Source organism: Schistocerca nitens, chromosome 1 (assembly GCF_023898315.1).
Source record: "Schistocerca nitens isolate TAMUIC-IGC-003100 chromosome 1, iqSchNite1.1, whole genome shotgun sequence".
NCBI classification, from domain to species: Eukaryota; Metazoa; Arthropoda; class Insecta; order Orthoptera; family Acrididae; genus Schistocerca; species Schistocerca nitens.
The window spans coordinates 706,126,782-706,415,139 of record NC_064614.1 but is presented as its reverse complement, the minus strand read 5'-3'; the positions used below and the strand labels follow the sequence as shown (position 1 = coordinate 706,415,139).

At 42.0% G+C, this 288,358-nt stretch overlaps 2 protein-coding genes across 2 annotated transcripts; both read right to left on the bottom strand.

Moving 5' to 3' along the window:
• Window positions 1-22,577: 22,577 nt before the first annotated feature.
• On the bottom strand, window positions 22,578-23,891 carry LOC126195732 (uncharacterized). Its single transcript, XM_049934393.1, has 2 exons — window positions 23,186-23,891; window positions 22,578-23,002 (listed from the first exon to the last, which is right to left on the bottom strand). Exons 1-2 carry the CDS (start codon window positions 23,889-23,891, stop codon window positions 22,578-22,580), a joined length of 1,131 nt encoding a protein of 376 aa, XP_049790350.1.
• Window positions 23,892-141,223: 117,332 nt separating this feature from the next.
• LOC126259788 (mitochondrial intermediate peptidase) lies at window positions 141,224-278,915 on the bottom strand. The gene is made up of 11 exons (XM_049956800.1): window positions 278,545-278,915; window positions 267,887-267,996; window positions 257,110-257,262; window positions 211,532-211,798; window positions 211,137-211,325; window positions 195,906-196,047; window positions 176,521-176,734; window positions 169,558-169,685; window positions 162,917-163,138; window positions 151,815-152,048; window positions 141,224-141,611 (listed from the first exon to the last, which is right to left on the bottom strand). Exons 1-11 carry the CDS (start codon window positions 278,701-278,703, stop codon window positions 141,300-141,302), a joined length of 2,130 nt encoding a protein of 709 aa, XP_049812757.1. The 5' UTR covers window positions 278,704-278,915; the 3' UTR covers window positions 141,224-141,299.
• Between the last annotated feature and the right edge of the window lie 9,443 nt (window positions 278,916-288,358).

Genomic DNA, 288,358 nt, shown 5'->3' with positions numbered 1-288,358 from the left:
TACGGTTAGTATTGCCTCAGGTGTTCCAACATTTCTACGGAATCCAAACTGATCTTCCCCGAGGTCCGCTTCTACCAGTTTTTCCATTCGTCTGTAAAGAATTCGCGTTAGTATTTTGCAGCTGTGACTTATTAAACTGATAGTTCGGTAATTTTCACATCTGTCAACACCTGCTTTCTTTGGTATTGGAATTATTATATTCTTCTTGAAGTCTGTGGGTATTTCGCCTGTCTCATACATCTTGCTCACCAGATGGTAGAGTTTTGTCATGACTGGCTCTCCCAAGGCCATCAGTAGTTCTAATGGAATGTTGTCTACTCCCGGGGCCTTGTTTCGACTCAGGTCTTTCAGTGCTCTGTCAAACTCTTCACGCAGTATCTTATCTCCTATTTCATCTTCATCTACATCCTCTTCCATTTCCATAATACTGTCCTCAAGTACATCGCCCTTGTATAAACCCTCTATATACTCCTTCCACCTTTCTGCCTTCCCTTCTTTGCTTAGAACTGGGTTGCCATCTGAGCTCTTGATATTCATACAAGTGGTTCTCTTCTCTCCAAAGGTCTCTTTAATTTTCCTGTAGGCAGTATCTATCTTACCCCTAGTGAGACAAGCCTCTACATCCTTACATTTGTCCTCTAGCCATCCCTGCTTAGCCATTTTGCACTTTCTGTCGATCTCATTTTTGAGACGTTTGTATTCCCTTTTGCCTGCTTCATTTACTGCATTTTTATATTTTCTCCTTTCATCAATTAAATTCAATATTTCTTCTGTTACCCAAGGATTTCTATTAGCCCTCGTCTTTTTACCTACTTGATCCTCTGCTGCCTTCACTACTTCATCCCTCAGAGCTACCCATTCTTCTTCTACTGTATTTCTTTCCCCCATTCCTGTCAATTGTTCCCTTATGCTCTCCCTGAAACTCTGTACAGCCTCTGGTTCTTTCAGTTTATCCAGGTCCCATCTCCTTAAATTCCCACCTTTTTGCAGTTTCTTCAGTTTCAATCTGCAGTTCATAACCAATAGATTGTGGTCAGAATCCACATCTGCCCCTGGAAATGTCTTACAATTTAAAACCTGGTTCCTAAATCTCTGTCTTACCATTATATAATCTATCTGATACCTATTAGTATCTCCAGGATTCTTCCACGTATACAACCTTCTTTTATGATTCTTGAACCAAGTGTTACCATGGTGTTACCATAATGGTAAGACAGAGATTTAGGAACCAGGTTTTAAATTGTAAGACATTTCCGGGGGCAGATGTGGACTCTCACCACAATCTATTTGTTATGAACTGTAGATTAAAACTAAAGAAATCACAAGAAGGTGGGAATTTAAGGAGATGGGACCTGGACAAACTGACAGAACCAGAGGTTGCACAGAATTTCAGGGAGAGCATAAGGGAACAATTGACAGGAATGGGGGAAAGAAATACAGTAAAAGAAGAATGGGTAGATCTGAGGGATGAAGTAGTGAAGGCAGCAGAGGATCAAGTAGGTAAAAAGACGAGGGCTAGTAGAAATCCTTGGGTAACAGAAGAAATATTGAATTTAATTGATGAAAGGAGAAAATATAAAAATGCAGTAAATGAAGCAGGCAAAAAGGAATACAAACGTCTCAAAAATGAGATCGACAGGAAGTGCAAAATGGCTAAGCAGGGATGGCTAGAGGACAAATCACTAGGGGGATGGCTAGAGGACAAATCACTAGGGGTAAGATAGATACTGCCTACAGGAAAATTAAAGAGACCTTTGGAGAAAAGAGAGCCACTTGTATGAATATCGCCGGCCGCGGTGGTCTCGCGGTTCTAGGCGCACAGTCCGGAACCGTGCGACTGCTACGGTCGCAGGTTCGGATCCTGCCTCGGGCATGGATGTTTGTGATGTCTTTAGGTTAGTTAGGTTTAAGTAGTTCTAAGTTCTAGGGGACTAATGACCACAGCAGTTGAGTCCCATAGTGCTCAGAGCCATTTGAACCATTTGTATGAATATCAAGAGCTCAGATGGAAACCCAGTTCTAAGCAAAGAAGGCAAAGCAGAAAGGTGGAAGGAGTATATAGAGGGGTCTGCACAAGGGCGATGTACTTGAGGACAATATTATGGAAATGGAAGAGGATGTAGATGAAGATGAAATGGGAGATACGATACTTCGTGAAGAGTTTGACAGAGCACTGAAAGACCTGACAAAACTCTACCATCTGGTGAGCAAGATGTACGAGACAGGCGAAATACCCTCAGACTTCAAGAAGGATATAATAATTCCAATCCCAAAGAAAGCAGGTGTTGACAGATGTGAAAATTACCGAACTATCAGTTTAATAAGTCACAGCTGCAAAATACTAATGCGAATTCTTTACAGACGAATGGAAAAACTGGTAGAAGCGGACCTCGGGGAAGATCAGTTTGGATTCCGTAGAAATATTGGAACACGTGAGGCAATACTGACCCTACGACTTATCTTATAAGCTAGATTAAGGAAAGGCAAACCTACGTTTCTAGCATTTGTAGACTTAGAGAAAGCTTTTGACAATGTTGACTGGAATACTCTCTTTCAAATTCTGAAGGTGGCAGGGGTAAAATACAGGAAGAGAAATGCTAATTATAATTTGTACAGAAACCAGAAGGCAGTTATAAGATTCGAGGGACGTGAAAGGGAAGTAGTGGTTGGGATGGGAGTGAGACAGGGTTGTAGCCTATCTCTGATGTTATTCAGTCTGCATATTGATCAAGCAGTAAAGGAAACAAAACAAGAATTCAGAGTAGGTATTAAAATCCATGGATAAGAAATAAAAACTTTGAGGTTCGCCGATAACATTGTGATTCTGTCAGAGACAGCAAAGGGCCTGGAAGAGCACTTGAACGGAATGGACCGTGTCTTGAAAGGAGAATGTAAGATGATCATCAACAAAAGCAAAACGAGGATAATGGAATGTAGTCGAATTAAGTCGGGCGATGCTGAGGGAATTAGATTAGGAAATGAGACACTTAAAGTAGTAAAGGAGTTTTGCTATTTGGGGAGCAATATAACTGATGATGGTCGAAGTAGAGAGGATATAAAATGTAGACTGGCAATGGCAAGGAAAGCGTTTCTGAAGAAGAGAAATTTGTTAACATCGAGTATAGATTTTAAGTGTCAGGAAGTCGTTTCTGAGAGTATTTGTATGGAGTGTAGCCATGTATGGAAGTGAGACATGGACGATAAATAGTTTGGACGGGAAGAGAATAGAAGCTTTCGAAATGTGGTGCTACAGAAGAATGTTGAAGATTAGGTGGGTAGATCACGTAACTAATGAGGAGGTACTGAATAGGATTGGGGAGAAGATAAGTTTGTGGCACAACTTGACTAGAAGAAGGGATCGGTTGGTAGGACATGTTCTGAGGTATCAAGGGATCACAAATTTAGCATTGGAGGGCAGCGTGAAGGGTAAAAATCGTAGAGGGAGACCAAGAGATGAATACACTAGGCAGATTCAGAAGGATGTAGGTTGCAGTAGGTACTGGGAGATGAAGAAGCTTGCACAGGATAGAGTGGCATGGAGAGCTGCATCAAACCAGTCTCAGGACTGAAGACCAAAACAACAACAACAATTTATGGCGAGCAAGAACTTTATTTAAAGACAACCACTGAATGCCGAGTGCAAAAATAAATAGTTTATTGACTGTGTTACTCTAGTAAATGATTTCGGAATTGGATAGGAAAAGTACTAACTGTTTGAGTGTGACGAGGACTGTGAACAGGAACTTTAATGATTTGAAAACATGTGGGCTGATGATCTTGGTTAATAACAATAAAAAAATCCTAATGCAAGTTTAAAAGGACCTTTGAACTTAGAAATTTGAACAGTAACCTATTTCCGATTTATTCTTTAGAGTTCACAAGACTATTTTCAGCTTTTTGTACTTACAGCGGCCTCCGACGTGTAGTTATGAAGTCTCAGTTTCTTCAACACTGCTTTTCTGAGATTTCTTAAGTAGCTGCAGTCAGGATTTAGATGTGCAGATCTGCAGCAGTATCGAGGTAGGTGGACAATTTATGTTGCAGAACCGCCGTCGATGTGCGAAAGAGCGCGTTACGTCGCACGCTCGTCCTCTCTTCGGTAACAATGCTTTCGTCACGAACACTTAAGAAACGACGCTCTCTAGACTCAGTTGTGAACTTAACGGTGGCCACAGTAAACTAGACAGTTTGTACACCAATATGGTACAAATAAGAAGGAACCATGTCATAAGAAAGATCACGTATGGTACACCTTTATGTTGGAATCGCTCGAGTCCGAGGCAAGGCGATATTCACGTGTCTGCAGACAAACTACGTCCCAAAAGGCGATCAAAACTTACTCACAGAAGATAAGATGTACTCGAACAAAAACGAAAATCTGTAGTAACAGTTGAAAATGGCGTGTATGACTCTACTCTGTAAAAAACTTAGTTTTTCCTTCCTGCCATAAGACACTGACGGCAAAGCACTTCGCGATTTTAATATACAACTAGGGCCGATAGACCCGTGTCTTTTTATTTTATTAACTCGCGCAAATGAGTTGTGAAAAACTAACAATATTTCGTGAGTGTTGATAACCTTACGTGAGAGCACTGTCTCTAGCAACACGTTTATGAATTCTGGTGATGTTTGGCTTGTTGGGCGCTCAACTGCGTAGTCATCAGCTCCCATACAAAGTCCAAATTTTTACACAATCCAATCTAGACACTGTCACGAATGATGATTAAATGATGAGGACAACACGAACACACAGTCTCCGGGCAGAGAAAATTTTTGAATTCCGGTAAGCAGGTGTCGGTTAGACCGTCAGCGAGAGCACACTGCTAGTTCCTGCTACTAATAAGGCGAGTACACCGTTCGTTCGTTACATATTTTTATGAGCTTCAAATAGGAGCGACTTATTTTCAGTTAACTGTGTAGTTACTAGTTTATTTTTGTAATTTCTTGCTTGTTCAAGTGCTTACTAGGCACAACCTTTTATTTCAATAACAGTGTAGTGTACATTACCGCCATTGCTATTGGTGTTGTATCGACCCTCGTATCGTACAGGCTATTGTTTGTTTGGTTAGAACAGCTCAGTGTCAGTTAGACCGTCAGTGAGAGAGCACTTCGATTTCCAGCTGCTACTAATGTGAGTACACTGTTCGTTTGTTGCATATTTTTACGAGCTTGAAACAGGAGCGACTGCAGTAATGGATAGGACCTGTGATTGTTGTGTACAGATGCGAGCCGAGTTGGCGACCCTTCGCTCACAGCTCCAGGCTGTGTTGGCTTCTGTCACACAGCTTGAGGCTGCTGCCAACGGGCGTCACTGTGCGGGATCGAACGCGGGGATGCGAGGGACGTCGAGCATGTCCCACGTTTCCTCCAATCGACCCACTGCTGTTACCGCCCTGGGTACTGCCTGCATTGAGCTTGACCCCTCACCCATGGTCAAGTGGGAGATCATTCCAAAGTCTGGCAGGCAGCGAAAAACTTTCCGAGGGGCTGTCGTAGGGCCTCCCCAGTTCGTTTGACGAACGGGTTTCAGGCGTTATCTGTGGCTGCGATGTCTCTCAGCCGGATGCAATCGTCCACCCTGTTCCAGAGGAAGCTTCTCGGCCTGCAATGTCTGGGCATTCACAGAGGGTGGGTTTGCTTGTAGTTAGGAGCTCCAACGTTAGGTGCGTAATGGGGCCCCTTAGGAACATGGCTGCCAAGGAGGGAAGTATGCACTCCGTATGTATTCTGGGGGGAGTCATTCCGGATGTGGAAAAGGTGCTTCCGGATGCCATAAAGAGTACAGGGTGCAGCCAACTGCAAGAGGTGGCTCATGTCGGTACCAATGACGTGTGTCGCTTTGGATCGGAAGAGTTTCTCTCTGGTTTTTTCCGGCTAGCGGAAATGGTAAAGACTGCCAGTCTTGCTTCCGAGATTAAGCGGAGCTCATCATCTGCAACATCGTCGATAGAACCGACTGTGGTCCTTTGGTGCAGAGCCGAGTAGAGGGTCTGAATCAGAGGCTCAGGTGGTTCTGTGACCGTGTAGGCTGCAGATTCCTTGACTTCCGCCATTGGGTGGTGGGTTTCCGGATTCCGCTTAATAGATCAGGAATCCACTACACACAGGAAGCGGCTACACGGGTAGCGGGGGCTGTGTAGGAGGGACTGGGCAGTTTTTTAGGTTAGAGGGTCTCAGGGAACCACAGAATGGGCGTCCGTCTAAAAGTGGGCAGGTAAAACATAGTAAGGTAGTTGTAGAAACGATTGGTATTGTAGTTGTAAATTGTCGTAGCTGTGTTGGGAAAGAACCAGAGCTCCAAGCCCTAATAGAAAGCACTGAGGCTCAAATAGTTGTAGGTACAGAGAGCTGGCTAAAGCCGGAAATAAGTTCAGCCGAAATTTTTCCCAATAATCTAACGGCGTTCAGAAATGATAGATTAAATACAGTTGTTGGTGGAGTAGTTATTGCTGTCAGAGGTAGTTTGCCTTATAGCGAAATTGAAGTAGATAGTTCGTGTGAAATAGTATGGGTAGAGGTGACTACGAAGGCTTTCCCGGCGTAATAATTGATAATATTCTTCTCGGGTATGCAGCCGGATCATGACGTCTTCATGACACAATATTTCCGCGGTCCAACTGGCCGCCATCTTCAGGTGAGAGCGTTGGTGCACAATCTCGCCGGAACTGACTTCCTAGCGCAAGCGGCAGCCCCTATATAGGCCGCGGAAGACCCACAACGCGTGCGCGAGAAGGTGCCGTAGCTGCCCTCTAGCGCAGTAAGCATGCCTCGCCGCCAGTGATGGAAAGAGGCAAAATCGAGACATCGCTGTCAAAAATAAAAGAAATTTTAAAATTTTTTATTCCGACGATTGAAACACAGACCGTTGTTTTTTAATGTCAGATAACACCGGGTCCCAAGTCGTTGCGACGGGATCTTCTCATGAAATTTGAATCACCGGTTTTCTCCTCCGACTGCGAAAACATTCTGTTGGCACCCACCTACATAGGGAGAAATGATCATCACGATAAAATAAAAGAAATCAGAGCTCGCACAGAAAAATTTAAGTGCTCGTTTTTCCCGCGTGTCGTTCGAGAGTGGAACGGTAGAGAGACAGCTTGAAGGTGGTTCATTGAACCCTCTGCCAGGCATTGTATTGTGAATAGCAGAGTAATCACGTAGATATTGATGTAGAAAGCGGCTGTATGCTACTAATTATTACCAATAAAGTTAAGCATCCGTAAAATAGATAATGTTAAACTGATGGGAACCTTTACAAACCAGTTCTGAAAGTGTCCATGGTCTGTCATCTATAGCTTCCTCGTACAGCCTTCAGCGAGCTGCAGAAAAAGTCTATCCCAACACCTGGGCGCGCTGAAACTGCCGCCAGTTTCAGGATGTTATTCCCATACTTCACCACCATAGCAGAAAGACGCCTGTAAACAGACCCATCCCCCTTCGCAATTTACTGTAGTTCACCTTTTGTCCGAGCACACCATTGGTGTTCCGTCGGTGGCTTGTTGAGACTACATACAGTTTTAGACATACGGCAAGTTTAGTAGACACTAAAGATGAAGGCCACATTATAATGTAGGTAACCTCACTTGTACTTTATCTGTGGATTCAAATGCATCATTTTCAATGAAAAAAATGCCGTTTCCTGGCCTAGAAGAGCGGAAAACAAAAGGTGAACGTCGAAAAGATATGTTCAGTAACTGGTATCTTTCCGACCGCTGCGAGGTGCTACACACTGCAACATGCAGTCGCGAATTACCAATTCTACAGCTCAGATACAATTGCTGTACGGTACGTTGTCGAACTAGGGATATAAGGACCGTCTTGGGTCAGTCAAACACTGTTAAGACTAGTGCTACCAGAATATTCGATCGTGATTTTGTGACTCACCGTAACAACGCTACAAATATAAGTTTCCTAGTATACTTTACTCAAACTTAATTATGTGAATCAAAATTTTAAGAAAGTAGAAATCATGAAAATAATGGAATACATCAATTAACGTGTTCAGATACAGAACATGATGGTACAAATCCCATGAAAGTTCAGTATCCATGTTTTAGGTGTATTTTCTGTTTACACTCTGAGAAATGCTTTTCAGATCCTTTCTTGTTTCAGATTTTATTCCTTTCAGTGTCAACCTGCATTTACTGACATATGAATAAAAATATATTTTGTAAAGGTTTTCTAACTCATTTGATAAACAGAGTTTAATGAATGGCGATGTAACCTCAAATCATTAACTCAAAAGGTTCTATTCGTATGTAATTTTTTTGGCTCATTCGTTCCTGGATGAGACCATACGGTGAATTATAGTAATTAATATGAAAAAATTTTATACAAACTCTCGCCGCTTGAGCATGGCCTTATTTTGTTGAAGGCCCGTTCATGTATCTTTCACCGTGTTTCTTCTCTCTGTGGTAAATCGGACTTCATTAAGAGACAGCACCCGAAGATGACGGTGGATCGAGCTGGACGACTTTTTGCTTAAAAGTACGGAACCATTTGCCATGCCAAGTCACCGAACAATCTTACAATGACTAAAGATACAAAATAAAAAATACATAGGTTCTTAATAACAGTATATTCTGAAATAAAAACCATTTTATCTATGACACATTATGAAATTACGAGTGTCGTTTGGTTGAAACTCGTGAATATGTAAATAAAATAATGTATTAATGGCGGTGCACCTAAATACGTCCGATCTGGACAAAACCTAGGAAACGAAAGGTGACTCTTAGTCTAATCAGCTGACGATCAACAATCTTCCAACGTTTCTAGCGGCTGCATACAATATTTACACAGCTGTGGCCTATCTATGGCAGAAATTTTTTTATTTTTCCACTTATAATTACGTTTTCTGCTAATGAAAGCTCAGCATGCAAATGTGGCTTTAAGCGTAGTCATACTAATATAAAGAGGTAGTACAGAAATGATTTTTGACTTGTCTGTTCTCCTGAGTAAATGCAGATTACGTTTTGTCTGATGAATTTGACCTTAATTTATTGAGGTATCTGCAGTACCCTGAAATACGCTGACATTTTCATTCAAATGCAGCATTTTTAAGTTAAATATAAGAAAAATCTTTATATATTAGTAGCTGAGAACTCGCAGATCAACATTAAAGACAAGATATACTTTTCTTATACTTATATTGGTATGACAACTATCAATCTTTTGATATGCAGTACATTTTGTCTAATTCCTGTCGAATTTCAGTTTTGGGGAACGACACGTTCTGAAACTCGCTGAACTAAGAATTTCAAAAATGACAGTTTCAGAATCTTGATTGCTCTTGGACAAATATCTGTAGACGCCCAAGAGCTGCCCACACGTCCATAAGGAGTGCATACGTCGCGAGCGCGTACGCAGGCCCGTATCTAGGGGGGAGGGTGGGGGAAAACGTGGTATCCGCCACGGGCGGCAACTTCATGAAGCGCCAAATCCATATTCTTGAAGAAAAAACCTAGTTTCACATAGCGCCTAACATCCAGAACACGTTGGTCTATCCATTATTCACATAGCTTTAAAATTCATCCTTGCTGGTGTTTGAAAATATTTGAACATTTTCGAACACATCCTAAGCTGATTTCTGAACGAATCATAAGTTGATTTTTGAATGCATGCATAGTGTACGTGATGTCTCTGCCAAAGAAATCCCACAGCATCTAGAAATAAGGAAACTTTCCTGCAGACAAAAGGGGACGGTCCCATACGAGCTGAGCCGAATAAACCTGAACGGGTCAATGCCAATACGTAACGTTAGCGACAGACCCCCAAGGTGCACAAGTCACGCCCAATCACCCCCCTCCACACCAATCCATATCCTAAGCTCCGCCCATGGTCTGCCGCATGTTCCAACATCAAAGTTGTTCGTATCACAGATATGCCAGCCATAACAAGGGAGAAAATCAGTAGTTAGTACGAAATACAGTTTTTCCGGTACCATTGTGAAAAGAATTAGAAATATGTTCATTTGAATATGCGAGTTGAAAAATCAATAAGAAAGAAAAATAAAAATGGTATCCACACTGTCTTTTTTATTTCATGAGCTTTCATCTGCACTATATCAAAAATTCTGATATTTGTTAACTGCAGTGAGCGCAAATTTCCGTCACCTCGCGTACTGTAAGAAATTCTGTTGGGAAATATTAATTGGTAGTATCGCCAAGGATGCTGTCCATTATCTCGATTGTCTAAGGTCAATGTTGTGCATAAACAAGGCAAAGCGATGTCTTTGTTTGTTTCTGATTACCTCATTAAGACTAAAGAATACAAGAGTGGGATAATGTAGAAATGCCTAATGCAAGCAGTCAGAAATTTATACAGTGACATTCTTCATTAATATTTGCCTGTGTAATGGGTGAATTTTTACTTGTGAACTCTTATGACTGCTTGCTTATAGTAGACACGAGATTACATTGAGTTGTTCTTCAGCGTTTGAGAGCTTTAGAGCTGCCTATTGTTAAACATATGTACATAATTTCGTCAGTGTCATTCCAACACATCTTATCGTACTTTAATGTCTGTTAGATATCAGTTTTGACAGCAGTTGGTCACAACAGTCAAGATTAGGTACCTTGTGTATGATAACTTCATTGAGAGTGCATATCTATGTTTCATTTTGACAGTATCACACAAACTGCTAAGAAGTACTAACAGCACAACACTGCTAGTATGAACAACCGCGGTAAAACAAAAAACGACGAACAAAAACACGACAGCGACGAGGACTACCAAAGATCATATTGATGCGCTCTTGGTCGGTGTGGCGGGGGCTAGGTGTGGAGGGGGGTAAATGGGAGGGGCTTGTGCGAATGTCCGGGGCTGTCGCTAACGTTTCCTATGCCAATTGCTTTTTGTTTATGTGGCTGGCTGGGTGTGCGAATGACCAGCATTCTTATAATTGCTTGCGAAATCCGTAGATTCAGACTACTGGAGTGGAAATAAATGAGTAACAGGAAAGATTACATATTATATTCTCGGTGTATCCAAGCAAATGAAATTGACAATTTTTGCCAAATCGCTACAGTACTAGGTCCACTTGAGGAGCAGTCTCAGATCGCACCTCATGAAGGTCACGAGCTACGTTATCGAAATATCATGCAAGAACGACGCCAAAATCCGGCAGAACATCTGACAACCCAAGATACTCAAACTGTTATCCAACTGAAACTCTTACGTTAACCATTGATTAAACAGAACCTAATTTTAGCCGAACTTTAGCTGATCTGCGTGCAACTTGTGTTATATAAAATGCACAATTGGAGTAAAACAATTATCCGGTTCTAAGTAAAATTTTCATATACCTCAGATCTTGATAAAATTGCCGCATGTTCCCAAAAGCACAACAGCAAACACGCAGGCACCGACTACGCTAGATTTCTATTTCTAAATAAAAGTTCCAAACTACACTCAAAGTGTTTCATACCACATGGAATAATGTGGTAATGCGTAATGATAAACAGTGGGATGGGGAGAGTAACTATTTCTATGAAATGATATTCCAAGACGGATTTTAGAATGAAGTATATATTTCAAAAGACAGTAAAACTTCACGTTATCTTCACACAATATAGATCTGAACACTATTATATTTAACAAAGTAAACATTATTTAAAAGCGTACGATGTTAACAGAATTTCTATAAAAATCAAACAGCTTAATATGCAACGCTTGACTTAGGAAAGTTGGGTGATCTTCCTCTAAGCTCTGAGCACATTAACTAGCTGACAATTATATTGACAAACTAACTGCTCAGTTGTTCAGTCTTACCTTAAACTTCTCTTCAAAAAATTCATAACATTCAAAATGTATATACTCTTCGCCTTCTGATATTTAGATCTTATTCGTCCTTGCTGTCTTTTACAGTCAGTCTTTCTTCATCTAACAGATACAATCACAAGTCAACACAGCACTACAGAATACATCCATCACCTACCACACTTCAGCTAAGATCGTATCAGTCTGCTTAGAGGCAAAGACTTTGCCACAAAAAGACCAAAGATTGTTGAACAGTAATGTCACTTTCTCTCTCTCTCTCTCTGATGTGCACGTCTATGACATACAAAAATCAAAATGACGTGATCTTACACACGCTTCATCTTCCCACAGAAGAATTTTGCACACGGGTCATTTCAGACAGGAATGGGACGAGGAAAAAAATTATGAACATTTCAGATGGGAACAAAAAACATGTTATAAATACAAAAAGCAAAATAGATTTACAACAACATAAGTTAAAGACCTGTAAGTAAAAAATATAAAATTCAAGAACATGTAAATGATTAATCAGTGGAGTTCACCACTGGGATATTATCAGTTTTTCGTTATGCCTATGAGAACGTTCTGCACATGGCTATTTTGAAATTTTCTATGTCACATTTTGTATAGTAGTATTGGTTATCTACATTGTTTTTGTAGCACACAGAAAGTAGGTTAGTGTCTCTACCACACAGGGGCTACATTCCTGAAACATTCATATGGCAGTAGTAATTTGCACAAAGAAAGTAGTAGAAGCTTGTTGCAATAATGTCACAGTTGTAGCAAGTTATGTGGAGGCCAACTCAGACTAAGCACAGTTCGCAGTTGCCAACCCCAGACATGGACAAACAGTGTAATGTTGTATCTGCTTGAAGCAGACTAGATTCATTGGCAACTCCAAAGTCATCTTGTATCGAAGAGTTCCTTATGGAAGGAAGTTGCAGCTCGTGTCAGTGAAGTATGCCAACATGTGAAACAGTATTTCAATGTAGAATCTGTATACATATTTTCTTCTACCCTGTGATGTCAACCATATGTGGTGAATGGTCAAACAGTTACAATTGTATAAATTTTAATATACAGTTATCTATGATAAAACAGGAGTAATAAGATCTTATATCTACGTCTATAAAGAAAGTTAAAAAAAGTGGAATCATGGTTTTACAATAATGACTTACGAAAACATCAAATCATGTTAAGCAGTGTATAGTAATAGGCATGATAATTATTAAACATGTACAAAATGACCTACAGAAAATTCTAAATCTGTTCAAATAAATATTTTTGTGTGGAAATCAGTGAAATACACAAACGTGTGATATATTTAATAAGAGAAATTTTTGAGGTAATGTGAGACACATAAGGATAGTAGTCACACAAGAAATCAAACATTAGTCACATGCACTGATAAGGAGAACAGAAATATATAGTTAGGAAAAAATGGCATAAAAGAGTAACCAAGTTTCACATTAAAGAATGCTTTACACAGTCAAAAATGTAAACTTTCACGGCCGGAAATATCATGTCCATTATAATTATCCGGGCTGTTATGCCGTGGTCGGTTGACGAATTCTGAGGTGATTCCCAACGTTTCGTCTCCGACTGCGGGAGACATCTTCAAGGGGGTCCGTAGCTTGATGGAAGGTCCAACACACACACTGGCTCGCTACTGTGTTGGACCTTCCATCAAGCTACGGACCCCCTTGAAGATGTCTCCCGCAGTCAGAGACGAAACGTTGGGAATCACCTCAGAATTCATCAACCGACCATGGCATAAGAGCCCAGATATTTATAATGGACATTTACACAGTCAGTCAAACGTCAGTATTATGTTGAATGTGGTCCACAATTAGCATGTTGTCTATATTTCATCCTTTAGTTTGTGCACCTTTTACTCATAAATTCATCAAACTTCCAACAATTACCATTTTTACTTTATCTGTTTGGTTCTTTCTGTCATGTCCCATACATTCTTGTAAGTTCATATTATTTAGCTCCAATGCCCTACCTAACCATTTGTCATCTTTGTCCTATCTAATCATTTAATCTCACATTCATTTTTGTAACCATTTCTTTGCTCTTTCTTACCTTTTTCTCTTTGTTTCCTCCTCACATCTTTTATGATTCCTTACACATCTTCCATGACTGATGAGAGGTCCCTGCAGCACTACAATTCACATTATTACACTAGTGGCACCACAGCCTATAGCAACAATTTATACAGAGAATATGCATTATAAAGAAACTCAATAAATGACAAGTATAAAAGGCAAATACAACCTGAAAATTCCTTAAGCTAAAGCAATGCATCTTATGCTACATAATCGGTAAATATAAGAAGACAGTCTGCAATGGCACGTATGTTAGTAGAAAAATATAAACGAATGTTGTCCTATGCCATGGCAAAAAAAAGCTGGAAGAAATTAGTATCCCACATACTTTCTGCACATTGTCCATGTCACATATCGCTAGAGATGAATTTTATCTTCACTTTCCAAATTTAAAACTTTCCATACACCTCGACTGATGGACATTGTGATTGCATCGTTTCATATGTAAAGATTACCTGCTACACAAAGAAGAGGCTGATTAGCTGTACAGAATTCAATAGAAGTTACATTTTGAGTGCATGTAACTATACACAAATTAGAAAATGTCATTCGTAAGTAGAAATAAGAAAATAGATACTGCCACAAATACAAATCAGAAAAATTAAGTGTGGGTACCTTACGCTAAAAAAGTGCCATGACACTGGTAAGGTAAAGGATTGGTAAGCAGGGCACATGGGCTGCTGGAATGGAATGCTGACCCCCATTTGGGGATACAAAAATTTATTTTCACCACGTTAATTACAACAACACTGGTAACAACAATGATTAATGAGCATTTGTAAATTGCGGTGATCTACACCGATTATTCAATTGTATAAAAGCAATGAGAATAACTCAAAACATTTTAAAAGAAAGAGCCTTATAGACCCAGCCTTATTAAAAAAAACTCGACACAAATATAATCTTAACATAACTACAGATCTGAGCTCACTAGTTGTGAAATTAAGTAAATTACCAGGCCTTGTGAATATGAAAAATTTGTAAAACCTATTAGGTTTCAAAACTACTCAAACAGCAAGATCACAAATACGTGAATTAACTATTATGGAAAACATTCGGCCGCGTGGGATTAGCCGAGCGGTTTAAGGCGCTGCAGTCATGGACTGTGCGGCTGGTCCCGGCGGAGGTTCGAGTCCTCCCTGGGGCATGGATGTGTGTGTTTGTCCTTAGGATAATTTAGGTTAAGTAGTGTGTAAACTTAGGGGCTGATGAACTTAGCAGTTAAGTCCCATAAGATCTCACACACATTTGAACATTTGAAAACATTCGGCAATATGATATGAGAGCCTGAAAGGTCTACACAGCAATCAGTATATTCCCGACGTTTGGCGTCCATCGCGCATCTGAATTCCGTGTTCGACAGCTCGAGTTACAACAGGCAGGAGGGCCTGCGCACACCAATAATGGCTTGTAGAACACACAAACCCAGTATTAATACACAGTTCACTAAAATACTATAACCAAAAGCCAAGCACTGGGTAGCGCCAAATGCTGGACGAGATGTTAAACGTTATGATGTGACAACCGCAGCTACTATTAAAGCAATAGTTCATTAAACAATCTCCAATGACGTGAAATTTCACTTGATAAATTTATAAACCACGTATAGCTCAAAGCGACAATGATCAAACCAGCCGCACACAACCTTAAATACCAATGCACCGTTTGACGACGAAAAATGGTTACTACGAGGGTAATCCCAAAAGTAAGGTCTCCTATTTTTTTATAAGTACATAGACCTGATTATTTCTACAATGGGTTACATCAGTTTACAGCTTGAATATTTAGCTGTTTTTCGACATAATCGCCATTTCTGTCGATGCAGTTTTGTAGACGCTGTGACAGTTTTTCCATGCCCATGTCATACCAGCCCGCCGTCATGCTGAATCGCTTTCCGGCCACATGTTCTTTTAACCCAGGGAACAGGCGATAGTCACTGGACGCCAAGTCAGGACTATAGGGTTGGTGGGTGATTACACAGCTCTACAAAATAAAATTTTTTTTTCGTTGCCAGGGAAGTTTGAACGAAAATGGGATATTGTTATGATACTCATTCCGAGTATATTTGTACTTTTTCCAAATTGGCTCTGGTTTTTGAGATATAGGTTATTTGTGGAAATGAGAGTTTCATGTGGATAATATCGACTGCAGGGTCCATATATGGTGTAATGTATTTGCTACCTGTTTTTTAATTAGTGATATTGTACTATCTTTATTAAACAATTGTGCTCAGGGAGTGCATCTGTGTCGTTGAGGATTACATCATGCAAACATCACACTGTCAGCATGTGTTCAGTCATGTTGTGCGGTGCGTGTGTTGAAGATATTGAGGGTTGTGCAGATTTGAATTCGGCGGTACTCGACATTCATTTGTTGGCCGAGGTAATCCCCGCAACAGCCGATAGGTAGCGTTCAGTGTAAACAAGAAAAATGGCGATGGTCGAAAGTCACACACATGTGCAGTGCAGCTTCAAGGAGATAGAACCTTTTCATCGTGACGTAGCAAATAAGAGGTGAGTATTCATTTCACACAAAACAATTAATGATGTTTGTTGGATGTGATTGACATGCAAATACAAGAAAGTTCTGCATAATATGTAGTATTTGTGCAATTTTGTTTTAGGAAAACATGAGTTCTTCACGCCGTCTTTGCGTGAACCATCCAGATGAGTTCTGCTACATTTGTGGTGAATACGTTCTTCAAAAGAACAGGAAGAATATCACTCCTTTTGTGAAGGAAGCGTATCTGGCATATTTCGGAATAAAACTTGGAGATCAAGACAAGGCGTGGGCACCCCATAAAGTTTGTAAATGCTGTGTGGAGTGCTTACGGCAGTGGACAAAACGAAAAAGGAAAAGCTTAAACTTCGGAGTGCCTATGGTATGGCGAGAGCAGAAGAACCATACAGATGATTGCTATTTTTGCATTGTTAATGTGAAAGGTTTTAATAGGTTCAAAAAACGAAAGTGGGAATATCCCGATTTGGAGTCAGCAAGAAGACCGGTGGTGCACAGCAACGATGTTCCTGTACCAACCTTCACAACATTACCCACGCTAACATCATCAGATGACGATGTGCACGGCGAGGAATGTACAAGTAGTGGTTCGGAATACGAAGGACGTGAGACACAACCCCAGCAGTTCGACCAGAAGGAGCTCAGTGACTTGATACGAGAACTCAATCTTTCAAAGCAAGCATCAGAACTCTTAGCATCCAGGCTTAAGGAAAAGAACTGTCTTCATCCAAGTGTTAAAATAACAGCTTACCGGACGAGAGAAGAAAACCTTCTTCCATACTTCAACCAAGAAGAGGTTATAGTGTATTGCAGCAATATATCTGGACTTATACTTGAATTGGGGCTGCCGGAATATAGACCAGAGGACTGGCGTCTCTTCATAGACAGTTCCACTAGAAGTTTAAAATGTGTTCTCCTACACAATGGCAATCGTTACGCATCTATTCCAATTGCCCACTCAACAAAACTTTGTGAAGCATATGCTAACATCAAGATGGTTCTGCAGAAAATTCAGTATATGCAGCACCAGTGGTTGATTTGTGTTGATTTGAAAATGGTGAACTTCTTGCTTGGACAACAAAGTGGATACACAAAGCACCCATGTTTTATCTGCATGTGGGATAGTAGGGCAAAGCACGAACATTGGAAGCAGAAAACATGGCCTCCAAGGGAACACATGGCTGTTGGTGAAGCAAACATCATTAATGAACCTCTCGTTAGTAGGGACAAGATTGTTCTTCCACCATTACATATTAAGTTAGGACTAATGAAGCAATTCACCAAAGCTTTAGACAGAAATGGTAACTGCTTCGCATACATCTGCAATACGTTCCCTGGACTCAGTAGTGAAAAACTTAAGGCAGGAATATTTGATGGTCCTCAAATTCGCAGGCTCATCAACGATACCAATTTTACAAGTGTCATGACTGTCACTGAAGCATCGGCCTGGAACAGTTTTGTCGTTGTTGTAAAACGTTTTTTGGGCAATCATAAAGCTCCCAATTATGAGGAACTGGTCAAAAACATGCTCACTAACTTTCAAAACTTAGGAGCTAACATGAGCATAAAATTTCACTTCCTTCACAGCCACTTGGATCGATTTCCTCGTAATCTAGGTGATTTCAGTGAGGAACAAGGAGAGCGGTTCCATCAAGATATGAAAGGAATAGAGGAAAGATATAAAGGAAGATGGGACAGGCATATGATGGCAGATTATTGCTGGAATCTGCAACGTGACTGTTCTGAAGAGACCTATAAAAGGAAAGCGTGCAGGAAGCGGTTCGTCATGGACGGAAAATGATATACTTATAGAGAAACTTTTCAATTATGTTTTATACGTGGACAAATGCCTATCAGGTTTTCATAGAAGCTATTTGTAAAGATTATTTTCTTTTTTCATTGTAGTTTGTAGCGCTCGAGTTCAGTATTGCCAATTTTTTCTAATTTTTTGAATAAATCATGCATTATCTCAAAAACTAGAGCCAAACTGCATAAATGGTTGCTATATTCGTCCTCAGCACCACTAACCCATCCTAAAGCCACTCAAATATCCTTGGCAAGAAAATGAGTGTTGACCAGTGTTATGTTCCACTGAAACTGTTGCAGGAGAGCAACGGTTTGCCGAGTAATGTGTGGGCGATCATTGTCATGGAGAATGTGTTCGCCCTTGCTCAACATTCCTCTTTCCGGTTCTGAATTGCCCGTTTGAGTTTTTTCAGAGTCTCACAGTACCTGTCAGCGTTAATTGTGGTCCCAGTGCTTCAGTTCCGACGACGAGGTGAAAGAAGAGGTTCATAACTTTCTGAACAGCATGGCTGCGAGCTGGTATGACATGGGCATACAAAAACTGCCACAGCGTCTACAAAAACGTATCGACAGAAATGGTGATTATGTCGAAAAATAGTTAAACGTTCAAGCTGTAAATTGATATAAACCATTGTAGAAATAAACAGGTCTATGTACTTATAAAAAAATAGGAGATCTTGCTTTTGTGATTAACCTCGTATTACAGTTGCCAACAAGGAAATTTGCAATTCCAAATTAAGTTTGCGGCTGAAGTTTTATAAAGAGAATAAACTTTGATTCATAAAATTAACCACTTAACATATTAACAATATTAATCAGAAAAGGAATCGCCGAATATCGGCCACACTCGTAATTCAAGATAAATGCAACGGAACCAGAGCACAACGCAGTTGCATGGACTTGCAATACCAAGTATTCCGGACCCACGTCCAGGTGGTTTAAGAAATGACTGGCGAAAATCAAAGTGGTTCCAGGGAGCAATCATATCCGAAAGTACCACCACAAAATGGCTCACAATTTAAAATTAGTCCATACACGCCTTGGCAAGCTCCCGCGCTCTCGTCGGGATTCGAGATAGACGTGCCTCTCAAACAGAGCCTGTGTTGATCGGTGACTGCTTCCGCAATCCAGTTCTGCTCGCCGCCGGACCCAGGCGCCGGAATGACAACACCGTGCGTCCTCGCAATACACCAAACGCCGACTGACTGCTCGCGATGCTTCGTGCGCTGTCTTCCCTCCGTCACTGCCCCGACCGAGTCTCACCTCGCGATCCGTGGCCGTCGTAGAGGGCGCTAGCCAACCAGGACGCCGCGAAGCGCGTAACTTCGACTGAGAAACTATCCTGCCAACAGCATCGCAGGAAATTCACGGTAGAGAGCAGCAGTCAATGCTGAGCCAAATATTTGGAAAACATTTTTCCTTGATAAATGGAGACAAAAGTACACACCTCTCGAATTATTGTTAAGTACAACTGTTACGTGTTGTGTTGCTCCGATGGAAAAAAAAAGAGAAAAAAATGACACCGTATTTTTAGGAAGGACTGAATAATTTGCATCAGATAATTAAAAACTCCACACCAAAGAACTGTGTCGTCGTGTACATTACTTTCATTCACTATTGTCATCCAGCCACAAATTTTCAAAAATTTACCTTTCACACTTATAAACCGAAATGCGTCCACATGGGATAAAAATGGACTATAACAAGAAACAGGATCCTCATGCCCTAACCATTACTCACTCACTCTTTTTCTTCACTAATCATCATAATCATTGCCTCATACTATTACAGTATGGCCGCGCGGGATTAGCCGAGCGGTCTCAGGCGCTGCAGTCATGGACTGTGAGGCTGGTCCCGGCGGAGGTTCGAGTCCTCCCTCGGGCATGGGTGTGTGTGTTTGTCCTTAGGATAATTTAGGTTAAGTAGTGTGTAAGCTTAGGGACTGATGACCTTAGCAGTTAAGTCCCATAAGATTTCACACACATTTGAACATTACAGTATGCATCTTAAACCTTATAATAATTGTCATCTTACGTACCTCACCAACATAAATCTTATTATCCTACAACAACATTAATCATATTCGCTTTCTTTGTCTCAATATACTCTTCAAATAACAATTCCCTGCTCTGTTTTCGTCCATTTTCACATAAACAACACTTCATAGGTATAATTGTAAATATTACAGTTCAGCAAACACAACATCAGTACCTCACAATAGATCTTGAAAAACTTCTTGTCAAAATATCTATTACTCTTCTTTCCTGACAACACTATTAGCATCCTAACAGCCTGTATATCTCATCAAAAGTGCTAGAAAATTTCATATGTATCTGTATTATCATCGCTATGTATAGCTAAAAGTATTCCTCAAGTGAACAAAATGTTACTGAAAACTTGTGTATCCTCTCAGAGCTGGTTTAAAAAAATACTATCAATGTTCATTTCATTAGAAATTTTTTAGCCTTACTCGGATTATAGATGAAATTTCGAAGTTCGTAGCAGTTTGTTTATTGTACGCATCGTAGAAGCAAATCGCTCGACTTGTTGCGCTGTCAATGAAGTTTGTTGCGCGATGATTGTCGCCCAATACTTTTCAAAACTCGCCCGCCGCGAGACGGGAGTCGCTCTGACACGCGGTGAAATAGCGATGTTTATCGCCAACATTTCCTGTGCGCTGTAACGCAAGAAATATTTTCGAATAGGTGACACGTAGTTCTATCATCTGGGTATAACTTTAGTAAATAGAATTATTCTATATATGGTTTGAAGTGAATGTGTTTATCCCAGGTCCGGCGTTGCCGATGACAATATATTCTGCACAGCATGTTAATTTCTCTCACAATGCCTTCTCAAGAATTGGACTGAGGCCAATAGAGTGAAACAAAAACAGGTCTAATTTTATGACGTCGCAAAGTGCGTAATCAATATTTGAGCGAAATTTTGGACCGTTGTCTGAAATGACTTTTTCAATGTGACCAACTTCTCGTAGATAATTTTTAAGAGAGGCTTTGGACACTGTTTTGGCAGTAACTCTTCGTAAAGGAATGAATGAAACGCATTTTGATGTCAGTTCAACAACAACAAAAATGTATGAGAATCCACTGAGTGATCTGACAAGAGGTCCTTTCAGGTTTACTGCAGGCAACTCCTTTAGTTTAGAAGGAATTATACGAAACAATGGTGCTTGATCTGTGATGGTTAATGGTTTGGCTTTCTGACAATGTTCGCATTTTGTTAAAACTCTCTGTATTGTTTCTTCATATCATTAAAATAAAAAGTTGTACGAAGTTTGTGAAAGCATTTTCTCGGACCAAACTGAATATAACTGAGATGTGTATACCAAATAAGCTTATTTACAAAATCATCGGGTATACACACAACCCATAGAAAGTCACTGACTGTACATCATTTGAAAAGAATATTGGTACGTACCAAATAAAACTACCTAAGTGCAATGTTCGTTTTGTCATGCCATTTACTTTCTTTCTATCTTTCCAAATAGGGTCCTTATCCTGCTCATACACTACGTCTCATAAGGAAGAGGAGATAAAGTTTTCAAAGGCTACCTTCCGTATGTACTACAAACTGAAGTTTTTCTCCAAATCATTTTCAGGAAATGTTCTTAACCAAACCAATGGGACCACTTGACAACGTATCCGCTGCAACATTTTGAGTACCAGAAATGTGAACAACAGGGAAGTTAAACTCCTGTAAATGCAAAGCCCATCTTTTCAAACGATAATGATTTACTTTAAATGAAATTAAAAATTGGGGTGCTGGACGATCAGTGTACACCTTAGTATCTTCTTCTTTTCCTTCAGCATGTGTCTCGCGTGCCTGCGAGGTCCACTACATGGGTCCGTTGTCTCCATTTCGCTCTATCATGGGCTGCATCTGGGTGGATGTTCACGCATTTAAGGTCTTTATGAATTGCATCAGCCCAACGTTGCTTAGGTCGTCCTTTGGGTCTACCGCCGACAACTTCAAGTGTGTAACCCGCCTTGGCAGTAGAGTCATCACCGGCCCGTAAAACGCTCCCAAACCATCGAAGACGACTCTCAAGTATCTTGTCTTAGATTGGTGCAACACCAAACTGTTTCCTAACGCTTTCATTAGAAACGTGATCTAACTTAGTGAGGACCGCTGTCCGCCTTAGCATGTTCGTTTCCATTACACTTAGGCGGCGTTCTGTCTCAACTGTAGTCGGCCAGCACTCACAACCATACAAGGCGACTGGTCGGATGACAGTGCGATAAATTTTTGATTTTAAATTATCTTTCATCCTGCGGCCGCAAGTTACTCCGGTTGTTGTTCGCCACTTCATCCAGGCTGCCTGAGATCTGGTGTCGACCTCTTCGGTGAGTCGGCTGTCAACAGTGATCATGGAACCAAGGTACTTAAACTTACACGAGTCAGATCTTCACCATTAATCGTGATGGTTCCCATTTCTTGTCTGTCTGATGTTATGTACTCGGTTTTCTTCAAATTAAGGCTCAAACCGTGTTGCTCCAACTGGTCACTCAGTTCTTGAGTTAGGCTCTGCAGATCAGGCCTGTTTTCTGCTGCCAGCATCACGTTGTCAGCATAATGTAGGGTCCATGGTAACGGCCGGTGCAGGTCAGCTGTCATACTGTCCATTACAAGAATGAACAGAAGTGGTGATAATGCAGAACCTTGATGGACGCCGACAGTGATGAGGAAGTCCTTGGATAGTCCTGAGGTTGTATGGACATAACTTCTCGGCTGTGCATGAAGTAACTGCACCCAGTTAATAAGCTGCTCCGGCACATCATGCTGTCGAAGTGCTAGCCAGATGAGACTGTGTGGCACCCGATCAAAGGCCTTTTCGAGATCCAGGAACGCTAGATGCAGCGGCTTGGCCTTCTCATGATGTTTCTCGACTAAGAGTCTTGCAGCATAAATTGCATCAGTTGTGCCGCAGTTCTGAACAAATCCAGCTTGGTTTCTGGAAACATGTGTGATCTCACGGATCCTTTGGTCCAGAACACGCTCAAAGATTTTCATAGCATGGCAGAGAAGTCGAACTGGACGGTAGTTGGTGCACTCAGCGAGAATTCCCTTCTTCTTAAAGATAGGCACGGTGATGCCCTGATCCCAATCAGCTGATATTTGTCCGTCGTCAATGATCTTGTTGAAGAGTTCCGTTAACCATTCGGCTGCCTTCCAGTGATGTGAACACCATAACTCTGCTGCAAGGTCATCTGGGCCGGTGGTTTCCCCAGGCTTCATTTTCTTCAAAGCAGTCTTGACTTCTTCGACTGCAATTTCTCTTACGGGCCCTTCAACAGCATGGCCGGTGGGTATTGGTGGATGGGAGGAATCTTCTGTTGAGATCTTCTTGAAGTAGCTGCGCCATCGTTCTCTGGCCTTCTTCCAATCAACTAGCAGATTACCCGTCTCATCATTGACTCCGTAGAACCGATGAACATCTTCTGAATTGTGATGTCTTGCTTTATCGAGTCGATGTAAGTCCCGCTCTCCTTCACGTGTGTCAAGTTTTGAGTATATATTAGCATAGCGTGAGGATTTGGTTGCTGCTATAGCCTGTTTTGCATCTCTTCGCGCTGTTCTGTATGCATTCCATCGCTCCGCTGTTTTATCGATAAGAAACTCATGATACAATCGTTTCTTTGTGTACCGCGTCTTTGACGGTGTCATTCCAAAACCACGCATCTCTATCGATCCTCCGTCGTCCTGGTTGTATTGTCCGAAGAACTGAATGTGCAACTTCGTGAGCAGACTCTTTCACTTTCTCCCAGCTTTCTTCAACTGTGGTAGTTGGTGACAAAGTAATTCGGGCTATGATGTCTGCTTCCTTATCCTTGAATTTCCACCATTTGGTCGGCCGGAATGGCCGTGCGGTTCTAGGCGCTACAGTCTGGAACCGAGCGAACGCTACGGTCGCAGGTTCGAATCCTGCCTCGGGCATGGATGTGTGTGATGTCCTTGGGTTAGTTAGGTTTAATTAGTTCTAAGTTCTAGGCGACTGATGACCTCAGAAGTTAAGTCGCATAGTGCTCAGAGCCATTTGAACCATTCCACCATTTGATTCTCGCAGGTCCTGTGTGATCTACGTGCTTCTTTGTTGGCAACGTGATTCGTAGCTTACAGATCAACGGACGGTGTTGTGTCGGATGACCATTGCATCAAGCACATCTTTGAGATCACGGCGTCTCACGAGGATGTAGTCGACCTGCGTGGCGTTAGTAGAAGAGATAAAAACTTTGAGGTTTGCTGGTGACATTGTAATTCTGTCAGAGACATCAAAGGACCTGGAAGAGCAGTTGTTCGAGCCGACAGTGTCTTCAAAAGAGGATATAAGATGAACATCAAAAAAAGCAAAACGAGGATAATGGAATGTTGACGAATTAAATCTGGTGATGCTGAGGGAATTACATTACGAAATGACACACTTAAAGTAGTAGATGAGTTTTGCTGTTTGGGGAGCAAAGTAACTGATGATGGTCGAAGTAGAGAGGATACAAAACGTAGACTGGCTACGGCAGGGAAAGCGTTTTTGAAGAAGAGAAATTTGTTAACATCGAGTAAAGATTTAAGTGTCAGAAAGGCTTTCTGAAAGTATTTGTGTGGAGTATAGCCACGTATTAAAGTGAAACATGGACGATAAATAGTTTGGACAAGGAGAGAATAGAAGCTTTCGAAATGCGGTGCTACAGAAGAATCTTGAAGATTAGATGGGTGGATTGTGTAACTAATGAGGAGGTACTGAATAGAATTGGGGAGAAGAGTAATTTGTAGCACAACTTGACTAGAAGAAGGGATTGGTTGGTAGGTCATGTTCCAGGGCATCAAGGGATCACCAATTTAGTATTGGATGGCAGCGTGGAGGATAAAAATCGTAGAGGGAGACCAAGAGATGAGTAGACTAATCAGATTCTGAAGGATGTAGGTTGCAGTAGGTACTTGGAAATGAAGTTTGCACAGGATAGAGTAGCATGGAGAACTGCATCAAACCAGTCTCTGGACTGAAGACCACAACAAATAAACAAGAACATTGCACGTTTTTGAGGATTCGGAAATCAGTTCCAGCTTAGAAAAATCAGAGTTTGGAAAAACAAGACTAAAATTTCTTGGTCGTACAATTTCATCAGGAGGCATTGAGCCATATCCACAGAAACTTGAAGCAAATAGGGCAATCATCTTCCTTCCCCAAAACGTCAAATTGGAGGTTTTCTTGGTTTATCAAATTTTTATCACCGTTTTTTAAATATGACAATTCTTACCATTCCTAAATTATGTTTACTTACTGGAAAAAGAACATAATATGGCACTGGGATGAATAAGCACAGTTATAGTTTCATAGTCTGAAGATATAAAAAGAAAGAAGACTCAATCTAGCAATGTGGTTCGAAATGAAACACCAAGACATCTGCTACCCCATTACTGAGGAAGATGAGATTAACTGTATAGGTCATCGCCTTTAGAAAGTTGTTTGGAAACGCTCTACAATGCCACAAACTCATCCAGTTTCTATATGTTACGATGTCTTCCACACATCAATGAGAAACATCACCTCTGTGTTTTATTTCTACCACCCTGTGTCTTGTGGGAGCAGCATAGTTTACACAATGTATTTTCAGATTTTTGTGAGAGCCAATGGATAGACACGTGTTATGTCAGTGTAGATCCTCACACAAAACTTGGAGTCATGGTAGAAAAACAAAGTGGATTTCATGTGCAAAGATATAGTCATACACTGCTTGGACGTGTGGATGTGTTGCAGCTGAGAAAACCAACATATTAAACTGCTTCTGAAAGAACAACACAGGATCCCTCTCTTGTGACTGATAATTTGCTGGACTTGGTCTTCCTGCAGTACAGTCGACAGACCTTTACACAGGTCTATGCAAGTCATTTCGACCACTGGCCATCTGCTCCGATGGAGCGATACATGGATATGTAATATACCAGAAAGGAGAGATGTGGTAAAATGTTGTAGGAGGTTCTATTACAAGACAAGCCGTCAGGATTTGCTTCGTAAACGCCAGTATGATACAGCAATGCATGGACAAAACGGGACCTGCCATGTTGTACAAAACAGCAAAATCCTCTTGAATTAGAGCTTGTTGCTTTCGAACATAAAAGGATTATGTTTTTCCTGACATGTAAGCAAATGACATGGAAGACTGTATTCAGTAATGTGATTTCACTCATCTGAAATGTCTGTAATAGACATGTGCATGACATTTTATTTATGGACACTGATTTGAATGTGAAGGATGATTTCAGGTAGTGTGATATGTCCATCAAGCTGAAACGAATTGCTTAACACAGATGTTTTTTTCTTCAGAGTTTAAATTCTCGCTTTTTCTTTATTGTGATGACAGTTCCGAAGTAACGATGGCATTCTGCAGTGATTGGTAGTTTTCGACGTTAAAGAGTGGATGCTTTTTACCCCAATTTTACACAGGGTGGACATGTATAAGGGGAGTGTAACCCGACCTCTGCAGTTTGGTCATCTGTAATTGGCGGCGATGCTGTAATTGTATTTCATTTCATTTGATGTCACAAAATAAAGGGATGCAGAAGGGGGAGGGGGGGGGGGGGGCAGAGCGATGCGAGATGTATCCTGCAGTCGAACGTAAAAGCTACACTGATTTTTCTCATAAAACTAAAAAAAAATGGACTGTGCCTATTTTCGAGGGAAGAGCACGTTTATTATCGTCACAAATGTGTTTGTTTTTTAGTAGATGCACGTTTATAAGAGATGCAATGATGTTAAATAAAAGTGTTCTCCATCACAGATCGGTTGGCTGCTGGAGGTGTTGGTGGCAGGCCTACTCTGTGTTCGCCAATGCAGCTGTATTCCGACGTGGTGGAGGGATGAGGGGAAGTAGGAGTTCCCACAATTTCGCCAGTTCCCGGCGATACATCGGGGAGAACGCATGCTCAACTGCCGCCTCTCTCTCCTGTTGCAATCTTTTGGGATGATAATTTCCCCCTGTACATGTGTTACATTATGACTTGTTGATTATGAGTGCTGGTTTTTTGTTTTTTTTTTTTTCACGACAATTTCGACATGTAGTTAGAACAGAGAAGCATTTTCCGTCACTTGGCTTTGATTGTGCATTGGCTTAAAAATAAACATAGTACCTTCAGTTCCTTCATCATCTTTATGATTGATTACATAATTAGGACCCATCTTTACCTCGATTTTCAAACCAAAAAAAAAAAGTAAAGTACACTAACCTAACCTTCATCTCCTGCACCTGGACAGTTTCCAGGTGGACTTCGGCTTTCTGTCCAGAAGCACCGGACCGGGGCTTGAGTCCCAGAAAGGGCACCGCCATTTTGAATTTCCTGCCAATTCCGGGGTGTGTGTATGTGTGTGTGGGGGGGGGGGGGGGGGAGGGGGTTGACCTCATCATAGCGCCTGGACAAAGAAATTCCTGCCAAAAATTCGAAATTCCCGCCAAAATGAGAAATTCCAATCAAAATTCGAAATTCCACCAAAATCAGAAATTCCCACCGGTACGGGAGAGAGAGGAGTTGGGAGGGGGAGAGGGGAGGACTATGCGACACCTGAGAAATACACAAAACGTCATCTGGTGTTGGCTGTGGAGTTGGTGGTGGGTGGGGATGGGGGTGAGGGGGGGGGAGTAATTAATTGAACAATTTAATTTACTTGCATATTAATTTGGTATCAAATTTGCACCTGGAGCCCCCTTACTCTTGTACTAACACAGCCCACACTATTAAGGAGCAGCAGTGCCTTGTTACCAAGTGGGGTCCATGGCTTAGTAGTCTCGATCCTCTATCCCTACTATCAGATCCTTTTTTGGGGGGGCGGGGGTCTGCTGACTGGTTTGATGCGGCCCGCCACGAATTCCTCTCCTGTGCTAACCTCTTCATCTCAGAGTAGCACTTGCAACCTACATCCTCTATTATTTGCTGGATGTACTGCAATCTCTGTGTTCCTCTACAGTTTTTGCCCTCTACAGCTACCTCTAGTACGATGGAAGTCATTCCCTCATGTCTTAACAGATGTCCTATCATCCTGTCCTTTCTCCTCATCAGTGTTTTCCACATATTCCTTTCCTCTCCGATTCTGCACAGATCCTCCTCATTCCTTACCTTATCAGTCCATCTAATTCTCAACATTTGTCTGTTGCACCACATCTCAAATGCTTCGATACTCTTCTGTTCCGGTTTTCCCACAGTCCAAGTTTCACTACCATACAATGCTGTACTCCAGACGCACATTCTCAGAAATTTCTTCCACAAATTAAGGCCGATATTTGATATTAGGTGACTTCTCTTGGCCGGGAATGCCCTTTCTGCCGTTGTTAGTCTGCTTCTGATGCCTCCTTGCTCCGTCCGTCACTCATTATTTTACTGCCTAGGTAGCAAAATTCCTTAACTTCGTCTTCTTCGTGACCATCGATCCTGATGTTAAGTCTCATTGTTCTCATATCTACTTCTTCTCATTACCTTCGTCTTTCTTCAATTTACTCTCAATCCATACTCTGTATTTATTAGACTGTTCATTGCGTTCAGTAGATCATGTAATTCTTCTTCTCTTTCGCTCATGGTAGCAATGTCATTAGCGAATCGTATCATTGATATCCTTTCACCTCGAATTTTTATTTCACTCCTGAACCTTACTTTTATTTCCATTATCGCTTCGTCGACGTACAGATTGAACACCAGGGGCGAAAGACTACATCCTTATCTTACAACCTTTTTAATACGAGCACTTCGTTCTTGATCGTCCACTCTTATTATTCCCTCTTGGCTGTTGTACATATTGTATAAAACCCGTCTCTCCCTATAACTTGGCCCTATTTTTCTCAGAATTTCGAACATGTTGCACCATTTTACATTGTCAAAGGCTTTTTCCATTATTAACCGCAACGTCAGAATTGCCTCTCTCGTGCCTTTACCTTTCCTAAAGCCAAACTGATCGTCATTTAGCGCATTCTCAATTTTCTTTTCCATTCTTCTGTATATTATTCTTGTAAGCAGCTTCGATGCATGAGCTGTTAAGCTGATTGTGCGATAATTCTCGCGCTTGTCAGCTCTTGCCGTCTTCGGAATTGTGTGGATGATGTTCTTCAGAAAGTCAGATGGTATGTCGCCAGACTCAAACATTCTACACACCTACGTGAAAAGTCGTTTTGTTGCCACTTCCCCCAACGATTTCAGAAATTCTGATGGAATGTTATATATCCCTTCTGCCTTATTTGATATTAAGCCCTCCAAAGCTCTTTTAAATTCTGATTCTAATACTAGGTCCCCTATCTGTTCTAAATCGACTCCTGTTTCTTCTTCTATCACATCAGACAAATCTTCCTAGAGGTTTCCAGTGTATTCTTTCCACCTATCCGCTCTCTCGTCTGCATTTAAAAGTGAAATTGCCGTTGAATTCTTAATATTATCACCATCGCTTTTAATGTCACCGAAGGTTGTTTTGACTTTCCTGTATGCTCAGACAGTCCTACCGACAATCATTTCTTTTTCGATTTCTTCACATTTTTCATGCAGCCATTTCGTCTTAGCTTCCTCGCACTTCCTATTTATTTCATTCCTCCGCTACTTGCATTTCTGTATACTTGAGTCTCCCGGAACATTTTTGCACTTCCTCCTTTCATCGATCAGTTGAAGTATTTCTTCTGTCACCCATGGTTTCTTCTCAGTTACCTTCTTTGTACCTATGTTTTCCTTCCCAACTTCTCTGATGGCCCTTTTTGGAAATGTCCATTTCTCTTCAACTGTACTGCCTACTGAGCTATTCCTTATTTTTGTATCTATAGCCTTTTGTTCCTTATTACTTCCGTATTCCACTTCTTTGCGTATTAATTATTTCTGATTAATGTCTTATACTTCAGCCTACTCTTCATCACTACTATTTTGTGATCTGATTCTATTTCTGCTCCTGGGTACGCCTTACAATTCAGTACCTGATTTCGGAACCTCTGTCTGACCATAATGCAATCTAACTGAAATCCTTCCATATCACCCGGCCTTTTCCAAGTATACCTCCTCCTCTTGTGATTCCTGAACAGAGTATTCACTATTACTATCTGACGTTTATTACAGAACTCAATTAATCTATCTCCTCTCTCATTCCTTGTCCCAAGCCCATATTCTCCTTTAATCCTTTCTTCTACTCCTTCCCCTACAACTGCATTCCGGTCCCCCATGACTATTAGATTTTCACCTCCCATTACATACGGTATTACCTTTTCAATATCCTCATACACTTTCTCTCTATCTTCATCTTCAGCTTGCGACGTCGGCATGTATACCTGAATTATAGTTGTCAGTTTTGGTTTGCTATCGATTCTGATAAGAATAACGCTATCACTGAACTGTTCACAGTAAGACAATCTCTGCTGTATCTTCGTGTTCATAACGAATCCTACTCCCGTTATATCATTTTCTTCTGATGTTGATATTACCCTATATTCATCTGACCAGAAATCCTGTCTTCTTCTCACTTCACTGACCCCTACTACATCTAGATTGAGCCTTTGCATTTCCCTTTTCATATTTTCTAGTTTCCCTACCACGTTCAAGGCTCTCAATCTTTTTCTCTTGGTAACCTCCCCCTTGGCAGACCCCTCCCAGAGATATGAATGGGGCACTATTCCGGAATCTTTTGCTAAATGAGAGATCGTCATGATACTTCTTCAATTGCAGGCCACATGTCCTGTGGATACATTTTACGTGTCTTCAGTCCAGTAATTTCCATTGCCTTCTGCATCCTCATGCCGTTGATCTTTGTTGATTCTTCCGCCTTCAGGGGTAGTTTCCCACCCCTAGGACAAGAGAGTGCCCTGAATCTCTGTCCGCTCCTCCGCCCTCTTTGACAAGGCCGTTGGCAAAATGAGGGTGACTTCTAATACCGGAACTCGTCGGCCGCCAACGCTGATTATTAATCAAAATTTAAGCGCCTTCGAACCCTGGACCGATGACGATTACGAATGAAAGACGCGACGCCAAGACCACAGGTATCAGCTCTGAGCAACTGAAGTCTGGACTCATCTGACGAGACCACAGTTTTCCAGATGTCTAGAACCTATCTGATATGATCGCGAATCCAGAAGAGGCGCATCAGGTGATGTCGTGCTGTCACGAAAGGTACTTGTGTTGGTAGTCTGCTGCCGTAGCCCATTGACACCAAATTTAGCTGCACTATCCTGATGGATCCGTTCGTCGAATGTCCCACGTTCATTTCTACTGTTAATTCACACTATCTTGTTCATCTATTAGCACTGACAACTGTAAGCAAATGCGACTGTTCTCGATCGTTAAGTGAAGGTCGTCTGCCACTGCGTTGTCTGTGGTGAGAAGTAATGCTTAAAATTTCGTACTCTCATCGCACTCTTGACACTGTGGACCTCGGAATACTGAATTGCCCAACGATTTCGTAAATGAAATGTCCCATGCGTCTACCTCCGCCATTTTGGATTGAAAGTCCGGTAATTTCCGTCTTGCGACCACAATTACGTCGGAAACACTTTCACATGAACCACTAGAGTACGAATGACAGCTCCGGAAATGCACTGAACTTTCATACTTTGTGTACGCAATACTGCCGCCGTCCGTATATGTGCACTCGCTAGCCCATCCCTTTTGTCACCTCACTGTATGTGAGGCAGCGGTGACGGCAGTCGACCGTTTCGCCAGCTGTCTGGAGAGTATTTTGTGACCACAGTAAGGATTACATGTGGACCTACTCCTCACTTCTTTTAGTTTGTTTTAAATAAAGTGCATATCTCTCCTATTCCCCATCCTATATAGGTAGTGGTGTTGGATTGGGGTGAAATTGTTTACAGTGTAAATTAAGCGATTTTTTCTGATATTATTTCTAGTGGAACATAATACTGTAGTATTAGACGCCTTTATGGTAGTCTTCCAGTGATTTCACATAGGGACAAATTTCTCTTAGACCGAGTATGTAGCAAGAGCATATTTGTTGCATTGTGCTAATTGTTTAACATGGGATATCAGTATATTTATCTGAAATGTCACGCTGTGGAAATTGTTTAATGTTTAAAGTCTCATATTTTGGTAAGTCTTAGGACGACAGAGTGGAAGATAACTGGTGACACTACAACAAATTACTCCAAATTTGTAAAAAGCAGTGGGAGGTGGTACATGGAAGAGCATACAGAAAAAAGCCATTATTTTTAGCGAATATTGCTCAGCACTCTGGGACCTTTATCAAGTAAGACCAATAGAATAGACAGAGAAGGTCCAATGAAAAGCGGTGCGTTTCATCGTGGATCATTTAGTTGGTAAAAGAGCATTACAGAGATGCTCAACAAACTCCAGTTGCAGGTACTACAAAAGAGGGGTTCTGAACCAGAGAGAGGTTTTCTACAGAAATTCTGAAAGATTACATTTCAGGAAGAGTCAGACAATATATTACTTTCTGCCACATAGTCTTGCGAAATGACCACAACGACAAAATTCGGAGCGTTAGAGCTAATACGGAGAGTTACCAACAATCATTCTTCCCACAAAGCATTCACAAATTGAACATCGATGGGGGATCAGTTAGTGGTAACATGGGGCTTGCGGAGTGTTCTCATAGATGCACATATTTTTAACACACTATGTCACATATTCATAATGCAGGGACACGTTCCTTGCAGCGAAATGTAAACCTGGTACGTAGTAAGAGTTTATTTCTTTAAATAAAGCACTGTGGAAACCGTTTAACTTTTAACGCCCTGTACTTATGTGTGTCTTGAAATGGTGATCTTGGAAAGTTGGAAAAAGCTCGCGAGATTGCAACAAATTATCCCAAAATTTTAAACACCAGCGGAAGGTGAGCATACGCTGGAGTGCTTTCAGAAAATGTCATTGTTTTTAAGATACTATGACGTTACATTCCAATACCACGGGGACAGGATCCCTACAGTATAACTTATACTTAGGCTTTAGTAATAGTTTGTTTAAATAATTGATTGTGGTAATTGTTAAAAAATTAAAAGTCGTGTACTTACGTGGACCTCTGAATTACACTCTTAAAGTGGGTATTTGGAATACTGGAAGGAGGAGTGTGGGGGGGGGGGCGGAATTGGCATAAAATATAACAAAGACAATGGGAGGTGGTCACACATTGCAGTGCTTACAGAAAATGCCAAGACATTAAATTATAGTAATTCGGCTGTGCCCCTTCGAATTTCCAAGCCACACACTGTAACAACAAAGTGTCTTACTTCGTAAGTTAATAGCTATCGCCATTTTCAAGCAGGATAACTCTGCTGCTGGCACTTAATGATGACGATGATTTCACTACAATGCACAGAGCTTGACTGACGACGCTCACACAATTGGGCCCTGTGAGAGAAGAGGAAGGGGGAGAGGGAACGTTTTCTCATTATTTTTAAGTCTTCCTATTCTCCTAAATCAATTATGGGATGGTGATCTTGATCTAGCAGCCACAAATGGTATAGTGGATGGGTGACCATTTTTCCGCCGGTTTTTTAGCCCTAGAGGCGTGGGTGGCGAAAGGGGCGGCTTATCTTGGCACGTGATTGGTATCAGGTTATATACTGGCCATGAATTTACGACGCACAGGTGTGAGGTTACATTGAGATTTTGAGATTACGTCGTTATCTGGGTTAGAAATGGCTCACCCACACTACTGAGCGACTCTAATTGGCTACCGTATACTATCACCTGGTTTGCTATGACTAATGATAATGAGCAAATCTCATTCGCTGCTATATATTATCACCTGATTGGCTATGATGCCAACAGCAGCATGCAACGAAAAATTGCTGATACCATAAGCGCACTTAAGCCCTGTATGGCATTGCTTTGTCCCTTCTAATATGAGAGAAAATACCACTAAAATCTTGGTAACTCTAGTTAATGATAAAAGCATGCATCGTTCTAAGTAACCGTAAGTGATATACAGGGGATTCCGTAAGAGCGTGCAAAAATTTAACAGGACATAGGATGATCCACTGAACAATTTGACGTAGGGAACCTGGGTTCAGAGAAGCCAGCTTAAGGAGATAATGGGAATAAAATCACATTACTGTGTACTTTTTTATTTACATTAGTTACAGTTAACTGCAAATACCATCATTGATAATAAACGTACCATTTGTATAGTATCTTACAAAATGTGCTGAAACTGACGGCCATCACCTCAATGCAAGCATGACATCGGCGAACAAGATTCTGACGTATCCTGGCAAATAACCTGGTGTGTTTCGAATCACGTAACAGGCAGCTACAGTACTGGCAACTAAATCCATCTCCGTATCCACTGGGGTTTCATACAAAGTGACTTTACATATCCCGATAGGAAATAATCAAGGGGTTCAGATCAGGTGACCTCGCAGGCCGTGGAATAGGACCTCCCCTTCCAATCCAGGGACCAGGAAATACTGTACCAGTACTGCTCCCTCGTATTTTACTGCACATCTCTGAATAGCACTGAGTAACGAATGGGTCTGTCGTTGATTCATAGCAAGTTCTGTCATGGGACAATGTAAAAACGATACAACAACCCACCTTATGGACAAGTAATGTAAACAAATACCTTCATCATGACTTCCCGATAATCAGGCTCGTCCTCCTTGTTTCCTTGCAGGAAATAAAGAATGTGCTTGAAAATAAACAGCACAGTACGTGTAAACTTGTACGCATGTGAGTTGTAAATAAGCTGGAAAACAGTAATGCTAGACAAATCGCTAGACAAGTCTACTTGCATATCTCCTTAAGCTGGCTTCTCCGACCCCAGCTTCCCTGCCTCAAATTGTTCAGTGGAGCATTCTGTATGTCCTGTTACATTTTTTCATGCTCTTACGGAAACACCTTGTATATAATGATGTATACATTAAAGTGTGGTAACATGATCCAAGCCAACCTAACAAAACTTCCAATAAAATATTTCTTTACAATAACAAGCTAATTTTCATAAAGTTCATATTGATATGAAGGAGACGTTGAGTCGCAAACAGGCACAACGAAAAGAATGCTATACTTTTAAGCATTTGGCTGAAAGGTCTTCTTCTAAACTGAAAAACGCACACACATTCGCGCAAGCATCACACATACTCGTACGCATGACCACTGTCTCTGGCCATTGAGATCAGACTGCTCACAGTATTGCACATCATGGGAGAAGCAACCCCTAGGTGATGGAGTAAGGAGAGGGCTGCAGTGTGCAGGGAAACGGGCAGCAGGGTAGGGCTGGGGGAAGGTGTAGTTACGCTTGTGGGAGCATGCAGCGAAGCGCTGGTGACAGGGTAGGGCTGCTAGGCAGTCGGGAAGTTTCGGGCGGGGAAGAAGGAGAATGGGAAAGGAGAGAAGCAGAGGATATTCCATTGTTATTCTATAGTATGATGTTGTGGTGAACAATGGAACATTCAAATTCGTAGTTCAGATCACGCTCCATGGTTTGGAGGTAAACAATTGGTTAAAAACAGTGTGTGTCCTCGCGACGTAGTGATCGTTTGTATTCCATGCGATTCAAAACAATTTAAAATATTAGTATTACAGACACCCAATTTTAATTCGTAGCTCTCTAGCCCTGTGTACTGTGACAGCACTAGAAGGGACTTGTTCATTTTATTAGGTACAACATTCGTGCTTAAATGCAAATGGTTCAAATGACTTAACATCTGAGGTCATATGTCCCCTAGAACTTAGAACTACTTAAACCTAACTAACCTAAGGACACCACACACACCAGTACCCGAGGCAGGATTCGAACCTGCGACCGTAGCAGGCGCGCGGTTCCGGACTGACGCGCCTAGAACCGCTCGGCCACCACGCCCGGCGCATAAATGCAAATAGAAACGTTTCACAACACAGCATGATTTGGTTAAAGCGATTCCAAAGAAGATAGGAACATTTATTTGGTTAAAGCGATTCAAAAGAAGCTAGGGACATTGCACTTAGCATACGATGTTAAAGTTTATAACAGCTTTGACCGCTACCGCCTCATGATCTCATTATGCTTAGCTATTATGCCTCGACCACTTCCTGGAATTTCGCATTTCATCTTCCCATGTTGGCCTTTTACGATGAGGCGCCGAAGAGTTATCAGTCTACCTGAAGCTTAATTGTGTGCAATTTTAAGACCGATTAAACTGCTATAATCCGCTCTACACGTAAAACGATTGGCGTTAACTGGTCTTTACTACATGCTGCATCGGTGTCCGTTCTTAGAACCTGCATGCAGCCGATGTACTCGATGAGGCTGTAACTCTTCCGAGACGCTTTCCACCTGACAGTGGGTAGCGAAGGGCGCCATATCCCATCGACAGCCCAGCGGCTTGTCCCACGCACTCAGTTTCCCTTCCAGAGCGTTGTTCTGACCGGTAGTTACCACAACGTACTGTGCGGCTGACGGAAAAACATCAAAGGATCGGGAAGGTGGTTATTAGAATGACACGTCGCTTGCGCCGTACATATCAATACATACTGTTCAAAGCCATCTTGACTCGTTTATTTGTAGTTTTGTGGCAGTGGCATATTTTATTTTTATCTATAACATCTCTTTTCTTAGTACCTACGTTGAAAGTCACTTCTTAAGTACACTACAGCGTCTTCGTTTATTCTATCACTAATAATTTGTTCATTTCCAAAGATGTAATAATCTTCTTCTGCGCATATCCCATTATGCAGGGAACACGAACCAATATGCATGACCTCACGACATGGTAGAACCCGACCTCCATGGACAAAGTTTCGGAGGTTTATATATATATTTCCTGAGTATTCTGGAATAAGGGACCCCTGGTCCCCAGGGGCTCGTTACAAAGTAATTGCTTGTTATTTGCACTCAAAAGGTAGGAGTAAGCTACAGGGAAAGATGCGTGATATACAATATGTATAAGAACCAAGAACGAAGTGTTCGGATTGAAAAGGAAGTAAGGCTGGGACGCAGTATTTCGCCCCATCTGATCAATCGATACCACGAAGAAGCAATGACAGCAATGAAACAAAGATTCACGAATAGGATTAAAATTCAGTATGAAAGGATGTCAAGAACGCCAGCACCTATAGATGGCCGAATGCCTTTGTGCCTCCCGGCCTAGCCACATGCGCAAGAAGAAGAAGCGTAAGCGCGATCATCACCAAGAAAAGATGAAACACACACTGATTGTGTCTCAAGTTAATATAGAAGGTTACAGTGGAGCGAAAGGAGAAAAAATGTTCAAATGTGTGTGAAATCTTATGGGACTTAATTGCTGAGGTCATCAGTCCCTAAGCTTACACACTACTTAACCTAAATTATCCTAAGGACAAACACACACACCCATGCCCGAGGGAGGACTCGAACCTCCGCCGGGACCAGCCGCGCGAAAGGAGATCTACTGTCCAAAATCATGAACGACAATAAAGTGGACGTCCTTGCATTGCAAGAAACCTACCTAACGGGTGACAACATCTCCAAGATCAAAGTACATGGCTTCACGACAGTTGCCTATGCTGAGCACGAAAAACATGGCATAGCCACCCTGGTAAGGAACAACCTGTTGAGCAACACAACAAAAATAAAGAGTAGCCACGACTTCACTGTGGAAATCAAGGTGAACGACATGACGATATTAAATGTGTACAAGCCACCCTCCAGCTCTTGGTCTCCATCCATGCTCCCTATGACACTCCACCCCTCTGTCTACATCGGAGACTTCAACTCTCATCACTTCAAGTGGGGATATAACAAGAACAACAGTGATGGCGTCTGTCTTGCAGACTGGGCTGAAACCAATAACTACCACCTTCTGTACGATGCCAAAGATAAGCCCACTTTTCACTCGAGTGCATGGAAGACCGAAACCACTCCCGACTTATGTTTCGTGTCCAGCACAAATACAGGAGCAGCAATGCCAGCATCACGGACAGTATTAAACCGCCTGCCTAGAGGCCAAAACTGCCTAGTCTTAATAATAATAGGCCTACAGTTACAAATTGTAGCGAGCCCTCCCATCCCACATTGGAATCTGAGAAAATCCAACTGGGAAGCATATCGAGAAAGCGTGGAGAAAACGATAATGAGAATATCACCTACTGCTGCAAACTATGCACGCTTCTGCAAGTTACTCATCCACGCAGCTCATAAAAATATCCCCCGAGGAGCCAGGAAATACCACATCCCATGCTGGTCTGAAGAATGCAGCAACCTACTGGAAGAATTTAACAGAACAGAAGATGAGGGCACTACCCAAGCTCTTACCGACCTACTGGACGAGGAACGAAAACAAAGATGGCACAAGCTGATGGAACAAATGGACTTCACACATTCAAACCGTAAAAACTGGAGTCTCATGAGAAAGCTGGGAGGAGCCAACCACAGGAAGTCAGCAGAGGCCAGTATCCACCCAAACAAAATCAGCAAGAAACTCAGGGATAACGCCAAGATAACAGTGACTCCTGAGCAAAGATAAAACATAAAAGCTCAGATGGCTGTGGCACTGCAGGAATGTGAAGAAAAAGCCGACATGTTCACGGCAGCAGTCCAAGAAGAAGAGGTGAAGATGGCACTCCAACACACACGGGCAGGGAAGGCAGCTGGACCAGGCAACATCCTCCCTGAATTTTTGAAAAATCTTGGACCAAAAGCGCTGAAATGGCTATGCAATCTATTCACGAGAATAATGGAAACCTGTGAAATCCCCAGAGAATGGAAAACAGCCAAAATCGTTGCCGTACTTAAACCAGGGAAGAGTGGAGCTGACGCACGGAACTTCAGGCCAATCACGTTACTGTGCATAACCTACAAACTGTTTGAAAGGATACTGTTGGAAAGACTTAAACCAGTACTGGAGGAACAACTACCAGTGGAGCAAGCAGGTTTTAGACAAGGAAGAAGCTGCTGCGACCAGGTGCTGGCACTTACCACACACACTGAACGAGGCTTTCAGGAAAAGAAGAAAACAGGGATAGTCCCCACTGACCTGACATCAGCGTACGACACTGTATGGCTAAATGGTCTCATGTTAAAACTGGCAAGGATAGTCAAATGCAAAACAACGTTGAAGCTCATAAACAACATGCTGAGCGAAACGAAGTTCAGGGTCAAATTAAATGTTGAAACCAGCAATTGCCATACCCTAAAAAATGGTCTTCCGCGAGGATCAGTCTTAGCTCCCTGGCTCTTCAACATCTATATAGCAGATTTGCCTGATGTGCACTCACGTAAATTTGCCTACGCAGATGATTTAGCTATTACAGCGCAAAGTAACTCGTTTGAAAACCTGGAATCAACACTAAATGAAGATCTAGCTACACTGAAAAAATACTATGACACATGGCATCTAAAAATTAATGTGACAAAAACAGTAAGCACAGTCATGCATCTAAACAACAAGGAAGCGAGAAGGGAACTGCGCCTGGTTATAAATGGTAAAGCTGTCAGCCAAGAAAATTTCCCAAAATATCTCGGTATTAAGCTAGATCGCAGCATGACTTTCAAACAACACCTAACTGATACTGCCCAAAAGCTAAAGACGAGAAATAACCTACTCAACAGACTGGCAGGCACCACTTGGGGTTGTGATGCTGCCACTCTAAGAACTGCTGCACTGGCACTGGTGTATAACGCTGCAGAATACTGTGCCCCAGTCTGGAGCAGAAGCCCGCACGCCAAAAAAGTGGATGTACAACTCAATGCCACTCTGAGAACCGTCACTGGCACTCTCAGGCCAATCCCCGTTGAGTGGCTTCCGGTGCTGGCAAACATCGCTCCTGCTTCCACACGTAGAGAGAAAGCAATCCAGGACATAGTAGAAAAAATTGAAGCAAACCCAAGGCTACACATACATGCCGACATGGGAGGACCCACGAGACTCAAGTCCAGGAAACCTATCGTCTGGAGCAGAACATTGGGCACAGAGAGTCTCGATGCTGAATGGAAGAATGCATGGCAGGGTCTGAGAAGAGGCGTCGTGGAAAACCATCACCTAATCCACGATCCAACCGAAAGGGTTGAAGGCTTCAATCTCAACAGGAAACACTGGTCGGCTCTAAACAGGTTTCGCACGGGAGCTGGACGATGCAGACAGCAAACAACCAAATGGGGCTATACAGTCGATCCGTGTTGTGACTGTGGCGAGGCACAAACAATGGACCATATTCTGGTTTGTAACATTCATGGTTTCAGAGACGGCTCTCTGATGTCGCTCCACAAGTTAACGGACAATGCCAGGAAATGGCTCCATAATCTTAATGTTACTGTGTAATTAATTGTCTTCAATTTATGTTATTTTTGTTCCATTTAATGTAATAATGTAGTTTCCCTGACATAATTGTAATGTAATAACTGATATAATTTGTTTCCACATTGTAAGTTCCAAACTTTATTGTGATTTATATTAATCTTACCTGTTCTTTGTAAAATGTATCTGGCAGATCGAACGAGAAAAAAATAAAGATAAGATTCGCTGTCGACAATGCTATCCTCAGTGAAAGGGAAGAAGGACTACAAGATCTCTGGAATGGAATGCATAGTCTAACGAGTACACAAAATGGGTTTAAAGTAAACCGGAAAAAGACAAAAGTAATGAGGAGCAGTATAGATGAGAATAGTCAGAAACTTAACATCATAATTGATGGTCACGAAGTACAGGAAATTAAGTAATTCTGCTACCTCGGAAACAAAATAACCTACGATGGATGAAGCGTGGAGGACATAAGAAGCAGCCTAACGAAGGCAAAGAGGACATTCCAGGCCAGGAGAAGTTTACTGTCATCTAACATAGGCCTTATTTTGAGGAAGCAAATCCTGGGAAATGTACGTTTGGAGCACAGCTTTGTATGGTAGTGAATCATGGACAGTGGTAAAACCGGAACTGAAGAGAATCGAAGCGTTTAAGATGCTGTGCTGCAGACGAATGTTGAAAATTAGTGAACTGATAAGGTAGGGAATGAGGAGGTTCGCGCAGACTGGAAGAGGAAAGGAATATGTAAGAAATATTCACAAGGAGAAGGGACAAGATGATAGTACATGTATTAAGGCATCAGGGAATAACCTCCGTAGTGCTAGAGGGAACTGTAGAGGGTAAAGACTGCAGGGGAATTCAGAGCTTGGAATACGTCCAGCAAATAATTGAGGAGGTTCCAAGCGCTACTCTGAGATGAAGAGGTTAGCACAGGAGAGGAATTCGTGGCGGCCGAATCAAACCAGTCAGAAGATTGACGACAAGAAGAAAAGAGAGGGGAAGATATACAAGAGACAAGCAAAGAGATTGCATTGAAAATTTCTTCACAACAATGCGAATGTCTAGAAATAAATTTGTTCTATTCACTCACGATGTATGCTGTTGAAAACACTAACGTTCATTTCGCTCTTCGCCCTTACCTTGCATTCGCTACTGCTTTGTTCTGTCCCAGTTTTTTTGTTTTTATTTTATTGCAGTGTTCTTCGTGCGTACGTACACAGAAGGATGAATAGGCTTATCGCTGAAGACATGGTTGATATGCACTTCGTGTATGGGCTCACTGGATGCAGTGGAAGAGCGACACGGCGTCACTACGCTGGGCTGTTCCCGCAGCGACGGCAATCACTTCATAGTACTTTTGAATTCGAGAATTTATTGTTGCAGTACTCTAACTTTTATGTTGTTCGTTCTGGTGACTGCAAGTTACGAGCCTTTTCCCTGACGTGAATATAGTTTTTACAGAAACAGTGCTTAACTGGTGTAACAAACTGAACAAATGATAATTCGTTATTACTTTTTAATGATCCACCGATGATCACGGGCCGCTTACGACAAAATATTCCGAACCCATCTCTAACAACCTCCGAAATTTTGCCTGTGAACTTCGGCTTCACCCGTGCACAATGTTCCGTTCCTTATAATTCCGGCTGCCATGAGGAACTGACCTTTCTTGCAGTACCTAGCACGACAGCAGCTACGCTAAGTGCTTGGGATTCGTTTAAGCATGCTCATGTATAAATGTCACATTCGACGCCCATGTGTGTAGAACACGCAAAGGTACTCTAGTGAATTATTTGCCTTACTTAACATTGCCTAGTGCTAATTCCTTTCCCTGAAATACAACACACTATGCATCAAATTGTCTCTTCATTCCTTGGGAGAACGTTGTTTACGGCAGTTTACAGCAGTTATTAATTGTAACATGTTTCAAGATACATTACAGTGGTCTAAGCCGCAAGATTTATGCTCGTACTCACGGACTGAAAAGCACAACATTTACGAAGAACTGTATACGAAGTACATACAAGCGCTGCTCGGTTTTTATATCCATTTCGCAACAACTAAACTCCTTATTAAATTGAAGGAACCAAAAAACTTTTGTAGAGGTAAACCGAGGTAAACCTTCTTTTAACCTCATACGTAGCTCCTGAAAAGCTAATCACTTTGTGCCTTACGCGGAAAAAATTCCATAGTTCTTTTCGAAGGAAGAATAGAACATTAGAATTAACGTTCCGTCAACAGCGAGGTCGTCAGAGACGGACCGCAAGCTCGGGCTACGAAAGTGTGGGGAAGGAAATCGACCGCACCGTCTTCAAAGTACCATCCAGGCATTTTCCCGGAGCGATTTAGGAAAATCATGGAAAACCTTAATCTGGATGGCCGGCTGGGGATTTGAACCGTCGTCCTCCCGAATGCGAATTCAGTGAGCTAACCAGTGCGCCACCACACTTGCTTGTTCTTCTCGATTTTAGCAACTACACTGGATCCAATGCGTATGAAACTACGTCTTCGAAACCAGCTTGCAGATTTTACGCAGCGCTCTGCGAACAAAACTGTACGCTTGTACAATCGTTAATATAATCATAGCCAAAACTTGAAAGTAAGCTAAAGATTGGGCTGGCCACAAGCATCCTCGTTTATAACTTTACAAAATATTTTTAAAAGTCTCCACAAAGCTCTTGAATTTATGTGCTGTGCAATTACCCAACGTAGTGCAAAAAATTGGTCTCTCCATTCCTAAATCGTGAATCACCTTCCTAAATATTCATCAGTTACGCATCTTTTTTCAGCTAAAGCCCTCATCATTTGCAGACGCATCCTTTAATTCCTAATATCCATTGTGGCTTGTCTCAGTTTCTCCGCCGATATACGTATACACTTTTGTCCAGAACTGAAGCAACAAACAGATGTTTCCCCGTCCTGTTTCTAATTCACCAGATAGCCATACAAACTGTCAACAGATGTCCGTAGGATCGTGTTCTGCACGGAAGATGGCAATCCGGTCAACGGACAACCACACAAAAAATGACGTCAGGGCACCTATCAAACGGGGTAGTGTTTGCCTGGTAGGTAGTCCCACAACTACATTCGCTGTGTGCACTGTCACAGACGGTACAGTATGGCACAGAGAAGACGCCTGCCAGTCTCTTTGCAGTGGACGGCCGCAGGAAGAATGGAAGCAGGACAGTCGCAAACTCATGTGACCCGGTGGCAAAATAAATGTAGTCTTGCAAAATTTCCGTTTGTTGCTTTAATTTTCGATACCGATATAATTCCAGAGCCGTATCGAGATTACTCGACATCAAGTAAAAGAGGGAATATCTGGCGTACTTGCCCCCTTTGCACGTAAAAAACTTTAAACCATTTGACTAAATGCAGCTCGTTTTCATCCTTAAACTGCTATATTCTGAAAAATCTGCACCCATCTTATCACATGCCTCCTCCATCGTTCGTTCTTATCTGTGTGTCACTATAAACCACAATAGATCTCGTGTTCTCTATTCTCTTACCTACTTGTTCCACTCTATCCCTACATCCTACACACCATACACTGCCACACACGAATTCCTATTTCCCTCATTACATACACTCTAAGACAAAAAAACGACGTACCGCGAAGCAATTATCCGAATGCGAAGGAAATCGGTAGATGTGATGTATATATACAAACAAACAAACGATTATAATTTCAGAAAAACTGGATGATTTATTCACTTATAATCATCACTTATAATGAAAAGCGAAACTGCAAATACTTTTTTAAAGAATTACGAGTTATATAGAAAAACTGTTAGCCTGTTCAAATGGTTGTTTCCCCGTGACAAAATGGTGATTTTTTTTCTTAGCAGTTCTACGTGTCTTTTTTGTGCTGTTGAACCCGAATTTCATGTTTGGTGCGTTGTAAGAGATCGATTTCCTAACGAAAAAGAATAAACACCTCAACATTTTCGCAGTTTTTTCAGTTTTTTGCTTATACTTGGAAAACTATGTGCTTTTCGAAGATGATCACTTTATACAAAATTAAAGTAGATAAAAATCCTACAAAATGTGCTAGTCGTGTCTGATTTTATGACGAGTGGTATCAGCGCTACAGCGCGCGGAAAAGCAGTGACTTTTTGGCCCATCTACGAAAACGTCAGAAACTAGCACTCCCGCCCCCTAAAATTCGAAAAATATACATGTTACCAACAAAACCCTTACACCACATGAAAGTACATTTAATTTCCTGCAATACAGGACTGTAACATTCAATTTTCTCATAAGGAGGAAGGGAGCAACGCGAAAATTACGAAAAATACCTTCTGCGTCTTACAGCCAAACGACTCCTCCCAATTCTCTATCCATCAACGGCGCAATACTTTCGGTGTATTACGCTTAAAAGAGGCTGTTTTGAATGAATTCATGAAAAAGCATGTTTGATGAAAACGTTAATGAATTATATTTACAACATACACTGACACAAAAAAAATGCAACAGCAAACGTGAATGCATTGTGTTGTACAGGTGCCGAATGTCAGTTTACTGAATGGAGCTACATGCCTGTTGCACTTGGTCGGTTAATGCTGTTTGTGGATGCGCTGGAGTTGTCGTCTGATGATGTCCCATATGTGCTCGGTTGTAACAGATCTGGTGATCGAGCAGGCCGAGGCAACATGCAGACACTCTGTAGAGCATGTTCAGCTACAACAGCGGTATGTGGGCAAGCGTTATCCTGGTGGAAAACACCCCCTGGAATGCTGTTCATGAATGTCAACATAACGGGTCCAATCACCAGGGGGGGAATGATGACCTCAGATGTTAAGCCCCATAGTGCTCAGAGCCATTTTTGAATCACCAGGCTGACGTACAAATTTGCAGTCAAGGTGCACGGGATAACCACGAGAATGCTCCTGCACCCCAGACAATAACTCCAGGTGTACTTCTGTCCAGCACACGGCTATCATTGGCCGCGAAGCAGAATCAGCCGTCACCAGAAAACACTACAGACCTTCACCCTGCCCTTCACTGAGCTCTTGCTTGACACCACGGAAGTCGCAAATGGTGCTGGTTAGCGGTCAGTGGATGCACATTAGAGGGCATCTTGTTAGGGTGTCTGAAATAACCGATTTATAACAGTTAGGTGTGTCAGTGTGGTGCCACCTGCTGCACGGATTGCCGAGCCATACGCCGAACACCACGACCTTCCCTCTCGGCAGTGCCAAGTTGCCGCACCAACCCGAGTCTTCTTGCGACCATACATTCTCGTGGCCACCGCTGCCATCAATCATGTGAAGTGGCTACATTCCTACCAAGTCTTTCTGCAGTGTAACAGAAGGTACATCTAGCTTCTCATAGCCCTATTACACGACCTTGGTGAAACTCAGGATGGCGCGATGATGGCGTCTTTGCCACCTTAAAAAGATTCTTGATTAACACCAACTCATCACATCCAGTCTCAAGGGTGACCATCGGTCACGACCGTTACAGCGTGTTTTTACAGCCTAACTGATTTGTATCCTCCTAGTAGCAGTACTGGCGTCACTCTTATGCGACTGGCATGAAATTTGAATATACATCATCCTTCAGATGTAGAAAGATGCCTGCCAACTTTCGTTTATGTTGCAGAACTTCTTGACACTGCAATTTCTTCCATCAGTGTATTAAGTGCATGACACCGAACAGAAATATGAATATGAGATCTGTATATAGTATTCTATTGTATTGTATGTTAATCGGGGACCTAGAAACTGATCCGCCGGGCGGATTCGTGCCGGGGACCAGGCGCTCCTTCACGCCCGGAAATGTATCCAGTAACGTAAAAGTGTTATGAAATGAGTGAATGTCGAGGCCAGGACCGGGTCATCACTTCGATTAGGTTCTCCATCTCGAAAAGAAAGAAGGCATTTAGTGACAGAATATGGCTTGAGAAGACTGATAAGCTGTATTGCGAACTGTCGATGTATGAAGAAATACTTGTGCTTATGTAATGTGCACGGTTTTAGTCTTCTGTGTCCAAGGTGTCAATGCTGGAGCACGACTCTTAACATTGCTGGTACTGTTTCGTACAGAATAGTACTGCCCCGCCGGCCGAAGTGGCCGTGCGGTTCTAGGCGCTGCAGTCTGGAACCGCGAGACCGCTACGGTCGCAGGTTCGAATCCTGCCTCGGGCATGGATGTGTATGATGTCCTTAGGTTAGTTAGGTTTAACTAGTTCTAAGTTCTAGGGGACTAATGACCTCAGAAGTTGAGTCCCATAGTGCTCAGAACCATTTGAACCATTTTTGAGTACTGCCCGACTAAACCCACACCGACATTGTTAATCTGTGTTGCTTTTGCAAGATATAAGCTGAAGAAGCATCACCAGAGCAGAGACTCTCCGTGTAGTAATGGGAGCAAACTCATTTTTGTGAACTTCCACTGAATCTATCTGTGTGAATATCCATCGAGCACAACTGTCGCACTTTGACCGCAAATACTTGGTACATATGGATACATGAGTGGCAAATTTGTTCAGAGCTATGCTCACTCGATCATACAAATCTCTGGAACAATACTGTATTACTTGGATCCAAAGCAGTGATGGGGGAAGGAGAAAAATATTAGTTAGCTCCCTTACCACACAGTATTCTTCATTTGTATCTTGGAAATGCAAGACAGAATGCCGAGGTCGGTGTGAATGCAGGCGAAAGGGACTGTTCTATACGAAACTGTGTTATCAATGTGAAAGGTTGCGCTCTGACATGGACAGTTTGAATACAGAAGATAAACACGACCTGCGTGAACCCCTTGCAGTACCATTGTCTGAAGCTCCTGAGACTGCAGAAGGTATTAACTACGTAATATTTTGCAGAATTATACATCTTTACTAATCATCTATTCTTTGCCACAGCATTAATAATTCATTTACAGTTTTTTTTTCAGTCGAAGAACAGTAACAACTCGCTGTTCAGCCTGGGCACTCCACAGCTGCTGAAGCGTTTCCTGGAGCTTCCGCTGTCCAAGATCCTTCACCTGCACCGTCTAGTGCCCAAGAAACATTGCCTGGTCCATCAACAGCCAAACGAAGCCAAATAAAAAAACGTGCACATGACGGCAGTACAAGTATTTCTTCATACATCGATAGTTTATTATGCAACTTACCTTCTTTTGAAATCATATTTTGTCACTAAATGCCTCCTTTCTTTTCCAAATCGAGAATCTGCTCGAAGTGATAACACATCCCTGTGCTCGACAATCGCCATTTCATGACAGATGTACAATAATACATAAAGGTCTCATATTCATATTTCTATTCAGTGTTATGTACCTAATTTGTTGTAAATATATTTTTTAATGTTTTCATCAAACATGCTTTTCCACCAGTTCATTCAAAACAGCCTCTTTTAAGCGTAATACATCGAAGGTATAGCGCCAATGAGGGAGAGGGAGGTGGGAGGGGTCGTTTGGCTGAACGTCGCAAAAGAAATTTTTCGTAATTTTCCTTTTTCTCCCTCCCCGTTATGAGAAAATTCAAATGTCACAGACGTCTTTTGGAGAAAATTTAATGTACTTTCGCTTGGTGTAGAAGTTTTGCTAATAAAATGTATACTTTTCCAGTTGTAGGGGGCTGGTGTCGAAATTTTTTACGTTTTCGCAGAAGAACCAAAAAGTCACTGCCTTTCAGCGGGCTCTAGTGTCGGTACCTCTCTTCATAAAATCAACCTGACCAGTGTGTTTTGTAGGAAATTTTATCTACTTTCATTTTGTCTGAAGTGGTCATCTCCGAGATATAAGATCAAAACTGACAAAAAGTGCGAAAATGTTGAGGTTTTTAGCGTTTTTCGTTGTGTAACCGACCTCCTACAAGGAAGCAAACATGAAATTCGAAATCAGTACGCTAAAAACATATAGCACAGTTGATGAAAAAACTTGTGCTATTTTGTTACGAAAACGAGTTTTTTTACTGGACTGGATGGACTATGTGTGAGTATTTTTAACCATGTCGATACCTTTCTTTTTCTCCGTTTCCCTCCTATCTCTCAGCCACTACCCTTCCTCTCTTCACATTTATTTCCTTCCCTGGTCCCACCTTCCTTTCTCTGCCCTTGTCGCGCCTCTCCCATCCACACTCTCTCCGGTCACAAATACCCCCTCCCTCCTCTCCCGCTCTTCATCTCACTCTTATACACACACACACATTCACTCACGTACATGATTGATCTCTTGGCTGCAGCTCTGAGTCTGTGTCACTTCCAGGCACTTCCTGGCTACACAGGGTAAGAATATGCTCTCTAAATTAACGTACTCGTTGAGAAAACTACATCTTAGCTGGCGTAGCAATGCTGCAATACGTTGCGGTACACAGACGCGGCTCAAAGGGGAGGGTCATAACCCCTTCCAAAGAACTATTTATTAAAATCATTCCTATTTTGCATACATAAATTTCCAATCTTTGTAGTTAAGTTATAGAGAAAAAACTATATTACGTTCATCGTAAGAATAAACCTGATGTAGCCGGCCGCGGTGGTCTAGCGGTTCTAGGCGCGCAGTCCGGAACCGCGCGACTGCTACGGTCGCAGGTTCGAATCCTGCCTCGGGCATGGATGTGTGTGATGTCCTTAGGTTAGTTAGGTTTAAGTAGTTCTAAGTTCTAGGGGACTGATGAACACAGATGTTAAGTCCCATAGTGCTCAGAGCCATTTGAACCATAAACCTGATGTAAACATTTCATTACGTATTATTTCGTGTCTGCTGGAACCACACTGGAATTCGTATTTCGTTGCACGAGGACAGTCAAGTACGACATCGAGGACACATTTTATGCTGTGCGTTACCCGTACATCGACTGAGCGATGATACGGGGAAGGGCTTGACCGCCGCATTTAATTTGGACAGCATTGGTCAGACAAGTGATCCAACTAACTGGCAGGGATGTGAACAGTTGCAGTTAGGATGTAAAAAGAGACAGGCAGAGAATGTTATTCAATTTTTAAATAGAATGAAATTATATATAGCAAATCTCAGGCAATACGCCTCTTAGGTAATCAAACGGAAAACATAACGTGCTCTCGATCTTAGCTAATACAGCACGGCTTTGCAATTAAAAACAAGAGTGATGGAAATTCCTGACTTACACAAGGATAATTTTTCTGCATGAACTATGTGCGATGTAAAAGCGCGGTTCTGGGGTTCACCATATGGTTATATATTGAAGCCACTGAAGGTATTATAGTCAGTCGTCTGGTAATCTCTGAACTCTTTCCCTATCTGACTCCGGGAAATATATTTCAGAACTGGATCTGTCATCCGCTTCGTTGATAATGAAGCGATCAACAACAGAATCCCCGAAGCCATCCAAAAGACCAGATTTCCATTCCTCTTTTATGAGATGTTGTTCTACATTTCGTCAGCGTTCGGCAGTGACGTGTGACAAGGCTTCCTGCATTGGATCCAGAACGTCTGGCAGCTTAAATTTCAAGTTTTTCTCGCAACAAATACCTTAACTTGGTTATTTATAATGTTTTCTTAACTTAATCTTTAACAACCTTTCATAAAACATCAATAATTAAGAATTACATTTGCAATGATAACGAGAAATTTGCTTTTGATACACATATCAAAAAATGTTTTGCATCACCTCGGTTCTGAGAGTTCCGGAATCTGTACAGAAAATTGGAATAGATATCAACATAAACATCATTTCAGCCGTTTTTATTGCTCATGAAAACCACACATTGCATGTTGTACCACCATACAGCGAGACCTTCAGAGGTCGTGGTCCAGATTGCTGTACACAACGGTACCTCTGTGCACGATGGGGGCGCGAACTGTCGTCCATGAAGCCGATTGCCTCGCCAATATGCTGCCGATATGGTTGCACTATCGGTCGGAGGATGGCACTCACGTATCGCACAGCCGTTACGGCGCCTTCCGTGACCACCTGCGGCGTACGTCGGCCCCACATAATGCCACCCCAAAATAGCAGGGAACCTCCACCTTGCTGCACTCGCTGCTGACCGAGTTGCCTCCAAACACGTCTCAGATGATTGTCTGGTTGAAGACATATGCGACACTCATCAGTGAAGAGAACGTGATGCCAATCCTGAGCGGCCCCTTTCGGCATGTTGTTGGGCCCATCTGTACCGCGCTGCATGGTGTTGTGGTTGCACAGATGGACCTCGCCGTGGACGTCGGGAGTGAAGTTGCGCATCATGCAGCCTAATGCGCACAGTTTGAGTCGCAACACGACGTCCTGTGGCTGCACGAAAAGCATTATTCAACATGGTGGCGTTGCTGTCAGGGTTCCTCCAAGCCATAATCCGTAGGTAGCGGCCATCCACTGCAGTAGTAGCCCTTGAGCAGCCTGAGCGAAGCACGTCATCGACAGTTTCTGTCTCCCTGTATCTCCTCCATGTCCGAACAACATCGCTTTGGTTCACTCCGAGACGCCTGGACACTTCCCTTGTTGAGAGCCCTTCCTGGCACAAAGTAACAATGCGTACGCTATCGAACGGCGGTATTGTCCGTCTAGGCATGGTTGAACTACAGACAACACGAGCCGTGTACCTCCTTCCTGGTGGGATGACTGGAACTGATCGGCTGTCGGACCATCTCCGTCTAATAGGCGCTGCTCATGCATGTTTGTTTACATCTTTGGGCGGGTTTAGTGACATCTTTGAACAGTCAAAGGGAGTGTGTCTGTGACACAACATCCACAGTCAACGTCTATCTTCAGGAGTTCTGGGAACCGAGGTGATGCAAAACGTTTTTTTAGAAACAAGAAGACGTGCATTTTTCTTGAAAGATGGTGGTTAATTATGTGTGCATCAGCATATATCTGATGACTTTCATATTTAATTGATTTAGGTATTCAAACTGAACGAAAAAAGTTAGTGACTAGTGCTAGTTACGAACCGCCATCCTGCAGATTACTCGATTACAGACAGCAATGCTACGTTTGCGCCACGCATTGCCTTCACAAGGAGTCCTTATATTTAATAAATAGTGTTTCTCGAACAACTTCAAAGCCGATATTCTTCGTAATCTAGTGAAAATCGTAAAGGCAATGTGTTTCTCGCCATTTTTATCGGTATTCCGTGCACATGCTTCACTCCGAAGCAGGGAGCAGAGTCATCCATTTCCACAATCAGAGCACAAGTAGCGTTTATAGAGACTGCGACTGTACACGATATTTCAAATAAAAATTACATAGTTAAAACATGCTGTTAATACATTGGAATATCTTAAAGTTTGTTTTAAAGTTACATAATAGTAAGATATCTAATTTACAAGTTGGACCTACTTCTAAGTGCGAAATAACACAAGCGTACTTGCGCTACAGCTGCTGGCCAATCATCGCTGCCGGCCGTAGTGGCCAAGCGGTTCTAGGCGCTACAGTCTGGAACCCCGCGACCGCTACGGTCGCAGGTTCGAATCCTGCCTCGGGCATGGATGTGTGTGATGTCCTTAGGTTAGTTAGGTTTAAGTAGTTCTAAGTTCTAGGGGACTGATGACCTCAGCAGTTGAGTCCCATAATGCTCAGAGCCATTTGAGCCAACCATCGCTTTTGTGTTTGTTTACATCGGATTTTGTTCTTATGATGAACAAAGTATAGAATAAAACATAAGGACCTCGATAACAGGGAAGAATTCCCATTTTTAGTTGCTTGCCTGACGGCTAGCTCACGTGGATGGGCTTTCGACCATCCTAGACGCAGTAAACAGCCCAGATAGCTAAAGAACAGTAACAAATACGACATGTTCCTGAATCGGAGGAAGTTGAGTAGGGCAAGAAGGAAGGGGAAGATCTCCAACTACGAAATTATTGTAACAGAATGACTGGCGTGCCCAAACGCAGACGGAAGCAACTGAAATAAGCAGCATTCTGCCCATTTACACGCTTCCTTAGCCACAGCTGTACGACCTGTCTTCACAAATGTAATAGTAAAGGAGATACTGATAACTGTGAGTTGATTTTATATCGTATGTGGCATGTTGAAACTTGAAAACAAGGTGTATGTGTACATGGATGATCTACAGTGAAAGTAGCCTTCATATCGGACAACAGAAATCCCTGGAAGGCGTTTTGGCGTCTCTCTCGGCCTCTTTCCCCCGAAGGAAACGCCGAAGGTGAAACACATTTTGAAAATCATCCGAAATATTCAACAAAATGTTAACCTTCACCGAAACCGAATCCTCGATCCGCACCTGGTGGTACAAGTCTTCAACATTATTGCACGACATTACTCATCGAACTAATCGAACTTTCGACTGGGCGTCAGTTTTAAGGTTCTTAAGTTAAGACTACCTGCATCCGCTGACATCGCTAAGTGCAGTAGGAACTTGCTACTGCTAACTTCGCATGAAATGCCAAAATGCTGAGAAGATGTATCATATATCGATAGCCTACTCATATAATGTAGTGTACTGATTGTACTGAGGCGCTCTTCTGAACTGAAGGATGAAAACTCTGGGTGCTAAGATATAAATTAGTGTGCATCGGTTTGCCTTACACTCCCATCCGACTTTCGTTGTACAAAACGTCTAAAATGGCAGCCTTCCTTCATTCTCTGTCTCGGCAGTGAACTGGATGTTTGGGTGCATGCTCTTCATGTGTTCAAGGAACTGCTCAAAAGCTAATAGACCGTGTGGCCAGACAATTAGCGTGTCGTCAATATAGTGATAGAATGAAGATGGACGAAGCGGAAGGGGGGGGGGGGGAAGGGGGAGGCAACATTAACGAACGTTCCTCAAAATGTTCCATAAAAAAGTTGGCCACTGCTGGAGACAACGGAGAACCCATAGCCATTCCGCCCGTTATTTAATAAAATTTACCGCCATAACATGCCGAAACAAAAGTATCTGTTCAGGATAATGCTCTGCCAACAGTTTCAATTTGTCCTCCGCTGGAACTTTTGTAAATAGTGAGACCGTATCCAGACTCCCGAAGACGATGGAGGTAATCGTCGAAAGCTCGAGGATCTACCCTGAAACGACGCGGAAAGGTGCAAGAATGTTTTATATAGGGTTTCCCACATAAAACCAGTATGCCTCACTAACCGGTCAATTATCTGTAGTCGAATTGCGTGTGAAGTGGCAACACTGCCTCGAAAAGTGGCTACACTGCATTTTATCCGAAAGTTAACAGCCGCTGTGTGTTCGTTCGTCAGTTGTGAGAAGCTCTTACAGAAATACGACCGTTTGCATTAGAACAGCGAAATGCTATTGTGGAGTGTTACATAAAGAGAGCCTCCGTCAAGAAATGTAGATAAATATTTCAGACGAAGTTTCTTGGTAGGAAACTCCCCACGACCAGCGAGATCTGTACAAGAAATGGAGAGCTGAAGGATCCATTCAGAATGTGCGGAGAAATAGGTGACCGACAGTGAGGACACCTGAAACTATAGACAGAAGTCCCCGCAGGAGACTATCACAGCAGCATGGCGTGTCTCGCACATTGTGTACTAAAAAATATGAAATTAAATGCTTATCGCGTGGATTTAAATTTGAGGATCAGCAAAAAAGAATTCATTATTGTAACTGGTTGTTAACATCAATTACTAACAGTTACGTGGACGCCTTGCATTAATTCAAGTCAGATGAGGCCTGCTTTCATTTGTCAAGTTATATTAAATTCCAGAACAGCAAATACTAGTCGCAAGACAACCCACTTATTCTGCATGAAGAACCTCTACACTCAGAGAAGTTTGGTGTTAGGTGAGCGTTGTCCGGCATGCGCATTATTGGCCCCACATTTTTCAATTACGTCTTAAACAGTGCCAGATATCTAGAGATCTCTCACCCTTTCTATGCTCGATTAACAGATGCAGAGAATCTGTATGCAGTATTCCAACAGGATGGAGAAACCACTCACCCGTCCAACCAAAGTATGGCCCACACCACCTTTGCCTTATCTGAAGTGTATGCTGACATTCCTTGCACAAAAGACAATTTTAAATAGATCATTACTAGCGAAATTAACAACAATATTACAGCGTGTTGCTGGTAAAGTCATCACACGAAGTCAACGATGCCTGGAAGCTCACGGCCAACACTTCTAGCGTCCCTTATAAACTGGTAACTATACTTTTTTTAACGTTACTGTTATCTACTCTTTTTTAGCTAGTTCATTGTTACTTGAATGTCGGGTGTGAGGCGTTCCGGTTTAATGAGAGACACCCTGCACAATAGTGCCGTACGAAAGGTTCCGTACTCACCCAGTACATTGCTCCCCTTTCAAAAGAACAGAAAGCACCAAGGACGGTATTTAAAAAGCGAATAGGCGTAAAGGATTGCACAGAATGGTACCTATGCGCTACAGGCGACCGACGATGTGTAATGGACGAATAGGTACCGCAAATACCCAGTCAAATGTGGGAGAATAAAAGCCGTGTCTATCAAAATAGACGTCGCAGTGTACAGCAATTAATCTTCCGAGCAATTGACAGTGCGAGGAAGTGCAGCTCGTGGGAATGAGCGCCGTTTAGAGGTGCAACGGCCGTACAGCCAGGCCGGGCGGCCGAGCAGGCCAGTAATTAAACAGCAGCAGGAGCCGCGGCGAAACCTGTTTGTGGCCCTGCCGGGACGCGACAAACACCTACCGCCGGCACGGCGACCCTCCTGCTGCCACACCTACTCCCCGGTTCACGCGTTCCCTTCATCGCGATAGCTGGTGTAGTTACCATACAGAGGATACACACTGAGGCGACTAAAGTCATGAGATAGCGATATGCGCACATACACTACTGGCCATTAAAATTGCCATACCACGAAGATGATATGCTACAGACTCTAAATTTAACCGACAGGAAGAAGATGCTGCGATATGCAAATGATCAGCTTTTCAGAGCATTCACACAAGGCTGGCGCCGGTGGCGACACCTATAACGTGCTCACGTGCACCTTGTTGTGATGCTTCGTGTAAGGAGGAGAAATGCGTACCATCACGTTTCCGACTTTGATAAAGGTCGGATTGTAGCCTATCGCGATTGCGGTTTATCGTATCGCGACATTGCTGCTCGCGTTGGTCGAGATATAATGACAGTTAGCAGAATATGGAATCGGTGGGTTCAGGAGGGTAATACGGAATGCCGTGCTGGATCCCAACGGCCTCGTATCACTAGCAGTCGAGATGACAGGCTGTAACAGATCGTGCAGCCACGTCTCGATCTCTGAGTCAACAGATGGGGACGTTTGCAAGACTACAACCATCTGCACGAACAGTTCGACGACGTTTGCAGCAGAATGAACTATCAGCTCGGAGACCATGGCTGCGGTTACCCTTGCCGCTGCATCACAGACAGGAGCACCTGCGATGGTGTACTCAACAACGAACCTGGGTGCACGAATGGCAAAACGCCATTTTTTCGGATGAATCCAGGTTCTGTTTACGGCATCACGATGGTCACATCCGTGTTTGGCGACATCGCGGTGAACGCACATTGGAAACGTGTATTGTCATCGCCATACTGGCGTACCACCCGGCGTGATGGTATGGGGTGCCATTGGTTACACGTCTCGGTCACCTCTTGTTCGCATTGGCGGCACTTTGAACAGTGGACGTTGCATTTCAGATGTGTTACGGCCCTTGGCTCTACCCTTCATTCGATCCCTGCGAAACCCTACATTTCAGCAGGATAATGCACGACCGCATGTTGCAGGTCCTGTACGGGCCTTTCTGGATACAGAAAATGTTCGATTGCTGCCCTGGCCAGCACATTCTCCAGATCTCTCACCAATTGAAAATGTATGGTCAATGGTGGCCGAGCAACTGGCTCGTCACAATATGCCAGTCACTGCTCCTGATGAACTGCGATATCGAGTTGAAGCTGCATGGGCAGCTGTACCTGCGCACGCCATCCAAGCTCTGTTTGACTCAATGCCCAGGCGTATCAAGGCCGTTATTACGGCCAGAGGTGGTTGTACTGGGTACTGATTTCTCAGGATCTGTGCACCCAAATTGCGTGAAAATGTAATCACACGTCAGTTCTAGTATAATATATCTGTCCAATGAATACCCGCTTATCATCTGCATTTCTTCATGGTGTAGCAATTTTAATGGCCAGTAGTGTACAAATGGCGGTAACATGGTGTACACAAAGCATAGAAGGACAGTACGTTGGCGGATCACTCATTCGTACTCAGGTGATTCATGTGAAAAGGTTTTCGACGTGATTATGGCCGCACGACGGGAATTATCATACTTTGAACGCGGAATGGCGGAGCTAGACGCAGGGGACATTCCATTTATGAAACCGTTAGGGAATTCAATATTCTGAGAGTCATTTCGTCAAGAGGGAGCCGAGAATATCAAATTTCTGGGAGTACCTCTCACCAAAAATAAAGTAGTGGCCGACGGCCTTCACTTAACGACCGAGAGCGTCGGCGTTTGCGTAGGGTTGTCAGTGCTAACAGACAATCAACACTGCGTGAAATAACCGGATAAATCAATGTGGGACGTAAGACGAACGTATCCGTTAGGACAGTGCGGCGAAATTTGGCTTTAACGGGCTATGGCAGCAGACGACCGACGCGAGTGCCTTCTCTAAAAATGGTTCAAATGGCTCTGAGCACTATGGGACTTAACATCTATGGTTAGCAGTCCCATAGAACTTAGAACTACTTAAACCTAACTAACCTAAGGACAGCACACAACACCCAGTCATCACGAGGCAGAGAAAATCCCTGATACCGCCGGGAATCGAACCCGGGAACCCGGGCATGGGAAGCGAGAACGCGTGCCTTCTCTGACACACGACATCGCCTGCAGCACCGCTCCTGGGTTCGTGACCATTACAGTTGGACCCTACACGATTGGAAAAGTGTGGCCTGGCCAGATGATTCCCGCTTTCAGCTGGTAAGAGGTGATGGTAGGGTTCGAGTGTGTCGCAGACCCCACGAAGTCATGGACGCAGGTTGTTATCAAGGTTCTGTGCAAGCTGGTGGTGGCTCCATAATGGTGTCGGCTGTGTTTACATGGACTGGACAGGGTCCTCTGCTTCAACTGCCGCGATCACTGATTGCAAATGGTTATGTTCGGCTACTTGGAGATCATCTGCAGCCTTTCATGCACTTCATGTTCCAAACAACGATGGAATTTTTAAGGACAATAATGATGCAATGCCACCGAGCCACAATTGTTGCGATCGGTTTGAAGAATATTCCGGACAATTCCGAGCGAACGGTTTGTCCTCCTAGACTGCCCGACATGAGTCCCACTGTACATTTATGGTACATAATCGAGAGGCCACTTAATGCACAAAATACTGCACTCACAATATTTTCCCAGTTACAGACGCCTGTAGAGACAACATATCTCACTATTTTTGCAGAAGGCTTCCAACGGCTTGTTGAGTCCATGCCACGTCCAGGTGCTCCACTACGCCGAGCAAAAGGAGGTCTGACACCATTTCCCATGACTTTTGTCATCTCAGTGTATCTCATCAAAATGTTCCAGCAAACAATGCAGCGTACACTGATGTAATTTCGGTCTACTTTCAGTCTCAACGATTTGACAGTGCTACGGAGTTCTTTGAGGAAGTGATGGTTTCGCCTCGTTATAAAGTTACACGGCTAATTATCTCTGCCTGCCTCCAGCGATAGCTATGTTGCCACCTACTCGTTAAAACACGAGTGATTTTTCTCTTCCTCCGGTGTATTTCTTATATCGGTGATGGTACTCTTGTAACACAAAGTTCCTGCTCTTCCTAAAATCCAAAAAAACTGCTAGTGATACTTCGTCCTACCGATCTATTCGTGTTACGTTTGTACTCAGGAAGGTCCCTGAATCCATTCTCTCCAAAACATGTCACAAACACTTCAAACGATATCTCCCCCTCTTCCCCACACTCATGCGGTGAACAGAGCAGATACCTTAATTCGATTTCCCAGAAACTTCGCTCATTGGAAGAGGAAACAAAATAAGCAGATTAGCAACTGGGTTTCACAGCAAGTGTCATATTGAAACTTCCTGGCAGATTAAAACTGTGTGCCGGACCGAGACTCGAACTCAGGACCTTTGCCTTTCGCGGGCAAGTGCTCTACCAACTGACCTACCCAAGTACGACTCACGACCCGTCCTCACAGCTTTAATTCCGCCAGTGCCTCGTCTCCTACCTTCCAAACTTTACAGAAGCTCTCCTGCGAACCTTGCAGGACTAGCACTCCTGAAAGAAAGGATATTGCGGAGACATGGCTTAGCCACAGCCTGGCGGATGTTTCCAGAATGAGATTTTCACTCTGCAGCGGAGTTTGCGCTGATATGAAACTTCCTGGCAGATTAAAACTGTGTGCCAGACCGATACTGGAACTCGGGACCTTTGCCTTTCGCGGGCAAGTGCTTTACCAACTGAGCTACCCAAGCACGACTCACACCCACTCCTTACAGCTTTACTTCCGCCAGTACCTTGGGGCGTGAATAGTGCTTGGGTTGCTCAGTTGGTAGAGCACTTGCGCGCGAAAGGCAAAGGTCCCGAGTTCGAGTCTCGGTCTGACACACAGTTTTAATCTGCCAGGAAGTTTCATATCAGCGTACACTCTGCTGCAGAGTGGAAATCCCATTCTGGAAACATCCCCCAGGCTGTGGCTAAGCCATGTCTCCGCGATATCCTTTCTTTCAGGAGTGCTAGTCCTGCAAGGTTCGCAGAAGAGCTTCTGTAAAGTTTGGAAGGTAGGAGACGAGGTACTGGCGGACGTAAAGCTGTGAGGACGGGACGTGAGTCGTGCTTGGGTAGCTCAGCTGGTGCCGGCACGGTAACTCAGCGTGTTCGGTCAGGGGGTTCGCTGCCCTCTGTAATAAAAGCACTGAGTTAATGGATCAACGACGAACTGAATCGGGTGTCTTGCGACGTCCGCCCAGAGCAAATACATCGAACAAAAACGAACAAAATATTTAAAAAAAAGTTGGTAGAGCAATTGCCTGCGAAAGGCAAAGGTCCCGAGTTCGAGTCTCGGTCCGGCACACAATTTTACTCTGCCAGGAAGTTTCGTATCAGCGCACACTCCGCTGCAGAGTGAAAAGCTCATTCTTGAAGTGTCATATTTATTATATAAAATACGAGAATGTGTATGTGATATTTTAGGAGGTTACAATATTTTTAAATTAACATATTTTATTTTTTCATCAATTCTTATATTAATTCTAATGTTTATTCTTCTTGGTACATTTCCTTGGAGGATACCGATTGTAGAAACATTCGAAATTTGAAATTACCGACACCACGAGCATGACGAGAAGGCACGTTTGCCACAGAGAAATTTCTTCGTATGAATCTCAATCGGAAAATAAATATCATTATCACTGCTGAAGATTTCACGCGTTGTAATAATTTGGCGGCAAACCACGTATTATGGACCACTTTATCGGAAACTGGCGCTTGCGATTCATTATAAACTAAGATACACAACAGGAATTCATCGAAAACAATTTCAAAAAAGTATCCCATTCACTTATTCTTTTACATTCATTCACCAGACATACACCTAATAGACGCACAAGGACAACGTTATTTAAATATACGTTGGTAAACATTCGTGCACTAATCCTAATAATAATAATAATAATAATAATAATAATAATCCCGTGAGGGGATTGCCAACCCCCATCGGGCGCGTCCCCAGGTGGCGGATAGGGGAATGCTCGGCAGATATGCCGGGTAGGTGGGAAATAAAATACCACCCGCGGACCAAATGACAACCAAAACCCGTGCTGCGTCTGACTTGGAACAAGCGGCAGTATGGTCAGCGTCTGTCCACCAGGAGGTGCGGCTGCAAACATGCTCCAGGAACTTACAATCCCTGGTTCTAAACCACTAGCGAAAGCTAGAAAATAAATAACAAGCAAACATGACTCGTACAAGTAAAGACAAAATTACCCCAGGTGGACAATCCACCCACTGCAAAGTGGCAACCAAGCATTCGGATTCTGGGGAGCTTGGACTTATACGAGAGAGCAAGTCGGAGTGCTCTGGTAAACTACCGCAGAAAACACATACTTACATTGGCACCTTTAACATTCAGACGCTCATTCAAACAGGAAAATTGCACAACCTCACGACAGAATTAACTAAACAGAAAATCCAAATCCTCGCCGTACAAGAAACACGCTTCAGGGACTCAGAAACAGTAGACTATAATAATTACAGAATTTTCAAAAGTGGAACGAACAAGACAATTTGTAAAGGAGCAGCACTATTTGGCATGGCCTTTATTGTGGACAAAAAAGTTCTAGATTCAGTAAAGGATGTAAAACCCATCAACAATCGTCTTATGACAATGAGAATTAAACATGCAAACAAAAACTACACTTTCATCAATGTACATGCACCAACAAATGGGGACAACAAAAAAGAGCCCGAAAAAACGGAAAGATTTTGGGAAGAACTCGAAACAGAGATGTCAAAAATTCCAACAGAGGATGTGAAAATTTTGCTTGGTGACTTCAATGCACAAATTGGCAAGGACCGCAAATATAAGAAGACAGTAGGGGACTACCCCGCACACAAATTTACAAATAAAAATGGTGTACGATTTGTGGAGTTATGCCAACAAAACAATCTCAAAATTATGTCAACCTCATTACGAAAAAAACCCAAAAAACAAAAAACATGGCGATCACCCATCCATCATCTAGGAGAATTCCAGATTGACCACATTGCAATATCATATGAGTACCAAAAAGAAATTCATGATGTACAAGTGCGCAGAGGCGCAAATGTTGATTCAGACCATTACTTAACTAGAATTAAAATTAAATTCACACCTAAAAGGAAATGTAACAGGAGAACACCCGTGATCCCGAAGTTCGACCTACACAGAATTAAAGATTCGAGGATCACAGAAAAATGGGAAGACCAACCTGCAGAAGAGTGGCCAAAATTTCGAACTAAAATCCTCAAAACAGCGAAAGAACTAATCCCACTACGTAAAAAACCAAAACACCCATGGTGGAACCAGGAATGTGAAGACGCTCTAGAAGAGAGAAAAAAAGCGTTTCAAAATTACAATTGCAACAAATCAGAAGAAACCCACAAGAAATTCCTTGAAGTCCGCAAACAAGCATCCAAGATTTTACGGCAAAACAAACGGAAATATGTAAATGACCAACTAAAATCGATAGAAGACAACTTTAAAAATTACAACACACACGATTTCTATAAAACCTTTGCAAACCACATTAAAGGGTACTGTCCACAGAACCTCTGCTTCCGAAAATCAAATGGTAAACTGGCCTTAACAAATAAGGAAAATTGTGAAGAACTAGCGAAATATTTTTCAAAGCTTTTAAACTGTCCAGAACCTAAGGAGAGGTTTCCGAAAATACAACCAGAAACCGTATCAGAAAACTCAGCACCACCAACAAAAGAAGAAATTTATTCACATATCCAGAAGCTTAAAAATAACAAAGCATCAGGTGAAGATGGAATTGTAGCTGAACTCCTGAAAAATTTAGGTCCAAATTCACTCAGAGAAATCACACACATTATCCAAAATATTTGGCAAACCGAAAAAATCCCAGATGACTGGAAGATCGCACTAATTCACCCACTACACAAAAAGGGTGACAAATCAGATGTGAACAACTATAGAGGGATCTCGCTTTTACCAGTCACCTATAAAATTTTGTCAGCCTGTCTCCTGAAGAGAACACAAGAACAACTAGAATCAAAATTATCTGAATACCAAGCAGGATTTAGAACAAACAGGTCATGCCCAGAACAAATTTTTAACCTCAAAACCATAGTCAAAATGCGAGCTCTCAGACAAAAGCCATTAGTATGCACATTTGTAGACTTTAAGAAAGCATACGATTCAATAGATAGACCCTCATTATTTCAAATTTTAGAAGAAAGGGGATTAGATTACAAGACACGAGAACTAATAAAACAAACACTAACTGACACGAAGTCTAAAATAAAATTCATGGGAGAAATTTCGGAGCCCTTCGGCATTCAGACAGGTGTGAGACAAGGCGATGGACTCTCTCCTCTTTTGTTCAACATCGTTCTTGACAAAGTTATGGAGGAATGGGAGAAACAACTACGGAAAAATGAGTGTTGGAAACCAATTTCACTTGGCTTTTCCAAAAACAATCTTTACATTCCATACCTCGCTTTTGCAGATGATCTAGCAATACTAGCGGAGGATGAGCAGACCGCCATTAAACAGATTGACACACTCAAAGAATGTGCTGAGAAAGTTGGGCTACAAATCTCATTTGAAAAAACTGAATTCCTATGTTCAAAAGTAGAAATTGCAAGCTTAAAAACAAAATATGGCAAAATCAATAGAATCCCGTATTTTAAGTACCTCGGAGAATACATTGAACCAACAGGCCAAGAAATAGTATCACAGCAAAATCGTTTACAAAAAGTCAAAAAAGCATTCTGGTTAGTCCACAACCTCTACAACAAGAAATCCTTGTCAAGACAAACTAAAATTCGGCATTACAATACCGTCATAAAACCAACAGTCCTCTATGCAAGTGAAACACTAGTACTGAACAGAAAGCGAGAACTCGAAGACATCAAAAAAGAAGAGAGAAAAATCATTAGGAAAATTTTAGGAGCGAGACAGACTAAAGATGGCTACAGACTGCAAACAATCAAAACAACAGAAAAGTTTTCAAACATAGAAATTGATTTTAAGAAAAGGCGACTGAAATTCTTTGGTCATCTTAGCAGATTACCAGAAAACCGTTTGACCAGAAAGCTAATAAATTACGTAACCTCACTTAAAGCTTCAACACCTTGGATGATCGAAGTTAGAAAAGACCTCACCAACGCGGATATAACAGCAACCGATATTTCAGACAGAGATACTTTTAAGCACAAAGTAGAGAAGTGGAAAGTTTTACCAGAGCAACCAAAACAAAAACAGTACAGACCGAAGTGGTCAGAAGAGCGAAAGCAAGCCTTCTCAAAAAGAATGAAGATCTATTGGAGCAACAAGAAGAACCAGAAAAAAAGTTGATTGTCATTTGCTTAATGTCATTTGCTTAATGTCTTCCGTTATTGGGAGAATTCATAAATAATAATAATAATAATAATAATAATCAGGTTTCAAACACGTGGAGCAGAAGTGTGAAACTGCGGTGTAGTCACTGTGCCATCGCTTCTGCTGTATTGTTTACTCGCTAAGAGGCACATAAAGCACCTCGAAAACTTTGACCGTCGTTTTCTCAGAAACGGTCGAATATCTACGGACAAGCGCACACAAGAACTCGCTCATTTCGACCCTTCTTTCACTGAGCGAAGTTACTGGGAAATCGGGTTGTGGTACTTGCCGTCAGGGTGGCTTCTGTCCCAAATTTTAGTCAAACTATTAATTTCTACACTGATGCCACTCTATCTGGAAATAACTTAGCAAGCATCGAGACTCTGTTTTTCTATCCCTTGACAATGAGTAACCGTCGTACTGTATATGGCACTCTCGCATCTTATTTAAAGTCTACTGAAGTTTGCTTCCATTCAGTTACATTTGCCTCATTACATCCTCCCTAACCATCCATCCTACATATGCACACTGTCTGATCCTTCGCCTTTTTGATGACTTGAGCTCTGCTGGGGTCACTTTCAATGAGGTGTCTGAATGTCTTGTCCAAGCGCCGAAATGAGAGGAGGTAGTGATGTTGTACGCTCGGGTCCTGAGCAAAGTCTACGTCCTAATTTATTTATCGAAAACGCGTTCCATTGGGTTCCACTAGGGACTCTCGGCAGGCCAATCCATTTCAGAGCTGTTATTTTCCACAAACCATTGCCTAACAGATGATGCTTTATTACGTGATCCATTGTTAAGCCGATACAAGCAGTCATCATCTCCACTCTATTGTATACAGTACACAATGCTATATAATATGTAGGTCGGCCGTGGTGGCCGAGCGGTTCTAGGCGCTACAGTCTGGAACCGCGCGACCGCTACGGTCGCAGGTTCGAATCCTGCCTCGGGCATGGATGTGTGTGATGTCCTTAGGTTAGTTAGATTTAAGTAGTTCTAAGTTCTAGGGGACTGATGACCACAGCAGTTACGTTCCATAGTGCTCAGAGCCATTTGAACCATTTTTTATATGATATGTATGTTATACATGGACTCTATGGAAACAATTCCAGCCTTGGCACCAATGTGCTCATGTTATGATGAGTCAGACAATATCTACGAAACTAATGACAGCACGTCCCACTGAAGATGATGACAATGTGCTATATTATTGCAGAGGTAGGACAATGATATATCAATCTTAAGTGGAAAACCTTGCACAGATCTTACATTAGTACACTGTCCAGTCACGTTAATGTGACCATTTGTCAAAAGCCTTAATAACCACCTATTGCAGCGCAGACCTTTGTGCGACATGCAGGAAGAGAGTCAGTTAGATTCTGGAACTACCGACAGGAATGCGTAGCCATGCCGACTCCAAGGCCGTGGGCAGTTGCCCTAGGTTGAGGATCCACGACACGTACAGCCCGATCGAGATGCCCCCACAGATTCTCTAGATTGAGTTTAAATCCGGGGAGTTTGGTGGCCAGGGAAGTACGGTAAACTCATCGTGGTGCTTTCCTAAGCACGCGCGTACGCTGCGAGCTGTCTGACACACTGGACTGTCCAGCTGGTAGATGCCATTGTGCCGAGGAAAGACAAACTGTATGTATGAGTGGACATAGTTCCAAGATAGATGCATACTTGTGTTGATCCACTGTGTCTTTCAGTAGGACGATTTGATCCAAGGGATACCACGAAAACATTCCCAAGACCATAACGTTCTCTACTCCGGTCCTGGACCCTTCCAGCGGTTCTTGCAGAGCCGTTCACTCCATCTGTCCGATGGAGCATAAAACGTGATACATCTGAAAACGGCACCCGTCGCCACTCTTTGGACGTCCAGTTTCGATACTGGAGTGTACATTCCAGCCTTCGTCGCCGATGAACAACAGTCAGCATGGGTGCACGAACCAGGCGCCTGCGGTGAAGGCACATACACAACAACGCTTTCTCAACGGTCGTTGAGGGGACACTGTTGGTAGCCTCTGGGTTCATGTGGGCGGTCAGCTGCTCAACAGTTGCACATGTACTCGTCCGTACACATCTCCACAGCCGTCGCTCACCCCTATCATATATGGCTCGTGGTGCACCACAGCGCCCTCGGCACAGATTTTGGATAACTCCATTTTGCCATGTGCGGTATACTTTGCCCACTGCGGCAAGTGGACAGTTTACAGACTTGGTCGTTTCGGAAATGCTTCCAGCCTTGACCCGCAAGCCGATGTTCGTGTCCTTTTGGATGTCAGAATGACAATGAATGCAGTGTTTTTCGCGTTCCCCAATCCGTTTTTTTCCCCCTCTGCTGCTAGTGCTGCCACCTATGTCGTCTGTGAGTGGTTCTAGCACGTTGACGTCGAACGTAAGCGGTGGTCACATTAATATGTATGGAATATGATAGTCCTAAACTATTTTAGAACTCATTGATTCACAATACGCAGAGTAAAACTAGAAACAAGGCTGAAAGGAAACACTCAGAGAGCAAGAAGTTTGAAATGTAGATAATGAGTGTTTATGTAAGAATAGCAACGTATCGAAAACTAAAATAAGCAACTACTTTGCAGCTTACAAGATGGAGATTCTACATAGACACAAGGAGCGATTATTTAACAAAACTACTAATGGGAATGGTGAAAGATATTACAGTTAAGCAAAAGAAAGAAACGTCACTCTCATCATCTCTGGCCACCATCTTCGCCAGGAGATGACGAGAGTGACGTTCTTCGGAACTTCGCGGTATTCCAACGCAGTCCATCGAATGCAAGCCCGAGAAGATTTCGTAAGCAGTACCTACCAGGAAAGTCGACATTCAGAGAAAAAGCAAAGAAACTCTCAAATTGAACAAGTTATCTATTAAAAGGAAAGCGACAGTTCGAAGTAAAGTATAATATGAACGTGTATAATACGCTGAATTACGAAAAGCTGTTTGAAACTGTCGTGGAAAGGATGAGAGAAGATAAAATGATAATTCTGAGAGAAACATACAAAATAAGAACAACATTTATCGAATTTTCCCTAGGTGTTTGGCAGAAAATAATGATAATAATATTAAAAAGGAAAAACGCTACCTAATTTTCTGCAAAATTATATTTATTTTGCCATGAACCGGTTTTCGGCTTCTCAGACCATTTCAGGTGACAAATGAATGTCGCAAACACATATAAACATGACGTGCGACTTACACAGGTAATAACTGTACAGAAAATCCAAAAGTGAGAAAGTGTTTACATAGGACACATAAGAAAAATTTTACAATAATTACATTAACTCGAAAATGTTAAACAAAATTTGTATGTGGAAATTCATAGAACAAATGATGAGAGATAAAATGAATTTACAGTTTGAATCTACTATTTGTAACGAAAATTTAATTTAACAAGGGAGCAAATGGAAACAGAGTGTGATCATCTAATAGTGTGCTGGCATTCTGTGACAGGTGTTTGTCGATTTCCATTATTTCCAATAGGGTCATCTATCTGCTTTTTTGACAGAATGTAGAAGTTCACATTCTGCATCACTTGGATGGTTCTCTTGGTTCAAATGGTTCTGTGCACTATGGGACTCAACTGCTGTGGTCATTAGTCCCCTAGAACTTAGAACTACTTAAACCTAACTAACCTAAGGACATCACACACATCCATGCCCGAGGCAGGATTCGAACCTGCGACCGTGGCAGTCGCACGGATGGTTCTCTGCTGAAAGATGCTCAGCAAAGGTCGAATCTTTCTTCTTCAGTCTCCAGAAAATATTCTAGTTAACGAAGTTCGGCGGCACGCGCAATTAAGTTTTGCGATACGGGACCGTAGAAACACACTGTCTGTAGTCTGTCCGAGAAGCAGGAGCACGCTTATTTTCACATGTTTGCGCAGTATATCGGCCAATCATTGTACAGTGCTTGACAAGCAGCAGTATTAGCCATTTCCTGTCTTAATCAAGGGAGAGATGGGAAAAAGGACTGCCCGTATGCCCCCGTCGTCGCCCCAATCCCTGTCTTACTCACACGTTATCCACGGGAGATATAGGCTGGAGACGGTACATCTGTAATACTTGTACCGTCTGCTTCGAAAAGCGGTTTCCAAAATTTACTTAACAGAGTATCGACAGGACTACTTTGCTACCCTTCCAACGATTTTCATTCGAGATGAAGGAGCATTTCCGTCACACGTTTATATGAGCTATACTAACCTGCTACGATCCTATCAACACAACTCTTTCGTCGTCTTCCGTTGGAACGACTTGATACGGATCCCAAACACTGAAGCAGTGCTCGAAAATACTAGTCTTGTACGCAGACACACAGCACTTTCACAGAATCCTCCCAACTAAATCATTTCCTTCCTTTCACCTTCGCCACTACTGGTTCCGCATGTTCGTTCCAGATTTTTCGTTGTTCATGATCATTATTATTCATTTATTCACATGTAAGAAAGCAAAAAATTCCACACAGCAAGTGAAAATACCAAGTCGTTCTGAGTCACTCAGCGACGATATTTTTCTGCACACATCGTCGTCATCTGCGATCGATCTGAAATGCCGCAGGCACTACATGGTAAAGGTGTTAACAACCTCATCTGGCTCATTTGAGCAATATCCAGTCATCCACTGTTAATTTATTTCCGGTAGCTGTTCATCATAACCATTGATTTCCGCCAGCAAAAATTCGTCAAACCAAGAAACTACTTTGCATGATTGAAATTATCACTTAAGTTAACCATGTTTCTTTAAGATTCTCGGTTAGGTATTCCATGGAAAACGGCAAGAACACATTCATGATCATTTATTTCATTTTAATTTCACAGTATGAGAGCTTCTGGTTAAAAAATTGTTCAAATGGCTCTAAGCACTATGGGACTTAACATCTGAGGTCATCAGTCCCCTAGACTTAGAACCACGTAAATCTAACTTACCTAAGGACATCACACACATCCATGCCCGAGGCAGGATTCTAACCTGCGACCGTAGCAGCAGCGCGGTTCCGGATTGAAGCGCCTGGAACCGCTCGGTCACAGGGGCCGGCGTGCTTCTGGTTCACTAATGTTTTCATTACAATAGTGATGCTGTCCAATGACGTCGTACATCACATTTACAAGTGTAATTTCATTTAGTGCAAGTTATTTTTCTGTCCTTTTTAATCGTTTCTACAGAAAACTAGTTATGAATTTCAGTTCTCGAAGTTTCATTTCAAAGGTCAACTTTATGCTAGTTTCACGTCGTATGAGTTCTTACGTAGGGTCGTCCTCAGTGTTTTAAACGTATTTGCAACGGCGAATACGCGCAACCATCAGCTGCAGAATGGAATGAGGACAATGAAAATTTGTGCCGGACCGAGACTCGAATCCAGATTTCTCGCTTATTGCGAGCGGTCGCCTTACCATTTGGCTATCTGTTCACGACTCACGCCCAACCCAAACTTCTAAAAACTGTACTCATACATTTGTTGTGTATATTCCCGTACAGGTGACACATTTTACTTGAAAGTCGCTTCCTCGGTGTCGGCGCATAAATGTAATATTGCAGTGCCTTTGTTGTTCAGAATACGACGTCCGCCTGCTTAGCTGATTGGTAACGTGTTTGCCTACCATGCAGCGGGCCCGGGTTCGATTGCCGTCCGGGTTGGCGATTTTCTCCGCTGGGTGTTGGGTGTTGAGTTGTCATCATCATATCGTCATCGCTGACACGCGAGCCGCCCAGGCGTCACCTGAAACAAGACTTGCAACTCGGCGGCCGAACTCTCCCGGCCACCAATGCCACACCATCATTTCATTTCATTTCATTTCTGAAACCGATGCATGTCCAGAGGAACAGGCAGTGCGTCGACTGCAGCCGTTATGAAATACATTAACTGTATTCGCAATTGTGAGTATGCACGGCCCTCAACTGTAGAATGGAATGACGACAGTGAAAATTTGTGCCGGACCGGACTCGAAAACGGTTTTCTTATATAACGTGAGCGGTCGGCTTGGCTATCCGTGTACCACTCACGGCCAGATCCAAATTTCCACATGTCGTCAACCATGCGTCTACAACAGTGGCTCCCAAACCTGGGGGGTAATTAACCCCTGAGGGGCAAAATGAAATTTTCTGAGCGGTAATAACTAAACGATCCGATTCTGTTTCAGTCACTAAACTAAGTTATTTTCAAAAGATCATTACTATTGTCACAATTTTGTAAGACTCTAATACTGATTACATATTATTATTATTATTATTATTATTATTGTTGTTGTTGTTATTGTTATTATCTGAGAATGTCCCTATTGGAGAACGATAACCAGGTGATTTTCAATCTTTATTAAGGTTCTCCTTATTTTCCCAACATTTCTTCATTTTCTCCCCGAAGACCTTCTTTGTTTCTTCGGCCCACTTTGGTCGGTATGGTTCTGGTTCCCTCTCTGCTCTAAACTTCCGCTTATCAATTTTGCTTCTGAATGTATCCCTGTCTGGTGTGGTTGTTATGTCAATTTTTGCTTTTGCCAAATCCTTTTTAACTTCAGTTACGCTGGCTACGGGTATTTTGAGTGATATCACATTGTCCTATAGACGTTTATTTTGTCTGTTTCCAGGTAATGTGTCTAGGTGTCCATAGAAATTCATTCGTCTCTTTCTGATGTCAATTTCGATGTTTGATACTTTTTCTGTTGTCTCGGTGGTTTGCAGTTTGTATCCATCTTGAGTGTATCGCGGCCCCAGAATTTTTCTAATAATCTCTCTCTCCACTTTTTTTAATTTCTTGTGAATCTAGTTTTCGATTCAGTGAGAGTGTTTCACTTGCATATGTGACTGTCGGTTTGTTTGCTGTGTTGTAGTATCCGACTTTAGTGCCTTTTGACAGGCATTTTTTGTAACACAAATTCTGAACAAGTCCGGACGCCTTCTTGATTTTCTGCAATTTGTTTGTTTTTTTTATGCTACTTTTTCAAGTACTGTTGATTCAATGATTTGATCGAGATACTTAAAGTGTTTGACTCTGCTGATTTCATCATAATTTATTTTAAGTTTCGGAATATCTCATTTGAAACAGATGAATTCAGTCTTCCCAAAGGAGACCTGCAGGCCAAACTTCTCTGCACATTCTTTGAGGGTCTCGATTTGTTTTACTGCTGTTTCTTCACTGTTGGCTAGGTTACTAAGTCATCTGCGAACGCTAAATATGGAATGTTCAATTTTCGTTGACCTCCTCCTAGTTCGATTGGCTTTCAGAAGTTTTGTTTTCTTGGTTCCATTTTCCGTTCTTTCATTACTTTGTCTAACATTATGTTGAATAATAGTGGCAAGATCCCATCTCCTTCTCTTACTCCCGTTTTAACTAAGATTGATTCCGAAATTTCATCCACGAATTTAATTTTTGATTTAGTGTCTGTCAGTCCCTGTTCTATTAGATTTAGCGTTTTGGTGTTTAGTCCGCGTTCTTCTAGAATTCTACATAGAGATTGTCTATCTATAGAATCGTAAGCTTTTTAAAAATCAACGAATGCGCAGATTAGTTTTAAGGTTAAAGTTCTGTTCCGGCCGATCTATTAGGTCGAAAGGCTGATTGGTGATCTGAAATTGTATGTTCTAATTACTCTTGAGCCCTCTTTAGGAGACACGCGGATAAAATATTATAAATAACCGGCAAAAGTGAAATGCGTCTGTAGTTGTTTGCATCTTATCTGTCTCCCTTTTTGTGCAACGGATTAATTAGTGCACATTTTCAGTCCACTGGAATATTTTTTGTCAGCCAAATTTCTTGGATGATTTGAGTGATCTCTTTTATGGAATTTGGATCACGGTTCTTTAGTTACTCAACTGCAATTCCATCTTCTACAGATGACATTATTTTTGAGCTTCCTACTGTGACTAAATTTCTTCTTGAGCTGGCGGTAGTAAAGTTTCATTTCTGTGTGCTGGTTGTAACCTGAGGAATCTCGTATTTAGTTGTGACCAATTAAGAAGTTGTGAGGCTAATTGGTTATATAAGTTATCAATAATTACTTTTACTCAATTAGTAGCATTAATGCAGTGGAGCTTCAATGTTCAATTGTGTGTGAAATCTTATGGGACTTAGCTGCTAAGGTCATCAGTCCCTAAGCTTACATACTACTTAACCTAAATTATCCTATGAACAAACATCCACACCCATGCCCGAGGGAGGAATCGAACCTCCGCCGGGATTGGCCGCACAGTCCATGACTGCAGCGCCTCAGACCGCTCGCTAATCCCGCGCAGTGCAGTGGAGCTTACAGGTCCCTCATATAGTCACCCACTACACAAATATGTTGTGCTTTGCCCTGTACGTCGCTGAGATAAAAGTGAGACATATACGTAACAAATGCTAAATATCTCAAGAAAATATCTTCTCCAAATTGTAGATAGTAATTGCAGTAGTCCAGAAATCGCTTCATTACTCGCTTCGAAGTAGATAAATGAATTTATTGAGAGCACAGCACAGCAATAACTACATGAAGGCTGATATAGTGCTGTACACATTATTATTATTATTATTATTATTATTATTATTATTACTGTGGCCAGACAAAAAGTATTAATGGCCTGAAGTCTTTCAGTTCCTGTCTGTTCTGAAGTAAAGAATGCAGCAGTCAAGTGATTTACGAACAGTACGTATAGTGCACACATTTTAACTTGGTTGATTTTAAATGAGGTTGCAGTGTGGAGATCAAGCAAGTGTAGAAGTGGAGAGGATTAATGCTGGGGAAGTATGTTTTGTAACAAGTGTTTATCCTGAAACTTCCTGGCAGATTAAAACTGTGTGCCGCACCGAGACTCGAACTCGGGACCCTTGCTTTTTGCGGGCAAGTGCTCTGCCATCTGAGCTATCCAAGCTTGGTCCGGCATACAGTTTTAATCTTCCAGGAAGTTTCGTATCAGCGCACACTCCGCTGCATAATGAAAATCTCATTCTGGAGTGTTTACCCGCATTGTGGATAGTTAGCTCTCCTATCTGAGAAGGAGTTGTGCTAGCACTTGTGATGCACCACCAATTCCTTCCTCATTCAAATTCTCTCTCTCTCTCTCTCTCTCTCACACACACACACACACACACAAACACACACACACACAAACACACACACACAAACAAACTAACTAACTAAATATCACTTCACTTTCATCATTTTAAAAATAAAAGTGTTCCAATAAAAGTCTTTCATTCTACAGATTATTTAGGTGCTAAAATTGGTGATAATGTGGGGGGAGGGGGGTAGTGGGGGAATAGACGGTAGGGTAGGGGAGAGTGTTGGGGTACTAGTTAATGTCTAATTGCACTCAGGAGTAACGGTCGAAGAAAGGTTGGGAAAAACTGGTCTACAACCTGTACTCGTACATCCTTTAAAGGCACATTTGAAGGGTGGGCGTGGATACATAGAAAAAACGTAGATATAAGTTCAGAGTATAAATAAAGAATTACATAAGGTATGTAATTAGTATAAGTATTAGTATATAGGATCGATTATTATAAGCGGTCGTATCGATTGTGGCGTGCAACCGCTGAAACATTAAAATAATTACGCAGTTCAGTTGTCTTGCCGAGAAGACGGCATCTTTTTTTGTTCTGGAAGCCGTCCTGATCGGACGCAAATCTGCCATTGCTGCAGATAATTATTTGGCACACCATCATTATTATAGATATTGAGACGCAATCTCGCTAGGCACACAGCAACAGAATTAATGTAAGTGTCTGTGTTATTCAGTTTACTATATTTTGTGAGTACAGTGATATTAATTAATCTCGTGTTTCATTTATGTTGCAAGCTATTGTTCCATTTAAACGGCGTCTTGGCAAAGCTAAAGGTTCCGTGTTACGAATTGTATCGAAGGTCCAGTACGAACTAAAGCTTGGGAATTATTCAATGTACGAAGTCCGACAAAGAATCACACATGGTGAAACTTACAATGAACGGACCTTACGCAAAAAGCCATTGTCAAGCGCGCAAAGTTTGTATAAACTGATCACATACTGTTATTAATAATTATTATTATTTATCTGTTGTCTGATATTCAAAAACCAGACAGGAAAAGCCACGGCGAGAAAAATCAAAATCCATTATATACGAGGTGCGGCTAGAAAAAAACCGGACTGATGCTGGAAAAAACATTTATTTACAATTATTTACAATTTCATGTTATCTCCTTCAATGTACTCTCCTCCTCGGTCTCTACACCGCTCCATACGAATTTTCCACTGTTCATAGCAATGCTGCAGATCATTTTCGGTAAGTCCATACATTACTTCCGTCGCTTTTTCTTTTACTGCTTCAACAGTCTCAAATCTAGTTCCTTTCAAAGCTGACTTGACTTTAGGGAAAAGAAAAAAGTCACAGGGGGCCAAATCAGGTGAGTAAGGTGGATGATCTAAGATGGGAATGTTGTGTTTTGCCAAAAACGTCTTCAGTGACAACGCACTGTGAGCTGGGGCATTGTCTTGGTGAAGGATCCATGACTTTTTTCTCCACAAATCGTTCCGTTTTCTCCGTACTCGCTCACGTAGGGTAGCCAGGGCGCTAATGTAGTAATGCTGATTCACTGTTTGTCCCTCTGGTACCCAATCAATGTGCACAATCCCTTTGATGTCAAAAAAAACAATCATCATTGCCTTGAATTTCGATTTTGACATTCGTGCTTTTTTTTTTTTTTTGTCGTGGAGAACCAGGAGTTTTCCAATGCATCGATTGGCGTTTAGTTTCGGGATCGTAAGTAAAAAACCACGATTCATCGCAAGTAATAACACTTTGTAAGCAGGTGGGATCACTTTCAATGTTTTCCAGGATGTCAGAACAAATCATTCTTCGGCGTTCCTTCTGTTCAATTGTGAGACACTTTGGAACCATTTTTGAACACACTTTGTTCATGTTGAAACTTTCATGAAGAATCTGCCTAACACTTTCCTTGTCAACTCCTGTTAACTCAGACACTGCTCTGATAGTTAAACGGCGATCTTGTCGAACAAGTTTACCGATTTTTTCAATGTTTGCATCAGTTTTTGCTGACAATGGTCTGCCAGTGCGAGTGTCATCACTGGTGTCTTCGCGGCCATCTTTAAATCGTTGAAACCACTTGTGTTCGCGATAAACGATCATCGCCGTACTCTTGTTGTAACATTACAAACGTTTCACTTGCAGATTTTCCTAGTTTGAAACAAAATTTGATGTTAACACGCTGTTCTTTCTGTACACTCAACATTTTCCGACGCACAGACAAAACGTCAACTACTTAAAACAGACGCCACGGGCAGACTGAGTGCAGGAGGCAGATGAAACTCGAGCAGTAAGCGGAGCGAGAGTCACGTGACAGGCCACGCGACTTTCAGCCTTATTGCATTCGTTTTATTGTTTCACCAGTACTAGCCCGGTTTTTTTCCAGCCACACCTCGTATATTCCTATAAGGTGGAGACATTTTACTTGCAAATCGCTTGCGCCGTAGATAAACACGATATTGCAGTGGCTGTGTTATTCTGAATGCGATGCAAAGATCTTTTGGACTTGTAAGCATGCTCAAAGGAACAGGCACTGCGGCGACTATAGCCGTTATGAAATAGGCCTACATTAAATGTCGTGGAGGTATGTACCGTCTATGCAACTAATTGAAGGCAGTTTGTTTATTGCCATACGCGTTTCACTTCTTTCATTTGGGAAGCATCATCAGTGGCGGTGTGGTCGTTAGTTTCCATACTCCAGCTGCCCGATTTCTGGCGTTCTTTCACCCACATTCGCGATGTGACAAATGTGGGTGGAAGAACGCCGGAAATGGGCCAGCAGGAGTATGGAAACTAACGAATACATCTCCAGGACCACGCACTTGAGTTAATAGCGCTGGAACTCGCCACTGATGATGCTTCCCAAATAAAAGAAGCGAAACGCGTATGATCACACAAACAGTCTTCAGTTAGTTGCGTAAACAGAATACACCTCCAGGAATTTAAAGCAGCTAGGGAAAGACGGAAAACATAAAAATGACGATACATTAAATGTTTTCTCAATTGCGAATATGCGCAACCATCAGCTGTGGAATGGAATGACAACAATGAAAAAGCCGGCCGAAGTGGCCGTGCGGTTAAAGGCGCTGCAGTCTGGAACCGCAAGACCGCTACGGTCGCAGGTTCGAATCCTGCCTCGGGCATGGATGTTTGTGATGTCCTTAGGTTAGTTAGGTTTCACTAGTTCTAAGTTCTAGGGGACTAATGACCTCAGCAGTTGAGTCCCATAGTGCTCAGAACCATTTTTTTTTAACAATGAAAATTTGTGCACGGAAATCAAATGGGAAGGCGACCACTAGCGATAAGCGGGAAATCCAGGTGCGAGCCCCAAAAAAATGGCTCTGACCACTATGGGACTTAAAATCTGAGGGCATCAGTCCCCTAGAACTTAGAACTACTTAAACCTAACTAACCTAAGGACATCACACACATCCATACCCGAGGCAGGATTCGAAACTGCGACCGTAGCTGTCGTGCGGTTCCAGACTGAAGCGCCTAGAACCGCGCGGCCACAACGTCCGGCGGTGCGAGTCCCGTCTGAGACAAATTTTTACTATCGCCATTCCGTACTGCAGCTGATGATTGTGCATCTTGGCAACTGCGAATCCGTTTAATGTGTTTCAGTATCGCTGTAGTGACCGCAGTGCCTGTTCCTTAGGTCATGCATGCAAAATCGTATTTATCTTCCGACAGTGGACAACCGACTTTCAAGTAAAATTTTTACCTTTACAGGAATATACACAATGGATGTATGAGTACAGTTTGTAGACACATGGTTGACGACATGTGTAAGTTTGGAAGTGGACGTGAGTCGTGCACGGATACCCAAAAGGTAAGGCTGCCGCTCCCAATAACGGGGAAATCCGGGTTCGAGTCCCAATCCGGCATAAATTTTCATTGTCGTCATTCCATTCTGCAGCTGAAGATTGTGCATATTCGCAGTTGCGAACACATTTATAACGGATCTAGTCACCGCTGCCCTGTGCGTGTCCAAAGGAACTTTGCATCGTATACAGAATAACACAGGCACTGCAATATCACATCCTCAGTGTTTGGTGCTATGTTATGTGTCACATACTATGCCGTCAACAAGCCATAACATTATCAAGACGAGCTGCTGAACTCCGACAAAGACTGAACAAACAGAAATGCTGAGGAAACGAAGAAATTGGTACCATGCATCGAATTCGGGAAACCCAATTGGGGTCATAAAGGAATCAGCTTATCTTCATATCAGTGAGGTCTGCACTTTTTTGCTATGTTGCTGTTTCAATCGGTTACGTAACTCTATTGCGTTTTACCCGTGTAGCTGATTCCTGTCAGAGATCATAAAATACACTGACAGAAAAAAATCGCATCACTAAAAAATAATTAATCTGGAGTAATAAAATTTTTTGAATACATTTATCATATTTAAGTGAATAACACTGCAAGATTCCAGGTTAATGTAATTGCGAGATAAGCCATTGCAAATGTGAAATACTGGTACATTAACAACTAGTGTAACCACCAGCATGTTGCATGCAAATATGCAAAGTTGCATGTACTGTCTTTTAGAGGTGTGCCGGCCGTTGTGGCCGAGCGGTTCTAGGCGCTTCAGTCTGGAAGCGCGCGACCGCTACGGTCGCAGGTTCGAATCCTGCCTCGGGCATGGATGTGTGTCATGTCCTTAGGTTAGTTAGGTTTAAGTAGTTCTAAGTTCTAGGGGACTGATGACCTCAGAAGTTAAGTCCCATAGTGCTCAGAGCCATTTGAACCATTTTTTATAGGTGTCACATGTCATTTTGTGGTATGGAGTCCCCCGCCTGTTTCACTTGATCCGGCCAATATACGGACGGTTAACGCTATTTGTGAATGACGCTGGAGTTGTCGTCCGATGTTATCCTGTATGTGTTCGACTGGAGACAGATCTGGAAATCATCCTGACTTCTGTCAAACGATTGGCAGCTGCTGCGAATTCGAGTGCTGGAAGAGCTCCCTAGAGTTGTGTACCTATGACACCGCTACTAAAAGTACCCCAAGTACTGTCCTCTCCTGTGGGTCCTGTCTCCTCTGCAGAAAGCACAGGATCTGTCATTACTCGTCCACTTGACTGCGAGTGGTGTGTCAGTGGTAGCCCTAGGAGTCCTGTATGGGGTAGATGGGGAGCAGGGAGGGTTCAGGTTTTTGTACCGATCTCCCTAACCAGCAAATATGAGGTGCTGTGTTTCTCTAACACTGAAACTTAGTCAGTCATCTAAATTGGTGAAACCTGTTTTGTCCGGTATCAAGAGGAAGCAAACGCAAAAGGGTAGGCGTCTATTAATATTCGGCAGTTCAAACATATGGCAGCAAGGGATAGGAAAGGGTACCAAGTGCGCTCAGTGTGTATGCCTGGAGGCCCCAGTCATCATGTTGAAGAGGCCATTCCAGAAGCCATTGAGAGAACAGGTTGGAATCAACTGCAGATTGTGGCGCACGTTGGAGTAAATGGTGTCTGTCGTCTGGGTTCCGAGGTCATACTTGGTCATTCCAGCGGCCATCAGAGAAAGTTGAGAAGACTGATCTTGTGAATGGAGTTTCAACGAAGCTCACAATTTGCATCATTGTCCCCAGAACTGATCCTGACAATTTGCAGCGTTGTCCCCAGAACAGATCCTGGCCCTTTGGTTCTGAGTAGAGTGGAAGGACTGAACCAGAGACTTCGAAGGTTCTGTGACAAGCTAGGATGCGATTTCCTGGACTTAACGTGGGTAAAGTACTGTAGGATCCCCCTAAATGGGTTAGGTGTGCACTACACATCACACACTGCTAGTGAGGTAGCTAACTGTGTGTGAAATGCACACAAAGGTGTTTTTTTTTTTTTTTTAGATTAGGCGACTCTCCATCCAATCCAGATAACGATAGCTGTAGGAAACCCGGAAGTGTCAGTGTAAGATCGAAAGAAGTGTCCCCCATAGGTGAGAATATTAAAATCCTAATGGTAAACTGCCAAAACATTCGTAACAAAGTGCCAGAGTTTGAAGCACTCATGAAAAGCAGTGAAGCTCACATAATACTACATTAAGAAAGCTGATTGAACCCTCATAGCAGTTGGATTTTTGGAGAAAATTTAAGTGTTCATCGAAAGGATAGGCAAATTGAAAATGGATGTGGTGTATTTGTCGCAATAGACAAGCAAATCAAATCCACCGAGATAGAAATTGAAGCTGCATGTGAAACTCACTGTGCAAGACTCACTATCTGGGGTGGGCATAAAATGGTAACTGGATGCTTCTATCGCCCAGCAGACTCATCTCCTGATGTAACTGAAAACCTTGGAGGAAATCGTAATTCACTTGTATGTATGTTCCCCATCATACTGTAATCATCAGCAGACACTTTAGTCATCCAACAATTAATTGAGAAAATTAAAGTTTTGCCGGCCGCGGTGGTCTCGCGGTTCTAGGCGCGCAGTCAGGAACCGTGCGACTGCTACGGTCGCAGGTTCGAATCCTGCCTCGGGCATGGATGTGTGTGATGTCCTTAGGTTAGTTAGGTTTAAGTAGTTCTAAGTTCTAGGGGACTGATGACCACAGCAGTTGAGTCCCATAGTGCTCAGAGCCATTTGAACCATTTGAATTAAAGTTTTGTTAGTGGTAGAGGCTACAAGATATCCTGTGAAACATTAGTAAATCCCTTCTCTGAAGCCTATTTAGAACAGATAGTTCTGAACGACACTCATGATGGAAATGTATTGGATCTAATGATAATAAATAGACCTGACCCCTTTGAGGATGTCCACATCAGTATCCATGACATGGTTGTAGTAACAATAGCTACCAAAGTACAAAGGACAACTAAAACAAGCAAAAAGACATAGATTTTCAGTAATCTAGATAAAAAAAATCAGTAGTGTCTTATCTCAATGAGGACTCTGAAACTTTCAGCGCAGGGCAAGAGCATGTTGGCGAACTATGTCTCAAGTTAAAAAAAAAAAAACAGTCGACCATGCACTGGATAGATATGTACCTAGTAGAACAGTTCATAATGGGAGGGGGAACCTCCATGCTTTACAGTCACTGTAAAGAAACTTATAAAGAAACAGAGATTACGGCATAATTGGTGTAAAACAAAGCGTATGACTATAGATAGATGGTGAATGAAACGCGTTTGGCTGTCAAGAGAGCAATGCCTGATGCCTTCAATCACTACCATAGCAGAATATTGTCAACTGATCTTTCACAGAACCCAAAGAAATTCTGGTTGTACGTAAAGGCTGTTAGTGGCACCAAATTTAGCGTCCAGTCCCTAGTGAACGAGACAGGAACTGAAATTGAGGGCAGCAAAGCAAAAGCTGAAATGCTTAACTCCGTTTTCAAATGTTCCTTTACAAAGGAAAATCCAGAAGCATTTCCCCCCAAAAAATCCTCGTACCACTGAAAAGATGAAAGAAATAAGTTATTGTCAGTAGCGGTAAGAAACAGCTGAAATCTTAAGACTGAACAAAGCTCCAGGGCCCGATGGAATCGGTGTCAGATTCTGTACTGAATCTGCAGCTGAGTTGGACTCTCTTATAACTATAATCTGTCGTAAATCCCTCGAACAAAGGAACATGCCCAGTTTTTGGAAAAAGGCACAGGTCACACCCATCTACAAGAAGGCTAGTAGAAGTGACCCACAACACTATCGCCCAAAATTCTTGACATCGATTTGTTATAGAATCTTAGAACACATTCTAATCTCAAACATAATGAGATATCTTGAATGCCATCAATGGCAACCAGCACGGATTCCGAAAGCGTTGATCTTATGAAACCCAACTTGGACTTTTTTCACATGAGATACTGAGAGCTTTGGATCAAGGCAGTCAGGTAGACGCAATATTTTCTGTTTTCCGAAAAGCGTTTGACTCAGTACCACACCTATGTTTTTGTGAAAACTATGATCATTTGGGGTATCAAGTGAAATTTGTAACTGGACTGAGGACTTGTTGGTAGGGAGGTCGCAGCATGTTATCTTGAATGAGGAGCCACCATCAGATGCAGAAGTGTTCCCCAGGGAACTGTGTTGGGACCCTTGTTGTTCATGTTGTATGTTAATGACCTTGTTGAGAATATTAATAGTAACATCAGGTTTTTTGCAGATGCAGTTATCTATGATGAAGTACTATCTAAAAGAAGCTACATAAATATTCCGTCAGATCTTGATAAAATTTCAAAGTAGTGCAGAGATTGGCAACGTGCTTTAAATGTTTAGAAATTTAAAGTTGTGCACTTCACAAAACGTAAAAACGTAGTATCCCATGACTATAATATCAATGAGTCACTGTTGAAATCGACGGCTCATACAAATATGTGGATGCAACACTTTGTAGGGATGTGAAGTGGAATGATCACATAGGCTCAGTCATGGGTAAAGCAGATGGTAGACTTTGGTTTATTGATAGAATACTGGGGAAGTGCAATCAGGCTACAAAAGAGATTGCTTGCAAATCACTTTTGCGACCAATTCTAGAATACTGCTCAAATCTGTGGGACCCATAACAAATAAGAGTAACAGGCGATATTCAATGTAAACGGAGAAGTGCTGCACGTGTGGTCACAGGTTTGTTTGATCTGTATGAGAGTGTCACTGAGATACTGAAGGAATTGAACTAGAAGACGCTTAAAGATAGACATAGACTATCCTGAGAAAGTCTATTAACAAAGTTTCAAGAACTGGCTTTAAATGATGACTCCAGCAATATGCTACAGTCCCCTACATATCATCGACATAGGGATCGTGAGGATAATTACTGCATGTACAGAGCAATCCAAACAATCATTCTTCCCGCGCGCCATACGTGAATGGAATGGGAAGAAACCATAATAACTAGAATAATGGGACGTACCCTCTCCCATACGCCTCACGGTAGTTATCAGAGAATACATGTACATGCAGATCTGGTGATCGAGCAGGCCAAGGCAACAGAGGTTATTGGACGAGCATTGTCCTGTTGGAAAACACCTGGGATTGCTGTTCATGAATGGCAGCACAATAGGCCGAATAATCAAACTGATGTACAAATTTACAGTCAGAGTGGTATACGAAATCGGACACCAGATCAGAGCTCTAGGTGCAGGTCCAGTGCGTCTACCACACAGACAGGTTGTTTGCAGACCCTCCTCTTAGCCAACAAGCGGCCATCAATGGCACCGAGGCAAACCCAACTTTCATCAGAAAACACAATAGACCTCTGCCCTGCCCTCCAATGAGCTCTTGCTTGAAAGCACTGAAGTCGCAAATGGAGGTAGTTTGGGATCAGTGGAATGCACGCTAAGCGCATCTAGCTCAGAGTTGTCATCAAAGTAAACGATTTGTAACAGTTAGTTGTGTCACCGTGGTACAATTGCTGCTGCAGATGGAGTACCATGCACCACCATACGCTGAACAGGATGATCTTTCCTCTCGGCAGTGACACGTGGCCATCCGGAGTCCAGTCTTCGTGCGACCGTACATTCTCGTGATCATCGCTGCGAGTAATCATCTACATTGGATACATTCCTGACTGGATTTTCTCCCACCTTCTTGTAGTCCTTTTACACGAAATCGTTCAAACTCTGTGGGTTTGCCGCTTTAAAGGTATTCTTGACTAACATCAACTCAATACGTTCAATCTCAAAGGTAACTAACGCTCACGACTCTTACAGCGGTTATTCAAAGCAAACCTGATTTGTATCCTCGTAGTGGCGCTACTACCGCCACTCTCATGCGACTGTGCGAGATTGGAATAGACGTCGTCTGTGAGTTGTAGAAACAAGCCTACCAATTTGAAACCTTCCCGTCGTCTCCTCTTCATCTCTTTTTTTAATGATAACATTCCCTTTTACAATAAACTGTGAAACCTTCCCTTAGGATTTCTATCTCTTGCTTAATAATAACAAATGAAATTTTCCCTTTGAAATTTATTCTCTTTCTCTATCATCGCATCCTGCCAGGATGTCACCAAGTGTAACCTCCCCACACGAAATAATTAAATGTGTTTAAATATGAATAATGAATGTGATTCTAATTTAGTGTAACCTCTCTACAGAAATTCATTCACATTTAACCTCCACACAAAATTTGTTTCCCATTTAATGTAAGCTTGAAACAGAAAAATTCCTAAACCTCGTAATAAAAAAATAAATTCAGTAACCTGGTAAAATTTGGACGACAGCAGTGCTGCGTCGTGGCCCTGTAAGATCATTCTGAATAAAAAGCAAAAATTCTTACGTCAATAAAAACGGCGAATATATCTGCTCTTACTTAACATTTTTCCGGCACAGCTCCGTGCAATGCTGGCCTATACATTTGTGATTTGTGAAAGGAAGCAACTGATTTTTTTGAAATGAATGCTTTTTTTAAAAAAAATTACTTTATATTACAAAAATTATTACTAGGACATTTTTTTTAAACATTTGGATGACAGTTCAGATACATTACTAGATATGCGCGAGGCTGCTTCTTACCTTATACAATAATACTCAGGCTCCGGACTCCCGACCAGAGCAGACTCCAGACAAGCGCAGACAACCTCAGACTCGCGACTAGCAACAACTAACTGCTACAGTTACACAGTTCGTACTGCAGTCAACACTGCTCTCTGGTCAGCGATTCTCATATCGCAGGCAGCGCATACCTCTTACAAAGTATCAGCCTGTCTAATTTTTAGATGACTTTTTAGTTAATAAAAAAAATGAAATTAGCCATATATTTTCAAGAACATGTGCAGATTTCCCGAATATATCTTTCACTCTAAAGCGGAGTGTGTACTGTTTTGAAACTTCCTGGTGGATTAAAACTGTGCGCCCAAGGGGACTCAAACCCAGGCCTCGTCTTCCCCGGGAATGTTCTTATCGGTTCCGACAGAGTTTTATTCCGCCAGGACTTTCCAAAACGGCGCAAACTCGCTGCAGAGTTACAGATTCATTCTGGAAACAATCCCCTATCCTGTAGCTAAGCCAGTATTACACTGAGGTGACAAAGCGTGCAGCATGTCGACGTGACATAGATCCAACAAGTCGCTGGAAGTCCCCTGCAGAAATATTGAGCCATTCTGCCTCTATAGCCGTCAATAAATGTGAAAATGTTGCCATCGCAGGATTTTGTGCACGAACTGACCTCTCGATTACGTCCCATAAATGTTCGATGGCATTCTTGTCAGGCGATCTGGGGGCCAAAATCATTCGCTCGAATTGTCCAGAACGTTCTTCAAACCAGTCGCGAGCAATTGAGGCCTGGTGTCATAGCTTATAGTCATCCATAAAAATCCCATCGTTGTTCTGGAACATGAAATCCATGAATAGCTGCGAATGGTCTCCAAGGAGCCGAACTTAACGATTTCCATTCAACGATCGGTTCAGTTGGACCAGAGAACCCAGTAGATTCCATGTAAACGCAGCCCACACCATTACTGAGCCACCACCAGCCTGCACAGTGCCTTGTTGTCCATGGCTTCGTGAGGTCTGTGCCACACTCGAAACCTACCATCAGCTCTTACTAGCTGAAATCGGGACTCGCCTGAACAGGCCACGGTTTTCCAGTCGCCTAGGATCCAACCGATATGGTTTCGAGCCCAGGAAAGGCGCTGAAGACGATGTCGTGCTGTTAGGAAAGGCACTTGCGTTGGTCGTCAGCTACCGTAGTCCATTAACGCCAGATTTCGCCGCACGCAGTGCTGCTTGTCTGTTAGCACTGACACCTCTACACAAATGCCGCTGCTCTCGATCATTAACTGAAGGCCGTCGGCCACTGCGTTGTCCATGTCTGAAATTTCGTATTCTGTGTCATTCTTGACGCTATAGATCTTGGAATACTGAATTCACTAACGATTTCCTAAACACCTATGTCCCATGCGTCTAGCTCCAACTACAGTTCCGCGTTCAAAGTGTGCTAATCCCTGTGGTGCGGCCATAATCATAATGTCGGAAGCCTTATAACACTAGCTTCGTTATATGTCAGCCTTCCATAACAACCTAATCTCAAGTCCTGTCACGAGAAAAGCCACGTATAACACTAGCCTACCGTCACATAAGCTAATGTTACCTTCTGAAAGGATTTTGGAATTTTGACCGCGTGTTTGTCAAACGGATAAGGGTATCGGGCTGTAATTTTGAATATATTTCGATTTAATAGAAGGAAACTAAACAGGCTTTAAACTTTGGGGTTTAATGAAAGTAGTAAATTTCGTATACGTATAAAAAAATGAACGGTCGGCAGCCCAATTAGGCACATGAATTTGGAAATATATGTTTAAGAAAATAAAATATTAGGTATTGAAGTTACTTTCATTAATATTCCCCTTTGAATAGTACACAGGATACAAACGGACACAGGGCACTACGAGCTGTGTGTAGCAGTAGTTATCAGTTATGCACATACTAATAATCAGAGAAATCAAAATTGTACCAAACTCACACGAAAAAGGACTACACTCAAGATTGTTACTTGGATAATTACTGAATTACTCCCGCAAGTAGTGCAGAACTAAAATTGGCCAGGAGAGACTTCTGACTTCACCGACATATAAATACCACAGTTGAAATAAATAATACCACAATCACACTGTTTATACTCCCATTTATAGAAATATATCAGATTTCGTTAGTAGCAATAACATTCCAATTATCTTTCTAATATGAGAAGAATACTGTGGAGACCCATAAACTGCTATTGTCACTAGTCAAACTCTATGATTATTTCAGCACCAAAATTCAATTCATCTAAATTTAATTCTTAACTTCACTTGGAATAATTTATGGTCTTACTCTTTTCAAGACAAATTACCCAACTCTGAGTTCGAGTGACTCAAAACATCGTTCATGATAGCAATCGAGGCTAAATCGTGTTTCAAATAAGTTTAACTTACGTGCCTTTTTCATCACCTTTGAAGCAGGTATTTTAGACAGCAACATTCACACTGTCTGTCACTGAATTTTTACACATTTAATACACTGAAATACATTACTAGTTTGTTTGAAACAGGATACTCGGTTTTCTGAACACTTAGGAGGGGATCCTCCATAGGTTCATGATTAGGATAAAAGATACTGTTCTCAACACAGGTTTAAAGCACTTGGATTATTATTAAATCACTCACACAAATTAACTGGTCCATGCTCTGATACATATCTGTATGCATGAAGTTGGTGGAGCAGTGGCGACGTAGCGGTGGCAAGCGACATGGCGGCTAACTGTACTCACGGCTCTTGATATTTGAATGCTCTTTACAATTCCTTCTTGGCGGCGTATTTTTAACGTGTTAGAGCAACTCCTTTTTTACTAGAGTACCATGCAACAGCCAAATCCACACCCGAGGCAAAATTCCTTGCAAAACGGCTTCCAATTGCCTCCCTTGGCATCCTCTATGTGTACTGTGCAACGGCTAGCCACTGACTGCCTACCCTTCCCACCAAGGAGCCGCCTAGTTCGACCGCAAAAAATGTTCAAATGTGTGCGAAATCTTATGGGACTTAACTGCTAAGGTCATCAGTCCCTAAGCTTACACACTACTTAACCTAAATTATCCTAAGTACAAAGACACACACCCATGCCCGAGGGAGTACTCGAACCTCCGCCGGGATCAGCCGCACAGTCCATGACTGCAGCGCCCGAGACCGTTCGGCTAATCCCACGCGGCAGGTCGACCGCCAAAACCACCTTTTACATCGCTCCAAGCCACTTCCGTTACGGAGGGACTTCCCTACATCTTTTACGTTATACAATACAAGTGTCCTAAGCATGAACCAGCTTCCAATATACAATCTTTCTTTATAAACATACATACATTATAAAATTTCATTATGTTAAACATTATTTTGTTGTTTCCATAAAAACTTTAAATTTCCTGTCACAAATCAATGACCTTAAGTAACAAAGAACAAACACTTCACCATCACAGATACACAATGACATTGTATAAACCTACTTGTAATTGATATAGGTGTTACAGCCTGTTCACATGAATCACCTGAGTATAGATGAGCGCTCCGCCAATGCATTGTCCTTTTCTGCCTCATGTACGCGATACTAACGCAATTTGTATTTGTGCTATCACTATGCGATGACTTATGCCACCTCAGTGCACACTATCAAATTTCTTCAACGAAAAATTTGATTAAATATTCATCATACGTCTTTGAAAACATCTTTGACGTGGCTCAAAAAGGGGTATTAGACTGTCATCAAATATTTCGTCACAGTTCCTTCATAATGGTCGGCATGTAATAACAGAAGAACTGAGAAATTGCTGTTTTTAATATTTTTAGTTTCATAATTCCCAGTCACGAAGCAGGGCAGTGATTTTTTGCAACACGAATACGAAATGTAATTAAACTGATATCACACCTCCTGCTAATGATAACGTATAAAAATCTTATTGCAGTGTAACGTGTGCAGTTCACAGTAGCCGAATCGTAAGCGTATCATCGAAAATCCTTTAACATAAGAAATGAATTGTGACCTTTTGTGTTCAAGTTCAAAAGAAACAACTGATTATGAATATACCCAACTGCTTTCCAAGTATTTTCTGGTGCTTTACGCCCATTATAGAACGTTTCGCGAAATTCTTAACTGATTTCGGACTCATTTTAGTACATTCAAATCTAGGCACGATATTTACGTTCTTGCACATTAACTGCTGTTTACCCTTATAAAACACCTTTTGATCTTGTCCTTGTTTCTACGTCTTCTATGCACCTCTCATGTTTCTCTTTCCTAACTGTAACATGTAGTCCTCTAGCATGTCCACCTATGAAGATTTCTTCTTTATGCACATATTTTAACCTACAGCTAGCACATGTTCCATTGCATTTACCACAAAACTCATTTCCTATTCACTTTCAGCTACCACTGCTACATCATCAGTGTGTCGTGCTGTGCTAATTTTCTGTACTTAACAAACAACAACAGATCTTTAATTCCGTTTTCAGTGAACAAATAAACATCATTGATGACAATAAACTTGCCTTACATCTTTCCTAATGTAGACTTCTTATACAAATGTCAGTGCAGACTATTTAAATTTTGCATTGAAGAAAGAAACTGAATTTCCATCTCCATGCCTACATAAAAAGGAAAAACGTTTTATTTCATCCCAAATTAAAAAACATATTTCTGTATTTATAGCGACACAATAAGCTCCAAAATACGACCTTCTTTGCATTTTAATGTGCTTATCGGTTCCATACACACAATAGTTTCGCAGTGTTTTACACAAGCCAACCGCTTTCATTAAACAGAAGACCATCGCTTTCTTCCATCAAATCTATGGCGAGGCATTGCATTTGATCAAATAAATGTGACGAAAGGCAACACTGACAAACGTCAGATATATTTCACAAAGCAATTTTCTCAAACAAATTTTTTTAGTGCAATCCGGCCTAAGCCATTTCTCCGCAGTATCCTCTCTCCCGGGAGTTCTAGTCCTGCACAGTAATCAGAACAACTACTGTGAAGTTAGATGGTAGGAGGTGCTTGCGGAAGTGGGGCTGTGAAAAATGGAAATTCGTGGGAAGGTCTTATAGGACCAAACTACTTAGGTCATAGGCCCCTAGGCTTACACAAAAAATGGTTCAAAGTGGTTCAAATGGCTCTGAGAACTATGGGACTCAACTTCTGGGGTCATTAGTCCCCTAGAACTTAGAACTAGTTAAACCTAACTAACCTAAGGACATCACACGCATCCATGCCCGAGGCAGGATTCGAACCTGCGACCGTAGCGGTCACGCGGTTCCAGACTGAAGTGCCTAGAACCGCACGACAAAAAATGGTTCAAATGGCTCTGAGCACTATGGGACTCAACTTCTGGGGTCATTAGTCCCCTAGAACTTAGAACTAGTTAAACCTAACTAACCTAAGGACATCACACACATCCACGCCCGAGGCAGGATTCGAACCTGCGACTGTAGCTGTTTCGCGGTTCCAGATTGCAGCGCCTAGAACCGCACGGCCACTTCGGCCGGCTAAGCGTACACACTACTTGTTGTTGTTGTTGTTGTTGTGGTCTTCAGTCCTGTGACTGGTTTGATGCAGCTCTCCATGCTACCCTATCCTGTGCAAGTTTCTTCATCTCCCAGTACCTACTGCAACCTACATCCTTCTGAATCTGCTTAGTGTATTCATCTCTTTGTCTCCCTCTACGATTTTTACCCTCCACGCTGCCCTCCAATGCTAAATTTGTGATCCCTTGATGCCTCAGAACATGTCCTACAAACCGGTCCCTTCTTCTCGTCAAGTTGTGCCACAAACTCCTCTTCTCCCCAATTATATTCAATACCTACTCATTAGTTATGTGATCTACCCATCTAATCTTCAGCATTCTTCTTTAGCACCACATTTCGAAAGCTTCTATTCTCTTCCTGTCCAAACTACTTATCGTCTATGTTTCACATCCATACATGGCTACACTCCATACAAATACTTTCAGAAACGACTTCCTGACACTTAAATCTATACTCGATGTTAACAAATTTCTCTTCTTCAGAAACGCTTTCCTTGCCATTGTCAGTCTACATTTTATATCCTCTCTACTTCGACCATCATCAGTTATTTTGCTTCCCAAATAGCAAAACTCCTTTACTACTTTAAGTGCCTCATTTCCTAATCTGATTCCCTCAGCATCACCCGACTTAATTCGACTACATTCCATTATCCTCGTTTTGCTTTTGTTGATGTTCATCTTATATCCTCCCTTCAAGACACTGTCCAGTCCGTTCAACTGCTCTTCCAAGTCTTTTGCTGTCTGTGACAGAATTACAATGTCATCGGCGAACCTCGAAGTTTTTATTTCTTCTCCGTGAATTTTAATACCTACTCCGAATTTTTCTTTTGTTTCCTTTACTGCTTGCTCAACATACAGATTGAATAACATTGGGGAGAGGCTACAACCCTGTCTCACTCCCTTCCCAACCACTGCTTCACTTTCATGTCCCTCGACTCTTATAACTGCCATCTGGTTTCTGTACAAATTGTAAATAGCCTTTCGCTCCCTGTATTTTACCCCTGCCACCTTTAGAATTTGGAAGAGAGTATTCCGGTCAACATTGTCAAAAGCTTTCTCTAAGTCTACAAATGCTAGATAAGTCGTAAGGTCAGTATTGCCTCACGTGTTCCAATATTTCTACGGAATCCAAACTGATGTTCCCCGAGGTCCGCTTCTACCAGTTTTTCCATTCGTCTGTACAGAATTCGCGTTAGTGTTTTGCAGCTGTGACTTATTAAAATGATAGTTCGGTAATTTTTACATCTGTCAACACCTGCTTTCTTTGGGATTGGAATTATTATATTCTTCTTGAAGTCTGAGGGTACTTGCCTGTCTCATACATCTTCCTCACCAGATGGTAGAGTTTTGTCAGGACTGGCTCTCCCAAGGCCGTCAGTAGTTCTAATGGAATGTTGTCTACTCCCGGGGCCTTGTTTCGGCTCAGGTCTTTCAATGCTCTGTCAAACTCCTCATGCAGTATCGCATCTCCCATTTCATGTTCATCTACATTCTCTTCCATTTCTATAATATTGTCCTCAAGTACATCGCCCTTGTATAGACCCTCTATATACTCCTTCCATCTTTCTGCTTTCCCTTCTTTGGTTAGAACTGGGTTTCCATCTGAGCACATTTAACCATACAGTAAAGCTGCATGCCCTCGGGAAAAATTACGGCTGTAGTTTCCCCTTGCTTTCCTACTTAATCTAACTTAAAATAACTTACGCTATGGACAACACACACCCATGCCCGAGAGAGGATTCGAACCTCCGACGGGGGGAGCCGCACGGACTGTGGCTAGGCGCCTCACACCAGGCGGCTACCCCGCGCGGCTGGGTCTGTGAGAGAGCACGTGAGCGGTGCATTGACAGCGCAGTCGATAACAGCATGGTCTGAACAAGGCAATATTCTGGGTTCGTTTCATGATACACAAACAGCATTAATCCGCCAGTAACTTTCAAGATACACTGAAGTCAACAAACCGTTCTTTCATTCGTTTTATTTTTTATATCTTTCATATCTGCAATACCCTAATACTACCTGTATCATTTTTCTGCACTAGTTGCTGTCATCACTCGCTGTTAACGCGGAGACCCGAGATTCGACTGCCATTTGGAAATGGAGGAGAAGGAGAGAAAGAGACTGCCTATAATGTACTCAACAGTCTCGTGAGCCCAAATGAAGAGCTCCAGAACCAAAGAAGCAGCAACACTGTCAAATGAAAGGAGGGAAATTACGCAGAGCAACACGCTAGAGCCGGCCTCTGTGACCGAGCGGTTCTAGGTGCTACAGTCCGCGCTGCTGCTACGGTCGCAGGTTCGAATGCTGCCTCGGGCATGGATGTGTGTGATGTCCTTAGGTTAGTTAGGTTTAAGTAGTTCTAAGTCTAGGGGACTGATGACCTCAGATGTTAAGTCCCATAGTGCTCAGAGCGATTTGAACTAGCTAGAGATTTTTTTTTTTTTTTAGGTCTACCGATGTCAGGCAAACATGAACTTTTGGATTCAGTTGACGTAAATCAGCATCTATAGGACTGTTACTCTGTTAGTGACTACTGGTATTAAAAGAAATGTTAAAGAACGTATAAAAATATTTCTATTTAGCTTGTGCGAGTAGTTCAGAATGGTTCAAATGGCTCTGAGCACTATGGGACTTCCAGACCGAAGCGCCTAGAACCGCTCGGCCACACCAGCCGGCAAAAAACTACTTCCTTAAGACATTAAGCACAATATACCTTTCCAGAGATATATAGCGTCCACTGTTCACATCCGAACACACTTCAGAAATTATATTATGCCTGCATCAGCCCTATATAAAATTATGGTTAGTAACGGGGAATACATCTTACAAGGAAACAGATAAACGCATAGCAGCAGCGTCCGACAGGTGAAAATTACAAGTCATTCCGCCACTAACTCTGTAAACAGCGCATCTGTGAAGCAGATGTATACACAGGGGATTGCAGTGTCTCACAAACACCTATGGCTAACTTAGTTATGAAACAGAAGTACCGATTTTGCACTTAACATGCGACAGGGGGATGGAGTACATCGCAAAAATCATAGTTCGTTTAGAGGAATGCGTCAACGGTTCATCACACATGAGATGGAAGTCCTCTGATGACCGACAGGTTTACCGTTAACGATCGCAAGTAGACAGTGCTTTAAATCACATACAGAACACGTGGCTGTATACGAGTCGAACGCAGGCTATGTCACGCGACTGATGCATCCACACAGAGCAGTGGAAAAATTGACCCACAGCAACTTCCCCCCCCCCCCCCCCCGCCCTTTCTAGAATGCAACAATAGTCTACCGTTAAATCGTACCTAGCTACAGCTCCATCTCAATCGATCACCCAGTACACTCTCTGTCATCCTTTAACGCAGATGCATGTAAGTTTAGAAGCGGATGGTTCTCTGCCTTCCTGAAAAGTGTCAAATACAGTAATCAACTCACATGTATCACTGGTACCTCAGTAGACATACAGTATAATGCTGCCTCGAGGGAAAAAAAACTGACTGCTTCCCTGATTCCCTCCACATCCATGTCGACGTTTTTTCGGATTCCTCTTGCTGCCGCATACTTGTTCCCATGTACAAATTGTTCTGTGCAAATCAGAGGATACGCAAATACTTCTTCAATTTCCCTGCATTTCGGTGGATATTCAGTAAATTTATACCTATCCCCCTATCATTTTTCGCAATTCTATCATTTTTTTTATTTCAGTTCCATCCATGCGATCATGACATAGCCTCTTGTTCCGTGTTCTAGAATTGCTTGTAAATGTAGTACATCTGCCACCACCTATCCCAAATGCACTTATTTGGAGGCGTAGTATAGAACTGTAGTCGATTGTATCCAGTCACATCCACACTTGGAGAGAGTTTGCACTGTTTTCTGTATGTCTGTGTATATCCATGTGTCGCAGAAGGCTCCCAGGAACCGCAGTAGACCCGAGTTAGCGTTCGAGTGTGCATCCGCAGTGCTTTACATCCGGAGTTACGTTGGGATGTGGATCAACAATATGCCATGCATGGGATACTTCACTCATTGTCGAATGTCTTTCAACTGAGACCGCAATCATAGCATTTAGTTGTAAGTAGAGGGATAAAATATACATGTGACCGATTTCTTAGGATGATGATTCTACCTGTGCATGCTCAGCGGTGACCTGTGTGGGGATGATTCACGTTTCCCATTAACTGTAGGAGCTGTCAGAATGGAGAGGCCTGTTGGAGTGTAGGAATGTAGATGACTTAACCGTATTGTCCTCTAGACAACCGAATAGCGAACTAATGCTTAGTATGTGTTGGATAGCTTTTTTTTCTCTTCTGTAAGACAGTGCTTCGAATTCTGTTAGCATAATTGTTCTGATTTCCCCCCGTCTGTGCTTAGAGAGTGCTCTCTTTCCAAACAAAGAGAATGCTTTTATGATTAACAGTGTTTTCGAGAGCGTGCACAGGCTTTTAGCAGTGAGATCGTTTAACGTTCCTCAGATGTATATTGATAGCAGGACGAACATTTCGTGCAATGTGTCAGCCATGCTGGGTATGCGTGCACAGATAGATGCAGCTCGCATGTTCTGTTAGGATCGTTAGGAACAATGCACCCTGTGCTATTCTGTGACATCGGTATCCATAGGTATCGCGTCAATAACGGAAACACATGTGCTGCCCAGAGGCATCTCTCGTATGGGAGCAGCATGAGTACGCCTTCAAGTTCTGTGACATCAGTACAACACTCCAAGAACTCTAACTGTATACCTGAAAACAGAGCCAACTTTCACCTTCTCGCTGTAGCCAGCAGCTGCAAGAGAGCAATGGGTCACGCTGGGTTGCGTCCGACGGCAGGTCACGGTGGCACCGACACGTGCGTGACTTTGGAGCATCTGCGTTCTGCAAATAGGTCTTCGGTCCTGTCCGGTTGCGTCAGCGAAGGTGCCTAGGTTATCACGTGTTTCGAGATGAATTTCTCAGGTGTCAAGTATGAAATGGATGCCGCCGCCTCATGCCTGAGGGGCCTGAATGGGCACCTGTGTGTGTCTTGGCAGCTGACAGCCACATCACTTCATGGGGGCTGTCGTTGCATCGCGACTTCTGGGAGCATGTGTGGTAGTCTCCTGTGTGGTCCAGTGGAGCGGGAGTGGTGGGCGATGCATGCACACGTTGTTTACATGTCTGTTGAATTAATTTGTGAGCAGGTCTGCAGGCTGTGCTATGTGTTATTTCGACAGTTTACGAGTTGATTTCGTGTCTGCACATCAGTGTACTGCATTATTTAGGAGGAGTTTGCATGTCTGTGTACTGTGTACTGAAATTATTTCAGTAATTTAGTTGTTGTTTGCATGTCTGCAGAGCATTATTTAGGAGTAGTTTACAAGTCTGTAGGCTGTGTGGCGTGACCCCAAGCATGTCAGAGCGTGTGTTTTGTATCATTGTGATAAATATACTATCTAAAATCCACCCCTAAATAAATTGTTCCAAAATAAATAAAGTACACTCCTTCCTCTCTCCAGCAGCCCAGCCCAGGCTCAGTCATTTTCCCCTCCAGACATCCGTCTTGGGTTATGTCACGGAATGGACGACAGCGCCCTCTGGTGGCGGTACTGTGTACTAGGTCAGTTGGATTCCAGACCCCATGGTGACCACACTGTTTCCCTCTATTTCCCCCATATCTTGGATTATGTCACAGAATGGGCGACAGCGCCCTCTAGTGGCAACACTGTGTACTAGATCAGTTGGACTCTGGACCCCATGGCGACTACACTTGATGGTTGTACTACCTCTAATTGTTTAAATAAACAGTGCATGCAAAATAAAGACTTGTTCCAGCACATGTTGAGTCCTGTTCTCACCAATTCCTAGGAAGAAGTGGCGGTCAGATGACTTAGGTTAGTGGAGGTAGCCCAACTGCCCTTTCTTTCCTGCCATTTTCTTAGGTTAGTAGAGATAGCCCAATTGACGGATCTTCCCTCCAAAATTCAAACTTCCCACCAGTTCCTAGGAAGAGGTGGCGGTCGGATTTCTTAGGCTAGTGGAGGTAGCCCAAATGACTTTTTTCCTGCCATTTTCATAGGTTAGTAGAGGTGTGTTGCATTGTCTTTATGGAATTTGAACTTCCCGCCATTTTCTGGGGAAGGGAGGGGAGGGAGAGTTAGGTTAATGGAGGCAGCCCAATTGACCTATCTTCCCGCCAAAATCCGCCATCATGAATGACGTCACGACCGACATCTTGGTTGATGTGATGTGCTGTTGCGCCATCTTGAATGACGTCATCGCCGACATCTTGGATGCATCTGGCAACAAAGGTGAGTGGGTCAGAACGAAGGCTGCCCTCCCAGTTATGATCTGTGAGGTGGCCTCTTTCACCGTCTCAACTACAGGACAATAATTCATACTGAAATCTATGGGGCTAGTAACCAAAGTTCGCAGTTATCTAGTAAACGCCTTGTTCATGTACCCTCGATTAGTCGAACAATTTTTATTTGCTATTGCATACTTCCATCAGTGTTACCGTTTTGCTATTAACTGTGATCCACTCCATTTTGCGTTAACTTCAGTGCAATTACCATTGTTTCTGTTCGTCTCATTTCATATTGCTTTCAGTTACCTTTTGCGTTATGCTGGAGAAGTTCTTACGATGTATGGTGCAACTTTCAAAGATCTATACTATTTGTCAGTGACACACATTTGAGAAGTTATTTTCTTCCTTAACTTCTGCACGCCACTGTATCCATAAATTCTGATAGTTTGCCTGCACTGTTCACAACAAATAACTTACGATTATATTCACTGCATAAAACTTTGCTCCCTCGTAGGCCTCATAAGCTGTTGTAAGTATAATAAAGTTTATTGTTGAAGTGTTAAACACTCAGTTAGTCTAGTAAAATTCATGGCTGAAATAGATTATTGTAAGTCTAGAGGTGTGGCACAGTTATTACAATTAACATTAATCTACCCTAGTGGTATTACCAATTATTTTCACGAGTGTACACGTGACCGTTCGCAGCGCGGCTGTTTGACGTTTTACTGGTACGATAGCCAAATGAAAAATATCAACGCCCTTAAGATTTAGTCCGACAGATTATATGTTTCTCTTCCACTTAGAATATTCATTCAGATTTAATCCTGTCCACGTTGTTTGTCCAGCAACCGTTACCGCTTACGTGATCGTTGTCATGCAAAACGACACACGAGTTAGGATTTAAATTAGTCAAATAAATCACCAATACCAAACCATCAACACTGATGTTAAATGCACAACTTCCGTAGTGAAGACCCTAATTAATTCATCAAAATACCGCCGTTATCCATTTTGCGATTGAACGTCGGCACTGCAGGTGAAACGCACTGTAACATGCCCGTGGGTACAAACGGTCGTGGTCCCTTAAACTGGTTTCGCTTCGACCGAGCACCTAGTCCACACCACGTACCTGATACTCCCACAGCGGTCATATTGTACTGCTCCACACTGCTGCTGGATTGATGGTTTAGGGGAGCCACTCAATATTAAAAACAACACTGTCCTATGTCTGGTATGAACAACTATATTCTGAGGCGATAAGAAAATCGCAGGTTGCACTGTTTACACTCTAAATCGTAAGTGATGATGCCAATTAACATTCATGCTGATTATCTGTCCACAATATCACTTGGAAGAGTGTACGCGTAACCGACACAATGCAGGTGATTGTTGATGATGCGGAAGCCGAATGATCGAACAAAAGTTCCTGCGCTTGTCGTGCATACACATATATCTGGTATCAGTCCTCCTTGACATTTGTAATAACACTGTTCATAAAGTTAATTTACAGTTCTCACTTGTACGAGCGTGCGCGTAACCGTCGAGGCACGGCTGATTCTTGATGAGGAATGCTATGACCAAACACACGTTATTATCATGCTCGCTACAAGACACTGGCACTTGAACTCTCTCTTTTTTGTGGTAACTATTTTTACTGATTCACATTAATTTATTCTGGGAGGCCGAACACATGGGGATGATTGATGTTGTATGGTACACCATGCAACGGGTGGATACTCAAACACGTTATCGGTGGCACTGCTCATATTTAATTACTTCTTTACGCACTTTTCTCTGAATCCACTTACATATCTTATTACTTCACTGTAATAATACTTGAAGCAACACTGTAACTTCCATAAATATGCCTTTCACATGTAGAGCTACACAAAGCACAACATACAGTGTGTTTCAAAAATGACCGGTATATTTGAAACGGCAATAAAAACTAAACGAGCAGCGATAGAAATACACCGTTTGTTGCAATATGCTTGGGACAACAGTACATTTTCAGGCGGACAAACTTTCGAAATTACAGTAGTTACAATTTTCAACAACAGATGGCGCTGCAAGTGATGTGAACGATATAGAAGACAACGCAGTCTGTGGGTGCGCCATTCTGTACGTCGTCTTTCTGCTGTAAGCGTGTGCTGTTCACAACGTGCAAGTGTGCTGTGGACAACATGGTTTATTCCTTAGAACAGAGGATTTTTCTGGTGTTGGAATTCCACCGCCTAGAACACAGTGTTGTTGCAACAAGACGAAGTTTTCAATGGAGGTTTAATGTAACCAAAGGACCGAAAAGCGATAGAATAAAGGATCTGTTTGAAAAATTTCAACGGACTGGGAACGTGACGGATGAATGTGCTGGAAAGGTAGGGCGACCGCGTACGGCAACCACAGAGGGCAACGCGCAGCTAGTGCAGCAGGTGATCCAACAGCGGCCTCGGGTTTCCGTTCGCCGTGTTGCAGCTGCGGTCCAAATGACGCCAACGTCCATGTACCGTCTCATGCGCCAGAGTTTACACCTCTATCCATACAAAATTCAAACGCGGCAACCCCTCAGCGCCGCTACCATTGCTGCACGAGAGACATTCGCTAACGATATAGTGCACAGGATTGATGACGGCGATATGCATGTGGGCAGCATTTGGTTTACTGACGAAGCTTATTTTTACCTGGACGGCTTCGTCAATAAACAGAACTGGCGCATATGGGGAACCGAAAAGCCCCATGTTGCAGTCCCATCGTCCCTGCATCCTCAAAACGTACTGGTCTGGGCCGCCATTTCTTCCAAAGGAATCATTGGCCCATTTTTCAGATCCGAAACGATTACTGCATCACGCTATCTGGACATTCTTCGTGAATTTGTGGCGGTACAAACTGCCTTAGACGACACTGCGAACACCTCGTGGTTTATGCAAGATGGTGCCCGGCCACATCGCACGGCCGACGTCTTTAATTTCCTGAATGAATATTTCGATGATCGTGTGATTGCTTTGGGCTATCCGAAACATACAGGAGGCGGCGTGGATTGGCCTCCCTATTCGCCAGACATGAACCCCTGTGACTTCTTTCTGTGGGGACACTTGAAAGACCAGGTGTACCGCCAGAATCCAGAAACAAATGAACAGCTGAAGCAGTACATCTCATCTGCATGTGAAGCCATTCCGCCAGACACGTTGTCAAAGGTTTCGGGTAATTTCATTCAGAGACTACGCCATATTATTGCTACGCATGGTGGATATGTGGAAAATATCGTACTATAGAGTTTCCCAGACCGCAGCACCATCTGTTGTTGACAATTGTAACTACTGTAATTTCGAAAGTTTGTCTGCCTGAAAATGTACTGTTGTCCCAAGCATATTGCAACAAACGGTGTATTTCTATCGCTGCTCGTTTAGTTTTTATTACCGTTTCAAATATACCGGTCATTTTTGAAACACCCTGTACCAGCTGCATGTACCGTGATCGACTCTGCAATAGCAGCCACTTGCAAAGATACTCCGGAACCAAACCAGCGATATGACAATACGCTTACATTCTCGCACGAAAAAGTTTTCGAATTGTCGAAGAGAATATCGAAATCTAGATAATTGTTTCTCAGAGGGAGGTAAAGAGATTGTGTGGGGGAGGGGTATATTGCCCCATCCCACGGGTATAGACCATTGCCTCATTGCGGATGAGACACGAGCTACTCACAATAGTAGAAACATAAAGAACAGTAAGTAAACAGATGTCAAATAAAGAAAAAATACATAGCAAAAGAACCTTGCCCACTGTGCAACCTGTATAGCAAAATACAGTTACAATACAGTGGACAAACAAAGAGGTAATACAATAAGACACAAAAATATTAAGTCTCTGAAATAGAAAGGTTTACAAATACAAGAGGTTAGATATGATTTACAGGTCCCTGAAAGGAGATAAAATAAATATTAGAAGAACACATGTGTTCACTGCTACTCCAGTTAGACAGTATCCCTAATGACACTATTAGGCATTAAAAAACTAGAGAATCTCCATCAGCACTAGGCCATCAAAATCCAGCAAAATAATTATTTCACTACTCTCAACACTGCATCACAAGGGAGCGTTCTCTGCACTGAAAGGGGAGTGGGAAGTGGTTGCACTGTCGATGCTGCACAGATCGACAGATGTGCAGTATAGTCGTCTGCTCGTCACTATCGCCTTGCGGTAATCCGTCCATGGGCGTACATGAAACAGGTTAATGACGCTCTCAGTGTTGTCCTAACAATGCCTATTGAACCTACTCATAGTCTGTTACTACTACAGTGGACATTACAATGTTCTATCTGATATAATGAACACATAGGCTAATAAAAACAAAAAATAAATGAAAGTCCTCTAAAATAAATTCAGTTACTAAGTGAATAATACAAAAATACAACAGATACATAATCATTAAGCAGGAGTAATAAGAACTTTTTAAATGAAACCTGTAGACGCTATTAATCACTCAAACCATATCTCTGTTCTGGAAGGAAGAAACATAATATATATAATCCAGATTGAACAGACAGAAAGAGAAAAAAATTATAACATTGCATATGGTGGTAACACATCCTAGTTAAATCTTACTCGATTCGAGTGTCCTGATAAAACCTTATACATAAGCAGAAATTAATGTTTGTACTTGAGGGCAATCAGCTGATATATATACAGATTCACACACATCATGAGGTAGGCTATTGATTATACCCTCAAAATATGTTATATACTCTTTCCATTTGCTATGTTTCCAGTTTCGCACCTGGTCATCCAATGCATCGTGCCCTGAGTCCTGATATCCTTAGCTGCCATGGTGTCCTCCGTGACCACATGGCCACGGAAACCACAGTCATGTCACCTGCCATTATTATTATTCCAGTGTCATCATTTGATCTATTGTTATGGTTTCAGTGGGTATCTGTATTGGGTTCGTTGTTCCCTGATACTCTTCTCTCATCTTCTCCTCCTCCTGTTCCTCGTGACTCAGACAACGTGTCTAATTGACCTGAACCTGACTTCATTGCCTCTACGTCATCTCTAGGGATTGCTAGCAATTTATGCTAATCTCCAGTTGGTGGTTTACTTATGATCTGGGACACTATTGCTTCTGTCGTCATTGGTTCATCTAAATACAAGTTCCTCTCATAAAAATCTTGAAAAAATATCTTTTAAGTTCTGCTCACGCCCTCTCTCAGACCTTTTACCTTGGTATAGACTGTTATGTACTTCATTTTGCTTCCGTTGCGACCAATATTGCTTCAAAAATTCCTTTTCAGAATCAGCAAAGATTTTACACTAACGTCCTATTCTCATACACCAGGTACCAGCCTCACCTTCCAATCTTGTTGCATCAAAGTGTACTTTTCTCTGCTCGCCCCATAATTCAGGTAACACGCCCTTAAATTGATCTAGGAAATCTCTGGAATGCCATCTTCCATTTGGTTCGAAGTTCTTAAAATTCCCTATACCAAGAAAGACCTCATCATGTTGTATACCAATTAAGCTAACTCTCGCAATGCTTCCATCACGTAACAGTGATTTCACTTTGCTCTTCAGCTGCTGAACGATGTGTTCCTTAGTCTTGCCTGCCTCACTGTACACCTCTTCTACTTGCCATGCATAAGCATCCTGTTTTAGCGCAACAGCTGATATCCTGTGTTTACAGTGTTTCACTTCCTCATCCAGTTGTTCGAAATGTCCACCGTAAACCTCAACCTTTTTAGTAAGTTCTTCCTTCACTTCTTTGACATCCGATTCTACCTTTTCAAAACGTTTAGTATTGACTGCAACGCCCTCCTCAAAGCGAACGGTAAGTTCATCTATCCTTTGATGACTTGACCCAGCCAGCTTCTTTAGAGATTCATTAGTCTCGTCGATCTTTTTACTGAGTCGTTCGTTTACCTCCACTACCGATCTCTTAACATCTTCCTTCTGGCAAATAATATCTCCCCTTAATTGTTTGTTCTCACGCTCTACCGATTGCTTAATATCTTCTTTCTGGCGCATAATATCTTCCTTTAATTGTTTGTTATCATGCAGTAATGTTTACTACATGTCAACGATGGACAGTTCAGACCTAAGAATACACTCGTCTCGTTTGAGCGTCTCCATGATTGGTGACGACACCACATTCGAACTTCCCATTTCTATTGATAAGCTACTATCCCCTATGCTGGAATCCTTCGACATTTCACTACTACGTGCTTCTGTTTTCGCCTCCACCTGATTACTTTCAGGTAAAGAGTCTGCTTTCATCTCCCTGTCTACTGGAGTTGCACCAACCTCATGATTTGGTTTACTGAACCACAAATAAGTCACCCCGGCAAGAAACAGACAAATCACAATAACATTTGTAGCACAGAATGGAAGGCAATACCCATAACCAAAGTACAACGCCGTATGTATTCAAACGCTGTAATTCGTGTTCAGAAGCATACATAACATACAAGATCACCTAATAGAAGGGAAAAGGATGAAACGTAAGCTAAGGTAAATACAGTTCTGCAATTGTATCAGCTGTTGTTAAAAAATTTAGACGACCAAGTAAGCAGAGTCTGGCAGTGATATTCACTTTACTGTATGATGGGCAAAAAAATAAGTAATGTCTCCTAATTCAGTGATGCAAAAGAATTTTATCTATCACTGTTTGTAATTACGTAATTATAGAACGCAATCTGCACTACCAGTTAATTACTCTCGTTGCTTCAGCTGTGTGAGGTAACTTACTTTACGTTGTCTTCTCGCCCTTTTAGTCCTGGCTGTCCGCAGCTCGTGGTCTTGCGGTAGCGTTCTCGCTTCCCGCGCACGGGGTCCCAGGTTCGATTCCCGGCGAGGTCAGGGATTTTTCTCTGCCTCGTGATGACTGGATGTTGTGTGTTCATCATCATTTCATCATCATTGACTCGCAAGTCGCCAAAGTGGCGTCAACTAAAAAGGACTTGCAATACGGCGGCCGAACTTCCCCGCATGGGGCCTCCCGGCCAACAATGCCATACGATCATTTCATTTCAGTCCTGGCTGTTCCGTAGCGCCGACTCGGTTGACGCCGTACCACTATCAGCACTGCACCCTCTCTGTAAAGCGTGGTAATGTTTGCAGCATTGTTCCTAGCCGCCGCTCAAGTCGCATACGGTGATGGCTGCCAAAAATGTTTCACTTTTGCCCATAGGTGCCACTAGTGTCATCTACCATACTGGCTGCCAAATAAGTGTACACTTTTGCACATAGGTGCTACTAGCGTCGTCATAAGTGTACCACTGTGGAGTATGTTTACTTCATACCACAAGTCTTTCGACTGACACGAATCGGAGGACTGCATTCACTGTGTCACAAATTCTTTGGCGTACACTCCCACAGCTCACTCAACAAACCAAATTATCAGCCACTGTTTATACACAAATAGTTCACTCTACTAGTTAATTATACAGCACTTCTTACCCAAAACTGCAGGTCCTGTCATGTTCGCCATGTAACACGCCCGGGGGGACAAATAGTGGGGATCCCTTAAACTGGTTTTGCTTCGACCGTGCACCCTGTCCAGACCACGTACCTGATACTCTCAAGCGGTCATATTGTCTTGCTGCTGGCTTGCCTGAAATTATGTATCTAAATATGCCAGCGGGTTTAGAGGAGCCACTCAATATTAAACACAACACTGTCCTACATCTGGTATGAACAACTACACTCCTGGAAATGGAAAAAAGAACACATTGACACCGGTGTGTCAGACCCACCATACTTGCTCCGGACACTGCGAGAGGGCTGTACAAGCAATGATCACACGCACGGCACAGCGGACACACCAGGAACCGCGGTGTTGGCCGTCGAATGGCGCTAGCAGCGCATTTGTGCACCGCCGCCGTCAGTGTCAGCCAGTTTGCCGTGGCATAAGGAGCTCCATCGCAGTCTTTAACACTGGTAGCATGCCGCGACAGCGTGGACGTGAACCGTATGTGCAGTTGACGGACTTTGAGCGAGGGCGTATAGTGGGCATGCGGGAGGCCGGGTGGACGTACCGCCGAATTGCTCAACACGTGGGGCGTGAGGTCTCCACAGTACATCGATGTTGTCGCCAGTGGTCGGCGGAAGGTGCACGTGCCCGTCGACCTGGGACAGGACCGCAGCGACGCACGGATGCACGCCAAGACCGTAGGATCCTACGCAGTGCCGCAGGGGACCGCACCGCCACTTCCCAGCAAATTAGGGACACTGTTGCTCCTGGGGTATCGGCGAGGACCATTCGCAACCGTCTCCATGAAGCTGGGCTACGGTCCCGCACACCGTTAGGCCGTCTTCCGCTCACGCCCCAACATCGTGCAGCCCGCCTCCAGTGGTGTCGCGACAGGCGTGAATGGAGGGACGAATGGAGACGTGTCGTCTTCAGCGATGAGAGTCGCTTCTGCCTTGGTGCCAATGATGGTCGTATGCGTGTTTGGCGCCGTGCAGGTGAGCGCCACAATCAGGACTGCATACGACCGAGGCACACAGGGCCAACACCCGGCATCATGGTGTGGGGAGCGATCTCCTACACTGGCCGTACACCACTGGTGATCGTCGAGGGGACACTGAATAGTGCACGGTACATCCAAACCGTCATCGAACCCATCGTTCTACCATTCCTAGACCGGCAAGGGAACTTGCTGTTCCAACAGGACAATGCACGTCCGCATGTATCCCGTGCCACCCAACGTGCTCTAGAAGGTGTAAGTCAACTACCCTGGCCAGCAAGATCTCCGGATCTGTCCCCCATTGAGCATGTTTGGGACTGGATGAAGCGTCGTCTCACGCGGTCTGCACGTCCAGCACGAACGCTGGTCCAACTGAGGCGCCAGGTGGAAATGGCATGGCAAGCCGTTCCACAGGACTACATCCAGCATCTCTACGATCCTCCATGGGAGAATAGCAGCCTGCATTGCTGCGAAAAGTGGATATACACTGTACTAGTGCCGACATTGTGCATGCTCTGTTGCCTGTGTCTATGTGCCTGTGGTTCTGTCAGTGTGATCATGTGATGTATCTGACCCCAGGAATGTGTCAATAAAGTTTCCCCTTCCTGGGACAATGAATTCACGGTGTTCTTATTTCAATTTCCAGGAGTGTATATTCTGAGGCGATAAGAAAATCGCAGGTTACACTGTTTACACTCTCAATACTGTTAATGCCAGTTAACATTCACGATGATTATCTGTCCACAATATCACTTGGAACAGCGTACGCGTAACCGACATGACGCGGGTGATTGTTGATGATGTGGAAGCTGAATGATCGAATGAAAGTTCCTGTGCTCGGCATGCATACACAGATATCTCGTACCAGTCCTCCTTGACACTTGTAATAATATAACACTGTTTCTATAGTTAATTTATAGTTCTCAGTTCTCACTTGTACGAGTGGGCGCGCAACCGTCGCAGCGCGGCTGATTGTTGATGATGCGGAACACTATGACCGAACACACGATCTCACGCTCACTACAAGACACTGGCACTTGAATGCTCTCTTTTGTGGTAACTATTTTTACTGATTCACATTAGATCGTTCTGGGAGGCCGAACTCAACATAGATGATTGATGTTGTATGGTACAACATTCAACGGGTGGATACTGAAACACGTTATTGGCGGCACTGCTCATATTTAATTACTTCTTTACGCACGTTTCTCTGAATCCACTTGCATATCTCATTACTTCACTGTAATAGTGTGGATCGATAGCAACGATGCCATGCAACAGTTTCTCAAGTTGGCACTAGGAGAGACAGACGACAGTGCCCTCTAGCCGGTGCTGTCGGGGTGTACGAGCTCTGCGACTGCTTCAGCCCATTTCATCAGGTGCAGACAGCCAGAACACTTCGCTTCAACTTCGCACCACCTTGCAAGTTATGTAATATGTTTGCATATGTTTATTCACTAGTAAAGGTGCTTTAACTGTATTGGCAGTACCGACGTAATTTTCCTTTTCCCGTTCCTACCCATGCGCCGCCTCCCAGGCGGGATACAAAAAATAGCACTTGTAGCAACACTTGAACTTGCCTTTCACATGTAGAGCTACATACAGCACAACATAACAGCCCCGTCTCCTGCACTCAACTCTGCAGTTTCTGCCGCCCTCGAAGATACTCTGCAACTAAAACCAGTGATATGACAATACTCCTACAGCTCCACTAGTCAGAACCACTCGTCCTCGGCAATCATCCTCTGCACTATCCAGGGAGGCTACTGTCAATAATTTAGCTTACGCAGGAGTAAATTGTAAGGGACTGAACTAGTATTTCTTGTTAATACCACCAAAATAAAACCAGTTGCAAACAAAATGCGCCATTTACAAGACAAAACACAGTGCACACATAATCGTCTGACGACAGGAAAATGTGTCAAAGACCATACAGTACTTCGTAACAACAAACTGCTTTCAGTATGTCTTTCTCGTAGGTCTCGTTTTGATAAGCGTGACGTCACAACTGTTTACATTTCGAACAGGTCAGGGGAATATACTGGGAATGGTGGTTTGAGAAGCATTACTTTCAAAGTTAATTTCCTTTTACGCAAGATTAATTATGTTACATGTGACAATGTGCTATGAATTTCTTAAATCTTGAAGCGATAGGCTCTCATTCAAAACTTAACGCTAAGAATCAGCCACTATGAAAAATTTTGGGCCAGAGAGACCAACCATTTATGGTATTACTTAAAATTTTACTGTCACATTTGTGTTTGATATACAGGGCGAGTATAATTAAACTTTCAAACCACTGTAGAAATAACACCACTGGTCAGGAATGACGTGAAATTGCAACATAATATCAGCAGAGAAGGGGGGGGGGGGGGGGATATGTGTAGCAAAAGAAAAAGAAATAGTTATCAATTGTAGCAATTGATGACGTTATCAGCATCATGATTTAATAGTGGATGACTACCAACGACAAATGAATCATACAACAATGCCTAATGTGTACATTTGATTTCAAACATACTGTACTACTCTGTGAGCATGGGTGTACAGGTGTGATACTGTTAGTTCAAATGGTTCAAATGGCTCTGAGCACTATGGGACTCAACTGCTGTGGTCATAAGTCCCCTAGAACTTAGAACTACTTAAACCTAACTAACCTAAAGACATCACACACATCCATGCCCGAGGCAGGATTCGAACCTGCGACCGTAGCAGTCGCACGAGATACTGTTAGTTAAGTAAGCCAATCCGCCATGGCAAGGTCATAACAGGTCGGATGGGAAAAATCAGTTTTAAACTGTCCAGAGGCCAAAAAAGCATCTGTAGTGGCAACTTCAGTCACCAAATGTAACTGCAACACCAAATGTAGAGGGAAGAGGTAGAAGGCACCATATTAAGACTCGTCTGAGTTTCCCAAGTGATTTATTATTTCCAGCTACAGTGCCCCCATTTCACTTGGTCTGCATCACCGCGTCCCACAATGCTGAGGTCACTACTTCACTGTCTGCGAAATGGCTTGGCGCATAATGGCTGCCTCAGTGACCCGCGCAACGCCCCACTGTGTGTTGGCCTTGTACAGTCGCAGAGTTGCATCGGTGTCAGGATGAGCCCGCAGCTGACTCAGCAGTCTTCACCCCTGCCACCTCAGTGCCACTCACTGGGAGCTGCAGACGGCCCGTTGCATGCTTCTTCACCATCGTGGTTCAGATCGTGGGCAACAACAAGCGCCTGCGATCCGATGTCCGAATCTGTGGCCCTCGCCTCAGGATGCCTCCAGCGTGTGTTAGGAGCCAAAAAGTCTGCCCACGGTTGCGAGTCGTGGCGTGGCCCACAGCTGGCGGGCTGCAGACCCTGTGTTAGCCTCAGAGGGTAGAACCGAAACTAACCTTTTCCTATCTTAAACGGAGATGCTGCTACATCATTCCCCCCTTTGGAAAGACCTGGTCCCCGGGTAGACCTTTAACTAACTCTTAACTTGTTTGGGTCGGCACCTATGACATACACTCCTGGAAATGGAAAAAAGAACACATTGACACCGGTGTGTCAGACCCACCATACTTGCTCCGGACACTGCGAGAGGGCTGTACAAGCAATGATCACACGCACGGCACAGCGGACACACCAGGACCCGCGGTGTTGGCCGTCGAATGGCGCTAGCTGCGCAGCATTTGTGCACCGCTGCCGTCAGTGTCAGCCAGTTTGCCGTGGCATACGGAGCTCCATCGCAGTCTTTAACACTGGTAGCATGCCGCGACAGCGTGGACGTGAACCGTATGTGCAGTTGACGGACTTTGAGCGAGGGCGTATAGTGGGCATGCGGGAGGCCGGGTGGACGTACCGTCGAATTGCTCAACACGTGGGGCGTGAGGTCTCCACAGTACATCGATGTTGTCGCCAGTGGTCGGCGGAAGGTGCACGTGCCCGTCGACCTGGGACCGGACCGCAGCGACGCACGGATGCACGCCAAGACCGTAGGATCCTACGCAGTGCCGTAGGGGACCGCACCGCCACTTCCCAGCAAATTAGGGACACTGTTGCTCCTGGGGTATCGGCGAGGACCATTCGCAACAGTCTCCATGAAGCTGGGCTACGGTCCCGCACACCGTTAGGCCGTCTTCCGCTCACGCCCCAACATCGTGCAGCCCGCCTCCAGTGGTGTCGCGACAGGCGTGAATGGAGGGACGAATGGAGACGTGTCGTCTTCAGCGATGAGAGTCGCTTCTGCCTTGGTGCCAACGATGGTCGTATGCGTGTTTGGCGCCGTGCAGGTGAGCGCCACAATCAGGACTGCATACGACCGAGGCACACAGGGCCAACACCCGGCATCATGGTGTGGGGAGCGATCTCCTACACTGGCCGTACACCACTGGTGATCGTCGAGGGGACACTGAATAGTGCACGGTACATCCAAACCGTCATCGAACCCATCGTTCTACCATTCCTAGACCGGCAAGGGAACTTGCTTTTCCAACTGGACAATGCACGTCCGCATGTATCCCGTGCTACCCAACGTGCTCTAGAAGGTGTAAGTCAACTACCCTGGCCAGCAAGATCTCCGGATCTGTCCCCCATTGAGCATGTTTGGGACTGGATGAAGCGTCGTCTCACGCGGTCTGCACGTCCAGCACGAACGCTGGTCCAACTGAGGCGCCAGGTGGAAATGGCATGGCAAGCCGTTCCACAGGACTACATCCAGCATCTCTACGATCGTCTCCATGGGAGAATAGCAGCCTGCATTGCTGCGAAAGGTGGATATACACTGTACTAGTGCCGACATTGTGCATGCTCTGTTGCCTGTGTCTATGTGCCTGTGGTTCTGTCAGTGTGATCATGTGATGTATCTGACCCCAGGAATGTGTCAATAAAGTTTCCCCTTCCTGGGACAATGAATTCACGGTGTTCTTATTTCAATTTCCAGGAGTGTATTTCCTTATTTCTAGAAAGCTGAAATGTGGTCTTGTGCCCCTTAAAACACATGACACGAAACAAAACTCAAACATTCCTTACTGGACGACCACTGCTCGATCAACCCCTTACCTACTCGTCTCATGCCCACGGTATCGAATCCTCTGAGACTTGGACTACCCTTGGTTCCCTCCTGGGATTGGCTCTCTGCCTGATCAGTATGAAAACAACACATAACAAAGTTAAGGCTGCGAAGACACTTGGCACAGAGGTGCTCAAAATGATCGTTATTTGCCGCTGTCTTTTCCTATACTGAGCGACATGTTGCACAAGCTGTTCGGCTGATATATGCCCCTCTTGCTCTAGAATGGACTGGTTTACGGATCTCAACAGACCTGATTCGAGAGTTTAATTTAACAAGGTCAGATTCTGCCTTGGCAAAAGCTCTAAAGTTGCTTCTGGCCAATACAGCTGTGGCTGTGTGTCATTCGATTGTGTGACTGCTGAAATTGACACTGGCAGATGGAAGGTTGGTCCTATTATATTACACTTAGTTCCACTGATAAAAATTCCGTTCCCCTCGAGCTATGCAAATGCTCCCTGTTCAAAACAACTTGCTACTACTATCAAGGGCCAGCCCGTGTGGCCGTGCGGTTCTAGGCGCTTCAGTCTGGAACCGCGTGACCGCTACGGTCGCAGGTTCGAATCCTGCCTCGGGCATGGATGTGTGTGATGTCCTTAGGTTAGTTAGGTTTAAGTAGTTCTAAGTTCTAGGGGAACAAACACTTACGTGAAGTACGATCCAAAAGTTGGGAACACTTTGTTCTAAACCAACTAGCTCTCGATCCTTGGGGAATTCCCTACAAGCTTGTCCGGGAAAAAATCCGCTCTCCGATGGAGCTCTCAACTGTCAGGCGGGGGAACGGGATGACAGAGTCCTGGCAGGAAACTGCCGAGGTTCTTCTCCAGTCCCTACTGCCTGATGATACAGCGGATGGAGAGACAAATGAACAACGGCAGCTGCGAGAGCACTACAGAAGCAATGTATATGGAAATGATACGGCAGTCTACCCATTCTCTGAGGAGGAGGTTGCTGCCCACATAAAAACCCTGAAGATAGGGAAAGCTCCCGGGCCAGATGGCATTGTGGCGGAGGTGGTGCAATTCCTGGCTCCCCAGATAGTCGCTCCCCTAACTCATCTATATAATGAATGTCTGAGGCAGCAAAAGTTCCCTAAAATTTGGAAGAGGGCAAATGTAGTCATTATCAAAAAAGGAGCCGACAAAGACCCAGCAGAAACAAAATCTTACCGGCCAATCTGCCTGCTCGATCTGCTTGGGAAGGTTCTGGAGAAACTGTTGGCTGACAGACTGGCTGCGCACCGAGTGCTGTGCGGGATGAGCGGCAGGCAATTCGGCTTTAGACCGGGGCGTTCGGCATCTGATGCAATCGCCCTGGCGGCTGAGGTCTGTGGCTCTACCCCGTTCAAGTATGTTGTCGGCATCATGGTGGACATAAGTGGCGCCTTCGACAACCTGTGGTGGCCTTCGCTCTTCTCCTGCTTACGGGAGACGGAGTGTCCAGGGCCGCTGTATGGGTGTCTGAGGAGCTATTGTGAGGATCGGGAGGTCTGGCTATCATCCCCTAGCACAAGAATAAGAAAAACAATCACGAAGGGATGTCCCCAGGGCTCCGTACTAGGTCCCCTGTTCTGGGACATCCACATGGAACCCTTACTGGATAACTTACAGCAAACTGATGAAGTGCTAGAGGTGATAGCCTACGCGGATGACCTCCTTCTACTGGTTGGCGGCCGAAGCCGTGAAGACATAGAGCCTAAAATAGAACGAGCAATAGACACACTACAACTTTGGTGCCGAAATACTAAGATGACAATTTCACCAACTAAATCAACGTACCTCCTTCTAAAGGGACAACTAGTCAGAAATCCAACAGTTAGAACAGAGGGCTTACCTGTTCTTAGGCGACATGAGACTCGATACCTAGGCATCATCATTGATGAGAGGTGGTCATTTGGCAGACACATTGAAACCGTAACACAAAGAGCTATACAAGTACTCAACAACCTCATCTCCATTGGTCATAAACGCTTTCACCTCCCACCACATCTCATCAAATTATATCATAATAGCATACTCACCTCCATAGTGGGTTACGGTTCAGGAGTCTGGGCACACAGGCTCACGAGGGTGGTGCCCGCCATGACAGTGAGAAAAGTGCAGAGGAATATGATTATGAGATCAATGGGGGCTTACAGGACCACACCAGGAGGAGCCCTGTTAGTCATAATGGGACTCACCCCACTGGATATCAAAATTCGGGAGCAGGCCGCCTGGTACTGGGCAAAAAAGGGGAACTTGGATAAAATAGAGGGAATTCTAGGGAGTAGAACTGAAAACAAAGTAGAGATCAGGTTAAGAGGGGAACAGCTGTGGCAACTTTCTTGGGAAAGCGAAGAAACAGGGCGCAGGACTTTTGACTTACTACCAGATGTCAGGGAAAGAATAGAAATGAAATATTTCGAACCAACCAGGGGACTCATTCATTTTCTCACTGGACATGGACCCTATTCGACATATCTATATCGATTTGGGAAAAAGGCGACACCTGCGTGTGACTGTGGTGCTCCGGAAGGCACTCCTGACCATGTGGTCTACGAGTGCCCACTCTTCAATGATGTGGCCTCAGAATTACGCGGACAACTACCTCATAACAACACATATAGACTGCTAAGACATCAAGACACCTTTCAGAGCATTAACAAACTGGCTAATGCGGTATCACAGAAAGTCTTAAGGGACTACCTGAATGAACCAAATTAGCTCATGATTAGAGACCTATTGGAACACCGATAAAGACAGCACCCTATTCCCAATCCGCCCGGGTACGGAAAGGTCGACTCCTCAGTCTAGAATCCGCCGAGCCCCGGGATTAGGGGGAGTGGGGTGCAACCCCACCTATCTAGACAATGCACCCGATTGTGACGTTAGATTAAGTTTAGTTGTAGACCTAGAAATAGATACTTCTTTTAGGAACCTGCAGCGACCAACTCCATGGCCTGCCCAGTGTCAGGGGCACGCTCATTGGGGTTAGCTCAATGAGCAAGGCCAAACAGTAGGTTTATATTAGTAGCTGACACCTTTGTAACGCTGCAGGCTTAGTGACTAGTATAGTTAGTTAATTAGGTTACCACTTAGTTCTTAATCAACAAAATAATTGCCCATTGCAGTTTCCATGTACTTAGCTACATACTACTAACTAGTTACTAACTTATATTAGAAAAGCTGCAATTGTATAAATGTATGAGATCTTCGGCCCACTAATTAAATAAGGTAGTGGGCTACATTGTATAATTAATATCATACGGAAATAAAGAATTTTTTTTTTTAAAGTTCTAGGGGACTGATGACCACAGATGTTAAGTCCCATAGTGCTCAGAGCCATTTGAACCATTTTGAACTACTATCAAATTTTCGTAGGTGAAGAAGATCTAATGAATCTCGACCCGTTGCAAGCTCAATTTAGGCTCCATGATGTTCCTTGGACAGTCTATTTCTTCCCTCTAGGCTGAAAGTAACTGCAACGAGCATGTGCCCGGATTTGTGCTTACCTTCCAGGCTGGACATACCGTTACTTTCCCCTCTATGGCAGCTCCGTAATTCCTCCCTTTTCATCTCGGCGTACTGGCTGTTGACTGCCGAGATCAGCAATACCTCCTCAGCTTTTTACTTCTACCCATTTGCTCAACGCTCCCCTTTTCAGTGACCTGAGTACAGGGATCACCATCACCCTTCCTTCCTCTTCAAAAGGACTGCTGTCCGCAGCAGGCTATATTCAAAAATAGATACAACATATGAAAATACAATGCCTAATTACTCTAAGCAAACCCAGTGATACATGATAAGAAAACAAAAAAAAACTACAAATACTCTACTACTTTCTGGATTGCAAAGCATACGTTACTTCATGCTGTACTCTATCTTTCTGGTTTTCACTGTGCTTGGCGCCTCTCTTCACTCTCTCTTTCTTCCCCTTTCCTTCCTGTGACACACCTGTAATCACATCTGGGCAACTCTTAAATGGCTGTAACTGCCCAATGTGTACTATCGTTGTTCTAGTTGGCAGCTGAAGCTTAACATTAACGGGGGATGTGGTTTCAACAACTTGGTATGGCCCTTGATACCTCGTGAGGAACTACTTCATTTTCCATTTTTGCGTATAGGGGATGGACAGCAGTACACATTGACCCACTCTATACTGCAGTAAACTTCCTTTCCACTTCAGTCTGTCTTCCTGCCTTTCCAAAGCCTTCATATTCGCCTTTTGTACTCGTTTCCAAACATCCCGAATTATTCTCGCGAATTGATGTACCAATTCACCGGTCCTTCCTTTCTATAGCTTCACTAAATCAAAGGGTGATGGCACTTTTCGCTCGTACACCACCTCTTATGGAGACAAACCGATATTGGTATGGAGTTTCCATTGTAAGCGCATACAGTATGCTTCAAATACTCGTCCCACTGATGGTGATGAGAATCCACATAAAAACTCAGCATCTTCCAGATTGTTCTGTGTACCCGTTCTGTCCTTCTATTCGCCTGTGGATGCAACGCGTTCATCCTCAACTTCTTTATGTTCAACAATTTACACAGTTCCTTCATTAAATCTGACACTGTCTCCGGTACACCAAACTTAAAAATACAGTTGTTTACTAATGCTTGCGCGACCATTGCTCACTGTTGATTTGGCATAGCCACCATCTCCACATACCTCGAAAAATGGTCTGTTATTATCAGAACGAATCTGTTCCCCAATGGTGTTTGCCTGAAAGGTCCTAAGATATCAATCCCCAACTTAGAGAATGGACGTATCACTTCCGGCAGTCGTTGCAACTGTATCTGTTTCCGTCTCAGATCTGCTATCTGCGCACAAGGTATACAATTCTTGACATACTGATCCACATCTTCTTTCCTACCTCTCCACCAATACCTCTCCGCCACTCTCCCATTCGTCGCTCTACACCCTCCATGAGCAGGTAACACGTGATCATGTGCTTACTTTAAAACCTCATCCCTCAGCTTCACTGGTACTACTACCCTTGGCGCTAACTGCGTTTCCTTGCACAGAAGACTGTCGTACATATTAAATTATGGCTGTGTCCCATACAATTTACAATCATTGTCAGCGTCCTGTAATTCTTGCCATACTGCTAGGTCATAACCAATGACTTCTACTTTTGCCACCTTTCTACTCAGTGCATCCGCATTACCATGCTTCTTGCCAGGCTTGTGCACCACCTCGTAGTCGAATTCACAAAGCCTCACAGCCCACCTAGTGAGTCTAGCGGACGGTTCCTTCAACACCAACAACCACTTCAACGCAGCTTGATCTGTCACTACCCGAAATCTTCTCCCATATATATAACATTTAAAATATGTGATTCCATAGATTACACTAAGCATCTACCTCTCTGTTGTTGAGTAATTCCTCTCTAATGCATTCAACTACCTAGACGCATAGGCTACAGGATGTTCTTCCCCATGAATTTCCTGACTAAGAGCACACCGTAATGCTTGATTCGATGCATTGCATGCTAGTATAAATTCCTTTTCAAAATCTGGAAACATAAGAACTGGACTTGATGTTAACACTTCTTTGAGTCTGCCAAACGCTTTCTGACACTCTTCTGTCCACATAAATTTCACACCCTTCCGTGACAATCGCGTCAATGGCTGTGCTAAATCTGCAAAACCCTTCACGAACTTTCGATAGAAATTGCAAACTCTGACAAATGATTGCACTTCCTTAACTGTTTTCGGCTCCCGAAAATCCCTTACAGCCTGTATCAACATCAGATGTGTTCTTACTCCGTTCTTACTGATAATATGACCCAAATATTTTACTTCTTCTAATGCAAAATGACACTTCTACAGGCTCAACGTCAAACGAGCTGCTGTTAACCTCATAAAGACTTCCCTTAATCGCTGTCTATGTTGCTCCATACTAGCCTACTAAAAAACACTTTAATGTCATCCAAATAGACAAGACACTGCTGTGGTTTCAAACCCCTCAAGACACTGTCTAGCAACCTCTGAAACATTGCCGGAGTAGAGGACGCAGTTTTCTGACGATCCTCTGAAGCCACCTCTAACTGATGATAACCACTTGTCAAGTCCATTGTAGAAAAGTACTGGCACTGTCCTAAGTGATCCAAAGTCTCCGACATATTTGGAATGGGGTGTACGTCCGTTACTGTCTAATTATTGAGTTCTCGGTAGTCACAATAGAACCTGCATTTTTTAGTTCCATCCATAGGTTTTTTAGGCACAGCGACAATGCCTGCCCCCAAGCAGCTATTACTATGCTTTATAATACCATCCACAAGCTGCTGATCAATGAAATCCTCGACAATCGGCTGCAAATAGCTCGTTATTCTGTATGGTTTATGGTAGAAAGGTGCTTCATTCCCTGATTGTATCCTATGTTGAACTAATGGAATTGCTGGCAACGGTCGTTGTAGAAAAACAAATCCTTAAATTCCCACAATAAGTCTCCCATATACTCTCTTTCTCCTGCTTTCAAATGATTTATTTTGTCACGCAATGCAGTTCTATCGGCAGTTAGTGGTTGATTGCTTCGCCTACCTCTCGAACACCAGTCTTCGTCATCTGGCACATCCAAATTCGCTACTGAAACTCCTTTTCTCAAATTCGCGTCTACAGCGCTAAAATTATCCACGTTTACGGAAACTACTCGCCCATCTTTCCCCTCCTGTACGCGTAACAATACTACGTTTCACAAAATAACCCAATGGACCCAAAACTTCATTATCCTCCAATGGTTCAATAAGACATATTGTGCCCACAGGTAGATTCGGCTCCACACTTACCCATAGCGACTTCCTGGTGCCACCAGACACACACTCATGCGAATTAAGCCTTAATGCTAATGTACGCGATTCAGTTGGTTTGTTCATTACGTTGAACGCCCCTCACGACAGCTCTGCATTGACAACAGTTTCCCCTAGCTAAAATAACATTCCACCAAGTTCCACAGTTCGTTGTCTAAGGTCAATTTTGGCATGATGTTGAGGCAAGAGATCTAGGATCATGTCGTAGCCCTCGCTTACCCATGGTACTACCTCCATGCGTGCATCAAATCGGACTTTCCCTATGCGAAAGTCAACTGTCACTGACCCCAAAGGTGTGACCTCCTTATCCCCCACTCCACCCAATTTACAACGTGGTGGGTCTAACTTCCTTCGTGCCATTAAACTCTTAGTATCCACTGACACTTGCGCCCCTGTGTCCAACAATATCTTAAACTTTTTAGTTCCTACAGATCCTACCACTTAACATTCCACCTCTGCATACGTATTTGTAGCATTGAAATTAAACGGGAGCTCCCTTAGGTGGGTCTTGGGCTCCCTCTGCCGTTTAACGATTGTCCACCTTTACTCACCCCACTTCCCGATCCTCCACACTGCTGATTTCCACCCCTTCCTCTATTCCTGGCTGGGTACATTGCCTTTGCACATGTTCCATACGGCCACACTTATAACATTTTATACCCGCTGTAAACACTGTTTGTCTATCATGTAACCCTGTTGCCACGTCTATTTCCTCACTTTGCTTTGCCAGCTGAATGGCTGAATACAAATCTTTCGGAATCCCTTCACGCACTTTCCGCGATATATGCTCCAGTAACCCCCTCAAAAATACATCAGGCGCCCTTTTCTCGGCCTCCTGCAACAGAACACCATTCACTTCATCGCTCTGACCCAACTCGTAAGTGTACTCGTTAATTTCCCTTATCCTGTCCGCAAATTTCTCTACCATCTCCCCCTGTCTCTTCGTCATTGTACTCAACCCCTCCCTAAAGTACCGAGCGCTGTTCTGTTTCTTGCACCTTTGTAAAAGCTGTGGTGTCACCGCCAGACACCACACTTGCTAGGTGGTAGCCTTTAAATCGGCCGCGGTCCGTTAGTGTACGTCGGACCCGCGTGTCGCCACTATCAGTGATTGCAGACCGAGCGCCGCCACACGGCAGGTCTAGAGAGACGTCCTAGCACTCGCCCCAGTTGTACAGCCGACTTTGCTAGCGATGGTTCACTGACAAATTACGCTCTCATTTGCCGAGACGATAGTTAGCATAGCCTTCAGCTACGTCATTTGCTACGACCTAGCAAGGCGCCATTATAATTTGTTATTTATCTTGGGATGCATGTACAGTCAGACCGATGTTCACCAATTATGGATTTAAGTTTAAGTATTCCAGCAGCTACGTACTTTTCTTGATAGTATAATTACTTTACCTGTTCCAGCCCCTTCTTTAACTGCTTAAACTGTCCTGCCTTCCTTAAGGCCTCAGAACACCTCACATATGTCTTCGCTTCACCCGTTAATCTAATCTTGGCTACATGTAACAACTGTCCATCTTACCAACCATTCATCATAGCTGAAGTTTCCAAGCCCTCCACAAACAAACGCACATCCTCAGATGCCTTGCTAGAAAATGGAATAATCAGACTCGCAGCAGCTGGATCAATCTCCTGCTGCAGCAACCTAGGCAACAACGACTGATCAGATGCGGTTTCCCGCTCACTCCTAGATGTGACTGGTGACCTAAGGACCTAACACTTTTGTGACACAGACAGAAATAAAAGCAATTTATTCCCTACTCTCTGGAATGCTCTGTTCATGACCATGTCACAGCTTGTGAAATACCGAGAAGGGTCAAGATGAAAAACACATGAGATTTAGCTGCTGCTATGTGCTGAGGATGAAATAACTGAAGTGAGTTTTCCTCTGACGCGTGGGCACATGGACCACACTAAGAAGGAATGGCACTACCCTCAATGTTGGAAATGCAAGGAAGTAGGGCACTGAGTGCATCATTGTTGAAGTAAGAGCCAGAACAGGCAACGTCAGGACAATCGTTCATTAAACGACAAAGGGATTGCCTCAACTGTTGGACAGCATTCCCAGCAAAATGAAATACTACAAAAATGTATGCACAGATGGAATGCTGATTGTTGGCCATGGTAAATGGAACAGAACATAAATTTTTAGTGAACACAGGGGCTCGTGTGTTAGTCAATAGTCTGAACCTCTAAAGTAGGAAGAGATAAATGGTCCATGATACAGATTATGTGTTTTATTATTGGGCACAACACTACTCAGTTTCAGCATAGGAGTAAGATTTCAGGACCATATGGAAATGTTGCCACGTGTCAGCGAGAGGTGCTGTGTAATCCTAGAACTTGACTTTCTGGATAAGCATCGCTCAAAAATTGATCAGTCACAAATGGTTCAAATGGCTCTGAGCACTATGGGACTGAACTTCTTAGATCATCAGCCCCCTAGAACTTAGAACTACTTAAAACTAACTAAGGATATCACACAAATCCATGCCGGAGGCAGGAATCGAACCTGCGACCGTAGGGGTCGCGCGGTTCCAGACTGTAGCGCCTAGAACCGCTCGGCCACCTCGGCCGGCTGATCAGTCACGGTTTCAAATAGAACGATGAGTCACTCTTCACATTATGTCACAATGGTTGCAACCCCAGATCACCAGGCAAATACAGTGGCTCAGACCATGGTGGGCCATTGGCTACTACTTGATATGGCATAAATATTATGTATGATCTGGGGAAACAGCTATGTCATCTATCTCATATTCGTAAGATTAGGGCTAGCTCTTTCCATCCTCAATTGAATAGAACGTATTTATTACACAATTTCCAAAATTTTGAGCTATATAAATAAATACCCATCACAATGATTGGGATGTGTATTTTCTATCTGGCAAGTCTACAAATAACTCTAAAAGTATACAACAATACTGGACTCTCACCCTATGAAGTATCATAGTAATGCCTAGAATGGGGAAAAATGGAAATTCATTAAAAAAAGAAAAAGAAAAATTGAAAAACTATTGCGCTATGTTTGGCAGAGGGTGTAAAAAACAAATATGAAAGCACTTGAGTGACAGGAACAGACGAGACAGCATTGTCAGTAAATTACCTCTGTATAGAGTTGGACAAGCGATTTGATTGATGAATCCCTTATATACCTAAGGGTAAAACAAAGAAATTCCTGATCTGGTATCAGAACTGTATCGACTCATAGATGCGACATCACCTGTCAACATCAAGCTGCAACTGCCAACGAAAACCTCTGTTGTGTGTGTAGGCATGCCAAACCATTTGGATGATTTCTAGACGATTTGAGCACAGACGTTTGCTTTCCTCGTGTTGATTGCATTGCGGCACACGAAATTCATTGTTTACATTTTTTTCCGCCTCATCCACTTCATTATCCTCTGACACCTCACTCTTAGCATTGCAGCGAGTGATGCTGCCACTTCTTCCCTTGTCATCATCATATCTGAACTTATAACCTCCATATTTATTATGTTTCCTGTTTTGCAGCATATAAGATGCTTCTATCCGCCCGAGTCAGATACCTTCTGTCCGCCTGCGTCAAATACCTTGTTTTTTTTTTTTTCCGGCGGCCTCTTATGCACTTCTGTTACTTGACTATCGCTCTTCATTGCGCCAGTGCTTCTACACCTTTTGTCCACCTGTAGATCACATATTTTGGTTCCAGACAGTGTGCACATTCCACGTTCTATCAGTATCCATACTGTTTGTTCTCCTGCCATTGTTTCCATATCAACACTAGGAGCAATCATATTTTGCTAGCAAAATAAAGGCACAGCAGATTTTTCTTCAGTTTCTCCACGAGTTTCATCTTGGAAACACAATGTCTGTTCATACTGTTCTTCGCAAAATTTACTGGTGACTTGATATCTGTAACTGTTTTGTCATGATCTTTCACTACTAGGCTACTCAAGGGTTGGTAATTGTCTGGTTGATTGAGATGAACTATTATCTCTCCCACATCATCCTTGAATTCTTTGTTTACATCACTAACCTAGGTCTTGGGTCCTTTCATTAAGTAGTTCTGTTCTTGGAATTCTTGAGATTCTGAGATACTGATGGCCTGTGTGAATGACGCCATTTGAAAAGTGTTGTGGAATGTTTTGACATGCCGTGATGTTCTGTCGAGTGCGAATCGGCTCAATCACGTTTTATATTTTGTAATGGAAGACCAAATGTCCTGTTGTTTCATTACGTGAAATAACTGTGCCAGGTGCTCTGGGCTTTACCTGAAGTCAATAAACTAAAAGATAGCTAAAACAGAAATTATTGCCCCTGAAAAAGTAAGAAATGAAAACAAAATTTCAGTGTGCAACGAATGGCACTACACGACAGTAGGCTGCCAGATGCACATTTCAAACAGCAAGTGTTTCGGCGGCAGGGGGTTGTAGGGAAGCAGCCTACTCACGCTGTAGTAAATTCACATCAGTTTCCATTGTGTGCCAGCCAGTCTGCTGTAACTAGCTCTGACGTCATAAATGTTGCGCAATACCTTAAAAATCAAGCAAATAACCTAAAACTTTTCTGGTATGTCAGAAGTAATACTAAATTAATATGTGTTAAATATCAGTTCAATAACTTAAGCCATTTCCGAAATTTGGACGTTTTTCTGTAAAAATCATTGGCGCAACAGAAAAGAGCTAGAGACTTCAAAATTTATATTTAGATTCATCTTTTATAATGATTTAATAAAAACAGTACTTTGGATTTCGCAGATTAAGATTTTAGTGGAGATTCATGATTTTGTGGTTTTCGTCTCAAAACTGAAGGAAGCAAGATAGATTAAGTAGGTTAATAAATAAGGCTAGGATGTTTAGATTTAAATAGGTTGGAGGTCCGCTATGACTATGAAGATGTGAAAAGTTTCTTTTGAATACCTATAAAATTATAGCGATAGCGGATCTCAAAAGGGTCAGTTCAGAGCTCATCTGCTGGGTGCAGTGTAATTAAATTAATTCTCTCGCCCAAAATATTTAACTTAGCCACGTCAAAATTTTATTATCAATACTTACCTGCGTGCTGAATGCACAGTTAAATTAAGAGCTTCATCGGCCATCAGCAAGAGAAGCTATAATTTATTATGTAACTTGAAGTGGTGCGTTACTAGCCCAGCGGCTAGTCGGGAGAGCCGATTTGATCAGGCATTCCCTTAGCCGTCTGCACCGCGGCTTTATATATAAGAACGTTGCGCGAGGAAGCAAGGCCCCAGTTCTCTCCAGACGCTGAATAACACGCCATCTGTGTCGGGAGCCGCGTCGCGTCGGTATCACTGCTACAAACAGCCTCGGGTGCCGTATTAAGTTACTAGAGATACGCGGAACCATGAAATCATTTCAAGTGAAGTGTTAATTCTGGGACGATTTTCATTATCTAGCTTCAGTTTGCGTATTGTCGTATTTTCACGTGCCGTCGCGGGACAGACATTCTACCAATTATTTAGCGTGGCGTTTGATGAAATATTTTCATCAAATTATGGCGAGCATTCTTTTTAACATTTAATTCGGACATTTATAGTTGCATCAGCGCATTAGACTCTGAACTGCTCTGTTAGTTAGTTTGTAGGGATACTTGTGTTTTTTATTTGTGACTTTGAGAATATACTCAACTATTTTGGAAAATCGTTTTTGATTATAAATCCCGGACAATCTCCTAATTCCTCAGAGCTATAAGCTGCAGCTATAATGGGATTCTCAGATGAAGTGGGCACTAGGAACTCTAATTACAGGCTTCACGTTTTGTTAAATCACTTTCTGGGTGCCTAAAAAGTAAAGAGAGAGCCAGTGTTGAGAACGGCGAAAGACAGCATTAACAACATTCTAATAGCCTGAAACTGATTTAACAAACAAACATTTTAAACAGCAAACGATTAATTTTTCAATTGCTAACTCGCCGCCCCACAGGGTGAAAGTTTAGCAACTGCAAATGGTTGCAGCAGCTACATATAGGTCTCGTGACGTTGGCCAAATGCGTGGTGTGTCTCCTACGCAAGCCTCACCTGTGGTCTTGCCACGCTTTTGCAGCTGTCAGTCTGTAACACAACAACACTAACTACTTACACACAACAATGGAAAGTCCTGCATGGAGGAATACAAAAAATAAGGAAAAAGCAACCACTCAGGTGTAGTGGATCAATAGTTGGAGCACAGAAACATATAACAAAAAACAGCATTCACGCTAATGTGACTACGAAGGCTTTCCCGGCGTAATAATTGATAATATTCTTCTAGGGTGTGCACCCGGATCATAACGTCATCTTGACACAATATTTCAGCGGTTCAACTGGCCGCCATCTTCAGGTGAGGGTGCTGGTACACGATCTCGCCGGAACTGACCACTCAGAGCAAGCGGCGGCCCCTATATAGGGGCATCCTAGCATCAAGCTTACCATGGAGGTGGAAAGTGATGGAAAGCTTCCGTTTCTGGATGTTCTGGTGTACAGAAAGGATGATGGGAACTGGGACACAGTGTTTATCGAAAGCCTAGGCACATGGTCGGTTACCTGCATGCTTCTAGCTGTCATGCATCGTTCCAATGTACGGGGCTACTGTGGACGTTGGCGAGAAGGGCATATACCATTTCAGACGGAGAAAGCTTGACACAAGAAGTGGATCATCTCAAGGTTGTGTTCAAGCAAAATGGCTATACAGATAAACAGATCCTTCGTGCTTTCCATTTTGGACCTCCGCCTGTGCCACCAGAAGATACCTGCAAATCGGTGGCTTTTCTACCTTTTGCTGGGAGCATTTCCTCGAAAATAGGAAGAATTCTAAAAAGATCTCATATCAAAAGTATTTTTCGTCCGCCAGCCAAGATTATAGTGCTTCTTGGTTCAGTTAAGGATGACTTGGGTTTGAGGAAGCCCGGTGTGTACAAGATCCCTTGCCACTATGGGTGGTCAGACAATCCGGACCATTCAGGACCGATGTATTGAGCACCAGCGGCACACACGGTTGTTTCAGCCTGAGAAATCTGCAGTGGCGGAGCACTGTCTCACCGAGGGACATAGAATGCTGTATGACGAGACACAAATGGTTGCCCCTGCATCTCACTATTGGGACTGTGTTTTAAAAGAATCCATAGAGATTCGATTATCTGATAATGTTATTAATAGAGACAAGGGTTACCTTTTAAGTAAGACTTGGAACCCAGTGTTATCAAACATAAAAAACAACAGTGTGTGTTTCGATCGTCGGAATAATTTTTAATTTTTGATAGCGATATCTCGATTTCGCCTGTTTCCACCATTGGGGCGCTGTATGTTTACTTGCGCTAGAGGGCAGTTACGGCACCTTCTCGCGCACGCGTTGTGGGCCTTCTGCAGCCTATATAGGGGCGGCCGCTTGCTCTGAGCAGTCAGTTCCGGCGATATCGTGTACCTGCACCCTCACCTGAAGATGGCGGCCAGTTTGACCGCTGAAATATTGTGTCAAGATTACGTTATGATCCGGCTGCACACCCGAGAAGAATATTACCAGCACTCACGCTAGTTTTTGAGCACTATCTCTTTTTCCAGCAAAAGAACACATTCACACACACGACCACACAGACACCCAAATGTGAACTCCCGTGGCCACAGCAGGACTAATTACTGATACTCAATTACTGAAATAGTTTCTGAACTGAGGACGGTGTGGAGGGGATAGGCAAGGATGCAAGGAGGTAGTTGCAGGAAGATGCAGGTCCTTGCACAGATGACTCCACAGCGACACAAGAAGACAAAAAGAGTACAGAGGATACAACAAAAAGATATGTAGGAATAGGAAAAATGGGGGATACTGGGGGAGAAAAGGGGAGATAAAGGGGAAGATGAAGAGGGGAAAGCTTGCCGGTGTGGCCGTGCGGTTCTAGGCGCTTCAGTCTGGAACCGCGTGACCACTACGGTCGCAGGCTCGAATCCTGCCTCGGGCATGGATGTGTGTGATGTGCTTAGGTTAGTTAGATTTAAGTAGTTCTAAGTTCTAGGGGACTGATGACCTCAGATGTTAAGTCCCATAGTGCTCAGAGCCATTTGAACCATTTGAAGAGGGGAAAATGGAGAGGAAAGAGAAGGAAGAGGAGCTGCAGAAGAGCGAGGGAAGGGGGAGAGGGAGAGAAAAGGAGAGGAGAGAGGGAGGGAGTGGACGAGAGAGAGAGACTGAAGATGAGCAGAGGGAGAAACACTGGTGAGAGAAGGCAGTGCACAATCTACACTCCTGGAAATTGAAATAAGAACACCGTGAATTCATTGTCCCAGGAAGGGAAAACTTTATTGACACATTCCTGGGGTCAGATACATCACATGATCACACTGACAGAACCACAGGCACATAGACACAGGCAACAGAGCCTGCACAATGGCGGCACTAGTACAGTGTATATCCACTTTTCGCAGCAATGCAGGCTGCTATTCTCCCATGGAGACGATCGTAGAGATGCTGGATGTAGTCCTGTGGAACGGCTTGCCATGCCATTTCCACCTGGCGCCTCAGTTGGACCAGCGTTCGTGCTGGACGTGCAGACCGCGTGAGACGACGCTTCATCCAGTCCCAAACATGCTCAATGGGGGACAGATCCGGAGATCTTGCTGGCCAGGGTAGTTGACTTACACCTTCTAGAGCACGTTGGGTGGCACGGGATACATGCGGACGTGCATTGTCCTGTTGGAACAGCAAGTTCCCTTGCCGGTCTAGGAATGGTAGAACGATGGGTTCGATGACGGTTTGGATGTACCGTGCACTATTCAGTGTCCCCTCGACGATCACCAGTGGTGTACGGCCAGTGTAGGAGATCGCTCCCCACACCATGATGCCGGGTGTTGGCCCTGTGTGCCTCGGTCGTATGCAGTCCTGATTGTGGCGCTCACCTGCACGGCGCCAAACACGCATACGACCATCGTTGGCACCAAGGCAGAAGCGACTCTCATCGCTGAAGACGACACGTCTCCATTCGTCCCTCCATTCACGCCTGTCGCGACACCACTGGAGGCGGGCTGCACGATGTTGGGGCGTGAGCGGAAGACGGCCTAACGGTGTGCGGGACCGTAGCCCAGCTTCATGGAGACGGTTGCGAATGGTCCTCGCCGATACCCCAGGAGCAACAGTGTCCCTAATTTGCTGGGAAGTGGCGGTGCGGTCCCCTACGGCACTGCGTAGGATCCTACGGTCTTGGCGTGCATCCGTGCGTCGCTGCGGTCCGGTCCCAGGTCGACGGGCACGTGCACCTTCCGCCGACCACTGGCGACAACATCGATGTACTGTGGAGACCTCACGCCCCACGTGTTGAGCAATTCGGCGGTACGTCCACCCGGCCTCCCGCATGCCCACTATATGCCCTCGCTCAAAGTCCGTCAACTGCACATACGGTTCACGTCCACGCTGTCGCGGCATGCTACCAGTGTTAAAGACTGCGATGGAGCTCCGTATGCCACGGCAAACTGGCTGACACTGACGGCGGCGGTGCACAAATGCGCTGCTAGCGCCATTCGACGGCCAACACCGCGGTTCCTGGTGTGTCCGCTGTGCCGTGCGTGTGATCATTGCTTGTACAGCCCTCTCGCAGTGTCCGGAGCAAGTATGGTGGGTCTGACACACCGGTGTCAATGTGTTCTTTTTTTCAATTTCCAGGAGTGTAGATGGTGAAGTAGTGGTGTGAACAGAAGAGAGAAGCGAAAATGTAAGCAGGAACAGGTTAGCGGAGCTTTAGGCCAGTGCGATTGTGAGAGTGTAGGACGTGTTGGAGGCATAACTCCCATCTGCATAGTTCAGAGAAACTTCTGCCGGAAATGAGCATCCAAATCGACCACTGGCGAAGCAGCTGTTGAAATCATTTGTGTTGTGGTGTGGAGAAAATTCAGTGCATGGATGGTCAGATCTGCAGTTTGCTCCAGTTTGGCAGTGTCCCTTCATACAAGTAGACAGTCGGTTACATGTTATGTCTCCATTGAATGCTATAGAGTAATTGCAGCATAGCTGATATATAAAATGGCTGCTTTCAAACATGGCCCTGTCTTCTACTAGATATGAAATGCCTGTGAATGGATTGCGGTAGGAGATAATTGGTGGGTGTATGGAACAATTCTTGCACCAGGGAGGACCACAAGGGAATGACCAATCAGGTGCAGAATTGGATGTAGGATTGGAATAGCATAGGACATGGTTGAGCTTCCAAGGCCAGGGTGATACTGGTGATCAGAGGAGTGCTAGTCAGTGGCTGATTAACAGACTCACTGGTATCCAAGGAGCAGACCACATGAGAGATTTGTTTATGGACGAGATGGGTAGGATACTGTCTGTCAGTAAAGGCTATGGTAAGGTTATTGATATATTTTGACAAATCCTGTTTTCCACTGCACATTCTGTAGGTACATGGTGAAAGACCCATGTATATGGTAGAGTTAAAATTTATTAAAAAATGAAACAGCGATAGTGACAGAATCAAAGACCGACCATAAGTGTTGGCAAAGATATTAAATATGAATGCACAGTGAGGCGCACACAAATGAACAAAAAACATCATTCACTTTTTTGTACATGATTTTGTTTCACCCTCTCTCGTATGTTGAAGGATTGTTAAGATGTATTGCTCGGAATGTGATGTACTATGAGTGTTTTGTATTATATGTGATTCTGAATAAGAGAAGGCTTAATAATAATATTAAGTTTTTATTGAAATGGAGTGGAGCCAAGTTGGGAGGAATTCCCTCATGTTTTATATCATCTTGAGAGGCAGTGGTGTTCCCCCGAGTCGGCTGCCTGCATCTACAATTGAAATGTAGCAAAGGAAGCCCACTGTCATATTTTCGCAAGATTAACAAGAAGGAGAAGCTTTCAGAAGACGAAAAATCGAAAATTAGAATTAAAAAATATATAGTGAGGAACACAGAAAAAAGAGAAACTACACAAGGTAAAGTGAATGAACAATAGCACAATTTCGTACATGCAGAACATTTAATAATAATGCAGTTGTACTATCCTTTAATTTTTCGATTTTAATTATCTATATATCCATCGATTTTGTTATTATTATTATTATTATTATTATTATTATTATACAACTGGCGACCTAATTGCCACGACTTCAGGACACCTGTTGCAAGTAGGGTTTGTTAATTATTGTTATAGTAAGAAATTTCTATGATATTGCTATGAGTCATAAAAACTAATTGTCTGTATTTTCTGTTTGCATGAATCACAACTGGGGGCAAGTAAAGCAAAAAGCCAAAAATTGAGGAGAAATTTTTGGAAGGAAATAAGAATTGGCCCAGGTTACGAAAAATTTTCCATAGTAAACAGTTTTGTTTGGCACAGCAAAGATAGGACGGCTATGCAAGTTGCTTGCTTAGTTACGTTTGGTAGTGCCTCTTTTAATGTACATTTTCCTCATTATTCCTTCCTTGAATTTTATTGTGCAAAATCAACAGGAATATTTCAGTGTGATACGCATTGTCAGTAAAACATAAAGAATTTCAACACAATAGATTGCATAGTAAGACATAAAACGGGCTTTGACATCGCATAAATTACAATAATCAAGTGTATTAATTAGCATACGAAATTTTTCCATTATTTGTTAAATTTTTATTTTCTCAAATACATACAACATGGCAGAAAAATATATGTCCATTGTTGATAGCAATAGCGAAAACGCAATCGGCCAAGAAGGCGTAGAGTTGCGCGTTCGAACAATATTAACTCCATGCGCCATGTATGCGTACAGCAGAAAGTTTAAGTAGGTCAGAGATGAATGTCGCAGTTGAGACAAATGACAACGACGCTCCACAGCAGAATAATTTTGAAAACACGAAGTTTACAATTGATGAGACAATGTCACGCATCGCCCACAGCGATATACCACTCATGAGTGAAACATTGGAGAGCGGTACAAATATGAATCTTGACAACATATTACTAACACCACTTGTTCACAAAACAAACATTAACTTGGAAAGTAAAGCTGAGAGCAACCACAGTAATACAACTGATGCACGGCTGTGGCAGTTTATCTAACATAAACACGAAATTAGATAATATGAACACAAATTTCAGTGATATGAAACAAGATATTAATACCAAAATTGATAATGTGACACAGAATCTGAACACCGTCGCACAAGATATGAACACCGTAAAATAGCAACAGAACACTGTCAGACAATATCTAAATACGACAAAACAAGAACAAAAACAAGTATTCAAGGATTTGCACGACATGGTCTCACAGAAGTTCAGTGACTTAGCGAAAAATTTGTGCACTGAAATTGACGAAAAACTGAATGATATGAAAAAACAAGTAAAGCATGAAGTACTTTCTGAAGTTTAACATTATGGAGTTAAAACAGAAGGTAGATTCTTTTAACGACCATCATGATCTAGTAGAGCAACAGGTAAAGAAAATCTCAGACGATAACACAAACACTGAAGCCACGCAGAACCAGTTGGGTTCGACAGTAAAAAGGTAAGCGCTGTCGTTAATAAACTAAACAAAGACTATGAAGGTGTACCTCTTGCTGTAGAAGAGCTTACTTTAAGGGTATCAACATTAGATGTTGACTCAGTGTGTGCTAAGAAGGAGAGAGAGAAGATCAATGGAAATCTAAGTGATATCATTAGCCAAGCCGAAGCAGGTATGTACCATTGGAGAGAAGTTAGTAACCGATTGTAAGTTATACACAAATGCAGCAGAAAAAGCTATTCAGAAAAAAGAAACTGAAATAGTGAACAAGGTAAACATTAACCTACAAGCCGCGGAAGGTAGGATCTGCAGTCTTTTAGAAGAAAATATTACCGGATCTCGAAATATGCATGTAAATAATACACAAGCTACAATGAACAAACCACAACCTGGCAGTATTTATCCACAAACTGTCACAAGACCTACAGCAAGTACCAGTGACAGTTTGTGACGAAGCAAGCTGGGATATTTATGAGAAACGGGAATACGGATAACTGTATACACAACAAACTGTTCCTATAAATGTCTATGCATACATATATTTCAGCACAAAGAAAGATACATTTGTACACTGTACAAGGTACGAAGGCTGACAGGAACATTAACAGAGCATTTAGAGTTCGAAGATAGAGCTTTATGTGGTCGATGTGACGTAACGACGCCACACAGCCCCCCCCCCCCCCCCCCCCGGCCCCGGCGGTACGCAGTACGGCCTGAGGGGAGGTCGTGTGGGCGTCGGCGCACGACTGGAAGCTCCATCTCAGTCAGGGCGGCGTGTGAAGGCGCGGTGACGGGCTCCAGGTCCACATCGTAATCAGACAGACAGCGCGAGCGGACGATGCTTCGGCCGGCCCGGGAGTAGAGGTTTGAGGAGGGGTGCCCCTAACGCAGATCGAGCCGTCCGAGGAGATGAACGCACGAACTCTTGATGGATCGCACTCTTGGGGAAGAGACGGGCTATGCACTATCTTGACATCTAGTTCCTCGTTGAGTGTCGAGTCTGCAGGGTCTGTAAGGAGCACGAGCACATGGTCATCGAAAGCGCCAATCGACACGTCATCGACTTGGTTATATGGTACATTGCAGCGCAAGTTGAAAGTCGGGGAGCAAGTCTCTCCAGTGGATAAAACGTCATCAAAACCTGCGCGTGGGGTTGATGACGACATGCTTGGGAAACCCGCAAACTGCGGTGATGAATCATCAGTACGAGAAGACCCTACCAGGGGATGAGCTAACTCATTATCAGACTCGGCAATGGAAAATTCGACCGGATGGTCTGACTGGGACGGCAGAGGGGCGTCGGAGTCTACGAAAGCAGGTATGAGCCTGTGTAGAAAAATAGTCTGTGGTCGATCTTTAACCATAATGTCGAACGTCGTCTCGCCCCTCCAGAGTACTTCAAAGGGGCCGAGGTATGGGGGTTGCAGGGGTTGTCTAACGGAATCGTCCCTGAGCACAACATGGGAGCACCTAAGTGTTAGGCAATGAATGACTGACAGGTGGGTGTAGCCGTACATGTCTAAAGTGGGTGTACATTCTACTAATAAAGTCTGGGGAGGTGGGGAAATCCTCGAGTGCTTGAGGCAGGATAAGTTCCCCAGGTAGAACCGGGTTCTCGCCGAAAACGAATTCGGAGATGGTTCCCTCTCAGTAAGGTTTAAAGGTCGAATGGAGACCGAGTAACACCCAAGGAAGCGCCTCAGACCACAGGCAGTCATGGCACCTGAGTGCTGTTTTAAGGGCACGGTGCCATTGTTCCACTAAACCGTTGCTTTGCAGGTGGTAGGCTGTTGTATGAATTTTTTTTAATACCGCGAAGGTTACATGGAATTGTGAAAAGTGCAGACTCGAATTGTCGACCCTGGTCAGTGGTGATGGTGGACGGGCAGCGGAACCTAGCGATGCATGATGAGACGAATCCCTTGGCTACAGTTTCTGTTGTGATGTTGAGTAAAGGAACAGCTTCCACCTAACGAGAGATAGGTCAATTGTGTAGAGGATATATCTGTGGCCCTGTGACAGTGGCAGAGGGCCCATAAGGTCGATATGTACATGACGAAAACGTCCTTGCGGAATGTCAAACTTGCCATGGGAAGGGGGGGGGGGGGGGGAAGGTGTGGCGTCCGATTTTGTTGCATTGGCAGGAAATGCAGTTGCGTGCCCAGGTTTTTACAGTCCTGCTTAACATTTTTCCAAACTAAACACTCGATGACAAGGCGTGTGGTGGTGCGGATGCCAGGGTGGGCGAGGTTATGCAAGGCCTCAAAGGTTTGTCGACGCAACGTGGGAGGGAGCAACAGCCACAGAGTGCCAGTATAAGAGTCGCATCACACTTCGTCCTAACCGCCGGTGAACTTGGCTTTGGTAAACACAAGTGATGTCTGAGGATCTGTGAGGAGAGCTTGAGATTCCTCGTCAGAGGCCTGGAGAGCGGTGAGGTCAGATAAATCAACGATGCGTGAGACAGTATTGATCTGCGAAAAGAAATCGGCAGGTATGTTTTCCATGCCTTTGATGTAGTGTACGTCCAGAGTAAATTGAGAGACCAGGTCTAAGTGGCGGAAACGCCGAGGGGGTGGGTCCTCGGGAGGGTTGCAGAAAGTGTCCGCCAGTGGTTTGTGGTCAGTGAGGATGTCAGGGTGAAAAGTCTGACAGCTTCATAGACTGCCAGAAGTTCTCTATCAATAGCAGAATATTTCTTCTATGCTGTAGACAGTTTTTTAGAGAAGAAATGTAGGGGTGAAACCGTGTCGCCTTTGATTTGTTGTAATACTGCCCCAACTGCGATGTCGCTGGCATCCGTAGTGATGAACAACTCATCAGACGGATCGGGGTGGGCGAGTATGACGGCGTGAGTCTTTAGAGCCCTGAAGCCTCTAACATATGTTCAGTTCAATGGATTGGCTTAAGGCCCGAAGTCTGTTTGCCGGACAGCGAGTCCGTCACAGGGGCCTGCACGGTGGCGGAAGAAGGTAGATGTCGGCATTAGTAATTTATAGTACCCAGGAAACGTCGGAATTCTTTGTACGTATCCAGGGGTAGCAATGACGTGATAGCCTGCTCACGGGATTTGGGGGGGGGGGGGGGGGGGCTGTATTCTGTCTGCGGAGATGGCATAACCAAAAAATGTCACAGAAGACTGGTGCAATTGGGCTTTATCTTTGCTGACCTCGACACTGTTGGAGTTCAAGGTCTGGAGGACCTGGAATAAATGATCTTCGTGGTCCTCAGTCAACTTGCTGAAAATGAGCATATCACCCAGGTATGCAAAGCAGAAATTGAACTGTCGTAATAGGGGAGCCGGCAGTGGTGTGTCGTTCCATCAGTGACGGAAGAGACTGCGAACTGCACACGAGGCTGAGTAAAATCCTGACGTGAAGTTCTGGGACGAGTGAGGCACGATGAGGCATAGCCGTTAGCACGAGTGGGAAAAGGCAGCACGAAAGTCACGTGCCTATTATGTGAGCGCGGCATGTACTTGTTTGGAGAGGTCAGCTGCGCGCGCAGCACGGAGCGGAACAGGGTGTGCAGCGACTGTCTGTTGTCAGCTTTGCCTTGAGTAACCAGTGCAGGCGAGAGAGGCGTTGTCATCGCACGGGGAATGGTGATGGCCACTGAACACGTGGTTGGCGCGTGAGAGAGGGAGAATGTTTACCAACATGCGGGGCGGGTTGCCTAAACAGTGGGCATGTTTGCATCGCGCGCGTGACTGTCATTAGAAGCACTTTTTGAAACACATGGCACAGCACACAGCAGGCGTGTGGTGAGTGCAGAGATCACTGAACGCGAATTATCACACGCAATGAATGCTTTTGAACTAACCTGATGAGTGTCCATGCTGGTGTCTGCTGATGAAGGTCGATCAGGTACAGGAACTGTGGATTGCAGTTGCAGCAGCGAGGTATGAGCTGCGATGAACTTGTCGAAAGTGAGAGCAATGCATTGTTTCAACTCGTCGTTTTGCGAACGGAGTTGCGCTGCTGCATCGTACTCTGACGCAGGTCACAATTTTGTCCACGAGCTTGGAGAACTCGTGAACCAAATCACATGTCGCAACAAAAACGGAACGACGAGCATAAGTGCCTGAGCACGGTATCCGAGTATCAGAAGGGTGGTGTAGCAGTGAACCTTGGACTATGTGCGGCGAGTGTTTGTAATGGGACAAGAAATCCATACCGAGAATTGGTTCGTCGACGTCGACGATGTAAAAAGTCCACGGAAAACGTGGAGACGGAGATAGATGCACCATAACTATAGCAGAGTTGACAGTTTGTAATGTTGATTCGTTGACAGTGAGTACAAGCGACTTCGTTTGTGAAAAAACGGGAGGAGCCAACGATGTTATGATGGACACATCAGAGCCTGTGTCGAATAGGAAAACAAACCACGACGAAATGTCAGTCACATATAAACGACCGCTCGGTCAAGAGGACGAGCAGATGGAGTGCAATGTTTGAGGACGCCTGTGAAGTTCCCTACAGGACTCGGCGTCTTTTAGATCCTGCGGTCAGTGTTTGGGTGCTGGCAAGGTAATCTGCACTTCTTGGCCTCATCCCCAAAAATCTTGTGGTACCAACAGTACGGATCATCCAGATGTGGCGGTGGTGGTGATTGTGACAGTGGAGGAGGTTGGTCCTCATTGATCTGTTCCGGAATGTAAACCAGGACGTATGGTGCGTGTGCAATTCTTGAGTGCTCAGAAAGAGGAGAGAGCGAACGAGTACTGCCCGGTGGTTTAGATGGCGTGGAGGCGGAACGAGCCCTGCCTCTGCCTTTAGACAGCCAGTAAACAGGCGGTGTAGTGCCAACCAGCGGCGAGAGGTGTGCTGGTTGTTTTTGTCGCAATAGTGCATACAGCTGATCTGTGATGCGAAGGCGAGAGCCGATAGATTCGGAGTGCGGTAGCAGGTGTATCTGCAGGTCGATAGGTAACTTGGCAGACAGTACCGTCCACAGGGTAACGTCCAGAATCGTGTGTTCACTTACAAGTAGCCGAATGCGGCGCCAGACTTGTGACGGAATGCCGTCCCCCAGGTGTTCCTCATACAGGATTTTGATTATTAATCCCTGTGGCGAGCAGGCGAGTTGGTCCAATATTGGCTTCTTGGCGAACTCGTATTTTAGCGGCGGCGGTGGTGGTGAAAGGAGGAGGTCACAAATTAAATTTGAGTGGTCATGGAGGTGCGTGATGAGACATAGAAATTTAGAGCAGTCGTCGGTTACCTGATGTAACTCGAAAAGGTGCTCCACAAGCGCAAACCATGTAACGGGGTTGTCCTCGTCTAAAGGAGGTAGCTTCAGCAGACGGCCGGGGGGTGGGGGATGGGGGGGAGTGGCTTCAGCACATCTTGGAAGGCCTGTTGTCCCGTGGTAGGATAGGCTGTCCTGTAAACTGGCACTACTGGTGTGGGCGTGTTACTAGCAAACACGTCCCGAACAACAGCCAGTTGCAATGTCCCTGATGAGTCACGGAAGCATGATGCGGCAGACATGGTCGGTACCATGGGAACAAACGGATGAGCGGCGCATGAGGTAGGCCCGTAAACTGGACCAGAGGTTAAAGGTACGACACTTAAATAGTCCACCTCGGAAATGACACGGGAGGCCGGTGCGCCAGGCACAGATGGTACTACGAAAAGAGCGTCTGGCTGTACAGTCGGAATCGGGGCCCCACGTAAGTGGGGAGGGGGGGGGGGGTAAAAGGGGTTGTTTTGTACATGGTGTGGCAACAGCGAGAGTTTTCTGTGCACATCGGAAATGCATCCCATGTGGTAGGACCATAAATCACTGGTGAAACCTGCTGATGGTCACATTGTCGTGGTACGTGGTACAATGTTCCTGGATGGCGAAGCACCATCAGGTGTGCTCGAACCCACATGGTCGAGAAACTGGGCGACAGATCTGGTGGTTGAGTCTGGAGAACTTGATGTATAAAAATGTCCGTTATTAAATTGTGAGGAAGGCAAAACTGGCATAGCTTGATAGCAGTTGACCATGTGTGTGTTTTGCACGAATGGTGGCACTGCACATGGCACTACTGTTACCAACATTGCGGTGCGTAGAGGATCAAAGCACGTGTGCGAATTTGGGTCCCTTTTAACACTACACGAGCAATCGATCATTACACGATTCTGGAAATCGTCCACTTCATTTTTCACATGTTGGCATGCACAGTCCGGTGACACAAAACCTGAGTCCATGGTTTGAGGTAACGCCATTGTATAGCTGCAAAGTTTGAGGTTAACTTCGTTGGAGATCACGAATCACTGTCCGTTAGTGGAGAAACAACTGTTGGCGGGAGATTGGAGTGGCCAGGTAGTGGTAGCTGAGCCTCCAGATCCTCATATAAAACATTGGGTGAGACAGCCATGGTGTCGAATGTAAAACCTGTTGATTCCACACAGCTGGCACAGAAGTCACAGAAGACGTAGAAACTTCGGGGTCACCAATATGGGAAACTGGAATGTGGATAACTGTATATCCACCAAACTGTTCCCATAAATGTCTATACATACATATATTTCCGCACAAAGAAAGATACACGTGTACACTGTACAAGGGACAAATGCTGACTGTAACATTAACACAGCGGCTCGGCAGAGCAGTTAAGAGTTCAAGGACCATGCTTTACATGGTCGATGTGACCTATTGACGCCACATATTTTTACTTCCCCTCTTGTTTTGCCATTTGCCACCTTAGATTCATTTTTTCACTTTTAACTTATTACCATTAACATACGTGAGTATAATCTGCATTTCCATAAAAGAGAAAGGCTGGCCCTGAGTTTTAAAAAATGTAACATCAGATCAAATTTTGTGCTTAGTATTATGAATGTAATGGATTTTGTAATTTATTTCTACTATTCCTGGTAAATACTTTTGTTATAGGTTGAAATCAGTAATTGTTTGGTAACTTAAATTCTATTGTTGACTTATAAACAGATATAAGTTCTGTACTAATTATAAACATTTGGAAGAACAACTAATAGGATTCTTAAAGTATTTATTTGGCTCTATTCAAAAACACGTTAGCAAAGACAGCCCTTAATTAATTCCAAAGTAATTACCATATTTGTCCAAAGTATTGTTTGTGTAATTACATCTGTTGATTTCATCATTTAAACAAATAATTCGGTCTAACTCTTGTAGAAGAAACTGTTAAAAAGACGGAATTTTTCAATGTATTCAGTTAATTGAATGAGTTAAGTTTTAATTGTAATTTCTGTAAATTAAATATCACACAATATGTAGTTTCAGTGCCTGTTATAGTGATAATATATAAGGGCCTGATTATTGGTCCCAAGATAGTCAGTCTATGTCCAAGTTTCCGGTGAGAAACCTGTATTGGTTAGAACAACAACAATGCATTAACTGTGAAATAAGTGTAATAGGCTGTATGCATCTGTTCAATATGTACCATATTATGCAACAAGAACTGTATGCTTAGGTTTTTACTGCTCGTAGATGTTCAACAGTAAACTATCGTAGCAGCTTATCTAAAGAAAGAGACATAGAACTCTCAATAGTAGAACTGCCAACTAGGAATTCTGTAATCATCTGTGTATATATCTCACCAGATGGTGATAAAAAAAGTTTTTTTTATAATCATATGAAAGAGCTGTTAGAGGATTTCAACAACCTCAAAAAAAATATTATCATATGTGGAAATTTCAATGCAGATTTCTCCAAACCCAGTAAATTTAAAGGTGAAATCAAAGATTTACTGAAGTCCTTTAACCTACAACCAACTATAACTAACCCAACTCGTATAATCACTACTTCTGCAACAACCATAGATCAGGTGTTTGTAAATGCAGATAAATATACCTGCAACACACAGACTGCCAACAATGGTTTTAGTGATCACAATGCCCAAATACTAACAATCGCTATTGCAGGAAACACAAAAGCCCAGAAAACTAGAGCTATTGTCAGGAAGTTTAATAATGAAAACATAGATTACTTTTGTTCTCTCTTGAGAAGAGAAATTTGGACTGATGTTTACAGTTAAAACAACACAGATGACAGGTTTTATAAATTTATGGCCAAATACAAACTTTTTTTTTTTAAATAGCCGTTCCTAAACAAATGTCATTTATAAATTCTGTACACAAACCAAATAAATGGATCACAACAGGAATAAAAATATCATGCCAGAATTAAAGAAACTTATATGAATACTCAAAGCGAAACATAAATCCTGTATTTATCAACTACTTTAAACAATATAAATACTTAGACAAGTTATAAAAAAAAGCAAAGAATGTGGAAAATGACAAACAAATAAAAAATTCCAGGAATAAGACTAAAGCAACCTGGAGTATCATAAAAAGAGAAACGGGTACTGCATCATTAGCCCACAAAAATACAGAACTTCATGAAAACAACAATAAAATAATCAACCGCACAGTAGTGGCTAATAAATTTACCAATTACTTTTCTAACATAGCACACCAGCTGATTACCAAACATTACAACTCACAACCAGACAGCAATACACTCCAGTCTGACACAAAACTTCTTACAAGAGCCCATTTATGTCTCCTACAATACCTGAGGAATTATTTGTCATTATAAAAAGCTTACCCAATATGTATTCAGCAGGTACTGATGAAATACCAGATACTATCATCAAAGCAAGAGTAACATCTATTGTAGAACCATTAACGGATATTTTCAATTCATCATTCATGAGTGGTATATTCCCGAAAAATCTGAAAATGGCAAAAGTGACACCACTGTAGAAGAAAGGGGACAAACATGAAGCTGCAAATTATAGACCTCTATCAGTATTGTCAGGCTTTGGCAAAATTCTTGAAGAACTATTTCTTACAAGGCTGACAGCCTATCTAACTAAAGAAAACATAATAAGTGATGCGCAACACGGATTCAGAGCTGGCAGATCAACACATTCAGCTATTTATACCTTCTTAAATGAAATTCTAAATGCAGTAGATAATAAGCAACATGTGTCTGGAATATTTCTTGACCTTAGTAAAGCCTTTGATGTAACTGATCATAACACTCTGTTGCAGAAGCTACGTAATTATGGAATACGAGGCCTGCCAAACAAGCGGATACATTCCTACCTTCATGACCATCAACAGATCACTCAAAAAAAATAAAAGACAAAAACACAAAACATTTGTAATTTTTACAGTAATGCACAAAACATTACATTTGGAGTTCCTCAAGGGTCAGTCCTTGGGCCAATTCTTTTCATTCTTTATGTTAATGATTTTTCAGAAAAAATAACTAAAGGGACAACAGTACTTTTTGGAGATGACACAAATATCCTAATCAAATCATGTGATGAGGAAAGCCTAAAAAAACAGCTACAGGTATAATACAAAATTTAACACAATGGTTCAGAACAAACAAGCTAATAATAAATAATGAAAACACAGTGACAGTCAATTTCCACAAATCACAGAAACTACATCCTGCAAGACCGATTTTCAAAATTGATGGAAAAACTGTCTCATTTGTGAGCTACACAAAATTTTTTGGTATACATATTCAGCAAAACCTAAAATGGGAGACACATCTTAATCATGTAAATAAAAAGTTAACACACTTACATATGCAGTAAGATTCCTGTCACAAAATACAATGCGTGCAGTCAGTGATCACAATGTACCATGGCAGTATTCAGTCACTGCTGATGTACACAATTATCTTTTGGGGGAACTCCGTAGGTACAAACAAAACATTTAGGCTATAGAAAAAGATTGTTAGAATAATAAACCATGCTAAATACAGAGACTCCTGTAGACCAATATTTAAAAATATCAATATACTGCCACTTCCTTGCTTATATATGTATGAAATACTAAATTTCACAAATGAAAATATTTTAAAAGATGGAAATATCCTCAAGTATAACTGTGATTTCCACCCTCATGATACTAGGCAGAAGCATTATTTTCATGTCAATACAGTAAGTACAAACATTTGTAAGAGAGGAGTGTATCATACTGGCACAATGCTGTACAATCACATGCCATCCTATTTGAAACAGATGCAAAATTTACAAAAGTTTAAAGTGAAACTGAAAGAGTACTTGCTTGAGCACTGCTTCTATTCTGTTTCCGAGTTTTTAGAGTACCAGAAAAGTATAGTGTGACTGCTCAAATATTATTAACCAATCTATCATTTTATTTCATTATATTAATTTTGTCATCAATATTCAACATGTATTGAATAATTTTTAATTATTTATCTTTCCAAAATAACGATGTGTGTGATGTTGTATATACTGTACCAACCTGACTTGTCCTACAACATTTGTGCAAAATATGTACCTAAACACAATTTACAGGACCAATAAAAAAATATAAATACAAATACAAATATGTTGATGTTTGCTTGCAACCTATTAATGAGACTTATCAGAAGTTAAACAACTGCACAGGCCATATAACTGTGTAATATTGGGTGATCATGAACAGTGAAAGTAAAGAACTATGAAACACAACTGTGCACCTATCGGCTACATCATTTACAGTAGTGTGTGTTGAACTTCCAACCCCCCCCCCCCCACCCATTCACCCACCCTCTATTTTTCAGCCAATAGAGCAATGCAGTATGTCGATACCAAGGACAATCAATGAAGAAATAAAAGAGGCAAATGTCACATATGGTGCCCCGGGTGAGAAATATTGCATGTGGGCACAATAAACTAGAACTTGCGAACTTTGAATAGTGAACTCAAGAACAAACGAAGGAAGTGCAATAGCCAATCAGCACTTGTGTATTGACAGTATGACAGCAGCCAATCAGTGACCGGGTTCTACGGAAGCAGCCATTGAGTACAGGAGCAGCCAATCATCAGAGCCGACTGCTGTAAACAAGATGTTTCACCAAGAGAATTACAATTTGCAGCCACCTTGCAGATGATTAATCGAGATGACAAACACAGCAACAGCAGCAGCAGCAGCAGCAGAAGAAGAAGAAGAAGAAGAAGAAGAAGAAGAGTGAATAAGAATAAGGTAATTTCACAGCAAAAACCATTTTATATTAAGTGATACATGATGAGTCCCAAGTCCCAACGCAGCACAAAGTTTCACTATCGTCATTCCATTATACAGTTGATGGTTGTTCACATCGCAATTGCGAATACGTTTAATGTATTTCATAATGGCTGTAGGCACTGCAGTGCCTGTTACTTTGTATATGACTGCTTTTCCAAAGGAAATGATAATAACACACAAACTGCAATATCGTAAGAGTATGAATGACACTGTGCATTTCACCATGCACGCTAAAATATACGTCATCACAGTTAAATAAAATTATGATAGTCTCAACATAACATATTACATCAGAAAACAAGAATAGCTGGATGAAAGCACGGGGTGGTCAGAAACAATCTGAAAAGCTGGTAAGGGTGTTACAGGGTATGTTGTGTTGAGAAGTGACATTGTTAAGAGAAAAGTTCAATAAATTGCGCCAGTTCCAAGTTCATTTACACTGAAGGCCATTACACATGCAGATTCAAGCAGCCAGCCAGGTAAAATTAGTGGCAGTTGTTCTTATAGCACAGATGGTAATCCACAAGACTGCTTAGCCTTTGGTTCAGGTCCGATCCTTCTTGGAGTACCAGTACTGTATTGTCACATGTCTGGTTCTTTATTATGGCATGATGCTATATGTGCTAGAAGATGAAAATGTGCACTTAAAATTCAGTGTACAATCAATACTAGGCAATAGTGTGGAATGAAACACTTCATTTCTTATAAACTGCCTGCATCTACAGAAAAGGTTGATAAAAGAAACATTTATTTAGCAAATCACAAAAATAACTTCATTATTGTGCAAGGCAATTACTGCTTGACCGCCAAAAATGTGGAAATGAAATAAAATCAGAAAACTGAAACTAATAACATATTTTAGCCTTCCGTAATTATGTGAATGTATTTTAATTCACTTGATAGCTCCTAGCCACAGAAATCCATTTTGTTTTCATTTGATGTGTGAACTAAGAGGAAACAGCAAAATCACTAAACGTAAACTTGGGCCACTATCCCCCTTACGACTACAACCCAGACTGCTCTGCACATGCGCGAATCTGGCAGCTTGGGCACGTCAGAAAATTTCTGTGGGTAGCATGACTGCTTCTTGTTACTGCTGCACCCACACTTCAGGTAGCCAGAAGCGGGAGAAGGTACTGCTCATAAGCAACTCAACTGCGCAAGTGCCTGAGCCCACTGGCAACTGCTCAAAATGAACTTAATGTAAACAGTTGTGACATCATGCCCATCGCAAGTGATTTGCTATTATGAAGTATTCCACAGCCTTTGTCCTAACGCTTTTAACACATCTTGCATTTGGCAAGTGCTTGACGTGCACTGTGCTTTGTAGTTGTAAATGGTGCATTTTCCTTGCAACTTAAAATTTATTTTGGTTTTATTCTCTCATTTACGTTTTATTGCTGCAGTATTATTCTGCAGTAGTGAGATACAGTAAAATTCTTTGTTAGACTATCAGTTCTTACCAGTCAAAATTACAAAAATTTAACTGAAGACTGAAACAATGAAAAATTCACAGAATTCTAAAAAAAATCCTGGGTTTTTCCCCAGTTTTCTCCCGGATGAAAAAATTCCTGTGTTTTTCCCGAGAGCGTATACATCCTGTATTTCTCTTCTGTTATAATGTCATATAATGACTCGTTCCATGACCATGGAGACTTGCTCCTCAATTTGGTCCTAGGGAATAACATACAAAATACAAATGAAGAAATAGATGGTCAGGTAGCACTCTGGAATTTCACCCATGATGGGAGGCTACGTGCCTTGACACACGTCTCTGTCTTTGACACAAGATGCGTGCACGGAAACATATATTTCACATTATGTTCGAAGTATCACATTATATGTGAAAAGATGCACACAAAAAGACATCATGAGGATAAATCTCCAGAGATGCAAAGTGCAGACTTTTTATTTAAGTTTTGTGTGTAATGTTCAAGTTATGAAACTGTAATTATTTTCTTTTCATGTAGTTGTAGTCATATATCTAGAAATCTCTGTTAGGATAAGAGCCTGTATTCTTTACATGCTGCACTACAATGTCTTTCTGTTTTTACACTATTATTAAACTGTCTCTACTAAGACCTATCATTAACATTATCACTTAGTTGTAATACCCTGATGTTAACAATCCAAATAGGAAATATCATGCGATTCATCAAAGCCATAATGGCCCTCATGGTGAAAGTGAGTCTATGTTTCTATAATCCAACAACAAAATGGCACCTACCTGCAGTGAAGAATTTAATATGAATTGGAAGTCCACTTCACTCAACACAAACTATCAGACAGAGAAGATATGAAAACTGGACATTAAAGCTTTTGGGAAAAAAGGCAACTTCATTTGGTGATACAATATCTTTCAATTTCTAGAAGAATATTCCACATCTTACTATATTTTATGTAGGTCCGAGTAACGAAACATTAAGTTTAGAATCCAACAGTAAATAAAACCTACAACATATAGCTGTAGAAGTGATGGTTTAGAAAATTACCTCTATCAAAGCATTCTGAGCATTCCTCCGAAACTATCATAAACCAAAATTTCCTGGTTAAAAAGGATCTGTCTGTTAAATCTTTGTAATATAGATGACTATTACAAAATTCCTTTACACTACTTCTTCAAACGTCAATAAAACGTTAATTTGTACTTTCAATGATACTCTTACATAACTGACATTGAAATTTTGTGATATTCTATTAATGTAAATTCCCAAATTTATGAAATAGGATTTAGCTACCAAGTTGTCTTGACACAGTGCAACCAAATGTAATGACGGCTTCATTTTCCTCTAATAATACAGGAAATTGATTAAAAAGAAACCAAATTAACAAGAAAATTATATTTAAATAAATAAACAATCGCAATATTTATAAATTTACAGTTCTGTACAATATAACACTTTAAGCTTGACAGGAAGTTGTTCTTTTTACATTATTTATATGCTCTCTCTTATTGTCTATTTCAGTAATAAGACTGTGTGCAAGGTTCACTGGTGTCACATCTCTTTGCAGAAACTGGGATACAAGCTCTTTTGCTGGCTTTCCTCCTCCGTGTGCCAAGCATTCACGCCTATATTTTTCACCTGCAGATGAACTTAAAGGATTTGCCTCGAAGTATTCCTGCCATATCCAGGAGGCCAATGCTCTTGAAAGTAGATACGAGTAATACTTAGCACCATAGCCAACCAGGTGAGAAAATCGTAACTGCCATGCCTAAGAAAAGAGAAAATCAAGTAAATTAGCAGACACACCAGGAGTGAAACAATAAACAAAACTGAGAAAAGGCTACCACTCATCTTTAGCTGACTGATTTGTCATGGTATACATACCTCTCATTACAGATGCTTTCAAAGAGGCTGCTCTTTTCCTGGTGGAAGCACACATTTTTTCTCACACACAACCAGACACCCAAATACCCCTACTGGTGATTATGACAACAGTTACTATTGATCAGTGGTTGGTTGGGCTAACAGAAGTCAGAGAGGAAGAAAGATTTGGCAGCTGTGATGGGTATAATTTAGGGGGAGAGGTAGCAGGGAGGTAAAGGGAGGCTTGATAGAGGGGAAGACCTATTTCTCGCAATAGAAGTAGTTGACTGATGACTGAAATGGCAACATTCACATACTGTTGAGAGAGAGAGAGAGAGAGAGAGAGAGAGAGAGAGAGAGAAGGGGTTGATGTGAAGGGAAATATTGAGTAAAATAATGGGAAGGGGACTCGTGCAGGACTGGTCAAGAATGGAGTGAAAATTCCAAAAAGTTCAGAGGAGCTGGTGCTCTTTTTTCTCAGAATGGGAGTGAACATGTAAATGGAACAGGTACGGAAGCATTTATTGACATCAATGATGATGAGGAGAGCTGAATTTTCAGCAGTTGGCTGGTCAAGGCTGCAGTTAGCCACATTTTGGCAGTGGCCATTCAGTCATGTGTACATTTGGTTTATCATTCTCACACGAAACACCTCATAGAGCACAGATGGAATATAATGTGCCTGCGCACACATATAACTTATCATCACTTACCAACCAAGTTATTTTTCCTCCATGACGAATGACCATATAGTTCCAAAAGCTTTTATTATTTTTCTATTTAGGTGTTTTTTATCAGCATTACTAGAAATTTTGTTGCCTGAAGGTAAGTACTGGCCAACTACTCTACCTCACGATAATTTTAATACAACACTACACTAACTGATGAGCGTAGGAGTTTGGGTAGGACATCCTTCATATCAGAGCACAGCAATAGCTGAATCCCTGGCAATTGATGTGTTTACTTTTTAATTCCTTTGTGACATAGTGATGGGAATGGTGATGGGAATACTGCCCAGTCATTGATTTACAGTGAATATCTGTGTTAATGCCATTGGAAGAGGTGACATGTGAAATTTGTTTCTATGCTAGCTGTGCACAATATCATTTGTCTGGGAACGATCTGACAAGGGTAACAGTGTATTTGATTAACTCCTGCTTTGTAAAAGAGATGTGGCACCCACAGATGGCACATAGCGCATTGAGTTTAGAAGGACAAGGTCAAATGAATTTGAGAACAGATGTTGAGTTATGGAAGGAAGAGCATTTTCCTTATCATGGGTCAGATCATATGATGATGTCAATGAATTCAAACCGAAAAATGGGTTTTAGATATTGAGCATGTAGGATGAATTCCACTAAGTGATGTCAACTTCTTGTAAAATCTCAGAACATATTCTGAGCTCAAACATAATGAGGTATCTTGAACAAAACAACCTCCACTATGCCAACCAACATGAATTTCGAAAACATCAATCACGTGAAACACAACTCGCACTTTCCTCACATTACATATTGAAAGCTTAGGATCAAGGCAACCATGTAGAAGCAATGTTTCTTGATTTCCAAAAAGCATTCAATTCAATACTGCAAGTACACTTATTGTCAAAAGTATGATCATATGGGCTATCAAGTGAAATTTGTGACTGGAATGAGAACTTTTTGTAGGGAGGACATGGCATGTTTTCTTGGATGGAGAATCATCATCAGATGTACAAGTATGAGGTTCGTCCTTAAAGTAAGGTCTCCAACAAGCTCTCATCAAGACGGAATGAGGTAGCCTAAATCAGACAACAGCGCAGGTTCCTTGCTTCACGCACCACTATTCTTGCCATTCCCCACCTCTCTGCGCATTCTTAGGGTATCAGCTGTTAATGACATAAGGGGTCAAACCCTATTGAAATCCATCACCAGTTGACCAATGTGTACGGAGGAAAGTGTGTGGATGTAAAAAAATGTGCATAAGTGGTGTAGGGAGTTTGCGGATGACCGTACAAAAGAGCAAGACGAGGCTGGCAGTGGGCGTCCATCAGTTTCGGACAAGACAGTGACAAAAGTCAAAGAAGTTTTGCTTATAGACCAGCAAGTGATCGTGTGAGAGATTGTTGAATGCTAAGATTACCATGGAAAAGATTTTGATGGACATTTTGAAGTATGCCAGTTAAGTGCAGCGGATGCTCACTGATGAACCCAAAAGGAAGTTTATCAAAAGTGCCTAGATGTTTCTGTGCCATTACTGGGAGAAAGATGAGGAATTTATGGATTCAATTGCAACTGGGGACGAGACCTGGGTCCACTACTTCATGCCAGAGACTACGGAACAATCAAAACAATGGCATCATTCTGGTTCTCCAAATGTCAAGAAGTTCAAGCAAATGCCATCAGTGGGGAAGGTGATGACTTCGGTATTCTGGGATAGGAACGGTTTTCTCCTGGTCAACTACCGGGAAAGAGGCACAAAAATCAATGTGGCAAGGTACTGTGAGGCAATGACAAAGCTACGCTGGACTATACAGAACAAAAGGAGGGTTTGGCTGACAGAGGGAGTTAGTTTGCACCATGACAACGACTGCCCTAACGTCACCAGCACCACGACGGATCTCATCATCAAGTTCGGGTGGGAAATCAGTTGACCATCCTCCATACAGCCCTGACTTGTCTCCCATTGACTACTATTTACTATTTGTTCCCCAACTTGAAACAACGTTTGGGGGGAACAAAATTGTCAAGTGACAAAGAGCTGAAGGCAGCTGTCCATTCCTTCCTTCACAAGTCGGCGGGAGAGTGGTACAAGATAGGTGTGAAAAAGTTTCCAGAGCATCTTCAAAAACACAGCAATCACAACAGGGACTATAATAAAAAAATAGCTATATAACTGTAATTGGTTTTGCAATAAAATGATGTTTACTATGTGAAAAAGCGATGTGGACCTTAATTTATCAACAACCCTTGTAATTTCGGGCGTGCCCCAGGGAAGTGTGTTGGGACCTTTCCTTTTCATGTTGCAGACATATTAATAGTAAAATAAGGCTTTAATGAAGTACTATCTCAGAGAGGCTGCATAAATATTCAATCAGATCTTGATAAGATTTCAATGTGGTGCAGAGATTGGCAACTCACTCTAAATGTTCACAAAACAAAAAAAGTCAATGAGGCACTGGTGGAATTGGCCGACTCATGCAAATACCTGGGAGTAATACTTTTCAGGGATATGAAATAAACTGATCACATAGGTTCAGTGTGGGTAAAGCAGCAGGTGGTAGGTTTCGGTTTATTGGTGGAATGGTGGAATACTGGAGAACTGCAATCTTTCTACAAACGAGACTGCTTAAAAATCACTCATGCAAATGGTTCTAAAATATTGCTGAGGGTGTGTGGGACCCATGCCAGATACGACTAACACGGGATATTGAACGTATATAGAGAAGTACAACACAAATGGTCACAGGTTTGTTTAATACATGGGAGAGTGTTGTAGAGATACTGAAGGAACTGAACTGGAAGACTCTTGAAGACAGACGTAAACTATCCCAAGAAAATCTAACAACAAAGTTTCGAGAACTGGCTTTAAATGATTAGTCTAGGGATATTTTACAACCCCCTACATATAGACCACATGGAGACTGTGAGGATAAGATTAGGATAATTACTGCACACACACACACACACACACACACACACACACACACACACAGGCATTTGATTAATCATTCTTCCAGCACTCCATACGTGAATGGGACAGGAAGAAACCCTAATATCTAGCAAGATGGGACATGCCTTCTGCCATACACCCTCACGGTGATTTGCAGAGTATAGATGTAGATAAAAAAGTTAGCATTGAATGGTGCCATTGTAACTTGTTAAAATGCTCCCATAAAAAGATTCTCTGTCTTCATAAACCAGCACCTCCAACCAACTGTCTGGAATGTCCATTCACACATCCAACACACTAACTGCTTCCACCACCACACATCCACAGTTCTCTCCATTACCCTCAGACTCCTTATTTGTCACTGTGGAATCCACATTGCTGTACATCAACATCCCCAATGCTCAGATCATATTTGTCCAGTGTCCTCTAGATACCAGACCTACTACCTACTACCTACTCCCTACTCCTTATGATCAACTACATTCTGACATTTCGTTGCTAAAGGTTAAATCCACAAACAATTATGTGGAAATGTCATGATTATCCAGATGACAGTATTCCCTATTCATATCAAACACGCTAACAATACTTCTATTACAACAGCAGTGCTGTGCTGCAATTTTTGTACAGCATTCTACACTGAGGCAACACAAGCCATGGGATAACTCCTAATGATATGTAAGACCTCCTTGTGCCCAGTCTACTGCAGCAACTTGATGTGGCATGGACTCATCACATCACTGGAAGTCCTCTGCAAAAATATTGAGCCATGCTGCCTCTATGGCCATCCAAAATTGTGAAAGTGTTGCCGGTGAAGAATTCTATGCATGAACTGACCTATTGATTGTGTCCCATAAATGTTCGATGGTATTCACGTTGGGCTTTGTTGAAAACACAAGCCCCTGCCTGTGTGGTGTCTGTGCCACAGTTGAACTCTACCATCAGCTCTTACCAACTGAAATTGGGACTCGTCTGATGAGGCACGTTTTTCCAGTCATCTAGGGTACAACCAATATGGTCACGAGCACAGGACAGGCACTGCACACGATGTCATGTTGTTAGCAAAGTCACGTGCGTCAGTCATATGCCGCCACAGCCCATTAACACCAAATTTTGCCACACTGTCCCAACGGATACGTTTGTTGTATGTCCCACATTGATTTCTGCAGTTTTTCACACAATGCTGCAAGATGATAGGTAATCAATGATGCGTAATGACAGGTAACGATTACTTATCAACGTGCTCTGAAATGAGGGACATCCTGCCCGAGACACTACCCACCCCTCCTAAAGTGGTGTTCCGTCACTCACCCAACCTCCACAAGATCCTAGTCCATCCCTATGCCACTCCCAATCCCAACCCATTGCCACAAGGATCATATCCCTGTGGAAAACCCAGGTGCAAAAATTGCCCAATCCACCCAGCAACATTTCCTATTCCAGTCCTTTCACAGTTTTGTCCTACCCCATCAGAGGCTGAGCTACCTGTGAAAGCAGCCATGTCATTTACCAGCTCTGCTGCAATCACTCCACAACTTTTTATATTGATATGACTACCAACCAGCTGTCCACCAGGATGAAAAGCCACCATCAAACTATAGCCAAGAGCAAAAAAATGGCTCAAATGGCTATGAGCACTAAGGGACTTAACTGCTGTGGTCATCAGTCCCCTAGAACTTAGAACTACTTAAACCTAACCAACCTAAGGACATCACACACATCCATGCCCGAGGCAGGATTCCAACCTGCGACCGTAGCAGTCGCATTGTTCCAGACTGTAGCGCCTAGAACCGCTCGGCCACTCCGGTCGGCTAGCCAAGAGCAAAGTAGGCCACCCTGTAGCAAAACACACAGCTGAACATAACACGCTTAATTTCAATGGCTGCTTCACTACCTGAGCCATCTGGCTCTTTTCCTCCACCACCAACTTTTACGAACTGCACAGATTGAGTTATCTTTACATGTTCTCCACTCCCATAATCATCCTGGCATCAACCTATGGTAATATCTTGTCCCCACACCGTTAACCCAACAGTTTCCACGCCCTCTGTCCTATCACATGCTTCCCACATGATGTTGATTTCCGGCCCAAGATGCTGGAGTTGGCGGACTTATGCACATGAAGTGTGCTTGCTTTTTGTGTGTGTGTGTGTGTGTGTGTGTGTGTGTGTGTGTGTGTGTGTGTGTGTTTTACTGACAAAATCTATGGCTAAAAGTTATATATGAATGTCTTTCAATCATGCCCGTCTGCAAATTGACATGTCTTCTTCACAGTAATTAGCAATATATCTTTTCCTACATTGTTGAGATTTCTAACTGGAGTTTCCACTGTTCGATTTTTTCTTTGTGGAATGCATAAGCAGGAAAGCCACACCCACTTCTACTAGCCAGCTTTCATTCATTTCACAGTCATAGTGTGGCCCGTGTAAACTCTTCAAACCTCAGATGTATTGCTGCAAACACTGTTGGAGAAAAATGGTAGGTAATGTTGCTGAACATTTAGCTGAAGTGGTTGTCAATGAAGCCCGTCAACATCCCTACGATATATTGTCAGCAATATGTAATTTTTATTGCCCTTATAAACACACCATTATATCTGTTCAGATATTTGTTTTGTATTTTTATTATTTCTTTGAGGTTCTCCTTCAGTGGTGGGTGATATTAGACAGAAGGAATTCCTACATCACAGCAGATGTTGCATGGAAATACCAAAGCTGTACCGAGCGCCACGGAGGATCTCAAGAGTATTCCTATGTGCTTCCATGGAAATAAGACACAACAATGCTAATGAAGAAAGAGATAAGAATTTATGTAAAGGCATTAGTTAGTATGAGCATAGATACTGTTCACATGAAATGTTTGTAGCCACACATCTGTAACAAATGTTTATCGACATTCCAAAACAGAATTATTTTATTCAATAAAAGTCAGAAATATAAGGAAACACTAAATCACTATTATGGTGGATTTTATATTAGCAAGGCTGAAAAGTGAAGCTGTAGCAATTGGGGAGGAGGGGAGGGGGAGACAGATGGATATTACATGAGTGCTGGTATTGAAAATTAGGAAAGATGAAGAGAAATACTGAAAAGCAAATACTCATCATTTTAATTTTGACTCTAATGTTCAGAATCACATTTCACACGGCAACTAAGTGAAGAAGACTGAATCGGTGAGAAGTTTCCCAATTCAAACTACGTCATTACACATGGAAACATTATGGTACAATGTTTAAGGCTAAGCAACTTCATAATATAAAAAGAACTGAAGGCTCTCGGGATCATTTTGAATTTCATTATAAAGCTGAAGATTGGACCAACAGCTTACTTTCTAAAGTGATAAGGATAGAATCTGAAGTAACAAATTAAAATTGGAGCCAAACTGGGACTTGGAACTGGATCTCCTGCTTACTAAGCAGATGTGTAATCCATGACACCACCCTGGCATTGCAGCTGATACAACTGCTCAGACTACCCCAGTCCAGTGCCCTCGCTAACACAAACTCGAATTCACACCTCAGCTTATCTTAATTTTCCTTAAATCGTAAGTACTGCCGAGGCCCTCCGATATAGGAATAACACCACAGCTTTGTATGTAATGGGGAAACCCTGCCTGTACCTCAGATATAGGTGAGCTACTGACCAGATGTAATTAATTTTCCTGCAGACATTGAGTCTCAACTTTATCTTCAGTAAGGACAGAAGCTGAAGTAAGGAATTAAAATTTATGCCAAGGCCTGGATTTGAACTCGGGTCCCTGCTTACTAGGCAGATGTGTTTTCACTACTTCACATAGGCAATACTGACGATTTAAGAAGGAGAAAATCAAGATGGGCTGAGGTGTGAACTGACGTTTGTGTTAGGGAGGACATTGGACAAGGGTAGCCCATGAAGCTGTGTCAGCCACAATGCCAGAGTGATTGAAGTGGATTACACATCTGCCTAGTAAGCGGGACACCTGCGTCCTAGTCCAGCCTTGGCACAAATTTTAATTTATTACTTCAGCTTCTCACATTATTGAAGATAAAGTTGAGACTCAACATGTCTCCAGGAAAATATAATTTGTAAAGTGAGTTGATGGATTTTTTAAAATGAGACGTGGGAGTGCTGTGATTCAGTGGTCTGTGAGTCACGTGTTAGGTTTACAATGATAGGGAATCAGCACTGATTGGAAGTCAGACCAACACTTAATTGATGCATCTGGAAGTTGCCTAGTGCTTCATGATTTGAACTTTAAACATTTTTAACATAAATTTATATATCTGTGTCCGACAGAACAGGCCTCACTCGTGACGATGCAGCTGGTCCTACATTTCATGTTTACATGTATGTACCAGTTGTGTCATCAAGGACGTCTGTACTGTCGGACATGTCTGACAGAATAGGTACCACTCAGATACATACATTTCTGAAAAAAGAAGAGGACAGCTCCTCGACATTTGTTTCAGTGCGAATGCACAAATATTGTCCAAATACCTGCAGGAATCAGGATTTGTGAGTACTGAGTTTAATGGATGAGAGACACTACAATGCATTGTGCAGTAAGTTGGAAATTTGAATCGGTCATGGACCATGCCCGGCTGGCCAAAGCAGTTAGGCCATGACTCGTAAGAAGTGGTAAATCCAGGTTTGAATACCAATCCAGCACTCATTTTCAACTTTCACTATTGCCTTATTGTAATGCCCAGTGTGACTAGCCATCACATTTCCACCACATTCCTTTCCTTTTCCTCCCGTTCCTACATTTCACATTTACATTTTCAACACCATAGTCACTAAAATATATAACATGGTTGTTGGTACTGAAAGTCTGGAAAAGGGAAATGAAATACTGTAAAGCAAATACTCATCAATTTAATTTCAGCTTTGATGCACAGATCACCCTTCAGTTAGCAAAGGCAAAATCTTTATACCAAAAATGGTGATACAGGTAAATAAATTAAAGTTTCAGTCTATTACTGGCAAATGCCAGAACAAAATCTGTTTTCTTTTAATGCCTTCAGACACTGATATTTAATCTTCTACTCATCGTTTTATGGACTCAAAATGACTGATGAGTCTAGCAACGGACAAGTGTTACTTTTACAGGACACAATGGTCCAGTACTCAAGTGTATGGCACGAATGGCTGAGAGATCCTGAAAGGAAGGTTTAACCACCTAACTGGAAAGGTTTTCACTGCCCTTTGTGCCCGCAGGCATCTTTCCTTTGCAAAGTAAGAGACTTGCCTGCATGCATATGTGTAAATGCCTGGAATTTGTGTGTGTTGGGGCTAGAGAGAGGAGGGGGGTGCTCACATACTTAACGTCCCCTTCAGACGGACATTTCAGCAACAATACTGACACATCCCCTCACTTCACTACGCACTGCAGAAGTGTTTGGAATGTAGTGCAGGGTATTGGTGAAGACTGGTGATCCGGCCGTGGAGGCAGGTTAGCAGTCCTCTGATAAAGAATGACGGATCACACCAAGTGACAACTATTACATATGCTCAACCATGGACATAACCTTACAACTCAGGAGGCAAAAGGAAGAAACAGTGTGTGTGTCAAGATATTGTGAATGATTCCACAAGATTCTCGGCAACACATGTTTAAGGTTTTAGTAAAACATTCTTAGATTTTCCAGAATGAGACTACAGAAAGTAGATATGATACAGGGTTCTCTATTTTGTTTCTTTTTGAGTGCGCATATGCATTCACCACCCACAATTTGCTTGTGGTTGGGGTACTGTTGAGAGTACCAGTAACTGATACCAGCTAAGACTGACAATGGCATAAGCTGGCAGCTCATCTCATCAGACATGTCTGTCACCAGCAAGACGACCACTGTATTAACCTAAGTTACAGTGGGCTTCATCTGATGTCACAACTTGCTTCTATTCTACATAGTCCTCTACCCACTCACTTACTAACTGTGTCTCGATGAAGATAATATGTTCTAGCATATATTCTGAAGTGTCACAAAATACGAAATGCGTAAGCCTGGGTTCCACTGTTAAGAAGTAGTGCTGCTGCTGCCAGCCTGCAGTCATCTCAGAAGAGTTTTATATAGAAAATCATGGCTTTATTTCAGTTAAGTGCTACTACTACATTCCAACAAGAGAACACCTATTCATAAATTGCTATAATTTTTTAAGCTTGTTCATAGCTCTAACTCATGCCACCATCAATCTCTACCATAGTACAAAGTTCTCACTGCATTTCAAATTGAATTCGTGAAAGAATGGTTCTCTTCCAGAAATATGGTTGTATTAGACATAAAATTTTACTTCCACTTTTTTTATCACCACCATTTACAGTTATATAAAATGTTGGTTTTCCCCATTACCACACAATTACAGTATTAAAATTTATATCCAATTACTGTTTCTTTTTTATTAACCAATATTAATTACAACCCTTGATTCCACACTACAGTTGTAAGAGCAAATGTACTTAGAACAAAGGAATTACTTACTGTATTGGCAACACATGGTATTCCATAGTATTTATTTTGAAGCTGTGCTAGAACATCTGTTGTTGAGCCCTGTAATGGATGGTGACTGTGATAGCATTGGTCAAGTGCTGAATAAAACACTTGTAATTGCATTTCTGATGCAGCAAACAAATGCTTTGATGCACATAAACGAATGAGCATGTCTTCTGGCATTTTCTCTTGAGTCTGAAAATGTCTGGCAAATGTCTGTACAACCTGTGATCAGAAACAAAGCATAATAAAGATAAATTGATGAAGAATATTGGCAAAAAATTTGAATTTTCAATGCACAGGTCATTAATATCGTGAGAATGTGGTAGAAAACTGCATCTAGTAACTCATAAATATCATAAAGCACTGTAGAAAGTCTGAAATGGACTATTCACATTCTGTGCTTGTGCCTGGACTGCTGCACAATTATATTGCAGAAAATTAAAAGCACTCTATTTTTCTCTAATTCCATGGTCCTAACCCAGTTCCCATGCCCACATTCAACTAACGTTGCATCTACCTGCATGACCTGCCTAAGACCCTCAGAAAAAGTGAAAATTGCAAATGAACTGTCTCTCAATCTAGATATTAAAGGTTCAGTACTTGTTTCACATTCTCCACTTACAAAGACCCTTCTGTATTTTAGACACTCATGTGTTTCTTACACATGAGTGTCTAAACAATGAAAACATTCAGTTTTTGACAGAATAATTTAACTGCATGGATAAAAAATCTACTCACTAATCAGCAGCAGAACACACACATAAAAGAAGGTTGTAATTAGGCAAGTGGCTCCTTCTTCAGGCAGAAAGGTAGAAGGGGAAGGAAGAGGGGTGAAGGAAAAGGACTGGAGAGGTTTAGGAAAAACGTTAGATTTCAGGAAAGTCACCAAGAACCGTGTGTCAGAGGAGACTTACCGCACGGGATGAGAAGGAAAGACTGATTGTTGGAGGCTGCATCAGATGAGATTTGAAAACCTTAGAGCTTAAAGGTGGAAGACAGGGTAATATGCAGGACAGAAATTACTGTCTAAACATCATGCATGAGTTAATAAGAGTGAAAAGCCAAGGGCATTGTATGTAACAAGAGGTGGGAGGGGGCAGTGAAAAATAGATGGATAAGACAATGAAAGCTGTAGAAAACTAAAATGGAGTGAAGAAAAGAATAGTTACTGTGAAGAAATGATGAAACTGAAGAAATTAATGTAGATGAAGGCCAGATGGGTGGAAGGTAATGCTGTAGCGCTAGTTTCCAACTTCAGAGTTCTGAGAAACTGGTGTCTGTAGGAAGAATCTAGATGGTGTATGTGGTGAAACAGGCACCAAGGCCGTGATTGACATGTTGTAGAACGTGCTCCGCAACAGGATATTGCGTGTTGCCACTGTACACCCTCTGCATTTGCCCATTCATCCTAATTGATAATTTGGTGGTAGTCATGCCAATGAAAAAGGCCGAACAGTGTTTACATAACATGTGTCATTTCACGGAGGAGGGGGAGCCTCCTGTGAAACGACACGTCATATGTCATATACCAGCACTACACCATTACTTTGATTCTTGCCACCCACCTGGCCTTAATTTACATTAATTTCTTCCATCTCGGCATTTCTTCACAGTAACTACCATTTTCTTCACTCAATTTTAGTTTTCTACAGCTTTCATTATCTTACATGTCTATATTTCACTGCTCCCCCCCCCCCCCCTCCCACCGCTGTTATATACGATGCACTTAGCTTTTCACTCTTATTAGCTCATGCATGCCATTTAAACAGTAATCTCTGTCCTGTCTTCCACCTATAAGCTCTCAGGTTTTCAAATCCTGTCCAAAGCAATCTCCAATAACCAGTTTTTCCTTCTCATTCCGTGCAGCCTGTCTCCCCTGACCTGCAGTTCTGCGTGACTTTCCCAAAATCTACCCCTTTTCTTAGACCTCTCCAGTGCTTTTTCTTCGCCACTCTTCCTTGCCCTTCAACCCTACTGCCTGCAGACAGAGCCACTGGCTATGAAAGCTTGCCTAATTACAACCTTCTTTTATGTGGGTGTTCTGCAGCTGCTTGGTGAGTAGATTTTTTATTTATCCAATTAAATTACACCACAATCAACAATATACTTCTCTCCTATTAGATCATCAGAGACAGGGTTATCCTGTGAATGATCCTCCTCGTCTTTTATTTACTTAGTTTTTCTGCTGGTAACTTATGCATGCACTGGAACTATTGAACTGGAGAATATATAACAATTAAATTCAAATACTTTCAATTTCCACCAAAATCAAACTCCCATTCAAACTGACAAGTTATTTAAAAAGTATTCTCTGATTAACAATGTACCCAGATAACTACTGAAACTTCAACACCTCATTGCAGTTTCTTACAGAAGTTCGTGTCCAAGGCAAATGTTACTGTGAACAATTATCCACATTAAAAGGATGTGAAATTATGTAAACAAATATGCATCCAAGCCAAAGAGACTGAAAGAAAAGATACTGATAATTCCTGAATAAATCTCCTACCTGGAAGTAATCCACCTAACTGAACTGTAATAATTAACACTTTGATTGCAGAGCTCTTTCAGAGAATTTGAAGGTCTCTATGCTCCATACATGATGGACTATTACAGTAGTTCATGTCTGCACTGCCTATGGAGCTTTCAACAGTTGCAGAAGTTCAAAGATTCATGCTTGTTTATCACTTATATGCAGTCAATTTTGGTATCAATTCAATAGCAGCACTTCTGGCAGTCATTTGCTTTAAACCCAATATGCAATATTTCCATGTACAGTACATTAGAGAACCAATTACAGACAAAGAGAGAGAGGGGGGAGAGGGAGGGAGGGGGAGAGAGAGGGAGGGAGGGGGAGAGAGAGAGAGGGGGGGAGGGAAGGGGGGAAGGAGGGAGGGAGGGAGGGGGAGGGGGGAGGGAGGTAGGGAGGAGGGAGGAAGGGGAGAGGGAGGGGGAGGGGGAGGGGGGAGGGAGGGAGGGAGGAGGGAGGGAGGGAGGGAGGAGGGAGGGGGGAGGGGGGAGGGAGGGAGGGGGGAGGGAGGGAGGGAGGAGGGAGGGAGGAGGGAGGGAGGAGGGAGGGGGAGGGAGGGAGGGGGGAGGGAGGGAGGGGGAGGGAGGGGGGAGGGGGGGAGGGAGGGAGGGAGGGGGAGGGGGGAGGGGGGGAGGGAGGGAGGGAGGGAGGGGGGGAGGGAGGGGGGAGGGAGGGAGGGGGAGGGAGGGGGGGAGGGAGGGGGGAGGGAGGGAGGGGGAGGGAGGGAGGGAGGGGGAGGGAGGGGGAGGGAGGGAGGGAGGGGGGAGGGAGGGAGGGGGAGGGAGGGAGGGGGAGGGAGGGGGAGGGAGGGGGAGGGAGGGAGGGAGGGAGGGAGGGGGGAGGGAGGGGGAGGGAGGGGGAGGGAGGGGGAGGGAGGGGAGGGGAAGGGATGGGAAGGATAGGGAGAGGGAAAGGGGGAGAGAGGGAGGATTGGTTGGTTGGGTTAAAAGAGGGGGGAGGGCCCAAACTGCTAGATCATCGGTCCCTCGTTCTGATTAAAATAATTCCACAACGGTGGGTGTAAAATAACTGAGACATACAAAACACAGCTGGAAGATAGGAGAAAACCACAAGAATGACAGAAGAGCAAACAAACACTAAAATGCACAAAATCGGACAAGAAAACCACAGAGAGACCCAAGAAACATGTAGAAGAGATCAAAACAAGAGAGCAGATTACCATGGCTCGCTCACCATGGGAATAAGAGGGAGAAGCCAACCACTCTGCAACACATTAAAACCTCCACCCTAAAAGCACTAGTGTGGAGGACACAGACAGAAAAAGGACATGGGCTAAAACTTAGATCAAATGATAAAGCATACCCTCACGAATAAAACATAAAAATAAAGCTGCTGCTGAGGCATTGTTGCCCAAAGGTAGGGTGCTGAGAAAGTTAAAAGTCTGCTGCAGAGCAGCTAAAAGTGGTCAATCCAGCAAGAGGCGGACGACTGTCATTTGTGAGCCACAGCACCACTAAGGTGGGTCCTCGCGACAGAGGAGGTAACCATGCGTTAGCCACATAAGGCCAATGCAGAGCCGGCTGAGGACAAATGATTCCCTGCAAGAGTACCACATGGAAGACTTCCATACATTCGTAGTCTCCTTAATGACATGCAGTTTGTTGTGCATACTGTTATGCCATTCCGTCTCCCAAAGCCGAAAAACCCTTAAGTGTAAGACAGAACGCAGGTCAGTTTCAGAGACGCCCATCTCCAGAACAAGTTTCCGCGTAGCCTGTTTGGCCAGCTTGTCGGCAAGTTTGTTGCCTGGGATTCCGACATGTCCTGGGGTCCACACAAACACCACTGAACTATGGGGCCGTTCCAGGGCATAGATGGACTCCTGAATGGACACTACCAAAGGATGGTGAGGGTAGCACTGGTCAATAGCTTGCAGGCTGCTCAAGGAGTCAGTACATACAGGAAATGACTAGCCAGGGCATGAGCAGATGTGCTCAAGAGCATGAGATATGGCCGCCAGCTCTGCAGTGAAAACACTGCAACCATCTGGCAAGGAGTGCTATTCAATATTTCCTCCATGAACATCCACAAAGCCTACGTGATCATCAGCCATCGAGCTGTTGGTGTAAACCACTTCATGGTGCCGGTACATGTTCAGAATTGAGAGGAAGTGATAGAGGAGAGCTGCAGGGTCAATGGAGTCCTTAGGGCCATGGAAAAGGTCCAGAAGAATCTGTGTCCTAGGTGTACACCACTGAGGTGTACGTGAATGGACGTCGAAAAAAGGTGGTAATGGAAAGGACTCCAGTTCAGACAGGAGGGACCAGACGCGAACCGCAATCATATGCCCTGACCTGGGCAACCAATGTGGGAGATGAACCGCCATTGTTGGGAAAAGGAGACAGTAATTTGGATGCGTAGGAGAACTACGAGTGTATGTAACGTAACTGTTTGCAAGCAGTTGTGCTTGCCTAACCTTCAATGGAAGGACTCCGGCCTCCACCAGGACACTGCACCGGACTCATTCTAAATGCTCCCGTCACTAGGCGAACACCACAGTGGTGCACTGGGTCAAGTAAATGCAATGCTGAGGGTGCCACCGAACTATAAACGAGACTCCCGTAGTCAAGGCAGGATTGAACAAGGGCTCTGTAGAGCTGCAGCACCGTAGAGAGATCTGCAACCCAGTTGGGGTTCCTTAGGGCATTGAGGTGCTGCCAGCACTTCCGCTTAAGCTGACAAAGGTGAGGTAGCGAAGTCAATCAGGCGTCGAAAACCAGTCCTAAGGATCGATATGTCTCCACTACAGTGAGTGGATCGTCATTACGGTTAAGTTCTGGTTCTGGATGAACAGTGCGACGCGAACAGAAATGTATGACACACGACTTTGCGGCTGAAAACTGGAAGCCGTGGGCTAGAGCCCATGACTGCACCTTGTGAATGGCTCCCTGTGGGTACCACTCAGCAGCACCAGTGCTGGAGGAGCAGTACGAAATTCAGATGTCATCCGAATACAGAGAAGGTGATACCGACGACCCTACAACTGCAGCTAGACCGTTAATAACCACTAAAAATAGAGAGAAACTCAATACGTAGCCCTGCTGAACGCCTTTCTCCTGAATACAGGGGCAACAATGGGAGGCACCGACTTGGACACGGAAAGTACGGGACGACAGGAAGTTTTGGCTAAAAATTGGGAGGAGGCCCTGGAGACCCCACTCATACAATGTGGCAAGGATATGATGTCGCCAAGTTGTGTCGTATGCTTTATGCTAATGAAAAAAAGATGGGAACCAGATGTTGGCGTCTGTAAAAGGCTGTTCGGATGGCAGACACAAGGGACACAAGATTATCAGTGGTAGAGCAACCCTGGTGGTAGCCGCCCTGACATGGAGCCTGTAGGCCACGTGACTCCAGGACCCAACCCAACCGATGACACACGATACGTTCCAGCAGCTTACAAAAGAAGTTGGTGAGGCTGATGAGCTGGTAGCTACCCATACCAAGTGGGTTTTCACCAGGTTTGAGCACCGGAATGATGGTGCTCTCCCGCCACTACGATGGAAAGATGCCATCGCACCAGATCCGGTAGAAGATGACAAGGAGATGTTGCTTGTAGTCAGATGAGAGATGTTTAATCATCTGACTGTGGATCCGATCCGGCCCAATAGCTGTGTCAGGGAAACCTGCAAGTGTGCTGAGGAGCTCCCACTCTGTAAATGGGGCGTTATAGGGTTCACTGTGGCATGTAATGAATGAGAGGACTTTCTTTTCCATCCGCCGTTTGAGGGTGCGAAAGGCTGGGGGGTAATTCTCCAACTCAGAGGCTCGAGCATAATGCTCAGCAAAGTGCTCGGCAATCGTGTTTGAGCCGGTAGATAACACTTCATTGATGTTAATGCCAGGGACACCTGTTGGGGTGTGGTACCCAAAAAGATCTCTGATCTTTGTCCAGGCTTGGGAAGGTGATGTATGGCACCCAATGGTCGACACGTACCTCTCCCAACACTCCTGTTTGTGTCGTTTTATAAGCTGGCGAATGTGGGCGCGGAGCCGAGGTGCTATAGGGAAGGGTGCCGCTTATGTCGCTGTAGAGCTCACCGACACTCTTTAATTGCCTCAGTGACTTCCGGTGACCACCAAGGGACTGTCTTTTGCCGGGGGCACCCTAAAGAACAAGGGATTGCATTTTCCGCCGTAGAAACGATCATTGTACTGACCTGCTCAACGACAATATCGATGGCACCATGTTGGGGAGATTCAGCAGTGACGGCAGAGGTGAAGGCTTCCCAGTCTGCCTTGTTTAAAACCCATCTGGGCAGGCGTCCGAGGGCATGACGCCGGGGGAGTGACAGGAAGATGAGCAAGTGGTCACTACCACACGTCATCATGTGCTCTCCAGTGGATAGATGGGAGAAGACCACGACTGCAAACCGAGAGATCAATGGCCGAATGTGTTGGTTGGTTGGTTGTTTGGGGAAGGAGACCAGACAGCAAGGTCATCAGTCTCATCGGATTAGGGAAGGGTGGGGAAGGAAGTCGGCCGTGCCCTTTGAAAGGAACCATCCTGGCATTTGCCTGGAGTGATTTAGGGAAATCACGGAAAACCTAAATCAGGATGGCCGGACGTGGGATTGAACAGTCATCCTCCCGAATGTGAGTCCAGTGTCTAACCACTGCACCACCTCGCTCGGTGCCGAATGTGTGCCATTAGTCACACTGAAATATTTGGGGGCACCTGTATTTAAGAGGCAGAGGTCAAATTGTGACAGTAAATTTTCAACCTCCCTATCTCAGCCACTAAGCATGGTGCCACCCAACAAGGGGTTACGAGCGTTAAAATCTCCCAAAAGTAGGAACGGTTTAGGGAGTTGATCAATCAGTGCAACCGATACATTCAGGGGTATTGCAACAAACCATCTGGAGGAAGACAGTTATTTCCTGCGTCATCCTCATCCTGACAGCCACAGCTTCAAGAGGGATTTGAAGGGGCACAGGTTCACTACATACTGAGTTCAGGACATAGACGCAAACTCCACCTGACACACTATTATAGTCGCTAGGCTCCTGTAATACCCCTTATAGCTGCGGGAACCATGTTTCCTGGAAGGCAATGCAAAAAGCAGGTGTAAAGCTTCACAGCTGCCGTAGCTCAGCCAGGTGATGGAAAAAACTGCCGCAATTCCACTGGAGGATTACGTGATCATGGGACTGGGAAGGCATGAAACACTCAATGAGGCAGTCTGCGCCTCAGGGTCACCTGCTGCCACCAGATGAGTACCTGTGCAATCGACATCCATTGTGCCTCAGGGCCCAGCGAGATCTAGGTCCTCAGCGGATGCCAGAATCTCCACCTCATCATCAGACACAGAGCATGTAGGTAGTGGTGGGGTGTGTGCCACCACAGTGCCTTGGTTCTCGGGGGTCTTTTTCTTTTTAGGTTTCTCTCTCTGCTCCTTAGGTTTGTCTGGCTGGGAGGGCTTCACTGATTCAGTCTCAGGGACTGAGGAGGACCGTGAAGCCCGACAACAAGCTACCTGTCATTGCTTCAGACACTGGCAAGTGTCAGCTTTGCCACTGGTAGGAACCTGGGAAGGGAGTGACCGAAGGGATCCCTTCCTGGCAAGAGGAGCCAAAGAAGACTTACGCTTCTCCAGCTGAGAAGTGGGGACTATCGTCCCCGATGGTTGGGGGGGGTGTTGCTACAGAAGTAGGTGGAGTCTGTGGCTCTGAGAGCCAACTGTACGTGGTGGAATGGAAGATGGCAGAACCGTTGTTGTAGCAGCAGTGTAGGTTGACGTCATATGCACAGGATGTAACCTCTCATATCTTCTCTTAGCCTCAGTGTAGGCCAGTCAGTCCAGGGTCTTGTATTCCATTATTTTTCTTTCTTTCTGGAGAATCCTGCAGTCCAGCAAGACAAATGGTGCTCTCTGAACTTGACAGATGTGAGAGGTGAGACACAGGGAGTATTGGGATGTGAAGGACGTCCCCAATCCCGACAGGTGATGCTGGAAGTACAGCATGAAGACATATGGCAGAACTTCCAGCACTTAAAGCACCGCATCAGGGGAGGGATCTATGGCTTTACATCACAGGAGGGTGGCCTCACCCAGCAGCTGGAGAATGAGCGGAAGTGCAGATCCATGTCAACGAAGGAGGCAAGAGGTCTCAGCACATGATGGACACTATGCACCATGGAAGGCATCTTTCCGCAATTGGCTTGCTCTTTGGCAAAATTTTGAGAAATGGCCGTCAAACACTACAGAGGACGACGACATAAAGGCTGAAATGTGAGAGACTCCCTTTAGTTGCCTCTTATGACAGGCAGGAATACCTCGGGCCTATTCTAACCCCCAGACCTGCACAGAGAGAGGGAGGGGGGGGGGGGAGAGGGGGATAGGGAGGGGGAGGGTGGAGTAGGAGAGGGAGGAGGGGGGGAGTAGGAGAGGGAGGGGGAGGGGGTGAGTAGGAGAGGGAGGGAGTGAGTAGGAGAGGGAGGGGGAGGGGGTGATGGGGAGAGGGGGAAAGAGAGAGTAGAGAGGACAGAGGGGGAGGGGGGAGAGGGAGGGGGAGAGGGAGAAGGGGAGGGAGGGGCAAGAGGGAGGGGAGGGGCGAGAGGGAGGGTGGAAAAAGAGAAAGGGGGAGAGAGGTCAATGCAGCACGGATTGGCTGAGAGCTCACAACACCATGTTTTTTTTCCTGTCTTGTGATTACTTTTGTTGTCTTAGTGTGCGCGGTGCTATTCTGAACTAAATTATAATGTTCCCAAGATTTGCAGACAGAAATACAGTAAGTATTGGTACACTTCTGCATGTGCTTTGTCAGTTCAGTTAATGTAATTTAATATTGATTTAAAAAAAGGCAAACTGTAAGACGTATCTGCAGCAATAAGTATCAAGTTGGCTTTACACACCAGTTTTTGTAGATAAAATGTTGATTGAGGGGAATTTACTAAATATAACTAAACTTATTTACCTCTTTATGACAGACAATCAAGAGCAATGCCATGTCATGCCACTATGATTATAAAATCCGAAGTGAAGTTGGCTTCATGATGCTGGTATTTACAAGACAGAAACAGTGGTCACTGAATGTTAAGCAGGAAGAGGTGAATCATAAAGGAAAGTTGTGGAAAACGACGATTTATTCTTTTCTGTGTGAAGTATGTACTTGGTGCTCTGATGTCAATATTTTGTAGTATCAATTGTTCTTCAAAGCACTGTCGATGTTTGGGATGTAAAATTTGTATGCTGCTAGCAGAAAAACAAAAAGAAAAGTGACCTTTTTACTACCAAATAGCCTTTATACAGTTATTTTAGCAGTAGGAAATGTCAATTAACAAATACTGAATCATAATTTTTATCGGCAATGATCTCATTGAACATCCACAATGACCTCATCGAAACTGCAAATATGCTGAGAGGGGAAAAATATACATAAAGCTTAAAGGCTACTAATGTCAACAATGAATATCCAAGCAAGAAAATATGAATTCACTTCAGAGCTTCTGAAATAATACAAATGAAACTCATTTTTTGTTGGTCGATTCCTATTTTTTCAGAACCCTGTAAGAAATGGCTTGTACACTTGCATCGCACCACACTTTAATTTACCCAATATTGAACATTTAGTAGCCATACACAAAACACCAAGCTACAAGTTCCGCTGACCTACCACATGTCAAATACATGTCTTGTGATAGTCAACAGGTACAGTAATTCCATATGAATTCTGGAAAAAACATGGTGGCCACTTGACAAAATTATCTGTGTCCACGGATCATTGCCCCCCCCCCCCCTCTCTCTCTCTCTCTCTCTCTCTCTCTCTCTCTCTCTCTCTCTCTCTCTCTGCATATAGGCTCCCTACATAACAGGACTTTGTTATTAAGCATAAGTCACTACTTCGGGTAATAGTTTAATTTCCTATAAACCCAATATACGGCGTTTAAAACAAAGCTCTGTTCTAAACAATGAAATAACATTTCTGTGACAGAACACTTATGAACTGTACTGTAAACCAATGCTAAAGAATAAAAGGTTTTCTGTACTTCGATGGTATCTAGAATAACAAATCAGCAGTAAATAATTTGGCTACGACTTGTATTATGAGAATGTGTAAATACATTCCAGTGTAAAAGTGTTTAAATGGATACTCAATAAAAACACATCACAGCTTATGCCTGAAAACAATATTGGTAGTATGAAAAAATCTTAGGCTGCCAAACTCAGTGCACACTATCCTGTACTTGTAGAACAATGTCTTTTTCACTCTATTTCCAATGTGCATTTTGTCCAATGAGACAATTCTCAGAAATTATCAGAAAGCTGTTATATGTAGATGTCTGTCTAATGTTTGATCTTATTCATTACAATTCAAACAATGAGCAAACAGCACATATCATCCCTGCAGTATCTGCCTGTTTACACACTGTTAGTTGCAGCCACTACCCAAACATAGTTTACTCTAATACATAAGCTCATAACAAAGTAAAATTACAAGTTTTCAGCAGCAGAATACATCACACATACCAACAGTAATTGAGAAAAATTATAGTACTCACAGAGTGGAAATGATAATAAACCGAAAATGTACAAACCCTAGGATCTGCAGCAAAATATTCCATCAATACAGAAGGAACTTCAGCAAAGTCAGTACTGCAGCGAGTTCCAGTAACATGCTGATACTTTGTACGAGCAAGCATCGAGTGCATGGCATGTCCCACCTCATGGAACAAATTATCAACCATGCTAGGTGTCAACAAGCTGGGGCTTGACCATCGTGGAGTAGGTAAGTTCAGCATCAGTACAACAACAGGATTCTGTAAAGTTGATAAATTTGAGAACATATTAATTTTTAAAAACAAAATATTGTGGCATGGCAAAATAATGTACTGGGCACAACTGAGTGCTGCTATGGCTCACATGACAAGCCATGGACGAGGTCAGACCAGAGTTGATGGACATTGTTACATCACGTAATACTAGCTGATATGACAAGAACTGCTGCTACATCACCAGGCAAGAACCACATTAATGGGCACCTGAGGAACCAGAGTTGGAATATCAGAAATGTAGCAGAAAGGTGGGGCCACTGCAGCATCGATGACCTGTTTACTTCACATTCAAACTATGGTTTTGTTGTGACTTATTCAACAGAAACCACTGCTGCGGCAAAACAATGTAGGGCCAAGTCCACATAAATACTCGTTATGCATGCATATCCAAAGGAACATCGCATCATACTCCTAAACAACACAGGCACTGCAATATCGTATTCATTTGGTAACACCAGGTCAGCAACTTTCAATTAAAATGTTTCCCATGTACAGAAATAAACATAATGGATGTACAAGTACAGGTTATAGACACATGGTTAACAAAATATGAAAGAATAAGTGGGAAATCAAGGTTCGAGTCCCAGTCAGCAGCAACTTTTCCATTGTCATTGTTCCGTTACACAGCTGATTATTGTCCATATTCGCAATTGTGAATACATTTCATGTGTGTCAAAACAACTGTAGTCACTGCAGTGCCTGTTCCTTCAGACATGCATGCATTTCCAAAGTAGCATTGCATCATACTTCTGAACAACACAGGCCCTGCAATATCATATCTATCTGCCAACACCAGGCAAGTGACCTTTAATAAAAATGTCTCACCTGTACATGAATATACGTAATAGATGTACAGGTGCAGGATACAGACACACAGTTGATGACATGGAAGTTTGGGTCTGGTGATGAAGTGTGCAATGATAGCGTAATGGTAAGGCGACTAATTGCAATAAGTGGAAAATCCTAGTTTGAGTCCCGTCCAGCTCAAATTTTCATTGTCATCATTCAATTATACCGCTGATGGTTGCCTACATTCACAACTATAAATACATTTCATGGATACTGAGTTATTTCATATGTTAATGAACAATAATTCTATGGTCCCTTCAATCCCACAAACCAACCCATCAATAATTCTACAATGGAAGAAGTAAAGGTAACAATGAGCCATATAGTTGAAGTAAGTGTTTGATAGCCATGTAAAGACTGAAAACATAGCTAAGTTTTCAAATGATGTCCTTATTCAGTGATAAATAGTACAGAACACACACACACCTGCACAGCTACTGTCCCAGCCGACTAAGTTGTAGTGGCACTGCAGCTTGCCGAAAGTGTGGCCACTAAAGCAATTAACTGATAGGTCTTACGATCAAGATAAGTTAAACGTTCAATTAATTTGATTATTACATTTTTCACTTAACCATGTTGCTATTTGCAATCAAAAGAGAAAAAAAGAGCCTACAAAGGTATTACAAGAAACAATATCGAAGGAAACTGCTAAGATGAGGCAGAACAATCAACTAGTAGTCATCACAGCATATAGCAAAAATTAAACAAAAATGGATTTGTGCGAACTAGAAACTGACCCAGTAAAATTGTATGATGAACTGAAATCGCAATTTATGCAACTTGATGTTAATGCAGGGTCAAATATGTCAAAAGCGGACAGGCTTTAGAATTGTTGGTGAAGCACCTATGTCAGGAAAGGAAATACACATTAATCCTTTAATTGCTGCAGACAAACTTATTGCATACTGTATAAAGTGCTAAGCAACTATGGTCTAATCTGCTCACATGCTCTGAATGACTTGAATTTGGGCTTCTACCTGTTGCAAAGTTACTTAAGCAGCCTGCTTTGGTCGGTGTTGAATATGTCTGAAGAGCTAGCAAGTCTTGTTGTTCAAGGCAAAATAAGTACTGTGACCATAAACATTACTCAAATAGTTAATTTCTGACTTTGAAGTTCATAATAAACAAGTTATTGTATAGCATAACTCACAGAAGTGTAAAAATTCTTTTCGAGATTCATAATAATGCACTTACTGGCAGTTTTTGAAATTATTTTTCAAGCTTGTAACAAAAATGAAGTACTACTTTCACTTCATTTAATCTGTTATCTGTCACTTCTTTGCAACCCAAACATATTACCTGATATTTCACAGGCATTCCTCATGGTACTAACTCTAATAATGAATAAATCTGTCAATAATTAAGCAGATAATTTTAGATTTATCATCTGAGGCCAGTGTTTGATAAGGTGCAAATTTTACAATTTGTTATGTTTGCTGGGACTGGGAATAATCCGTAACAAAGTTTACTTTAAGATGTTTTGTTGTGTACAGCATCATTTAACATTCTACTTGTATGATACACTAACCATCTGTAATACTGCTCTTCTCATATCCAATGTAGAATGGTCGATAGACTGCCTACTGCAACATGCCAAGATTGGCTAGAGAAATCACAAATGACTGCTGGTGATACCATGCTCCAGGAATTAGGTCTCACTGGCAAACACTGTAATCCATAGCTAGCATATATGGGTCAATGTCATAGCTCTATAACACTGCTCTTTTTATGTTTGTGTCATATCATATGTCAGACTGGCTTTCATTATTGGACTGGAAAGCGTGATTTTGGTTTCTTTCTTGAATATGTGCACATAGATTTCAATGATGATTCTCAGTTTTGTATTACGGGCATAGATGAATCTTCCTTGTGAACTTGTTAAAGTTGATCATTTGATGACCTTGCTTGTCACAGTCGGGCTATTATTTTGATTGTGTCAGTGTTTAAGTAATGTCTTCCATACTGCACAATAAAGGAGTTAATCAAGAGCATTAGAGTTCTATCACACCAGCAATTATTGCAAACAGTAACAACAATTTTTCACTTTGCTGAAAAAGACCTGTTTGGAAGAGTTTAGTGACTATTTGTTCCTTAGACTGTAGCAAAGTGAGCATATTAATTATCTGTAATGTATTCAACATGTAAAACAAGTCACAATGACACACATTCTCTCACCCTATTTAGTAGCTTATCAAACATCTGAAGTACAACTGATGGCACATGGACAGCTGTAATTGCTTGTAACATCAAGTTCAGTTATTATGAGACAGTACAACTATTCAAGTAATGTCAGTCACGGTTCAGACTAGCAAATGTTCAGAATGACATTTTCATTCTGCAGCACAGTGTACACTGGTAAGAAACTTCTTGGCAGATTAAAACAGTGTACCAGGCTGAGATTCAAACTTGGGACCTTCATGAGCAAGTGCTCTACTCACTTGGTGCCCAAGCATGACTCACAACCTATCCTCACAGCTTAATTCATTCTGGGGACATCCTCAAGTTGTGGCCAAGTCATGTCTCCGCAATATCCTTTCTTCTAGGAGTGCTAGTTTTGCAAGTTTCACGGGAGAACTTTTGTGAAGTTTTTAAGGTAGTAGACAAGGTACTGGCAAAAGTAAAGCTGTGAGGGTGGGTCATGAATCGTGCTTGGGTAGATCGTTCAGTAGATCACTTGCCCACAAAAGGAAAAGGTCCCAAGTTTTAGTCGCAGTCCAGCACACAGTCTTAATCTTCCAGTGTGTTTCATACCAAATACTTCAACAACACAACCTGAATTTTAAACAACTACTTGGAGGTCATAACAAAAATACATCTGTGAGTGTTAATACGTCCACAGTACACAGGTATCTGAGCAACGGCACATCTACAGCACTGTGGGTAAGGCAGGTTAATGTGCTAAAGCACATACAAAGCATTTGGGGAACATACAGTGCTAAGTTTTAGTACACTTATGGTACTTGAAGGATTATTGTTGGACATTTTATTGATGAACAGATATAGAGTACCTCATGGGACAGATATTGTGAAGTTTTACATACAGACAGGCTCCATTGAGAAATGTAAAGAAATATTTCAACTGAAGTACCCTGTAGGAAACTCCCCCAACCTGCATTATTCAAGATTTGTACAAGGAATGGAGGGCCATAGGAACTGTCCAGAATGTGCAGAGGCATAGGCGACTGACAATGAGTACCCTTGGAACTACAGACAGAATTCGCACAAACATTACGAAAAGTCCTCACAAGTCAGTGAGAAGGTTACTGCAGCAGGCTGGTGTATCTCATACATCATGTCATCGTGTACTAAAAGATATGAAATTAAAAGCCTGTCTTGTGAGTGCGTTCCAGAGTTGAAATTTGCTGTAAAAAAAAAGTTCATTATTCTAACTGGCTGTTAACACCAATTGCTTGCGATTACTTGGACCCCTTGCTTTACATTGTGTCAGATGTGGCCTGGTTTCATTTGTCAGGTTATGTAAATTCTAAGAATTGCAGCTACTGATTGTAGGACAACCCACATATTCTGCATGAAGAACCTCTCCATTCAGTTGTCCGGCATTCACATTATTGGCCCATATTTTTCCATTAAACCTTAAACAGTGCCAATGCAGTATTCCAACGAGATGAAGCAAGTCCTCATACATCCAACCTATATATGATCCACATCACCAATGTGTTCTCTGAAGGCAGACTTATCAGTACACGTCTCTGGGCTCCAAAATCCCGATTTAACATTGTGTGATTTTTATTTATGAGGCACTCTAAAAAGCAGAGTGTATGCTGACAATCCACTTACGATAGACTGTCTTAAGTGGAACATTACTAGAGAAGCAAACAACATCAAACATACAGAATTACAGCGTGTTGCTAGTAATGACATCATAGAAGTCATTGAAACCTGGATGACAATGGCCGCCACTTTTAACATTTCTTACAAAATGGTAGCTACATGTCTTTTTAACATTAGTATTATCTACTCTTTTTTAGTTAGTTCATTGTTACTTGAATCTCGGGTGTGCAGCGTACCAGCTTTATGTGGGACACACAGTAGATTAAAATGCTATGATGAAGATAAATAATAGTAATTAATATCGCTGGGGTATAATAAAAGGATATAGTTAAAGAAAACAGTCAAATTACGTGAAGAGTCAAGTACATCCCACTAACAATAACACAAATGTATCCCTTAAGGTGACAAATTTAGTTGGGAGAAATAATAAAAACACAAACAATGACTTATAAATACATATCTCTGAAGGAGATATTACAATTACACCCCAAAACTTCAATTATTTAATGAATTTTCTACAGGAATTTGTGCTTTACACCTCAATAGTCAAAACACACACACACACACACACACACACACACACACACACCACAACTTTCATACTGCACATGAGTCATGGAGCAGCTAAATATACGTTTGTTACAGTGATTGGCTCTTTCATCTGTCATTAAATATATGGAAATCATTACTATCCACCTGTAATTCAACATGTGATAATAACTGGTACTCTTAGAAAATGTGACAAACTTGCCTGCAATTCTCCTGGCAACATGTCGTACACTCCCTGTAGATTACTACAAATACACACTTTTTCAACCTTCACTGAAAAATGTACACATTTGTGATCTTCTGCCTGCCTATCAACACAATAATTTTCACACTGCTGTTTGCAGAAGGATACAGTAGCATAATAGAAAAACATTCTTAGCATACTATTTATTGTCTGCATAATATTATAATGAAACAAAGGTTCTTATACACTACATTAAAAGTATAACAGGCCATTACCTTGCTGCAACCAGCATGCCTCCATGATTGGCGCAGTTTATATTTCTTTTTACATTGCAGCTTCTCACTTCACTTTCATAATGCAGTACGTACTGCTTTATTCATTCACCCAAATACACTATTTCTTTGATTTTTATGCATTGTGCATACTGGAGATGTTCTGGTTCTCAACCCCAATGAATATAACAAATTTTTATATGTGTACTTTTGTGTTCAGATTACGTTCTACAAAAAGCGTGTTCTTGTCCATAGACAAACTGCAGTTTTGGCCTATTGTGAAGTCTACTCGTGTGGCTAGCTATTCATGTGTCACAGAAAATGATGTTGATGAAATGAGACCGCAGTGATCAATCCATGCAACAGATCACTTGTGCAAATACTCTGAGAATCAATACTAATGAGGATAGGTAGCAATTCACCATAAAGATGACCGTTGAGCCACAAACAGGCATGTAGAAACATTACACACAAACTAAACCTACTGAGCATTACTCGGAATTCATGGAATGGCACATTTGCTTAACCAATACATCTATCAGTTCCATATTGAGATTGCCAGCATAGCTGGCCACATCTAAATATGATTACCAACATCTGATTACAAGAGTGACTCAATATATAAGGTAAGCAGAGGTGAGCACAGCATTAGATACATAACAACAATTAATTACTCACTCATGTTATCTTCAGTACGAAATATGAAGTAACCAAATGTCTACATTAAACTGTCCTTAGCCACAGGTATCTATATTTACCTGGTAAGATCCATCAGGTAACTCCTTTCCACCTCGAATAGTGAAATGGCAGTCCTGATTTGGTTTTCCTGGTCTTTCATAAAAGTCACAATATATATGGCCCAGAAGTCCTTCATCTTTGTGTACCACTATGGAACAAATAAAAAAAAAATTCGTGTAAGTTTTACACCTGTAAGGGCAATCAATGTAAATCTGCCAAAAACATTTTCTGGTGTACATAAAAGTGCCGTAATGTAAAAGACTTATCATTAAATTTGAGAAAATATAGACAATATCCCTTCTTTGTACTGAAAATAAAACAAAATACATCACAAATTCAAGTAAAGTTTCTTCAGGTGCAAGAAGGGTTAAAGATTATACTCTAGTGTCACTCAAATCGATATAGAAAAGCCAAAGAACGTGTGAAATTCTTGGGGTTGGGTTGGTTTGGGGGATCAAAGGGACCAGACTGCTACGGTCATCGGTCCCTTATTCCAAAGACAAAGAACACCCACAGAGAATAAAAACGAGGAACAGAATAGAACACAGACGAAACAGAACAAGAGAAACTCAGACAAAGACAAGACAAAACGAACTAAAACCACACAGAGTGTGACGGTGGTTGGCCGACCATAGAAATAAAAAAGGAAAAGTCAACCACTGAGAAACACATTTAAAAAAATCAGTTTAAAATCATAGGCCAAAGGCCAGAATCAACACAAAACAATAAAATAAAACAGAAACACTCAGATTAAATGATAAAATCCCCCTGCCCGAATAAAACGTAAAACTAAGTCAGCCATAGTGGAGTCGTCTGTTAAAAGGGCAGGGAGCGTATCAGGCAGCGCAAATGTCTGCCTGACCACAGCTAAAAGTGGGCAGGCCATCAAAATGTGGGCCACTGTCAAAGCAGCCCCACAGCGACATAGAGGAGGGTCCTCCCGGCGCAGTAAATGACTGTGTGTCAGCCGGGAGTGGCCAATGCGGAGCCGGCAAAGAACTACTGAGTCCCTGCGAGTGGCTCGCAGGGATGACCGCCACACAGCCGTCGTCTCCTTGACATCACGGAGTTTATTGCGCGTTGTCAGTTCGCGCCATTCATCGTCCCATAGCGCCAAGATTTTGCGGCGGAAGACTGCCCGCAAATCAGTCTCTGGGAGGCCAACGTCCAGAGATGGCTTACTGGTGGCCTCTTTTGCCAGGCGGTCAACATGTTCGTTACCCGGGATACCGATATGACCGGGGGTCCACACAAAGACCACAGAGCGGCCGCTACGGGCAAGAGTATGCAGAGACTCTTGGATAGCCATCACCAGACGAGAACGAGGGAAACACTGGTCGAGAGCTCGTAAACCACTCAGGGAATCGCTACAGATAACGAAGGACTCACCTGAGCAGAAGCGGATATGCTGTAGGGCACGAAAGATGGCGACCAGCTCAGCAGTGTAAACGCTGCAGCCATCCGGCAAGGAACGTTGTTCGGAATGGTCCCCTAGAGTTAGCGCATAACCGACTCGACCAGCAACCATCGAGCCGTCGGTGTAAACAATGCCAGAGCCCTGATACGTGGCCAGGATGGAATGAAAGCGGCGGCGGAAGGCCTCTGGAGGGACTGAGTCCTTCGGGCACTGTGCCAAGTCGAGCCGAAGGCAAGGGCGACGAACACACCATGGGGGTGTATGCAAAGTAGCCCGGAAAGGAGGTGGAACAGTGAAAACCCGAAGCCCAGAGAGAAGCTCTTTGACGCGGACCGCTATTGTACAACCAGACCGGGGCCGACGTTCTGGCAGACGGATGACCGATCGCGGGAACAGGAGACGATAGTTAGGATGCCCGGGCGAGCTTAGAACATGGGCAGTATAAGCGGCCAGCAAACGTTGGCGTCGGAACCGCAGTGGAGGTACACCTGCCTCCACTAGTACGCTGTCCACAGGGCTGGTGCGGAAAGCACCAGTGGCAAGGCGTATCCCGCTGTGGAGAATTGGGTCCAGCACCCGTAACGCAGGTGGGGATGCTGAGCCATAAGCCAGGCTCCCATAATCCAGGCGGGACTGGATGAGCGCCTGGTAGAGCCGTAACAGGGTAGAGCGGTCGGCGCCCCAGCGGGTGTGGCTCAAACAGCGCAGAGCATTGAGATGCCGCCAACACGCCTGTTTGAGCTGCCGGATATGAGGCAGCCAAGTCAACCGGGCATCGAAAACCACCCCCAAAAACCTGTGGGTCTCCACCACAGCAAGCAGTTCGTCGGCAAGATAAAGCTGCGGCTCAGGATGGACTGTTCGGCGCCGGCAGAAATGCATAACGCGGGTCTTGGCTGCCGAAAACTGAAACCCATGCGCTACAGCCCAAGACTGCGCCTTGCGGATAGCGCCCTGTAGCTGACGTTCAACCGCTGCAATGCCAGTAGAGCTGTAATAAAGGCAGAAGTCGTCAGCATACAGGGAAGCGGAGACAGAATTTCCCACGGCCGCAGCAAGCCCGTTAATGGCTATTAAAAACAGACAGACACTTAAAACAGAACCCTGTGGCACACCGTTCTCCTGGACGTGGGAGGAACTATACGAGGCCGCGACTTGCACGCGGAAGGTACGACACGACAGAAAATTGCGGATAAAAATCGGCAGAGGACCCCGAAGACCCCATCCATGAAGCGTAGAAAGGATGTGATGATGCCATGTCGTATCGTATGCCTTCCGCATGTCGAAAAAGACAGCGACCAGGTGCTGACGGCGGGCAAAGGCAGTACGGATGGCCGACTCTAGGCTCACCAGATTGTCGGTGGCGGAGCGGCCTTTACGGAACCCACCCTGAGACGGAGCCAGAAGGCCCCGAGACTCCAGTACCCAATTCAAGCGCCGGCTCACCATCCGTTCAAGCAACTTGCAAAGAACGTTGGTGAGGCTAATGGGACGGTAGCTGTCCACCTCCAGCGGGTTCTTTCCAGGTTTCAAAACGGGGATGACAATGCCTTCCCGCCATTGCGACGGAAACTCCCCCTCGACCCAAAGACGGTTGTAAAGATCGAGAAGGCGCCGCTGGCAGTCCACTGAAAGGTGTTTCAGCATCTGACAGTGGATGCCATCTGGCCCAGGAGCGGTATCAGGGCAAGCAGCTAGGGCACTGCGAAATTCCCACTCACTAAATGGAGCATTGTAAGATTCTAGGTGATTGGTGCGAAACGAAAGGCTCCGACGTTCCATCCGCTCTTTAATGGAGCGGAAGGCCTGGGGGTAATTCGCAGAGGCGGAACTCATAGCAAAATGCTCTGCTAAGCGATTTGCAATGACGTCGGAGTCAGTACAAACTGCTCCATTCAGTGAGAGCGCAGGGACGCTGGCAGGGGTCCGATGGCCGTAGACGCGTCGAATCTTGGCCCAGACCTGCGATGGAGTGACATGGAGGCCAATGGTGGATACATACCGCTCCCAGCACTCCTTCTTGCCTTGGCAGATAAGGAGGCGGGCCCGCGCACGCAGCCGTTTGAAGGCGATAAGGTGGTCGATGGAGGGATGTCGCTTGTGACGCTGGAGCGCCCGCCGGCGATCTTTAATCGCTTCAGCGATCTCAGGTGACCACCAAGGCACAGTCCGCCGCCGAGGGGACCCAGAACAACGGGGAATGGCTGATTCGGCGGCAGTAACGATGCCGGTGGTGACCGATTGAACCACCGCATCAATGTCATCAGTAGAGAGAGGCTCAAAAGCGGCAGTGGAGGAGAACAAGTCCCAGTCAGCCTTATTCATAGCCCATCTGCTAGGGCGCCCAGAAGAGTGGCGCTGTGGTAGTGACAAAAAGATCGGAAAGTGGTCACTACCACACAGGTCGTCATGCACACTCCATTGGACAGACGGTAAGAGGCTATGGCTACAGATTGAAAGGTCAATGGCGGAGTAGGTGCCATGCGCCACACTGAAGTGTGTGAAGGCACCATCATTTAACAGCGAGAGATCGAGCTGCGACAAGAAACCCTCAACGATGGCGCCTCGACCTGTTGCCACTGACCCACCCCACAGAGGGTTATGGGCGTTGAAGTCGCCCAAGAGCAAGAAAGGTGGCGGCAATTGGGCGACCAGTGCAGCCAGGACATGCTGCGAGACATCACCATCCGGTGGAATGTAAACACTGCAGACGGTAACAGCCTGTGGCATCCACACGCGTACAGCGACAGCCTCTAAGGGCGTCTGGAGAGGGACAGACTCGCTGTGCAGAGTGTGAAGGACATATATGCAGACGCCACCAGACACCCGTTCATAAGCTGCTCGGTTCTTATAATAACCCCGATAGCCACGGAGGGCGGGGGTTCGCATTGCAGGAAACCAAGTTTCCTGGAGAGCAATGCAGAAGAAAGGGTGAAGGCTGATAAGTTGGCGGAGCTCAGCGAGATGGTGGAAGAAACCGCTGCAGTTCCACTGGAGGATGGTAGTAGCCATTGCGGAGAAAGGCGTGACGGGACTGGGAAGGCAGATTACGCCGCTGGGTCACCTGCCACATCCGATGGAGCACCCGTGCAAGTGCTACCCATTGCGTCTGAGGGATCGGCGAGATCGAGGTCCTCAGCGGACGCAAGGATCTCCACCTCATCCTCAGATGCAGAGCTTTTATGTAGCGGTGGAGTAGGTGCCACCGCAGGTGTCTTGGACTTACGGGTCTTCAGAGTCGTTTTCTCTCGCTGTTCCTTTGGTTGCCGTTGGTGAGAGGGCTTATTGGAGTCAGTCTCTGGGACCGAAGTGGAACGCGAAGCCCGTCGACCAGCGACCTGTGGCTGCTTCAGCCACTGGCTGGTGTCTGCTGTGCCGCTGGTAGGAACCTGGGAAGGGAGTGACCCAAGGGATCCCTTCCGAGCGAGAGAAGCCGAAGAAGACGTACGCTTCTCCGGCTGAGAAGGGGGGACTGGCGTCCCCGATGGTTTAGTGGGTGCTGCTCCCGAGGTAGATGGTGTGGGAGCAACAGCAAGAGAAGGGGCCCCCATTGTCAAGGGGGCAGGTGAGGTCCTCTGGTTCCGAGAGCTGACTGTATATCTTGCAGCTGAAGGAGCTGGAGCAGGAGTGACAGTGGAGGCATAAGATGACATCATGCGCACGGGATGTAGCCGTTCAAATTTCCGCTTGGCCTCAGTGTAAGTCAGTCGGTCCAGGGTCTTATATTCCATGATTTTGCGTTCTTTCTGTAAGACACTACAGTCCGGCGAGCAAGGGGAATGAGGCTCTCCACAGTTGACACAGACGGGAGGCGGAGCACATGGAGTATCGGGATGAGATGGGCGTCCACAATCTCGACATGTGAGGCTAGAAGTACAGCGAGAGGACATGTGACCGAACTTCCAGCACTTAAAGCACCGCATCGGGGGAGGGATATAGGGCTTGACGTCACATCGGTAGACCATCACCTTGACCTTTTCCGGTAACTTATCACCCTCGAAGGCCAAGATGAAGGCACCGGTAGCAACCTGATTGTCCCTCGGACCCCGATGAACACGCCGGACGAAATGGACACCTCGGCGCTCCAAGTTGGCACGCAGCTCGTCATCGGACTGTAAAAGGAGATCCCTGTGGAAGATAATGCCCTGGACCATGTTCAGACTTTTATGGGGCGTGATAGTGACGGAGACATCCCCCAGCTTAGTACAAGCGAGCAAGGCCCGCGACTGGGCGGAGGATGCCGTTTTTATCAACACCGATCCGGACCGCATCTTTGACAAGCCCTCCACCTCCCCAAACTTGTCCTCTAAATGCTCAACAAAGAACTGAGGCTTCACGGATATAAAAGATTTCCCATCAGCTCTGGTACAGACAAGATATCTGGGCGAATACGTTTCACTTTCATTCAACGCCTTTCGTTCCTCCCATGGTGTGGCCAGGGATGGGAACGATTTGGGGTCATAAACATTACCCTTAAAATGAGCCCTCGAACGCTTAGAGACTGCTGACGGCTGGCCGCCAGCGAGAGATGATGTACCACGCTTCATTGCGGGTCATCCGCCCTGATGCCACCTACTCCGACCAAGGGCCCTCCCCACGGGCGCCACCCAGCCGCAGCAATAGCCACCTGGCAGGATGGCCATTGCCGGGAGTCCTGATGCCCCAAGGAGATGGGCATCTACTCCTTGGCATACGTGGGGAGTTAACGGCGCAGGCATCAGTAGAGCGATCCCTGTGTTGTCAGGGGGCTACAACCAAGAGGGTACATGGCGGCCCCACCACAACGGACTGGCTACCGTGCTGGATCTTAGGTGCAAAACTGACCAAGGTCGTCGTCGCAGATAAAAAACACTGCAGAGTGCAGCGTGGTAATCGCCCAAGAGATCGAAAACGAGCGGGACACCATTGCAACGACGAGAAAGCCGGCTAAAGGTCTAATTGCACGACGGATACAGTGCACCATGTAAGGCGCCCTTCCCCAATTGGCTCGCTCTTCGGAATAATTTAGAAAGATGGAGGTCAAACCCGAGAGGGGACCATCACATAAGGCCGAAACATTTGAGACTCCTTTTAGTCGCCTCTTACGACAGGCAGGAATACCGCGGGCCTATTCTAACCCCCGAACCCGCAGGGGGCTGAAATTCTTGTTTATGTAGCTATCAACAGTTCAGCACCTCTACTATTCGGTGAGTTGTTATCTTAACTTCTTCCATTGTTCGTATTCCATCCAGAGTTTTTCAGCATTTGTAATTACATATGTTTTACAGAAAGAAATCTCAATTAAGAACTATAATGACATCAGTGGTACTAAATAGCTTAAGGGCAGGTATCAACTCACCAACTGTTTGAAGTACTGAGTCTCACACACACAGGGTCTGTTCAAAAGCTAGTAAAGTTCTCAGACTTGTTTATGTGTATCCACAATTTAGGGCCTCATCTACTGAGTGAGTTGTTACCTTTACTCCAATTATTTACACTTCAACTAGAGCTTTCTGTTATCATATTTTTATTGCCTCAGTTGTTCTAATAACACACACAAGACTACAATTTATTGGCATTACTTTACCTGCAAGCTTGTAGACATCAGGAGACCAAACTTCTCCTGGACGTACTTCATCATTCACTAAGCTAATGTTATAAAGACTATTCGTCAATGTATTCAGACCCTCCATACATGCTCCAAGGGAAAGATATGGTGAAAATTCTGAGCTTCCAACCTGGAGCCAATCACGTTTCACTTTCTGGGTAAAATATGGAGTGTCCCATGGAGCTAAATTTTGCTGTAAGAGAATTGTCAAATTAATTCAGTTGGACCTTTACATATGTCTGCTTGTGTCGGTATATGTGCGGATGGATATGTGTGTGTGTGTGTGTGTGTGTGTGTGTGTGTGTGTGTGTGTGTGTGTGTGTGTACCTGTCCCTTTTTCCCCCTAAGGTAAGTCTTTCCGCTCCCGGGATTGGAATGACTCCTTACCCTCTCCCTTAAAACCCACATCCTTTCGTCCTTCCCTCTCCTTCCCCCTTTGCTGATGAAGCAACCGTGGGTTGCGAAAGCTTGAATTTTGTGTGTGTGTTTGTGTTTGTTAGTGTCTCTATCAACATACCAACACTTTTGTTTGGTAAGTTACATCATCTTTGTTTTTAGATATAATTCAGTTATATGGTAGATATGAACTGCAGTTCTCATGAATTTGATGCACTATTCCCAAATTAATTTATTTACTTGTTGTTGAATCAATCAGCAGTGCCCTTTGCTATTACTATGGCATTCTTAGTACTTCCACTATACCTATGTGTTCTACTATATCTATATGCATTTCAAAGTAATATACATCAATGGGATCCAATTGGAGAAATAGAGTGCTGGAGTACATTAACTTCAATTGTCATGATTTTCTTTGAATGTGAGTCCATGGTTCCAATAAAAATTTTAAATGATTCCATTTTGCCTGCAACTGTCTGTTTTTCATTTATTTTCTGTACTACTGCACAATTTCGGCCTTCGGTCAATTTCAAATATCTATATTAATAAAAGGCTATCTCAGTTCCTAGTTCACAATTCCAGTTCTAGGTTGCATCGCTAACAGCTTCCAAGGGAAACAAAAGTTTTACTTTCAGTTTTTCGCATGAGTGATGAAATTTAAATATACTTTCATAATATACTCATTAAGAAGTATAATCTTATGTTACAGCTTTAAAACAATAAGCTGAGTATTACAATTAGAAACTGTGTACATGTCTTGAGGCAGCATAACTCACCACGTGCAAATACCCAGACTATATAGATTCACTATTTGAGAATGTGGGACTTACTGACCTGCAACAAACTTTATACATACTTTCAGACCTCTACGAACCGTTTTCCTCATTGACAGCCCCCCACCCCCCTACAGGCACACACAAGATGATGAGAGGAAAAAATTTTGTCACTTATTACATTTTTGCTGTTCATGCAGTAAAACTTGAGCATTAGAAATGATATTGTAATTAATTACTTCCTTACTGTCGACTTTATTTGCAACACGATTTGGAGACAGTATCCACATATACCACTGAAAGTACCTGCAAAGTTCAAGAGATACAATGTCAAATATTGAGATACGTAAAAAACTAGTTTCTGATTAAAACAGAGCACCAAGTACCCAAATCTTTTCTAAACTTCTTATTTTATATGCTTAATGTCAAATAACTAACACACTAACTCTCTCCTAAAGTAATCAGAACTCTAAAGCTGTTTTATAAATGGGAGTTCAGTTCTTTAAAGAATTGGGATTTACTGTTCTACACTTATTTGTTGACATTATCATCTTGATGCCCAACATCAGTGTTGGGAAAGGTCGAAGGACAGAACTGTACGATAGTGCAACAAATAAACAAAAAGCTGGCAGATGCAAATGGAGTGAAATCATTTAAAAATTTTAACAGTCACGTTTTCCATACTACAAAATAATTTTTTTCTCCTTGCTATCTTTCAAAATATTGCACAAGACATCTATTTCCTTTCATATGAGTGTCTTTACTAGAAGTGGATAAAGGACAAAAAACAGACAAATATTACAACAATATCATTTCTACATAAAAAATTATGCTATTATTTTTCCATTTTTGTTTTTACATTTACAGCACTAAGATGTGATAGACAACTCTCACCAAACATAGTGTTCTCTTTCAAATTTTCTTTCAGTTCATTTTGGGTCCATATAGATTTCACCACATCTGTATGCATTGTTCCATTCAGAAACATACTACAAATATTAAACTATAATACACTGAGATTTTTCTTCAATGTCGCAGAATAAGAACCACAGATTATTTCTCAAGTGTTTATTGATGGCACAGGAGTAACTGATGAACATTTAATTCTTCTGTACCATGTTCTATCTTAAAATGAAATACAGCAAGAGATACTAATGGTTTTGTATATTTACTGCTGCTACTACTCGTAGTGTGGCTTCAGCTGCCACAGACTGTGGTCATGTGTGTGTGAGTTGCATTTGCGTATGTGTGTGCATGCGTGGGTGCGTGTGTCGGCTGTCAACCCTCCTGGCCTCAACTTTCGTAAGTCATTATCCTCACCCATGTAGTCCCATCTCTGTTCCCATTCCAGCACTACACAGTCCTCTATTCCATCAATCCACTGAATCTTTTTACTTCTCTCCTTTTCAACTAACCCCGCCCCCACACCCTCCCACTTTTCCCCCACCTTCCGTTTAACCTCCCAACTGCACCTCTCTCCACCTCGTCCCTGCAAGCTGCCTGGCAGCTCTTAACCATCCCCCATACCTACCCTACTATTCATCCCCCTGCCTGTCCCAGCCTCCTCCTTACCTCCATCCAGTTGCCTCTCCTATCATGCAATGCTGCTACTACTCGTAGTGTGGCTTCAGCTGCCACAGACTGTGGTCATGTGTGAGTGAGTTGCGTTTGTGTATGTGTGTGCGTGCATGTGTGCGTGCGTGGGTGTGTGTGTGTGTCGGCTGTCTAATTTTGATGAAGCCTTGTTGGACGAAATTTCACTTTGTGACAGGCTTTTTGTTGTGCCTATCTGAGACTCAGCATCTCTGCTATATGGTGAGTAGCAACTACCCCTTTCATAATATTGTTACAGGCCATCCTGTATTTTTGATTGTTTCACAGATTTATTGCCTAGTTTCAAATACTAACACCAATTTTGGTACTTTATACAGCACATACATTTCAACACTTTCAATTTCTATATGAACTTCTCAAACTGACAACAAACATTCTTCAAATTTATTAGTTCCAGGAATCTGCTATTCGCATGGTGTACAATTTCATTCAATTATCTTTTCCGTATATCTCACATACAATAATAGATTACTTCCACGTCTGTAAATTTTTAAAAGTGTAAAGTGTGTGTATGCATTAGGAGAATAACAGAGTATATACAGTAAGCAGTAGGGATAAATTGCTAAAAGTATGTGATGGGTAGCACAATATGGAGGGAAAGTGTCATCAAAAGAGGAGAAATCATACAGGATGGACACAAAGGAATGATTCAAAAATTCACTAATACTTCTAGGTTTTCCAGTAATATTTTCCACAATTTTCAAATTTTATTTTCATTACACAATTAAATGTGTGATTGTTTTCTGTTGGTAATGAAATCTGGTACAAAACTCACCAAAATTAAAATGACATGTTTTATGTTCATTTACATAGTTAGTTTTTATTTTATTCTTTTTACTACATTTCTGTAGTTGGTATTTTATAGGTAATTTGACAGTCCTATAAAATGAATATAATTTAAAATGAGTAACACAAAAATAAGCTAATAACTTTTTGTATGAACTAGTACACAAATTAAAATTCTAATATTTGGTAGATCAAATTATGGAAGATTTTTACATGCTCATCAATAGTACCAACTCATCTATAAGTTTAGCTTTTCTTGACACCAAATCTTTTTATTTGCAGTACATTTTCTTTTCGAATCAGTTATTGTAGCTTCCTTTTTCTGATGTTCAATTTCTTCTGACAATTTTCAAAGCAATTTCCAGTGACGCTGAACTAAAGATTTTTAAACATTAAGAGTTGAAACATCTCCATTTGTTTCATTTAGGATATAGTCATATATTAATCAGTGAACAGTTAAAATTTAATTTTTCAAATTCTCAAAAAGCTTTCAGAATTGACTGGAAAACCTCTTTCAATATTAGGGGAAAATAATGGATTTTTGAAAATACAATGTAATTGGATGGATTAAAAATCTACTCGGCAAGTGGCGACACGAGAAACACACATAAAATCTATTACAGTTGCAAGCTTCTGGAGCCAGTGGCTCCTTCTTCTGGCAGAAGCACTGAAGCCGTGAAAGAAAAGTACTGGCGAGGTTTAGAAAAAAAGGCAGAGTTCAGAAAAGTTGCCCAGAGCCCCCAGTCAGAGGAGGCTTACCAGATGGGATGAGATGGAAAGACCTGGGTTCAGAGCCAGGTTTGATGTTGGAAAGTTTTTGGGACTGGGTTGGAGAGTGATATTTTCAGTTGACATTACATGTGAAGGAAAGTAGGTCCTTCACCAAAGCACCATGATTAAATGCAGGTTTAGAGCTGATAGTGAGACCGTTGGATAACATATATAATTCAGGAAGGGAGTGCTTTAGAAGAGAAGTTGAGAACACTGTACTGTTGTGACTGATTCTTGTGATTGAGTTATTATCGGTCTGAGACGCGGTGGTGAAAGCTGGGGGACGTTAAGAAGGTGGGCCAAGCTCGGTTTGTAGGGGAGCGATGGTTGATGGTGTGGCTGTTTAGAGAGCTGCAGAGGGGCAGGAAGGGAAACACCACTGTTGGAGTAGTTTACAAGACAGTGTGATAGCTTTCTGAGGTAAAGATTGGCATGTTGTTGCAGTTTGAAGTTGGCTTGCTGGATGATACCATTCAAGAAAACAAGAGGGGCAGATAACTGCAGGATTTTGTAGAAGTAGAGAGTTCTGGTGGAGTGGAAATTGGCAGATGAGGCAAATACATCTTATATTAGCAGGGAAGTGGAAGAGGTTGCTGTATTTGAAACTGTAAAACAGGCTGGTGTAGAGCAGGATTACATCCAGAGCACCTTTCAATGTTAGGCCTTTGGGAGTAACTCCAAGGGAAAAGTAAGTTTCAAGAAACAGAATGCAGGACATTAGTTTTGATAGTGAAAACGCATATTTTTGAAAGAAATCGATGTAATATGTGACAGAATTCATCACGGCAACGGAGGAGGGTTTGGAATGTTAGGGACTATGGGAGTGGCAAAAAAGAGAATCAGAAGGTGGAAAAAGATAGAAAAACTGAAAAAAGCAGGGAAAATGATTAGGAAAGTCAGAAATATTCATACAAGAAATCATGAGAATTTACAACGGTTAACAAGAGGTAACGAGTGGGCGAGAATTTCTCGTCAGAAAAGTGGCCTATAGGATATGAATAAATGATTGGAAAAGAAAAAAATTGTTAGGGAAAGTTGTGAAAACAGACAAAATTTTAAAAATATGGCAAAAAGAAAGAGAAATTCATTGGAGAAAATATAATCTATTGTGTCTGGCAAATAAAGTAATGTAGGAAATGAGTAAAAGTCGATCAGAGTGGTTTGGAAAAAAACTAAGGCCAAAAACATGAAAGAATTCCATGTAAGCAAGGTAAATGGAGAGTGGGAAAGAAAACAGCTGTCAAATTTGCAAATAAATTGGTGAGAGAGAATCGGGAGAAGGTCCTGCAGTGTAGTGAACCATAAATAGTTACATACAAATTCGTAAATAACAATGGAATTGTTATATGCAAATTTGTAAATAACAATGGACCCATCTATGTGCAAGTAAATCAGTACTAGAAAAGATGCAAAGTGTAATGGAGATTACTGTTTAACGTCCCATTGACAACGAGGTCATTAGAGACGGAGCACAAGCTCGGATTAGGGAAGGATGGGGAAGGAAATCGGCCGTGCCCTTTCAAAGGAACCATCCCGGCATTTGCCTGGAGTGATCTAGGGAAGTCACGGAAAACCTAAATCAGGATGGCCAGACGCGGGATTGAACCGTCGTCCTCCCGAATGCGAGTCCAGTGTTGCAGCGTGTAATAAAACTGGTTATGATGAGATAAATGTACTAATAGATCTTGTATCATATGAAACGACTGATACCATATTGGAAACATAAAAATCAAGTACCCACTACTACCTAGCTAAGCGAAAAAATGTTTAACTTCAAATTTTCTACACACTTGATGTAATTACAACAAGATTATGGACTTCTCAAAAAATGATAAACAATTAGTTATCTTTTATTATGAAATGTATGTCCCATAATATGATTCTGCACAAATAGATCGATATATGATAATTTCTTTGCTACATGTTGTTAAAGGTAAATCTTTGTGTTTTGTGTAGTTGGTTGTATGTGTTAAAAGTGTGAGGATGGAGTACAAGTTGTGTGTGTTATACTGAATTGTATTGTAAAGTGAAATGACTGAAAATATACGTGTTATTTACCAGAAAGTCCACCAGTGCTTACATGGTTTCATTTGAAGCAACCCAATCATCTCTAAACGATCATAAAAAATTAAACCAAAGAAAGGAAATGGATAATGAGCCTTCAATTCACAACAAAGAAGAGTAACAAAAAAGATGAGCCTTCAATTCACAACAAAGAAGAGTAACAAAAAAGATGGATATTATTAATAAAACTGGTTATTTAAATTAAATCGGCATTATCTCTCACTGCAGTGTATCGGTGTCTCAGTGTAGCAAGCACTGAAAATGTGACCAGCCACCCAGATCAGTAATTTACTTCAAAAATGAATGACGCAAGTTTGGGCAACAACAGGGCGCTGGTGGTCAGAAGAGGCAAAATGTTGGTTAATCTAGGTGGTACAGATAAATAAATGAGTGGACTGACACATTAGGTAGAAAAGAGATGACTGTTTGAATAAGATAGATGACAACAAAGACTGACAGTAGGGATACATAAGAAGGAACGATGGCCACACAAGCTAATGTATCAATGAAAATAATCAATTTCTGAAAATATAATGCAATTGCATAGATAAAAAATCTACTCACCAATTGGCAATGGGAGAACACACATATAAGAGGTATTTCGGTCTGCAAGCTTTTGGACCCAGTGGCTCTTTCTTCTGTCAGAAACGTTGAAGCAGAAGGAAGAGCGGTGAAGGATAAGGACTGGCGGGGTTTACGAAAAAGAGGTAGCATTCAGAAACATTGCATGGAACCCAGGGTTCAGAGTAGACTTACCAAATGGGATGAGAAGAAAAGACCAATATTAGGATTGCCAAGAGATAAAATAATAACTATCTTTAACAGTTTTACTAATGATTGTGGACTTATGTGCACAACAATTAATTCATCCTAAGAATCGTCTAGCTGAAGTCTGAGAGTATAAATCGTTGAAATCTTGAATAAATTCACCAGCTGCAATAACACTGATCCCCCCCAATTATCATCATTCAAAATAGTGAGTAGACTTTTTAGTCTCTCACTTATGACTTTAGGAAAACGTACAAGACCTGGCTCAAAACAAGAGACTGCTTCAGTAATCATACAAAGTAAGGGTATTATGAAATCAGTTCGGCATCTTTTCTAAATTTTAAAGTCATAAGATTGGTGACTTTTTTGTTATTTTATTAATTCTTTGATAGCGTTTTAACAACAAATCTGAAGTGTATTTGACTGTACAGAAGCAAATTGCTTTTATCAATCAAGTGTATACTTGATAAGAAATCAGCAAACTCCAATACAACTGCTTTGATATACCTTCACATTATATTTTGAATATGACTCACTAATGAGTTATTCGGAAATAGTGCCACAGGAGTATTAGTTTGATATTCTTGTAGGAATGGTTATGATTCTTGCTAATGACTGAAAGAATGATAATTTCACTGGCAGAAAAGGATCTGAAAGAGCTCCTCTTACAATTTTGTGGCTGGTGCTAGTCTAGTCTTTTTTGTCACACTATAAATCCTCCACCATTTTTTAAGGATTCCAAATAATTTCAACAACATGAGCAGAAACACTTTCATTTTTTACCCAATGGACTCGCAGATTTTTTTAGGATAAACATTTGATCCTGAATACTCTGTTAATTGAAGGCGATAAGTTGGTATGTCTTTAAACAGGCAGTAAACTGGCCTTAAAAACTGAACAATGTTCCAATTAGTGGCTTCAATTCCATGTTTAAAGACACCATGCATGATATGAAAACTGCAACTGCTCATATCAAGAATCATTGGATCACCGATTGCTTTAGCAGTCCGCAGTTTTGATTTCAGATCTCTGAAAAATTTATGATTAACATTTGGTACAGCTAGTGAGATTTTTGAAATTTTATTAAGGCATATAAAAGGAAGAAGGATTTCCTTGAATGACAGAAGAAGATCAGAAGCCCACATACGGCGAAGAAAAGTATATGTTAAGAATTTTGCACAAAATTTGATTTTTTCATTGATACAAAATCAGATATTTACATGCATTTGAGTTTCCTGACAAACTTTATTGAGTGATTCACCAAATCCTATAGCAAAATGATTACAAGAAGTAACAGATTCCCTCAACCTATCTTTGTAATAAAGAGCAGTCCCATAATGAACTGAGTGCACAATTTTAGTTCACTGCAGTTCCATCCTTCTAGCTATTTCACTACTGTCAAAGATTTTTTAAATAATTATATTTCTTTTCCAGCTGAGTGCATAGACTTGTGAGTTATCAGTGCCTGAATACACCAAACTATTTCTGCAAAGCTTACTACTTCTTTGAGAAGAAAGCAGCTGACAGTATTTTATGATTCCCGAATGTGCGGTTCATTTTCTTGATTTATGACTGAATGAGAAATTGTTAATTTTTCTTTTAATTGTCTCAATACTAGTATGTTGTATGTGAGATAAAAAAACTTTGAAGAGGAGTGGCACTTTTGTAGATTTTAACTTTGCTAACATATTTTTGTCCTCTATCTTTTAGTTCGTCCGCAGCTCGTGGTCTCGCGGTAGCCTTCTCGCTTCTCGAGCATGGGGTCCCAGCTTCGATTCCCAGCAGGGTCAGGGATTTTCACCTGCCCCGAGATGACTGAGTGGTGGTGTGTCATCTTCTTCATCATCATCATTCATCCCCATTACAGTCCGCCCCCGGTAGCTGAGTGGTCAGCCCGACAGAATGTCAATCCTAAGGGCCCTAGTTCAATTCCTGGCTGGGTTGGAGATTTTCTCCACTCAGGGACTGGGTGTTGTGTTGTCCTAATCATCATCATTTCATCCCCATCGATGCACAAGTCACCAAAGTGGCGTCAAATCAAAAGACTTGCCCCAAGTAAACAGTCTACCCGCCGACAGGAGGCCCTAGTCACGCAACATTTACATTTTATATCCCCATTACAGTTGGAGGGAGGTAATGGCAAACCACCTCCATTAGGACCTTGCCTAGTATGGTGGTGTGGGTCTCCCACATCATTCCCTTACACTCTGTCGAGAGACATGGGACTGCATTTCCATTTTTCAAACTTTCGCTGCAAATATTGCACAAACAGAAAGCGCTACTGATGTGTGGTTTTCACAAAATGGTCAAGTAGTCAGAGACTCATATTGCTAGCCAATAAACAGATTGCAATAATGCTTAGAAAGTGTATTTTTTTGTTCAAACATACAATTTTTTAATGGAACAATTCCTATTGTCATTAAGAAACAAAGTAGGGCAAATTACAATGCTAGTGATGTTTGTTGCAGGATTCTAGTGCTAGTCAATTACAAGACATTGTATTTTGAATTATACCATATTTTGGAAAGTTCCCACACCAAAACTTAATACAATACCTGTGGTAGCACACACTAAAGGAAAACACAAGTGCATACACTAGTAATGTGTATTCTGATCAGTTCAAACTGACCATCGGCAAAGGCAATGCACACTTCCAGTCTGGTATGGAATGACTGATGCATATTTGCTAGTATTTCAGCAGAGATGTCCAAGCAGGCTGCGCAATACGTTGTTGCATATCATCGAGTGTGATTGGTATATCTTGTAGAAAGCATCTTTCAGCTTTCCCTACAGAAAAAATAGTCTACAGGCATCAATTCTGGGGAAAGGGCCAGCCAAGTTACAGGTCCTCAGTGTCCAGTCCAACAATCTGGAAACAATTCGTGAAGATATACTGTAGTACTTTGTGCACTTTCGGCTGGACAGCCATCATGTTGGTACCACACTTCCCTTCAGTCAGGAGAGGAATGTCTTCTAGCATTTATGGAAGATGGTCTATTAGCAGGCTGCGATATTGTATGTGTTCAGTGCTCCATCTATGAACTATGGGCCTATGAGCTGATTCTTCACAATCCCACAATAAACGTTTACACTCCATGGATGCTGACGGCATTGTCAACAGACCAACCGTGTTCCACAGCACGCGTTTGCACTCCATACATGCTGATGATCCACCTGGTAAAGCCAACGGGGATTGTCAATAGACAAATAATGCATATTTCAGCAGTATAACAGGCCATGATTGGCACGAGTGGCTTCATCACTAAACAGGACACATGACGTATCTGGAGTATCCTATATTAATGCCCATGTACAGAAGTTAACACAATCCTCATAACTGTTCCCATGCAGCTCTTGATGGAGAGACATTTGATAGGGATATTACCTATGTTGATGAAAAAAGCGTAGGACATTTGCCTGTTTCATCCTCATGTGATTGCATGGGATCTAACGAGTAGATCAACTGCAATGGCAGCAAGAACATTAATTTCCCCCTCTTGTGTCATCACTTGTCTTGGAAGCGTAGCGCCGTGTACCGATCCTGCCTTGGAGGCGGTTAAGTGGGAGATGTGTCTCAGAGCTGGATAGTGACAGATGGTGACGCGAGACTGGACGCGCACATAGTTTATGTATCAGCCGATAGAGGACAGTATTGGATAGGGGACTGTGATTTAGTTTTGATTGTGCCCACTAGAGTGAACTAAAGTAATAGAATGTTTTTCATAAACTGTTCTAGTATTTTCATAAAGTGTTATTATGTCTTTTTGTGTATGTAAAATGTTATAAAATATATCTAAAAACAAAGATGATGTGACTTACCAAACGAAAGTGCTGGTAGGTCGATAGACACACAAACATACACACAAAATTCAAGCTTTCACAACAAACTGTTGCCTCATCAGGAAAGAGGGAAGGAGAGGGAAAGACGAAAGGATGTGGGTTTTAAGGGAGAGGGTAAGGAGTCATTCCAATCCCGGGAGCGGAAAGACTTACCTTAGGGGGAAAAAAGGACGGGTATACACTCGCGCACACACACACATATCCATCCACACATATACAAACAACTAGGTGTCTGACCTGACCTGACAAGCTTTTTTTGGTCTTTGAGAACTTTTCCCGGTCCATTGTGATGATTGAACCTTGGACTCAACATCACAATCATAGACCATGTATCATCAACAGTTATGATTCTCTTAAGGAACATCTTTTTCTCATTTGTGCAATCCAAAAGTTCTTCACAGATTCGAGGCGAAGGTCTTTCTGGGCTTGACTTCTGAGCCAAGGGACGAACTTGGTGGCAACACGATGCATTCCAAGATGCTGTGTACAGATTTCATGACTTGATCCAACTGGAATGATACATTCTTTTGCAATCTTTTACACATTCAGTCTTCAATTGGCACACACAATTCCGTTTCCACTCCTTACATGAGCAATGTCGGTAGTCGTCAAAGGGCTTCCTGAACAAGTGTCATCTTTAACTTCCATCTGGCCATTTTTCAACTATGTGAACCATTCAGAACACCAAGTACAGCTTAAGCACTCATCACTGTAGTCTTCCTGCATCATTTGGTGTTTCTCTGTAAAGATTTTCTTGAGTATCACACAAAATTTAATGCAGACACATTTCTCCTCTAACAGTGCCATCTCGAAATTCATAAACTGTGTGACAGAATGTTCTACTCGATACAGCACTCAACAATAAGTAAGAGACATACAACAATGAAACTTCTGGCAGTTACACATTAAACTGTGCAGGTATGCAAACTGCATTTTGCTCCAACACACCAATGGCGCAAAATTACAATGTTCCAGAATTTTTTGAACAGACCTCATACATGCAATTTCTGCAGTTTACTGTCAGAAATTGAAAACTAGATGGCCAAAACTGCTTCCATTGTAAATGAGATGGAAGATGAGGCTTATAATTCAGGAACACGCTTAGAAAAAAAAAATTGTGGTTCGCAGTGTTCGAGACAATGTTCCTGGCAAAATATGGATCTCAAAGCAAAGAAGACAAGATTTTAAATTCAATTTGCAACCACCCATACAACCAGAGGTATGACTGAACATACTCTGAATTTTTGGAAAAGGGATCAGGGAGAGATCATTATTTGGAAGCACCATATGGGGAATGTCACATGGTATGCTGGGTGGTGCAATGGCTGCCATGTGAAGTTTGTAGGAATCTGTTTGGCACAAAAATTGAAACTGAAGAGCAAATATGACAAGTATCTCCACCAACTGGAAGAGAGGAGAGGTGAGAGGAAACACTGGTGAAGGAAGCAAAAGCAGACATGATTACCACCACGAATGTGTGTGAGATGATTAAATGATTACTGCTCACTTAATTACAGACAGTGACACAGGAGGAATCGAATGACAGGGCAGCGTGCAGTTAAGGTCAATTGTATGCATGCAGACCTGCGTGAAGCGGAACAGGCAGAGCCGAAATGGCATGCCACTACCCCCCTCCGCCTCCCCCTCCCCAAATCTTCCAAATACATAAATATTATATATATCTACATATATGGCCTAAGAAGACACTGATGAAGTTGACGATGATGCAACCAACCACAATTGGGCCAGCAAGAAGACTGAGTGTCACCCACAAAATAAAAGAACTCTCAAATGTTTATGAACAGTGGTTTGTCTAATGTTCCATACGGTTTATGTCAGTACACTGTACGTGAGCAGCAATGTAGACAGCCAGTTTTGCAAACAGTGGAACTAGTACAACACCAACCAAAAATGCAGGCATTTTACACACTATGCACATTTTGATTTACGGTTATGAGTACAGATGCTGAGCCACACTATTGTTTATATGTCACAGAACAGAGATCTGGCACCACAGTCCTGTGCTGCCCCTCACCTCGTTCACTGCCGAGGACAGCCAAAGAAGTGGAGGCTGCAAAGGAGGGGAGCTGTGCACTAGCTCTGTTTACGGCCCCTCTCTCCTGGGAGTTGGGAGGTCACTGACCACTGACCATCCAAGCAGCTGGCAGACCGAGCACACCAGCAGCTTGCTGCCACAATGAGATAATCAGTGCTTCAACATGCAAACAGGCACACCATCCCAGGCATTCTCAGCAGTAGTAAACAACAAAATCAGCTACAAGATGTGTGGCAAAGTTAAGATGTTGATTATGCGTGTGCTTGTGAGGATTGTTTTTTTTTTTAGTTCTTATGTTTTTCAACTTTTTCTGCTACAAATACTTTACACTAGCTAATTTATTTGAACTAAGGTCACACTGTCTACATTTATGTCATACTTTTCACTTTTGCTTTCGTGTGTGTGTGTGTGTGTGTGTGTGTGTGTGTGTGTGTGTGTGTGTCTATATATATAAAAAGGTAGTGAAACAAAGTAAAACTTTCTTCTCCATGGTTAGAAGCATGGCAGATAGTAAAATATTTTTCTGTTTTGTTTTTCTAGTTTTCCTATATTGGCATAACCATGGTAAACTGATCTCATTTTCCATCTGAAAATTTATGCTCTATTTTTTATATAGGCTTACGGTGTTTGACAACCTTAAACAAACAGTTGATAACTAATTAGCTTTCGAGTGTGATGAAAATGTATGTCTCCTCTGCTTGCATCAATGTAGAACGCCGTCCATAAGGTGGCTCCGTTGTATCATATGTATGTTGTCCCATGACAGACCCATTCATTACTCAGTGCTACTCAGAAACATACAGTACAATACAATAGAGCAGTACCACTACAGTTTCGCAGAACTCACTAACATGTACCTTGTCTATGGAGAAGTATATTACAGTGCTCTCACTGCTGAAAGTCTGTACAGTGAACAATGTCCTAACAGGCATCATCCGTCACGATGAGTGTTTATTTCTCTTGACCGACGAATGCAGAAGACTGGTTCATTGGAAAGAAGAAACGAAGGACCTGGCAACATGAGGACCACTTGCAGATCCGATTCTCAAAAGGAGGTGCCAGAATGTGTTGCAGCAGACCTCACTACAAGTACTCATCATTTTGCACATGAAATGGGAGCTGCACATACTAGCATGTGGCAAGTACTCCACAAACAACTATACCACCCAAGGCGACTCAATGCAATGCTTGTGACTGACTTTGCACCAAGGTTCACACTGTGTCAGTGGTTGCTCTAAGAAGGGATTGATTGACAATTTTCCTGCAACTCATGCTGTTTTATGACGACACCTCATTTGATCATGATGGTATTTCGAGCAGCAAGAACAGCCACGTGTGGGATGAGGAAAACCCTTACACTGTAATAGAATCACACCATAAAGTACGTTTTGCTGTGAATATCTGGGCCAGCATTGTAGGTGACAATCTCATTGGGCCAAATCTTCTAGTTGGCTGTCTAAATGGTCACCTGTACTTGAGGTTCGTGCAAAGAGATCTACTTGAGTTGTAGCAGAATGTACCCTTGGCTGTTCGTGAGAGGATGTGGATACAATACAACGGAGCACTGTCTCACTTCAATGTGAAGTCTGCAAAAATCTCAATGCTGTATTTCTTGGTTGCTGGATTGGAAGGGGAGGTTCTATTCCACGGTCTGTGAGGTCATCTGACCCGAATCCTCTTGATTATTTTCATGAGGATATCTAATGACACTTGAGTATGAGATCCCAGTGAATATTGAGATGGAATTAGTTGTCAGAATTGTAGCTGCCTGTGATGTGATTCAAAACACACCAGGGATATTTGTCAGGGAGCATCAGAATCTTGTTCACTGATGTCATGCTTCCATTGAGGTTGATGCCAATCAGTTTCAGCACATTTTGTAAGATACAGTACAAACGGTATGCTCATTGTGTCAATGATAGTAACTGCAGTTAAATGTAACTAATGTAAATTAAAAGTACACAGTAATGTGATTTTATTCCTATTAGTTCCTTAAACTGGCTTTGCCGACCCCAGTTTCCCTACATCAAATTCTCTACATCATGTTAAATTTTTGCTCACTCTTACGGAGGCACCTACATAATTGTCATGAAAGTATAGATTCTGTTTGGATATCCTGACCAATGCTTATGTATAGGGCACATTTGAAGCACAGTAATTGTTTAGCTTTGGAAATATGTTCAAAGTAGTTATAATTCATACTCCTTAACAATATCAGAAATTATCTTTGGCAATACTGAATGTTAAGAAAAGTGTGGATAAGTCTAGCCACTGTTATGGAATGTGTTACATGCCTAAAGGTCAATGAAACAAAGTAATATGATCTGTACTGTTGTTATTTTAAAGTGACATTTTTCCATTTTATAACTAAGAAATTTTGATACCCACAAAGTATAAGAGAGACAGTTAAGTTCATTTAGTATTGAAGCATACTCCCTCCGTAAAGTTCCCATATTCGAATCCAACAGACGCAAAATTAATAAATGAAATATGATGACGAGCTTTATAGTCTTAATAGTTGGTACCAACTTTCAACTTGTTTGTTGTTGTTGTGGTCTTCAGTCCTGAGACTGGTTTGATGCAGCTCTCCATGCTACTCTATCCTGTGCAAGCTTCTTCATCTCCCAGTACCTACTGCAACCTACATCCTTCTGAATCTGCTTAGTGTATTCATCTCTTTGTCTCCCTCTACGATTTTTACCCTCCACGCTGCCCTCCAATGCTACATTTGTGATCCCTTGATGCCTCAAAACATGTCCTACCAACCGATCCCTTCTTCTAGTCAAGTTGTGCCACAAACTTCTCTTCTCCCCAATCCTATTCAATACCTCCTCATTAGTTACGTGATCTACCCACCTTATCTTCAGCATTCTTCTGTAGCACCACATTTCAAAAGCTTCTATTCTCTTCTTGTCCAAACTGGTTATCGTCCATGTTTCACTTCCATACATGGCTACACTCCATACAAATACTTTCAGAAACGCCTTCCTGACACTTAAATCTATAATCGATGTTAACAAATTTCTCTTCTTCAGAAACGATTTCCTTGCCATTGCCAGTCTACATTTTATATCCTCTCTACTTCGACCATCATCAGTTATTTTACTCCCTAAATAGCAAAACTCCTTTACTACTTTAAGTGTCTCATTTCCTAATCTAATCCCCTCCGCATCACCCGATTTAATTTGACTACATTCCATTATCCTCGTTTTGCTTTTGTTGATGTTCATCTTATACCCTCCTTTCAAGACACTGTCCATTCCGTTCAACTGCTCTTCCAAGTCCTTTGCTGTCTCTGACAGAATTACAATGTCATCGGCGAACCTCAAAGTTTTTACTTCTTCTCCATGAATTTTAATACCTACTCCGAATTTTTCTTTTGTTTCCTTTACTGCTTGCTCAATATACAGATTGAATAACATCGGGGAGAGACTACAACACTGTCTCACTCCTTTCCCAACCACTGCTTCCCTTTCATGCCCCTCAACTCTTATAACTGCCATCTGGTTTCTGTACAAATTGTAAATAGCCTTTCGCTCCCTGTATTTTACCCCTGTCAACTTCAGAATTTGAAAGAGAGTATTCCAGTTAACGTTCTTTCTCTAAGTCTACAAATGCTAGAAACGTAGGTTTGCCTTTTCTTAATCTTTCTTCTAAGATAAGTCACGTGTTCCAACATTTCTACGGAATCCAAACTGATCTTCCCCGAGGTCCGCTTCTACCAGTTTTTCCATTCGTCTGTAAAGAATTCGCGTTAGTATTTTGCAGCTGTGACTTATTAAACTGATAGTTCGGTAATTTTCACATCTGTCAACACCTGCTTTCTTTGGGATTGGAATTATTATATTCTTCTTGAAGTCTGTGGGAATTTCGCCTGTCTCATACATCTTGCTCACCAGATGGTAGAGTTTTGTCATGACTGGCTCTCCCAAGGCCGTCAGTAGTTCTAATGGAATGTTGTCTACTCCCGGGGCCTTGTTTCGACTCAGGTCTTTCAGTGCTCTGTCAAACTCTTCACGCAGTATCTTATCTCCCATTTCATCTTCATCTACGTCCTCTTCCATTTCCATAATATTGTCTTCAAGTACATCACCCTTGTATAAACCCTCTATATACTCCTTCCACCTTTCTACCTTCCCTTCTTTGCTTAGAACTGGGTTGCTATCTGAGCTCTTGATATTCATACAAGTGGTTCTCTTCTCTCCAAAGGTCTCTTTAATTTTCCTGTAGGCAATATCTATCTTACCCCTAGTGAGACAAGCCTCTACATCCTTACATTTGTCCTCTAGCCATCCCTGCTTAGCCATTTTGCACTTCCTGTCGATCTCATTTTTGAGACGTTTGTATTCCTTTTTGCCTGCTTCATTTACTGCATTTTTATATTTTCTCCTTTCATCAATTAAATTCAATATTTCTTCTGTTACCCAAGGATTTCTACTAGCCCTTGTCTTTTTACCTACCTGATCCTCTGCTGCCTTCACTACTTCATCCCTCAGAGCTACCCATTCTTCTTCTACTGTATTTCTTTCCCCCATTCCTGTCAATTGTTCCCTTATGCTCTCCCTGAAACTCTGTACAGCCTCTGGTTCTTTCAGTTTATCCAGGTCCCATCTCCTTAAATTCCCACCTTTTTGCAGTTTCTTCAGTTTCAATCTGCAGATCATAACCAATAGATTGTGGTCAGAGTCCACATCTGCCCCTGGAAATGTCTTACAATTTAAAACCTGGTTCCTAAATCTCTGTCTTACCATTATATAATCTATCTGATACCTTTTAGTATCTCCAGGATTCTTCCAGGTATACAACCTTCTTTTATGATTCTTGAACCAAGTGTTAGCTATGATTAAGTTATGCTCTGTGCAAAATTCTACAAGGCGGCTTCCTCTTTCATTTCTTCCCCCCAATCCATATTCACCTACTATGTTTCCTTCTCTCCCTTTTCCTACTGACGAATTCCAGTCACCCATGACTATTAAATTTTCATCTCCCTTCACTACCTGAATAATTTCTTTTATCTCGTCATACATTTCTTCAATTTCTTCGTCATCTGCAGAGCTAGTTGGCATATAAACTTGTACTACTGTAGTAGGCATGGGCTTTGTGTCTATCTTGGCCACAATAATGCGTTCACTATGCTGTTTGTAGTAGCTAACCCGCACTCCTATTTTTTTATTAATTATTAAACCTACTCCTGCATTACCTCTATTTGATTTTGTATTTATAACCCTGTAATCACCTGACCAAAAGTCTTGTTCCTCCTGCCACCGAACTTCACTAATTCCCACTATATCTAACTTTAACCTATCCATTTCCCTTTTTAAATTTTCTGACCTACCTGCCCGATTAAGGGATCTGACATTCCACACTCCGATCCGTAGAACGCCAGTTTTCTTTCTCCTGATAACGACGCCCTCTTGAGTAGTCCCCGCCCGGAGATCCGAATGGGGGACTATTTTACCTCCGGAATATTTTACCCAAGATTACGCCATCATCATTTAATCATACAGTAAAGCTGCATGTCCTCGGGAAAACTTTCAACTATAATAATAATAATAATAAATAATAACAATAATAATAATACCGTGTTGCTCAAAGGCCTTGTGCAAGTCTTTGAACTGAACACCACTTTGGCAACTAACCTACTCCATTGATCCTGTAGAGGAAAGAAAACTTGCAGTTTAAAAGTGGAATCTGAAAAATGTGTTGCTCCTAATGAAAGCTAACTTCACTGAAAGGTGAAGGCTCAGTTAAAGGCAAACTGAAATATTCCATACCCCACCCAGAATCTGAGCCCATGACCTTTCAGTTTCCAGGCACGTTCTTTATCACTAGACCAATATGCCTGACAATTACCAGAAGAATTTATGGAGCACCCCCATCCTTGTTCTTGTTTAAAAAAAGAAGGGGAGCGATAAAGAAGAAGAAGAAGAAGAAGAAGAAGAAGAGCTTAAATGGTTTACATTTAGTGTGTCATACTCTTCTACTGGGCACCAACAAACAACTGTTATTTGTTGTTAAATCCTCCTGTTACTACCTCCTTTCAATAATCAGCACACAGTGCCAGATAACAGTTTGTCATACTACGGAAAAGCTACTTAATCATTGTTTACAAGCAATGAACTGAGTAAAATAATTTAAAACCTCATTTTGGAAGTAGAAAATGTTAATGCACTCAATGTATATTACAAAACAGGGGAACACATTTAGGTAGTACACATTTCTGACATAAAACAAAACTTGTTTACTGTCTTCACTCATCAAAATACGTTAAGATTATATGCAGTTATTAAACTTACTTGTGACAGAGGATCTTCTTCACATTTCATTCTCATCATAGTATGGAAATCCGCTGCTGCTCTATCCCACAATTGTTCAGTTAAAATGTCCAAAAACTCATTTACAACACTGGGCATTTCAACAATGCTAGCTTTAAGGGCCCTAGAACACAAAACAACAGTGGTATTTAAAAATAAATTAAATAAAATGATTACTTTTCATCTAAATGCATCACAAAACATGTAAAAGTTATATATATATATATATATATATATATATATATATATATATATATATATATATATATTAGCTAATTTCAATTTGCCGCCACTCATACCTCACCTGTCTTTCAACAACATCTTTGCCTCATTACTTCCGCCCGACTGACATCTCTGCCCAAACTCTTTGCCTTTACAAATGTCTGCTTGTGTCTGTGTATGTGCGGATGGATGTGTGTGTGTGTGTGTGTGTGTGTGTGTGTGTGTGTGTGTGTGTGTGGGCGCGTGCGCGAGTGTATACCTGTCCTTTTTTCCTTTTTTCCCCCTAAGGTAAGTCTTTCCGCTCCTGGGATTGGAATGACTCCTTACCCTCTCCCTTAAAACCCACATCCTTTCGTCTTTCCCTCTCCTTCCCTCTTTGCTGATGAGGCAACAGTTTGTTGCGAAAGCTTGAATTTTGTGTGTATGTTTGTGTTTGTTTGTGTGTCTATCGACCTGCCAGCACTTTCGTTCGGTAAGTCACATCATCTGTGTTTTTAGATATATTTTTCCCACGTGGAATGTTTCCCTCTATTATATTCAATCATATATATATTAACTTACCAAACGCGAAAGTGCTGGTAGATAGACACAATAAAAAACACACAAACACACACACAAATTTCAAGCTTTTGCAACCCAAGGTTGCTTCATCAGGAAAGAGGGAAGGAGAGAGAAAGACGAAAGGATGTGGGTTTTAAGGGAGAGGGTAAGGAGCCATTCCAGTCCCGGGAGCAGAAAGGCTTACCTTAGGGGGAAAAAAGGACAGGTATACACTCGCACACACACACACACACACACACACACACACATATCCATCCGCACATATACAGACACAGGCAGATATGTCTGCCTGTGTCTGTGTCTGTGTGTGTGCGTGTGTGTGTGTGTGTGTGTGTGTGTGTGTGTGCGCGCGCGCGCGCGCGCACGTGAGTATATCTGTCCTTTTTTCCCCCTGCCTGTGTCTGTATATGTGCGGATGGATATATGTGTGTGTGTGTGTGTGTGTGTGTGTGTGTGTGTGTGTGTGTGTGTGTGTGTGTGTGTGTGTGTGCGCGAGTGTATACCTGTCCTTTTTTCCCCCTAAGGTAAGCCTTTCCACTTCCGGGACTGGAATGACTCCTTACCCTCTCCCTTAAAACCCACATCCTTTTGTCTTTCCCTCTCCTTCCCTCTTTCCTGATGAAGCAACCTTGGGTTGCGAAAGCTTGAAATTTGTGTGTTTTTTATTGTGTCTATCTACCAGTGCTTTCTCGTTCGGTAAGTTACAGCATCTTTGCTTTTTATATATATTTTTACCACGTGCAATGTTTCCCCTTCACTGCAAAGATATTGATGTCTGTTGAGTATTTTTTTTTTTCTTTTGACACACTTCTCATACTTTATATACATGTATGGCCATGTTCTAATGATTTATATTTTCCTAAGTTTTAGAAGACTTGTCAAGAAGACAGATTAATCTGTTGAAACCTGTTATGCACAATCAAATATTTCAGCTGACAACTGAATACAGTTTTGGAAAAAAAAATTAAAGACTTCTCCAACTGTCATCAAGTGATAACAGTTATTGAGGCAATTGGCAATATTGTATACAGAATGAAGTTTCTTCCACATATATGTCATTCCAGCATAACCAATTCTGAAGAATCTGGTTATACAACGATGGTGTGCAATGGAAGGAAGTGTTCAAAGGCTTTTCTTCTTCTTCTTCTTCTTCTTCTTCTTTAATCAATGCTGCCATTCCTCCAATGTGTTAATGGTTGGTAATCAACAGGAAAATTGCAAGTGAGGATTTCCACTCAGCTGCTGATTTTCTGTTTATGCAATGATGAGACTGAAGAAAAAGCATGTCTAGGATAGTTTCAGAGTTAAGCCATCAGTCTGAGTAATATTAACTCTTTGTTTCTTTGTGATAGCCCTCTTTGGTATTTCCTACTTCTGAGTCCTCTTTGGCATTTGCTAATTCTGACTATCAAAGTTTTTATTCATTCTTGGAATGAGACATGTAGGATCATCATGTCTGACACTGTAGCTTCCAAAGCCCTTATCACATTTTAAGGCTTTTGATGCTGTTGCCGGTTTTTCCATATTAATAGCATTCCTTTTTTTCTGCATTTGAATTATTCTGCTTTCATGAATATTTTAATAGCACAAAAAATTCTGAATCCCTTTTCCAATTGTACTCTGTGTCACTATTCAATATATGTCCTTTTTAGTTCTCCTCAGGGTTTTAGAGAATAATGAACTTCCTTTTGATGTTCATGGACTTTCTTTTGATGTCCATGAATATTATTTTCTATGTGTTCCCATAGTTTTTTTATCTTTTTCCCATTAAAAACTGCACGGTTTGTTGAAATGATGTTATTCAAAAGACACTTGATATGAGGATTTTTTAAACTAAGATTACACCTTCACTTCTTTGTGACCAAATGTTAAAACTTTGTTTCTTAATTCATTGGCAACTTTCCCTACTACTACATCTACTGATTTCTTTATAGCTTTTTAAATATATAACCCTTCATTATTACCATCTGACTTCATAGATGTTAATTGGTTATTTTTGTTTAGTACAAAATTCAATTTTTTCTTCATGTAATAAATTGTAATTGAAAAACTGTGAATTTTTGCACTTACTTTGCTTGTTTACTTACAACATGCTCCATTACACGCTATTTGTAATACTAAATGTATGTATTTTGTGTGTGTGTGTGTGTGTGTGTGTGTGTGTGTGTGTGTGGCTCCATTACACGCTATTTGTAATACTAAATGTATGTATTTTGTGCGTGTGCGTGTGCGTGTGCGTGTGCGTGTGCGTGTGCGCGTGCGTGTGCGCGTGCGTGTGCGCGTGCGTGTGCGCGTGCGTGTGCGTGCGCGCGCGTCCCTTGCTGGCCAAATAATAGTAGTGAAAATTTTTGCCATCACTTGTGTTTGGACCGCCTTACCACCAGATCAAGCACCACTCACCACTGCACAAGTGTCCATTACTGACCTCAGCTGTGGAGGCAGGTAATACTGGAGGTTGCAATATTTTATTCTACAGTATTTCATTTAGTACAAGTGTATACCTGGAAGATCATAAAAAGGAAAGAAGGAAGATTAGGGTTTAACATGGAGTTGTCAATGACGTGACAAATGAGAGAACTCAAATTCAGACTGTGTTAAGGATGGGAAGAAAAACAACCACACCCTTTACAAAGGAACGATCCTATCATTAGCCTTAAGCACATTATGAAAAGAACAGACATCCTAAATCTGACCTGCCACCTCCCAAAACCAGTCCAGTGTCTTAACTACTGTGCCACCTTTCTAGGTGAAAATTCATAGGATAATGATCCTACCCGATAGCTTCCGTATTCATTTGACTGTTATTTGACTTGCAAGTTGCTTTGCTGGTTGTAAATATAATATTATTTGATCAAAAGTATCCAGACATACTAAAGTAATGAAGAATTCACCACTAGATGTCGCTACAGGTGGACCTGTCAATATAAAAGGAAGGGGGGATATTGTGTGGTCAGTAGAGAAGCTGTGAAAGCAGAATCAGCCAATCAAGATAGTTTGGTGACTTTGAACATGGACTAGGCACTAGATGCCAGCTGAGTAGTAAAACCATGAGGGACATTTCAACCCTTCTAAAGTTGCCAACTCAACTGCTGGTGATGTGATTGTGAAATGTAAATGCCAAAGAATAACCATAGCTACACCAAATCAGGTAGACTTCACATACTGACAGACAGTGACCATGGAGTATCAGTGCGGAGGGTGGTTGTAAGAAGTCACATACAATCAGTGGAAGGGACCACTCGTGAGTTCAAAAGTGCTACTGGCAGTTCATCTAGCTCGACGATTGAGCATAGGGATTTAACAAGGATCTGGTACAACAGGCAAGCAGCTCTCCATAAGCCACAAGTTTCTGTAGTCAATGCTAAGTAATACTTGAGATGGTGTGGAAAGTGAGGCCACTGAAGAGTGGATAACTGGAAATGAGTCATTTGCACTGATGAATTACACTGTAGCCTGTAGCAATACGATGGAAGAGTTTGGGATTGGCAAGTGCCTGGAGAATGTTACCTGGTGCCATGTCTAATGCCAACAGTGAAGTATGAAGGAGATGGTGTTTCTCTTGGTTAGGGTGTTGTCCCCTTATTGCCTTAAGATGATGCAGAATTTGGTAGGATATGCTCACATTCTACAGCATTGTGTGCTGCTTACAGTACAGTACAGTACAGAAACAGTTTGGAGATGACTGACTGTATCAGCATGAAAATGACACCCTGTAATGAAGTAGTATCTTTGAAGAAATGGTAAGCAGATGATAACATTCCTGAAACAGACTGGCCTGCCCAGAATACCAACAACCTAAACCAAATGAAACACCTTTGGGATGTGTTAGAACATGGACTTCGCTCCGTGTCCCAGTGCCCAAAATCACTAATTCTCTATTGTCAACCATTCCTCTAGAGTCATTCAGAAAGTGTCCTCAGCAAAGTTCATGTCACTGTAAAGGTGAAGGGTGGACACATCCCATATGAATGTCCACTAATAGGTGTCCAGATATTTTTGATCGGATAGCGTATTTTGATTGTTTTGAAGATTGTTCTTGTACATCATTTTCCCTGCAGAAGGTATTGGTTTCTTTGAGATTACTGAAAGAGAGAAAATATTACAGGCTTAAAACATATGGCTGCGGGTATTCCTAAATTTAAAATTCGTTTGTTTAGGTCACTCTACAAACCTACATTGTGAGTTTTATCATATTTTGTCACTAGTTTGTGAAGAGCTCATAATGGCCTTAGATTTGGTTGTTTGTGTGTGTGTGTGTGTGTGTGTGTGTGTGTGTGTGTGTGTGTGTTTTGAGGAGGGGAAAGAGGGATGGAGTAGTGCATTGAACAAATTTTGGAAAAATTCTCCCAGTGTTGCAATATATTACAATGTGTCTATACTGTCACTTTGTTCACCACACGGCTACCAGACAATTTGTGGATATCATGCTTCCATGATATAACAACCCTACAACTGAGACACTGTACACTACATCTGTAAGGGGCAATGGTAGACATGACTACAGTCCCATTTAATCCATGTTAATATTGCCATATTCCAATTTCCTAAACAGCATCATACTGGCTGAAGTATTCTCCACCTTATACCCTGGTATCAAAAATGATTCATTAGTCCAGGAAACTTTCCTTCCCTTTTCTTTGAGTTTCCTAGTTGCAGTATCTCCAACACTGATAGGTGGGACACAGTAAAAAATAATGATGTTTGTAATATTTATTGATGTTTTTCTATTTTTTCAAGTACAGTTCCATTTACCTGAAGAGAAATAAAATGACCAGCTTTGTAAAAATGGTAATGCATGTCAAAACATGGCGAAAATGAAAAAATATAAATGAAACTCATACTTATCTAAATGCCCTTGATATATGTAAGCTGTATATTACTGAAGAAAAGTGAGTTCTGTAAACTATACGAACTATGACAAAGTTGGGTAATGGGAACTGGCAGTCGGCAAGAAGGCAGCTAGTAGGAGGAGGAGGAGGAGGTATTCAGACAGTCGTACTTTGGGTATACGCAATAGATTTGACCAACTGTCAGTGTTGAGTGGAGAGGAGCCTCTTGTAGCTGTCGGTGTAGGAAACCTCAGCAGTTAGGAGGCCTAAGTCAGTTGCAAAGTCAAACAGAAAGAAGAAGATTCTGCTGTTACGTAATTCACGCAGTAGAGGTGTGGGCCAACAGTTGCAGGAAGTGCTGGGGAGTGAGTACCAGGTCAGCAGCATTGTGAAGCCTAGTGCAGGGTTGGCTCAAGTGACTGACAGCATAGGGGAGTTACGTAGGAATTTTACGGAGGAGGATCAGGTGGTGACAGTGGGTGGAGCAGGGAATGGTCTTGATAGGGACTGGGAATATGATGTAGATGGTGATCTGGTAAAGACAGCTACTAAAACTGGTGGCACTAATGTGAATTTCATGCAACTATTTTGGCGTCATGATCGGCCTCATCTTAATGCAGCTGTTAGGAGTGTTAACATGGTGCTGGAGAAGGCACTGATGGCAGAGGGCATGGGCCACATTGCAGTGGTGTCAGTTGAGTCTATAAGTAGATCGGGTTTCACTAGGCATTGTCTGCACCTCAATACGTGTGGAAAGGGGAGACTGTCAAAGCTTATAGGCGACAGTGTAGTGGGTGGTGGTGGGATCACTCATGCAAAAATTCCTGTAGTAGCTGGTGTTAGAGTGGCACCTTTTTTTGGATTGAAGTCAGCTGATAGGTATACCCGCTTAAAGGAAGTCCCCCTAACTAAGGAATCACCTCCAGAGGACGTCATGTTTCCAAGTAGAGAAGGAGTTAGCATATTTCATCAATATAAGAGGTTCTAGAGATAAAGTTAGTGAACTGCTTTCAGATGTTGACTCTGAAATTACTGGTATATCGGAGCACCACTTAAATAATTTGGTAATTCAGAGGCTTCCTTTACCAGGATACAGATTAGCTGGCCGTTTTTCAAGGAGTTCCTTTCAGAGTGGGGTAGCGGCCATGTAAAAAAAAAAAAAAAAAAAAAAAAAAAACTCACAGTATTCTGTTCGAGTCCATAGACATATCACGGCACTCCTCTGAACAGATATTTGAATGTTGTGGAGGGGTCAAACTACGCGATCATCAGTCCCTCCAACCTCAGAATAATTAAATCGATAAAACCTCACACTATAAGAGGGAACTACAATGGCCATAAAATTACAAATTATTGACAGAGAAGGAAGGAAGTAGGCGGAAGAGAGGAGAGGAAGAAAGTGACTAATGACAGGGGCATGAAGGAAGAAGCACAGGTAGACAAGATAGACACTCAAGATAAAACAGACCCCATAAAGAAAGGGGTAGGAACGCAGAGGGTGGGAGTGAACCACAAAGCCCAGTCGAAACCAGCCCAATCAGGGCAAAGGGAGGAGCAATACGGCCTGCCATACCCTCCACCCACCAATAAGGTTGAAGATTCCACCCTTAAATAAAGCAATAAAAAACCCCATCACGAAGAAATTGTAAAACGAGATCAGCCACTGAGGTGCTGTCAGCTAATGCCAGGGGTAGCGAGTTAGGAAAGCTAAAAGTCCGTCGCAGGACGGCTAAGTCAGGACAGTCCAGTAAGAGGTGAACCACAGTCAACATTGATCCACAACGACAGAGAGGGGGGTCCTCACGATGGAGGAGATAACTGTGAGTCAGCCAAGTATAGCCGATGCGGAGCTGGCAAAGGATGACAGAGGCTTTACGAGAAGCCCGTAAGGAGTACCACCACATAGTTGTAGAATCCTTTATCACCCTGAGCTCATTTGGCAAAGAAAGAGTGTGCCATTCTGCATTCCCAAGTCCCAAAACCTGACGACGTAATGCCGAGCAAAGGCCTATTTCCCAACAGGTGACGAGGAAAGCACTGGCCAATAGCTTGCAAACTGCTCAAGGAGTCACTACAGATAGTGAAGTACAGTCCTGAGAAGAAGTGGACATGGTCCAGTGTGCACAAGATGGCTACCAATTCTGCAGTAAAAACACTACAGCCATCTGGCAAGGAAAGAAGTTCTGTGTGCCTCGCATAGATGTAAGCATAACCAGTGTGACCAGCAACCATGGAGCCATTAGCATAAATAACTTCTGAATCCTGGAATGAACTGAGGAGACAGTAGAATTGGTGGCGAAGGGCCTCAGGAGGGACAGAATCCTTTGAATTGATGGAGATATCAAGACAGAGCTGCGGCCGACAAATGCACCATGGAGGGGTACGTGCGTGAGCGGAGAAAAGAGGTGGTAAAGGGAGGTGCCGGAGCTAAGAAAAGAGCAACTGAACGCAGGCAGCCACAGTAAGCCCACATCGTGGCCGCCGCCGCGGGAGGTTGATCTCAATGTCTGGATAAAGGGGACCGTAATTAGGGTGCTTTGTGGTGCAGCGAATGTGGAGCGCATAAGATATCAGCTGTTGTTGGCGCAAAACTCACAGCGGTGGAATCCCCCCTCAGTGAGAAGGCTAATCACGGGGCTAGCTCGGAAGGCACCAGTCACAATCGTACGCCACAATGGTGGATAGGGTCTAGTATCTGCAATGTTGAAGGTGACGCAGAGCCATAGACAGGACTCCCGTAGTCTAAATAAGACAGGACCAGTGCTTTGTACAATCACAGTAGAATAGAGCGGTCTGCACCCCAGGTGATATTGCACAGACGTCTAAGAACATTGAGACGTAACCAGCACATCCTCTTCAGCTGGCAAATATGAGGACGCCACGTCAACTGGGTATCGAAGACCAGACCCAAGAAGCAATGGGTGTCAACCACCACCTCAAGGGATTGGCCATCGGGGAACAGGTCAAGATGGGGATGGACAGTACAGCAACGGCAGAAATGCATGACACAAGACTTGGCCACCGAAAACTGAAAGCCATGGGAGAGAGCCCAAGATTGTGCCCGGTAGATTGCCCCCTGTAGACAGCATTCTGTAGCGCCCACGATGGAGGAGGCGACATAGATACAAAAGTTGTCAGCATACAAAGGAGGGGACACTGTCAGCCCAGCAGCCGCCACCAGTCCATTAATGGCGACGAGAAAGAGAGGGATCCTCAGCACGGAACCCTGTGGAACCCCATTTTCTTGCCGATGGGAAGTGCTGTAGGAGAAATCAACTTGGGGGGGGGGGGGGGGGGGGGGAGATGGCCAAAAATTTGACTGAGTTTCGCCCAGACTTGTGAAGAGCGGGTGTGTGGTCCTATGGCAGCCACATATCATTCCCAGCAAATCCATTTCTGAAATATGATTAGGTAACGGGCCCGGGTGTGGAATCGTTTAAAGACCAGAAGGAGAGCAGTAGTAGGGTGCCACTTGAAGCATTGAAGAACACGGCGGTGGTCTTTTATGGCTGCAGCAATTTCTGGAGTCCACCAAAGAGGAATGGCTGAAACAGTTGTGGAAAGAATGGTGGCAGTCAAAGTCTGTGTAGACTCATCAATACTACTGAGTGGTAGTACAGGAGGGATGGTAGCAGAGGAGAAGGCACCCCAATCAGCTTTAGAGAAGGCGCACCTGGGAGGGTGACGGAACGAGATATACCGAAGGAAGGACAAAACAATCGGGTAATGACCACTGTCACATAAGTCATCGTGGACACCCCACTGAATGGAGGGAAGAAGGCCGGAACTGCAGAGGGAGAGGTCAATGGCAGAGAAAATGCAGTGTGCCACACTAAAGTGTGTGGGAGCACCAGTGTTTAGGAGACAGAGGTCTAACCCTGCCCGAACAGCTTCAACTGTCCTGCCCAGGGCAGTAGTTGTGTGACTACCTGAGAGAGGGTTGTGGGCATTGAAGTCCCCTAGAAGCACGAAGGGAGAAGAGGGTTGTTGAAGAAGAGTGGTTAGGGTAAGGGATGTAGGCGGCCTGTCAGGCGAGAGGTAGAGATTACAGATTGTGATTGGAGTGGCCAGATGGACCCTGACAGCAATTGCTTCCAAAGTGGTATGGAGGGGAACCCATTTACTAACAATGTCCTCGTGGACCAAGGTGCAAACACCACCAGAAGCCAGAAGACTGCAAGAGGCCAATTTGGTTTCAACAGAAAGTGTGAAACCCACAAAGGATGGGTGAGTAAGAATTCACAAAATGGGTCTCCTGGAGAGCAATGCAAGCAGCAGATTAGTAGGAAAGAAGGGGTTGCAACTCCGGGAGGTGATGCAAATAACCATTACAATTCCACTGGAGGATTCTCAAGCTGGAGTCCAAATGGGAAGCGAACGGACCAGAGCTGGTCATGCGGCCAAATCACGTCACCAATAAGGATGGGGTAATGTCCATATAGATGGGGTCAGACTCTGTTGGTTCATTGGCTGAAGGAGGGGAAGGCGGCACCACAGGGGGTACCGGAGGGGCCTTGCCCTTGTTCTTGGTAGACTGAAGCGAGGTCGGGCACGAAATTACACCTGGTAATCCTGGCGCCCATTGGCCACGGATCATGTGGTTGATGTAGAGCTGCAGATGGTCTTTCAGGGGGGTGCCAGGAAGAGGAAGGAGTCCCAGGAGGGAGTTCCAGTACCGGTGGCTGCTGAAGAAGGGCAGCACTCCTCCGGCAGGGGGGGAGGGGGGAGGGCACGATGTTGAAACCTTTGTCGCTTCATGTGCAAGACATCCGCTCTAGTATCACCCACTCTGACCAGGGGCTCGCCCCGTGAGTGCCACCCAGCCACAGCAAGGGCCGTCTGGCACGGCGGCCATTGCCGGGAGTTCTGATGCCCCAAAGTGATGAGCATCAATTCCTTGGCATACACGAGGCATTTACAGCTCAGGTATTAGCAGTGTGCTCCCTGTGTTGTCAGGGGGCTCAGCTACATGGGTACTTAACAGCCCCACCACATGGACTGGCTACCATGCTGGTGATCTAGCTGGAAGGGGGGCCAGGGTCGAAGGGGAAAAGGGAGGGGAGGGGGAGAGGAGCCTGCACCATGGAAACTAGGTTGGAAGTTCATCCCCAAATGGCTCACACTGAATGGAAAATGTTGGAAATGGAGGTCAAACCCCAAGTGGACCAAAAACGCCGAAAGGAGATGGAAAGAGCAGACTAAACAATAGCACATACCAAAACAAAGCCAGAAGGATAGCAAGTCGATATAAAGAAGTCCACCAAGAGGGAAAGGAGGGGGTAGGGAGAAAGGAGCAAGGACAGGGAAGGAGAGGAACAGGGATGGTAATGCAGTCTGGAAAAAGGAAGGTGACTGCAATAGCTCGAGGCCCCATGCGCACCACACACGTACCCATAAAAGGGGCTGTGGCCCCCGGGGGAGGGGGGGGGGGGGCAGAAAAAGGAAGTTGGTAGATTTCCTGAATTCATATGATGTGGTGCAGACTGTGCTTTTTCCAGCTAGGGTGCAGGGGAACAGTACCACAGCCATGACAATATTTTTATTCGTTGTTCATTACTAGACGGGCATTCTGTTAGCAAAAGGGCGAATGGCCTTTCAGAACATGATGCACAAATTTTAACACTAAAAGGCTTTTGTACTCAAACAAATGTCACATATAATTATAAATTACGTAGGAAAGCTAAACCTTCGGTAATAGAGAATTTTTTAAAGCTCGTCAAGGAACAGAAGTGGCAGGATGTTTATAGTGCTGATAACGTAGATGACAAATATAATGCTTCCCTTAACATATCTCTCATGTTCTTTGAGAGCTGCTTTTCATTAGAACGTTCTAAACTGGGTACTAGCAGTACGAGGCACCCTGGGTGGTGGACTAGTGGGATAAGGATATCACGTAGCAGGAATTATATCAAAATATTGGAAGTAGTCACAATCAAGCTACAGTAGCCCATTACAAACAGAATTGTAAAATGCTTAAAAATGTTATTAGGAAGGCAAAGAGTATGTGGTGATGTTACGGTTTGTCTGAACAGGGTAGTGAAAGGAGGTCAGAACTCCTGCACAGTGAAGTTACTGATGGGTTGGAAAACAGAAAAGGACTGCAAGAAAGAGGTGATCAGGCCTGAGTTGTACTTAAAGCTGGTAGAGGCACTGCTTGTACCTCTAACTTCAATAAAGTGATAATAGTAGGCAGTTGTTTCACAAAGGGAAAGCTCACAACAGCAAAAAGGTTAGAGCTAGATGGAATTGGATTACTAATAAATGGGACACGATGGAAATAGTGGGACCTACTTTCTGTCTACCTGCCACAATTTTGGGAATAACACATCTGAGCACCACGCAGCCTCAACTGTATTAGCCAGAGGGAGCTACAGAAGTGTTATCAGTTGTGAATCTGACTCCATTGAATCATACTTTAGCACCCTTGTTAATTCAATCCATAGACAAACTCAATGAGCTGAAGGGATGAAACTATAACTAAGTTAAACTAGAAAGGAACTGAAAGAACTTGAACAAGCAGTGCATAAGAGAACATAGTGATAAAGTAATCTTGAGCAAGAAGTGGACCAGAGCCAACTCTACCAGCTGCCATTGAATTTGTCACTCTAGTTTTGCATAAGGATAGTCTAGCTTAAGCTGATCCTTGGGACCAGGTCTTATTAAAGTGGAGGGCAATTTAGTGCACCAACCATATCTGATCAAAAATGCACCGAGCAGGAAGTAGATTGCAGCAATGCCAGCAGCTGGCGAGTGCAGGTGTTGCGCTTTATAAAATATATCATCGTTGTTACAACATTGCGAGGCAAGACAGCCCAGTGAGATGTGGAAACAGTTTACACAGCAGTACCTAAGCAGAAGGAGAAACCACAGTTCGGTTCTGTGACAGGGCAGTTTGCCTTGAAACCATGAAAGCTGGATCCGCCATCACACTGGACCAGCACCGGCCCTGGGAAGCAGTCTGCCGGCCATCTACGCAGGGTAGTGGGTCACTGCTGTTATGTCACCTGCTTGCCACCTGCTGGACAATGCTGGGGCAGGAGTCACACCACCACACTCACAGCCGTAGTTGGCTGAGGCCATCAGGACCAAAGTGGCCCCTGAGAGAGGCAGCTGCGTCACAAGCTGCTGCTCAGCCAATGTTGCACTTTGTCAGCATTACTAGGGGGCAACACACAGGAGGCTGCTGGATGCCTCAGCCACAAAGCTGCTTCCTCTATCAAGCCATGTCAGGGAGCCATAATAAAGCAATTTAGGAACTTCTGATTGTTTGAATGGAATCGTACGACATCCCCCTGCATCCTCAATCCAGCAGCCACCAGATTTTGTACCACTTACAAGTAGCTGGTCAGCAATATCTGCCTGTCCTGCACAGAATAATAATCTGGGCAGCCTTTTGTAATACAATGATGGCTCTCTCTCTGCTATCTCTCTCTCACACACACACTAATCCCAGTAGAAAAGCTCTCTCTTCATAATCTGCCATGAATAATCATCATATCTGATAATAAATAGCAAAAGATGCATGTTTATGTAACTTTCTGTCATACCAACTGCATGAGCTAAAGTCATGGATGGAAATGTGTTTCCATTATATAGCAAAATTCCTTTCAGCCTAGTTTTCGAGGAGCCAATGAACACACACCCATCTTCAGCTTTCAGATCAACACACAGTGACTCTATCAAAGAATCAACATTGTTGTAGAAAAATAGGTTCTCCTGTTTAGAAAATAAATGCTCAAATTGCTTTTGGTATTCACAAAAAGAACTTACTTTCGTGCAATCCTGCAGGAGGTATCAGCTTTTCAGCCTAGCAAATAATTCTGCTTTACTTTTAGGTAACCCAAGATAACAAACCAGATCATTTAAATCCCCCTGTATTAGAAAGTGAGGTGCATTGGTAATAATTCGTTCCACAAAATCTGGACCATTCTGTTGTAGTTCAGTCATCCAAACTTTCAAAATCTTCAGTCACATTTTTGGTCATCTGCAGGAGATGATCCATGGGGCATTGGTCGAATTGCTGTATAATTAACAGTATGTTTGGACTTTGAATTAATTGCAAATATATTTGACAAGCAGAAGTAGCAGTCTGTTAAAAGTTCTGCCACATTATAGAAACTGCAAAATGCATATGTCAAGATCCTTTTAACCGGCCAGTTAATAATGTTACTCATTTGGTGAAACATATTTCTGGAGTAGAAAACTTAATCTAGTCTATTTTATTATCAAAATAACATGTGTAAGCTCTTTCAATTTGGGGAGAAATTTTGCCTCTGTGATTTTGAAGTGAAATCGACACAAACGCAACAAGTATTGTTTTTATCATTTACAATTTTTTTGAGACATGTTCCTCACTCTAAAACGCAATGCTTAAGAAAGCACACTATTATGCAACACTACATTTGTCAGTTCACAGCTGAAGAACACACATGATTAGCTTCTTTCTTTAAATAAAGCTTTTACGGCTCTGGCAACCAAAAAGGACACTTTCTTTCTTTACCAAGTCTTCTTCCTTATCTGCTGTTGCTGCAAACCTTCACCTGAGTGGGAAATCCATCTGTGAACACTGTTAGCTTTGCTGAAGTCACAGACAATAATCACCCAAAACAAATATGTCAATTGATGACTGAGCTAAATAAAATCATATTATTTTACTAACTGTGTTTAGCACTCTATACTAATAAACATGATAACAGTTCTTTTTTATATATTACAAAAAGCTGGTGGCTGATAGAACACTTCTGACTTCATTTTCAGATTTGGCAGATGAAAATAAATATGAATCAACTGAAATTATTTATTTATCATGTCCATTGTTGACCAGTGTAATTAAACTCATCACATGATTTTATTTATTTATTTATTTATGAGCGATTTTTTGCACTGTATTTCACCTATCTGCTGCTCAATGCCAAGTTACTCAACAAAATCCCAGCTAACACCCAAGTCGCGGCCCTGTGTGGCTGCTTAGTAGATGTAACCTCAGTCAAACCAACAAATTCTCATCGATGCCAATATACCTACCTGACATCACAGTCATGTTCCATACTAAACTACAAGCAAGGATGAAAGCTTAATTTAATATAAACATAAAAAAATCATTAACAATGGAGCATTGGCGCTGCTGATGAGCGCAGGGAAGAAAAGTGGTTGCAGCCTTGTAGAAATAAGAATCCTGCCATTTGTACTTGTGGCTGTGGAAAATTAATCTGGATGATCAGAGATTTTAGATCCACTCCTCCTTAAGATAAGTCCATTTTCTTCACCACTGCTCCACATCAATTGGTACACTTGAATTCTTCATTCTCCTGATTAAGTTTCTACAAAGGAACATGTGTTGAGTGTGTAAAGGTGGGCTACTTATCCAACTGTATACAAAGACTCTTCAGTGTCATAAGTGACTATTATGATGCACTACTCATTTTATCGAGAGAAAAATAATTCCATAAATCTCTGCACTACAGGTTTCTTTGTAAAGCAGAAACCAGTTTGACTACATACACTGTTCAGTCAGAATAATATCTACATCAGACCCAAAAACTTTAAAAAATTATGTTATGATCAATGTAATACATTTTCTCTTGCTACAGTTACACAATACCTATGGCTGTATGTTGGAAATCCACAAAGTTTGGCAAGTTCATGTCGAGCCTTCAACATTTCTTCCAGTAAATATTCTTGGTGTCCATCTGGATAAAGAAATATCCGGTATGCTGCCTCACGTGCAGCTGCATTTGGAGAGTCAGCATAAAGACCAGTCACTAGCACCTGGTCACCATCAATAGTGAATCTGAAGATGAACAAGACACCAAAAAAATTAGAGAGTACATAATATAAATGTGTTGCACTGATTTACCTGCATTCACTGCCTGTTGCACACATATCAATCTGGCAAGAACATTTCTTCCTATTTCTATCATAATAATTATTCTCTGCTGTACACAAATAAAATACATGTTTCCACTGACACAATATAAATACAAAGAAGTTACTCACAAATGTCTGATGTTCTTTGGCAGAACTTCTTTCGGAATAGCACGAGGGCTTACAGCACCGGCCATAAATCTCTGGCCAAGTTGCAGAATATAGTCATTGAGCTCCACAACACGACACCGGTCACTTTCTGGAAGGTGTATACCACACTGCTCAAAGTCAAAGAGGAACAGTTGTGCTACATGTTCATCCACTGGTGTTGTTTCAAATTTATCCTTGTTTTCTGCAACATTTCTTAGAGCTGAATACAGTTCTCGGTGGGTGTTTAACCTAATAAATAAACAAGTTACAGTTACATTTTACATACACAAGTAAACAAAAAAAAAATTATATTATTATCCTTGAAGTAAAAATAATGGAATGAACATGAAAAATAACATTTCTCAACATGTTACTGACATACAGCAAATTGGAAAGAAAACAATTCTCAAAATGAATTGGACATTTATCACTGTGTCCTTTACAAGTAGTGCGACTAATGCAGAAAATGTGAATCACTTCATCTCAATCCTAGTAGACATGACCACATTTACAGTGAACTCTGTTATATTATTTACTAATATACTCAAGGTTATAATTCTAGGTAAGTACACTTCTCAATTTTTTGTACCATTTGAACACACAGAAAATGACTCATTTCAGTCAGCCTAAGTAACTTCACACAACAGAAAAATGAATGTCATTACAACTTGATTCACTATTCTCTTTAGTACCACACCACAGGCTGTTTATGAACACTAGTGGAAACTGCACTGAACAACTTACAAGATGCATCTTAAAAACATCATGTTAGAGGGGGACACTGGCATAAGGGACCAGAGACAATGACTGAATGCATCGCGCTATGGACTGAGCATAAAATACTGATATGTACACATTCAATTCAATGCAATGCAGTCCAAGTCAATTCAATTCTTTGTGATAAATTTTAGACCCATTACTTGGAAACTCCCAGCAGGTTGTACACGCTCAATAAACACTATACACAGGGCTTTGTATTACATATATATGCAGCTAAAAAAGTCAGAGGGACAACATTTTAAACATCTGCTTTATTTTTTCATGATTGTTTGGAGTCAGAATTTTGTTCTGAAAAATGAAACCTTTATTTAACAGAAAAATATATATCCTGTTCTCTTCTTACAACATATGTTGGTGCTTTGACCAGAAATATAATACAATGTCATAAGCCAAAGTATGTAGGCCCTCCATGCACCATCTTCAAGGCAAGCTCCTGACAAGTCTGTGAACATTTGCTTGTGAAATTTTTTCCCTTTCTCAATAAGGACCTCTACAAGTTGTTCAAGAGTCTGAGGTGCTACAGGATAGACCCAAAGTTGTCTGTCTAGCATAGCCAATAAGTGCTCAATAGGATTGAGGCCAGGACTCAGATCAGGGCATCCTAATGTTTGAATACCAAGATCCTGTAACATTTCCATGGTGGCTGCTGCTCAAGGCACTCTCTCATTGTCTTGTTGCAGGATACACTGGGGACCCATTACACCGTAATGGGCATAACATCACCCGCTACTACCTCACTGATGTACCTTTGAGCATTAAGTCGGCCTCTGAGCATCTGAAAGCCCGACCAGTCATCAACTATGATGCCACTCCTCACCATGTCCAAGCCACAGCCGGCATCATAGTGTTCACCACAACAACAACATACAGGTATACATCCATCGCTCCATGTTGCATGAAAGTAGGACTCCTCCATAAATAATGCACTGTACCAGTGACAGCTACCACTGCCTATGTTCCTCAACGAACCAAAGTTGATCTTTCATGTGCTGAGCAGTTAATCAAGGGGATGTGATGAGGTCTTGTCAGTCTTAAACCGGCATCTCAGACTCTGTTGCATATTGTTTGGCCACTGGTCCTGAGCAGTTGCAGTGCATCAGTGGAGAGAACAATTAACCAAATATCAGTCATCTCTGGCCGATGTTTTCTGTTTTCTCCCCTGTCGTGCAGATAATGCACGAATAGTCCAACCTTCCTGCAGTAATGTCACTGCCCGAACATGTCCTGCCTCTGCCAGATGCCTCAAGTTGACTGCTGAAATGTACACAAAGAGTATAGAGACACACTTTTACTTACACTCAATAGGTGGCAGAGTGAAAAATTGCTCATCCATTTCACTCTTATGCGTAGCATGATAAATTTGAATACTGCCACTTAGTCATGGCTTTCAAATGTATTGTGGAGGACTGCTCTCATTATTACAACACATCTGAAGACTAAAAGCAACAGTATATATCTTAATAAGAGATTATGTACATGGTACATTCAATCAAATGCTTGTCCCTCTAATTGTCTTGAGCAGTGTAGTTACAAGGGGAGCAACTATTGTGCTGTTAATGCTATTGCTGTTAATTAATGTAGAAATAAAACACCACTGAAAACATAATTAATTAAAAACAATAAATAAAAGGAATTTAATTACATGAATAACTTCCAGCTTATATTATTACACCAGTTTCTGGCAGCTTTGGAAAAACTTGACGTTTGCCAACTAATTACAACTGTACTTACCCTTATAACTATTGCTGCTTCTACACTGGCTTGCCCCCCTCTCCGGGAATCTGCATGCCTCCACAATACTCGAGTCTATGCACAACCATGTGGGTAGCCACTGCACATTTTATTACTTTATAGTTTCTCTTAATTACGTTTTATTCATGTCTATCATTCTCTGTTATAGAGGCAGCAATTTTTGTTAGTCTTCCGCTTTGTTCCTCTGATCTGTTGACTTTATTTTGATATTTAGAGCACCCACTTAATCCTGAAGACTTAAAGTTGAGACGTTCATTTTTTTGGTATTTCATGTGCAATAATATTAACTTTTGTACCTGAATTTTGGTCATTTACAATTGTTTGCAAATCAACATTCAGTTGCCTGTATTAACTCCCTACCTAAGAATAGGGGCAAGTGAAAATGACATGACAAGAGGAAACCATCCTATCTACATTCACAGAGTGTTGTGTTCGTAAATCCCACTCGATATAGATGTTTGGGATGTGGCCCACAATCTGTTAATAGGTGCATCATACCTCAGGTAAGGTGAATGTCATGCATACCGAACCCATTCTTAATGCTTGGGAATATGCAGTATACCCTTGTGTCCCAATCAGCTTGCCATCCATCTAACTTCCAGGTTTGTAAGTGTCTTTCATTAGAAATATGAGCTCCTGCAGTCCTGTACACTCTGACATAGTTCATGCCCCAACCAATACAATGTTTCCCTGTAACATACTACGATCTCCATTGGATATAATATGAGAATCACCAGTACACTCGACAGGTGTGCTGTGAAAGCTACCAGTGAGCTTGAGGCGAACACTCTGCTGTATCCATTACAGGTCACAACGCCCATATAGTACTAGGGACAGAAAGTTGGCTCAAACGAGACGTAAACAGTAATGAAATCCTAAACTCAGATTGGAATGTATATCGCAGAGACAGGCTGGACAGTGAAGGGGGAGGCATGTTTATAGCGATAAGAAGTGCAATAGTATCGAAGGAAATTGACGGAGATTCGAAATGTGAAATGATTTGGGTGAAGGTCACAGTTACAGCAGGCTCAGACATGGTAACTGAATGTCTCTATAGGCCCCTTGGCTCAGCAGCTGTTGTGGCTGAGCACCTGAAGGATAATTTGGAAAATATTTTGAGTAGATTTCCCCACCATGTTATAGTTCTGGATGGAGATTTTAATTTGCCAGATATAGACTGGGAGACTCAAACGTTCATAACGGGTGGTAGGGACAAAGAATCCAGTGAATTTTTTTTAAGTGCTTTATCTGAAAACTACCTTGAGCAGTTAAACAGAGAACTGAGTCATGGCGATAACATATTAGACCTTCTGGTGACAAACAGACCCGAACTATTTGAAACAGTTAACGCAGAACAGGGAATCAGCGATCATAAAGCGGTTACGGCATTGATGATTTCAGCCGTAAATAGAAATATTAAAAAAGGTAGGAAGATTTTTCTGTTTAGCAAAAGTGACAAAAATCAGATTACAGAGTACCTGACGGCTCAACACAAAAGTTTTGTCTCAAGTACAGATAGTGTTGAGGATCAGTGGACAAAGTTCAAAACCACCATACAATATGCGTTAGATGAGTATGTGCCAAGTAAGATCGTAAGAGATGGAAAAGAGCCACCATGGTACAACAACCAAGTTAGAAAACTGCTGCGGAAGCAAACGGAACTTCACAGCAAACATAAACATAGCCAAAGCCTTGCAGACAAACAAAAATTACGCGAAGCGAAATGTAGTGTGAGGAGGGCTATGCGAGAGGCGTTCAATGAATTCGAAAGTAAAGTTATATGTACTGACTTGGCAGAAAATCCTAAGAAATTTTGGTCTTATGTCAAAGCAGTAGGTGGATCAAAACAAAATGTCCAGACACTCTGTGACCAAAATGGTACTGAAACAGAGGATGAGAGACTAAAGGCCAAAATACTAAATGTCTTTTTCCAAAGCTGTTTCACAGAGGAAGACTGCACTGTAGTTCCTTCTCTAGATTGTCGTACAGATGACATAATAGTAGATATCGAAATAGACAACAGAGGGATAGAGAAACAATTAAAATCGCTCAAAAGAGGAAAGGCCGCTGGACCTGATGGGATACCAGTTCGATTTTACACAGAGTACGCGAAGGAACTTGCCCCCCTTCTTGCAGCGGTGTACCGTAGGTCTCTAGAAGAGCGTAGCGTTCCAAAGGATTGGAAAAGGGCACAGGTCATCCCCGTTTTCAAGAAGGGACGTCGAACAGATGTGCAGAACTATAGACCTATATCTCTAACGTCGATCAGTTGTAGAATTTTGGAACACGTATTATGTTCGAGTATAATGACTTTTCTGGAGACTAGAAATCTACTCTGTAGGAATCAGCATGGGTTTCGAAAAAGACAGTCGTGTGAAACCCAGCTCGCGCTATTTGTCCACGAAACTCAAAGGGCCATAGACACGGGTTCACAGGTAGATGCCGTGTTTCTTGACTTCCACAAGGCGTTCGATACAGTTCCCCACAGTCGTTTAATGAACAAAGTAAGAGCATATGGACTATCAGACCAATTGTGTGATTGGATTGAAGAGTTCCTAGATAACAGAATGCAGCATGTCATTCTCAATGGAGAGAAGTCTTCCGAAGTAAGAGTGATTTCAGGTGTGCCGCAGGGGAGTGTCGTAGGACCGTTGCTATTCACAATATACATAAATGATCTTGTGGATGACATCGGAAGTTCACTGAGGCTTTTTGCGGATGATGCTGTGGTATATCGAGAGGTTGTAACCATGGAAAATTGTACTGAAATGCAGGAGGATCTGCAGCAAATTGACGCATGGTGCAGGGAACGGCAATTGAATCTCAATGTAGACAAATGTAATGTGCTGCGAATACATAGAAAGATAGATCCCTTATCATTTAGCTACAAAATAGCAGGTCAGCAACTGGAAGCAGTTAATTCCATAAATTATCTGGGAGTACGCATTAGGAGTGATTTAAAATGGAATGATCATATAACGTTGATCGTCGGTAAAGCAGATGCCAGACTGAGATTCACTGGAAGAATCCTAAGAAAATGCAATCTGAAAACAAAGGAAGTAGGTTACAGTACACTTGTTCGCCCACTGCTTGAATACTGCTCAGCGACGTGGGATCCGTACCAGATAGGGTTGATAGAAGCGATAGAGAAGATCCAACGGAGAGCAGCGCGCTTCGTTACAGGATCATTTAGTAATCGCGAAAGCGTTACGGAGATGATAGATAAACTCCAGTGGAAGACTCTGCAGGAGAGACGCTCAGTAGCTCGGTACGGGCTTTTGTTAAAGTTTCGAGAACATACCTTCACCGAAGAGTCAAGCAGCATATTGCTCACTCCTATGTATATCTCGCGAAGAGACCATGAGGATAAAATCAGAGAGATTAGAGCCCACACAGAAGCATACCAACAATCCTTCTTTCCACGAACAATACGAGACTGGAATAGAAGGGAGAACCGATAGAGGTACTCAGGGTACCCTCCGCCACACACCATCAGGTGGCTTGCGGAGTATGGATGTAGATGTAGATGTATTGTTCTGTAGCTCTCTAGTCAAAGGCAATGTGTCCTGATGATGGTAGTGAAGCCCATAATGATGTTGAAGATAACTTCATGAAATGACCAAACAACATGCAACGGTAATTTATAGCTGACAGTGTCAGCACAGGCAATCTTGTGAATAATTTTTGACCGCTTTCTGAGCAGTGGATTTTACAGGTTCAAGAAAGTTCTTTTTCTCATCAAGCAGAATTTCTAGATACATGCAAACGGTGCTGCATTTTACAGGGATTATATCGAGCCTCATTTAAGAATTCCTGGGAAGAGAAAGCCTTCTCTTCAGTAGTATGTAAGTGGTTTTATGGACAGCTATAGCCAGTTCTTTATAGATGCATTACCGTTGCACCTGAACAAGCACAACATTCATCTTTTCCTCAAGTCTCATCTTTGAGTCTCCCAACATAACTACTAGAAAGTCATCCGCCTCTGCAACACCACCTTCAACATATCTGCCTCACATAACAGAAGTAACAGGGGTTCAGTACTAGCATCCCAGAACAGTGGACCATTTATGGAGCCTTGAGGACAGCTCTTGGAAACCTTTTTGAGGGCAGCATTTGGTAATCTTTTTGATTACCCTACTCTGCCCTGAGAGCCACTGGATGCTATGTCCACTACAACAATCGATAAAATTCTTGTACAGAAATTTCGGCACCCCAAGATCTCTTGGGCTTGTGAACACTGCAAACTACCACAGATTATTCAATGATTCTACAATTTCAATCGTAAGTGCATTTGCATATTTCGGACTCACATTTTCTGCAGTCAGAATAGCTCTATTACTGCATAATCTATTTACGTCTCTTTTCGGAATCTATACTGGCACTGATTCAAACCCAAGAGCTTTGTGTGCACCTGCAAAGAGTCACAAAGCAAGAGTTCCTGATCCTAGACACAGACATTTAATAAGTAAAGGGACTTGTAACTTTAGAGTGATGCTGGGTTTTTTATCCGTTCTCTTTTTAATCACTAGTGCCTGAGATGTTTTCTAAATTGTCAGTATTCAACCAATTTTACTTGCAATGCCTAATTCAGTAATAGTGTCAAATAAGGCACTGCCGGTGGACCTGTCATCTGTATTTACCTCAGGTGTAACGCCACCCAGAACCGGTGCCTTTCCAGTTTTGAATTTGGAAATTGAAAAAGCAGCTCCTTCCTGAGCATGAGGTAACTCCAACATCTGATTCATTACCTAGTTTTCTTCGAAGATGTGCATGTATTTCAGAATCTTTGTGTTATCGTCAGGAACTATGGCAGTTAGCAGGTGTTCAGCTGACTCCCTCCACCTAACCATCATTCAGCCATCTTCTCTACAAACTGCAAACATGACTGTAGGTCCTCTAACCTTTCCAGTCCACAACTTACACTAGACTCATAAAAATCATGGGATAATGGTATATACACATACACTATGTGATCAAAAGTATCCGGACACCACCAAAAACATATGTGCTTCATATTAGGTGCACTGTGCTGCCACCTACTGCCAGGTATTCTGTATCAGCGATCTCAGTAGTCATTAGACATTGTGAGAGAGCAGAATGGAGCACTCCACAGAGCTCACGGAGTTCAAATGTAGTCAGATGATTGTGTGTCACTTGTGTCATACGTCTGCACGCGGGATTTCCACGCTCCTAAACATTCCTAGGTCCATTGTTTCCAATGTGATAGTGAAGTGGAAGCGTGAAGGGACACGTACAGCACAAAAGTGTACAGGCCAATCTCGTCTGCTGACTGTCAGAGACCACCGACAGTTGAAGAGGGCCGTAATGTGTAATAGGTAGACGTCCATCCACACCATCACACAGGAATTCCAAACTGCATCAGGATCCACTGCAAGTACTATGACAGTTAGGCGGGATGTGAGAAAACTTTGATTTCATGGCCGAACGGCTGCTCATAAGCCACACATCACGCCGGTAAATTGCAAACAACGCCTCGCTTGATGTAAGGAGCATAAACATTGGACGATTGAACAGCGAAAAACGGTTGTGTGGAGTGACTAATCACGGTACACAATGTGGCGATCCGATGGCAGGGTGAGGGTATGGCGAATGTCCGCTGAACATCATCTGCCAGTGTGTGTCGTGCCAACAGCAAAATTTGGAGGCTGTAGTGTTATGGTGTGGTCGCATTTTTCACGGAGAGGGCTTGCACCCCTTGTTGTTTTGTGTGGCACTATCACCGCACAGGCCTACATTGATGTTTTAAGCACCTTTTTGCTTCCCAGTATTGAAGACCAATATGGGGATGGCGATTGCAACTTTCAACACAATCGAGCACCTGTTCGTAATCCACGGCCTGTGGCGAAGTGGTTACACAACAATAACATCCCTGTAATGGACTGGTCTGCACAGAGTCCTGACCTGAATCGTATAGAACACCTTTGGGATGATTTGGAATGCCGACTTCGTGCCACGCCTCACCTACTGACATCGATACCTCTCCTCAGTGCACCACTCCATGAGGAATAGTCTGCCATTCCCAAAGAAACCTTCCAGCACCTGATTGAACGTATGCCTGCGAGAGTGGAAGCTGTCATCGAGGCTAAGAGTGAGCCAACACCATACTGAATTCCAGCATTACCGATGGATGGTGCCACAAACTTTTAAATCATTTTCAGCCAGGTGTCCGGATACTTTTGATCAAATTGTGTACAAACGGTGATGGTATCACATACGCAAGGTATAAAAGGACAGTGCATTGGCAGAGCTGTCATTTGTACTAAGGTGATTCATGTGAAAAGAATTGCGATCTGATAATGGCCACACGACAGAAATTAACAGACTTTGAACAAGGAATGGTAGTTGGAGCTAGACACATGGGATGCTCTGTTTTGGATATCATTAGGGTTTCAATATTCTGAGATCCACAGTGTCAATAGTTTGTCGAGAATACCAAATTTTTGGTATTATCTCTCACCAAGGACAACGCACTCGCCGATGGCTTTTACTTAATGACCGAGAGCAGCAGCATTTGCTTGTCAGTACTAACAGACAAGCAATACAGCATAAAATAATCACAGAAATCAATGTGGAACATACGATAAATGTATCGATTAGGCGACTGTGGCAAAATGTGGCATTAATAGGCTATGGCAGCAGACAACTGCTGTGAGTACCCACCCTAAGAGAACGACATCACCTGCAGCACCTCTCCTGGACTTATCACCATACAGAGTGCACCCTAGACGGGGAGAGAGAAAAAGCTGATGGTAGGTTACATTGTGGCACAGACCCCACAAAGTAATGGACCCAAGTTGCCAAGTAGTCAATAACGCATTGTGCACGCTGGTGGTGGTTCCATAATGGTGTGGGCTGTGTTTAAATGGAATGGACTATGCCCTCTGTCTGATCCAACTGAACTGATCAGTGACTGGAAATGGTTACGTTCAGCTCCTTGGAGACATTTGGCAGCTATTCATGGACTTCATGTTCCCAAATAATAATGGAATTTTTATGGATGACAATGCGCCATGTCACCTGGCCACAGCTGTTGGCGAACTGGTTTGAAGAACATTATGGACAGTTCGAGCAAATGATCTGGCTTGGCCATTCATCAAATACTTATGCATCATATTTAAGAGTCAGTTCACGCAAAAATATCTTGCACCAGCAACACCTTTGCAATTATGGATGGCTATAATGGCAGCATGGCTCTGTACTTGTGTAGGAAGCTTCCAACAACTTGTCGAGTCCATGCCACACTGAGCTGCTACACTGTGCCAGACAAAAGAAGGTCCAACATGTTATTAGGAGGAATCTTAGACTTTAGCCACCTCAGTGTATATGGTCTTCCCCAAATGCCAAATTACAGTTGCCTTTGAAGATACTTCTCTCAGTGTATTCTTTTGATTTACTAAAGCAGTGTTTTATAGTACATCTTAACTGCCCTGTATTCATGGAGCCTTCCAGCATGCTCTGGTCAGCCTAAAGCTGCTTCTTGATTTTTACCTTCGCCTCAACATGGAATATTCTGGCCTCCACAGGATTATAACCTGATAATTTCTCTTTTTATTATGGATATAAATGTCCTTTATTCTTTGCGCTGTGTCTGCCAGAAGCAATTCCATTGGAAATGTTGCAGTTTAGACAATTAAGCCATCCAAATCTGTTTTCCTGATTTCCAAGACAATAACAGTTTCCTCTATCTCTCTTGTTGCAGATAGAGGAAATTGTGATTGTCTTGGAAATCAGGAAAACAGATTGGGATGGCTTAACTGTCTAAACTGCAGCATTCCCAACGTAATTGCTTCTGGTAGACATGGTGCACAGCTACTAACTGAGTTCCTGACAATTGCTTTACAATCACTGGACGTCAAGTATTGCAGCTTTTGTCAGCTATTAACCTTAGATGCTGGTACCTGGTTTCCTAAAGTGACATCTACGTGACTAGCAACACTGCTCGTTCCTTGAATGTACTCAGATGATGCTCTAGATATAAAACAATGAAGTCTAGTTCTTATATAGCATCCTCTAGTATATCACCTCATTCATCAGTTTGCCTACAGCATCACAGTGTAGGTTTTGCATTTGCATCTGTTGCCACAAGGAAACATGGACCTCATCTGCATGGAGCTACCACCTTGAGGTTACCTAGAAAATATCCTACAGGATATGAACACTGTATTGTATACGATTACTACAATCCTCTTTGTCTGTGTGTCCTTCATTTCAATTGTCGCCATATGCTTGTCACATAGCTATGCCACCTTAGTCACAGTGAATTTCCTACTCTTCATGACGATGCCACAAACTGCCTAATCACAGGCAGTAATTGCAAGACAATCCCAAGAAAATGTGGGAGCCTATTGTTTCCGTAACTCTGTTCTTGTAAACAGAGTATATCAACACCAACTTGTCAATTTTTCATATTTCAATCACAGTAAAGCACTAATATGTAGTATTGTGTTCCTTATATGTACATAAAGTGTGAACAAAGCACTTCAAGGAGGAGGTGTAAGGGTCAAAATATACGCAATCCATTTGCTTTAACAAAATCTCTGTATAATTGCTTGATGTCAAATGGTTCATTTCTCTGCAAGTGTTCACTGTGGCAGCACAGAGACTTCTGAATGCAGGATTCGACCCACTGCTCTCTGGCAAAAGTTGGACAGGGCTGGAACTCTGTCCCAGGATGGAACTCAGTGCTGGTAGCAGCATGCGCGGATTGCAGGTTGACAGTGCTGTGGCACTGAGGAATTTAGTTCCAGCAGTGACAGGTGCAGCCCAACCCCAAACACAAGGATGCTGCTGGCAATGCCCTATCGTCTCACTGTCTGGCATGACCCTGGCATCACGGTGTTGCTGCTGGGCTCTGGTGACCAGAATGCTTCTGCCTCAAAATTCAGACCCATTTATATCACTCCAAGGTGAATTTTTTTCACTAAAACCTGGCACCTAGACACGTACCAATAACAAAAGACTTGTCCTAGTGTGTTGACATCGACCCACCTGCTATGATTATTACCACTTTGCAGTGTGGTTTTGCACTGAGTGCAGTTAGTCTCGTCTCGCAATCCCCTTATGTGCACATTATTCTGACCCACATGTTGCTACACTGCAACTATTAATTCAATACTTCCTCATGGCTTTCTCACTACTTCTTATTATCTTTGCTAAAAGACTGGGTAGCGTCACTACACTACCCACCCCACCCCCTCCACAGAGAAGACTCAGTCCCTTGGGCCTTGCTCTGGACTGGTTCTGTACCAAAATTACTATCACCCTTAATCTGTAAAACAAGACTATACTACTAGAGTGGCTATTCTTAGCTACTATACGATTACCATTTTAACCTTTAAAAACTACATAAATCTATTTCTCGTCTCTTACTTGTACAGCAGAACCTTGCTTAGTGAACATAATTTGTTCCAGAATCTTACTCGTAGTGCAAAACACTCATTAAGCGAAACAATTTAGCCCACGTAGATTAATGTAAAATACAATAATGTGTTCCACGCACAAAAAGTATTAAAAGTTTTAACTCATTCATGCAATTTATTCAAAAAAAAATTATAAATACAGTATCATGCACCCTGTGAACCATGGACCTTGCCATTGGTGGGGAGGCTTGCGTGTCTCAGTGATACAGATAGCCATATCATAGGTGAAACCACAACAGAGGGGTATCTGTTGAGAGGCCAGACAAAGGTGTGGTTCCTGAAGAGGGGCAGCAGCCTTTTCAGTAGTTGCAGGGGCAACAGTCTGGATGATTAACTGATCTGGCCTTGTAACATTAACCAAAACTTCCCTGCTGTGCCAGTATTGTGAACGGCTAAAAACAAAGGGAAACTACAGCCGTAATTCTTCCCGAGGGCATGCAGCTCTACTGTATGGCCAAATGATGATGGCATCCTCTTGGGTAAAATATTCCGAAGGTAAAATGGTCCCCCATTCGGATCTCCAGGTGGGGCCTACTCGGGAGGACGTCATCATCAGGAGAAAGAAAATTGGCACTCTATCGGATCAGAGGGTGGAATGTCAGATCCCTTAATTGGGAAGGTAGGTTAGAAAATATAAAAAGGGAATGGATAGGTTAAAGCTAGATATAGTGGGGATTAGTGAAGTTCAGTGGCAGGAGGAACAAGACTTCTGGTCAGGTGAATATAGGGTTACAAATACAAAATCAAATAAGCGTAACACAGAAGTAGCTTTAATAATGAATAAAAAAGCAGGAGCATGGGTAAGCTACTATAAACAGCATAGTGGACACATTATTGTAGCCAAGATAGATACGAAGCTCACACCTATCACAGTAGTACAAGTTTATATGCCATCTAGCTCTGCAGGTGAAGAGATTGAAGAAATCTATGATGAGATAAAAAAAATTAAGATACTGAAGGGAGAGGAAAATTTAATAATCGTGGGGGACTGGAATTTGGTAGTAGGGAAATGAAGAGAAGGGAAAGTTGTACATGAATATGGAATGGGAGTAAGGAATGAAAGAGGAAGCCGCCTGGTAGAATTTCGCACAGAGCATAACTTAATCATAGCGAACACATAAGAATCATGAAAGACGGTTGTATACATGGAAGATGCCTGGAGACACCGGAAAGTTTCAGACAGATTATATAATGGTTAGAAATAGATTTAGGAACCAGGTTTTAAATTGTAAGACTTTTCCAGGGGCAGATGTGGACTCTGAAGAAACTGCAAAAAGGTGGGAATTTAAGGAGATGGGACCTGGATAAACAGAAAGAACCAAAGGTTGTAGAGAGTTTCAGAGAGAACATTAAGGAATGATTGACAAGAACAGGGGAAAGAAATACAACAGAAGAAGAATGGGTAGCATTGGGAGATGAAATAGTGAAGGCAGGAGAGGATCAAGTAGATAAAAAGATGAGGGCTAGTACAAATCTTTGGGTAACAGAAGAGATATTGAATTTAATTGATGGAGGGAGAAAATATAAAAATGCAGTAAATGAAGCAGGCAAAAAGGAATACAAACGACTCAAAAATGAGATTGATAGCAAGTGCAAAATGGCTAAACAGGGATGAATAGAGGACAAATTTAAGGATGTAGAGGCATATATCACTAGGGGGTAAGATAGATGCTGCTTACAGGAAAATTAAAAGAGACCTTTGGAGAAAAAAGAACCACTTGTATGAATATCAAGAGCTCAGAAGGAAAATCAGTTCTAAGCAAAGAAGGGAAAGCAGAAAGGTGGAAGGAATATATACACGATCTATACAAGGGCGATGTACTTGAGGACAATATTATGGAAATGGAAGAGGAAGTGGATGAAGATGAAAAGGGAGATATGATACTGCGTGAAGAATTTGACGGGACACTGAAAGGCCTAAGTCGAAACAAGGCCCCGGGAGTACACGACATTCCATTAGGTCTACTGATAGCCTTGGGAGAGCCAACACTAACAAAATTCTACCACTTGGTGAGCAAGAAGTACGAGACAGGTGAAACACCCTCAGACTTCAAGAAGAACTCTACCATCTGGTGAACAAGATGTATAAAACAGGTGAAATACCGTCAGACTTCAAAAAGAATATGATAATTCAAATCCCAAAGAAAGCAGGTGTTGACAGGTGTGCAAATTACCAAACTCTCAGTTTAATAAGTCACGGCTGCAAAATACTAACATGAGTTCTTTACAGACGAATGGAAAAACTGGTAGAAGTCTACCTCGGGGAATATCAGTTTGGATTCTGTAGAAATGGTGGAACACGTGAGGCAATACTGACCCTTTGAATTACCTTAGAAGATAGTTTAAGGAAAGGCAAACCTACGTTTCTAGCATTTGTAGACGTAGAGAAAGCTTTTGACAATGTTGTCTGGAATACTCTCTTTCAAATTCTGATGGTGGCAGGGGTAAAATACAGGGAGGAAAAGGCTATTTACAATTTGTATAGAAATTAGATGGCAGTTGTAAGAGTCAAGGGGCATGAAAGGGAAGCAGTTGTTTGGGAAGGAAGTGAGACAGGGTTGAAGCCTATCCCCAATGTTACTCAATCTGTATATTGAGCAAGCACTAAAGGAAACAAAAGAAAAATTTGGAGTAGGAATTATTAAAATCCATGGAGAAGAAATAAAAACTTTGAGGTTTGCCGATGACATTGTAATGAGACACTTAAAGTAGTAAATGAGTTTTGCTATTTGGGAAGCAAAATAACTGACGATGGTCGATGTAGTGAGAATATAAAATGTAGACTCACAATGGCAAGGAATGCATTTCTGAAGAAAAAAAAATTGTTAACACTGGGTATAGATTTAAGTGCCAGGAAGTCTTTTCTGAAAGTATTTGTATGGAGTGTAGCCATGTATGGAAGTGAAACATGGACGATAAATAGTTTAGACAAGAAGAGAATAGAAGCTTTTGAAATGTGGTGCTACAGAAAAATGCTAAAGATTAGATGGGTAGATAACATAATTATTGAGGAGGTACTGAATGGAATGGGGGAAAAGACAAGACACCAAAGAAGTGGGAAACGGAGGACACAGTGGTCAGGATCATATCTGATCTAGAAGTAGATACAGAAATGGAAAAAATAACAGAAAGTATGAGAATAGTACATTCGGCAAAAGCGTGAACACGGAAAACTGATAAAATTCTAGGGGGAGGGAGGGGTCGGTTCTCTGAGGCAATGCAAAATGAGCCGCAAGAATTTGCTGCAAGGCATATCAAGTATGACCATGACAATACAGTAACAGAAGAATTATTACAAGAGAATACACAACCAATAAAATAATATATAAAACCAAAATTTAAAGATATAGTAGGAAATGTAAAAGTAGGACTAATTTTAGATTTGGGTAACAACATTTCAGAGATTGATCACTATTTCTTGGAACAACATAACTTTTTGGATGTATTGCCACAATTACCATTAACAGGAGTAATGGGTAAACCAGTACATGAGGAGTTATTCATTATATTCACATTAAATAATTACACAATTCAGCAATTAATGTTCGTTCTTGCAGGTTTAAATGTATCTGTGATCCTAGGCACAGACTGGCTATCATAACAAGAAGTGTTATTAAATTTCCATAATGGAACAACAACATTTCCTTATGGACAGCAAGAAGGAATGTTTACGATATACTTTGAGCAAATAACTACACATAGACTGGGTTTATCTCTTATTACAGAAGCTGAACTAGGACAAAATGTCAAGCATGTTACTACAATTTAGAGGTAGACCAAAATACAAATAAATCAAAAAAACCTTAACACACATGAAAAGGGCATGTTTACTTTATTATGCAAATACGTAAATGTCTTTTCAATGAAACCAGAGATCATGAAAGATTTTGTGTGTACCTTAAAGATTAAAACCCAGTCCATTCTACATAAGACAGTATTCTACAAAGCCATTGGCACGAAAGGAAATTAATACAATATTACAGTGGAATATAACTGAGGCATCTGATAGGTGTTACAATAATCCTTTAGTAGGTTTTTTAAAAAAAAAAAAAAAAAAAAAAAAAAAGGGGGGGGGGGAACTGTGTGACAGATATTAGATGCATGCACTGTCAATAAAATAACTGGACCAGAAAGAGAGAGGCCACTGATAATAGATGAAATGTTAACAAAGTTGTCAGGGGCAAGATAAATTAACACAGCAGATTTAATGGCCGTATATTGGTAAATCACGCTACACAATGATTAAAGAAAATACAAAGCATTTTTCCATTTTTGTTTGAAAAGGACAAGAATACTAATTCAATGACTACCCCCCCCCCTTTTCGGTCTAAATATTTCTGTATCTGTAGTCATAAATGTGCTGGATAAGGCGATAGGTAATGAATTAAGGGATCAAATGTTGTTACAGGTGGGTGATATAGTAGTAGTGTTCACAATATGTTAACAACATCTCAAGTTTTTCCTCAGATTAAGTTCCCAAGATACTACAATTAAGTTTTCGTAATCACAATTTCAAAGAAATTAAGTTAAATTTTTGGAACACATTATCAATACAATAAGAATTAAGCCTGACCACACAATTAGATGCAATTAAACTTTGTCCAGAACATTATAATAAAAAAATTTAAATCTTATCAACGAATGATAGGATTCTGCAGAAAATGTCTTGCAAATGCAGTGCTTAATGCATCTAATATAATGAAAGTATTGAAACAATACACGACACTGAACTGGAATATAAGCTTCGAAAAGGAATTTAACAATATAAAAGAAACTTTCACAAACTAGTAATTATTAATTCACCCAAATTTCAGTCTATTTTTCCATCCAGTAGTGGATGCATCAGACTACAAATTGGCATGTCACACATTTTGGAATATAATACACAATACAACAGAACAGAGACCAATAGCTTTTGTTTGTAGAATGCTTACACAACACAAATGGAATCACACTGCAGCAGAAAAAGAAACTATATTTGTAGTATGGGAGTTTAAGAAATTTAAATACCTAGTCTCAGGAAATGAAACAATAATACACACTAATCATAGTGCATTAACATTTGTATTGAAAAGCAAACTACAACATGGTAGACTCACAAGACAGGCTCATTTCTACAGGAGTTTAGATTTTCTATTACATACATCAGAGGAAAGCTAACATAGTACAGGTACACTATATAGACTACCTGTAGGCCTTCAGTCAAATCAAGATGTAACAGGAAGAGGAAACTTTGTACTTTACTTTTTAAAGGGTAATACATACGAACTTTCTGTCACAATTTAGAAAAAGAACAAAGGCAAGATGTACATTTAAGAACTGAAATTGATAACTTACAACAAAACAATGCAAATACCAGTGACCAGTGGACACTGCAAAAGGGAATCTTATTCTGCAAGTAAAACTAACTTACTTACTACTTACTATCATGCATGTAAATAAATACTAGTACTTTAGAAATATGAGTCACCAAGCAATGAAAATATTAAAGTCTTGCAAGACTTGTCAAAAAGTTAATCTTATTCTGCAAGTAAAACTAACTTACTACTTACTATCATGCATGTAAATAAATACTAGTACTTTAGAAATATGAGTCACCAAGCAATGAAAATATTAAAATCTTGCAAGACTTGTCAAAAAGTTAAAGTGCAAACTGTTGGAGTACACATGATGCTGTATCCAATTATTCTAAGCAAGCTATGGGAGTTATCGACAGTGGACACCTACGGTCCACTACCTCAAGGGCAAGGAGGAATGCGATACATCTTTGTTGTTTTAGAGTGCTGGTCTAAGTTGATTAAACTACATCCACTTAAACGAGCAATGACCAATAGTGTGAAAATGATTTTAAGAGACCATTCTTTTATAAATGTTGGTAAACCTAAGAACCCACTATCTAGCACTGGAATGTGTTTCAAAACCAAATAATTCACAGAATTTCTAACAGGGGAAAACATAAATCATATTTTAATTTCGAGATGCCATCTGCAAAGCAATCCTTCTGAAAATTTCATGCACGGGCTGGGCTAATTATGCTGGACCTATTGTGCAGACATTCGAGGCGGATGGTAAGAAGTAGAATTTGAAAATTTATTGAATGAGCTATCACATTCTGTCACAAAAGTGTCTTCAGCAGAAACAGTTGGATGGTGACTTGTAGGAGTACAAATTCTGTGGTTGGTTGAAAGGCCACAAGAGAATGCTAACATTCAACCAGTATAATATCAATGAATTGCTAACAAGGGAGGCAGAGAAAAGGAAGAAAGAGTAGGAGAAAGGTATCCCAATACAGTACTAGATTGGAATTTATTTTTAATTAAAAATTTATTTTTAATTAAAAATCATAAGAAAAGAATTAAAAGTGGTAAAACCATAAGCAAATTATATCCATTGTATGAGAGGTCATTTCTAGTAACCAAAAGCAGTAGTATTATCTGACCCAGGAACAGGAAGAGATAAAAACCTGTATTACAGTTAAGATTTGAGGCCATTTGTAACTGAGTGAGGGAATAGTAAGTAGCAGGAATCACATTTCTCAAAATTCATGGTATTAAGAAGTATTTTCTCAGAACTTATATCTCTCTTGGAGGACAGTTTGTCTAATAAAAAGCTTATAATTATTTACATATGATTCTGTATCATTGTACATAGGTACAATCCATCAGTGTGGAGCAATAATCTTAAGTTGCTACCAGTACGGAATAATAGCGAGGAAGTATTTTGTAGTGAGTTCTCTGGCAAAGGGTTGGTATTTAAACTTAACTTAAGGTATTGTGTACACTGATGTCACCATGTGCTATAGTTCAGTCAATGTGTGTGTGTTATTGATAAATAAGATATCTACCCTGTGATAGTCACTGAACTCCCGACTAGATGAAATACTCTTAAATCTTGAAATGACACCAATTTCTACTAAAACAGTAGGCTATTCCAACAACTTATGAGTTAAAATTAGACTTCATTACACGCTGACTTTCCATCAGAGAAGAGGTTAGCATGCGTCTTTATGTTAGACCGATATCCAGTTGAGATTATGCCATTCAACCAATTACAGCGGAACGTCGATTCTACACCATAAATTCATAACCCATGTGAAAAACCCATAAGACCAATGCTAAAAATTCCCCGATTTTACATTTCTTCCTAATGAAGTTTACCTCAATCTTAAGTTCTTACTGGACATCTCACTTGACTTCATCCCATTTTCTTCCCGTTGACATTTGATGTGACTGAATAAAACATAAGTGGCTCAAAAGACAGATGGTTTGCTCCACAGGTGGTGGGAGAATTAAGGTAATATTTTACGCCATTGTGAAGAAGGGCAATGTGAGAAAGGAAATGCTGACATAATCCACGATCGATGTTGCCAACACAACTTGCAACATTAGCTTCACAGCGCAATTATGATACAACTACTGTTAAGTTGCAGTGGTAATGGAAAAACAAGACAGTCAACACCCAGACTGAGCCAACAAGTGATGAAGGGGCCCAGGCAACTTTTTTTGTGCCACTTATAACTCAGTTTCATATTTTTTAATGTATTTCTGATGTACTGTATTCAGCAATAATATCAATCATCAACCTCTTAAATTTAAACACTCAGTCTCGAAGAATATGCTCTGTCATATCGAGAAAAAGTCGCCCATTTCCGGGTAGTGAACTGTTATTGGCTGGTGACTTTAGTCACCCAATAGCCTGTGCAGCCACCACACCACACATGTAAAACAAGCTCACCTACTGGATGTGTGGAGAGAGGGAGTGTCCCTTCAGCAATGGGAGTGCAGGTAGAGGTGAAAACATTTTGTGAAGTGCTGAAAATATACTTTTCGTGCAGACAATGTATTATGAATGCGATGTCACATGGAAATAGAACAAGGGTTTTGTAATAGCACATTTTAAAGACTTTTGTGTTCAAATCTGTAATGATACAGTTGCAACAACTACATACACTACTCATGTACATACTTTGCACAACACACATTGCACACTGTAGATCTTAAAGAGTGGCAGGAGTGATAGAGGGCATGAAGTGTAACTGTAGCACCTGAGCTTTCTTTCAAATTTACTTTTACACAGTGTACAGAAATTCATTGAGCTGACTTCTAATAAGCTTGTAACGTCAACTGGGTAAGTATAAAATCATTTTTCACTTCTCTGTTTTTCTCATCAAGCCTAAAATAACACTTTAATGGTTGTGAGCATAAGTGTGGCTCATAAGGAAATCATTAAACAATAACATCAATGGTGACAGTTGGTCATTAAGCAGATGTCCGCAGTTAAAATTATGGTTTAACCACTTAGCTATTGTGAAATTGTTTTTTTAAATTCAATATGATCATATTTTTTCTTTTTGCTGAGTACAAAGGATGAGCCCTCAAAAACAAGTGTTTTGAACAAATAATTTGCAGTCACAACATATCAGATAAAGAGCTCTATTACCTTGTACCCAGATACTAATTTCAAATTTTTGAGGAGTTTTCATTTATGTTACTCATCCATGATTTTTTAAGAACTGATGAAATTCATTACCAAAAATTATTGTATAAACATAGTCTTGTACATTTAACTTCCTTCTTTAGACAGATTTTACACAAAGTATTGGAGAGGACTGCAATTTTTAATCATATATGCCAATTAGATGCATTTTTGCTCACATTCTGGGAGTTTTAAGATTTTCCTTAATTTTGCATTTTTTAAAGTCTGGACTGCACAAAAATGTAAAATAGGGGTTTCACTGTAATAACAGATGCTATTTCAAAAAGATTCAATACATGTTGACATTACTTGAGTCACTCATACTCCTTGGAGCCATCCACAGTGCAGCAGACTGCTGTGCTTGCGATGATGTCAACCACAGTGCTCCAATTCTCATCACTACACAATGTCCATGCAAATAAATACAACTACAAGGGAATGTCCTCCATAGTAAACCTCCTTACATAATAAAGATACTAACTCTCAAAACGATTTTTTTACTCAACTGTACCACAATGCACAACTATGTACGCTTGTTCATTTATATATCAAGCTAGTACATAATTTTCCTTTTAAACACATGGTTTCCTTTTTTGAAGTCCTTACCAACTATATAGTGAAAATCTCATACCCTCTCAATTGGCACTAGCTTTAGTGGATGAAATATCTACTACTCACTCACAAATGGAACATGCTGCACAGACGGGTTTTAGTGATCCGCTTAAAGCTTTGCAAGATCAGATAGTGGCCCTTGTCCTTGGAATCTGTAATTGCAGGAAAAGCTGCAAGAAAAACTAGAATCACCTTTTATCAAAAAGTAGATGTAAACAATCGGGCAACTCATGAGAAATCCATTACACACTCTGAAATTCCTTCTCTTGTATCACAGTCCACCCCCCCCCCCCCCCCCAAAGGCAGTTTTCCTACTGTTAATTTCATAACTCTGACCTTGGAGAAAATGTCAGAAAACATCACTGCATTCTGCCAAAGTCTGCACGATACTTTCAGAATACATCCTTGGCCTGACGAGTTTCATGTTAATACTTGTATAGTGTGTCTAAAGAGGGTCGAAGACGCAAACTGCTATGAAGACTTTGTTGAATCATTATGGAATGCCTGTAGCTTTGATCAAGAGGTTATCTGTCCAATTCACTGACACAAAAGGTGTAAGTGTAGCTTTGACCAAGAGGATATCTGACCAATACAATGACAAAAAGGGAGTAAGTTTTTATCATGACAAGCTCTCCACCCACTGCCAGCACGTCAGGGAAGATTTTGAGGATTTTGTCGACTAAATCTGATCAGTTTAAAGTTATACTATTCTGTGGTTGGACAGAGGGAAAAGTGATGTGCTCCTTGAAGAGGCAAAGATGAGAGCCATGAATGTGTATATCAAGGGGATAAATCCGTAAATGGAGAAATTATTGTAGGATCACTTTTGTCTTTACAAGAAGCTGTGCAACTTACATCAATTACAGAAGAAGCTAAATGTTTTGCATTATCTTCCTCTGTTGGTAATGATTCTTGTCATGTATTCATTACGGAGACATACTGCAGGTGTTGTTGCACCCAGCCGAAATGTATTGTGCCCCTTGCTGTGTTAACTGTGGAGAGATTGATCACTTAAGTGCCAACTGTGACCATTCATGGAATAATTGAAACAGAAACTGCAGAGGATTCCAAGGGTATAGAGGCAACAGAGGATATGGGAATGGAATAGGAGATAGTGTAGCTATCACCCTGAGCTCCCATTAGAATCTTTAATTTCTATTAGTTTTGAGGAGTAACCAAGGTGACAAACATGTATATAAAAGGTAACATACTGGTAAGAACTTTAATAGATATGGGTAATCAGGTGACCATATTACTTTTAGCCCCTAGTGATTAACACCATTAAAGTTTCTAGGCTGCTCCATCAGTGAACTGGGGACAGAAACTATTAGTCCGTTGAGGACATGAGAGTTGAGGTGGAGATTGATGAAGAGAAATATAAATTTGAACAGGAAGACCTTAGGAAAAGAAGATAGGACTTTTATGTTATTCTTGGGAATAATTTCCAACACCACTTTCGCAAATTGTCCAACTCAGTGATGGTGCATAGATTTGGCAGCAATAGCATTGGAAAGGTCAGAGTAATCCAGGAAAAGGTCTAATCCTCAAGGTCACAATAAACCATGTATCCTAATGTTGAGGGAGCACAGCCCTGAACTCATTAATAGTGGAATGGTAAGAGTTATCTGAATAACCGCCGAGATGCAAGAGCCCGCAGGAACTATCTTTCTGGTCAATCTGCTCACCACAAAGTTCTAGACCATCTCCAAGTACATGCATTTGCAGAACCAAAATTATTACCAGAGAAACATGTGTTCCTACTTGCTTAGACAAATTTGTAAAACAATATATATAAATCCACATTGAACATTATTGGCCAATGGACCAGAAATAGAAGCAGTAAATGTTGAACATTTTCAGATGGAAAAAATATGGTCTCGGGAAACTTCAAGGACCCACCATTACGTAAAAAAATGATCCATGAAGAATCAGAAAACATTGCTGAACAGAGAAGTATATGCAACAATGTCAACCAACAAAAATCACTTGAGAGGTAAATTAAAGCATTTATCACAGCAAGACAGAAACATGTAGTACCCCGTGTTAGAGGAATTCACAAAGCTGTTCGATCAAAGACAATATTTACCAGCAATGGATTTAACAAAGATCAAAGTTCCAACTGAGGATGCACAATCAATAGTTCAGAAGCCTTACCAAATGCTCTATGATTTGCATTATGTCATAGAAAAAGCATTAAACCACAGTTGATGTGGGAATAACTCAGCCTTCCTCCAGTCCTTGAGCATTGCCCACTGTCAAAGTACCTAAAAAGAGCTTCAACGGAGAATAAACTTACACCTCTGTGTCGATACATGAGCAGTAAATTGAGTTACGACACCTGACACTTATCCAGTCCTCCCAGTCAACAAAACACTCAACCACTTGGGAAATTGCAAGTATTTTACCAATCAGATATGAGGTCAAGTTACACCAGATAGTCACAGACCCTCACAATAGACCCTAGATGGCATTTGTCATCCCTACTGAGCTATATGAATTCCTCAGAATACTTTTCAGACTTAAGAAATGTGCCAGCTACTTTTTAGCAGTTTGGAAATTTCCTGTTATGTGGACTGAAGCCCACTCTTCGTTTGGTGTACATCAACAATATCACTGTCTTTTCTCTGTCAATAGAGGCACTACTAAGGAGCATACTATTGCATGCAAACTAGAGAAGTGTTCTTCTGCAAAGTCTCAAATGCAACACCTTGGCCACATCATTATAAATTTTGCACGTATTAAACCTAATACACATATCTCATGGAAGCCGTTAATGACTTTCCTGCACCAAAAAATGTAAAAGAACAGTAATCATTTCTAGGTCATGCAAACTGTTATTGCAGATTCATGCAAGTTTATACCATGGTCATGAAGTCTTTTACTAAATTACTAAAAAAGGTAGTACCTCTCCACTGAACCACAGAATGTGATGTGGTAATGTAGCAAATTAAGGGGCTCCGGAAAGGCTCAAAATCATGAAAAGTTCAATTTTTACTTTTTTGCGTTTTCTGAATCTGCAGACTATTACCTTCTAATAGATATATAATTTATTCAATTCCGAAGACTACAACTATTTTTAAATTTTTTTTGAAATGTCTTCTACATGGGCGTGACCCACTGTGACGCTGTTAAACTGCTGTCAAATGGTGTTATTATTAACGTCCGTGTTCATCAGGTACGTTTTAGTGATGTGAGATAAAGTATGTGTTGTGGCTAACCTGTGATGGTTCAATATATATCGCTGGTGTTATTGTCGATTTTTTCATGTTTATTTACTCTGTCGTTATCTCGAAAATATTCATAATTAATTCTGTTTCTTGAGTCTCTGTTTTGTTGAAGTATAATAATGAGTAAAAGTAAAGTTATTAGAAATCCTCTGAAGGCTTTTAAGAAAAGGAGAAATGTTGGAAAGCCAAAGGTATTTAGAAATATGGGAATGAAGATAGGTTCTAACATGGTACGAGCGATGCTTGCTTTAGACAAGGAACACCTTCGGGCTGCAGACAGGGCTGTAAAGAGTCTAGAAATACAAGCAAGAGTAAACAGAAGGAGGAACAAGAGAAAGCTGGAGGAGGAGTTTGCAGAGGATGAAGATAATCCATCCTATGGACCTGGAATGCACTAAAAAGTTAATCCAATCTTTGTCGCTCGATTCCCAAAACTTTTATTTTCTCATACTAATTACATGTTTTCGAAGGATCTTCCAATTTGTTTGAAACTTCAAGTAAATGCTACACAGTACCTTCTGCATTATTTAACACAGCCTTTTTCCAAAAAACTGTATATTTTTGAATATATAAATAAAAAATTGCAAAAAAATGTTGTGAATTTTCATTACAATTGAAAAAAAATCATATTTAATAACTGAAATAAAATTTTGTAAAATCCCTGTGTTAAGTTGTAGCCCATATTCCAATAAATAATCTGTAAAAAGTTCAACTTCCTACCTCAAATACTTTGTGAGGAAAGATGTAATTTATAAGCGTTATTTTAACATTGCAAGTATAGGGCGTTCCGGAGCCCCTTAAATATGTTTTGATAAAACCCCTCTATAAGCTTATTCAGACCTTGAAAAACCATTTATTCTGTCATGAGACACCAATGATTATGCTACTTACTCTGTTCCATGTCAGGAACAAGATGGTGTCAAGAAATCAATTACACATGTAACCTCACAGGTTAATAAGTTAAGTATAGTACTACCAAAAGGAGCTAACCTCTGGTATCCATTGTAAATTATTTTAAGTGCTATCTTTAAGGGCAGATGTTTTACAGTAATCAGTGACCATACCACACTATTATGGCTTCTAAATTTACAAATACAGTGAAACCCCACTTTTACACTTTTCAAGGGACTTCAAAAAAACAGTGTAAAACGCGGGAAAATGTAAAATGTGGGAAATAATGTTTTAAGCTGTAAAAGTTGCATATAGGATAACCACTTGCATTTTATGTACAATACATGTACATAACAGCCATCAAAAGACTTTTCAGGGACCTGTTTATTATCCAATAAAAACTGCTGATGTAACTGGAACTGACAACTGTCTGGAAAGTAGGAACGTTTGACTCAATTTCATATGTCATAATAGATGTTTTTGAAAGCCTGTAGCTGTCATTCATTATTTAAATAATGAAATACTGCACTAGTTACGTATTTTTTCACACTTAGCACGACGCGTTTCGAGAATTTTTTCTTGTTGTCAAGTGTAAATATGTAAATAACTACTTTGTGTGGTGTTTGAATATGTGTTATTCTGCATCTCTTGCACTGTAGTCGTCTTTTTGAGGTTATCAGGTACTGTGCCTCATCAGTAATGTAGAAAACACACACACACACACACACACACGCACACACACAAGCGCGCGCAACGAACTATCACTCACATTGTTTGTGTAACATCACAAAAAATACGTATGCAAATACTGCACTTGACAATGAGAATAAATTATCGAAACACATTTTGCTCAGCATGAATAAAGTACATAACCAATACTGTGTTTAAACAAAAAATGTGCCCTGGTGTCAAGAAACTTAAACAAGTAATATTTGTAAACACTACTGCACAGCCAACATCATTTTTTCTCCACAAACATTTTTTCGTATTGCGTAAATCGCGGGAAAATTATAAATATATTGATGCAAAATCAGGTGCAAATTAACACTGTGGCCATAGGAAATTTGACAGGACCAATACAAAATGTAAACGTCAGGGAAACGTTAATTCTGGGAACGTTAAAGGGGGGTTATACTGTAGTTGAATCACATAGGGGCTCTAAAACTTAGCGAGTATGGTCATGAAGTCCGACATTAAGTCCAGGAAAACTTCATTAAAATGTCAATGTGCTAAGCAGGAAAGTCAGTGTGTTGCAAGCAGATAAAATGCTAGCAGGTGAATTCGAAGAGGCACAGGGTAAAGATGAGCAATGCTAGCAACTTGCTGCCCTGCCAGAATTTGTGTCTGAAGAGGCATTTCATATGGTAAAGCCTCACAAGGAAACCAACTTGTGATACCAAAAGTAATACAGCAATATATAATTGTGCATTGTCATGACAGCATTTCTAGCGTTTTGATGACAAAGTATGTGAAGTGTATGTGCGAACTTCCCACTTCTCTTATATGAGTCGACTTACTTGGTGTACACAGCCAATCTTCTTCTCTGGATAGCTGGCTTCTGGAATTTCTATAAACTTCTTCTCCGAAGAATGATGCTAGTTACAGGAACCTTAAAGACTCTCTCTCTACTTGCAAAAGAATTAGATACTCGAAGAATACTTTTCAACAACTATCAGTATATTTGAGCTACATAATGAACCAAATTCACACTTCGCACTTCTTGTAAGTCACTCATATCATCCCACATTAGAAACAGATTTAAGATCATGTAGCAAAGGGTTGACTTAACAACCATAACTCTATTACAAACATATCGTAAAATACGTCTTGCCTCCAGCAAGCCCAAGATAAGAGTTTATTCACAATTCCGAATCCCAATTGTTCTTTTTTCACTAACAATAGCCACAATTACAAACAGCACAGAATAACACAGAAGTTACTTGGTTCTTCTGTGTGCTTTCACCACGACTTCCATGTATCACCCGACCAATACTTGCCGGTGCCTTTCAACCGCTGCGTTGACCTTTGGCTCGCAACTGATTTCACACCCGCACACACAGGCATGTAATGCACAGTAGATAGGGTTCTCCTGCTCACATCTAAAATATTGTGTGTTCGAGACGGTGGAAGGCCGAGTGGTTCTAGAATTTAAGCGGAAATTCTCAAAACAGTGCATATCCCCCCCCCTCCCCCCTCAGATCGGACACACAATATTTTATACATAATCATTATGCACATAACATCACTCAGAACAACATTTCATATCATAAAAATATACTTTTCTCATACTTATTTCTACATACATCTTTCACTTTAACAACAATCTTTTTTCTCTCCAGAACAATCTTTAACTGAGACTTCCTTTATTCTGTTCTTATTTCACCTTGACATCAAGACCCGAACATTTTTTCGTCTTTTTAGTCATCTTTTATAATATTTAAGAACTGTGAGGACTCTTTCCTGCAGGTGATCATGACACTCGAGTATTCTACTATTTCTAGCCTTTGTACTACCTTTTCTTTAGTATGTAATAGCTTGATTATCTGTTGTAGTCTGGAAGAACTCAAGGCAAAATGAAAGTGTTCTTTTTGACACTCGTGAACTTACATAAAACTTAATAATGCTCGTTGTGCCTAGAATTCAAACTTTCCAGAATAATCCCTACAAAATGTCATGACTTTTGTCACAATACTATCCCTTCCCCCTAGGCTCAGTACCTCTACCTTGCTTGTGGGTTGACCATATGAGAGCACTTCCTCTTTCCATTTTTTGGTAGGTATGCCCCTTTATAAAACACTCCTATTTTTTCAGGGCACAGGTCATCCTATCTCCAAGCAGGTACGCCAGCCCCCATATACTTAGCAAATGCCGGCTACGCCACCCTTATCCTGTCTGAGAAGGCCTCACTGTTCATTACCCCAGTATGCGTTCCTATGCACACTATAATTATTTTCTGGTAAAGTTACAAATCTACTCTACACTTCGCATATACTTCTTAATACTTTATCTAATCCCTAGAGTCCTCCTCTACGTATCAACTTCTATACTTCCAGTAGATACCGTGTCTATATACACTACTCAGTAGATAATATGCTTACTTAGGCTATTCGGTCCCACTATCCTACAATTCCTCACTTGATCCGAGTATTTATTACACTGACTTTTCTTGGATGACTACCATTAGTGTTTTGTTCTTAGTTGCACTTAGTTACTCGAGTAAACATGGCTGGCGCAAGGCTTACATTTGATGAAAGGAAGTCAGTTTTGAAATGGTATTTTAAGTACGAAAACATTAATGAGATTCAACAGCAATGGCGAAATGAGTACCAAACAGAGCCACCAACACATTTAACGATTTGTCGCATTCAAGACAAAGGCTGTGTTAAAGATGTACACAAACAACGATCTGGATAACCTGTAACAGTAAAAAGTCCAGCTAACAATTCACTCACTCACCACAGAAGTCTGTGAGTCAGTGTGCCTGTGAAACTGGAGTGAGTCGCTCAAGTGTTCAGTGAATTTTGAAGACAGCAAAGTGGAAGTGCTCCATTCCACAATTGCTATACGCAATGAACGAGGAAGACCCAGATCATAGAATGGAGTACTGCGAGTGGTTTACTAACATGGTGCACAACGATGAAGAGTTTGCAGCGATGATTGTGTGGTCTGATGAGGCACAGTTCAAACTAAATGGTGCAGTGAATCACCACAACTGCAACTACTGCATCCGAACGTCCATGTAGAGAAAGCCGTGAATTTGCCAGAAGTAAATGTGTGATGTGGGTTGTTTTACCGGGGCTTGATTGGGCCATTCTTCTTTGATGGCACAGTTACTGGTGAGGTGTACCTTCAGAAGCTTCAGACATCCATTTTACCTGCCATCCAAGACTTGTATGGAGATGAAAAGAGTTTACTTTCAACAAGGTGGTGCCCCAGCCCACTACCAAAATCATGTTACGGCGTATCTCGACGAAAATCTACCAGGAAGATGGATAGGCCGTAGAGGTGCTGTGGAGTATCCACCATGTTCCCCAGACCTAACTCCTCTGGACTTTTACCTGTGGGGAACACTAAAGGACGTAGTTTATCGACATAAGCCACGCACATTAGATGAACTTTGAGAATCCATCGTACATTCACGTGCAAATATCCAACTGAACACGTTGCAGTCAGTTCGTGCTGCAGTTCGGCAGCATCGTTTGTGTGTGGATGTTAATGGTGACCATTTCGAACACCTACAGTGATATCTTTAAGTTGGACTTGAAGCTACACTTTCACCAAAAATGAGACAACTCCGTCAATTAGTTTGCAAGTAGTCTGATTCTTCGGCCTTTTTATTGAAAGATAAGATGTACGTTATTAGAAACCACGGAAAGTAGGAAGGACTTCTGTGACAGGGAAAGTAGGAAGGACTTCTGTGACAGAAGTATGTGAATATGGAAAAAGGGAAAAAGAGGTAGATCCTCAAATGAGAAGTAAGAAAGGAAATAAATAGAAATGGTTGCTAAGATTGAAGAAGAGAAAGAAGATAGTCCCAAAGACAGGAAACCCTTCCCATCCCCCTTCCCTGTGATCCCTACCTCACAGGTACTTGAGTGAGGCGCCGGAGGAGATTTGGTGTTAAATCATCTCCTACAGAGTGGACATTCCCATCTTCACCCTTGAGGTCCCCGAAGGAAATCTTAGCAACCCTATGGAAACAGCATGTGATGAAGAATCAAGCACACTTGTTTGTGAGGGTTGTTTTAAAGGTGTGATGTGTGCTTTGTGTTAGTCATGATTTGTGTGTTCTCATAAATCATGCTTTTATCCGCAATACCCACCCCTTTCAGAACTGATATAAGCCCTCCCATCTACATCACATCTCATAATATTCTATTTATTTATTTATTTATTTATTTATTACTTGTCATTAGCCAACATTTGTTGAAATAGACAGTTTTGACATTACATTTGATAGTGAATCTAAAATTGGGAAACTATGTACATTCAGATTACATTACATGAGGATAAAGAGTTATTCTCTACATTATAATTCCATAACATCATAGTTAGTCTCTACTACATTCCAATTCCTTGACATCATAGTTACTCTCACTCTCTACTACATTCTAATTCCTTTACATCATAGATACACTTATCAGCTAACAATTTGTGCAGCGGCTTCTTGAAGGCATCACCTTGTAGGTCTTTCAGTGATTGTGGTAACTTGTTATATAATTTTAATCCTGTTTGCTGAAAGCTACTTTGGACCTTAGATAGCCTGGTAAAGTCTACATTAAGATTGTTTTTATATCTGGTATCATGTGAATGAACATCTGTTCTGGACGGTAAGGTATGTATTTGTTTTTTATGGAAAGAAGACACGTTTTTATATACAGAGAAGGTAATGTTAAGATGTTAAGTTCCTTAAAGTGCTTTCGACATGATTCTTGGCTTTTAATACTTGTAATTGCTCTAATTGCTTTCTTCTGCCACATGAACACTGTCTGAGCACCAGTTGAGTTGCCCCGTAATTTTATTCCGTACTGTAAGTGAGATTCAAAGAAGGCATAATAAGAACATAAAAGTTGTTTTCTGCTAACTAATGTTTTTAGTTTCCTTAACAAAAAGACTACTCTAGAAAGTCTGGTACATAACAGTTCCGTGTGGGTGTTCCATGTTAATTTCGGGTCCAGGTGGATTCCTAGAAGTCTTACAGAGTCAGACTCATTTAATTTTTCCTGTAGATTGTGCAAGAAGAAATACATAGTTTCCGTCTTGCTACTGTTGAGTATCAGCTTGTTACTGTGGAGCCATATGGCAGACTTTTCAAGCATTGCTTTTGTTTGTTTCTTCACTTCCTCCAATTTGTTATCTGAGGTAATCAGGGTTGTGTTGTCAGCATATATTATTGACTTGTGAAGCATGAAAGTAGGCAAGTCATTCATGTATACCAGGAAGAGAAAAGGTCCAAGCACTGAGCCTTGTGGCACGCCTCTTACAACTGGTAGGGCATTTGATTGCTGGCTATTTACTATAACTACCTGAGTTCTGTTTGTCAGGTATGATCTGATTAATGCCAGTTCGTTATTTTTTACACCATAGCACTCTAGTTTATTTATTAGTATTTCATGGGATACAGTATCAAATGCTTTACTCAGATCTAGTAGTACAGCACAAGTGATGGAATTGTTCTCAAAGCCATCAAGTATGTCTGTCAGAAGAGTTTCTACTGCATTTATTGTAGACAATCCTGGCCTAAAACCAAAGAGCGAGGAGGAAAAAAGATTTTGTTCAGCAAAGTAGTTGCAAAGTTGTGTTTTAATGCAGCATTCTATTATCTTGGATAATATAGGTATGAGGCATATTGGACGGTAACTTTCAGGTTTGTTTTTTTCTCCTTTTTTATAGATTGGGATAACAATAGTAGCCTTCAGGACCTCAGGAAATTTTCCAGCTGTAAAAGTACTATTGATCAGAAAGGTAAGAGGGGCAACAATAATGTCAATTATTTGTTTCAAGATGGTGTTGGAGATGCCATAGAGATCTTCACTGTATGAGCCATGTAGGTTTCTGACGACTTTGTATACAGTTTGGCAGGTCACCTGTTTCCATTTAAAGGATAAGTTAGTTAGGTCAGGAATGTTGTAGGTAAAACTTTCAGAAGTTGCATCATCTGGTGCAGAGGTAGCAGTAGCTTCCAACTTAGTACTGTTAACAAAAAATTCATTTAATTTTCCTGGCACTATTGGAATTTCTTGTCTGTTTTTATGCTTCCCTGCTATTTTGTTTATTACCTGCCAGGCTGCTTTGCATTTGTTGCTGGAGTTTTCAATGAAAGCATCATTGGCTCTCTGCTTTGCCGTCTGTATTTCAGTTCTATAATTCTTCCTGGCTTCTTTATACCTCTGCTTCGATTCTAGGTTACCAGTTTTAGCCATTTTATGTAGGGAAATAAGTGTGTTTCTCAGGTCATGCAGTTCAGGAGTGAACCAGTTGTGCTTCTTTTTTCTATACAAAGTAGAAAATCTATATACTATGTTATCACAGTTGTTTAATTAGTCGTCCAATATTATATTTTCTGCTGACTTAATATTTCCTTCAGTTGACTAAGAAAAATATGCATCAAGAAGTATAAATTGGAACTCTGGTCCGATTATATTACATTCAATATGAGAATAGTATTCTCATGAATTCAGAAATTATTTTGAAAGTTATGCGCTATGACACGATTCTCCATATTTACCCATAAATATGTGACGAATAAAGGCATTATCAGGCATCTTTCATGAAAACCAGTGTTGGAGTCATCGTAATGACACCTTATATAAATAGAACATACAAAATTGATGATGTTGCTTTTATCAAGACCTCTACAGAGCTTTGCAATGAAACTGGTGAAGAGATTACATACCAAAACCATTTCAAGCAAAAATATGACCTAATTATACATGGATAATATGCTGATCAAAACCGAAGGAGAGAAAAGCTGACCATGTGGACTTGATATATCTTGTCCCAGAGCTGTGCCAAATGACGGGGATCAGAGACAATATATGTGCAAATTTAAACCTCATGCTGCAGCCGAGCAAAGTCGGGACAAGTCCAGACTGGGGACAGGTAAATGCGAATGCACTGTGCAAATCCCTACTTCATACGTGCTCTTGCAGGATGCATAAGAGTGGTACCAGAGGCACATATGCAGAAGCTTCTTTAGTCCCCTGAGATATTATATAGGGAGCCAGACGTTGTTAGTAGTCTGATGGAATGGAACAAGGAAATCCACCACCAGGAACCATTGGGGATGACGTAATCACAAATGTTATTTAGTATGATTTTTTTTAAAATAGTATCTCTGAGTGTGGGATAGTGGAATAGTTTAAGATTTTGAAGGCATTCGGTGCATGAAAACTATTATAGAAGAGACACCAAAAACAACTCAGGATCCGATGGTCGTCACTCTGCACATTAACTCAGAACGTTAACGCCCCTGGGGGATATATAACAGAATAGTTTGATAGGAATTCTCTGCAGCAAAACTATTACGGAAGGAACACTGAAAACAACTCGGGATCCGACAGTTGTCACTCCGCCCATTAACTCGGAATGTTAACGTCCCTGGGGGATATATACCTTTACGTCCTTTACATTATAGTTTCCCTTTTCTCATTCAGTTGTAGGATCCACTAAAAATAGTGCCTTGGGGTGGATAACCGTTTGTACTCGGTATGGTCCTTCATATTTTTGGAAAACTTATGAATCTCTTTCTCTAGTGTCGAGCTTTGAAGATGATGTTTTATGAGAAGTAGGTCACCAACTTGGTATTGAGATTCCACACTCTTTGTTGTGCCTTTTCAACTAAGTTCTTAGAAACTATTTCCTGATTCAGTTCGTAACCGACAATAGGTTGTTCGGGCCAATTAAAACAATTTAATCACAGGTTCTCCTACAAAGGGTTTGCCTATTACTTCTAATAGTGTCAACCCAATCAATACATGCAATAATTCATTAATAATAAGTTCAAAATCTTTAATTTTCATTGCCCATAAAGTATGTTTCTCATGGCAGTAGGTACGGCATAGTTTTCCAAATTCCTTCATTACTCGTTCACACGGATTCGAGGAAAGGTTATAGTTGGATATTAGCACTTGACAAATACCTTCCCACACTAGAAATTCTTTAAATTCATTACTCATGAATTGTGAGCCATTATCCGTAATAAACCATTTTGGTTTACCTACTTCCAGACAGTATTGTAAACAGTGTATAACTGTCTGCGTATTGGCTCATTTGACTGGATATAATTTAACATATTTTGACCAACACTCTATGATGACCAAAATGTATGACACTCCTCCGTTTCCTTTTGGAACTGGTCCAAAAAAATCTGCTGCTGTGAGATCGTGCAACAACTTAGGAATAATCGGATAAATTTTGTACTTCATGTGAGTATTATTCTCTTTCACTTTCTGGCAAATTTCACAAGTTCTTATCAAAGCTGCTACTTTATGCCCTAGCTTCTTAAAATATTAAAACTTATTCATATGGGCTATACACTTTTTTATTCCGAAGTGTCCATATCCTGTATGAACACACCACACAAGTGCGTCTTCCATTACCTTTGGAATGCATAAGCACCAACGTTACGTGTTACGCTGTCTCTCCAAAGCAAATTATGACCCATAATTTTCCATTTTCCTACTTGATTAGCAGGTAAGGAATTCCAATTACACATAGAAAACATTTCTGTAAAAAAGAGATCATGATGGATATTTTCTGTTGTTCTTTGAGCCATCTCTTGTACCCTGATGTTTGGATATTCTGCTGACATAAAATTAATTACAAAAATAATGCTGGGTCCTTCCGTAAGTTTTACTTCTTCCATTCCTATTGGTAGCCTAGCCAAAGCATCCGGTACAATGTTCTCGGAACCTTTTAGATATTGTATTCGAATATCATATTCCTGTAGGAATAGCATGCATTGCATTAACCTACGGTGCAACAATCGTCTACTCATTAGAAAGGATAGAGCTTGATGATCAGTATAAACATGGACTTCTGATCCCCATACCAGTGTTTGAAATTTCTGAATACTCCATACAATTACCAATAGTTCTTTTTTGGTAGCTGTATAATTTAATTCATGCTTATTTAGACTACTGCTAGCAAAAGCTATGGTTCAGTGTTCTACATTATTTAGAGCCCATTCTCCTTGGAATAGTTCTGCAGCAATACCGTAATCAGATGCATCTGTTGACAATTTAAATGGTTCGCCCGTAACTGGATGGTGTAATACGGGTGATTCAATAAGCGCTCTTTTGACGTTTTCATACACATCATTTGCCTCTTGATCCCAAACCCACGGTATTCCCTTTCTTAATAAACGTAAAATTCTTGGGTCATTTATTTCTTGCCCTCGTACATACTGTCTGTAATACCCGGCCATACCTATCTGTTTAACTGTCTTACATTTCTAGGGTGTGGACATTCTTTAATAGCTTTAATGCATTCAGGTTCTGGTCTAATTCCCTGCACCCCTACAAAATGACCTAAAAACTTGACCTAAAAACTTACACTCTTGGTGCGCAAAATACGATTTAGATAGCTTTATCATAATATGTTTTCTTTAAATCTTTTCAATGTCTTACTCAAGGTTCGACAATGTTCTTCCCAAGTAGCTGATATTATAAGGATATTATCTGCACATATTATCAAATTCTTTAGCAGATCTCTCCCTAGTGCTTCATCTAGCGCACGTATAAATATGGACATTGAGATATTTAGTCCAAATAGTAATACATTAAAATGATATAATTTACCATCAAACAAAAATACTGTATATTTTTTGGATACCAGGTGTAATTTTATTTGCCAATATCCCACAGTCAAACCCATCATGCTAAAGAAACTCGCCTTTTCAAATTTTGACAAAAATTCATCGATGTTAATTGGTCTTTCTCTTTCTGTCTCTATACGTATATTCAATGTATGAGCGTCTAATACTAATCGTACTCTGCCTGTAGCTTTCTTTACCACAAGAAAAGGATTATTCATTACACTAGAACTCTGCTCTATAATATTACTGTCAATTATTTTGTTGATTCCATCCCTAACAGCTTCTTTCAAACTTACAGGTATTGGATTTGGCTTACAAAAACATCTTTGATTTTGAATTTACATATGTAGTCACTGTATTACCTGGACGGTCGGAAAACACTATTTCCTATTCCATTACAATTTTATATAAATCTCATCTTTCTTGTTCGGTTAATATTTGGGATTCGTTGACTTTGTCTTGTATTTCAATTTGATGTGTTCCTGGATCTACATTATTGATCTTTGGTGACAATTGTGCTGTAGCTGTTAATCAAAAGCAATGACACTCAGTTGTTTGTTTTCCAATGTAGTTACCTGTCACAAAGGGTACCCAATATCTACTGTCCCCTTTACCAAAACATAGAAGATTTTTGTCAAAGTTCACGATAACTTTAGACTCTAATAGCCAATCTGAACCAAACAATACATCTCTTCTGATATTCTCTACTATTAACATCATTTGACGAAATAATATATTTCCAATGCTGCAGTTCTCTTGAGTTTCGTACTTTTCAACCTTACTTTTTGTTCCTGTTATTCAAACTATGTAAACTACAGTCACTGGAAATAACGGTAAGTGTTGTTTAGTCTGTAATGAACTAAAGGATGTGTTGGAAATGAGTGATACCCCACTCTCTGAATCTATAAATATGTTAACCTCGGAATTTTCTACGGTCTCTGCTACTTTAGGTTGTGGATTGTTTATAATCAAGCTTGGTTCTTCCAGTAGCAACCATTCCTTTGTAGGTATTTTATGGGTAAAATTATCATACTTGACTGGACTAAGGCCTGCTAGTGTATTTCCATGACATAAGCACTGGCCCTGGATCCAGATCGCACTACGTTTTCCTCATTATCAGTCATCACAGGTTGGTTACCAAAGTGAGATACTACGTTACCACTTTGTATTCTATCATTACTTGGTACAAATTCCTGCAAAGTTACTGGACCTAAACTCGAAGGTGGGTGCTTTTTCTGATAACTGTCATTGCCATTTTCCTGTATACTCTAGCTAAGTTAGCCTCAAGTTTTTTTAAAAATTATTACCACTGTTCCTTTTGTAGTTTGGATTTTCACTTTGGTACAAGTTTTCATTGTGGTCCTTATTTAAGGCATCAAGTGCATCTACAAAGGACAACAACTCTTCTACCATCTCCCATCTATTACCTAAGATACCTTTCCTCACATATATGGGTAATCGTCTAATTAAAATCCGCACTAATCTTTTTCCTCCATCGGCTTATCTAAGTACTTTGCACGTGTTAGATGCCAATCAAAATAATTCCTCATTGTACCCCAAGTATTATTGTAATAACAAATCTGATACTAACTTCTCCTGGGCACTTGAGGACCAATACTTCTCCTTAAATTTCTTTTGAAAATCTTCCCAAGAGGAAATGTTCTCAATATTTACTGTGCCCCATTCGGAGGCTTCTCCTAGAAGGTAACCCACAGCAAATTCAATCTTTTTAGAATCCTCCCAGTTCTTTGGCATAGCTTGGTTGAATCTTTTCAAAAAATGAATTGGATGGACATCTCCATCTGGCTTAAACTTAGGGGATTGTCTCGATAACCCCGAATTTGCTCGCCATCGTAAATCAGTAACTACTTCACTAGTTAACACAACATTGGGTGAAGTTGTCTGTTTTTCCACTTTGTCCTTTCCACCTTTCGGGTATCTGAAAGTTCAGAAGAAACAATAGGCGACACATTCCCAGATGTCATTCTCTCCGTGACTTTTTGATCTATAATCCATCCAAATTGTTCTCCAAACTACTTATATTTACTATACCAGTGTTTGCTATCTTCTCTTGGAACCTTCCTTCTACATTATCCACTCACATACTTACACCAGTAATTTGCGATTGGATTATTGGCATTAACTTATCTTGCTTTTCAACACTCTCTTTTAAAGTATACAATCCCTGCTTTACAGCATCAAACTTAACATTGCATACATTTTCAAATAATCCTAACTTTTCATTTATTTCTGATTCTACAGTATTACATTTTTCCTCAATATCAAATTATAACTTTTTTGCTAAATCTTGTAATCGATCATTCTGTTTCTGACTAAAGTCAGTGAACAGTTGATTTACGTTAATGTCCAAGGAATTGGTTAATTCTTTCTGTAAGTCTAATTTCAAATCCTCTACTTTGCCATACAAGATGTCAAATTCAATCTTTAAAGCATTCACACTTTCACACAGATTAGCAAATTCTTTGCTCTGCAAGTTGACTATGGCATTTAACAACCCTAAAGTTTCATTCTGAGCATTCAAACAAGAATATACTACTCTTAACTCCTTACTTAGAGCAGCATTTTGAGTTTTGATTAGATTTACTAACTCAGACCAGTCAGACCCTTCTTTAGTAATTCTCATAGCCATGGCTGGTCCTGACGTCCCTCCAATTTGCTGAACGTGATCCATAATTTTACAAGCTTTAGACCTTGTGAGCATTTAAAAATTAACTTTAAGTATAATAACTACATTAATAAAGTTCATTAAATGGTTTGCATCACTTCTTGCTCACCCGGTGTAGAATTCTTACAGCATAGGTGAGCAGATGTGACAGCAGGTCAGCACCGGTGAACAGCAGCTGGTGCCAGCAGCGTTGGATGTAGGCTGGTTTCCATGTCTGCATCCCCATGATGCATGTGAGAGCTGTATACTCCCCACACCAGACCTTATTAGTCGTATCTTTCTAGGCATATCTCTTCTTAGTCTAATACGTCGAGATCTTCCCTCCGGTTTTTCAAGTTGTGACTTTCTTACGTCTTCTCCCTTATTTGCCTTTACAAATTTTCTCCACAGATACTCCAGCATAATCCAGTGACTCTTAATGGTTCTTTTGTCGTATTACGCTTAATTGCTATGGCAACACTTGATAGTTTTTTCTCTCTTTTTCATCTCAAAATACCTGTTTTCTTCAATCCTGTCACAGCTGCCACGTTCTAAAATTTTGACGACTAAGAGTGTGTGAAGTGTATGTGCAAACTTCCCACTTCTCTTACACGAGTCAACTTACTTGGTATACACAGCCGATCTTATTCTCTGGATAGCTGGCTTCTGGAATCTCTATAAACTTCTTCTCCAAAGAATGATGCTAGTTTCAGGAACCTTAAAGACTCTCTCTACTTGCAAAATAATTAGGTACTCGAAGAATACTTTTCAACAACTATTGGTATATTTGAGCTTCATAAAGAACCAAATTCACACTTCACACATAAATATCAGACTTCTTGTGAGTCACTCATATCATCTCACATTAGAAACAGATTTAAGTCAATTTAGCAAATAGTTGGCTTAACAACCATAACTCTATTACAAACAAATCGTAAAATACGTCTTGCCTCCAGCAAGCCCAAGATAAGAGTTTATTCACAATTCCGAATCCCAATTGTTCTTTTTTCACTAACAATAGTCACAATTACAAACAGCACAGAATAACACAGAATTTATGTGCTTCTTCCGTGTGCTTTCACTACAACTTCCATGGATCACCCGACAAGTACTTGCCGGTGCTGTTCAACCGCTGCGTCGACCTTTTGCTCGCAACTGACTTCACACCTGCACACACAGGCACGTGACGCGCAGTAGATAGGGTTCCTCTCTCCCACTCACATCTAAAATATCATGTGTTTGAGACAGTGGAAGGGCAAATGGTTCTAGAATTTATGCGGAAATTGTAGAAACTATACACGTTCTAGCTTGCTATAGTGTGCAAAAAATACCGATTTGGAAGCTAAATATTGGGGGAAAGGTCAATGGCATGATAGATATAGAATATTATACACACACATGTATTTCTTGTGCATAGTGTGCACAACAGACTAAGTCTGAAATTCTGCTGCAAACACTGCCCGAAGCTTCAATGCCCTTGGAAATATTAATCTGGATGTCCAACAAACACTTCCACAAACAAAGCAGGAAAATAGGTACATATTATTGATCATTCATCAGTTCTCATGTTTCCTCATCTTGTTCCCAATCGCTGAATCGACAACAGAAATTGTAGCAAAAGCATTCATGATTGTACCCACACATGCACCTGTTTGTTCAAAGCTACCCGGTCATTACATACGTCTTTCTTCAGGGCTCCAAAACTACGGAAATTGCATGGGGAGAGATTGAGACTGCACTGAGGAGGGGTAAGGGTTTCTGGGCGAAACTTCTGCAGTATAGTCAAAACAATCTTGGCAACAGGTGGGCAAGTTTTACTAAAAAGTCTTCTTCTTACATAAAAGTATTATGGATTAAACAATGGGAACTAATCTTGAAAATTCAGCCACCTTCTAACAGTATTCTAATTTTCTGAAGTGTTGATATTCACTTTTTGATTCTGTTTTGTGTCACCTTTAATACTTGGAATTTTGATCAACGTTAACTGAAAGAATTAAAAGAAACTATTGCTTACAATGTTCAGCCCCAGTATCCACAAGCCATATTAATTTGCAACATTTTCCTCAGGGCCACCTCTAATGTTAGTCACATGACTGTCGCATATGATTAACTATATCTGTTGTTGTGCTGTTAAATGTTCGGCCACCGTTCAGCCACCAGCACTGTACCATCTGACCATTGTGTAAGCCAGTAAATAAAGCCAACTGGCAAATATAGCAGGTCAGGACTTTGTTATCCCCAGCTACACAGGTAAGCCCTCAAAACAGGTCAGCCCCACTACAAATGAAACGGGGAAGAAATTGTGTAGGTCACTCAGCCAGTCTAACTGGTGTTTCAAATCTTTATGTTATTTCTAATTTTTCATTTCAACGTTCTCATGCAATGTTCAAGTAAAATGCATTCTGACCTACACGCCAAGTCGGATCGCCACCTTAGTAAGGGTTGTTTGTTGACATGGAACAATAAGTTATGGGGCTATCATATGGTGGAATAAAGAACAATGGAAGGTGGCTACTAAAAGAGCCTGGAAAGGTACAAAGATTGGCCTGCTTAACCGTAACAGATGGAATTAGCAGCACGGCCACTGTTGGGATGGAAACCATGCTGGACATCCCCCATTGCACACCTTTGGGTTACAATTGAGGTGGCAGATTAACAACTGGAAATAACTAAAAGCTTTAGGAAAGCCAGAATCCCACACCAAACAGTGTGTGTGGTGAGTAAAAGAGTGGTCAGGGATATGTCTGTCAGCTGTAGAATAACTTCCAGCTGCTTCAATAAACCTTTCAAGATGACAACTTGAAGTAGTGAGCAGTGGAAGAACAAACCTCAATACTGCTATAGCCTAGTTTACTGAAGGATCAAAAACATATTAAAGTGCTGGGTCTGGGGTTTATGGGATGCAGGCTACACTAGAGAGAGTAATCTCTTTACGGTAGCTGACCACAATATTCCAGGTGGAAATATCTACTACCAGAGCAGGCATGGGAGATAATCTGCATAGGTGTGACAAGAATCATGCCATCTACATTTATCAACAAGCAGCTCCAAAATCTCTATGAGCCACTGCAACAAGACCAAATATTGTTGCCAAATGCCATGAAACCCAAGTGAACCAAGGATAAAGCAACAGGGTAAATATGCTGTGGGCCCCTGGTCACTTAGGAATCAGTGACAATGTACAAGCTGATAAGCTACCTAAGACAGGTACAATGACTCCATTTGCTGGAGCAGAACCTGTTCTAACCATCACTAAGTTGGCGGTAAGATGAAAACTATGTAGCTGGATTAGGAGGCAGCAAACAAAAAACTGGACTAAGATCCCAAAAACAGAAACACAGCAAACTAATGATGACAAAGTAATATTTCTAGAGAAGTTCTGAAATCCTGAGTTTGAACAAGAGACAGATTAAACTCATGGTAGGACTGATGACCAGCCATGGAAACTTTGAGAAACACTTACAAGTGATGGGCATAGAGAAAGAAGTCCCTAAGTGCAAACTGTGTTACGAGGGGTTTAAAACTGTGCCACATTTTACCTTCCAATGTGAAGAATTGGAGGCCAAATGAACAGAATATTTGCTCATTAATTCCTGAAGGAACTGTCCCTGTGTAAAAGGCCTCCTGCTACTGGACTTACAGGGAAAGAAACCATACAGTAAAATCAGCTTCAGTATGGGTAACAGTGGGCTAAGACCACTGTTGTTTTGTCTCCCTGCATAAATCAGGCAACCAATCAATCATTTATATTCTAAATTTTTTTATACTTAAAAACAAAGATGATGTGACTTACCGAACGAAAGCGCTGGCAGGTCGATAGACACACAAACAAACACAAACATACACACAAAATTCAAGCCTTCGCAACAAACTGTTGCCTCATCAGGAAAGAGGGAAGGAGAGGGAAAGACGAAAGGATGTGGGTTTTAAGGGAGAGGGTAAGGAGTCATTCCAATCCCAGGAGCAGAAAGACTTACCTTAGGGGGAAAAAAGGACGGGTATGCACTCGCACACACACACACGTATCCATCCACACATATACAGACACAAGCAGACATATTTAAAGACAAAGAGTTTGGGCAGAGATGTCAGTTGAGGCGGAAGTGCAGAGGCAAAGATGTTGTTGAATGACAGGTGAGGTATGAGTGACGGCAACTTGAAATTAGCGGAGATTGAGGCCTGGTGGGTAACGGGAAGAGAGGATATATTGAAGAGCAAGTTCCCATCTCCGGAGTTCGGATAGGTTGGTGTTGGTGGGAAGTATCCAGATAACCCGGACGGTGTAACACTGTGCCAAGATGTGCTGGCCGTGCACCAAGGCATGTTTAGCCACAGGGTGATCCTCATTACCAACAAACACTGTCTGCCTGTGTCCATTCATACGAATGGTCAGTTTGTTGCTGGTCATTCCCACATAGAATGCATCACAGTGTAGGCAGGTCAGTTGGTAAATCACGTGGGTGCTTTCACACGTGACTCTGCCTTTGATCGTGTAGACCTGCCGGGTTACAGGACTGGAGTAGGTGGTGGTGGGAGGGTGCATGGGACAGGTTTTACACCGGGGGCAGTTACAAGGATAGGAGCCAGAGGGTAGGGAAGGTGGTTTGGGGATTTCATAGGGATGAACTAACAGGTTACGAAGGTTAGGTGGATGGCGGAGAGACACTCTTGGTGGAGTGGGGAGGATTTCATGAAGGATGGATCTCATTTCAGGGCAGGATTTGAGGAAGTCGTATCCCTGCTGGAGAGCCACTTCAGAGTCTGGTCCAGTCCCGGAAAGTATCCTGTCACAAGTGGGGCACTTTTGTGGTTCTTCTGTGGGAGGTTCTGGGTTTGAGGGGATGAGGAAGTGGCTCTGGTTATTTGCTTCTGTACCAGGTCGGGAGGGTAGTTACGGGATGCGAAAGCTGTTGTCAGGTTGCTGGTGTAACGGTTCAGGGATTCCGGACTGGAGCAGATTCGTTTGCCACGAAGACCTAGGCTGTAGGGAAGGGACCGTTTGATGTGGAATGGGTGGCAGCTGTCATAATGGAGGTACTGTTGCTTGTTGGTGTGTTTGATGTGGACGGACGTGTGAAGCTGGCCATTGGACAGATGGAGGTCAACGTCAAGGAAAGTGGCGTGGGATTTGGAGTAGGACCAGGTGAATCTGATGGAACCAAAGGAGTTGAGGTTGGAGAGGAAATTATGGAGTTCTTCTTCACTGTAAGTCCAGATCATGAAGATGTCATCAATAAATCTGTACCAAACTTTGGGTTGGCAGGCCTGGGTAACCAAGAAGGCTTCCTCTAGGCGACCCATGAATAGGTTGGCGTACGAGGGGGCCATCCTGGTACCCATGGCTGTTCCCTGTAATTGTTGGTATGTCTGGCCTTCAAAAGAGAAGAAGTTGTGGGTCAGGATGAAGCTGGCTAAGGTAATGAGGAAAGAGGTTTTAGGTAGGGTGGCAGGTGATTGGCGTGAAAGAAAGTGCTCCATCGCAGCGAGGTCCTGGATGTGCGGAATATTTGTGTATAAGGAAGTGGCATCAATGGTTACAAGGATGGTTTCCGGGGGTAACAGATTGGGTAAGGATTCCAGGCGTTCGAGAAAGTGGTCGGTGTCTTTGATGAAGGATGGGAGACTGCATATAATGGGTTGAAGGTGTTGATCTACGTAGGCAGAGATACGTTCTGTGGGGGCTTGGTAACCAGCTACAATGGGGCGGCCAGGATGATTGGGTTTGTGAATTTTAGGAAGAAGGTAGAAGGTACAGGTGCGGGGTGTCGGTGGGGTCAGGAGGTTGATGGAGTCAGGTGAAAGGTTTTGCAGGGGGCCTAAGGTTCTGAGGATTCCTTGAAGCTCCGCCTGGACATCGGGAATGGGATTACCTTGGCAAACTTTGTATGTGGTGTTGTCTGAAAGCTGACGCAGTCTCATTTTTCCCACGTGGAATGTTTCCCTCTATTATATTTTTTTATACTTATAAATTTTTCGGTTTAGTTTCATGTGGGACTTCATAAAAATTGCAAGTTCTGCTGAATACTGAATTACTACTATGAACAATAATGAAACTTTATTAGAATTTCCATAGAGTAATGGTGCAATTGTATTAAGTGAATTTTAATATTCAGCAGAATTCACCATTGGCATTTTATCACGCTCCTGGTTGCATGAACAAGAAGTCTATGTTCCCTGGTTTTGAAAGGTCACACTGATTCAGGTTTAATAGAATAAACTCTAATTAAAATTTACAACAATACATCTATCACCTAAATTATATAGTCTAACAATGAAAACAATCATTTTTGACAGTATAATGTAATTGGATAGATAAAAAAATCTATTCATCAAGTGGCAGCAGAACACGTATAAAAAAGGTGGTTATAATTATGCAAGCTTTCAGAGCCAGTGCCTTCTCCTTCCGGCACAAGGATTGCAGAGGAAGGAAGAGGGGTGAAGGAAAATTACTGGAGAGAGCTAGGTGACAGGATGGATTCTGGAAAAGTCATCCAGAACTACGTGCCAGGGAGACTTACCACACAGTCTTCGCAGACCTTCTGAGTGACTTTTCCTTTGCCCCTCTTCCTTCCCCTTCAATCTTTGTGCCCGAAGAAGGAGACACTAGCTCCAAAAGCTTGCTTAATTATAACCTATTTTTATGTGCGTGTTCTGCCGCCACTTTGTGAATGGTATTTTAGCTATCCAGTTTCATTCAATTATATAATTTGGTCCATATATTTGCTTAACCTTTCACCTCACTGCTGCTATGTTAGAGACAGGTAATTATAATGGTGTGCATATAACCCTGGACAATGCAGATTAATTCATTCGCACCCTCCTCAGTTGTGCTGGATTATGGTAGAGTCGGAACTTACAGAGCAGTAGTCATTCAGTATCTCTGACTCGCATCTCCCACTCTGGTTTGTGTAGTCATACAATGATTACCAAAGTACAAACAGCAACTAAAAAAGTAGAAATATTTGTATGTTCAGTAAACTAGACAAAGAGAAATGAGGAATTCGAAACATGTAGGAGCACATAAAGGTACTGTGGGTCAAGTTTAGAAAAATAGTTGTGCAAGCACTGAATAGATATGTAGCGAGTAAAAGAAGTTTATGGTGGGAGGGGACCTCAATGATATACCTACAGTGATATACCAAAACCTGCAACAACATTGCACAATGCTTGTGAACCTGCACATTCAGACATTAATCAAGAAGTAGTTGGGTTTAATGTGGAATCCAAATTACAGTGAAACACTGGCATTATCCACAAACACAGAACACAGCACGGAGAGAAAAGTTACTTCAAGTGCCAGAAACAAATTCTAGGTCTAAATAGTATTCAAATTCTCTACACATCACAAAAACATTATGATCATGCAGTTCCTAACAACGATAACAGCCATCCAAACTTACTTTTCAACTATTCCACTGATGCTAACACATGCATCTTCTGCTGCTTGTGAGTATGCTGCTTTTGGATGAGCAATTCTAATGAACTCAGCCAGATCTGCGACTTTGCACAACGTATCTGACAGTTCGTCAAAAACTTCAACCATCTTTCGTGACCTTCATATAAAAAAGAAAAACATATGAGACAACAATGCTGGATAAATGTGAGTAATAATTATAGTCAACAGTCCTCTGAAACACACAAAAAACATAAGACAGTACATTATGAACTTAAAAAAGATATCTAGTCTTTTGCAATTTATGAATGCAAAGGCATATTTTCATGATTTGCACTTTGTGTTTTGAAAAACTGTTTCACCAAGTTAAGTTTCACCTTCAATTCCAAGTGATAAATTTAATGGTTTCTATTGGCAGCCAAAATAATAGTAAAAGTTTTGGACTGAAAGCTTCCAGGAATGGAAATTTTCTCTTTCTTTGTATGTATTATTGTGCTTTTTCACAAATTACATGAAGATCACAGTCCTTAAATACATCCTCAATAAGCATCTAATAACACCACACACAGCTAGTTAGATTAAAATAATAAGAGTTACTGTGCATTTTGGCACTGAACTTTCACCAGCCTTCTGAAAGGAAAAACAAAATACTATTTGCTGCTAGGAGTCCATTCCCTCTTTCTAAATATATGCCTGTTAATCTTTTGTGTTATTATTATAGTACATGTCAAATTTCATAACATCTGATCAGAACAGTGCATTCACTGTCTGTGCCAATTACAACTACCTAAATTTGTTTCTCACAAGAATTAGGACATACTGCCTCATGAATGCTTCTACACATGATAGATGCAGTACTTCACATGAATCATTCCTGTGTGTCTGAATATATGGTAAGAACAGGTGGTTCAGTTGAATGACCACATGCATTTCACAAAAAAAGAAATATAAATTAATTATAAACTACATGTCAACTCCATATAGATAAAGGAAATAAATGTTAAAGTAAAATACAGAGAGCATCCATAGACCATCACAAGCATAAATAAACAGTTATTGATTACAGCCATAAGTACTTATTTCATTTCTTAATAATACGAAAAATAAAAAGAAAATTCAAATGGAAATTAAACAGAAAAGAGGCTGAAATTACTAGATACAACTTAGGAAATCTGGTGGAAGAAGTAAAAGAAAAAATTACAAAGAAATGGAAAGTAACCTGACAAAACCTGGCTGGTTCAAAAGAACAAATTGATGTAGAAAGCACATGGAGACTCATGAAGAAAAGCAAATCTTTGCTTGAATTATTGTGCTTTATCCAAAAGTTATATGAAGATCAAATTCTGGATGGAGGCATCTGAGGAATGGTATCAATGTGCCTATTAAACAGGCTGATCTCCATACCTCAAGAACTACATGAGGACTACCAATGCAATTTCCACAGACACAGTGACACATTAGATCATTTGTCCCCCCTCAGATACATTACTGAGAAAGTGTGGGAATTCAGTGCAAATTTCAAAAAGGCTTATGACGGTGTCATATAGTAGTGAAAATCAAATGGCATGGTTTACAATTAAATACAACACTTAACACTGTAAGCATGTTTATTACGATCACCAGCTAACGGCCAGAACAGAACAGACCTCCTGAATGGAGAGTGCTGCTATTTACACAAAACATCGAATGTTTGAGAACAATCAAACATTACAAATATAATATGTTTCAAAATATTCCAGAGACAATAAATACGAAATAACAAATAATTGCTGGTGGTTGGATTTGAACTGGTAACTATAAGCATGCCAGCTAGCGACGTTAACTGCTACACCACACATCACATCTAGCTCAGTCCTTCTCTGAACCACTCAGTACAGCACAATATTTCATTTAGCAGGGCAATGCAGCACTTGTTTCTTCCAGCATTTGGTGTGGCATTTTGCAGTTGGCATGACTTTCTTCACTTCTGCAGAATCATGGTGTCAGCACTGTTTATCCTTTGCTATTTATTTGTGATGTAAAGGACATTCACAGGTCCAGTGGTTTTTTGCACAAAATAGGCATTCTAGTAAATCATCATCCCAACTTTTAATATGAATGGAAATCACAGAAGGGAAGAATGAGAATTCTCAACATCTATTACGCAGTCACACAATCGATGGATGCCACAAATTCACTATGCAGCGCATTACAACACTATGCAGAAAGACTTTAAAGATTTAGTAGACAATAAAAGAGCAAAACATTACAACAATCAACAGATGATTTGTATGAGATTCATTGGTCTGTACATCAATAAGCAATTCATACTAAATTAGTAGGTACAGAGAGCGTGATGAAACTGGTGGTGCAAATAGTAAATTTTCTGAAGTCGCTAGCACTATTACATAGTCAGTTGCAACAGTTTTTGATGGAAATGAGTGAAGGGTATGGTGATACTTTATACTACTGTAAAGAATGCTGGTTAAATCAAGGGGAATGTCTGGAATGATTTTTCGATTTAAGATCCTCTGCTGATGAGTTTCTAAAGGAAAGAGGAAAGCAGGAATGGAAATTAGAACATCCAGAATGGATTGCAGACATCTCACTTCAAGTGTACTTGAGTGCACATGATCCACAGGAAGACCTTGCAAGTTGAGAAAGATCTCATTTCTTATTTGGTGGGGATGCATTAACACAATCACATTGTGGAAGGGGCAACTACTGACAAACAAACCATTCATTTCCCTGTGCTCACTGGCATTGAATGAAACACAAATCTTGAAGAATTCGTTGTCATGTTGAAAAAATTAGAGGAATAATTTTCTAAATGTTTGAGGACACTGACAATCTCATCTACATATACATGGATACTATGCAAATCACATTTAAGTGCCTGGCAGAGGGTTCCATGAACTACCTTCACAATTATACAATCTCTTATAGCGCTTGGAAAGAACGAACACCTATATCTTTCTGTACGAGCTCTGATTTCCCTTATTTTATCGTGGTGATCGTTTCTCCCTATGTAGGTCGGTGTCAACAAAATATTTTCGCATTCAGAGGAGGAAGTTGGTGATTGGAATTTCGGGATAAGATTCTATCGCAACAAAAAACGTCTTTGTTTTAATGATGCCCAGCCCAAATCCTGTATCATTTCAGTGACATCCTCTTCCAAATTTCGCAATAATACAAAACATGCTTCCATTCTTTGAACTTTTTCGGCGTTCTCCGTCAATCCTATCTGGTACGGATCCCACACCGTGCAGCAATATTCTAAAAGAGGATGGACAAGCGTAGTCTAGGCAGTCTCCTTAGTAGATCTGTTACATTTCCTTAGTGTCCTGCCAATAAAACGCAGCCTTTGGTTAGCCTTCCCCACAACATTTTTTGTGTGTTCCTTCCAATTTAATTTGTTCATAATTGTAGTTCCTAGGTATTTAGTTGAAATTACGGCCTTTAGAGTTGACTGATTTATTGTGTAACTGAAGTTTAACATATTCCTTTTAGCACTCATGTGAATGACCTGACACTTACTGTTTTTAGGGTCAACTGCCAATTTTCGCACCATTCAGACATCTTTTCTAAATCGTTCTGCAATTTGTTTTGATCTTCTGATGACTTTATTAGTCGATAAACAACAGCATCATCTGCAATCAACCTAAGACAGCTGCTCAGATTGTCAACGAAATCGTTTATATAAATAAGGAACAGCAAAGGGCCAATAACACTACCTTGGGGAAAATCAGAAATCTCTTCTGTTTTACTCAATGACTTTCCATAAATTATTACGAACTGTGACCTTTCTAACAGGAAATCCAAATCCAGTCACATAACTGAGACAATATTCCATAAGCATGCAATTTCACTACAAGCAACTTGTGTGGTACAGTGTCAAAAGCCTTCCGGAAATCCAGAAATACGGAATCAATCTGAAATCCCTTGTCAATAGCACTCAACACTTCATACAAATAATGAGCTAGCTGTGTCTCACAAGAACAATGTTTTCTAAATCCATGTTGACTGTGTGTCAATAGACCATTTTCCTTGAGGTAATTCATAATGTTCAAACACAATATCAATGCATATCGACGATAATGATTTGGGCCTGTAATTTAGTGGATTACTCCTACTATCTTTCTTGAATACTGGTGTGACCTGTGCAACTTTCCAGTCTTTGGGTATGGATCTTTCATCAAGCGAACGGTTATATATGATTGTTAATTATGGAGTTAATGCATCAGCATACTCTGAAAGGAACCTAATTCGTATACAGCCTGGACTAGGAGATTGCCTTTATCAAGTGATTTAAGTTGCTTCACTACTCCGAGGATATTTACTTCTATGTTACTCATGTTGAATCAAATTCTTTGTCTTCTTTTGTGAAGGCATTTCGGAAGGCTGTGTTTAGTAACACTGCTTTGGCAGCACTGTCTTCAATAGTATCTCCATTGCTATCACGCATAGAAGGCATTGATTGTTTCTTGCTACTGACATACTTCACATACGACCATAATCTCTCTGGATTTTCTGCCAGTTTTGAGACAAAGGTTCACTGTGGAAACTATTATAAGCATCTCACATTGAAGTCCGCACTAAATTTTGAGCTTCTGCAAAAGGTGGCCAATCTCGGGGATTTTGCGTCTGTTTAAATTTGGCATATTTGTTTCATTGTCACTGCAACAGTATTCTCACCCATTTTGTGTACCAAGGGGGATCAGCTCTGTTGTTTGTTAATTTATTTGATACAAATCTCTCAATTGCTGCCGACACTATTTCTTTAAATTCAAACCACAGCTGGTCCACACTCATATTATTAATTTGAAAGGGGTGGAGATTGTCTCTCAGGAAGGCATCAAGTGGATTTTTATCTGCTATTTCGAATAGGTATATTTTTCGTTTATTTCTGGAGGATTTGGGGGTTATAATATTCAATCTCGCTACAACAACTCCATGTTCACTAATCCCTGTATTCATATTGATGCTAGTTATTAACTCAGGATGATTTATTACTAAGAGATCAAGCACGTTTTCACAACCATTTACTATTCACATGGGCTCATGAACTAACTGCTCGAAATAATTTTCAGAGAATACGTTTAGCACAATTTTGGATGACGTTTTATGAATACCTCCAGAATTAAACATGTATTTTCACCAACATATTGAGGGTAAATTAAAGTCACCACCAACTATAAGCGTATGAGCCGGGTATGTGTTTGAAATCAAACTCATTGTTCTTTGAACCTTTCAGCAATTGTATCATCTGAATTGGGAGGCCTGTAAAAGGATCCAATTATTATTTTATTCTGGTTGCCAACAATGACCTCTGCCCATAATAACTCACAGGAACTATCTGCTTCAATTTTGCGACAAGATAAACTACTCCTAACAGCAAGAAACACATCACTACCAACTGTGTTTAGCCCATCCTTTCGAAACACCGTTAGGTTCTTCACAAAAATTTCAGCTGAGCTTCTGGCTTTAGCCAGCTTTCAGTGCCTATAACAATATGAGCATCAGTGCTTTCTATTAGCACTGGAAGCTCTGGTACATTCCCAACACAGCTACGACAATTTACAACTGTTATACCAATGGTTCCTGTATCTACATTCTTCCTGTGTTCAGCCTGCACCCTTTGTGACTGAAGCCCTTCTTGTGTTTTCCCGAGACCCGATAATCTAAAAAACCGCCCAGTCCATGCCACACAGCCTCTGCTACCTGTGTAGCTGCCTTTTGCATATAGTGGACACCTGACCTACTCAGCAGAACCCAAAACCTAGCCACCCTTTGGCGCAAGTCGAGGAATCTGCAGCCTACACGGTCATAGAACCATCTGAGCCTCTGATTCAGACCCTCCACTCTGCTCTGTACCAGAGGTCCGCAATCGGTCCTGTCGACTATTCTGTATCCTGTGCTCTTCATGGAATGATTCCATTGGTATGCACACAGAGTGTACATTGGTTTCCTTTCCCTTTTTGGCAGCCATGTCCCTAAGGTGCCCCATAATGCGCCTAACGTTGGGGCTCCCAACTACCAATAATCCCACCCTCTGTGACTTGCAGGCTGAGAGGTTTCCTCTGAACCACGATAGGGGACGGCATCTGGCTCAGCGACAATGTCGGCCACAGACAGCACCTGGAACCTGTTTCTATGACAAACCGGGGAGGCCTTACGTGTGGCCGCCTGGAAGTCTTTCGCTGCCTGCTGTGCCCCAGGGCAACCTCCCACTCGACCACAGGTGAAGGGTCAATCTCAGTGGGAGTAGTAACTGGGCTGGCCACCAGTGAGGACCGATCGGAGGACTCGGACGTGCTGTACATCCATTGGATGCCCACGGCTGGCCCACAACAGTGGTGCCAACCCACTGCAGCCTCAAGCTGTGTAACCAATGCCATCACAGCCTGGAGTTGAGAGCAAAGTTGCACCAACTCGGCTCGCATCTGCACACAACAATCACAGTCCCTGCCCATACTAAATGACTTGGAAAACTAAACTATCCAGATAAGCGGACTATCTGCATCTGCTGCAGAACTCGAGACACTGACGCAAACCCAGGAGCTGTGTCTAATAAATTAGATTAATACGCAGAGATTCAAAAACCTAAGTACTGAAGTACTCAGGTGAAACTAAATAATTCGCCCTTGATTACGAACTTGTAATATGTCATAAAATCAGTTTACTTTTCTGATGCAAAAGAAAATGTGAAAACTGTGGCTATTAGATATTATATTAACATGCAGAAACTAGAGAAACTAAACTATTAAAGCACATTGATGATATTATAAAATTTGCTCCTTGTTAGGAACTCGTAAAATTCACAAAATCGGTTACCTCCCTGTTGCTGCATCTGTCTCAGCTGGCTGCTGCCTCATATCTACTTCCCAGCTGTTTTAGGTAGTGTTTTAGTTGAAAGTGGACCTATACAAGCACAGATGGAACCGATCGATCTGCAATGCAATTGCTGTTTAAAACATTAATTCTTTTCCAATAAAACTGTCTAGGAGTTCTACATTGTTTTCCCCAGAAGGAGCGTCCACATTTCCATCATTTCCATAATGAGGTTGCAAACATGATACAATGTTTTGATCAACGAATGTATGCAGTAGGCTATTTTTAATTATGAAACTAATTGAGTCACAATTACATGGCAACCTTAGTGATAAACTGTCAGTATGAAGACAGTTTGCATGAGATATAAATTTTATGTCTTCAGTACGCTAACGATAATTACATAATATTGAAAATTTAGTGTTTGTGATACACATTATTATGAAATACGAAATCAAGCACCTTGCGAGACATTCAGTATTTCTTGTGCAGTTGCACTGCCATCTAAATGAGCCACATTCACAGTTTAGCCCTGTGCCCACACAGACAGCACGGCGTGAAATCAGGGGAAGTGTACAGCCAGGAGACAGAACTCCGCACACATGCAGAATTCTTAGTCATCTCTGATCCAAATCTTGTCAATGGCAGACTTCATGGCAGTACAGGTGGGTCCTGACATTCTGGCTGTGTTAGTCACATCCTCTTCATTATGATTACTATTGATGGTAGCCTCTCGCATTGAGCAGGTTTCAGTTTTGTGGAACAAGAAGCCCACATTGTCAATTGGCATCTCAGGATTGTAGTAGGGCTTCATATGTGGAATGTTCTTTTTTCTTCTTTGTGAATTGTCATATGCCTTGACTTTGCATATGCTGATCAACAAGTGAAAAAGGATACAATACAGCCCACAGTAGCACTTTGGTAACTTTTCCAACCAGTACCACCACGTTCTGCACAGGTGTAAAAATTCTTACCAAGTCTCCTGAGTCGTTCCTCACTAGCTGGTGCTTGGCACTCTCGGTCTTTCTACCAAGGTAGCAGAAGTGTTTGGTGTTTCAAGAACCAGCATATCAAAGCTTTTTACCACATACAGAGAAAGCAGAAATACATTAGCTTCTAAGTCACATCATGGACAAAAGTGTGTGTTGAGTGATTATGACAGGTGGTCACTGAAAAGGATTGTGACAAGAAATAACAGGACAAAAGCTGTGAAAGTCACTGCAGAACTGAGTGTCACACTTGTGGGTGCTGTCAGCACCAAAACAAAACAAAGGGGGCTCTGCAAACTGGGAACTACAGGCAAGCTAGATTCCAAAACTACTCATCAGTGATGCAAATGCCTGAACAGGAAAACGTGGTGCTGAAACCACAAAACTTATGGTACAATTGAAGAAAGTCACTGTAATCAACATCTAGCTGAGTATACACCCCCAGAGTGAACTACTGTGGATATTTGGTGATTTACTTATGATTCAGGCAGTCATATCATGGTATTCCATGGGCCCCATGGCTACTCTGCAAGGTCACATTACCACCAAAAATTATGTGACTATTTTGACTGATCAAATCCACCCCATGGTGACGTGTTTGTTCCCCAATAGTGACACTGTGTTCCAAGGCAACAGGCCCCTCTTCACATAGCATGCATCGTCCAAAACTGGTTTTGTGAGTACAAAGATGAATTGTGCCACCTTCCCTTGTCACTACTGTCACAAGATCTCAATATTATTGAGTCTCTGCGGTCTAATTTGGAGAGAAGTGTGTGTGATTGTTATCCACCTCCATCATCGTTATTACCAGAACTTGCCACTATTTTTCAGGAATAACATATAAGATTCCATTGAAAACCATACAGGACTTGTAGTTACCCATTTCAAGAGAACTGAAACCTGTTTTGAATGCCAATAGTTTTCCTATACCATATTAGGTAATGTGTTGTATTTTTGGCATTTCCATATTTTTGTCCATTCACTGCATTTCCATCTCACCCAGGTGTTTTAGTACTTTTATTACTTACTGCTCAATGTTAGAAACCATATTCATGTTTTGGATTTGAGAAAATTACATAATCTGATTAAGGTAGATTTTACTGTATTCAAGACTGTTATTACGTCAGGAGAATACTATTGTCACTTACTGTTACAAAATGATGAACCACTTTTCCTGCTTCATTCTGGGACAACAGTTTCTTTTATGTTTTAATATTGTGATGTTAAGTTATAAACATAAGAAATAATAGCACTCTCCAAACATTAATTTAAGGTTACAGACATTTCTGAGATGTCCGTTGAAAATGAATGTTCAATACCCTCAAGCTCCCAACAAGTCATTTGCTATAAATATCATTTGCTCTGGCTTGAAATGTGACAAGTGACTATGGCAGCTTGATTCATAATATGCTCCTTGTCTTTGACTCCCAGATAGCCATGCTCTACAAATCAATAATGTAGTAGTTTATACAAGGAAAGTGAGTCTATATAAATTCGCTAGCATTTTCCCCATGCATAGTCAAGCCACATTTCACACCAAAGATGTTTTTTGTATGTATAAATAGTAAGCCCATAAGAATTATCATTTTGTGATATAGGCAAAAACTTGGCTTAAAAAATTTCTACGCAAAATAAAATTCTACTGCAGTTTTACCAACATCCTGTCAATAGTCACGTCACTTAAGGTATGCCAATAACTTAAGATGTCACCTCAGTGGAGAAACCAACTCAGCATTTACAGGATGTAATCCAGGGAAATTACTAAAAACTTAAACTGATTGAGTCTATACATCCTCACTATGTACCCACAGTTTTCTGGTTGTGCATTTCATGCTCATTTTATGTGGCATTGGTGTTTGAATATACAACCCTCTTACTATTTTAAAGAATGCCCATAATTTAAACGAATGTACAGTTACTACTGCAGTTTATGACATAACACCCCTTTAATTAGACACAGAAACGCTAAAACAAAAAACTTTTGTTTTACTTACAGAACTAACCAATCCATAAACTACATTTCATACAAAAAAAATGTAGATATCAAAGGTGCCCATACCTGACGGGCAAGGGAGTCCATACACCCCACCCCCGCCATACATCTCACGGAAAGGAAAGAAATATGGTACAGTCAGGTGTTATTACGTCAAGAAAATGATTTAAAAGTTGATATTATGCAGGTTTTTAATAGGGTCAGAAAGGTGACCTTTTTATGTGTACTTACAAGTCACCATTTGTCTTCCAAAATATTAAAAATGCCCCGTAACCCTAGGTCTTACCTCCCCGACCCCTCCCCAAATGGTCATATACAGGTGCCCTTGGTTCATACAATTCTTCTCAATTACTAATTTCAGTATGGAATTATAACTTAAATTTTAAATTTCCGATAAAAAATGCTGAGCAGTTTCTTACACAATACACAATGAGTCAGAAGGAAGGCTACATACTTTCAGGGATGACAGTATCGGTGATTCTGAACACAAAAAATTCATATGGACATATGCCCTGTTCTGAATGGTTTCCAAGATAGAACTAGTTTAATGGACATTGTTATTTACTTTCTACGTTATTCAGTACATTATCACTGTTTACAATGTACCACAGTAGTGTGAACAAATTCAAAATGAACAATTTGATATAGGACACTTGTGGTCTATCAAGTCAGGAAACTACCTCAAACTATTAGCCCTAGAGAAAAAATGAAGGGGCCTTTTTGATACAAAATTTATGGTAATTTAAATTTGTGCTGTGACAGGTTCTCACTGCAGGTTGCAGTTTTTAAGTCAGATAAACATACAAAACTGACATTAAAGGTGTTCTATCTCAGAAACCATTCAGAAGAGGGCACATGTCTATATTATGTTTTTTGTTCAGAACCACCAAGATTATCATCCCTCAAAGCAAGTACCTTTCTTCCTGACACCCTGTATACATTCATAAAAATTATTCTCCGCACCTACATACTGTACTTCAAAATATATTTACCTGTTTGGATCACATGACTCAGCTATTAGTTTGTCTGTTTCCAAAACAGCATTCTCTTTCATGGAATAAAACCCGTCATAGGTTCGTAGTTCTGGCAGTCCAAACAGACCCTTTCAGAAAAGGAAAGCAAGCATTCAGATAAAAACATTTAGTTGAAAGCAGTGGCACAATGTCATAGAAAAGCAACATGGCAATACAGATGAAATTACATAGAATATGTTCTGTTTGCTACACATTTGTTTCATATGGAACTATCTCAATCATAAAGCTCTACAGGAGTGTCACATCCTGTGCAGCTGCATGCTGTTAAAGAAGCAGCAGTATAGCTTAAATAAAATAACTTTGTAACTGGTAGATGTCAGTAGTAGGTGGCGTGTTTCCCAGCATTAGCAGCAAACCATGTGGTCTACAACTGATACAAATTACAGTATAATTGGGTCTTCCCATCGACCCCATGTAACTGCCTAACTTGGCTAGGCTCATCGCTTTAAAAAAAGAAAAATTGAGCTGGAGTTGACTGGCACCAGACCTCTTTCACCTGACTCACTGAAATGCCAATCACAGTGTTGTTTTAAGAGAAGTGTAGTAGCTATAAATAAGATCAGCAGTAAATACTGTTTGAATAACTTGGAAACAAACTATCACAAAATTAAAAAGTTGAAACACAAGCTGTGGTTTATTGGAACTGAAAGCTGATCTCTGAAATCCTTGTGTTTCTCTATTTGTATAAATTTTTTGTAAGGATCAAGCTTGTCTTTGCTATATTGGACTATACCCTCCTGCCCCTTATCACATCTTAAGTATGCAGCCTTGCTGTACTATTCAAAGGCCACCAAGCCCCTCATTCAGGAAGTGCATATTTTTAATGTCAATATGCAGCAATTATTAATAAAACAAATAAATTCCTTAAAAGAGTCTACAATATTTGTGGACTTTTGAGAACAAAGCCATCACTTAGCGTAATATATTTTCATTTATTACAACATTTTGATTATTGCCATCAGCAGAGCTGTAATATTATACTTTAATCTTAATCTCCGTCTGATTCTTAATTTAGGCCTCTGTGGGCAGAAACATTGGTCATGTGTGGGTGAGTTGTGCTGACGTGAATGTGCATGTGTGTTCTCTATGTTAGAAGTAGGTCGTTTGGCCAAAAGCTCACATGTACAGCAATCTTTTTGTTGTGCCTGTCCACGACTCAACATCTCCTCTACTTGGTGATTAGCAATCTACACTTTTCATAGTACTGTTGTTAAAAAATCCTCTTTTTCAGAAATGCTTTTCTTGCTATAGCTAGTGTGCATTTCATATCATCTCTAATTCTACCATCATCAGTTATTATAATTCATATACTACTTTAGGTGTCCTATTCTTTCCATTATGTTGTTATTCCATCCAAAATATTCCATTACTTATATTCATGTACAATGGTGGTTCCCAACCTGGGGTAATTACCCCCTGATTTTCACAATTCTGTAAGACTCTAATATTGATTATATAAATTATAAATAATTACTTTTTCTCAATTAGTAACATTAATGAGACGGAGGTTATAGATTCCTCACATAGTTCACCCAGTACACATATATGTTGAGCTTTGTCCCATACATTGCTGATAATAAAAGTGAGACATCTACATAACAAATGCTAAATATTTCCAGAAGATGTCTTTTCGAAGTTGTAGATAGTACCTACAATAGTCCAGAAATTGATTCAGATAAATGAATTAATGAGCAGTACAACACAGTACTATCTACATAAGGGCTACTATAGTGCTGTACACAGTTTCATTATTATTATTATTATTATTATTATTATTATTATATGAGTGGTTAGGCACAAAGCGTTAACAGCCTGAAGTCGTCCAGTTTCTGCCACTCCAGAAGTAAGGAGTATAGCAAAGAAGTGATTTACAAACGGTAAGTGTAGTGCACACATCTGAACTTGTTTACCCTCACTATGCACAGTTAGCTTTCTTTTCTGAGGAGGAATTGTGAGCAGCAGTTTCGATGCACCATGAATTCCTCCATCATTCATTCTAAAAAAAAACACACACACACACAAATTAAATATCATTCATCTTCAATTATTTTAAAAATAAAAGTGTTCCAAGAAAAGTCTTTCAATCTACAGATTAGCTAGGTGATAACGCGGGGGAGGGGGCCTGGGGTACTAGCTAATGTCTGATTGCACTCAGGGCTAATGGTCTAAGAAAGGTTGGGAACCACTGATGTACAATGTTAACAAATTCCTGTTTTTCATAAATTCTTTTCTTGCCAGTCCACATTTTACATAGTCTATACTTCAACCATCATCAATTATTTTGCTGCCCAGTTCAATTACTAGTTTTAATTCTTCTTTTCCTAATGTCATACCTTCAGAACATCCTCCTCCTCCTCCTTTTCCAAGCACTACTGCCCATGAAGGGCCGATGTTTTGTCAACCACCAGTCTCCTCCAGTCTTCTCTATACTTCAGCAGGCTTCTCCTGTTATGTATTCCCAACTTTCTCACATTCGTTTCTATATCATCCAGTCATCACAATCTAGGTCCCCCCATTGAGTGGCTACCCTCTGGCTCTGCCATTAGCACCTTCTTTGGCACTTGCTGTTCTTCCATTCTTTGCACGTGCCCAAACCACAGTAATCTTCGTGCCTTTACATCTATGGTGACAGAGGATTTTTTTAGATTTCATACAGTTCTGCATAGGTAATAATTCTTCAGACACCAGTTTCAAATACTGTCTCATATATCTTGCACAGTACTTTCTGTCCCCACCCACCCAAGGCATTTCTGACCTGCTGTTTTATTGTCCACATTTAGGACACATACATTACAACTGGTTTAATAATTGTTTTGTAAACTGGCATCTTCACCTGTCTTGAAATTTTAGAGGACTCCTATGAGTTCAATGAGTTAAAGAAGCTGTAACAGCATCTGTTACCTGCAGCTTCTTGCCTTTATCTCTGATGATACCATATTATCTTCAATAACTATTCCTCTCAAATGCCTGAAGTGGTCGACTCTTTAAGACTCTTCAAACTGGTCAGCACCTCTCCACCCTTGTTTTTTTCTGGTATTGATAACATATTTTGCATTTTTTCCCTTACGTATGACCAGGCCAAGTACTGCTACTTCACATTCAAAAACTACATAGTTTTCCAGCAAATACTCTCTATTTCATCCAAGCATGTTACACTACGTGATAAAAAGCAATCGGACACCTGGATGAAAATGACTTACAAGTTCGTGGAGACCTCCATCGGTAATGCTGGAATTCATTACAGTGTTGGCCCACCGTTAGCCTTGATGACAGCTTCCACTCTTGCAGGCATACATTCACTCAGGTGCTGGAAGGTTTCTTGGGGAATGTCATCCCATTCTTCAAGGAGTGCTGCACTGAAGAGAGGTATCGATGTTGGTCGGTGAGACCTGGCATGAAGTCGGCATTCCAAAATATCCCAAAGGTGTTCTATAGGATTCAGATCAGGACTCTGCACAAGCCAGTCCATTACAGGGATGTTATTGTCATGTAACCACTCCGTCACAGGCCGTGGATTACGAACAGGTGCCCGATAGTGTTGAAAGATGCAGTCGCCATCCCCGAATTGCTCTTCAGCAGTGGGAAGCAAGAAGGTGCTTAAAACATCAATTTAGGCCTGTGCTGTGATAGTTCCATGCAAAACAACAAGGGGTGCAAGCCCCCTCCATGAAAAACACGATCATGCCAGAACACCACCACCTCTGAATTTTACTGTTGTCAGTACACACACTGGCAGATAACATTCACCGGGCATTCGCCATACCCACACCCTGACATCAGGTCACTAAATTGTGTACCACGATTCGTCACTCCACACAACATTTTTCCACTGTTCAATCGTCCAATGTTTACGCTCCTTACATCCAGTGAGGTGTCTTTTGGCATTTACCAGCGTGATGTGTGGCTTATGAGCAGCTGCTCGACCATGAAATTCAAGTTTTCTCACCTCCCGCCTAACTGTCACAGTAGTTGCAGTGGATCCTGATGCAGTTTGGAATTCCTGTGTGATGGTGTGAATAGATGTCTGCCTATTACACATAACGGCCCTCTTCAACTGTCGGCAGTCTCTGTCAATCAACAGATGTGATCAGTCTGTCCATATTTGTGCTGTATGTGTCCCTTCACGTTTCCACTTCACTATCACATCAAAAACAGTGAACCTAGGAATTTTGAAGAGTGCAGAAATCTCACATATAGGCGTATGACACAAGTGACACCCAATCACCTGACCACGTTCGAAGTCTGTGAGTTCCGCGGAGTGCCCCATTCTGCCCTCTCACAAAGTCTAATGCCTACTGAGGTCACTGATATGGAGTATCTGGCAGTAGGTGATGCACAATGCACCTAATATGAAAAACTTATGTTTTTGGGGGTGTTCGAATACTTTTGATCACACAGTGTATGTTGTCCACAAATGTCATTTTCTGAGTCATTCTCCTGAAAACAGTACCATCTGTTTTGCTTGGCAGTTTTCGCATGGCCCTTGGAATTGACCTATTTGATTTGACTTTATTCTGCTACCCTTATTTTATTTATGATAACATTCATCTTAAAACCTATTTCAAGACACTGTTCATTCCATCCAACTGCTGTTCTACATCTTTTACCATCTTTGACAGAATTCCAATGTCATTAGCAAGCCTCAAAATTGTAACATCTCCTCCATGAACATTAATTCCCTTTCCTAATTTCTTCTTTGCTTCTTTCAAAGTTTTCTCAATGTACACAACAAATAGGGTACAACTCTGTGCCATTCCTTTCTCAACTACTGCCCCCCTTTCATGTACTTTGACTCCTACAACTACCATCTGGTTACAAGCTGTAGATAACATTTTGCTACCTGTATTTTATTCCTGCTACTTTCAGGATTTCAAAGAGTGTATTCGAGTCAACATTGCCCAAAGCTTTCTCTAAATCCATAAATGATGTAACATAGGTTGGCCTTCCTTCTTCCTGATTCTAAAGTAAGCCACATGGTCAACACTGCATGATGTGTTCCTACATTTCTCCAAAACCCAGACTGACCTTCCCCAAGGTCAGCAACTCCTAGTCTTCCCATTCATCTATAAATAATTCATTTTAGTATTTTGCAATGACTTATTAACATCGTGGTTCACTAATACTCCTAACAGTCAGTACCTCTTTTGGGGTGGGGGGTGGGGGCTGGAATTATTAAATCCTGCTTGAAGACAGACGGTATTTTTTTCTTTCTCTTACATCAGGTGGAATAGTTTTGTCAAGACTAGCTTTCCCAAGAACCACAATAGTTCTAAGAGAATGCTATCCAGTCCACAAGCCTTATGTTGGATTAAGTCTTGTAGTCATCTGTCAAATTCTTTGCACAGTATATTGTCCATGTCATCTTAATTACTCCATCTTGCTAGTCTATAATACTGTCTCCAATTTATTTTTCCTTGTAGTGCCTTTATATATGTTCCTTCTGTCTTTTGACCTTTCCTTCTTCGCTTGGCATTGGCTTGTCACCTGAAGTCTTAACATTCATATAGATACTTCTTTTCTCCAAAGGGTTCTTTAATTTTTGTATAGGTGGTATCTATTTTATCTTTCCCCTTTCCCATGGCCATGTCTGCTTCTACAGCTTTGCATTTCTCCTATAACTATTTCTGCTTTCCCATCTCTTTTTGTCAGCCTCACTTTTTTTAGACATCTGTTTACATTTGTCTGCTTCACATTCTGCCACTGCACTTCATTAATCCTCACTATAACTTCTTCAACTTACATACATTTCTTTTTAAATTCTGTAACTGCCTGACCCAATTAAGAGGCCTAGCTTTGCACATTCTAACTCATAGAATGCCAATTCTTTTTCCCCTGACCCCTCCACAAAACCCTTGCAATATTTTACCCAAGAAGACGCCATCACCATCATAATCAAGCCATACAGTATAGCTGCATGCCCTTGGGAAAATAACAGCTGTAGTTTCCCATTCTTCTCAGCTATTCACAGTACCAGCACAACAAGACCAACAGACTTAAGTTCCAAGGCCACATCAGTCAATTACCGCTGTACCTACTCATTAGGTTGTTGCCTCCTCTTAGTCTGACCTCTCACAGATACCTTTCCAATGTGCTTGCACCTACAGTACGGCTATTTGTATAGTTGAGGCATACAAACCAACCCATCGCATTAACATTCATGGGGAATGGGCTTTTACAGTTCCTTAAATTTTCTTTGTCCCCTAACTTTTAAATCAAAATTATTATTACCTTGTTGGAATGATTCACCTATGATTTCATACGTAGGAAACCTGTGAATAATTCTGAAAGTTTCAATTTCATCATTCATCTCCACTGTTATTACCTTTAACTAAAATTCTTGGTGGATTATAAATAATGGAAGTCGAGTGAAGATACCAAGTCCCAGTACACAAGATGCACTCAGTGATTGGAATATCAACAAGACTGAGAACATATGTGGGGGGTACCCAAAAGGAACTGGACTAATTTTTTGGAGGGCAGAGTTTTTGTAGTACCTTGATTGGCCACTAGGAGGAGCACATACAGCAAACATTTCAGAGTCAGTAAGCCAAGTGCCGTCACTGAAAGAGGTCAGGATTAGTTTCGACACAGTTTATAGTGACAACTGTTTTTGTTACCGGTGTATGGCAGTGAACTTTTGCTTGGAAAAAGTGGAACAGAAACTCTTGGAATTTTAAAAACGGCATATAAGGACAATGATGTGGGGACAGGTCAAGTGTTCGGAAATGTTGGAAACATTCATGCATTCACCAACAAAGATCGAAGATGGACCACTGTAATTATGGAGCTGTCGGTAGTGACGTGCAGTTCAGTGCAGCAAATTGTGACACACCCTTTGGGAATGAAAAGGCTGGATGCAAATCTGTGCCACGACTGGCAAAAAAAAAAAAAAACATGGAAGCTCTCTGTGCTCTGAAATTATCCAAAAATTATCACAGATGACAAAACTGATGCTATTCTTACAATCCTGAATCAAGGCAACAGTCAAGCCAGTGGAAGACATCAAGTTCCCCTCACCCCAAGAATGCTCAAAAGGTGAAATCAAACATTAAAAGTGCTTATTTGCTTTTCCAATGTGCAAAGGCTATCAAGAGTTTCTACTAAAGGGTCTGACAGATAACCAGGTCTTCTACTTCGAAGGTTTGTAAATATTGTGCAACAATGTGCGGCGGAAGTGGCCTGATTTGTAGCAGTCAGGTGACTGATTTTTCTAACATGGCAATGTCCCCACTCCCACAGCTCTGTCTATACAATTATTCACCAAAAATGGTATGACCTCTGTTCCTCACCCCCCATACTCACCCGATCTTGCCCTGTCACACTTTTTTTTTTGTTTCCAAGAATGAATAAGACACATAATGGAAAAGCATTTTGCTGATATTACTGAGGTGAAGAAAAAAATTGTGGAGGCACTGTTAAGCATCACAAAAGATGAATTTAAACAATGTTTTAAAAAAATAGTAAAAAATTGCAAGTGGAGAGTACTTGACAGGGACTGAAGGTTTGTGTTTAAAATCTTAATAAATAATATAAAAAAAGTTTGGTTTCTTTTGGGCACCCTCTAATATTGGCTGTTGGCTTTCGTCTCATGATCTTTGCCTGATGTTTGGCAGCACATCACTGGTAACAGACTAGGGGTGAGCATACAGTTGGAGGTTATGGATGTGCCACACCACATCTGGGTGCCTTCCCCTGGACATTTTGGTTCTCCCCTTGTTACCTGTAACACTCACTCACTGCTGCACAAGAATCCAGGACCCGTTTGGGTTGAGTCTTTCTTCTTTCTTTTTAAAACTGTGGTATTGTTTATGAATTTCAATGGCCTCCCTGAACAAACAGCCAAGATAGCTCTTCTCCACGGTGAGAAGCTGCGTGTCAGTGAATTTTATAAAATAGCCACCCGAACACAGTGCGTGTTCCACAATGGCCAATTTCCCCAGCTGTGCCAATATCTACTAACATTTATGTTCAGTTATACCGATGGAGTGTCCGGTCATTCCAACATACACTTTTCCACATGTTGCAGATGACAAAGAGGAGAACCACAACAGTAACGACCAGGGGAAAGCTCTCAAGACACTAGCACAACAGGTACATGTAATCTCTAGTTGTCACAGTAACAAAACACCAGAAATATCATTAAATAAATGACAGTTGAAGATCACAAGACAAAAGCCAATTGGCAATAAGTCAACAGTCAGTCACAAAAGCCTCAACAATTTTGTAATACGGAATGATCCTAAGCTTTCAGACCTACCCTTCTTCAGAGGTAATTCGAACAAGCACACTTGCACAATTAAATCCATGCCAGCGTACACATGAGTATACTGTTCTGAGAAGGTGGAGGTTTTCTATTAGCTGTGAGAAAGTATCCATACAAAACATTACCAACATTCTCAGTCTTATTTGCCTGCCTCTCCATTATTCAGCACCTCAATTATATGGTTAGCGGTCACTTTTTATCACCTCCATTATTTATTGGTAACACATCAATTACAAGTGTATTTCCTTTCTGTACATGTTGAATGGACGTATGTATTTCATGGCTGAATCTATTCTTGCCCTCAGTTGCCTTTCCATTTTCTTTCTGTATCTATTAAGAACTTATAAGAAATATTTTAGGCGGTTTTCATGACACATAGCTGGTCTTGATGGTTCAATCCAAGATCTTAGCTGATCAACTGAAATCATTATACAGCATAAAATTTCGATTTTTGCTTTTTAAGTTGTGGTTGTTTTTCTTTTCACCAATAGCCTATTTAATAATTCTTCTGTTATTGAGTACCATTATATCTATCTTTCTCTTCATCACTGGCCATGTAATGACCTTACAATGTCATCTTTCATATTTTTGTTTATTAGTTTTAGTTTATGCTAAAATTACCTTATTCAATAAAACTGGATTTGTGATTAGCTCCATTTGATTGCATCCTTTGTCATCTCTGGTATCAAATTACAGATTACCTATGCAACCATGTCATTACCAGGTCAATCCATTATCCTTTCAATATGAAAGAGGCACTCTACTTAAAGAATTGGAGGATTCTGGGAAGAGCGTGTTACCTTCTAGAATTGAAAATTGGCATATTCACTAAATATAATCGCACAATCTCATTCTGGTATCTATTCAACATGTCAATTAGCTGTGCAGATGCTCTACACGTGAAACCTGATAACAGTCACTAATCATAATCACACGATATCATTCTGGTATATATTCCGCATGTCAATTGTCTGTGTAGGCACTGAGCTCTGTCACACTGAAACAGTCAGAGAAGGCCCTGTGACATGCTTGAGCACTGCTTGCCAAGATTTAGTACTAGCTATACATTCACTGGTAGGTTAGTATACCACACTTTTAGTTAGTCAGGTGCCCTGCTGTGATGTGAGAGGTAGTGGGCTGTCAATATATCAGCCTTACTGAAAGCATTCTGCAGCAGCTAAATTTGATCAGTATGTCTGAAACGAAAAGCATTCCTAGCTACTTCAACATCTGTATTAAATTCTGTAAGAGTAAAATATTATGGAGCATGATGACATGACTGATCCTTCTGTGTCAGGCTACATCAAGTCGGCACAAGCAGGAAAGCACAGAGAAAACGGAACTAGATAACACCAAACTATTCGTCACTGGACTTGAGAAGTTAAAGTAAATAGAGGGCCTACCAAAATTTCGGTCGGAATGGGTCTTCTATTCTACAGAATCTTGGAGTAAGGAAGGTGTCTGGTAGAATCTGCTTTATAAATAATAACTTAAAAATAAAATAACCGATTCTGAAGAACTCCATAGCTACAAGTCTTACAAAAAAGATATACCTTGGAAATGAAAAGTTTACGACCCGACATCCTATTATACTGACAAAACAACCCAATTCTTTTGTTTTAACAAAAATTAAGAAATAAGTTGGGTGAATTTTTAATCATATGTTTACGAATGGCAAGACGTATATTCGAAGAAGCGTTTAATACTAGCGTCAAATACACACAGGACGAGGTTGGAGTATGAAACTGGAATAATATCCCTCCCCCTGCGTTCTGAAATCTTGATTGGGTCTAGTTTACGTTGAAAGCTAACAATTTGGCTGCGAGTTATCGAAGCTAACTAATGTGTGTGTGGTAGCAAATAAAATAGTTCTGTGCTACTAAATCTGACGACGTTTACAAACTTACCGACATCATAATACTTTTTACAATGATTCGTTAATGTGGCATTACTATGCGATCCGCAAGTGAAAACAGCTGGTTCGAAAAACGAGACTTGGAAGCCGTGTATTGGCACTTTGGTAAAAAGGAGATATTCGATGTATGAACAAAGCCCATTTAACCAAAAGTGTGCTGTGTATTAGTCAACACATGGTTGTAGAATATAAAGTTACTTCTACATCCATACTGTGTAAAGCACTGCGAACTGCATGGCAGACGGTGCTCCCATTGTATCAGCTATTAAAAGCTTCCATTCACGTACGGTGAGCGGGAAAAATGATTGTTTATACGTCTTTGTGAGCGCTGTAATTAGTCTAATCTTGTTCTCGAGATCCATATTTCGGTGTGACATGCCATTTTCAACAAACGGCATAGCTATAAACAGAAAGGTAAACAGAAAGCATAGCACTCACCACATCGTCTTGTGAAATGCTGAAGTTTAATTTTCTTGCTGGTCTACTGTTGAAAGCTGTAGCAAGGGGTGACCACGTGCTGACTTTCTGGACGCCAACTTTATTAAATGTCCCATTTTTTATCTTAACAGCAGCGAGTTTCCGAAAAACTGAACTCATATTTACAGCACTATAATTCAGTTTTTAGAATGAGAATTAGTCAGTTTCCATATGATTCTGCACTGTTATTTTTTAACACGCCAAGCAGCAGGCGACGGAAGAAGTTATTAATTTGTTTTTGTTACATTTTATAAGTTATTTGCAACTATTTTCGCACGTCAACACCCATATTTACATTTTGAACCATATGAGGGCACTTTGCCTCAATACAAAGATCTTCAGCATTAGTGAAGACTATACAGTGAAGGACTATTCTAGGAGGTGGAGCATTTAGGTCGATTCACACTCGACGTGAACGATACATCAAAACATTCAACGTTACACCACAGTCTAACATAACAGTCGCGACACTCACTGCTGTAAAAGTTGTTGCCGTTTGACAGATGGAGCGACACTAGCGCTTCAAGCGGCAGGTAAGGTGAACGTCAGACGCGTCGTAAGCATAATGTGTGTTTGCATCCATTTCCTACGTAATTTCCGAATTATTCGAGTTAGTTTCTTGCCTCCAAGAGTTTGTGTAGTATCAGAAAGCATATATGTTTCTAAAAATGATTCTAAAATAAGCGCAAGTATGGACAAAAACCATGAATATAGTGGCAAGCTACAACACATTCGTGAAGAAACACTTGTGACATTGGACAGAATTGCAGCTTACCACGTTGATATCAAAAGAATATAAACACACAGATTCACATGTAAGAACCACAGACATGTACATCTACATGCAAAAGCGATGGACAGCTCGTTTATCGTTCTGTAGGCCTACTGTGTTTGTCACTGTCGCCTGTTGCCACAAGTACGACCTTCATCTTTATATTATTCTAAGTGGGACAAGCAACTGACAAATAGTGGGAGAAATATGCTGAAAACATTATAATGAGCTGATTACATTACATTTCACGAAAAACCAAATATTTGAATAATTTTCAAACAATCTGTCTGTAGGCACTTTCCTTGTTCCATAATAGTTTCGCTCGAAGTCTAGCAATCTGAACGTTCTGACACTTCACACGCTTTTGTAAGACACGAACAGCTGCACTTAATCCAACCACTTCATCGTCAAAGCAGGTCTGTGTTGATGATTCTCACGAATCTGGCACTAATACATGGAGAGTTGAACTGGCTGCTTCTGTGTCATAGTACTGTTTTACAGCTTTAGATTGACTGTCGAATCTTTGTGGCAGTTTCCTCTTCGTCAGTTGAGGTGGCTTATTTGGAATGTCAAACAGAGTGGGTACTGCATTCCACACGAGTTTTTATTGTCTGCGTTCATGAACTGGTTTTGTTCGAAATGTAGCGAACAAAACCTAATATTATTATACAGGTAAACCGGGTCTTTTTTCATAAGGTCTTCTCGTCTGCTATTAACTAGCCATTTTTTTGCTCCTAAAACGAAACATTCATCATTTATACACTTACATTTGCAAGTGAATCCTGACGATACAGTTTAGTAACATGATGGTATATATCTCTCAGGATCCTTAGGAAACCTAAAAAAGACAGCTGTGGTGTCTTCTTCCTATTGCTGCTGCAATTTATTGCGCTACAAACGCTCCCGATGGTAAAAACCATTGTATAAATCAAAATAAACAATCACTATTCGCTTTCACGATCGCGCCGAACTCACAGTTCAACCTACCGGCCGCTTGGAGCGCTGCTGGCGCTGAAGGCAACAAAATCGAGGCGAAGTGTCGCGACTGTTATGTTAGACTGTGGTTACACTGAAAATAGCGACATTCAAACAGACCTTTAACGGAATAGAATGTTAACTCTAACGACCACTGATAATCTCAGATGTAGCCGAAAACTTTAGAGGAAACCTAAGTACACTAGCACGTAAGTTACCGTACTGTCATCAGTGGAGAAGACTTTAAGCCCGGCTAACAGTGGTCGTCACTTCAAACGACAGTAGCGCAAAGTCACGTGACATCGATTCATTTAACCCAGTACCAGTGACCTCTATAGCTTAGAGATCACTGCCCACTACCGAAAGGTGAAAATGAAGTTATGAGTTAACTTGCGCGATACAAAAATTCAGACTACAGTATCGGAACTGAGGAAATAACAGTGGTAAACTTGTGGCGACTCTGACGTAGAGCGCCCTATCTTTGAATATGATCCGTTTGGACAGCTTGTGTGCTATGATCTTCCGGCGCGCAACTTTTGTACTGCTATGTGTGTTCTCGCTTGCTTCAATGTCTAATAAGTGCAGTTACGGTATCTAAAGTGTGTTATTACCGACCTGCGATACGTGATAACAACAGTGGTGACCCCGACTTCGTCGTCTTATGATCGCCAGTTATTTTGTGCTTCTTTTCATCATTAACGGACTTCCTGTGCCAGCCCACATTGTCTTTGGAACAATGGATCTACCAGTGTCTTTCTGTGCTAGTGCCGTGCACCCTATTAACTGTGCTTGCGTGTATACACATGTACGTAATGCGGGTTTGGTTAAAAGTGAACAATTATTTACGCCCGGTCACCTAACCTTAACCGGCTCAACATGGCCACTGTCAAGTGCAGCAGCTCAACAATGGCCACAACATGGACAATGCACGCAGCCTAATGACGTCGTGGACGATCATCCAGTTAAGGACATTGTGGTTTACCCCTCACCTACGCAGTCACCTTCGGTTTGGTTTCATGTGCCGACGAAGTTCCAGAACTGTGATTCCAACATTCCTATGCACAGGGTTGCGCCTTCTTATATTCTTAGCGTTTGATCAGTATGTCTGAAACGAAAAACATTCCTAGCTACTTCAACATCTGTATTAAATTCTATAAGAGTAAAATATTATGGAGCATTATGACATGACTGATCCTTGTGTGTCAGGCTACATCAAGTCGGCACAAGCAGGAAAGCACAGAGAAAACGGAACTAGATAACACCAAACTATTCGTCACTGGACTTGAGAAGTTACAGTAAATAGAGGACCTACCAAAATTTCGGTCGGAATGGGTCTTCTATTCTACAGAATCTTGGAGTAAGGAAGGTGTCTGGTAGAATCTGCTTTATAAATAATAACTTAAAAATAAAATTGTTGTGGCGTAACAAGCTAGCTATGCCACACTGAGAAGTAGCCGGAAGGGCACGCGTCAACTCACGCCGTCTTGCGTGAGGTCTGAAACAGGATACTTATGAATGCTATAAATAAAAGAATGGAGCTTAGGTTTACTTAACTTTAATTTCCTTGTAGTACATATCTCTTGATAATACAAGTGAGACTCTCTCCAGATATGGTTAATGGCGCCTTGCTAGGTCGTAGCCATGGACTTAGCTGAAGGCTATTCTGTCTGTCTCTCGGCAAATGAGAGAAAGGCTTCGTATGTGTAGTCGCTAGCAATGTCGTCCGTACAACTGGGGCGAGTGCTCGTACGTCTCTCTAGACCTGCCGTGTGGTGGCGCTCGGTCTACGATCACACAGTGGCGACACGCGGGTCCAACATGTACTAATGGACCGCGGCCGATTTAAAGCTACCACCTAGCAAGTGTGGTGTCTAGCGGTGACACCACAAAAATAACCGATTCTGAAGAACTCCATAGCTACAAGTCTTAGAATGTCAACTGCTCATGGAGCGCCTTTCTCTCCCACCAGCAGAGGCTATCCACCACATTATTCACGACAAGCACCTCGACGACCGCACACCTTCGCAGCATTGGTGGTGCCTTCATGCATTAATTGATGAGACGCTGGTCGCATCGACCGCGCCTGTTTCCGCGAACGCCATTCTGTGGTTACACCATGATCGCCTTCCGCCCACTTTGGTAACGGCACCAGCTGTTCCACTCGCGCTGGTTACCGGGTCAGCCAACCGTGGCTGCACCGCAACTGCATTTAGCCCACTGTTGCAACGGCACCGGCTGTTACACCAGCATCGTGTTCATCGTTGGGCCTGCAGTTGGGACACGCCGTGCCAACTTTTGTACCTGCCCCCTCTACACCGTTTGCTGCATGCAGCCACCCACCAACGCAGATCTTGGGCAATGCACTGTCCACTGCTACTGCACATTCGGTGTCAGGGGCTTCCTGATAAGCACACACGGATCTACATCTGCCAGTGCTCAATCAACATGTGTTACCCGGCAGGTTTCCTAAGCTGCCTGCTTCGCAAAAAAATAACCCAAACACTTGGTTCGCGTTAGAGAATCACCTACTGGATATCCACGGTATTTCAGATGACGACGCACATTTCTTCTGCCTGGTGAGTCACATTCATGCTCATCCCGACCTCATCAGCGATCTGCTCCTCTTACTGCCTGCTTCGCACAAGTATTCAATGACGAAAGCACTGCTCATGGAGCGCCTGTCTCTCCCACCAGCAGAGGCTATCCACCACATTAGTCACGACAAGCACCTCGACGACCGCACACCTTCGCAGCATTGGCGGTGCCTTCGTGCATTAATTGATGATCAAGCATTACCTAATGCCACGCTTTGAACTTTGTGGATGGTCAAACTGCCTTTGGATCTACAACTTCACCTGCTATCACACGTTGCTGACCCTCTCAAGGTTCACTTACACATGCCCGATTGAGGTTATGCTATAATTCGTCACTGACACTACCTGTCACGGACATCACCATCACCCTCAGTTGGCACTCCTGCACCTCTGGTTCTGCGCTCTGCATACAGAGACTAGTGCACCCGACTCAGCATCTCAGCCGCCTGTCAGGAGCTGCCACCTAGCGGCCTATAGGAGGTACTGAATGTAGTCTCCTGACAGCAGCTGACCTCACCTGAGCAAATGCCCGAGCAGCCACCAGCAATGACACATCCAGCTGCGGTCCCCGCCCACTCCACATCACCTCGCCTCCAAGCTTAACTGTTATGCTGGTACCATGCTACTTACGGGGATGCCGCACACAACTGTCGGCTGCCTTGCGCCTACCAAAACGATTCTGGTGGTCACATTTAAGCACCACGTCCCATCACACTCCTTCACTGAACCTACTGTCTGATGCTGCACCACTCGCTCCAGTGGTGCGAAACCTCTACATCACTGACTGGTCATCGGGCACTCCCTTTCTCATTGACTCTGGCGCCGACGTCAGTGTTATCCTTGCCAAGCAGGCAGGCAACATGCTTTCACCTTCTAACCTCGCTCTGATCTCTGCTAATCATTCTCCTATCGTGGTCCTTGGCTGCATCAAGATGTCACTTCGCCTATCACCAGTCCACACCTTCCCTTGGACTTTCCACGTCACTGACGTGGATGAACCTGTGATTGGGTTGGACTTTCTACACCATTATGAACTTCCACCAGACCTGCAGGCCGCCATGCTCTGCCACACATCTGGTTCTACTGTTCCATGCTCGAACGAGTTCAGCCTGACTTTGCTCTACACCTCCTTGCCTATGTTTTCCACATGTGCTTCTCTGCTCGAGCATATTACTACACAGCTCTCTAATTTGTCGGACGTTCGCACACAAATCGACGAACCCCGCACCCAGAACGATGCGTTACACACCCACAATGCCTCTGCCTCTGCTGAATTGTCACACACATGGCGTACAATACATTGCGTATCTGCAGAACTGCAGCAAGGTGAACCAACACATGCTTCTACTGCGTCTCCTCACCACATTGCTTCTGCATTGAGCATTCCACTGACTGCTATCATTTCCACATCGCCGCAGACGAATCTCCAAGACACACCTGTTCGCACTACTCAGGATTCCTCGCATCACGTGGCTACTGCGCCACACCTTCCTTCATTGACTACAGCTGGCGCCCGACCCACGCTGCCCTACCCCAGCAAGGTCAGTGAACTGTCATTGCATGTGGAACCCTTCTGCCCCCCCCCCCTTCCTCTTGCTGGTCTCCCTTCACAGGTATCTGCCATCAGTAATGGCACTTGTCATAGGATTCGCACCACAGACAGTCTACCTGTACATTATAAGGCTGGGCACCTTAACGCTCCCAAACTTCTGTGCGCAAAAGAAATTGTTCAGGATTTGTTGGCTTTAAGCGTGCTCCGCCCCTCCGATAGCAACTGGTCTTCACCTATCCACCTTGTTCCTAAAAAGAATGGGTCCTTACGCATGTGCAGGAACTGCAGGTCACTTAATGCTTGCACAATTATCGATAGCTATTCCTTTCCTCATATATAGGATTTGAAGCAATTACTACATGGTCCTCAGTTCTTTTCTGTTTTAGATTGTTCGAAGGTGTACCATCATTTCCCTATGCATCCGCTGGATATTTTGAAGATGGCGATCATCGCACCCTTTGGCCTATTTCAATACTGTTACATGCCTTATGGATTGAAAAATGCTGCACAAATGTGGCAGCGGTTCATCATTCCATTTTGCTACCTCTGCCATTTGCTTATGCTTACTTAGATGACATACTGATCTTTTCCTCCTCTGCTGAGGAGCATCAAGTCCTACTCAGTGCAGTCTGCTCGGCCCTCGTTGCCAATGGCGTGGTGATCAACCATGATAAATTTCAACTCTCTTCCACATCAGTTACGTTCCTAGGCCATGCTGTCTCTGCTGACAGCCTTCCGACCGACGTATTCTCGTGTCGAAGCCATACTTGATCTCACTCTTCATGAAGCCTTTGCTTAACTCCATAGTCTTCTGGTTATGGCAAACTTTTACCGCCGCCATATCCCTCCGGCTGCCTCCCTTTAATTGGCCCTCACCGACGCCCTCTCCAGCAAAAACACCATGGGCAAACAGAAGTTGGACTGGACCAAACCCATGCTTGACACATTTGGTATCCTTAAAATTGCACTCGCCAAAGCCATTACTCTCTCCCACCCTGACCCGGAGGCCCATGTTTCAATCACGACTGATGCCAGTGACTCAGCTGTGGGTGCTGTTTTACAGTAGCACACCGCCTACTCCACCCAACTGCTCCATTTCTTTTCCAAGAAACTGACTAAGAGCCAGTGTAAGTGGTCGACTTTCGACTGCAAACTTCTCATAGTGTTCAAGGCGATTAAACACTTCCATAGTGATCTCGAGGGGCAACCTTCCATCAGCTACTCTGATCACGAGCCTCTTGTGGATGCTATTCATAACCTGGCTTAGGACCTTCCACCGAGATGTTTCCACCATAAGGACTACATCTGTTAACACTCTTCTGACGCATGCTATATCTGCAGCATGGAGAATGTTGGACAGAATACCTATTTGCATCTGCGTGCTAACCACACCATTGAACTTGGATAAGCTCTCCTGACTTCAGACCGAAGACATCGATATACAGTGATTTGTTTCAGACAACGAGTCATCGCTCACTGTGCAACCTCATGTCCTGCTCAGATCGATGACCCCGGTCCTTTGGGACATTTCTATGGGCACTCCCCACCCCTTGGTACCTTTGGCTCTTCGGCGTGGGGTCTTTAATGCTTTGCACAACTTGGCCCACCCAGGAATACAGGCCACGATGAGACTGGTTACTGAACACTTCGTCTGGTCCAGCGTGAAGCACGACTGTCGCACTTGGACCAGCATGTGCATCCCACGCCAGCATAGCAAGGTCACCAGGCATGCCCAACCTTCATTAGGAATATTCAGCATTCCAAGAGGTCGCCTTCGGCACATCCACATCAATGGGGTTGGTCCGCTTGCCACTTCTGAGGGGTACAGATACATATTATCAATCATCGACCGCGTAACCTGCTGGGTTGAGGTGGTCCCTCTCGTTGGCATCACAGTCGAGAGTATTGCTCACTCTTTCGTATCCGCATGGATCATGCGGTTTGGCAGTCCCCTTGCCTCACGACTGATCAGGGACAACAGTTCGAATCTGTGCTCAACTGTGTGAGCTCTGCGGTGTCGCTAAATTCCACACCACTGTCTACCACGACAGGCGAACAGCCTGGTAGAACGGTGGCACAGAACCCTCAAGGCCATGCTGATGTGCCACGGTGGGTTATGGTCCAAGGCCCTCTCATGGGCCTTGCTTGGCATTCGGGCGGCCCATAAAGAAGACTTGAATGCATCACTGGCTGAGATCCTATATGGAGAGCTCCTCCTCCTTCCAGCTGAGTTCGTGGAGGACACACCATCGGATGATACTGTGGATAATCTGGCCCTTGTTGAATGGGTTCATGTGCAAGTCACACACCTGTGCACCCCCATCCCCCCATCCACACCCTCGTTCCACCCCACTGGTGTTTGTCCACAAGGACCTTGCATCATGCGAATTTGTGATGCTGCATAACAACTCTGTGAGAGCATCCTTGCAACCACCTTATTCGGGCCTTCACCACATATTATCTCGAGGTGTGAATGCATTCGTAATTCATCTAAATGGACGACCACAGACTGTGTCTGTTAACCGCTTGAAGCCGGCACGGTCCCTCTCCGACCTGCATTCCAACACTTATGATCTGCCTCTCTGCCACTCTGTCTCCTGATGCTGCGGGCTTGACTTTGAGTGACATCCCACCGCCTACGCAGCAGTTGGCCACATGGGACTCTTGCAACGCAGATTTCAATGCTCCTACTTCTTGCACCGGCCGCTATCTTCAACCGCCGCAGTGGCATGAGTTCGTGTGAGGTAGCTTCCCTCTGCAATGTTATGCACTTCCTGGGGGGGGGGGGGATGCTCTGTGGCGACTCTGGCGTAGATAACCCTATCTTTGACTATGACCTCTTTGGACTGCTTATGTGCTATGCTCTCTCAGTGCACAACTTTTGAACTGCCATGTGTGTTCTTGCTTGTTTCATTGTCTAACAAATGCATTTACAGTATCTAAAGTGTGTTATTACCGACCTGTGATACATGATAACCACAAACTTTATTAATGGCCGAAGCAAACTTCATAATGTATGAGCTTCATCAGTTTCGTATGGTAAAGTGCTGAACAGGGCAAGAACGTTTCAGAACATAGACATTTACCTGCAAGTGAAAAAGTATACATATGAACACATCAGACGATATTTATAAGAGAATAAATGAAGCCTGTTTATTTTATCCATTATTTCCCTTCCTACGTAACTAATAACGTCTCAAAAAGAAAGTTATTCCTCCTTCATTAGAGGTGACTTTCTCACTTATAAAGCTACTTAATAAAAATTGCTTCATCAATTTATTTCTTTAATTTATATAAAATGTGAGCGTCATCTCTGTTCTGTTATTGTAAAGCCTCAATAATTTTTCGCTTTCAGATGTCTGACTTATTTGTGAAAGAAAACTCACCATAAAAAATATCGAAGTCATCACAGAATATTTACTATTTGCCATGAAAACGAAGCACAATAATATAATAAAGTTTAAAAAGATACTTGACTGAGCATAGCGAAAATGGGTTAACTCCCAATGTTGGCAGAGGGTGCTGCCGTCAAAACTTTCTTCCCAATAAACCTTGACGTGAGTGATGTGATGGTTCGTTGGTGGCCTGTATGAACTCCATTATGGGAACCTGTCATTTATATATCATCACATAAAATAATTGCTCAGTTATTTCTCTAAAGCGATTGTGCAATAATATTGAAGGTCTCCCTAGATTCCACAATAAAGCTGGGCAATGATATTGTACATAGTTATTGATTCTTTGAGTATTGGAATAGTTGTGCTGTGATAATTGCTCTACTTCGTTGCATTCCAAAAAATAAAAGAAGATGGCTGAAGAATTGATACAAGGAGCATGAAAGATTCACTCATGAAAACCCCCGATTGAGGAAAACAAGACTAT

Bases quoted from the DNA above. Each gene is read 5' to 3' on its own strand.
- LOC126195732 (XM_049934393.1), bottom strand. From the start codon at position 23,891: ATGCGTGGTTTTGGAATGACACCGTCAAAGACGCGGTACACAAAGAAA. The intron at 23,003-23,185 runs GTGAGATCACAC...TCATCTGGCTAG, and splicing joins TGTTCTGGACCAAAGGATCC to CACTTCGACAGCATGATGTG.
- LOC126259788 (XM_049956800.1), bottom strand. From the start codon at position 278,703: ATGAGTTCAGTTTTTCGGAAACTCGCTGCTGTTAAGATAAAAAATGGG. The intron at 169,686-176,520 runs GTAAAGTAATGC...TTTGTTCCATAG, and splicing joins TGATGTCTACAAGCTTGCAG to TGGTACACAAAGATGAAGGA. The intron at 141,612-151,814 runs GTAAGTAATTCC...CTCTTTTCTTAG, and splicing joins TACCATGTGTTGCCAATACA to GCATGGCAGTTACGATTTTC.